Below are 270,675 nucleotides of genomic sequence, written 5' to 3' on the forward strand. Positions count from 1 at the left end.
TGTTCAAGTGCTGGAGATGTGACGATTCAAAAGAGGACGGCCACATGCTGGGCATCATTATCAAAAGCTTCTGCAAGTATTCAGAGCAGCATTGAAGTACTAAAGGAGCTTTACAGACAGATTTATATGTGAGGTTTATAACCTGGATGTTGTTTCTGCAGTAGCTGTCCATGTGCACGAGTCTACAGAGGACGGAGCAGTCATTTGTTCTTAGTGCAACTGGACCCAGAAATGAGTCCACTATGGAATTGCACCAAAGCCATTGTCTTATAGCAGCAGAGATACAGATCATCACAGTGTTAGGATGCTTCATAATGATCTCAGTGTGTCTCTTTGTCTTCATGAGCCTTGTACTGGTGGTGTTCTGTTCTGTGTCCTATAGTGCGTCGCTGTGGAGGCTTTTCCAAAGAAAGTATATCATGTCACTATATACAAAGTCAGTGGAAAAAGACAAATACATGTGAATCGACCAATGTCACAATGTCACAATGACACCAAGACGCACACAAACTAGTTGAATTATTTTCATTTTGAAGAACAAATCTATGCCAGGGTTTAATTAAACTGCCTCATGAGAGGAAAAATTAGATGCTAGCTAAACTACAGCCAACGTCTCTCTCATCGGCTGCATATAAGTCGATCGCCACCTGGTGGCTGCCTGCGCTCCAGGTCATAAATCCCAACTCCTCTTTGTAAGTTAATGGGACATGGACCAAATTAAAAAGTTTAAATACATGTCAAAAACATTTTTTCTCAAAGACGGATTTTGCTATTTTAGGTAGTTCTTGTTTCAAGTGTTTCAAGTAAGTTTGGTTTTAATTAGTTATTTAATGCTATAAAAACAGCATGAATTATTGTGATTGACAGCTGAGACTGAGTAACAATTGGTCAAGCATGTGCATCGGTGTGACCTCGATACTTCGACTCAATCTCCCGATCGCTACTTTGGCACAGTAGATAACAATGCGAGAAAAAAATTACTTCAATACAAAGAAGAGCACATATTTATATATACTGTATATAAGCTGTATGCTAAGCTAAGGTCAGTGGCTATTGATTTTAGCTGTACGTGTGATCTCCTCATTTAAGTCTTAAAACCTTGATCTATTGCTTTAACTGTGATCTTGTGACTGTCATGTTCAAAATGATTATTTAGAACAGACAACATGTTTAATGAAAATGAAATACACACTACTCCATTTTTATAACAAATGAGTGCATTGTTAGTCGGACTGAAATCGATCCAAACCTTATATCCACCCGGTTGCTTTGATTCTGATAATTACTCGAAAAAACTACTTATTTTTCCGAAACATCTTCCCTCCTGCGTGTACTAGTGCAGCGTGGCTATAGGCTACACGCTGTAATGGGAAGTCGTTAGCTTTTGGTCTGATGCAGTTTGTTCTCAGTCCCTCGCTGCTACATTTATATTTCATATCTTATGTTTCACACTGTATTAACAGCTGTGGCTTGTTTTTGCCATCTGCAGACAATTACTTTAGTTTACTTGGCTTTGTAATAATAACATGTTTTCTCCTTGCAACTCTCTCAATAGACAACATACTGCAAATTCTTGACAGGTGCTGAGGCATTTGCTCGGGAGACATGGTGAGGAGGATTATTACTGCATTATTTAGTTCTCCTGAAATAAACAAACACATTCCCTTCCTGGCATCATGTGCAACTATCAAGTCAGCATTGTGTTTTGCATCGCTCCGGCTCAGAGCAGCCAATTATGATTTCTTTGACTACCTCGAACCTCGGTGCCCCCTCTCACCTCCAACAAGACCCACTTAGTGTCAAATATTTTCCCTTCCATACCCTCTCATTTGCTCTGTATCTCCTCCTTTTATGACCTTTTTACATTCACCTTGCCTTGTATCACCTCCTTGCTATCACCACAGTGGCTCAGGTTCCGCTCCACAGTCTAGTTTCAGTATAATAACTTGACACTTCACATTGCATTAGTCTTAGTCCCGACAACAAGGTTATGTGACCTATAGTGTCAGAGAGCATACACCATACTTGCCTGGAGTAGCTATTTATCAAGACAGCTTTGGGCCACCTATGATTCAGAGCAGAACAAATACAGATGTGAGGCGGTTATACCGAGGACATATTTGTCCAGCGACCAGAACTTGAGCTCGCAAACACCATCGCACAGGTTTCTCTCTCAGGGACTTACATGGGATTTTTAATCCTATACAAGTCAGCAGGATGTATGTCATTACATGGTTAATGTAATAAGAGCATTATTATCCAGTCTTTGAAATTACATTAAAAATAATTTGAAGAAATGATGAAAAAACAAATGTAATAATTTACTGCTGATTAATTAAGGCATGCATTTATCCTATTTTTCCATTAAAATCAATTTATGCTATGGTCAGTTTTTAAATAACATTTACAAGACTTTCTGTACATTTACAAGGTTTTAGAAATATTAAAACATGATTCCACATATGTACCTTCTACCTTTGACAAAGAAAAATAAGCAGAGAGGCTACAGCCGTGTGTTTGGGCCCATGCACTGTGGAGAGGGAGACCTGTGCTGCAGAGAAGGAGGCTGACAATGAAGCCTGAGGAAGTCATTAGGAGACCAGTGACCTCACTGGTGCAGAGCTCAAAAAAAAAAGCTGCCCACCGGCATGAAGTCATATTTTACATGCCATCAGTCATCCAACCACCCCTGGCTATCAAACCTGACGAGCACACACATATTGACCATATGAGAATATTATCACGAAGAGGATTTGTAGTCATTTCCTTTGTATTGCGCAAGATTTCTGATCATTGCTTTTTGGCTTCTTGTCACTTTAATCTGGCGGTGTGTGAAAAAAAAGTGTCCTTGGGTAACGTCCTCCACCACTAGTGCACATCTGGTCTTTGTAACCATCTCCAACATTACAACTGAACATGAAATTGTAATTATTGCCTGTCTACACTTAAGACTGTGAAGCTTTTACTCTGCACTTAACACTCACAGTCACATGTTCTCATTCTTAAAACTATGTGTTTGATTTGGGTTTAGAGGAGGCCTGCTTTAACTTTAACCGAGGTTGTACACAACATATAATAAGACGTCATGTGATGAAATCTGCATATTTGTTTTTCACTGTAAATTGTAATTACTGGATCACGGCAGATTTTCCTACATTTCTCAAACTTCCTCTGAAACTCTTCTCCCGAAATAAACGTGTGTAATTCTCCCTTTTCATAATCATCCTGGGATCTTGTTGTAGAAGTGTGAGGCACGTTGATATGGAGTCTAGAAGCTTTTACAGTATACATGTGAATTTCAGTTAACTCACCAGGAGGAATGTGAAAACATATTTTGTATCCTGTGGCTGTGGAAGGAGCTGTCTGAAGTGAGAGAACTGGAAGACTCTTCTTCTCTTTTTTTTGTAACCAAAATCCTGTGTTAAAAACTACGGGGCATTTCCCACTCGAGCAGCTCTCACAAAAGTTGCTATTAAATTGCATCATGAGGATTTCAGCATTTATGTACAAGAGATGTGCAGGATTAAATTGGATTATGGTGATATTTAGTTACCCAAAGTGAACACATGTATAAAGTATATATATTATATTTTGTGCGCAACACAACTGTAGAGCTCTTTTATTTGTTGTTTATTGTGTCATTGTTTACTGGATGTTTGTCAGTGCATTTCTGTATTTTGAATTTATTTTGAATCGCCCTTAACCAAATTGCCTTTAGGATAAATAAAGTTGTATTGTATTGTACTGTATTTACACACATTGTATTATTTTGTTTTACTGTTTTGTTCTCTTAGCATCTCCCTTTGCATTAGTCCTTACAATGCAACATCATGCAAGGGTCACCAAGATAAAATGAAACTTCCTCCATAGCCTCGGAGAGCAACTGGATGTTGTGGATACAGCAGCATTTTGCCAAACTGACACTGACTTATCACGATTAAATCAAAGGAAGAATAAATGTAATCTTTGTGGTATACCAGTCAGAGGCACTGGAACAACACCCTGTTCCTTTGCATTCATGGGCCTTTCACATTTCTCTGCATTAAGCTCCAGTGTGCTTTGAGAACCAACACAGAAAGCAGAGGAACCAGTGTGGCTACTATGTTGTGCTACAATCTGCACCACTGTGCTGCATAATTTATTTTATTGCACAAGAAGTAAACCTCTATCACTCTTTCCACACAATCGCAGCCTTAGTAAATGTGTTTATCTTGTTTATTGCTCTCTCTCCCTCCCTCGCTCGCCCCCCCCCCTCTCTCCCTCCCCCTCTCTCCCTCCCCCTCTCTCAGGGTCTCTGGGGTCCGAGCGGCCCCTGTCTGCTTCCTGGTGGTGTCTGGGAGCCCAGGTCTATGAGGCACCAGGATCATTTTCCCTCTGTAGTTGTTGTCACTAGCATGGACCCGGCTAATTCATCTTGTTAATGGCAGGTGGGTCAGTTGAGCGCTATAATTGTGATTTCCGTTTTTTTCTCCTCCTCCTCCTTCTTCTTTTTTTTTTTGAGGCTGTAGTTCCTTGATCTAATAAAAACAGCAGAAGCAGGTTTAAAAGAAGACAGCAGCCCTATACCTGCCACCAGCATTTTCACTATCTTGTTTTACAGTATCATTAAGTAGGAAATACAATAGTACTTTCAGTTAAGAAAAGAATCAGAAATTGTGTTTCTATATTTGGGTATAAGATTATCTATAAATACTAAAATGTGCTTTTTCTTATGTAAAACCACCTAAAATTACTTTCTGTATTAAAGATAACATACTGCTAGGAGAAGTAGTAAAATACTTTCACAATATATTTAATGAACCCTGTATGCTTTTTAAAGAGTTAACAGATTCCTTTCAGAGTTACCAGAATGAAGTCAGCAGTCAGTCGGAGTCACTGGGGCATGAATCTCCAGAGAGCGCTGGACATGGAATGAGCCCGGGCTGATTTCAGTCGGGAGGAAGGTCGTCACCACACAAATGAAAAACATGAGAAGTGGTTCAAGGTCTAATCAAGTCCTCAGACTGCACTCACTGGGAGCAATTAAGTTCCTCCCTCTCCCTCAACATAGGTAACCAGATCCTCCTATTGACATTCTCAATAAAAGGTCATTTACTGTATGGATAAAATGATCAGCCTCCAGTGCCTGAGAACCTTCCAGCATAAAATGAACTAGAAAATTGTGGTCAGAGGTACAACCAAAAAATCTGTTCTGTACAAAAATTGGGAAGGACTTAAAATCGAAGAAATGATTCACTTAAAATAAAAAAGAGGTCTGCATTGGAGAACTGCTCGAGCAATAAATGACTGCGCTGTGTATTTTCAATCTACATGCAGGATCTTCACTGCATGAATTTCAAGACCTTGGCACCGAGTCCAACCCGACCACAGGAATTCATTACCATCATTGCTGGTCTGACACAAATTAAGTCCTGGTACTTTCTGTCTTGCCGCTCCGACCACAATACTTCATCATAAGTCATCCTTAATTTGTATGGTTGTCGCAGGCACTTGTTGTCAAGTCTGTTAGCTCGCAGCTCTCTTTGTCAAAGCCTGTCAGGACGGCACGAACTGGCAGGGAGAGAGCGATGTGGTTTTCACACTCACGATCCCACCTAGAATGCCTACGAAACACTTTTTCCACAAAGTATGACGTCATAGGAGAAGGAATATCTATGTGATATTACCAGAGATACAGTTTTATACAGTCCAAACTGAAACCCTTTTATTCTCATACTATTCTATCTGTGTAAAAAGAATCTGGTCGATCATGGATGCACAACCACTTCATTGCAGTTAAACCAGGTAGAATGAACACAAAGTTCTCTAACGTCACTCTGCAGCATAGACTGTTCATGAAAAGCTCTGCACACAACTTCCAGCACACAAACAATTAAACACGACAGTATATTGTGTAACTGTTTTAGGAGGACTCACTAATGACAAGTAATAATTCTGTAAGTAGCTCCGAGGATCGACACAGGTCAAGCTAACAGTCCATTCCAAACAGACATGTTTACTCTAGTTTTAGTGATGAGAGAAAATGTTTCACATATTCTTCTTTCTACAATCAGGAAGAATCAGTATATCTCTGTTTCTTCTTTGAGCATGTTTCACTACCTGCTCAAATTAAATGCAAATTTGAATAAAGGGTGCAGCTGAATGGGGTCAAAATGTTAAACGGGGTTGTTATTGACAAAATATAAAGATTTAGGTGTGACTCCTTTATCCAATCTCCTAAGTACATCTAGATCATCTTGAGCTCTTACAAGGGAAATGGAGCAACATACTGTATATTACAGCCTTTCTTGTGGGCAGCTCTTTAGGCGTCAACAGCCTTGTGTCCATACAACAACACATAATGGGATGAGAGGGTTGGGAAACCATCCCCCCTTTGCATTTAGACCAAAGAACTGACAAAGACAGTGCTTAATATTTGAATATTCAGGGAAGAGTTAAAAAAGCTTTTCCTCACCATACGGTAAAAACACTGCACTCCAGGACAACATTAAGAGGAAACACAAAAATCAGCAGTAGGAAAAACAAGAAGAATTTAAATGTGTGATTGTGGGGAGACAGCCGTCATTTCATTTGAAATTCTTCTGCTGCCACCCCTCCATCTCTGTTAATTATTTCCACAGCAATACACAAAGTCCCCTGGGCTCTTTACCAAAAAGCAATAAACACTGTATCACACTGATTCACCAATTGGCAAAACAACTGTAAAAACAAAAATAAAAGGAACCAATTAAACAGAAAACCAATTTGCCCCGCTTGGTAACACTTGAACTGGTCTGACTGTATTTTAATTTATTACAAAAACAGTTCAGACTTATGGGCTGTTTATAAGTCTCCCCGCAGCGATAAGAAGTCTGAACTTTAAATCTTAGTGCATCTTCACTTAGTTTACAATAATAATAATAGTAAAACTCTATTTCTATGGCACTTATCTAAACAAGGTTACAACATGCTTTACAGAATTGTAAATACAAAATTTACAAGACAAAGCAAAAAAAAAAAGAAAAGAAAGATAACACAATAGAAAATATTAAAAAACAAACAACATGCGTTAAAATCTGTTATAAATCAGGCATTTAAAGGCTTTCCTGGAGAATTGATTTTTAAGCAAGACCTAAAATGTACTATATTAAAATGTTAAACATCATATCACATGCTGTAGAGCTGCATTGGTGCATTTTGTGGACTACATCACACTTTCTGAGAGATTATTTTCGAATAATAATACATTTTATTATAAGACAGTAGTGTTAACTTTACATACAGGAGACCCATGGGTACATAAAGGCTGTTTGTTCCCTTACAATGACTTTTGGTAACATATAAGCATCGATACTCAAGTAGGCATCAGACACGTGACCAAATTCTACAGGGGACAATATCCATATTCTCTCCCTAGTTTTAGATTATTCAGTTTCTTCACATTTCATTATTGCTGTTTAGTAATTTTAAAGTAATTTAATATGGAAACGACAGATAGAGCATCAGGTTCATGTTTTCATGGAGCACTACACAGTTTGGCACCAACGTGCAAGATCTCACAAAGCATTTATTACATCGGGGAAACTGGTTTCTGGAGCAATAAAACAAATTCAGTGTTGCATGTAGTATCTGCCTTCAGTTGGTGAATTAATGTTTTACATTATTGGGAAATATTTCAACATATCCTGATTCTTACAGTTGCAGTCCACCTTTATGCACACAGTGGAAACGCAGCCACAGGAAACAAAAGACTCATGTAGAAGCAATTCAATGGCAGATATTCTTCATTGTTTTCTATGATTTCAAAACACAACCAGCAGCACAGCAGGCAGTGTTGCGGCTAATACAAGGAATATTCTGTACTCTTTTTTTTTCTGTGTGTAAGTGAATTTGGTCCAACTTCAGAGTGCTACACGCCTTGCTCTGGCTGGGCTTTCTGTAGCAGTGAAATCAATGCCAAGTTGCCTGTTTACCAGTTAGCACTCTGGTGTTCCTCACATTTGCAATTGTTCCAGTTTAATCACTGTGCAGGAGGATCTTGTCTGTGTGGGTTGCAGAGAGAGAGACAGGCCATAATGGAGTCATAGGGGCCATCATTATCATTAGCATTTATGTTATGTTAATAGAGTATGAACAGTTAGAGAGAAAAAAGTTGTTCATTTTAGAGGACTAGTTTTGGGAAATATGATATTTCAGGAAATATCTCTTTCATGAATGTTAGATGAGAAGAGGGCTACCCCTCTTAAAGCTAAACATAAAGACTGACAACATGAGGCTGGTAGTCTGGCTCGGTCCGAAGTCAACATAATCCATCTATCTACTGCACCATAGATCTGTAAAGGTGAAAGAAATTTAGGAAGTTTGCTGTCACGGACAGATTGTTTACTCTGGAGAGAGCTATCCTAGCTCTATGCCCTATTTCCAGTCTTTGTTAAGCTAACTGACTGCTGGTTGTAGCCTCATATTTATTTCCCATGCATATATGAGACTTTTCACCTTCAGCAAAAGCAGAGCATTGACATACTTTTGAATTGCCACACTATTCATTCAACATTCAGTGTAACCTCGGCCAGTGGGTGTCTCTCAGTGTATCAAGAAGGTAATGTATTAACGTTTTATTCACGTTACGAAGCAAACGTCAATGAATAATTGTGATCCATTATGAGTGACCACTATAAACAGCAGAGGAATAAAAACAACTTGCAGTGTGTTGTTTCCTCGTCATACGTCATTTGACCCAGAAGTTTTAGCAGAGACGGGCACTATAAAAAGGTGCCCAAAATGAAATGTCCTTTTAGATTCACCAAACATCAACACCTTGTGTGTGGTATTTACCAGATGGAACAATGCAGCTGAGTCTGTTGAATAAGTAAAGAGACACTACGACTAACACGTTCATTTTGGCACTATCAGCAGTGAATCATGGCTGTGATGAAGGGCTGTATTTATCTGAGAGCGGGGACTTAAGAGGTTTATCAACACTTTCGTACATCCACCGACTCCCTTTGAAGTGGGACCCGTCGTGAAGACGTGAGGAACAAAAATTAGCCAGAAATGCTGGCGAAATCGTCACCCTGTAATTTATGGAGTCGAGCATTTCAAGTAATTATGAGGTGCTCCTATAAAACAAACCCGGCTGTGAGGTCTTTATATGTTTATAGTCCATGTCAACCGTTTTTTTCTGAGCGGCTCCAGCGGAAAAGCACATTTCAGCAAAAGGGTGTCACACCCATACATCTTGTTATGTGTTCATAGTGCTTACTTGCAAAGTGCCATTCTTATTCATGTCTGAATGGGCATATGCCACACAAAGGGCAGCGCACACAGAAATGATTTCAGTGCAGAGCGTTCACGGTAAGTAGCAGAAAAGCAGTTGTACTGATGCATTGACATGACATCAAAGCAAACCTTGGCATCAACACGTAGCTGGCTATCTTTGGAAAGTGATGATGATCTTAGCGGTGCTTCTCTTCCACACTGAGAAAGATTGCAATGTACAGCCGTCTGCGCGCTACATCCCATTTGACATGTTGACACAGTGGGTCCTTAAAAGTGCATGTGTCAGGAACTTGGAACTAATAGTGCAATGTCTAACTTCCGAAGATTAGCCAAGCAATGACATAAGCTGTGGCCGCTCTGGTGTTTAGAAGCGGCTTTTTGAAAAATGTGTGTGGCGTTCGTACGTGAGGAGAGAGAAATGAAGGTGATGGGAAAAGCTCGGCAAGAGTGGAAAATAAGTGAAATGTAAGTCATAGGTAGCAATATTTTGATAAAGTAATCATGCTTCAGGAGCAAACCTGGGACTCTGAAATCAGCCTTTGGTGATTCCGCGGAGCTCCTCTGAACATGGCAGCATCAGATTTACAAATTGAAAATCATTAATAATTCTAACCAGGATGTGATAAATCTGGAATCACTCCCGATGAACCTGGACACACTTTCATAAATCAAAAAGATTACTTGGAAATTTTTTAAAATCTGACGTCAAAGTGTCAGGCTTACTAATGGTTTTTGTAGATCCCTTACCATGATATATCATTAATCTGAGATACATTTGAAGTGTGTCACCGGGGCAAGATGTGATCCCTCTAATATTAGGAATATGCCGGTCTGTGTCAATACAGGGGCTAGAAAGGATAAAAGCAGGCGGGAGGTGGGGGTTGCTGGGGGAGTAAGTTGCCGTGGGTTACATTTTGATAAGGCAGTTCAATGAATATTTCAAATGACCATACAGCAGCAGGAACTGAACATCCTTACATTTGAATGTAACAACTGTTCTGCTGGTGATGCATCATGATAAGGGTGATACCGATGATGACCATGCAAGGCAGTCAAAACAGATAACCTGCTGTAGAAATGATAATGTATTTTAATGCAGAGCAAGTGTTTCCCTGCTAAATCCACACAGAGATCTCAGCATCCCCCAAAATCCACATCACCGCTGAAATACCCTCTTTATTGTGAGAGCAGCGTTACTGAGACTTAGGAGTGTGCTATTGTGAAGATGGTGGTATTGACCGTGATGGTGAACAGGGCACCTCTGTAATCTAAACGTCATTCACTGAAAAGCATCTCCCACACAGCCAATGGCTTTCATCTGAATGTGCCTCTAAAAGATTCAATTACTTTTTCTCTCCTTCCATTTCTTTCGCCCTCTGATCTCCACCCTCCTTCCCATGCACTAGTTGCTTATCTGCCGTGATTATAGTCATTACGGAGCAGCCGTGTCTGTGGTGAGATTTCAGCAGGAGCAGACACGCTCAGCCAGCTGCCTCTGCAACCAGGTCCCGTTTAGTAAAGGGACCTGCACAAAGAGAAAGCTGGAGATATTATGCTGTGTGTTCCAACGACTCCTTATTGGCTTACCATAGATCCTTATAGTTAGATCATAGCAAGAGAGTCAGCGATGATTATGCATTCTGCACCATATACTCCGTAAACATTATTCACATTAACATGATTGCCTCCATCTGCAGAACGGTATAAACATTGTTTACTGCGGTAATACACCGCTCAGAGTGTATTTCCTACTTTGCTGAGGCAAAAGAGGAGAGAGGTGGCAGCCTGGGGATAGAGGGGCTGTATCAGCCAACACAGCTGCTCTTTTCATGTTCAAAATCTGTTTCTCGCACGTCTCCGTCTAGGTTTCAGGAGAGGGGGTGGAGTTTAAATGTGATGGAACAAAACTCATCTTTTGACAATGACATCAAAGGAAGATGGCTTCTTTTGTGTTTGAAGTGGAGCATGTTTGAAGTGTTCTGAAGACAGTGGAGTGGTAGGGCAAGTTCATTGTTGCTTCGCTCTGGGGATGATTATCAGCTGCTATCGGCGCGTATCTCTGAAACAACTGTCAGCATGACATGTGAATAATGATCTCCCTTTTTCACCTGCTGACACCTAACCAGCTCTGACACCTAAATACCTACAGTACTACTAGAGTTCAGACAGGCATTTCTTCTCCCTTTCTTTGGCTGCAGCTTCACGGAATCCTCGCGAATTATGGCAAAACTTAACCCACTCTCCCGCTTCGCATTTTTAAGGACTATACACAGTGAATTGATGGTTTTAATACATGATATTGAGGTTGAATGCAGATATAGAGATTTAAATAATTTTATTAGACTATTTGTTAACAGTTGAAAATACCATTCACTGTATGTAAGAAGAACGATGCACTATCCAGAAATGAAGCCAGATTATCCCAATTATACAAACGCCAGTCTTTACAGTAGCAATCAAGGGATGGAGCTGCAGTATCGGTATCCTGCCAATACATGGGCTCGACCAATCAATCATGGTAAGCTGTAGATCAGGACTTTTCTGTTTCTGCCAATGCGCCATTGGATAACATGGAGGAGACCAATGCTGCTGCCAGCCAGTAGGGGGCAATCGGGATGCGTTGGCTTCACTTTTGGGGAGCTGTCGCATTATTAATTTTTATATACAATCTATGATATCATGTTTATAAATGGTGTATGAACAACTAATGTTTGCTTGATAGCAGTTTAACATAGCTGTGATCATACTACACAACCACATCTCTTCATTAGTTATAATCACATCTTTGTGCAGCTTCAAACACTGCACACACTTTACACATGTAGAAGCACGTAAAAGTACATGAAAGTTACATACAAGCTGTAACACACTGAAATATTATTATAACATTGCTACAAGAATATTTGTTGAGTAAAACCAGGAACCTTCACATAAACGTGGACATGCCTGTTTCAGGTATAATATCGAGACAATGCAATAAATGCACAAATAAATACTTCATAATATTGTGTTATCCTAGTCTACCCTTAAAGGACACCTAATTTAAAGTGTGCATTTCGTATGCTCTAAAAATGATCAGATATGCGCAGTTATACATTTTAGTTTATAGAGAGTTTCATGTTGCTGAGCATGAACGTGCATCTATGCACTATGAGAACATGTTCCAACGCAAGTCATCATGTTTGAACATTCACTACTTATATTAAAACTGAATGTTGATGATGATCACTCTCTTACTAAATCTTTATTTTTTTTGTGTTTCCAAACATAAATATGAATAACGGTTGCATCACAAACACATTATATCTCAAATATAAATATAAACTGTGTCCATAAGAAGTAAATGTGGAGAATGTGGAGAAAACTGAAGACCTCTATAATTATATAATAGATACAAGTATGTAACGGGCTGCCTTACAGTGACAGTTAATATACTGATTATGAGTATTTCATTAGATGATTAATGTCACAAACATGATAATAAATTAACATTAATGATTAATTATTAACACATGAATAAAACCTTAAATGCTCTTTATCTCATTAGTGTTATTACACAGCCATTATGTTATATGCTAGACTATGTTATCAGTTTTTATTGTGTCTATAAACACTTAAAATTTTGCACCTAAGTACCATTAGTGATAAAACATTTACCCAGTGTACGTATGCTAAACAGGAGATATTATTATTATTCAGAAGCATCTATTATGGATGAACATCATCCACTTTAAACATATTTGCTTCTTATATCAAATCCCATCACATGCACATAAAGTACTGGCTGCAGCAAAGACCATGTTTCCCTTCTCTCTGTGATAACAGCATGAGTCAGAGAGCAATGGCTTACACTGCCCTTAAATATAAACCAGTCTGGGATATTAGCTGCTATCATATAACTGTGTGCCCTTAATGGTTACATTAACCTAGTAAAATAGACAAGTTAACAGTCCTCCCAATATGTGTAGTGAGCTCTAGATTTAGTTGGGCCTCTAAAATCCTCCTCCGCTAACTATTATTGTACATGGGTTGGCAGTCTATAGTCCAGCCTGTAAAATCTTTCAGGAAGGGTCATTAAGGATATTTCATTATCTCCATATTGCCAAGGTCAGGTTGTCCATATATCCACTTTACGGCTGCTAGGGGAATATGCTGCGACTGTAGTATAATAGACCAGAAAATGTCCACACCAGGAATGATGGGAAATCAATATTGGGCCCAGCTCATCAATACAAACCCCATTTTCACAAGCAGGAAGAAGGTACTCGGAGAAAAAAATGTTGAGGAAAATAGATCAGATCGGAGCGACAGAATGAAATAAAACAATGTTTTATTGTTAATAAAATGTTTGTTTTTTTGGTGTAGTACACGCCGGCAGACTCGTCACAGAAGAGGTTTAAACCGGTTTGGCTTGATTTTGTTTTAATCTGCCAGCACTGGATCAGGCAGTCCATAAACGTCCCGGCAACAGTCATGTAACCACGTTAAAGGAGAAAGAAACATGGGTTGTGACAATGATTTGCCCCATTTATTACGGCAGTGGCAGCCAGGGGCCTCAATCTGCCTTTGGTTTGTTAGAAGAATGTTGATGCCTTCAGTTTATTGCAGGGTAATGGCAAGAAGAAATGTAGGATGCCAACAAACAAAGGAACGTTTATATCATTACCGACTTAGGGGGGGATATGTGGTGTAAAACATTCAGTCATTACTGAAACAATTCCACCGTCATACTCACATGATGTTTGACACATTTTTACAATCTGTTATTTGTGATCAATCAATTAAAGCCTCGACATTAATCATAAACATCACTCTCCGAGGTCTACAGATAAATACTATTTAATATTATAAGGGGATTATAAGTACGTGCAGGCTATTTGTTAAATGAACAGAGCAGAGCATGTTGTGGTCCAACAAGGAATTTACAATGTGCTATGGTGGAGAAAAGAGAAAACAGCCTGTGGTTGTTTAACCAGCCAGTTGTAGCCTTGGGCGTTGTTTGTTTATGCAGCACAGCTTCCAACAAATGAATATCACAGTGGCAAACTGATGTTGGGGGGAAAAAAGCCAGGACTCTGCATACAAAAGCTCCTCCGTTCATTTCCAATCAAGCACTAGCATCACAACAGTTTGAATAGTTCAAGTTAGCGCTATTTCCCCACAACATAACACGTGAACATATATATTTTGCCCTGAAATGTTGTTCGACACAAACACTGACTCACTGCTGTTACTGTACAGCAGACACGTTGTCTTTGTGCGAACATTACACATTGTCTGCTGCATGGTAATGGCTTATTGACCATGTATGGTGTAATGAGACCTTGGGTGCAGGGGCAGCCATGATATATGAGGGTGAAAATTGGCCTCTGCTGCACTGATGACCTAATTTCAATATTCAGGGACTTGGGGATGGAAATGACACTTTTCACATTTAAGTGCTTTGTGTTAGCCCCTGGCTCATACTGTACCTCTGCCTAATCCCGGTCCAGAGACAGAACCACGCGCTGCACGCGGAGACCGAATACCGCCTGATACGGACCCTTTAAATCACAACCATTCATTGCTGAACACAGCCAGGTTCTGCACCCCTCAACCGCCGGGCAGTGTGCACAGAGAGGGAGCGTTTGACTTGCTCCAGGAGTCACCTTCATCTTTTTCCGTTCGGTTGGCGTGATGCATGCATTCAAGAAAATAAAGCAGAGGCAGATTCCAAAAGGGCTCTGTCTTCAGAGATAACCTTGAGGATGTATGGCATTTAGCATTCCGCTCAACCCCGGTCATGGCTTCCTGAAAGCGGTCATGGCTTCCCTAAAGCACATATTTTGATCCCTCGCCTTGCGTACCTTATGTAGGGAAACATTAATACCTTTTCATGCTAAATGGGGGTTTCAAATATTTTTTTCTCTCAGGGTAGGGGCTTCAACCTGGAATTTAAAGACTGTCACCGCATGTTAGGGCACAAGGGGGCTGAAGCTCGATGACCTATTTGTATTTCTGTCTAGGGGAGGAGGAGAACATGAGGGTGGGGTATATCGGGGAAGGTGGTGAAAAATGCAGACTTATTTATCATTCATCCTTCATTTTCTCGTGTATTAGTGAGTGGAGGTGTCATGTTTGGCACATGGAAACTCTGTGTTCTGCCAAAGAGATGTGACGCCAGGAGAAATAGGTGTTGTTTTAACCTTGAGCCTGATTTAAGCAAACATGAATATATTATGTGCAGTATCCCTCATCCCCCCGCTGACGTGCTCGCACTGTATTCTTGCAATGCTACTGTATATTAAGTGCAGTTTTTACTGCAGACAGGAATATGAGCTGTCAGGTTCTGCACAAAGGACAGGTGAACCACAGCATGGCAGCTTCACTTTCTTCCTTGACAAGGGGGAGAAAAAACCTGGAAGGTGCTCTGTAAGCTATAACAAAAACTAAACAGAGATAGATAGATAGATAGATAGATAGATAGATAGATAGATAGATAGATAGATAGATTTTCACTCACCTGAAATGCCATACAAGAGCAGATGGGACAGTGTGCTGGGAGCTACTGCCACGTAGTGTGTGTGTGTGTGTGTGTGTGTGTGTCTGTGTGCCATGGGGACAGTGCAGTAGCTCATGGTGCTCCGACAGGTCCACTGTGTGTGGTGTTCTGCAGCATCAGCAGCCGGACAGGGGCCAGACGGTGGATTTATGATGCCAGGGAGCGGAAATGACCTGCTTCTGTCATTGGGTGTGTGCCCCATCACGAGAGGCCCTAAACTATATTGGCACAGTGCTGACAGACATGTTTGTCATCCAGTCAGTTTTGAAGATACCAAGCACGGGGTATTACTCCTCTGACAAGCCCCTCCACTCAAGTCTGAGTGTCCGCGTGTGCACCCTGTCCGTCTTTTCTGCTTTGCTGTATTGTTTTGTTTTTGGTTCACATCAGCTGTTTGATCATTAGTCAAATTACACCTCATTCCTTAATAATTTAGAAGTAATAAAGTATACAATAGAGAGTTGGTATATTATTATAGATGTATAATGGCTATATAATCATAAGTAGCAACTTAAAACAAGTAAGTTTAGAATGTTTTTATGTTAATTTGTAATTAGACAGTTATTATCTTAAAATGTAATTCTTCGTTATAAACTAATGTAAAGCAGGGGATTGATTAATCCTATAGTGTATACAGTGTATATAATATTCTAAACCATCCTTATTCAACTATAATCAATGCACATACTTTACAAACTGCATGAGGAGGTGCTGTCAGCTTTCAGTTTTCAGTGGAGTAAGTGTTGCATGAACAGTGACACCTTCTGGTATTCTAAAAACGCCAAGTATGACTGGATTCAAAATTTCCCTTTCTACCCATTTGACCTTGATTTCATACAGCATCACACAGGCGGGAAATAATCATCAGTCACTAAAGAACTACTCATGTTTTATAAAGCGACAATCCACACAGCGGTATTTCAGGTAGAGAATGTTTCAGGTAAACACATTATTTCTTTTCAAATCAGGGAACCCTCACAGAAAACTATGTCCACATTGAGTCAGACTTCGCATTGGGAATCAGTAGCTAGTTAAGCTAAATAAAGTATAAATGGAGACTGAAAGTTGGAGCTCTAGTTGAACACACACACACACACACACACATACATTTGTATTAATATCACCATTGTGGGATTAAATTATTTTGGGGTGTAATGAAAGTCACATGGACATCCTGTTGGAGATAAAACACATATTTTTCTGTTTTTAGTTTAATTAATACGCATCTTAAAGGCATTTTGGAAATTTCATCTTAACAATTAGTTTTTTTTATGTCATAATGTCAATACAAATCTATTACTTTATGCCTATCTGTGTTTTACCTAACCCATGCATTCAAGAGAAGACAATAGCTAATCACCTTAGCATTTGTTATTTAAAGCTAATTTCTTTGCATTCATTTTGGGCCATTTTGGGCCAATTATCAGGAAGATCTATATTAAGCCAATTGTATTTGCTCACTTGTGATGCAAGTTTAACAGACACTTACAGAGAGGCACACAGTGGTAAGACCTAAGAGACAGCTGATGCAACTGGGAGTTTGTGATCATTGCAGGACTGTCACCACATGCACATAAAACTGGGAAATATAAAGAGATATCCAACTAACACAGGCAGCGCAGAACAAAGACTGCCAAGTGCATAATAAAGGATCCAGCTGTAATTTAATCATGATCATATCTTAAATCAATCTTTTGTCAGTGTGAAATGGATGAATGATGCTGTAACAAAAGCTATCTCACAACAGTAAATCACTTGATCAGCTCATTTAGGAGATGCACACCATTTATTAAAAAGGAGCACTTCATTAAATATTTTGGACCGTGTCTTTAATGGAGGTACAAACTTCCAGCTGATTTGTAGCCTTTTTTGGGCATTTAAGTCTCTGACCTACTTATGTGATTTACACAGCAGACACCAAATTCTGCCTCTATCCTCTTGAACTTCCAAAGATTTCCTCCATCACCGAGCAACCATCCACAGAGCCTTGCCTCACCCATCCACTCCAATGAATATTTTATAAAGATGCAAAGATTTTCCTCCTTCTTAGTGTGTAATCAAATGCACACAGTGCTGCGGGGATTTAAAGGAGAGATATAAAGTCACATCTTAAGGAAGAAATCCATTTTTCTCTAGCCTTGCATTCATTTTCAAATCAATGCCTCTCAAGAGACTGGCTACTGGGATCACACACACATGCATGCATACACACACACACACAGCTGGAAACATTTTCACTGTTATTCTGGTCTTCTGATATCTAAATGCTGTAGACAGTAGCAATAATGGACTGCATAGGTGCTTAGTATTCAGAAGGATATCAGTTGGGCTTTACTGAACACTTACATTATGAATCATTAATTAAGAAAGAAAAAAATGGAGTCCATAGGGCACATAGTACTTAAAGGGGCAATCATAGATTTCTCATAGATTTCAGTTCTGGTTGATTTAGTGACATAGCTGTTTAATACCACTCGTCACAGAATTAATAAATTATTTACATTTTATAATATATTAAATGTATCAATATTTCTTCTGACATCATATGAGTGAAGGTGATCTGATTTTGTGTTGCTGAGTTGTTGATCCCGCGGAGAAGTTGGAGGTGTGTAGCGTCATGCATGTGTGTCAAACTGATCCACCTTTAAAAAAAGGCTGAAAACAACAAGTCTTGTGCATTTTTGATGAGTGATAGCAGTAAGCGCTAAGCTCACTGGCAAACACATGGAATTATTTGTGACTCATGATAAAAGTCAACTTGGGATGGGCCAGTTAAATACTTTTACTGTGAATCTGTAACCGCAGTTTGGTTCAGTTTGCAGTAGCAGCAACTTGTCCATTGCATTTTAGTATCTCGGATACAAATGCTGCCATCTTGCGCACATTGGAGCAAGAGTCTGCGCAGTAGTGATCAGTGGATGGAGCTGAGGTTGCGAGGTCCTGCTGATACATGGGCTCAACTGATTCTATATCGCAACAAATAACTAATTAAAACCGATAAATGAACACTTGAAAAAACATCACTGTGATAAGAACTAACTAAAAATGACGGAAAGTATGAGAACAAAATTATTTGATGTGTACTTTTACTTTTTAGGTTGGCCCATGTCCCATCCACTGACATGGAGTAGGCAGGGTTAATGGCCTATACAGCAGCCAACCACCAGGTGGCCATCGAGTTGCATTGGCTTCACTTTTGGGGAGCCACCATGTTGTATGTCTTTATAATATACAGTCTATGGTCGCTACAATTGGAAACAACAACTACTAAATATTGCAATACATCAGTGAGCGATCGGCTCAGTCACCTTATGACTTAAAAGAGATATATTTAAATGAAAAACTTGAATGTATGGCCTATACACAAGGAAAGAGTCCTGGTGTGATATTGTTATACAGTAAACACCAAAGACAGCCTCGCAGCACTTGGTTCAGTTTAGTTTTGAGTGACTAATGTAATAACTTTTCTCATTCTTGCTCAGAGTCGATCTTAGTGATTGAATTTTACAATTTGTTTTAATTTTACTGATTTAATTCTACATTTGAGAAGGGAAACAACAATTAAAGAAATATACTGAGAGGTGATTAATTTAATGCTCATATTTTTCTATAATTATAATTTTTCTACTGAGCTGTGCTTCCATTAGGGTAAATTTAATGCCCTTTGAATATCTGATACAGTGTTTTTTTTCTTCCTTGGAAGTGTTGGCACAGTGTGCAATCCATTTGGGTCCTCTTGTTATTTTTATTGTCATGTTTGAAATGCTGTAATGCTGAACTGTTTTAATTAGTACTCTGCACTTTATGGAGATCATTGTTCACGCTTGCCTAATTATGTTTAGATGGCCCAAATCTCCATCAAAGGAAACCATTATCCTACATCGATGGTGAGGCGACGGGATTCCATCTTCACCCCCTCGACAAGGCTATTACTGCTCGGCTTTGGCTTGGACACGCTAAATAAACACATCAATTTCATAGGTCTGGAAAGTTAGAGATTGAGGGGATATTGTAGTTATCAGCTGCGTGTGCGTGATCCAGATACTGTACTGCACATCAGTGTTTTTGTGTTGGCTGGATCGACCAGTACAGGGCTCCGGGATTTTCTCTAAAACCTTCTTCTGATGGGGAAGCAGCCGAAATAAATCAAGTGCTGTCTTTCCATTACTTACACATTCCTCAGTAATGCCTTCCTAATGGTGGTATTTAAAATTTAAGAGCAGTGGGGGAGGGGTATGATCAGTGATGTAGTTTTTTTCTTTGTTTTTTTTTTTTTCTTTTGCATGCATCCTTGCCTGAGAGCTTAGCGAATGTGATGGTTTCAGATTTGATTAGGCAGCCCAGGGGCCTCAGCAGTCCAGCCCTGCAATGGGCCAGCAGGGGCCTTGTACAGGCGTCTCATTGCTCACCATGCCTCAGTGGTGATGTACACATCGAGTGTGACCGCCCGCTTGATTTAAACAGCAGTCCAGCCTTGATGTGGGAGTGTGCTCACTCAGTGCAATATTGTGGCCCATTCATCCCGTAACCACTGGACATTGGTCTCTGCCAAATACGTCGGGCTTGCCACCACATTTGTGTTTGGAGTGAGTGAATCGATGAAGTACGAGTACCGTGAGACTTCATGCTTGTGCGCCATGGTCCCCTAACACTGCACAAATCAAGTTTCAACACCGATAGGATTGACAAGTAGAGTGTAAGAGTGTTAATCCAACCCAATAAGTTAACACTTTATTTAAATATGATCTTATTAACTGTCTTCCTTGTTTATGTTATGCCCTCATCTCTTGTAGTATGCAGAAAAGTAGGCTAGCGAGTAGCAGCTAGGTAGCCCTGGTTATCAAAACTATGCTATTTTGTACAACCTTTAGTCTGGTATGACCAGTGAAGTGAAGTTTAGCTCATATGAGCTTTACATAGGTGTAACTGACAGGAATGAGTTTGCTAAATCCTCTCTGCAATATAAATTAGCATGGTTAGCATTTAGCCAGTCAGTAGATATATGGGTTTGCAAAGAGTTGTACTATATCGCATTACTAATTTACGACATATTGGTGCTAAAAGTGGTGTTGTTATTTCGACTGATGTATTTTCAAAGTAAAAGCTGATTGCCTGAGAGTGTGCCTTATATTTCCATTTTCAGTTTTCTACTACATTCAACCTAGTAAGAGTGTACTATTTCAGATGCTACAATGGAAAAACCTCCTTAGTGGATAATATAGAAAACAAAATCCTTTGATAAGAAGTAAAGAAGTAAATAAAAAGATCATGCATGTTCTCTTTTATAAAGCGTATCATTGCACTGCATCCCTACAGTCTGGACAATATGAGCTTCACCATCCAGTGATGTCATATGAATCAGTTTACATCCAGGATATGGAGATCTGTTCATTCTTACAGTCACACAATGTCATACTGCAAAGTAAACCCAGAACCTTTACTGGAGAATGGCTGTGGGAAACTGTGATAATGTTTAACTGACTGAAGTAAATTTGTCTCATGAAAACCAGCATCGTTGTGTGGCTGTAGTCACCCAGTGTGTGTGCTCATGACTTACATCCAGTGAGCTAAAAACAACTGAAACCATTATTGGTAAGATCATGCATGTTTTCAACACTGCATTTCTCACACACAGCTTGTGTCCTGCCCACGTACGAGGGTAATGAGGAAATGGACAATGAAGATATTTGTACGCTTTGATTTTAATGTCTTATTTGTCGCTTTGCACCAAACAATGATTCTATTTGCAATTTAGTGGCCTTGTAAACTATCCCATCACACCATTCCTCTATGTGGGCGCGTAAGCAGCCATGTGAGCATTGAAGTTATATTTAGAAATTCAATTTTTTTTTCTTTTACTCACACTCTCAGCCTACAGGCCTTTGCTTTTGCACAAAATGAGCAAAGTTATTTTCATTTCCTAATGGTCACCACAGCCGAAGCAGTAATGAGCAAGGGCCGAGGAGGATTGTTATTTTCTTAAGGATCAAATTAAAAAAAACAGAAGGAGAGAAAGAAAGAAAATCCAGAGTAGTTCCATCATTTCAAAGGGGAAGCCTAGAGGAGAGTCTGCAGTTCATTAGTCTACATGCTTGGTCCTCCTGGTCCTACATGGTGAGGGAATATGGGTGATAAATTGTGCATCCATTCACTTCCACAGTGCAAGTTGTCGTTAAAGACCCAATCTGGAATTGGAATATAGTGCCACCTTTGAGATCCACCTGCTGCTGTGGCTGCATTTGTATTTATTTTCTGGGGCTGGAGACTTTTATAACTCCCAGAGAGAATGGCCTGAGTTCCTGAAATAAAGACTACCAGATATGTAATAGCCTTTAAATGTATTTTAAAGCTACAAATGATTTAGCTTCGTGCAGTTATTAAACAGTAGGAAAAATTGACCTGGATTACTATAATAATTATTTTTTTCTTTGAAATACTGTTTATAGAGAAGTAACAGGCGGAATTCTTTATATTACTCTGATTTATGTTTCTTGAAATCTGAAATGTTTTTGTGCGACACAATACACACAAGTCATGTGTGTATTCAGAACATCCATAGGGATTTAATATACTGCACCTTCCATTACTGAACCTGGTTTCGGTGCAGCATGGCTCATTGAGATTGCTTGTAGATACAGTCTGCGATGCTTGATTCCCTTGAGGCCACCGCTGTTCATCAAACAGAGGTAAAGCTGCCAGGTACATGATGTAGTTTTCACAGTTTTGGAGTCTTCACTGTGTCGCTGTGATGAAGGATGACATGTGAAGTATGACATCATGCTGGTGGGCAGCTTTTTTGAGCCCTGCACCAGTGAGGTCACTGGTCCCCTAATGACTTCCTCAGGGTTCAGAGCCGGCCTCCTTCTCTGCAGCCCATAGGGTGACCCCCCCCCCCCACACACACACACACACACACACTCTCTATGCAGCACAGGGCTCATCCTACATGAGCGGCTCAACGCTTGGCTAGCCTCTCCGCTCATTGTTGTTAATCAAGAAATGGGAGGCATAAAGATGCAGCAAGTCAGTACATGCATGCCCAGTGGGGTCCTTTTTGTCAGACAGTCAGATGAAGCCGAGTGGAAAAAGCCTCTTATACTGTACACACACACAGACACACACACACACACAGACACACTACACGACTGTGTACGGCAATGATGGCTACCACTGTGTCTGAGGCAATCTTATGTTCAGCTTACATGGATATAAGCATTTGTCCTTGATTTATAATTGGATACAGTTGTTGTACATTGTGATATCGCAACAGCTCTGAGATTAACAAAGCAATACATTTTCTTCACACTTTATATTTATTCTGCGTCCATGTAATGGACCACAGACCGACAGTGATTTTTTTTCTCACTGCTTGTGCATCTACAGACAGGATGAGAGGCATGTAAATCAGGCAGCCCTTGTACTTCTTTAATATTTAACATAGGTTATTAGACAGGGCAAAGATTTGACCCCCAAGCGCTTCTGCACATCACATGAATAACTAATGTTGGCTGATTATGTTAATCAGTGATACTAGGCAGTGATGACCAGGAATGTAGCATCGCTGCAGCAGGAAAGAGCTATAATCTCAGACGCATCAGAGAAACACAGCCCGAGCCCATCATTAGCTCCAAAGCACAGTGCACAGTGTGCGCAGCGCTGGGTGATTTACACTTCACATGCTCAGCTTGAATTTCCCTTTAATATGTATACTAGAGATAAACATGCTGCATTTGTGAAGCTTCTAGCTGTGATCTCCCTTAACAGATAATCAAATATTTGCATAATGATTAGAACACTGAAGCTACACCAGGCAACTCTGCACGTCGGCAGCTGCAAGCGGCAGGCAGCGGAAACTGGAAATGCTAAACTTCAATCTCCAGAAATCATGCAATGTGGCTGGAGTCAAGGCAAACACTCCATTTCGTGGTAGCAGTCATGCATGATGGCAGATTATACCAAAGACACAACAACAACCAGATTATCAGCGGGTCAAACACTTATAGTTACATAATTTAATTATTTTTTAGTTCATGTAGGTAGATACTGAACCTTGCCAAGAATCTTCTGTAGAAAATACTGCAAAATTTACAGCGTAAATCCCAATTATAGTTTGGATCAGACGCCTCTGTTGCTATGCTACTTCTGAAAGCAGCTTCCTGTACAATTCCTCAGCGTGCGTCTGTGTGCATTCAGCAGTCAATGCTGCTCTGACACTTTTATCATATGACTGAGTGAACTTCAGGCGCACTCTACATTCTTTCTCAAAGACAACATTGCTGATTTTAAGAGCTTATTGCTGCGTCATAAAGAAAGTGCCTGTCTGCTCCCCTGTTTGTTTTGAGCCAAAGATAAAAACATACTTTTGGAAAGCCATTTAGCGCCAGCGGCGGGTTGATCGCGGCTATATTCCATTCCCATCACCAGAGTTCTTTGGCCTCCACCATAAAGAATTCCAACGAGACAATTTTGCGCAGTGTGGGGTGAGCTGACAGGGAGTGTTATTAAAGCGCAGGGTGCTGACCGCTCTCAAAGTTATTAAAGTGCTGTGAGATTGTGTCTGTGATAGCCCTGCCGGTCGGGGTGTCCTTCACACACACACACACACACAGGTGCATTACAGTGGGGATGCGGTCATCGCAGAACGGGGGGGGTTTGAGGGAGGGGAGAGGGGGTACAGGACCCACTATGGAGCGCTGTCATTGTCTTCATTCCTCCATTAGCGATAACCATAGTTAACCTCTGGCTGAAGATTCCCTCCACTGTAAGTGTAAATAATTCAGAATTATAGCCTCCCAGCATTTAGAAGCTCAATTGTTGTACATAAAAAAGAGTCAACAACATGGAACCTCTTTAAAACATAGGATATATAATCACTTTAAATGTAAGCCTTTTCAACTTGAAGGAGGTGGATAAGAATAATTTGGGGCCCTTGTTGGTATTTCACTAATATCTGTCAATATGCATCAAATACATAATATCCACATACAATACCATTCTAAAAGTGTCTTCTCATCATTTCAGAAAAGACAATGCATATATTACACTTGGAGAAGAAATGGCAAATACTACAAAATAAAGTGTACCTTGTGCCAAATTACCCCAGATTATGTTTCCATCCTAATGTGGGACTGAAACAAAACCTTGTCAAAACACTGGTCAATAATATTCAAGGCCAATGTCTATGCCCATGTTTGGCCATTTCCATAATGATATTGGTTTTACTCTGGGTAAGCCTATATAACTGCATGTTGTGTGGAAAATCAAACAACATATCAAAAAGTATGCTAAACATAATACTATAATTACATTATGCCTTTAAAATTGAAATAAATATAGCATTACAAGAGCGAGACTCCTGAATAGCCATTGGTTTTGCACATGTATTGTGCTTAAATGTGGATTTCCCATTTCAAGATCATCCCACATTAGTAAATCTCTTCTCTCCTACATTTCAAAGCACATATTTCAAAGTGGGTCGAGTAGAAATTGACTGAAAGTATGAAAAATTACATGAAACTTGTTTTCACCACTCTATAGCATATTTTGATGCATGAATATACCATATATGCCAGCATTGCTTCATTTATTTTGACACATGGCACCACTTTGATGTGTGTGGCGTAAACATGAAGCTATTGCTAGCAGACGGTTGTAAATAACCTTAGCTGTAAGACTGGGCAATAGCAAACCAGCACATACAAGGTTTCGTTTAACGTTTTTTTCCCCGGTATCTCTTCAGCAGGCACAGCTAACTTTATGCTAAGGCCACCAGCTGCTGGTTGTAGCATCATATTTAGATTTTAGAGTCATATCTGATTTCTTATGAAACCTTTTGCAAGAGAGGAAACATATGCATTTTTCTCAAAATGCCAAACTAACAATTTGTGTTTCTTTATTCTTTTAGTAATTCTGGTGATCTTAGTGCTAGCAACGACAAAATGATTGTTCCTTTGTTTGTTAAAACATCAACTTCAACAAATTATCGACTATAATTATTCCAATGTTTCATGTTAATAAAAGGGAAAGACCAAGCTAGCACATGTTTAGAATAGGAACTCTAAGGTTTTATAAAGAAGCATACTGTCTACTGTGTTTGTTGCACAGACAAAACATGATTTTACACAAAAAGCTTGGAAACATTTCTTGAGATAATATTTGTAAAAATTTAAACAAAGCTAAAAATGATACTCAAACTAAGAAAGCTTAAGACTTGTTTTGCAGTAGACCTTAGGTTCAGCCCCCAGGTGAGTCTAAGATTTCACTGCCTGTGTAAAACGCTAAGCAAATGGGAGGAGGGCTAATAGACTGATTCTGTGGGTTTTAGAGGAGAGGGAAGAAGCCTGGAACATCAATCTGCTGTCTGCTCCTTCTCAATCTGTTTCAGCTCCACTCTGACATGACAGCATGGGGGACTACAGCCCTCGATTCATCACTGGGTCTGGAAATAACAGGACACCTCCAGTTTGTCATACTAGATTAGTCTGTGGCCCGTAACCACTGTCCTTAATAGAGTCTCCAGCGTTTCATCTGAGGTGTCCACTCGACCACCACTGTAGACCTCAGGGGGAACACAGAGGGTGTATCGACATTGCTTGTACTGGCTTATGTGTAAAGTGTGTTTCGCTTCCGCTGTCGAATCGATACAGAACCATTCCCAGCTTCTGCCATTTAAAAGAAAAATCTACCCTGAAATTTGGGAACCTGCGATCACAGGAAATTTTTATGTGGGAATTTGCACGGATCATCAAATGTCAAGAGTGCCCGCATTGCAAGATTTTTCACACCCTCAGAGAAGCTGAGGCACAATTCTCCAGGGACCATAAGTCTGTCCTGCACATAAAATCAATTGATTGTGATCCATAATATTTCTTAATTGGTGATTAGCTGTTACTTTGTGGATCACAGGTCCTGGCAGCGGAATTAGCCTCGCTCTTTAATAACTGCTCGACCAGCCGTTGGGGAAAGTGTAATGGACAGCGCAGGTTTAGGCCCGGACTTTGATACAGTGGCTCCTCGGCGCCTCCCCTCCTGACCTTGACTGGCAGTATGGCTCTTTGAAAATCTAAGTGCCCATCTTACAGTATGCCTGAAGCAATTTAGGAGTCCATACACATTCATATAAGTCGCACTTATTGATTCTTTTTGCTGCTGTTCACACGCAGTCTGGCAATGTAGAGTTTCAATTACCACTATGTGACCTGCCATTGTCTGGGGGAAAAATGTGATGCATGGCCAAGGAATCTTAAAGTTTGAAGGGGGGGGGGGGGAAACAAAACTGTGTATTCGGTGGAGAGATGTTTTTGACCTTGTAGACATCATTCAAGACTACCTTGTCACTTCTAAGAAACACAAGTGTCCAGACTTCCGTGCAACTCTCCAAGTGCACTGTCTGAAATGCAATACAAACTTAAACTGCACCAAAAACAGATCAGCTCGTGCTTCACCTGAAACTCATTGATTTCTGGATGTAACTGTGTCAGTTTTTTTTCCTGTCGACATCCTGAGTCAGGGCCCCTGATGGATATACGCCTGCTGCTGGTGGGGGGGGGGGGGGGGGGGGGTGCTTATTTAGACTGGGGTGATGTGCATTGTCTCCGGCTCCAGAGGCCGCCCCTCTTCCTGTTTACCTGGAGTCCTTTGGGGTTGAGGTTGAGCTGAAAAGCCCAGTCGGAGCCAGTCAAAGGGAGCGTGGCGCAGTCTTGACCCTGGCGCTCCACTCATTGTGTAGTGCAGCGGTGTAATGAGGCCCTGTGTGGATATTGATATGACAGAACAAAAGGCCAAGGTGCAGTAAGGACAGCAATCCACACGTTTCACACCATTTGTTTTTCACACCGTATCCATCACATTAATGGGTCACCTTTCTGTGACAGCTCATGATTACCTGCTTACCCATGGAGAGAGAAGGGGGTGAGAGAGGGAGAGGGAGGGAGAGAGAGAGATAGGAAGCCTGCTAGTGAGAGAGAGAGAGAAAGAGAAAGAGAGAGAGAGATAGGCAGGAAGATAGGGAGTGAGGGTGCTCCAGTACTGAGGGTAAAGGGTGAGTCGGGGTTGGAAGGGGGCTCGGGGATTGGGGGGGGTTGGGAGCCCGCTGCCATTTTTTTTATTCTTTCATGAAGATTGGCTCCGGCCCTGTCATCATCCCCACAGAGTGAATTTATGACAGGTCAGCTCTCCATGTAGTCACCTGATGGATGGAGAACATCCAAGTTTATTTGGGGCATTGTGGAAATGGCCGGACAATTCCCTAAAGCACAGAGAGATATTTCTTTTCTTCTCTTTTTTTTTTGAATGCTTACATTCACCAGCAGAGTTACCGATAAAGATTATTATCCATCGTAAAAAGAATAAAGAAAGAAGAAAGAAAAACAAACAGTATATTCTGTTACTTTGTTTTATCTTGTTTGTGAGATTTTTTAATCATCTAGTTTATGAGGAATTCTGAGAGCGTAATGCATCTATTATCCCTGCTAAGTGAATAATTATTGGCAATAAAATACTCGAGAACAAAGGTTTTTTTTCCCCATTGATCACATATCTTCAAATGAAGTTGGATATTTGCTCTGTTTTCTCTCCATCTCTCTGTTGATTATTGCCCATGCATGGCTCATTTGCCACAACGTCCAGCAATTTCTAAAGCTGAAAATCTTGACATGGATATATTTTACTGCTGCAACAATGAGTCTGCTGCTGATACTTTGAGAGGGAGATTTATACCGAATATCAATTTCAGATAATGAAGGTTGTTTTGACACCGGCTATGGCCTCACTTGGACGTTACAGACTATTGCAGAGGAATACTTAGGTTTGATTTCCAAAAGTTCCACCCCAGTTTGGCTTGAGAAAGTCGGCAGTGCGGAGTGAATGCATAAGAGTAAGTAAAGTATTTTGTTGCATTTTAAGTTGTTGTTTTCACTTGAATCTTGCAAATATGTTATGTTCAGCTTGATCTGTTTAAACAGCTTCTGCACGTGAATATGTAGAATCTGTAAGCGACAAGATTTTAGGGCCTGGATCCTTCTGGCTTCTGTTTCTATAGTTTGAGCAATCGGGTTTGAGCAGGCTTTGGGGGCTCGCAGGTAAATAGTCCACGCGGAGAGTGAAAGAGGCGGAAATGCATCAGTTATTGTTTTTTGATGTATCTGCATTCATATTCAGAAAACTCTTAGTAGAGACTAGCCAAAAAGTATCGTAGTTTGTGTTTTGTGTGGAGAAACGTCTGACCCGTGTGGACTTGTTGGACCGTAAACAGTGTAAGGAAAATGGAAGACGGAGTCTTGGCCCAAATATCCGCTATCTACACCGGGAAGCCCAAACAATATTTGCTGTTCCTCCACAGACTAGTTTGTTGTTGGTGATAGCCAATGGGCTCCCAGATTGTGTTCTGCTTAGCTCAACAGCTATTCATGCTTTCCATGCCCAAAGCACCGCCACTACGGTGTCATATATGAAATCTTAAGTCACTTTAGACAAGCCTTTCATGTGACTTTCGAGTCATTGCCAGGAATTGGCAAGATCCCATTTTATGATAAAATAAGACTACGGCTATGTATCTTTGGAAAGGCCTTAGCTCAGCATATCAGGTGAGAGGCAGGGGAGGATGAACGAGGAGAAAGAGATCACTTTGTCCCAAATTAAAAGTCAGAGTGTCATCTTCCAGTCTAATTGCCTGGAACCATTATTGGACGCTGCATAAAAAATTGTGTCTGCATATGCATTTATTTAGTAATCCATTGATGTACTTCACTCCAGTCATAGTCCACGGGGACCAGAGCCCAGACATGCAAACATGCTGTTTTTTTGTATGAATGGGGGAAGGATTGCAGCTTCCACTGCAGAGAGACAGTTTGCCATATGTCATAGCACCCAGCAGATATGAGGTGATGGTGTCAATACATCTTGCATCTGCCCAGTTGAGGCTTACTCTGCATTACGCTAAAACATGAGTTATATGAGTGGAACAATGCTGCGTTGGGCCGGGACGTAAATCAGAAAGGAGAGAAACTGCTGACAAGTTTTGCTATTAAAAGATAATTGTAATCAAGGTGCAAGACGAGCAATGAAGTGGTGATAGCAGATAGATAGACAGCTGCAAAAGATGGATTGTTTTAATTTGCACCAATTAAATTGAAGTTCACTGGATCATCTTCCTCAATCTTCATGAATACTTGATTTTCTGGCCGCTACAAAGCTATTAAAAAGAGTGATTGGACTCTAACACTTGGTATACCATATTTTATGCTATACTTTCATTAACCCTTTGAAATGATACTTTTTAATAAGTGGCACTAATAGACATACCACTAGGACATTGCTGCATGCATACTGTGTGCAGATTATTGCTTTGTGAACAATACAGCTTTGAGATTAAATTGCCACATGACCCGTAAACTTATTTTCAAAGATTGAATAAACACTTTTGAAAATTTTGGTTGGAATACAGTGATTATACAAGATTGCTTATGTTTTCTTACCGTCAACAAACTCTATGAACTGACAAAAACCAACAATGCAGTTGTTTCTACCCTCGCTGTGGTACTCGGTGGGGTCACAAATGGATTACATACAGGTTCCTTCTCATACAAGTTATATATGTAACTTCCTTTAACAGCTGGGCACCGTAATTGGTATGAATCATTTGTTGTAAACTGATGTTTTGGGACTATTTTCTTCTGTGGACTAATACACATTGGCCCACTTGTGAGTATTCACAGCAGAGTTAATTTAAAATAAACTACACTTCCCTCATTGGCTCATTGATGTGTTATAATACATTTTAGGACATTAACTGAGAAAACTGTATCAGGGCTTGACCACACAGGCAATACTTCAATAGTATTGATCATATAATAATTAAGAGAATCAATTAATCATTGGTTTTATTCCTTTCGTGGCATTTGCAAGAAGCGAACTATAGCATATCAGCAGCCTGGTTCTTCAGCACTGAGCAGGTAAAGGTTTGTCTCTCTAACGTCTCACTTAACAGCATATTGAAGAAATTACAAACCTCATCAGCCGTTAGCAACATCGCTAGAGGGCCAAAGAGAAGAGAACGTAAGTGGTCATTATAATACCTTCCTTATGGTTATCACACGGATGAGAAGAACTTAATGCTGCTCACACACACATACATGCACACACACACACACAGAGGGAGAAGCAAGAGAGAATATCAGTGCAGAATGTATTTCAAGTAGTAAGAAGTTGTTGCTCTCAGTCTGAACTTCCTTGAACCCCTTCAAAGAAATAAAGTTGTTTTCTCCCAAATGTTGATCCTTTTACTCTGGATTAGCACATTTTAAACATGTTTTTATGGTCATTTTAAAAAGAAACGAATGAAAGCATCAAATATGTAAATGTCTGAAATCTTGTCATCCTCTCTTAATGGTAATGTCGTCACTTGTAAAGGTCACACATCTTCATATTTGCTTCTAATGTACAAACCTGCTGTATGTTTAAAAAAAAAACCTCAAAGGGAGAACTCAGACCCTTCGGCGCGGCCACTTCATGTATTTAAGGAAAAGTTATTTGGTATTGGCAGATGTAAATTGATGTTGTAAATCACAGTTTCATACACAGGGAAGGCAGCGAGTGTTGTGAGGGTGGCGAGGCGTTGCAGCGGGGGCTGGGAGCAGCGTTGCGCAGTGTTTGCTTCTGAGCCAGACTCGCTCCGAGGCAGGGGTGATTAGTGCTTGTCGGTAATTTGGCAACCTTGACCATGCAACCTTGCTAAAGCTGGATTAACATTTTACCCCGGAAAAGCCAGAGACGCCTTAAAACATGTTCCATTTTTCAGCTGCGTATTATGAGACAACAGCCTACAGAGGCTATTCAAATAAGTGCCCATAGAAGGCTGCATGAGCACTCAAGGAGAAACTCTTATTAGACTTAAGCATGCTAAGTGTCAGAAGAATGTGGACATATCCATCTGATCGCTCACTGAAAACATCACAGGCAGATCACTTTACATATTGAGAGCATGTAGGTCATAGGTCATCAGGCAGGGTTCATACACAACTTTAACATCTATTCAATAAACAGCAGGAATGATTTGTGCAGGAATGAACTTGTGTCAATAAATACATGAAGATGTAATTAATAGGAAAGAAAATACACCATTTACATTATATTAAACAGCAGCTTTTACTTCATTCTTTGTTTTTAGGGACTGAATACAAATCATTGGGTGATTATTGACTTAATACTTTATTATTAATATTTTTGATTATCAATATTCAATAAAAGTAATGCCCCCACAGCCAGCAATTTTGATATTTCTTCTTGACTTAGGCTCGGCATAGACTACATGAGTTTTAAAAACGTAGCATCATGAACATAAGCAGAATGTTGGCAACTTTTTTATGTCACATGTTCCTGATAAGTCTTACATCACTGTGACTATTCTTTCTCTTAATATATATAAAAAAATTATAGATTAGATAAAAACCGTGACCGATGCTGTGTTCAGTCACTAAATACCCTCTCCCACTCTCCCAGAAAAATGAGGACCACCCTCCCTTGATCATTTTTTTCTCACAGTCTCATAAGTGGCCAGTTTCCCATCAGCCTTTCATATTAATTGTTCATCCAAGCAACCTTGTATTTTCATTACGATACAAGGTTGTCTGCTCATTTCCAAGTGCCCCTGTGTTTTCTGACATTGTTGTATCTGAGGTAGGTGGTACATCGCCCTCCTACAAAAGGCTCAGGATTATTATTGAGCCCCTTTATCTTTACTGTAGCTAAGTTGTTAATTAGCTAGACCTTGAATTAGATTATTTGCATGTCTGAACAAGGGCTAAGGTATTAATGCTCCCTCAGGACAGACTGTAATAACCTCTTCGGTGGCTCCATGTCCCAGTGGAGGGGGCTGCGTGGACGCTGGCCCCTGGAAGGAGGGAGAAAGCATAGCCATTTCATCCAATTAGCTGTGGATTATACTGCTCCTCTCCCTTTGAATCCTATTTGCTGTGATAAGGTGTTCTCCTACAGGGACAGAGCTGAGCTTTGCTATCAGGAAAAATGATTAATTCACAACCCACTATTAAAATGCAGTGCCTTCCATTTCACACTGTCTGACATAGGAGGAAGAAACAGCTCAGAAATCAATACAGGCACTAAACAACCACACAGGAAAAGGAGAGGTTGGCCAAGTAAGAAAATACCCCGAAGAATATAAGGAAGCGAGCCGCATTTCATTCTACACATCACACTTATACGGCTCTCCATGGTATGCTATGTCCTTGAATTATTCAAAAGCTTCTAAACTGTGGGAATGGTTTTAAGACTAATGTGGCACAATATCACGGCTGCGGATGTTATTGCATTGTACTGTGCAATTTCCACAAATATTTATCTCTTTCTTCTGATCTTCCCAAGGGCATGTATTTTAATTTTACAAATCCATGCTCCCCTGCAACCTCTTTGAATAACCAACATGGTCACATACAGTATAGGCACATTTTTTGTTACAGGTATTCGTGTCTTGTCATGCTCTTTAACTGCGATAGGTGTGGACAATCCAGAGTCCAGATTTATATTTTCCGAGCCCTCCGACGCCGCACAAATGATGTTTAAACACCCAGCACCTAGGGTTTAATTAAGTCCCTCTAATCGTGTTCCAATCAGAAGCTTGGACTGATGGGCTGGAATTCCTGATGTGCATTTCTGTCAGTCTTAATTGGATAATTGATTGCCAATTTGAACCTGGCCACACACTGCATACACAATAAAGCGCCTGGCCATGTTCCTTGAGGATTCATTTTCCATCCGAATAAAGATGCTGCTTCGATAGGCACAACCCCAACTATTGGTCTCGCTGAAAAATAAGCCCCGGCTGCTGATGTAGAGTGGAAGTCTACTTATGAATGCCTTTTGAATTTCTAAGTGCGTGAACACAGTTTTTGTTTGTGGAGAAGCATTTGTAGTGTCTCCTGGGACTCGAACGCATACGGAGCCACAAGCAGCTGAATAAAGCAGCTGAGGTTTTTGATGTTTGGGTTTTGATGTTTTGGTAACAATGATCTTAAAATACTACAGTTTGTTTACGTGCTAATTTCAGACATGAATGTAACATGTTAATTACCACACTTTGATTTATTTTCACACACACTCTTTGCATGCACTACATAATTTAACACAACCTTAATGACTTAAATCTCTTGCTTTACCAAGGATAGTACATTTGACATTGCAGATATATTAATGTTGTCTGAAATTAATGTGTTGAATGGAGTTAAATGTAAAAAGTAAACTAGTGCAAAAACTTGTGTATAGCAAGCAACCTATAAGTGGCATTTAACATGCTAATTTACACTGTTGACTTTAATTGATCTCCGACTGTAATAGATTATTTTACTTCTTCGTATATGTGAATGAGGACAGACAAATTAAAATGTGAAGAACAACATCAGATAACTTTTACATCAGACTGTTCCACAGAGTAGAGTCAGTACCCAAACACTCACTCAAACACTACTGTGTTGCACTGCGTTGCATCATCCAGGTGTTTCTATTTTTTCCTCAGTGTGTTTTGTCTTTGTATTTGTGTTTTGTGAACGCAGCAAAAGCCTTGAGACGATCAGAAGGTGACGCTGAGAGGGTGAAGAGGTGATAGAGAGCGACGAGGAGAATGTTAATGTCGAGTACGGATGTGAACGATGGCTGTGAGGGGATTCACTGATACAGAGACAATAACTGGTGCTGTCAATATTTTCACTTGAACTCGAGATACCCATGGCTGACCTTTCCAATGATCATGTGACACACACTTAGTTATAGAATTAATTGTGATTTGAGGTGAGCCAGCTTTTAGTGTTTATGTTGTTTCTATTGCAGTAATATGTCAATATTGTTTCATGACATATGATGTATATATATATATATATATATATACATACATACATACATACATACATACATACATAAACACAAGAAAAAATTCAAATTGAAACTAGAATGTCACTCATTAGGGCAAATGCCTCTGCCAAGGCCCAATAGTCCCTTTAAATTGAAACAAGCTGCACCAAAGTACACACACTTGATTTTTTTCATCAAGGTCCATGAATTATTCCCTGGGAAATCAATGGAAATGTCCCTATCTCGCAATGTAAAAGAAAATGAAAAAACTGGATCTGCCCCCTGATGCAGATCCGGAACCGAAGCTTAATGACTTCTTCCCTGACCACATCCTTATGCCAAGTTTCATGGTAATCCGTCCTGTAGTTTTTGCGTAATCCTGGTAACTCACAAACAAACTAAAATGAAAACATAACCTCCCTGGTGGAGGTAATAAAAGACAAAAATGTAAAATATATATTCATTTTCTCTTTAGGGCAGAAGGAAGTAAGTTCTTTTAAAAGCGATGAAGTCATGGATCTTTACGCATTAACCATATGAAATAGCAACATATCCAGATCCCGTCACTGAATGACAACATGCTACGATAATCGTGACCAGATTTTCCAATATCTTTATGCAGTTAAACACAATTTTCCTGTCAGAGAACATTTCTGTGGTGCATCTGAACAACAATGGCTGATGGGAAACAGACTTGAGGAGCCGCCGCAGCAGCGAGCGGATCTCCTCTGATGTTACCCATCACTGACCACGTCGCTCTCTTCAAGAACCACGGAGCATTTGGTTCCATTTAACCTTCCCCGCTGAAATGTGGGTTTGATGGCGTCCTGGGCCATGGAAATGTCACCTAACGCACCACAATTCGATAATTTGTAAGAATAACATTTTCTCAGCTTTTTTACCTCAAAGTGAAATTCTTTAAGTTGAAGGTGCCACAATGTTTTGACAGGCCAGGGAGAAGGACTGTGGAGGCCCTATTCTGTCTGGACAGCCACAACTGACAAAGAGACCCTCTCTGGGTGGGCTCGCACTCACTTCTTCTTTCGTCTCATCTATTCTACATTTCCTGCACTGTTTTCTCTCAAAAAATACTTTTCTCCCCTCCTCTAAATAAGAATTCTTCCACCAAGCCAAATGGTGAGGGGAGAATTCTTCTATTATAGATGGCCTTTCTCAGCCCTGTAACCTTCGCTACAAATTTTAGCACTTAAGTGCAACACATGGTGGGATTAGATATTTTGGCCACCATTTGTACAAAATGAAGTTTCTTTGGAGTCTCCTTGAGACAAGTGACCAGTGCAGGGCAAAGTGAAGGCCTTATCAGTCACCCCACAATGGTGCCACCCCATGAATTATATTAGGGATGGATGTGGCTCACCAAGCCACTGCATTGTGGACCATCTGGGTGACAATAAACATGTCGCCACATGGGTCCCTCCATCATTCAAGTCCAGATAGCGGATCTGGACCTTAACTATAGCTCACTATCTCCTGGATCTCGGCGTGACCTGTTAGAGAGATGGAGGTGAGGCTCAAGGATATCTCTCAGAGAGTCTGCCCCAACACCAGGAGGTTATTACAGCCAAGCTGGGGGGAGGCAGTCCGTCTGTCTCTGGTGCTGCCCTCTCTCGTTCTGTGTGCGTCTGCCTTCTACACACAGAGAGGAGGAGTTAGTGAGAGAAGGTTGTTACACAAACACATGGACATTTCTAAATGAAGGAGCATTTATGGTGGAAGGGTCAATGTCCTGCATTCTGCTGATCCAAACTGGTGCCGTTACCAAAATAAATCATTTGTTATTGTTTTACCTTTACACAATTAGATGTGTAGCTATTGTTTACAGCAAAACAGTTGACTATAAAAGCATTGAAACATATGAAGTCATATGAATAGTTTTAGACATGTATTACCAACATTATTATTCTATCATATTATTCTGGGTATTTTCTTGTTCAATACTCATTATCTTTGAACTCTGTGTTGGTGCCCACACACTGCTGAGAGAAAAAAAAAAGCTCTTTTAGCTGCTTAATGTTCCACCATTGCTATGTTACCATGTTCCATAAGTTTAAAGGCTTGTTATCAACTGTAGCTGTCTGTCATTTGTTATTAAAGTTGCTGAGGTTGAAAAAAGAGCTGAAAGAAGTTTCAATGCTTTGTTGAGCTAAGAAGAATTGCTATGTTTAGTAAAAATTCCCTTAGTGCATCACAATGAATGACCACATAGAGTAGCCATGAAAATATAATTAAAATACGATTGATAATAACTTTAATAATTTTATAGCAGGGACATCATCAAAAGTTATTGGTAGATGTCCTATAGGTGTATTTAAAAATTTGAATCCTACTTTTGAGATATAAATATATAATGTATTTACCAGGGTTCAGTGTATTTTTCTTACCATAGATTTGGTCTTAAATTGGTTGGTGATTTAAAACACAAAATGTTCTCTCTGGTGGGAAATTAAGCAGGGATTGATCAGATCTGTGATGAAGTGAAGCTGTAAATGTTTGGGTCCTAAATGTATTTGACTCTGGCTGCTTTGCGCCACTCATTAAAAAATACTAGTGTTTGTCCTCATTTTCCCTGTAAAGTTTGCCACCAATGAGACAAGACCTGGACTGTTCTGCAGTGTTATATGCACAGAAAGTTTCTGTGGTGGTAAGTCCACCTGTTTCAGTTAATGAGTTACTGAGACGAGGTCTTCTCTGCTCTTCTTGTTAATGGAAAAACACACAAATGAATCATTTGCATGTAAAAGGATTCAGTGAACTCAAATAATGTGAGGTTCCACAAATCTGGCGTGAGGAGAAATCGGTTAATTTGAGCTAACATGCTAACGCCTTGATGATGGAACCTGAAGTGAGGCTCAAATGAAGCGTGCTAAGGGCAGGCAACACAAACACCGTGAAAGACCAATGAGGAAGTGTAAAGTGAGGCATAAACAATGGCATTTAATACAATTTCATAAGACCACTTATAGCACATGACAGGGGCTCACATGTAATCACTGTAAGTGGAGACGGAGATGGGGGCTGCGGTGTCGTCGTCACGACGCCAGAACACTTCTCCATGACACGTCCCCTGCTTCTTCTCATTAATCCCCTAAGCTACATTCATTAACGGTCACTCCCTTCGCTCAGCGAGCTGCACACTCGACTGAAGTCACACTAGCCATCACAAAAATAACCTGCTGCTGAAATGCGAGAGGATAATTTGTTATAGCTTTCCATTCCTGATATTTCAATTTCAGTTAATGAGTAAACATGGTTACTTTATTATTGTGAGATTCAAATGGAAAAGGGGCTTATACATGGCTAGGATCCAGGTCTTATCAGAATATGCATATTTAGATAAGTTTGAAAAATGCTGGGATAGAGACGCATGTCCCTGTGTTTCTCCAGACGCACAGTGATGAAAAATGTTTTCTGTTCAATTTTGAGATTTGGGGCATTTTGGCTTCCATACCATGTTCTTTTTTAGATGAGGGGATTGAAAAAGTCCAAACTACACATTTATGTGTTTAATTTTTCTGCAATTTGTCCATTGGTGTTAGTAGATTTCTCCTAAATTAGAATTTGTTTAACTTTTTTGTCATTGTCTACATTATCTTATCACATGGTTGTCATTGTAAAGCTCTCTCTAGGTTTTCAAATCCAAGAATAGTCATTTGCTGTCTATCAGCAACCGACCCAAGTGCATACTACACCTAAGCACGGACTCTTATTGGCTGCAATTATTATTTTTTTTAAATATTTTTTCTCATACTTACTCAGATTTTATACCTAGCCTAATTTGTATAATATTTTATTCCCCAAAACTTTTTGGACAGTATTTTATGATTGATGGAGGGATAAAAATAAATATCCAAAATCGTCTTTATAAAAAAACGATCTCTCTTATATGTCAACAAAATTAATCAAGAAACTTGTACCGGGCATTATCCATCTTCAGATCTGTTTTGGAAATTAATGCAAATTAGAGCATGCTTAATTAGATATTATCTAATTAGCATATTCCAATATAAAATTTCAGAAAAGTTGTGATAGAAAAAATAATTGCCTTAATGTAAGTTATCAGCACGGGACGTTTCATGGTGATGTACATTAGTCGTTTCATTCTTCACCTGTAGTGTGTCGTGTCCGGAAATTCAACAACAGCTGACACTGAAGGACAGTTGTGTGCGGATGGCAGTCAGGGGGGACACGTACAAGAGAAGATGATAAATACTGGAGATTTACGGGTCCTGTGAGTGTCAGATGCACTGTGGAAATAGTGCTGGGTGTGCTGTTATCGAGATGGCCCAGTTAGTGGCTTTTGGTGGATCCCCTGTTCTGAACGGGGCTGTAGTTTCGGAGGGCAGCCTTTATGGCTCACCAGTGCACTGACCACAGCCCATTAACTCAAAGAGCCTCCACAGGAGCACTGGAGCAAGGAAAGGGGCCGTGACCTGCCCGAGACCATCTTATTACTTTAACACATTATGTCTCCCACTGCGATCTTTTTATTTAAGTGACTTCAGCAGAACGCATCATCTCAGGCCAAGTCTGGGACAGACAGGGGCTTCCAGACGAGAGGCGAGAGGAGGGGGTCAAATGATTTATTGGAAACGTCTGCTATTGGGTCTCATGGAAAAGGGAGTGCAAGGATGGACAGTGAGCAAAAATGTGGGGGGAAACAGTTAGTGATGAACATGACTGCAATGGGAGCTGTTTATGGCGCGGTGAGGCCGAGCTGACCCCAGAACAGCTCCTGGGAGGATTCTCAAGTTCTCACTGATGAGCTTTTGCAGCCCTGCGATGGCCACATGGCCCAGACAGTGAGGAGCGGAGTGAACATGGGGTCTGGGGGGTTGAGGGAGTGATTTATTTTACCACCATGTCACTCTTTATGGGCCACACCACTAGAGATGGCCTCAAATGTTACTGTCCTCAGGAGGAAGATCAGCTCGTTTTGCCTAAGTGTTGCAGCAGCTCAGACAGACTTACTCACCTCGTGCGCGCCCCTCCTCGCTCTGTGTGTTTGCGTCAGCCGGAGTTCACCATTTCAGGGCAGCTGACACACTGTGTATCTCAGAGATGCATGAGGGAAGTCAAAGGTCAAATTACAGCAGTGCATTTAAATCTTGAGATCTTCCCATTACAAAGAGAAGAGGTGTGACTAGTCCGACAAATTTCTCCCTAATTTTTAATGAAGTCATCCGATATGACCCATAGTCTATCCACAGAGGACAACTCTGCACCTCAGGACTTTTTTCTACAGGAAATGTTCAGAGCTGATGTACGACTTAAATTCAGGAGATCAGAGGTCACAACCTGCCCCAAAACCTCATTCATCTTGATAATCGAAATCTTTCTCTAACTTGGTAATTTGTTTCAGAAACTGTTTTATTCATATTTGTTAAAATCCTCTTTGTGTCCCGTCGGGCATCAATAAAGAGAGTCGTCTGAAAACAAAAGTAGCAGGAGCTGTAATAAACACGACCAATCATTTCATTCAGACGGTACCTGTCTGAATCTAACCGACCTGCCTGCCTGAGCGCACCCTGGCTGAGCTTCTTAAGCCGGAGAGACAAACATCGCTGAACTTTTTTAAGGCACCAATGAGAGGGGGTGGGATGTAACGGGTGCATGTTTTCAAAGTGTAGCCTGCTCTTGCTAATTTTTAACTTTAACAAAATGTCAGTGTTGGTGTATTTGGCTACACGTTTGGTTCTTAGAAATATGGTTATTACAGAATGTAAATACATTGAATGGCTATTGCTTGAAATATACAGATTTTTTTAGCTATACTAATAGGCAGTAGTGTAGTCTGCTTTATTTTGATCAATCAGTTGGTTACTAGATTGTACAAAAATACTGAAATAATGACGTAAGGCTACATCTTCAGGTGTCATGTTCTCAAACTGTTCTCTTTACGATGTTATAAAACCAAGAAAAGCATTAACTTCTGGAAGCAACACATACGTACTTGAAAAATCAACAGAAACTCTTTAACAATACTTTCCTGGTGATAGACAAATCTATTGATCAGCTAATGAACTCATCATTTTAGCTCTGGATTAAATCTCATATCATTGTTATTGTCTGGCGATAGGGTTTAAATTCATAGTGTAGATTAGTGAAAGAGGAAGCTGATACAACTGAAAGGAGTCGCTCACAATATAAAACTGAATATTTACACCAGTTGTGTTCTGGTTTCCTTTGAGCCTCCAGAGTTCACACCCCCCTCCTGTAAGTGCAGGACATATTTTCTGCTCAGAATCTTACAAGGCCCCTCAGGTTCATGACATGGGTCACAGACATTCTACTATGGCTGATTTATTCCAACCCATTAGGATTACAGAGACAAATCTGCAACCCTCCCGTTTTCAGAGGCCTTCCCCGACAACCCACACATCAAAACTACCATTACGTTCTTGTTAGTTCACACTGCCGATTAGAGAAGGGCAACATAGATTCATGCCAAGGGCTAAATGTGTTTATTCTAATTCCTCCCCCGTTCCCTGCTTTGTCAGAGACAGACACCCACAAACATAGAACATCTGAGCGGCTCCAGCAGCTCACTTCAGAAGGACTCAATCCTTCAGGAAGTGGAAGTAACCGATTAGATTATGTCATTGCCACAATCTGTTACGAAAAATAAACACTGGGCCTTTTCATTAACCTAATGAAGACGAAGCACGTTGATGAGCTCTTAAGTCAATTAACGATATTTAAAAACAGGCGGTGCAGCCCCAAGGTAAATTAGCATGCAGAGAGTGAGGAGGACCCAGGTTCAAACAAATTGTGCGTGGAACCCTCTGGTTCAAGCCGCTTGACTCTCTCTCCCCTAATGTACACCCCTCCTCTGCCGCTCAAACAAGCTTTCATTAGCCATAATTAACTGCACGCGTTCTGTCTTTGCACTAGCGAGAGAGTTCAAGTTGAGACTGAGGTTGATGAGGATGCAGAGGAGGATGCGCCTCTTAGGCTACATCCATACTACTACTTGTTTAAGAACAGGGTTTTCGAACTAAAACGATCTCGGTCCACACAAACCTCGTCCATACCAACACGCCTGAAAAAGCACACCACGTGATCGCTCACGTACACTGGGCATGCACATGCTGGTGTAAACAGGAAGCATTTGGTTGTAAGTTGCAATGCTACAAACGATAAGCAGCAATGTTGAAAGTAAAACGCAGTTGTATCATTTAAAATGTAACTGATTACCCATGTTGCGTTCTACACTGGTAGACGTGGTTGATCTTGTTTGTTTTCTTCTTGAAAGGGGGTCATGTGATAGGAGCCTGACGAATCAGCGAAGGTTACGTCGCGACCGAAAAAATATCTAATCAGCAAACTGTTGCGTCATCGTTTCCAAACATCTCCGTCTCTGTTCGTCCAGAGTAAACAGCAGCACTGGAGTTTCCAAACTAAAACAGGGCTGGCAGCGATTTCTCTGTTTTAGCGTCTCTAAAACTCTGGATTAAAGTGGACGACAGACGTATGCGTAGTTGATGCATTTTCAAACCGAAAACGTGTGGATGTAGCCTTAGATGAAGACTGTTCTCTATGGTTTGATGGAAGATTGAAGCAGTTCAAGAAAATTCCAAGATCAGAAAAAAGCAGAGTCTGGTGGTTTTAACACACAGAGCATCTTGACTCAGAAGTCTGGCTTCTTTGTTTTCACTGCTTTCTTCTCTCCCCCTTTTTTTCCCAGTAAACTTGTTCGAAATCCTCCTGGGTTTTAAACCTCTCCCTCTCTCTCCCTCCCTCTCACACGCTCGCTTGGTCTCTTGGCTGCAACAAGGTCTGAAAAGATTGCAGTTCATTTCGACCCACGGTGGATGGAGGCCTCATTTAGTGGCTGCTGGCAACTCAATCAGGCTGCCTCACACTGATGAGTGAGTGACTACTTTCAGTGCAGCCAGTCAATATGTGTCTGCCGTGATAGAATGTCAGCACCCGTGCCCTGTGTTCTCCTGACCCAATGTTATGGCTTTTTTATTTTGTCTAATCAATGATATATGAAACAACACAGACACATTTCAACAACAGATCTTTTCTCTTTTTCTTTTTTTTCCCCCCGCTCCTCGCATCCACGCGTTCGCTGCAATTTCTGTCCATGTATTTGCTGGGATCTTAAGGATTAAATGAGCAGTTAAAATGCTGTATTTTTCATGGCTTTCTGGATGAAGGTAGATTTCAATATAGATAGAAAACAAGCAATAAACAGTGATCCGCTAAGAGTGATCCAAAATAATCTCTCTATAGACTTCCCTCTACAGTGATTGGCCTGAGACCGGTGCCTTCAGCTAATTTTGAAAAAAAAGTTACGGTGCATGAGTGTATGATGAGAAATACAGCGTGTCGATATTTCCCTCTCAGGTTTGTTTATGCTGTTCTCTGTGCTGTGAGTACGGAGCAGCCCATATTTTGAGGCTGGTCAGACGAGCCGAGCTCACTGTCCCCTGTGTCCTTTATTTCACACAGCCCACTGCACATGCTCTGCAGTCTGCCGACCTCTTGACCCGCCTGTCACTGTGATGGCCTCTGTTATCTGGAAGTAGTGATTTCATATAGACGCTCTCCCTCACTGCTCGTCTGTTATTGAAAATGATCATTAGATAGATTACCCCAGGAGGAGTGCGAGCAGCGTTCTTGAGAACAATATTTGACTTAACGCTGAGATTTATTTTATTATTTTCTATACATCCTCATCTATGAACAGACATATAGTGATGCGAGTGGGAATTTGGATAGTGTGGGGTTATATATAGATATATTTCTGATGGTCAATCATGGTGATAAGCTGAGCATCAGCATGTTTGCCATAATCTTACATGCATTTTTCTGTTTGTTTTTTTAATTTAGCACATATAGTGAATAAAGTACTTGTCTGTTTACCTGATACATGTCATGAAGATTATTACAAATTAGAATATCAGTAGAAAGCAAAAGTTATGTTTCACGTTTAAGCAGCTGTAAAATATCACAGACTGAAGTTACAATTAATATTTTCTTTCCATTCATTCACCTTCTGTTGTGCTATTACATCATATATGTGATACAGTTTTCTACAATAACCAGTTTTAGTGCAGCAGTCAGCAGGAATCTTAGTACAGTAATTATTTAGTAAATTCACCACCACATTATCAGTTTTCATATCCTCCATAGATGCGTGTGGTGTGATGTCAAACCTTCTTAGCAGAACATAAAAGCCAATTTATAATTAATCTTTCATGCACTTTAAGCTGCATCACTACACACTTAAGTAATCCTAACAAAAATATAACTGGTTATTTGAATTAATTGAAATCACTGGCTACTAAAAAGGAAAACATGCTCTTTGCATTGCTCAGTGGTAATATAAAGATTTAGTGATTTAAAAAACACTGTATTCACACCTCGTATTAACATGTGTACCCAGTGTCAACATTTGGTCTGATCACTCTATCCGGGGCACGCTGTATGAAAACATCAAACTGCAAGAAAGAGAGGACGAAAGTAAGATGGTTGCCATATGTGATGATCTGTTATGATGTCTTCTTGCTTTTCTATTGGTGTCATCTTCAATCCATCCACAGCAGTCTTGCAAACATGAGGACAGAGGCGAGGACCTCTCCGTGTGCTTATAGAAGCTAACAGCTACTAGCTGCTGCTACCTCACTGGTTAGGAACAATAACTGCAATAATTATTTCCAGACATCTAGTTGTTGCATGTGGACTGACAACGCAATTGCATTCACACTTGTGTTCAGTGTGGTGACAATGTGGGGTTAGACTGGATTGGATCACAGTTTGTCCTCAAAGCATCCTGGATGCATTTATACCTGTAATTCCATGTGGTTACAAAGTCTTTAATTGTTATTCAACCATGTCTGGTGTAAATGTGTGCAAACTGTAAACTGTAAGAATTATGAACTTAAGTGTTTTGTAATCTTCCAAAATCACTTATTTTACTATCTACAAAAAAGTAATTTTCTTGCCCAGAGAGCAATGATGACTGCAGACATGCAGGATGAATCAGAGTAGGTCAGAAACCTGCATGAGAGACATGTGTAAGAGGAGGAAGAAGAGGAGCAGTGAAACTCCCATCAGTGTCCAGCAAGATCGTCAGGTTACCACGGTTTTTTTAGACCACAGGAATTATAAGAAGAAGAAAAACACTCAAAGGCAACTGAGAAGTCCTTAGTGCCACAGATATATCATGTATCATATCATACGCTCTAATAAGGAAATCATCTTATTTATAACATCTGAACTGGATACATATTAGCCAATCATGTTAGTGAACTGATGCAAGTGAAACCTTGTGCATCTGCAATACAAGTACGTGTGAATGTGGTAGGAAAAAGCATTTTGAAGCATATTATTTAATTAGATTTGAGTGGTGATTGTAAACATTTATGTTCTAATGACCATTGAAAGTCATATTGTAGCTTCGTCCCATTCAATGAGATAAGAGCCTGCTCTTGTTATCCTGTAACAACTTTCCTGAGGTGTTACCAAGATGGCTGCAGAATGGAAGTAATCTGTTCAGATGTTTATGCACAGTAGGTTAATACTACTGAATCCACATAAATTGGTCTGAGATATGAGTGCATTAAAAGGTGCTGTAGATACCTGACATGAGGGACCAAAAAAATCACTCTAATGGATTGAAGATCAATCAACTTCCAAAGTCATCCAAGGCTTTTTTTATGGACCTCCTGCCTTCCTCGCCTGTCTCCTTCCGTGTGTCTATCAGTAGATGCATTCAGCAGAGATTTTCAATTTATTTCTAATCAAGCTTTATCTAATATTCTCCCGACAGGCAATTAAAAATTCAAACTACCCTGAAAAGCCATTGCTCACTTTTCACTCTCACCCAGTGTTCATTTAAGAATGTTATTTCATTAAAAGCGCTTGTTGATGAGTTTGAGGTAATTTGCAAGCACATTTGATTACCACGCTCCGCACTCACCATCACCATGTTCCTCAGGTATTGCCGGGATATTTTTTATTATTATCTGACTGAATATTTGTAACGTAAAAGTGCTGAAATACGACTGCGTACCATCTGCAGTTCAAGTTAGACGGTGGTCCCTCCAGACAAGACAAGGACAGCACCAATGTCCCATGTACACCATTTCATTTGTCAGCAATGTTGCCTTTAGAAAGTACATCACTGTCACGCCTGGTGCACTACTTCACCAGGTTTATGACCAGCCGTGCACAAACCGAATCCTCGGCCCACAAGATAGAGCTTTGAAATGGCAGCAAATAATTTCAAAGGGGGAATTTGTCATTACGAGTCATAATGAGATTCTTTGTTTGGTGGTGTGAGAAGCTGCAGCGTTTTAGAGCCTCATAAACAAAATGCCACAATGTGCTTTTCTCATCCTAAAGGATCGGCCACGGGCCCTTTTTATTCTATACATCATTCCAACTTGTTTATTTAGAGAATAATTGTGTCCTTGTTTATCCTCTCAGGAGTGAAATAATGTGGCTGCAACTAAATTAACAATAAGTCCGGGGTCGGTTTGGATTCCTATGGAGTAATCACTGGATGTTAAAGCTTGTTAAACTGCTGGTTTTATACTCAAGATGACAGTCGTAATCTGGGCTTTCTTTTTGTTTTTTCCCCTGATTTAATCATTTATCAGTGAAGTGGTATAATCGTGCATGTGGGAACTGTCACTGAAAACCAATAAAAGCATAGATGGGTGGATGGATTGGTGGGTGGGTGGGTAGGAAGGTAGGTAGGTACAGTAGATAGATAGATAGATAGATAGATAGATAGATAGAAAGAATCGAACAGTCTTGCCTAAGTTACTTTGCTTCTTTGATTTTCATGCACTGCTCCACTCAGCCGTGACGGGGATCGCAGGGGCATGCAGGGCCTGCAGCTAATGTGAAATAAATGCCTGGAAGGGCCTTGATCAGTATGTGCTGGAGGTGCTTGAAAGAAGAAGAAGGGAGAGAGGAAAAAAACACATGGAAAACAAACCAGCCTTGAGTGCTGCACGCTCTTCGCTTATTTGGGGCAGCCATGTCCAGCAGTGGATTTGAATATGCATGGCTATATCCCAGCTACCCTTGCAGCACAACTATGTGTCCAGGCACGAGCCGGTTTTCAGAGAAAGAATATGCATGCATCTCATTTGAATACGTTACAGCCCCTGTCATTCACAATAAATACACGTCCATGTAAAATATTTATTGAGTAAATGATGGTGAAATAAGCCAAAATACTGCATCTGACACAGACTTCTTAGAGATCCTTCTCCTCTGAACATGTTTCTGTTAAAGGGACAGAGTGAAGGAATAGAGTGACCGAGTAACAGTGACCATCCAGTTTAAGAATGGCTCCCCCACTCCCCCATTCATTTTTTATGTTGACGATTCAGAAAATCCTCACAAAAAGGGTTTTAAGCACAGAACCAGGCCGACCAGCTGAGTCGTGGTCATAAAACATTTGATTTGGAGTAGAAACATTTTTTCGAAAAAGAAAAAAAGCAAACATGCAAGAGTGTTTACATAATTATTTTAAGAGTGAAGGCACCACGTATCCCATAAACCCTGGCAAATGATCCCATATACATAGAAAACAATATGCTAATATTAGCTACATGAGTGAACTAACTTGGATGGTAAACATAATGAAACGCTGAACGCTTCTACAGGTGAATATAGCATTGTCTCAAAACCGTGGTTAGTCTGGTCAAATGGGGATAGCTTCATATATTCCTCATGAAAGTTATATCGCTGTACATTATAAGATCTGATATCATTTAAAGAAGAAAATTATTCTTAAGTTATATTCACCATCTATCTATTTCACTTAAAATGCAATGATATTTACTATAATTTGTCGAACTTTTCCAACTTAAAAATGGCAAGTGATATTGATTTGTTTTTAATATGTTTTGTCAGTTTAAGTGAAACAAGTTGCCGTTATATAACTGAATAGTTGTATTTACTCAGTAAAATTTAGGAATGTGATAACTTAGATAAATAAAGTAACCACAACCAGGAATTGTTACTTCACAAGACTATTATTTTATCTTTTAGAAATTGACATTTTAAGCCAATGACAATAAGACAACTTTACAACTGTATTTGCAAACCCTTTAAAACTATCTTTCTAAACCATTTACAACTATATTTTAAATATATATTATATCTAGCATTTCTCTTAAATCTTTGCCAGCACTATCAATTTTGTGGTAAATTAATTTCTAGATTACCGAGGTCACGTCTTGATGAGTATATCTGCGCGGCCGTTTCCTCAAATCCCTGTTGAACACTAAGCGAAGATGGATCTGAGTGTTAGTGGTGAGGCTGATCTGAGAGAAGCCAAGTGTGCACATTGTACCTCCGAGCCACAGGGTTTCTGTGGAGAAGTCGACTCCAGTCCAAGCAACAAGTATTCGTATAATACACTACTTGTAAGCCAGGGAGCAGGAGACCTCCAGTTTACATCTTGGAGACTTGGAAGGTGGCAACATAGTGGATGAGAAGCTATCTTCCTGGGTCCCTGTGCTAGACTGGCTAATTAAATACTAAGGAAGGAATAAAATCTTAATGAGAAACACAAGCTTGTTGTGGTGTTTGGCACTGACCAGCTCCCTCTTATTAGGTGTACTTGCCCATATGTGCTTGGGTGAAGTGCCCATTAGAGCCTTCCCTAATGGATCTTCATCCATGGCACTGAGATGCTCGCGGAATGTACATTTCCGCAATTTCCGAACTTGGCAGGTGAGAGGGCCCCGCTATGAAATTTCTTAGCCACAATAAATATTTTATGCAAATTAAAATTAAATTCTTTGCTTGGTTTAGGCAATTTCTCCTGTAAGTAGTGTATCTGTGGAGGAGATTACAACATTTGCTGGTTTGTTTATAATTTAATTTTTTATGTTGTGGCTGGCGGTGGGGAAAGACAGAACACCTGTGAGTGTTTATAATGTCCCATCTCCCTCACAGCTGCTCCTTTTCAAAACACCTCACTGGTGCAATAATTTCATAAAATTTCATGATTTACCATCTGGTAGACTGAGCTATAAGCACATGCAATAAGCATTTGTATGGCGCCGGTCCCAGAAAGGTACAATAACTGTATATTTTAACTTAATGGCTTTTCGGGGCATGCAAATTTCCAGCGAGCAGATTGCAGAGATGCTACAATGTAAGTCTGGTACCGTCTGTCTGCCTCTGTCTCTCCCCCTCACATTCCCTCCTATACAGTACATGCCTCCCCTATCATGTGCTATAAAACATCCACACGCAGCAGCAGCAGCCCTCTGTCGCCTCTGTCTGCGGCTGTGAAGCAGCCCATGTCAAAATCTATATCAGACCGCAGAATGAGAAACACAGTAGGAGGTAAAAGCAGATTATTTTCCTTTTAGCAACTAATGTCTCTGCATTTGGGTAATTAAAATGATTACTACAACAATTACACCAAGTAATTAGAAACTAATTACACTGGCATTTTTTGTGATTACAGGAGCAGATGAAAATAGTGTTCAAAATTAAATTCATTGCATATTCATGGAAATGAAATTAAATAGTGCTGGGTGGATGAGATAATAGCGGCTCGGAGAATGGCGTTCCGAGGGGTTTGGGGAACCGTCTGTGGCTAATGCTCTGAACGGGGCATTTTGTTAAATCAGTGATAATCTTTTAATGGCCTTAAAAGAAGTTCATATTTTGAATACTGTCAAGTGCACTAAAGAGTGTGATGCGTTCCTTTTCCTGCCTCTTCTCCGTGACTGCGGGAATGATTAAACCTTTCAGCTGTACGGCACAATAGAAAACATTTAATCATTATCTGCCCAAATGAAGGAAGAAGCAGGAGTCTTTATGCCTCCTTTATGTTGCTTCATGCACAATGATTAAATTAAATATCCATTCCTGAATTCATTTTTTTTTCTGTGCATCATCTTCTTTCTCTGCGAGCCCATCCTCTCTCACCTCCCCCCACCCCCGAACCCCAACCCCTCCTACCTCCCATCTATCGACAATAGTCAGGGCTTTAGCTGCTGCCATGATCGTGTAATGAGATTCTTCAGATTAAATAGATTTCCTGTTAAACTTGGGGCTTGGTAGATAGGGTGTCAGGAATGAATGGTTATTAACATTTAAATATATCACGGAATGAGAGAGAGTGCGGGTGCGAGTGAGCGAGAGGAGGGAGGAGAGACAGAGAGAGGGATGGAGGGGGGAAAAAAAACAACAATATGAATTTTTCATTGTTATCGGGTATGGATTTTCCTCTTCACCAGATTTCTTGTAGGACCTGATGAAACCAAAGTAATTAGAGAGACACAAGTGGGGCACCCAAGAGCCATTACAGCAAACAGAGCTCATTGTTTATGGGGCAAAGCCAAACAGCTTCACTGGTTAGAAAAGTAAAATGTCCAGTCTGTGTTTTATCTGCTATCCCATGTCTGTGCTGTAGATTATTACACAACATTAACAATGTCTATTTCTCTCATTGGTTTGCTTGTGATGGGACTCGTAATAAAATTGATGGTCTTGCGATCTATCACCATCTTGTCAGGTTTTTTTTTTTTCTACTCACTTCATATTTCACCATTCCTCAAAGAGTGGATGAACCCGGAGCAGGAAATGAGAGTGATCGTACTTCAGGATCAAAACTTGACTATGATGGAAAATGACAGCATTTGTCTTGGTTAATGCCACAGAGGAATGATAATAGACATTAATACAATGTATACAGAGCAGGGGTAAAGTCGCGCAGTGCAACAAGAGGCCGTAGTTCATCATATGTCAATGTCTGGAGTGATATGGTTCTTGGCATGTGTGGTTCATTCATTCACTGACAGTGATAACTTTCAATTAGTTTATTTCTTCCAAAAGTGAAAGTTTAAATTGGGTATTATCTTGTTTGTTGGCTTCGCTTTATTTTAATTTATTCAAGGTGGAAGACTCCCCCATTTCTGTGAAACATAAGGTTCTTATGACTTGAAAAAATAATCATGAGATTTGGAGAATACTGTTGAAATAAAAATGCTATTTTATGAGAATAAAGTCATAATTTGAAAAAAAAGGAAAATTACAGGAATGGAGTCATTATTGAGAATTAAGTTTTAATTTAACAAGAATAAAAGTTGTCAAATTACAAGAGTAAAGTTGTAATTTAATGAGAAAATGTTTTTAATAACCAGCGAGGAGAAATTGTGCTCTCCGGAGTTTCACTTAAGGATCCAAAATCCCCAAATTAGCTACCAATCTGATTGTTTCTTGAAAAACTACCAAAAACTCATTGAATATAACACAGACGTAACCAATGATAATATTACAGTCGACCATTTCCTTTTCCACAAACAAGGCAATTTCTTCCATGTCGGTGGGACTCTTTGTTCAGAATAGACTCAAAAGTCTTGATACTTACGATATCGTGGAGCTGATGAGCCAAAGGATGAAGTATTTTGTTATTTCTGAAACCAACACAACAGTGTAACTAAACAAGTTGCTCCACGTTCCTCATTGTAACACAAGCAACAGACTGATCTCCTGATATTCCTCCTCTTACATGACACGTAGCCCCAAATCACGATTTATCCTCACAGTATTATAACTTCATTCTTGTAAAATTACAACCTTATTCTTGAAATCCCGGCATTAGTTTTCCCTTGAAGTGACCCTAATACTCTGCTGCAGGTTCTTCATTTATCCCATCCTCAGTCATTTCTACGCTGTCGCTTATACTGAACCCTCTCACAGATGGTACAAAATGCTATGCTTATACAATAATTCAACAGCAGAAGACAGGTTTTCTATAAGCCGGTCACGTCAATGAGCAGACAGGTGTGCTATTTACATAACACTGTGACTTGCTGGCGAGCCGACTCTGTAAGTAAATGTCAAATATCCGCTTTCACGTGAAGTCTCACAGCCCCAACTGACATCCATCAAAATTTGGTCCGGTCCAGTCTGTGATGTGTCGCCGTCCACTGAGATTGTTCGCTGAGTAAACAGAAGGTTTGGTATTTGATCCAGAAGTGTTCCTCTCACCTGTCATTCCGAGGGAAAACACCACTTATATCCATTTTTTTTACTTTAGTGGAGGGAGGTATGTTTGTGTGAACTGTAATGGATTTTGTTGTTGTTTTTGAATGTTGGAAATCATATAAACCATTTTGTCATTTTGAAAAAAACAAGGCAGACTTACTGGTTGTGACTTGTTAGCTCTACAAGAACAAATGTCCCAGTGTCTCTTCAGCTGTGTTTATCAATGTGTGTATTTTGCATGTGTGAAAAGCAGACTTTATTGTTATGACTAGAAAAAAACAAAATAAAGCAATTTAACAACATTGGCTCAACTTCCTCATTGTTTGTGGTATTGCAGACCTCCCTAATGCACAACTACTCACCTCTGACCCAATGGCTTCAAAAGTATTTCCCTCCCTCTGATGCTGTGTGATCTTCAAATCAAATATTAATAGTTTCCTATTGTTTGCCTCCTATTCTTTAATTTTTACTTTGGAAGCACTTTGTTTTTAATGCGCTTTAAAAATAAAGTTAATTGTTAGTCTATTAATATTATCATTACCAATCCCTGACAACATGCAGATTTTAGCATAATATTGCTGTCTCACCAAATAAGGAAAATGTTGTGTTTTATATGTATTAAGAAATGTTTTGCCAGAGAGTCATTCCCAGATAGGTACAGCATGTCATCATGCAGATTTATTATATTTACATTTTGGGATATTTAGTCATATGAGATGTCGAGCACCTGATATTTAACTCAAACTGATACAAAACTCTGATGACATTGTAATAACTTATTTGCAAGTTTGAGGGAGTATTGCTACATAAACAGCATTGACAGATATAAAGTATATAGCGTATAATAATATAATGTAATATGAAAATTATTCGTTGGGTTCTGTTTACATTTTTAGGATTTTCATAGTTTTCATTTCACATTGGTAAATTTGATTTATGCACTTAGATAATAACTAAATGTTGACATTACATGTGTAAGATTGTTCTATCTACCAGATATATAACGTAATGTGTTCTCCATATTATCTTCCTGGAGCATATGTCAGAATAGTGACTGGGACAAATCAGACATGTAGACGGATCGGCAGTGTTCCCTGGTGACATAAGCTAAACCGTAAACTGTGGTTGTGTTGTACTTTGTGTTGCAGTTTGCTGTTTTGATGGGACTAATGATGACAAAGCAGCGGAATTCTGCTGTTTTCATGGTCCTCGGCCGTAGAATGTTGTCAGAAACTCTTGAATTATCAAACAAACAAGACAAGAGAGCCGGCCCGCTTTCCCTGGAGTTCAGTGCACTGCAAGTCATCCTTCATGCTGGGCCAGCCTGGCTCTGTGAACGTGGAAGCAGGTGTGGTGGCAGGACGGTGGAAGGCCCCTCTCCGGCTTTGCCTTCACATGCTGCCCACTTGTTAATGACTGGGCTGTGGGAAGCTGGTCCTCTGTGTACGCTGTTATAAAGCACTCAAAGCCTCCAGGATGGCAGCAAGCTCACTCCTTGGCCCCAGGGCACTCTACGGAGAATAAGACACACCTCATGCTTTGTTTTCCTGCACCGCGAGATCCCACACCAGAGGCGGGAGTATAAAAGCAGCAGTGTCAGTGTCAGTTCTTTCTATTAAAAGTATTCTCCACCTTACGTGTTCTCTCAGGTACAGAAACTTTTTTCTCTTGTGATGCAGTTTCTGATGTGTGAAAGGATATATATATATATATTTCTATTTATATATATATAGAGAGAGAGAGATTTAAAAAACGTTACATTATTGGTAATGTTAAGAGTATTAAATCATTAAAGATAATTCGATCTGACTGTTCTATGTATGTGTAGATTGGTTTTGACAGGTTACCAATTAGTCTCATAAATTTGTGCATAATTGAGGCTCATCTCAGGAATCCAAGAAATTCCGGTAGTGCAGACTGCAGGTTGTATCACACCGTTAATCCTGGTGATATCTTGACATATTAAATCATATATCGACAGTGAACACTATTAAAGAAGCAGTTCACATCAATGAGCCAGACAGAAATAAAAGAATCTTCAGCTACCCTCCATTTTCCAGAGATATATCGAGTTTTAGCTCGTTGTTTGTTTTGCTGTTTTGATTCTATCTAGCAGGTCTCATAGTGTTGTTTTTTAGCCAACTGTTTTCAGAAAATAAAGCCCTAAAACCAAGTGATCATTACCTGCACAGTAACAAATGGCAGCCATACGATGTTAGCAACAAACTGGTGATCACAGATAAGGATTTAGCAGCTTATTTGCCTCAGGAGTGGGTGGAGACCAGAAACAGAGGTGAAAGAGCGTGAATATTGGACTCATTGGAAATTCACAGGGAGAAAGAAGCACATCTCTTACTTCTAGATGCAACTCGTTCCTAACCATTTAAATTTAGACCTGATGGCACGTCAGTGTCGTGTTCACAACCCGTTTCAAATCAAGCAGGTTTGAAGTTGTTATCGACTTATTGTTTAGAAGGTTCTCCAATGTGTTTGGACATCCTCTGCTCATTGAGTATGGATTCAGGTTAGATTCAAGCCAGGGAACCAGTAAAACTTTATGAAACCATGGAAACCATCACATCTTACGATTTGATGTTCAGGTGTGTGCTGAACAATGTCTGGCATTGGTTCTAATAAACTGTGATCTCATTTGATTTCCAAACTCTGTCGCTCTCGAATTTTCTTATTTTCTGTGGATCAATACCAGTTTCTGTTCGAGCTTATCAAGTTTATCTCTGGTTTGGTTTGTTAACCTCCTGTTTTGCCAGAGTTTATTCAATTTATATTTAGGCTCTCAGAATTACACCCATACATTCATTTGACATTGTTATCAATATTTATCGCATTTATCTTGCGCACATACAGGATTTCACTGGTCAGCGACAGAGACAATAAGGCTGCGGCCTGAGAACTCATAATATTTTGGTTCCAATTACTATTGATTTTACAATTGGTTTGCAGCAGGATGTTGTTTTATTACTAATATATTTAATGTGCAAATCAATATGAACACTTGCTAGGAAGGCCATCAAATCAAAGATGCAGACTTCCAACAGCTGAGGACACTGTTGATCCTTCCAGTAAATGACCACAGCAGTTGTGATGTCCTCGAAAAGCACACGTTTGAACAACGAGCTATTATTTTTACACTAAATGCACCAAGCAAGTAAAAGATGTGCTTCAGGTTGTGAAAAGAAATCGCATGTACAAGAGCATTTTGACTCAATTGGCTTGTAGAGTGGACTCGCAGAGGGCCAGCTGTGGGGTTTATCTCAACAAAAGGCCGTCAAATGTAAGTGCAATTACTGCCACAAGCAATAAAACAGCCACTGCATTCCATAGCAACGGTGAGAGGGTGCCTAGGAACCTGAGAGCTCCGCCGGCCTTCCCGTGTGGGCCTCAGTTTGAGTGATGACGGCACAACATGATGGAGTAAGGCACGGAGAACCAGACCGCGTGGAGTACATTTATAATCTGTAATTGATAATGTAATAAAGGCTGTGAATAGGCTCAGAGTGACTTCCCTCCGATTGCAGTCACTGTCATGGCGGGCTTGTGTTTTTCATGCCTGGATGGCCGTTGCCTGGCGATGTGGGTTCATTCTACCAAAATTACCAGCGTTTCTCTCTCTCTATCGCTCTGCTTTCTGTCAGCTCTCGCTTTATCACAGACTACCTCTACCTCTTTTTTCGCTCCGCGGACTGTGTGACACGGAATTGACATGTAGGTTTGGAGGCAACATGATGCTATTGAGCTGTGATGTAAAGGTAGCTACCAGGCTTCCTAAATACATCCATGCTAGAGCGGGCATGGAGCAGGGGAGCAGGCGGACAGGCTTCACCGCTGGGTTTCAGCTCAGCTGTAGGCCTGTTAGATCAAATGAACCGCTCCACGCTTCCACACCAGCAAGGTCAGGCTTGGGATCTGCAGAAGAGGAGATCACGTGACCATGTGGGATTCGCGGCTGCTGAGATGGAAGTCGACGTTTATAAAAGCTGACAGTGATTAACCACGAAGCGGTGTCTTCACATAAAACTGAAAATATGGACTTTTAAAGGGTCCATTCCAGTGACACTATACATGGCTCTGTTATGTAATTGGAGACATTTGGATAAGATGCCTGGGACATATAAATGATCATTAAAAAGGAACGGTGCACAGCTGTGTGAGCGAGTGGCACACATTGCCAACAGGATCTTCCGAGGCCGCTCGCCAGTTGACAGTGTGTCTCGCTAAAGTGTCGAGGTTGGGGGGTGTTGGTTGTAGGGCTCTGAAGTGAGATGGAGGTGCACACTGGTCAAATCGAAGGGTAAAGTGGTAGCTTTGGCTGCACTCCTTCCTAATGCCCTACGGCACCTCCACCATTAGCATTCCCCACTGCGACTTGAGTTCATAAGACTAATGGAGTTGCTACCTGGGGACATTAATTGTGCGTGACACCACTCGGGGGCTTTTGTGCACTCACACTAATATCACTGCGCCGGCCTGACAAAGCGCCCAAAAAGATTACAAACAAAACCCAAATAACTGCCAGTGTTGTGTTTCTGTTTGACAGGAGAGTATGTGCGAGTTCGGCGTGTTTGTGTATGTGGAGGGCTCGGGGGTCGAGGAGGCTCAGGTCCACTTACAGGATGTTCTACAACCTGAGGAGCCAAGTGATATGCTAAAGAAAAAGCAAGTGTCTCGCCCAAGTGGTGGGATGACTTCATCATCGCAGGACGACTCCCTGACCGTGTTACGGCTCGCATCAAACTTCTCCGCTGTGACACATGCATGACATCATCCAATAAAAATGCAGGCCTGGCCGTGAGCTGAGGCGGCATGTGAAACCCCCCCCGTCCCCAAGAGTGTCTTCAACCCTCAGGACACAGCAGGCCGCCCTGTAGTGGAGGACATGTGAAGTTATGTACTTCTGTGTCTGTAAAAGTTAAATCATTTAAATGTACGTTGAGCTTTCTCAGGAGAAAACTCTGAGTTTCTAAGAACAAGTTGTATGATCTAATGCCGTCCATCACAACAGCCCCGACTTTGTGAATATGTATCTGTTTGTTAGTTTGTTGTTGTCTTTGTACTGGACTGTATCATATTGAAAAGTACGTTTTGTTCACTTCTATTTACATACATGATGGACAAAGATTAGAAGAAACCCCTTCATATTAGGTTGTATTACATTGTTCATGTGCACCTAACAGTTTATATCTAACTCTTAGTTCTTGCTTAGAGGTTGTTTTTAACCTTTGAAATTAAAAATCAATAAAGCAATACAACCGTAAAATTCTGGATCCAGCAGGTTGAGCATCTGTGTTGTTTTGCTTTAGAAACATTGGATTGTACACATAGTGCAGTATAGTATGAGTACTTTTTGCAGGAGACGATCTACATTGACAACAGAAATAGCTATGTTTACATAGTGTAGTGTCCATCTGCCCATAAGTAGTAGGCACTAACTTCCAAACTTCTGTCCCTACGTGGCATCAAAATCCTCAACTACATTTGTTAAGAAGCAAACAAAACAATAAAAACTTGCATTTGTTCCTGAATATCATAATGTTACATTGATATCTGCACCTTCCACATTTAAATTCAAATACTTAAACTACCATATCATTAAAATTTTAAGAGGGTTAAAGGTATTTTGAAATGTTGATCATCTGACATTAAAATTCTCCCAATACTTTGATTAGACATCACAGTGGCTTTAGACTATTGTTGTGTTTATTTAACAACTGTGAATCTTAATGCACAAACAAAACTAATGAGATATAAGAGCCTGTAATCAACATATTTGTTTTCACATGTTCAGCGAATTTCTAGTGAAGAAGGGAGCACAGGCAAGTGGCCTTTCTCCAGAGAGTCAAACCAATTTACACTTCCATAATTACATTTGTATTTACATTAGGATACTGAAAGTTTGATGTGTCGTTTATTTTTTTTCCTCCACGTCCACTCTCCTCATCGCCGCCTGGAAAATCATTATCCCCTTTTGTCATAGCATGTAGCAGCAAGCCACAATAAAGCAAGAGTCATGTAATGAATGTCAGAATTATTTCCATCAGATATTGTGAAATATGCGTTCAGAAGGCCCATTCAAAGAGATAATATGATAATTTGATTTCTCAGATAGGCTGAACGGAAATGCCTTGTCTGGACATTTTGAAAAGCAGAATCCATTACTTCTTCTTAATTCACCCTGGCATAAATTAAAGGATTTCTGCAGGCCATTAACTCATCCATTAATACCCAGGGTCAAGATTATTGAAGCCCAGGGTAAGGCAATATGAAGGGCTATTTCTTCAAGATGTGTCATCTAATGATTACAGCAGGGTTCTGAATCCTCCGCCATTAATTGTAAAATAATCTCCTCCTTTTGCTCCAGATAAACAGCATGGAAAGATAATAGTCACACGGGTAGATAATCCTGTTGCAAAAAATTAATTTCCATTTCATTTGTTTTGTTATGTTTCAGGCAATTTCAGGGCTGCGCTTGATTGTCTCGGAGGATATGAAGTGTAAGAACAGGGGAAACCACTGAAAGGAGGTGTAAAATTAGGTTTGTGTCAGCACAAAACAGAAGCCCGCTGAGCTATTTTTAATTTAGAGTGTTGGAGTGTATGATGAAGGTGGCTCCAAATGCAGAGGAGTATGAAAAGATAAAATTAGGGTGCAGAGGCTCCGCGTGGTGCGCAAATTGCTGTCCCGCTCACCACCGCGGCCATAACACATACTCGTCCCAATTTGTTTCATGTGTCCCCGCAGTGAAAGACAATTGTCACACAATGTGCTTCTCCCTCCAGTTTACTGAGAGCTGTAATTTTTTCTCTCTCTCCCCTGAATAAATCCACCCGGAGACGGGAGCCTCTGCAGCAGCCGTCTGGATATGCTGCAGGAGAACGCTCGCTGCTCAGGTGTTCAGCAGCTCTCTACTGATTTGGGACCTGTGTAAAAGAAGATGAAATTAAGGCAAATAAAAATCATATTAAAGAATATTACAGCCTAACAGCCATTAGTCTACAGCTTCCTGTCAGCTTTTGATGGATTCCTCACTTAGTTCAATGAATGGTCTAATGACATTGATAAAATCACTTGCAACCAAATAGAAAGCCAGCGATGCTCGAGAGCAAATTCACTTAAAATGTTAGCACTTATTCATGCTTTTCAAATTTTTTTATGCAATATTTACATCTCCAGAGAGAATGTAATGCAAACAACCCCCACAGAAACAGCAGCCCTGCGCCACAAAGCAGCTTATATCTCCCCCCACTAACTCCCAGGATCCTCAGCCACACTCTGACATACTAAGGGGAATTAATTTTACAAGCAGGGAGTTCCTCCTTATTGCTTCCTGCTAGCGCCGGAGCGGCCGGCTTCAAAAATGATCCTGACATACACATGCACAATAGATGAGCTGTACGGGTGCTCACAGCCCATGAATACAAAGTCGGACCTGCAGCCGGCGGAGTCGAGTGGACTGGAAATCCTTCAGTATTCACTGACCTCTTTGCTATTTCATCCTCTCCCAACTATTTTTCTAGTTTGGGGAAAACACTTTCTATCACTGTCAGGTTGGGCAAGGATAAAAACTCTCTACTAGCGGATTAGCTGTCTGCCCGTTCCCGCCGCTGTGCTGCAGCAATAAAACACAAGCTTACACAGATCTCGCACAGCTCTCTTACCTTTAGTTTGAAAGCCGAATTGGGAATTGGATTTATTTTGTTTCATAATTTCAGCAGACAATGACTCCCTCAGTGATGGAGTATCACATTGTGACCGAGCAGGTTACACAGGCACACAGGAGGATTTACAATGGTAGTTTAAACATTACTGGCCCAAAGTAGGCACTTTCTTTGTGAGGAGAAGCTTTAAAGACAGGAAACTTACAACCTTTCCTCCCCTTTTATTACGCACATTATCCGAGAATGAGCTCCCTCACCTTGTTTGTCTTGAAAAAAAAAAAAAGTTGTTGGGAAACGTGGAAATATGATCGCACACTCCCTGCAACATGACAGTGCAAAAAGATATGAAAGCGTTCAATCTATTTAATTAAGACAGCTTAGTAGTGGCACTGGGTTGCAGGGTGTTTAAGCTAATTACAGTATTAATTACAACATTAATTAAATGACATAATTGCCTTTCAAAACAATGACTCCTGTATCCCTGGTAAGGTAAAGGGTTAATTTACTGTGGAAGCAGGCATGCATTATTTACATGCTTGGATGAATAATACATTTAGGAAGTGGGCTTATAAATTTACTGGCACAAAGAAAAGAAAAGCTTAGTAGCAAAGCAAGGCTGATTTAAATATCTGTCTTAAATGAATATTTCTTTGAGTTACAGTGGCACCACAGAGGGGTAAATCTGTGTGGTTGGTATCTGTGGACACCCAGGGGAATAAACTTCACTGGGCAAAGAAATCCAACGTGTAATTTCATTATTCCCACCTCCTTATATACATTCAGTGTTGTATGATGAATATAGTCTGCAAATGTAATCTGAGATACAACTTTTGTGTTTAAAAAGTCAGTGTCCTGGTGAGGTTTCACCACATATATAGATATTCCGTAGAAAAAATAAATAAAAATACATTCGTATAGTCATTCTTATCATTGGTGTTTCATCAAGTTTTACATCTAGTGTATTTAAATATGTTTTAGAGATATAACAGCAAAATATGTTTAAATATGAGTTTATGTAAAAGGAAAGTGTCTGCTCCCAACAGACCGAAGAGGTAAACACACGCACAGAAAAAAATAAAAGAAATAGGAGTGAAAGGTAGAGCCGGGAAGGTACCACGCTGAGCCCAAAACACTTCCAATTTCCACGCAGACGTATGAAGGAAAAAAAATTACATCTCAGTCTGACGAGTGACTAATCAAGGCGAGCGAAATGGCGCCGCAATAAATTACCCCACTGTGAAATAAACCACACAAACAGACTGATGATAATAAATGTAAATTATTTCTGGGGAGAAATTTTCCTGGTACATGAGTAATATGAACCATCAGGAAGGAGTCTTCCTTAACATTAATTACAGAAAATGACAAGTGAGCTGACAAGTAGGAAGGCTCATTATCTGAAAACATATTCACAACTTCGCAATTTGCGCAAGATGGACTCCAGCTAAATTAATCTCCTTTCTTTGCATGAGCCCCTTCTAATTTTCATGTTATTAACAGGTTTGCAGTATCACTCAGTGCTTGTCACCCTAATCAGGTTTTTTCGGCGTGTTCGGGAAACCGTGGTGTCATTTGAAAAGGATCAGGCCTCATAATGTGCTCTCCATCACGCGTCTGAATCTACAAGGTTGCTTTTAATAAGGTTCCTTAATCATTTCTTCTTTTTCTGCTCAACTTTTGGCCTGGTTGGCGTCTATTATCACTCTTTTCATGGAGGGGCACCATTAAAAGAAGACCGAGCTTATCTATGAACAGGAAGCATGAAAGACGTATTCACTGGGTCGTTATGTGCCACAAATCTGTGATGGCCTCCCATAACCTGCATGTAAATATGATCACATATTGTTTAAATGTGAATAAGTCATACTAAGCTGAAAGGTTATTGTAGTAAATCCTCTGTGAGAATACAGTGGTTTGGGCTTTAAACTAAAAATGAACATTTGTGAACCATAAAATGTGTTTTAAAGACAACAAAATCAAACTTAAAAGAGCCCTGATGTGATTTAAGTTCATTTAAAAGCACATGGATAAAACTGTATGTCTGAAAATATAGTACTTTGGTATATGTGTATGCTTTAGGAGCAAAAACAAAGCAAAGAAGCCACTCATACGATTTTACATTATATGTGTATTAATTAAAAGCTGCAAAAAATATATATATATTTTCAAAGAAACATTAAAAGCAAACTCCTGGAAATTATATTCATAAACTACCAATGTTATAGGAATTTCCATCATGATATCTGATCTAAAATGAAATGTAATGCCTTTCCATGTGTATTAATGAAATGTTGTTAGTTACCGTATGTGCCAAGTTGCAAAATGTTGCTATTGAACATGTCTGCACAACATATTTCATTCATTTTTACAAACACAATATCAGCTTGCAGCAACTAAAGCACGATTTTATTCAATCATCCCAACACCTCTTTCCCTTCTCTATCCACCTCGTATCTCGCATATCAACATGCACGGTGCACCGGCAGCAACAACTGCAAGTAATGTTGTGAGTTTTGTCTGGTTTGAATGAATAAATCATAGCAAATATAAGATATCTGCATGTCCAAAATGTAATCTGGAAATTTGCTGTATTGCAAACCCAGTTTAATTCGCAGGTAGCCTCATGATAGCTGAAGCAGAAATGCAATATGTCATGCAAAATTAGTTCAGAGAGAATAAGTTTCAGGGGGAAGCAAAATGTTATGAGGGAGTCCATAATGGCAGAGGCAGCTTTATCTGTGCTGCTCTCTCACACACACTCTAATTACATTTCACAGATTGTACTACAATAGCTGCTGGTAACCTTTAGTGGATGGGCTTTTCAATAATGCAAAGTACACATTTTCATATCTATTTTTCCCACTGTGCATCCCATTTATTAATTTGCTGAACACAATAAAACAAAGACTCAATGTAATGTGCTCCTTTGCTCAAAAGGCACTGAACAAGATAAAAACACAAAGCCATCTCGCTGTAATGAAGAATGGGCTCGCATGCAAACCAGCGGCATAATATCTGACGTTTCCAATTTGAAAGGCCATTTGGTTAGTTACTACAAAATGAGCGCAACATTGTTTTGTTGCTCAAACTTCTTTTTTGTATTTATCTCCCTCGTACAAAATGATTCATATCCTTTGCCTCAATTTACTCTGTAAACCCCAAAACTACTGGAGATAATATTGGAGCATACATCATGTATAAATCAAAAAATAAATGCTGTGTGTTTGACTTACTGTACAGCCTTCTTGCTTCGCTGTTTGCTGACACATTCCTGCAGAGTACAGTGAGCAAACAGTGTTGTACAGAGGCAGCTGGACAGACTCTCGCATTAGAGATCAGAAGCAAGTTAAGGAGTTAATGTTATCCACACGATGTCTGTTTTCCACTTTGGACTTTTGACATTTCAATGCACTATGTGCTGAATGGAGCTTTAATCGTGCAAACAAGTAAAAGCCTATTTAGATGTGAATAATACAAATGCTCAGGATGGACGTTACTACAATGTTGATGTCAGGGGGTCGGTTACATCAGATGAGTGGCTTAAGTCATTACTTAGTACTTTAGCCCTAAATATTCATTTGCATAGGTTTCAGTTTGTAGCCGCAATATGACAAAAACATAAGAGCTAAAGTTTAACTGCACTGGTTGTTAATGAGGAACCATCAACAACTCAACAGACTGAGCTTTTACAATTGTAAATCATTAACAGGAACTATGCTGAAAAGATATATATAGTGTCTTAAGTATATCAGAGATTTTGCATCAGACAAATGTTGGAGCTTCAGACACTTGGCCACGTCCATCAGCAGCTCATTGATGTTTTAACGTGTTAATATAGCCTGCAGACGCACAAATATTGCACACAGTCGACATTCTGCCTCCAGCAGAGCTCTGCTTCCTGCTTGTTTTAAAGCTGAAACTGTATTTTTGTATTTATGCACAACTTGGCACAAGTCTTGCAAATACAGTGTTGAAACTGTGGAGCAACATCGCTCATGTAACTGCTGTAAGAATCAGAAGAAATCATTTTCAAGAGATGCAGTCTGCAGGTATAATCGTGCATCGCTGTGTGCAGAACGACCAGATTGTGGCCCTTGGTGAAACAGTTTGCCTCATACCACAAATAACATGTTCATTTGATGCAAATCAACAGTGGCAGCTGCTACAAGGGATTTTTAATTGAATGATTATTGTATTAAATAGTTGCTTTTAATGGAGCGTGCACCTCTGCAATTATTTCCGCTTTAAGAACCTGGACCCTGGGCAGGTCTTTACAGCCACAGGCGTTTGGTTTGCTTCCAAATGAGTGGTCACTGTTTGGTGTGGAGTCAGCCACCGACACAAACGTATCAGACCTGACGAATAAGAACATTTATGTTAGGATGCGTGCATGTAGTAAACAACAATCTATTAAGAAAGTTATTGCATCAATGTTTGGCTGTGACTTGGGCCTGGCAGCAGCATTGAACAGATTAACAGCACAGAAGGCCCTATCAAGTAACTACTAATAGAACAAATCTGTGTGAGTTCCTTAATCCTGTGATATTTTTCTCTGATAGGATCAATATTTACCAGGACGGCTCCCTTATCCACACAGTGTAATAAAATATTGAATGAATGAGAGAGGTGATAATGTTAGCCACAGTCTTTTTATAAAGCCAAGCACGATCTCAGATTATGGGATCATTTATGAAAGATTCTGATGTTGTCTGAGATGATATTTTCCCTGACATCAGTTAGATGAACCCCCCCCCCCCCCCCCCCCCCCGTGATCAAACATGAGGAGGAAAGCTTCTTACACGATTACACAGACACTAAAGGTAGCCTCCATAAAGGATTTCTCTCGTTTGGATTACATACACTTTTGATTTAATGTATATCAGCACAGTTCTGAAAGTTAGTTTGTTAGAACTTACTTTGAAAACCTTAACCAGACAAAGCTACAAACTGATATTATCTTCACGACAATTGCGAGATGGTGTATTTTGTCAAGAGACTAGAAAAAAATGAGTCACACGTTATTAAATAGAAACTTCCCAGCACTCCCACTGCAGACAATAAGTTGGAAAGGACTGAAGGGAAAGATTTGTGTCCAGTTCTTGGCTTGGAAACATATTATCATAAGAAGAATTTACTTCATATCAAATTGAGCTTGTACTTATTAGTGTGAAGGTAATTTACAGAAGTGTCACTGTGAACAATTCAGCTTAAAGACACAGTGAGGGGAGAATAACTTACTGTAGATTCTGCACCTGGATGGAAACACTTAATAAAAATAACGGCTTAGTGCTGCCACTCAGCAAGTGCAGTGTAGTCAAATAGAGCAAGTGGGTTTAAAGAATAGTTTAAAAGAATATTTAGATCTTTTAATGAAACCTCAACTTGTAATTGTTACACTTTGGGATTCAAATGTTGCTTTTGTACGTTTTTCGATCGGTATAGCCAACATCAGCATTACCAGCTACTAAGTTTTCAGTGGCGATAATTTCAACCAGTTTTAAATGTGTTTTTTTACTTCTACCTCTCCAACTTTACTTCTCTTGAAGTTAGCATGCTAACCAGCTAACCCTGGCCTGTCCCGTCTTTGAATTAGACCAGAACATGTGCATCAAGTGGAGTGAAATGGATGAGATTCTCTGAAATAAGGGTGATGCCCTTTGAAGCTAAATGCATACGTTTATGGTTGCAAGCCATTAAACGGACAAACTGATTAAATCTCCACTGTTTATCACACAAAGGCAAAAATAAATGACGCAGTTACTAATGATAAATAAGTTATAGCAGCAAAAACAAAGCTGGCATTCTTAGTAGTCTATTTCATAATAGTAAACACCATTAATCAACGTTAACAATATTAACATGTAAGAAGAAATAGCTTGTAAAGCGACCTGCTCATAGACAGTTAAACCATAACATAATGTAAAAATGTAATCATGCAATAGGGAATAACCCATATTATACCTGTGGTGTGACATTTACTTCATACTATGAATGAGTGCAAACCTGCCATGAGACCATCATAGCCCTGCTGTGACTAGAGGTTATGGAAGAAGGACCTTAGTTTTCTGCTTTGTTCAACAATCAGCCTTTATTCTTTGGAAACGTGGGATCATGTGAACACAAAAGCCAGGGCTAGTCCTTGGAGGAAATTATGATATTGAGAAAGAGAGAAAAAGCCAGACTGCGGTTCAGTCTGAACATCCGCATTCACAGAAAAGGCTGATTCCATAATATTTCCAAACACATGTGAAAAACAATAAATTATGAAAAATGGTGCTAGTAGCTGATAATAGTTGGATTTGCAGGAACACACAGAGAAATCCGTCTTAATATTTAAATCTGGTGGCCAAGTGGCCATGCGAGGTAGAGCAGCAGTTGGTGGAGCATGGGGCAGCATTAAGCTCAGACAATATTATTTCCTTCCTACACATCTTTGGGTCAGACAGGACCCATTTCTCATTTCACTGTCTTTGATTTAATAATGCACCCATACTCTGGAAAATGAGGAGCACGAGTGATCGCTTTCTTACTTTTCTCTGATGTTGGCTTGTCATGGCTCTCTCTCCTCTTTAACAGCACTACCCAAACTTAAGTCTACCTCTTCCCCCTCTACTCTAAAATCCATCACCACACATCTCTGTCAGCGCCAGAGAGACCCTGAGTCGGGTGCACTGAGTTGTCCATGCTCACCCAAGCACCAGTGGACCTCCGATGGGGAAATGCTCGGCTACAGAGAAACCTGCACGAAATTAAATTCTCCACTTGGCTGACTAGGGTGACTCGTCCTGGTCTGCCGGCCTGTTCCTTCATTATTCCTGGGCTGATAACTGACTGAACGGGATGTCTTGTCTGTTTAATGCCAGCTCAGCTGCTTCATGGGAGGAACGGGCTTGTCACTCTCCACTATAACACTCGGTATTACCATCTCCACTTCATTTATTTGGCTGCGATTTTGTACGCCCGTCAAGTCACCCGTCCCCCCAAAGACACATGCAATTCACCACTGCTCAACCTTCTGCATCTTTTAGGAAACTCTTCAAAATAACCTGTCTAAAATTTTCATTAAAATGTCATTTAGATGTCACACCGATGATTTAGATTGGAAACAATAAAGGTGACCCTAATTGTATCTTTCTCATAACTAGTTCTCTGTGGGTGGCACTGGGTTGGTTGGATTTCATTAATATGCCCCGTTTGTCTACAAAAACACAATATCTTCTAGCTCTGAGCAGAAAAAAAACCAAACAATGAAAAATACCCACTGACCACACGAACAGAGGTTGTTGATGGAGCGCACAGTAAGCTTTGCTTCCCTGCATTTATGAGCATTGAGTTAAAGGTTTCTGCATGAGGGCACCGCATGATTGAACGTTGTGATATGGAAACACAGGCAGGCAGCCACTGTCAAAGACACGGCTCGCACTTGACCCCGCAAGCACTCAGCCCCTGGCCCCCACCCACTTTAGCAGCTCTAGGCTTTTTCTCCCCAGCTTGCTTTGTGGCATTTGCAGAATTAAAATGAATATGTCCTTTCCTAATGCACCGGTATGCAGTATACTAATCATAATTCATAGTCCTAATGCAGGCTTTTAAGTGCACATGGTGGTGTGGAGCCTTTGGTGCTCATAAAGGGGAATCAATGGCAAATGCGATTGTCCTATTGGCACACAGTCGCTCAACAAAGAGCATCAAAGATAATCGAAGGCTTGAGAGTGAATAGTAATAAGTGTTTGGGCCAAAAAAAGAGAGAAGTCAGTATTTGGAAGTCATTAAACATCCAACGCCCACCCCTTCTGTGTAACCACAAAGCCAATAGCATTGTGGGACAAAATGCTTTCCAATGTGACAATTGATTGCTTTTTGAGGTAGTTGTTGGTTGATTTCATAATTGGTATAATTTTTCACAAGTACATGAGTGTCATGCCATGATGGGCTGTAGAATCTAGGTAATGCAGTGGCCCGTAGTTCAACCTTGGGATCAATAATGTATTAAAACCAAGAGCTTATTGAAATAATAGAAGGGTTTTCACCAGGGGAAGAAAGGCAGAGGAAGAAAAATGCACCAAAGAGAAGTGTTGGAGTCTCCGCCAGGCTTTCACTGTGAGGAGCATTGTTTTCATGCCAGCGCTTTTACTCCCAGAAATAAAAGCGCAGGGAAAGTCGCAGTGATGTGAAAACTCTGGACTCTGTGGTATTGACATACAGTTCAATGTGCGAGGAGCTTAAAGTAGCACTTGATAATTCAGTGTCCAAATGAACTGCGAAACCGAAGCTGTGAACACAAACTGTTCACTTGTTCTTATTTGGAAAGCAGTCAGCGTGTTGATGAAGTAAACAATCCCAGACCGCTTTACCTACACAAGTCATTATTTGCGGTGTCTGATCATCGTATAACATTTTGCAATCTGCGGTTCCCTGCTGCTATCGCCTCTTGTCGGATCTGCCTGTTTTGACAGTGTTTGAGAGAGGAACACTCTGTGAGGTGTCAGGTGAAGACTATATGTGACAGATTTGGAGGGGAAATCAAGAGAAGACAAACAGGCAGCTAAATGCCTGGGAAATGTCTCAGCGCTCAGACAGAAGGCGATAAGTGCTGTTGACGTGGACATGACAAGCTAGCAACAGTAAACCTCAGGACACGCAGTCCCACCGGAGGCCCGAGACTGGACACAATTGTTGATGACTGCTGAATGTGCTGAACAGCTCTTATGAAGAGAATTAACAAGAAGTGGGAAGCTGCCGCCGCCGCCATTACCACCGCCGCCGTTACCGCACACACACGCACACACACTCGACTTCAACCACCTCTGCCTTTCTTCTGCAAGCTCTTTGATGTTTCCCTGTTTCTCTTCGACAGTCAGCTTTGGTTTTGATCAAGGCTTGATTTCTTGTGACATATCTGAATATCTGACACATATTATGAAAGCAATACAAGCCCTCACAGAGAGGCCAGGGTGCCTCTAAACTTTAACTGTTGCAGAGCGGCACGCAGAACAGGGCAATGACAGAAGTACATCATCCTTCCACACTGCTGAGGACCAAACAACTGTAAATCTGTTCGTAGGAAGTGACACAAGTGAAACAGATGTTCAAAGTTTCCTCATATTGGTGTTGATTTCTTTTGTGGTTACAGATGCACATTGTCATGAGGGTCTACGTTTATTATACTTTACTTCAATACCATCAGAAAACCTGTTTCATATTTATATTGAATTCTATTATTACTATCTTCTATTTACACTGAGCATCACAATACAGAAACTGTATTATATCTGTATTATACAAGGTATTAAATATAACTTAAGTTTTTATTAATGTAATATAAAAATAAAGAAAATCTAGATACACAAAAAAACTACTTAAAAAGCAAAGACTTCAATTATTAACATGCACATTTATTTAGTTTGTTCAAATTAAGATAAGATGCTATATAAACACAATTGTTAACTTTAATTTGATCAAACTAAAGTATTAAGCTTGTGATCATTTTACCATGTATTTCATGTACTTGCGCAATTTAGAAAATAAGTTCACTGAACCTAATATCAATGATAAAAATACAATACTGTAATATATGACTTTTTAATGGTGCCAATATACTGCAACACTCACCTTTTAAGTTAAATTAGCTTGTTAGAAAACAGTGGCATCCAACAGTAACAGATGAACATTAGATTTTATCTGGAGTCATGTCTGTTTCCATAAACTACGAAAAGATTTGGCTCTAAAAAACCATTATGTTTATACCTACTAAATATCTGTCTGCCCTTATATTCAAGCTTTTGCTATAGTGCTCTTGCTAAAATTATGATAATGGTAATAAAGAGCACTGAGAGTGAATCAAAACTGTGGTGTTGTTGGCAGTAAAACCAAAACACTGAGCTAAGAAAGAAGCTAAAATGCTCCTTGTGGCTGAAGGTTAATGACTTAATCAATACAAGCTAATTCTGTCACACACACGTTGTGATCCATAGTTTATATAAAAACTGTTTAGAATCTAAAAGCCACTTCCACTGCTGCTTATTTCTGAGTTAGAGCCGTTACCACGTGGTACAACTGGGCCTTTTTTAAAGCATCCACTAACAGCATCCACCTCAGACTCCTCCTCCACACCCAAAGGTTTGACGCCTAAAAACAGTAGCAGTCCCTGGTTCGAGACGTCTGCACGGAATTGTTCTGTGAATCAAAATTGGGATAAAACATTTGAATTACAGAACCCAACTGTGACGTCTGCCCTCCTGGACTGCCGGATCATGAATATATATTGCATTATGAAGATGTGATGACATTTAGAGCAATCACATTTAACCCTCTCCTCTTGTGCCTCTGTTTTTACTCTTCCCCACTAATGCATTTTGCAGCAAGGGATGCATCTTAAAAGATTCAGGGTAAAATGTCAGCCAAAGCAGACACTGCTCTGGAGCCGGGGTCATTTCAGTCTGTCGAATTCTGGAGAGCTCACATGCACACACAAGGGGGCTCTATCCTTCACCACCACCACCGCTCCACCTCTGTTTCTTCTTTTCCTGTACTCCATTCTACCTCCTTCCTCACTAAATATTTCTGTTGGTTTACAACCCCCACCCCCCACCCCCCGTCCATGTGACTGCGCTGGAGGTAGCACCGACGCACTACCACGAGAGAGAGGCTTGACCAGTTGGGCGCTGTCTCCCACCTCATTACCAGATGCAAATGAAACGGGTACACATGTTTAATATTTAGTGGCAGCAGAAATGTCAGGCTGGCACAAGATGGAATTAAACAGCACTGTCAGCGCAAGTGAACTCAAGGCTTTCTCAGCTATTTCACTTCATATTGAGTTACTGTCACAATTTATTTCACAGCAGTGGGACGACTAGTGTGAAAATGTTCTGTGATGCCTTTAAGGATTGAAGGGGAATCAGGGAAGAAGTGTGAAGGGTATTGTTCTGATGAGGCTTTGTATTTATTTCTGAGCTCTGTGACAAAGCTTTATTGTTTTAACAAAGCTCTACTATTTATCAGGAATCTTTTTTTTCTTTCTTTTAGATGATCCTGACAGCACTCCTGTTTTATTGGATGGTGTAATGATTAAACACAAAAGTGAGAGCCAGCAAATGCACAATGTTGTTAAGGACAGTAATATTATGCATACATTGTGCTGCTGAGCCACAGACCTCCCAGGAGAAGGGTTTGGTTTAACTAATCCTGATGATCCATACCCATATCAAATGTGTCATCCTGGCAACACCAATAGGAAATGAAGGATTTAAAGGAATGTGGCTTTTCCCTCTGCCATCATGAAAGCAATATAGTAAAAGCTCAAAAAAATAATTATATATATATATATATATATCATATGCTCCAAAACAGGGGAGCATATTGAGTATGCAAAAAGACGTCGGATTGGATTTTTCACTCTCGTCACCACTCTATGACACACATTATCAGACTCAGGGCTAAAGCAAGTTAATGTTCGTTCTAATCAGCGTGGCAGATAACAGCGGGACCCACAGGGACCTAATTAAAGATACTGTGAGAGGTTTATCTTTGCGGCACTGGCAAAAGTCCCCTCATCGGTTGGTCCTGGCGAGGGGGCAGGAAGTAAGTGTTCAGTTGTTATTTCATGTATAGAAGTGCAGTTTTTGGCACATGCCTTATTTTAACAGCAATTCTTCTAACGTCTCATTAAAAGGAGCTGATGAGAAGGTGAGGTGAGAGTGGTCAGATCAAAGTGAGAGGGGGAACAAAGTTGCATTTTTAACTCACTGAAAGCGTTATCAGATTATAATATATGAGTGAATGGAAATGAGAAAGTTTTTCTGTGGACAGGCAGTCAATGAACTCCCACTGCCTTCTATAAAAAAAGTAGAAGCGTTTCATTATTCCAAGGTGAGGGCTTTAAAACAGCATTTTAAATGTTACCCCGCTGTTCAAGATCATGAAAACCTTTAATTTCATGCAAATGAACAGCAAGGAGCATGGAGCTTAATGTAAATGCTCCTTTTGTACTGTTGTAGAAGTGAGCTGGAGAGAGAGGCCAAGAAGAAAATTCCCAAGGATTCTTTAATTGCTATCTGAAATTATGTAAATCCCTCTGCTAGGCTGAGTGCAATTATCCAGCGCCTCTCGCTGCCAGCTTTACTAATGTCTAACAAAATATCGGTGGCTGACATTTAGACGTGGTAATGCAAATGAGAATTAATTTTTCTTCCAAGACAAAGGGCAGTGGAAAGATCACACCATTTTATACAATAAGGGCTGAAAAAAGTGGGGTTTGCAAGATGACAAAAAATTGTTGATCAAGAAATGAGCGCAGCATTGAAGCCCATTTGATATCAGTGTAGCCTGGTACAGGATAAGATTATTTTCTCTATTCTGCACCATTAATCTGCTTCTATTGCCACAAAGAGGTGTGCTGCGAGCAGTAGACATTCATTTAGGGCTGGAATTAATTGCAGCGTGGTAATGATATGGGGAACCCTCCCCGCTCCCCATTGTTACAACACGCTCCTGCCATTGCCTTGATGTTGGACTGTTTGGGTCACATTTTTCCATTTATCTCCCCAGGTACAGAGATGGATGTAGGCCAGGCACTGCAGCCCGGTGAGACTCCCCCGTGTGCAGCTCGGAACACCTGTCCCCCGCTGTGCATCGGCACCCCCAATCTTTACCAGGCCAAGGAGGAGCACCATCATAACACTTTCCCCCAACCCCACCGTCTCACGGGACGCCCGAAGGAGCAAGAGGAGGGAGAAACCGAGAGACCGGTGTGTTCACCGGGAGATCTGACGGCCAAAACTGCATTTCTTACCCAGAAATCAAATTACAAGCTGCTGACATGCAGGAAAAACTGGCTATTAATATTTGAATGTGGATACTATGTGCGAGACACCCCCAGCTGGGACCGTTCTCCGATGAAGGGAGGAAAAAGACTGTGATGCACCAACAAGTTGCCGTCCACCATGCTTCTCCCAATATGTCTTCATCTAACATGGCAAAAAATAAACTGACTAAGGATGCACACTTAGAATCAGCGGCCAGGTTAGATGATTTAAATACAAAAAAAAATGTAATCCATAATGTAATGCATAATGTTGTTGTCCTGTGAAAACCTCATATCTGTAATTTATAATTGTTCAGGAAAATCCAACTTGTAGTTTTCCACCATGTCTGGAAAAAAACTAAAACTCAACATATTGTCTAAAATCCATTGCACTGGCTGAGAGATTATTTGACACGAGCTCTTTAACCTATACTCAGTATGGGTGATAAAGCCCGTGTTAATACATACAGAAGACCGTGCATCTGCTGTTCTGTTACAAGAAAACATGATTGACAAACAGTCATTTAACACATGACTTCCTGCTCTGAGGTGTTGTACTCGGCTGCATTTTATTGAGAGCAGTTTGTAATATTCTGTTATTCAACCATGTATGTTAATGGGAAGTACAAAAAAAAAAAAGGAAATCCAGTACAGCACAGTACGCCATCTTAAATGAACATGTTAGTACACATTTCTGACACTGTCCCTGAATATTATAAAGGTATAGACTTTACAGTAAATTGACTTGTAGTGTATTGTACATGTGTGTACTCCCACTGAGTCTGTCTGGCATTGCATAATGTGTCAGTCCTTGACGTACAGTTATTTTGATTTTCTAAATTACTTTCAAATGGGCTGTTATCATCAGTCGGTTTCATACGGGGAACAAATCATCACAGGTCACAAGAAATAGGCTTTGAGAATTCAACACACAGGACCTTTATTTTGTTTCGGTGATGGCCTGTCCAATCGGGAGCTTTATCATGCATGCTAATGTTATCTCCAGGTTCTGCACCTACACTGCTAATGTGCCGCATTCTGTATAGGTGTTTACTATTGTATATAACCCCCACTGCACCTCTTCTCCTCATCTCCAGCTTTCTAACCTCCATCTTCCCTGCCCCTCCACCACCCGTACATCCATCAGAGCGCTGTCATGGAAGAGGGGCTTCGATGCTCCTTCCTGATGCGGCCATCAAGGCCCTCCATCTAACACAAGCCGACACATCATAATAACAGTAAGAGGCCTTTCCTGTCCAGTGTCATGCTTGGAGAGATTAGTTCCCCTCCACAAAACCCAGGTAATTTGCTTTTGCTGAAACACATTTGTAGAGCGTATTCTTTCAGGTTAACTAGTTCATGAGAGGAGAGGAGACACTTGCTGCACAGTGTTTGCTTCTTTCTGCCATTATTCCTCTCGGCTGTTTTTACGTTCAGACCAAACTCTGCATGTGTGTGTGTGTTGCCGAATGCATATATCTAGTCCTTGCAGTTAAAAATCGATCAGGCATGTCGACACTACTTTCATGGATATGGTGCTCACGTGCATCAGCGTACACAAAGCTGATCTTCTGCAACGGAGAGCAAAATTAAAATGAATAATAATTTAAACGTGTCGACTTGAAAACACATCAGAACGTTGCCCGGGATTTTCACAGACTTTGGCTTCAGGAATGCATGATATCTGTTTTACTTACACTAGTGTCCATGTTAAATCACACACAGTGGAGAAGATGACCACTGAGGGACAAGTCAGTAAAGCAGAGCGTTTTATAGCTGTCATTATTTCCTGCTGAATTATTGGGTGGGTGAGTTACAGATAGGTAAGGGTTTGAATATGTCACAGACATAATGGGACATTAATCCATCTGTGACCCAGGTGTAAAGACAGTCAAATGTCAATTTTGGTCGCGGCTTTTAAAGACATTTTATATATATAAAAAAAAGGAGACTAGATAGAAAGATAAAATGTCCAGAGTTAATTTCTGCAGGTCTAATGTCTATTTCATTCTTTATTAATCACAGAGGGTTGCTCTAAATCCCCTCTGTGTATGAATGGGCTGTGCTCTGTGTCTTCTCACATTTGCTGCATGATCATATTTCATAAACACTGCATTTGAATTTTTATGTACAGAGTATGCAATATTTATGAAAAACTGAATATGTAAATAGGTAACCTTTATTTATGAGTCCCTGCCAGACTCGTGCTCTTAAGTATTACTTTGGATGATAAGATGGATAGACAAACATGTTAGTTAGAGGGAACGCGTGGCTCTGGAATGATTGATAATTAACAGCTTAATCAGGTTGGAGGTCGTAATTTACCTTCTTTCGTGTGGCAGGATTTATTTTTTTCCAAGGCTGGAAAAAAAATGATCATATTCATAATTCTACACAATGACAAAAAACATTCAACCTTTAATCATTCCTCTGAAATAGAGACCAAAGGATGTGCTGTTATTCTGCTTGCTGGCTTCTATTAGGATGTATGGCACTGCCGGACATGAGCGGAGAATATCCGCAAATTTATTTGAATGAATCACCCAGGAAAGAGCCCAAAACTAGTCAAGTCAGTGTCTTTTAGTCACACATTTAATCCTAATGCTGCATCCTGTTACATTTCCAGGCTGTAAGTGCCTCGGAATTACCCATCCCATCCTGGAGGAGTCCTTTTTTTCTGATTGTTTAGAGAGCGGTTAGCATGCCGAGGATGCTCCAAATACAATTTTACATCCACTTATGGAAATCCATTGTTCCTTGAACATTTCCACACACAAACCAATATATGCTTTTCTAAGAGGTCTAAGACCTCAATTACATCAAATGCAGTTTGTCCTGCTGCTGGGCTGCCTGCTAAAGGGCTTAAACAACTGTGTCAATGCTACCCCCTTGTGACCGCACTGCAGCAGGAGCATTTCCTCACAGCCGCCGTTCACTGCAGAGGAAACGGTCCACTTCAAAAACATAAAAGACCTTTTTTACAAATAATATTGTGCCTGTATGATACATCAAAAATTGACACGCATGATGCACATATTTTAAAGATTGTTGGTGTAACAACAATCCCCGTCATTCTGCACAGGTAACACATATTTATTACAATGAGTCGGTGTGGAATTCTTCGCTTTGAAGGGCAATTGTCAGACATCGTCACTGCAGTTTGAACTGAAGCATGATAAAGATTAAAGGAAACTCAGAGATATTCTATTTGCACAAAAGAAAATTGAAGTGTGTCATCAGAGCACCTACTGCATTTGTAGCTCCCACATCTCTTTCATTAAAACCAAAAGACGTCTTGGAAGTTGCCACGCTGACGTGCAGACAGATGTGCATGTCAGAGGCATGAGAGGGAATATTTTGGGGGGCACTCCTCCTGCTGTCCTCTCCGCCGGCAAGAAGAATGCACGCACTCTTTTTATTGTATGGACTTGAAAAGAAATAATTAGACACACAGGTATATAATTGTGCAAAGCTGCATGGCTCACTTGTCACATGTGGCAGAAGGAAAAAAGGGGCTGGATTCTCTGAAGTGCAGTTTGCCATAGGCCGCCACTTTTATTTCCCAAGTTTGCTACATCTTCAAAGACGGCACAGGAACTTAGAGAGCTTTTTCCTTACGTTATTGAAGCAGAGTCTTAAGCAGAGAAGAGGGAAAGATTTTTACAAATAGTATTTTATTTGGAAAAACTGAGGTTAAATTATGGCACAGGGAAATATTATTTAGCAGATTATCAGATTTATATATAATTCAATATGACCTACACTTGTACCTTATGAATAATATAGGATATTTTAAGCGCACAGAAAATCACCAAACAATGTCAAACTATAAAAATCTCTATTACTATAAGTAACTCAATTTCCTGTAACAAAATCAGATCCTCGGAGAGTATTTCTTAGAAACTGTGTTTAGAGATACTGAGATTACCATTTCCAACAATTCCACCAAAACCTGGGAGGCAGCGGAGCATCAATCAGGATGGTTATGCCAGCACTGATAAACGCTGACGTTAGCCAGCTGAGAGAGGAGAGTTTATCCGAAAGCATGAAAAATGTCAACACACATTCGTCCACTATAACGTCCAATACAGGCACTTTCATATATATATATATATATATATATATATTTTTTTTAACATGAGTCACAATATGATAAATAAAGCTTTAACAGCATATGATAACAGGCCCACAGAATTAAGATGAAAGCTTATCTATTAAACTACACAGTAAAAGAGATGCAGGCTGGATCACATAGTGCCCCTCTGTAATTCACTGTGATCCTACGAAGCTGAGGTTATATTTGGTTGCTGCACTATATGTTGACATCTCACACAGCAACCCCCCCACCCCCCAGGTTAGGGCACGTCAATCACAGGACACGTGACTGCAGGAGTCCCCGCCTGCCCTCTCATTGACACCTTCCATTGACTTTCCTTCATACAGATCAGTGAGCCTAAACCATTTCATTCAGGGTGACCCACTGCCGCTCCCCCCGACTCCCACCACTGGACAGGTTGATTTGTGCCTCACTGGCAGGCCTCAACACAGCTATGACTTTTATCCACTTAAGTATGTATATTTTTACCCGACTGCAGGGTTCCATCTCTCATTAACAGTCCGTGCACACTGGGAAGTGAAGCGTGGCTCCCAGTGCCATGTATGTAAGTAGCCTATGTACGCAGCTAAAACAATGTTCACTTCAGAAGAAGAGAAACAGTGTTTGAATTATTCTCCTCCCTGACCTCAGGTCCATGTATGTAAACATGTGACCTAATCTCTTGCTACCACGTTGTTATTTATGTCATATAATCATTTCAACTCCCTCCGGATGCAGTCGGCAAACAAACATGACCAAAATACATATTTAGATTTATTTGTCTGCAACTGTCCAATAAAACATATCCTTTGCATTTCCATCTCTGGGCTTTGGTCCCAGTGGGAGTTGCTGGCTGAGAAATGTTGTGCTTTCAAGCTTCAGGGAACAGCGATGTGAGCAATGTTCAGGGTGGAAAAAAGAAAAAAGTGGTACGCTGCCTAAGTGTTGTACTATAAAGAGAGAAGAAGTGGGTTTTCACATTCCAAAAGCCTCCGAGGGTTTAAGCTCTGCAGTGGAATGTGGGTGCAATCATCATACTCATCTCAGGAGAGACTACAGCGGGCTCTCGACCACTCACTCAATCTTTTTGTCTCACTCTCCTCTTATTTCTCCGTCTGTGGCATCATCGTCTGGCTTGCTTTCACTTTGTCCACCTCTTTAATGCTCTCCCGCACTTAAACGAGCCATCTGAGTGGCATGTTTTCTGTTGGGGAAGAAAAACTCCGAAATACCCAAATGAGCCTTGCTCATGTCTTTCCCCCATTCGAGGGAATAAAATGTACAACTTTGTAATGAAACAAGTCGATTTTAAAAGCGGAATGAAATATTTTATGACGTGCTTATGCAGGGAGGGAGAATGCCTTGATGAAAGCTGTGCCCCTTGGTGCATTGTGGATTTCATCCTCATGCCATCCACACATGGTTTAGGGTGTTTGTGGCAGGAGCGGCATCCCCTCTGTGACCAGAGCCATAAATGAATTACTATAAAAAGGGTTACTCCAGGGCTAGATGGCTTTTACGTAATTGTGTGGTGGTGAAAGGGGGTAAGGGTATTTCCATAAAATTTCAATAAATTGTGCATTTTCTCAATGACTTGTTGCCCCACGTGAACGGCACAGCGAGAATTCCTGACTCCAAGAAATGGGGTGCAAATCCTGGCGGCGGCAATCGTTATTTCGCAGTTTAACCCGTTAAAAGGTAGCAATATGCTTTTTTTTTATAGTGTTTGCATATTTAAGCTTATTTAAAATGTCATAAAATGTCATTGGAGGTCATCCACATATGTGACATCTGTGTAAAAACTGCCTGTTAAGTGCACCTCATATTCACGGAACATTACAGTGCTAAATGAAATTCATGACCAGACGGCTGTTCTCCCCTGAGTAATACAAAAAGCCTTTTTTTTTCATTTAATATGCTTGTAAGTATAAAAAACAAGTTAACTATGTTACAACATAACAAATCTTTACCTTAAATTTGCTCATTTACCACAGAAAAATAAAGTAAATTCATTCAGATAGACTGTTATGACACGGGTAAGCGAACCGAGCAACAATCACAATCCTTTTAAAGTCCCAAACTGAGTGAATCTCCTCGTGAGTGTGTTTTGTTCACATTAGTTTAGAAGTGTTGCTCAATCACAATCATAACTGTCGTATGGACGAATGTGACAACACTCTCTCATGTCACCTATTCCAACCTTCCAGAATCACCATTCACGCAGTGTTGAGAAGCTGATTTGAACATGATGATTTCGGAGCATTTCAAGTTCTGATTGTATGAAGCATATCATTTTTAAACTAACTGATATCAAACCGTTCACTCCCACCTCTGTGAAATGGCTGGCAGCTGCTATCTGGGTGTCTGGAATATTGGTTTCTCCCACTTTCTGTAATTAGCAATGATCAAGAGGAATTATAAGCGGCGGTTAACAACATTGGACTCCTCAATGACCCTGATAGATGGTCAATTATAGTGATCAGGTCGTGGCGTTTATTGGATTTAAAGTGGCAGTGATGGGCCCTTTTGGCCTAGTGTGGGTAATTATCACATTTATGCATGATTTAAGGCGACAGTGTATAACGAGAAAGACTTGACTTAAATTTAATCATTTTCTTATCTATGTATTTATGCAAGAGTTAACAATGGATGGCCATGAGTGGAATAATGCAATGAGAGCGGGATTAGTGTGAGATCCACGTGCTGTCACAGCCACAGTGTTGCTGTGGGCTCGTCATATCTGAGGCTGCAGGAGAATTTACTGCTTCAGACAACTTGTGTCAGAGATGGGCTCATTCCTAGAAACGTCTTGTTTCATTCATTTTTTTACTCCTCATATATACAGTACGTGTATAATTCACTTCAGGGCATCAATGACGTTTTTCTAAATTACACCTGGCTCGCTTCTCTGGGTTTTTCTGTATTTTATTGTGACCTCCACACGGAGCTACATTTTTTAAAGAACGCTCGCACTAAAACATCTCATGGTCAACAGCCTCTGGTTTTGCTAGCAGGGGAAATATGCCAATAGAAAGCAGATGCTACAAAACGATCACAGTTGTCAATAAATTTCTCTCTTCCTCCCCGTCATCCATTATTCTCTGCCTGTTCCGCAGGAAGAGGCATCTCGCCACTCTTGCTTAGGCAGCCACAGACAGCTTTCTGAATCCAGACACCTGAATATGATCAACTGGAAAGCTGCTGCTCAGCTCCTCTGGTAACAGAGGGAATACATCAGTGCCTTGTTTATTTACTTTTTCCACATGCCAGAAAAGGTCAGAGTCAGAGGATTATACTGCACGGCCCAAGTAGAACTCAATAAAAGCCCGGCAATGAAAACAATATCATCCATATTTTAAACAGCTGGCACCAAACAGAGGGAGTCTTACACTAGGGTGCCAATTATTCTACTTCTCGGGGTTTTGCAGCAAACCACTGTAGCTCAGGTGTACTTCCCAAATAAAACAACACAATCATCCAGTTTGTGCGAAATCGGAGAAAAGCTGACGAATGCGACAGCTATCATTTACACGTGTGTATTTTAATCATGAACCACCCACTAATGCTTAATGCTGAAGGGGGGGGAAATGCAGATTTATTGCTGTTTAAATGCAGATGTTTTTCAGGCAGCAAGAGTGGTTGTTTTCATAGTCTGGGTTTGTTTTCCCTCCATGGACTTATTAAAGTCAGTGCTGCACAGTCTGTGCTCTATAATCCTGATGTATTATTAATCATGTCTTCCCATGCAACGCCAAAAAAAAAAAAAGATCCCCCTTTTTAGATTTTTGTAACTTGAAAGTGAACTGAATTTGCAGCAGAGCCAGGTCCACGGTGACAGGATGCTTCATTGTATATGTCCTGTTACAGAGCAAAGCAAGTGAATACAATGGCTGCATTGTGAGCTGTTGTAGCACACTCTGTGCCTTGTCCAGCGGGGCATGTGAGTGTAAGTTCACAAGTGCTGTTATGCTATAGAGAACTGCTGAGAGTCAGACATCACGGTGCATTAACAAGAAAGATGTCCCAGTGTTATATTAATTTGTCATGGCGCGTTCACACCAAAACTGAATGCGAATTTTCCTTTCATCAATTGTGTTTACTTCCGTGAGCAACACGAGTAAACACAATATAATATATTTTATATAATGTGCCTGTTGTCCTCCGGAAAAGAGGAAGGGAGGACTAGTGGCTGAAGTGACGACAGTCGCTGCATTGTTGGCTACCTGCTGTGGAAACGCCGGAGAGGCCAGCGCTGTTGTGTGTGGGTCCACAAGCCCATCCAGATGAGCTGCTTGTTGGGGTTTGTACCAGGACCTCTTGTAACCCGAGTTCCATTCTCAACACCGATTGGCTTGCGCAACATCAGACCACACAATTTTTTATGATATTAAAAATAACTTTACTTGTATAGCACTTATCTAAACAAGGTTACAAAATGCTTCACAATATACATGGCAATAAAAAATAAAAGGTAAGCGGATATTAGGGACATATAGAATTCACTTTCATTTTAAGCGTCAAATCATAACCGAGACCTTAGACATTAGAAACCCAACAGTTCCCACAACGAGAAAGCACTTTGGCGACTGACGCAAAATTCACGTCTTTTGCATCGTGCCATTTGTATCGTTGACTTTGCTCAACACGAGAGATGCAAAATGTGTCTATTTGCGTCTTTGCATTGACGTTGTATGTAATCTCATCACGTGAAATGTTTACTTTGCATTCGGTGTTAACACAGCATAATAAAGCCTTTACTTTTCATTGATTCAAGGAACTAATGACTTGTTCGATTCCTACAATGGAAACCCTATAGATGCCATTAGAGGTGATGCTAAATGTCAGTATTTGCTCTCACAATACCCTGAAGCAATCATCATGTCTCTTTGAAGCTTCAAGCTTTGTCAAAATAAAGAAAAGGAGAGAATCCTTTTCACTTTAATCACTCAAACCCGTATTCATATGACAATGACATTTGACAAAGGATTTGATTTTTGCCGAGACAACTACGCAAATGATACAGATGGCAAATACGGTTCTTTTATCTGAGTCACACTCTGAGTCTTCTTTTGATTATATTTCAGGGAAAAGTTACCGAGATCTCCTCTCGTGTCTCTGTGAAATGAAAGTACGTCAGATATAACACCATGTAAGGTGATCAATAGTCCAAATGAACAACTCTGCAACAGTTTGGGAGTCATGCTCACATATACCACCCTGTCATCATGGCAGGTGCTCATGGCTTTTTTCCCCCTCCTCCTCTTTTTTTTTTTGCCTCGCATGGGTAAGATGATAATCCAAGCCTAGTCCACTGACAGACTGCAACATGATTCACTTGGACAGTGACTGACTGCACATCCAATTTGTTTCAACTCCAGAGCAGCAGCTTATTATCTGAAATGCATGAGATGTCTGTGCATGAGAGGCATGATCAGCTGGGGCATGCGCCGGGGCTGCTGGGAAAGTAATCAATAAGGGATTGTCTCTTGTAGTTTAGGCCGACACATTATGACAGAGCTGAAAATTAAACAGGCAGATATTAATAATAATGGAAATCAGAGGCTCGTGGGAGAGATTGGGGGGAGGGGGCGAGACTCAAAATATGCATCATGCTCAGCTGTAGGTGCATGCGTGTGGGAGCGGGTGGAGGGGGGGGGGGTTGTACTTGGTGTTTTGGGGGTATTATCTCCTCTCTTGAAATCAGAGGCGGATTTAGGATTTTTCTAAATCAGGGGCCATAAAGGGGCCACTATTAACATAGAGGGGCCAATTTTATGTCCAACATCCATACACAATTCATGATTCAGTAGAGTGCACATTTAAAGGTCCAGTGTGTAAGATTTAGGTGAAAGGGATCTATTGACAAAAAATGTATATAAAATAATCCTAGGGATGTTTTCACTAGTGTGTTTCGTCTAAATCATACAAATTGTTGTTTTATTTACCCTAGAATGGAACCTTTATAATGAAATACTTTATATTTACATCAGGGGGGGGTCCTCTCTATGGAGGCCGCCATGTTTCTTGTAGTTACCACAGGTTCTCTTTCCTGTTTGGAAGGGGAGGGTGAGGTGAGGGGTGTTTAGCTTCTGCATGCAACTTCACCACCACTAAATTCTACACACTGCAACTTTAAGTCATTCCTTGTTTACTGTTAGCTCTGAAGCTATAAACAAAGCCACACATCATTGAATATATTTAGAAAATTGTGTCCTGTCCAAGCACATTGTGTTCTACAAAGAAGATTAGAAAGGCCAAACCCCTGGATCCACCCCTGCTGGCAATAAATATAATGTGAGAACTGGATGCAACAGTGAGAGCTTAGTGTTTATGTGATTGAGAATATAATGACATGCTTTATTTTTAAATGTGACACTGCTCCTTTCAAAACTTATTAGAAACCCTCACTGACCATAATCATTAAAAAGTTTACTAGTTTTATAATATTTCAGTTCACACAATGAAACGTTTTGGCAATTCTTTCTAGCCCCTTGTGGCTGAGGCATTTAATTGGTCAATAAAAGTTCATTTGTGAGTCACTCTTACAATAAGCAAGAGCTGAAATGACACAAGAGAAAACCGATTAATAGTAGAGAGCACAATCAGACTGCAATGCATGCATAACTTATTATTTAACATGGACTTGATTACTTTTCGTCTTCCATTTATCCACTGCACGTGCACTTACACTGACACAACATGGGTATATGGCACATATGATAAGCATCCGTGCATAGTTCACAGCTTAATATGATGGGAACAAACCCCAAAAGGTTCCCAGTCGCATGATACAAGAGGCCTCATACACAGCCAGAGAAACGGAGACAACTAAAGAGACATTCCCCTGCTTTGTCAATTAGCCGCGGCAATCCGTTTCTATTGTTTGAGCAACAAACGCGCCTGTGTGGGTGGGGGCGGGGTGGAGTGGGGGGAGTTAACAAACTGCATTACAGGCCATTACAGATGCAGTGTCATTGATTATTTATACCCTTATAAAACGCCTGGCTCCCTGGTGGACCAGGCTTGCTTGGCTAGCTCTGATAAAATGCTCCCTCTAAATCACCAGACCGGGCAAACAACACATTCAAATACATAAGAGAGTCGAGTGGAGGGAGGGTGGGGGGGGGGAAGTGTGTAATGGATGTGACGATCACTGCATCAAAAACAAGAAATAAAAAAGATAGCGTTCTGATAGCTATAGGCCTATCGCAACATCTTATTAAACTAGTAACTCATAGTGTTCCCTGCTTTTTTTTCTGATGCGCATCTGATATGTGTGATTTGAGGGAGCTCCTTCTTGGAAGAGAAATTGGACAGGGGATGGCATCCCTCCTGGAGATTTGTTCACAGTGGATGTTTCTGCATTAGTTAGCAGGGGAGCAGATGGCTGCTACAAGCTCACAAGGAAGTCAGCACTTTTCTTCTTTTTTTTTTACTTTCACGTTGCAGGTGTCTGCGCTGGAGCAGGACCTTCTTCAACCAGTCACCTCACCATGGGAATACTCCCTCGCTGATATTAATGGTCGCCCTTGCCGAGCACCACCACCTCAGCACAAAGCCCACTGGGAACTCGGGGCAGAAAACGCCACACCTCTTCAAATCCTTGCTTCTTAATGACACTACGCTGACATTGTCGCGCCTTCAAAAACTTCCCGAAGAACATATATCAAACGCTTAGTCGACTAAAACACCCATGTAGTAATTTGACATGCTGCCCTCTAAATATTTGTTATTACCAAGATATATCGCCGCTGATGAAACGCATACTTTATCATTTGGGTTAAAGGTCAAAATGCCAGATGTCCCATAGCACAGCATGTGGAAAAAACATGCAGGAAATGCACGGTGTGTCTCGATGGTGACAAACGCATGCCAACTGAATAGCAAAGAGGCACAGTAAGTTCATATTGGACACACTTCCCAGAGCACGGAAAGTATGAAAGAGAGAACATCTTGTATCATCTATCTTCCTTAAATGCTGAAGCCGTGACAAAGTGGATGGAGAAATTATGATAAATGATAAGACGTATTTCGTCAATATCTGTAATTCTCTTTCTTCCCTCCACTGTGTTTTTATCCTCTCTCTGTTTAGTTGAAAAGACACCCGTTCATTTAAATTCCACTTTGAGGGGCCAGATTGTGATCAAATTGAAATGGGCATTGCACATGTTAATATTAATATCAATATCTCCATCCAGGAGAGAGATTGTCAGACGGGCTTTTATGAATTTATATCTTATTTACACATAGAAGGAAGCAGATCTAGAAGATACAAACTGTACAGATGTTTCTTTACCCCAGCTTTCTCAGAAAGCACAAAAAGACTCAAAGAGTCAAATTAAAATGTACATCACACATCTACTAACCAGTTTCAGCTCAGATAAACACGAATCTCATAACTGAAATTGGAAATTAAAGCTAAAGACACTTTACCATCCTTTAAAACCCATTATAAAACATTAATTTTAAACTTGTATAATTTGTATACTGAACAGGTTCTGTGGTCGACTTTGGGTAAATGAAATTAAAGTTGTCTATCTTATCATGAGGTGGGGTTGTGGATCAGTTTCTATTTTATCTGTCACATGGATTGGATACTGAAGAGACTTAAGACAGTTATCGGGTCCCAGCATTTTCATATTTTCAGTAGTTTATTGGAAGTAACTTCTTTAGGCAACCAGGGATCCAGAGAAAAGGACATTTATATCCCATTTGGGATATGTCAAATATTCAGTTTACTGTTAGAAATTACAGTAAACTAGTAGCAGCTACAGTCGCCAGTAAGATATACCGTTATTCTACAGTGTACCTATGTCTTTGAAAAAATGTCACTTTGACCTTTATACTATTAGGGATTGTCCTCTTGTAAAAAAAAAAACAGCCCCATATTTTGTCTGTGCGGCATCAAAAAAGCATAGTTAGGTTTATTGTTGGGCGACCTCTAAAGGCCTTTGTAAGTATGACAGAAGTAAAGGAGGCAGTAGGGAGTCAAGAATGTTTCCATACCAGATTGTCCTGGTTTTTCTATCATAGTATTCAAGATACTATATCCAGGTTTCTCGAAACAGGGTTAGATGTTTACATGTGCAAAACATAACCAGGATACTCCCAAAACCTGATCATAGACAGAAGGAGCACTCGTAACAAAGGGTGGGGACAAATTTCCTACATGGTGTTTCAGTTTGGAGGACTTGTTGTGTAAGTTAATACTAAAACTGGTGCCAGTAACAACATTGAACAATGGCTCTGTTCTATTCCAGCCATGGCAGTGTGACAGTGAGCCAACACGCTCAAAACCAGGCCCCTGAAACCAAAGCAGCTTCATTTAATTCCGCCCTTCATTAGTTTTATTAATAACACAGTTTTTAAGTTTATTTCATGGTTTCACAAAAAGAAAAAAAAAAGAATGAAGAAAGGCTCGGGTTCATGGAGCAAATTAAATCCTGCAGCACTAGTTGGTAGTCGATACATCAGTGGGTCAGGGGAAGAATTTTAAACTCTCCAGAAGAAGACCAGTGGGCAGTGAAGTTAGTAACGGATGGGAGTAATATGGTGATATTTCTTCTCTGTCATTAGGGTAATAGCAGCACTGCTCTGAATATACTGGATTTTCTACAGACTGCTGGCAGGGGTCCCAAACACAAGCGCGTTGCAGTGGTAGAGCCCTGCCCTTTCCTTTTAGAATCCTTTACATTGGTACTCCTAATATTTTTATGTGTTCCATAAATATCAACGTGAATACCACATAATGTTTTACTGTCCCTAAAAAACCGGTGATCAACTTTACATTAGCCTTGAGAAATTATCTTTTTACTTCCACCGGGGAGGTTATGTTTTCACCCCTGTCTCTTTGTTGGTTGGTTTGTTTGTTTGTTTGTAAGCAAGATCACACAAACACTACAGGACGGATTCCTACGAAGCCTGGTGGAGGGAAGTGGTGTGGTTTCAGAGAGGAACCCATGACATTCTGGTGTGGATCTGGACCAGGGGGCGGATGCAAGAATTTTTTATTCTCTTTTTTTAACATTGTGAGATAGGGCGTTTTCACTGTTTTCCCAAGGAATAATTCATGGAGTCAGGGATAGGGATACGTAGGTAACTGCTATCCATGAGTGAAAGATTGATTACATGTAAGGGTACTGTTGGGCCTTGGCGGAGGTATTCGCTCTACAGAGGGTAATTCTAGTTTAAACATGTTGTCTCCCAGCTTTAAATCTTTTCATTTAATTCTCTAGAGTGAGCTATAGTATTCCTTTTCCCAGCATGTCATGCCATGGCAGATGTAAATAATAAACAAGTGCAGCATCCAGTTTAGTTTGCATTGTGTATGTTGATTTACTAGCATCATGAATGTTATTGGTAAAAACTGTAGTTTGGCAAACTGTCACTTCAGTGAAAGGGCTCTTTAAAAGATATACATGTACCTAAAAATGAAAATTCACTTATTATCTACTCACCACTTTGCCGATGGAGGGGTGGGTGAAGTGTTGGGGTCCACAAAACACTTTTGGAGTTTCACGGGTAAACAGTGTTGCAGCCTAATCCAATACAATTGAAGTAAACACAGTAAACCACATCTTCAAATGTAAAAAAAACAACAGAAAGAAAACATAAAATGCCTCCACACTGCTCCTGTGGTGTCATCCAAGTGTCCGCAAGCCCCGACATTCAAATTCAACTCGAAACAGCGTTATGGACACGTGTTGTAAGCCTAAATGTCCACTGTGATCCACGCGCGAATGCAGCATCAGACGAGAATATAAGCGGACATTTACAAACATGGTGTAAGTGACCTTGTTTGAAGAAGTGGTCACCAGTTACTTCAATTGTATTGGATTTGGCTGCAATGCTTTTTACCCCTGAAACTCCAAAAGTGTGTTGTGGACTCAAACACTTCACCCACCCCTCCATCTGCAAAGTGGTGAGTAGATAATAAGATAATTTTCATTTTTGTGTGAACGATCCCTTTAATGCCTCCTACTTGTTACCGTTAAAGTCTTTGGTGACCCCTGATGTAATGACTCTGGATTGTCACTCCATCGAGCCAGTGGCTGAGAGGAAGTGCAGTATAAGCTGCCAGTGCACTGAGTGAGATGTGTGTCAGTGTGAGCAGCCCTGGGAACTGAGAACATGACAGGAAGATGAGTGAAAAGTGCCACGCAATACAACGCAACATCCCCTCAGAGGAGTACGACGTGCTGGTGACTCATAATGTGTAATGTCTTGTTACCCTGCACACACACAAATACACACACCCACCAACAGACACCCATTCAGAATCCATAAAGGATTTCAATTTCCTGTACAAGATACCTGAGAAATATCTAATTACGCGACTGAAGAATGATTGAGGGGTGTAGTAATGGACTGAATGGTGACGCTGTGAAACACCTTGTTACAAACTGTTTCTCGGGTGCCATCAGTCACACTGCAGTGGGGAGAATGCTACAGCAACAGGTAGCTGACTGGATGCAGTCAACGGAGCCCAACCTCTCCGTGTGCTTTGACACACAGAGCGAGGGAATCCAACGGGAAAGGACGAGGACGAGGACGTGGACGTGAAAGGACAAGGGGATCACACCGCCCCAAAAATGTTTGCAGAGTCGATACTGAACACCGTTGTCGAGGTTACTATTTATCTCATGCCAGCCAAGTTGGCACGCACATCTGGCGCTGGGTACTTAGTGCAATTATTTATGATTTCCTCCAAGATTTAAAAGCTCTTCGCCCGGCCTTGTAATGCAGTAACTGATTGCACTGCTAATGTAATTAAGGGGAGATTATGATGTCCACGTGGCACACCAGATGGTGGCATTCACAGCGATGGGGGAAGGCACAACTGGCACACCACTGCACAAGGGCAGTGAGGCGCAGTCAGTCGGAGCAGTCCAGACTCCCCACCAGACGGAGGAAAGTATATGTGCGTGTGGGCGTGTGCCTGTGTGTGTGTGGTGTGCATGCAGATGTGAGTGTATGGTTGTGCTTGATGATAAGTTGAGCAATGGAGTGTAAGCTGGTAGAGATGAGTGTACGTAAGAATCTACCCAAGAAAGTACCAGACTGACCGTCTCTGAGCGATACGAGCGAGATACATGCACACTCCGAAAAAAAGCATCTTATAAGTCATCTTTGAAGGCTGTATACAAGACTACATAAGACATCGCTTCTTTTTACAAAGTGACTCAACTTTCAACTTGCTTTTCAATGCTTCGGCCAAGAACACAGATGGCATAAATGGAAAATTAAATCACATTTGGCAAAGCCATCATGTTTCAGAAGATTTTTCAGCCACGGCAACAATGAGACTAGACCAAACTGACCTTTAATTAGAAAATAGGCATTATATTATAGAGCCTTGCAAGGCTGTATCCTATGAGGCACTGAGGGTAGGTTTCTTAAAGCTTGTTATTATAAGCTATTCAGGAGACACAGGGATTTTTTTTATGTGTAGACAGAAAAAGAGAGGAGGAGGAGGAGGAGGAGGAGGGGCGTGAGGGTCATATATGAAATGAGACCTGCAGATTTCTACAAAGCCCGTAATGGGTTCATGCAGGTGACGGGGACATTGGGGCGCAGTAGATTTCCCAAGTTGAGATAGGGATATTATTACTCTCAGGGTGGCAACACAGAAATCTCCGTCTTCAGTCCCCTGACTAGTGTCAGCAAATTACAAAACACAGTGAATGACCTTTACACAGGGAAAAGAAAACCTTTGCTGTTTTGTTTTTTATCATTTGGGTGCAGAGTCATTCACAGAGGTATAATTTTGGTCCATGGGCTCCTCAGTCATCCGCTGATTACCACTCACGACTACAGCGTTGTTAGGACCTACCAGAAAATGCGCGTGATATTCTGTACCTGATGGGATGATCCCGTGTTTATGGGATTGACTTTAACTGAGACGTATCATAAAGTGTACACGAAACAAAGCGTGAACAAAGAAATCACAGTTTTAATGAACCTTTTCCAAATGCCAGCTGTAATGCTATGCATCCTACACTGGCTGCTCCCCCACAGAAACCTGCCACAGCCATCATTCATCTTACCCCACAGTCCTCAGCGTGCGATGTGCCGCACATTAAAACACTGTAATAGCTGATGGCTTTCACAGTTAGCATGTGTTGCTGATATCTCCAGACTCTCGACGAGTGTTTCATCATCTATTCCATAATTAGACCATTACTTTAGCAGGTGTAGCTCTTCTCGAGCATGTGTTGTGTTTCAGTTTTTTTTCTTTCCTACACTGACACCTGAGTTTTTATCTTATCACCAAATTCAAAATAAAATGAGCATGCCTATTTCTGAAGGTTGTCAACACCTTGATGTGAGAGCGTGTGTTGGTGGGATTATGTGTGTGCGAGGTGGGTAGTGGTGTTGATGGAGGTGGGGTGTTACAGTATCTGATGAAGTTAGACTGGAGTAAAAAGAAATCTTCCTCCACCATGGAAATGTCTCTGCTGTAATTATTTGTAGTTAATATTGACATACAGACATAAATGATATGTTGCTGTGGTACAGTATTTGAAAATACTGTCCTGAACACTGTTCAGCAGCAGGCTCAAGTCTTTATAGTTGTTCTGTCAACTACTATCATGTCCAAAGTGTATTATATCCAAAATGTATTATATATAAAATGTGCTATGTCAAGAATGCCCTCTCAACACATGTCTCTGCTGTATTTATTTGTCATTAATATCGACATCTGTGATTTGCTGCTGTGGTACAGTATGAGAACACTAACCTGAACCCTGTTCATAAGCAGGCTGGTATCTTTATAGTTGTCCAATCAATCATTCTTACATCAAAAAAGTGTATGAAATAATATTAACTCACATGCTTACTTAAGTTGCTAAAACAGAAGGATTTCTTCATAATAATCTATTCAGATGGCAGCTTCAACAATAACTTAATCTAAAGAAAATTTATCAGCAATTATTTTAGTAAAGGATTAATCATTTAATTCCATTTTAAAGCCAATGATAATAATAAAAAAAAACATGGTTCCAAGTTTGCAAATGTGAGACCTGCAACTTTTCTCTGTCCTTTGGCGCCTCAGACTGTTGGTCTATGACTGCCAGTTGCAGTGCTGCTGAGAAACAAGTTAAAGGATAGTTTTGCAATAGATTATCATAATCCAGCATCACAACAACAACAAGATAAAGACTTAGCCAACTGTTTTACGCAGCCATGGTGGTTAAGATATACTGACGCACGAGACGACTAAACCCAGAATAGATACAAGGGCTGCAAAAAGCAAACAGTGCCATGTTTTGCTGTTGAGAATTTCGAGAATTAAAATTAGTCAAATTAACCCAAACACAGGCAAGATTTTGCATCTTCAGTTAACATCAACAGTGAGCGGAGGCGGTGAAAGCTGCTGGACGTGTGAGGTGGCAGAATATCTCCCCTATAATTATATGAGCATCATGCATTTAAAAAAAGGGAAAACTGATCACATATTGTGTAGTCCAATAAATACATCTCACTGTGTATGTGTGTGTGTGTGTGTGTGGTCCCAGAGAAGACACCCTACTGGCCTGTGGCACCATGTCACACAACAGAGCAACACGTCTTTGATAAGTTATTGGATTGGTATCATGAGGGTTAGAAATAATAATTTTAATTGGAAAGCATCTGCTGCCGGTTGCTGTTTTGGACAGTCAACAAAGTGGCTCTGTGTATCCTAATGTTGAAGCCAAGCTAATACATTGCTCTTAATCTTACTTTTATCTGATTACAGTAATGACATGTGATGATTATTGAGAGAAGCAACTGTCAGAGGGCGTGACCTTAGATTACATCCATGTAATGACGGTCATTTAGTGAAGCACAACCTTAATTGTGTTACTGTAGTTAAATTGGCTCTCAGAAGTTATTGCAAAGAAATACACCCACAACTCAGTGTGGCGTTGTTGTCCTGGGCCTTTATGCTCCATGCAGACTCACTCAGACAAAGTCAATTGACATGTTGACCCTTTCTGATAATGCTTTTCTAAGATGTTGTGCTGCACTCATTAGCTGTGTCTCAGGGACTGCATCTACCCGGCCCGTGAAGACCGCCCAATGCCAAACTCAAATGAGATGGTATGGTCTGCAGAGGATTTCTGAATCAGCGTTACCAGCTTGTTTCGCCCTTATTGCTGTTGCATAGCAACAGAGCTGAAGTTGGACATGACGAGAAAGTTGTAATGCCCTTTGCTTTTTAAAATGTGTACCATTAGCTGTTCAGTTGAGTTGACACGCGATACTCAATCAACAGACGTCTCGCTGCTTGCTGGCACCATCACCCCTTTTGTCATGGAAACGCAATGAATTCTGGGATAGGTTGGGCTGGGAAGGATTCAACCGGTGGAGGCATTTGTCGGCTGCATTTAAAGTGACCCAAAAGCAACCTCCGAAGGATGCAGAATTATGAATTATGAATGAATTTAAACACAGCTATAGCGTCCTATGATAGGCGTATTCATTTAATACTCCTGACAGATATAAGAAATGATAATGAAATTCTAAAAGACAACTACAGTGAGCAGTGAATGAGCTTCACCTTATTGTAATAGCGCCAAATCACAACTTACATTACTTGAAGGCACTTGACATAGCAAGGTCGAGACCTTAAAAATCATATAGAAACCCAACAGTTCCCATAATGAGCAAGTACTTGGCAAACAGAAGCAGACTCAGTGTGAGGCGGCTGTATGCATCGACCGGTTGGGGTAAGTGAGGGAAAATGGGGGAGGGGGAGAAAGAACTGGAACAGTTGTGTAACCGTCATATTTAAGCTCTAGTAATAAATGTAATACTTATGAAACTTATAGATGGTACTATATATGAAGGATATCAGCACCAGTTAATACCACTACTACTATTACTACTACTACTGAAATAACAACAACAATAATAATAATAATAATAATAATAATAATAATAATAATAATAGGAACTTATTTATAAAGATGTTTTTTAATAGAAGTTTTCTGTTTTCATAATAAGATTAATAAATAATCAAAATAATAATAATAATAAGCATACGAATAAATGTACACAGTCAGGATCATGATCATCTGAATGCTTGGTTAATTATTAATTACCCATAATACCCGGAAGCGTTCATCTCCAGTGGCTGGGCGGGGGTGAAGTCCAGAGAATAGACTGGTCCAGAGTGGGTTCAGCAGGAAGACACGTCTTAACAGGTAAAATAAACCACACACGTTTAAACTGGTCAATGAAACTAAATGTTTAACCAGGTAAAAGGAGACGCCAGGTGAAGGGCTGTGGTTTTCAGTGTCTCTCCTGTGTGTCATGGCGCAGAGCGTTTTGTTTCTATAGGATTCATTAGCTGCTGTCATGAGTCCTCGTGTTCAGAAACGACGTCATGTGTCAGGTGCACTTCTCAGGGAGTTCGCCTCAAAGTTTGCACAAACGCAGACAACGTGGAGGAGTTGAAGCTAAAACCACTTAGAGCAGAGTGTGAGGAACGAGTGAGGGACTTAATAGACGAGCTAGCTACACGCAGCTAACTATGGTAATACAGACCATAATGAACCAGGGTAGTTAGTGGGTTTATGTTGGTTGTTGTTTGGCTCTAAATCAGCTGCCTGATGCCTCATTATGTCACTGTAGGGTTATGAGTCTGGTTTTATATGTTTCATAGCCACACTAGGTGTAAGCTAGCTAAAGTGATATGTCATAAAAAGTCATGGATCAGTGATACGTTAACCCGCTGCTCACCCCCTCTCAACACTTTACATGAGTTTTATTGCATAATGGGAAACTAAAGCAGTCAATCATCATCAGTTTTGTGATAGTTATTTAACTCTTATTTAGGAACAGCTAATCATACAAATACCAAACCATTTTAATAGAAAATACATACAGAAAATGAATGACTTCTTTTATTTTCTAGTTTCCTAGTCATAAATGAAAAAGAACACAAATACACAACAATTTTTTCCATTAAACAGAAAATGTATACAGTATATTCAGCATCAAACAGTGCAACGACAACTTCATACTATATAAATCTCAGAATGAATATATAGTGCTACCCAAACTGAAGACTTGCATACGGTAAAGATCGCAGTTTTACTTTCAGGACTAACCAGTGTGAGCTATTGCGAAACTGCTGACATTTTAGCTAGCTCCGGCTAATGCTTCACTCCTGCAAATCAGGTTTGCGTACTCGTCGATGCCAGACGACGACTTGCTGTAGTATCAGAGGCATTTCCAATGTTTATCTCTAAAATTAACATTATTATCACCTCATTTTATATTGGAGGCCACGCCTTAAATGCTACATGTTTACGTGTGCTACAGTCATTATGAACCTAGTGTTGGATCTCACAGAATCACTATTCCAGTTGGTTCACCATGGGTGAGAACACACAGCGATGTTTTCCTCAGGAGACAGAAATAAGTTTGGATTTCTTTTTCTTCGCCCCTTGCAGGATAAGTCTCGAAGCCTTGATGTTGTGCTGGAAAACAAGGCTAATTTTGACCAAATTAATGTTACAAAGAGATCCCTCATCCTATTAGCCAATTTGCTATCCTGTTTCATTTGAATAAGTACGGCTATCTAACATTTGTTAAAGAGACAGCTGTTTCTGGAGCAAATCCCCTAATTTCATCAGTGTAATTGCAATAGATTTCGTAAACATCAAGATTGAATGCAGCAACTTTGTCAGTTAGTACAAGAATGCTTTAAAGCTAATCTAATAACATTGCATAAGGGAACCTTTGCAAAGCCACTCACCCTGTAAAAGGCTTGCATGCCCATTAGGCAAAAATTCCCTTAGACAGGAATAGACAGCAATTGATTGGGACTTCCTTGAAAATATGTGATCACTCTGCCTAATTTGTGATTTGGTGAAGTCACTGGGTGGTCTCCAAATGCTGTTTTGTCACTGGTCTCACTTGTCATTTGATCCTTGATTAGGAAGCCACTTTTTCTTCTAGATCCTAATTAGCCTCATCAAGAAGTCAATAATGTGGTCATTTTAGCCAAGAAAAACCTTGTCCGTTCTCCATGTATTGACCCAGAAGGATGCAACTCCCACTGAGTTTCACCATCTGTATTTGGTCCATTTCCTTATGTTTGCATTTTCATGTTTACAATGAGTTTTCATTGAGCTGTTTCACTCAAATAACGGGTATGTTTATTTATTTTTTTACCCCTATTGGTCTGATGAGGCTCTTCTGCTTTTCTAACAGATTTCCAACATGTCTGATGTGAGTAACCAGCTGCCTGCTGATCCCATCTCTGCAGTTGGAGTTGTCACTTCGCTAAATAAGGCCCCTGATGACTTCTGTGTTGTGAGTAATTATTTTAATCTATTGATGGCTTGATGTTTTAAAGGTATTGTGTTTTTTTTCCCCCATCTCATTTAAAAGTCAGAGTTGCAATTAGAGGCTTATCTCTTGCGTCGGTTATGTGTGTAATTGTTGTTACTGATTGTATATAATGACGCACAGCCAGGAGGTTGGCAGCTTTCCATGGTGTTTTTTGTTAGATGACTTATTCATTAAGTTTACTTTGATGATTAGGATGATTCCCTTCCTGACATTGTTACTGGTTGCCGCCAGTATTACAGACACACCAGAGGCAAAAGTTTAATTATGTTGGGTTGATGCCCACCAGAGTTATTTAAGTTTACCCCCCTTATGCTCAAGTACAACTACACCGTGAATAGGATTGTGTCAGGATGTGAAGTAGTGCAGGATGGACAGGTTTATATAAGCTCTTCCCTTGTTGTGAAAGAGTTAGAGAGGTTAAAAAACGAGGAGTGTGAGTAAGTTTAACAAAGCACAGAACAAGCTTAGGGGCAGATCTCTCTTCCTCCTGCTCCCTCTTCCTATTCAGACTTTCTTGCTTTCACCCGTTGCCTCCCAACCCTCTCGCTTCCCCCCAGTTTTTATCTCTTCCTGCTCCACCCTGCACACCCAGCTTGTTCTAATCTCTGGCAGATGATGGTGGGTTGGCATTAGAATGGAGCCACTGGCAGGGAAACTGTGTACACACCACGCAGCAGTGACAAACACAGAAACCCCATCAGACTTCCTCCTCTGCTGCTTCAGTGCGCCCTTACATTTCAGCTGATATGCAAATACTGTGGATGTTCTGGGGGGGCTAAAATCTGAATATGGCACAGATTTCATCTAATAATAGCTACTCAGTTTATTTCAAAAAGTTCTTTGTTAATCTACAGGTTGTAGAGCAGCAGTTGGAAATTTGTAATTAGTTTAGACTTGGTGCATCATTCAGAAAGTGTTGACATATAAATAAATATAGGACACTACTCATGTCACTGATAGAACTGTCACTTTATATTTGAAAAACGAACATTAATTTGAACTTGGGGGGGCAGAGGGGTTCATATTGGAACTGTAATGCCATGTTTGGTTTTTACAGTCAAGAGGCGCATCAGACTGTCTGACGTAGTTTGCCTCGTGATCCAGCAGAGGGCACTCACTTTCACATTGACCTATTGCATGCCCTCTTGACCTGTCAGTAAATTAAGCCAATATTGTTACTGTTTTGCTGCACAAATAGAGGACTCTAGCAAACAAAGCCATCCTGAGCCGACAAAAACAATATCACAGCATCTGAGATGTGGTGTGTGGACGTGTTTTGAATATGTACGAAGTCTGTGCTTGTGGGTCATGATATAGATTATGAATTTATACTGCCACAAAAAAAACACAAGGGCATAGTATAAACTCAGACTCGATTGGTCATTGTACTTTTTTTAACTTCTTTCTTTACACAGCAATGTTGTAGCAACCGTGTGAAAAGATGTAAACTGTACAAACCAACATTTGCCTTATATTGAGCAAACCTCAAATCCAACCATAATGAAGATAGAGCCGGGTGTTGAAAACAGTGGACAGCACAGCACCAGTGTGAGGCAGAGCGCACCACTCGTTTCTGTTGGGTGTGCCAATATTTTCACCTCTGACTTTCAGTGGATAGAGTTGTTCACAGCCAAGTAGGAGAGAAACTGCTGCTGAAACTAAGAAATGTCGACTTTCACTGTTTAGAAATCTTGGAAGAGAAACCCAGGTGATGAACAAAGACAAATGGGAAACAGGGTTACACTACAAATAGCTTAAAGCTAATAGTCTTTTAATACAATAATTTTCATTGGTAAAGTTTACTTGTCTTAGTTTTCCTTTGTAAAATAGGAAACATTTTCTTAAGAGGAAAAAATGTTAATGTTAAATCTATGAAAAGTTCAAATTATCCTCTAAGATAAAGTTCAAGGACTTTCAGACTCTGAAGAATATTTCAAATGCATTTGTCCCATCTTCAGCAACATCTTACCAATGCAGTATAACGCTGTATTGATTTGTTTTTCTCTTCGTACAAGACCTCTTTGCAAATTCCTCCCTAACACTGGCTGCTTACCATACTTACCGTACTTTTTATACTGCAGATCAAAGGGTTGATTAACTCTTTTGCTCTCTGGTACGGTGCGCTCACATCTCTGAACTCTGAGCAAGTCGTTCCAACACAGGAGAGCACAGGCCCAGATCAAACACTGCTCCGCTGGGATCAGGAGCTTTTCTGAAGCACCAGCAACCACCCAACATCAAACACCACGAGTAGACTCCTGCACACTCGGTCTCTGTGCACAGGTTGCAAAGTGGATGTTTGTGTGTATTTCAGATTTACCTCAGCATTTGATATTTTATGCTCACAAACTTGTTAATGAAATGTAAGTTTATTTGACGACGACTAGTGCAAGCTTTTGATTAGCTGGAATGTCTGGGTTTACAATCCCAAATAGCTGCTTTAAAACACCTGTACTTTAAAGGTGTAGCTTGACATTTTGGCAAGGTTATTTGTTGTCTAGCCAAAAGAGGACGGAAACAATTTTCATGTCTGTGTGCTAAGTCTTGAGCTAAGGCCAGACGGCACTTAGCATTAAGAATGCAAGTAGGGGTAAAAAAAACTAGTCGAGTTCTGTCTAAAACTCAAAAATACACCGACAATATACAATTGTTGTATAATGTTTGTTACATTTGTTCATAAAAAATATATAAAAGTGACACTGAGTGGTTTTGAGACAGTGGGAAGAGACAATCCACAGAAGTTTGTTTTTTCAAGTAACAGTTGCAGCATGGAAGTCCCTTTTTTAAAACGACAAAATCTTGGTCTTACAGAGATTAAGTGAGGTTCAAACTGTGCCCCAATTTGAGTAGATTGCTAGGGCTGAACCGAAATGAGATGGTTTGGTCTAAGGAGGATTTCCTATTTGCTCTCCTGCCCCTACTTAGCTACATTGAGCGGCTGCACTTGCTGCAGCTCAACCACCCACATAGCTAGCTTGTTAGCTTTGTTACCGGCGTGCAATCCTGGATCAGGGTGGCCTGAAAAGCCTCCAACCGTTGGATTCTTCATTGCTTGGGAATGAAAGGATACATTTGTCAGTTGCGTCTGAAGAAGCCTTTGTAAAGGGTGAGGGTGCGTTCGAATAGTCCATTTGTTTAGGAACCTTCCTTTCTCAGTGAAATGGCCCGGAAGTATTTCATTGGCTGCCATAGTAAGAGCTGAGGAAGCTTCAATGTCTCCTTTAGCATAGGAAACATCCGACCATCCTTTATGAAAGGAAAGGAGAAAATGTCCCCCCACAATTGTTTGAGGCAGCAACATTTAAAGTGACACAACCTCGTAGTTGCACCTGGACAGACCCATGCAAATATAGAAAACAGAACATTATTATTAACATTATTCTCATGACACGATCCAGAACTGATGTAAATCCGTAATGTAATTTGTCTGAGGCTCCTGATTTCCTCTCGGTCACATCTGTCTAGTCAGGAGTCTCAGTAAACAATAAGCATATTGAACTCATAAAATCCCCATCAGAACTAAATACAAATGTAAAGGTCATTTCAAACTTCTAATAGTGGAATGCACACAAAATATAATTATCTCCACTTATAGAAGGTTTTTTCCACGTATATTCCTCACCTTATTACATTATTTCAACATTTCAGCACTTTGCATACAGCACAGAGTACCATACATTTTGTGAGTACACAGCAAGTGGAGTTCTCTGCACCGTGGTTCTCTTTTCTTTACTCCGTACAGCTTCTCCTTCATATCTTTCCTTGACCCAATGACATATTCCATCGGGGTCGAGGAATAGTGGTTAGGAAAGGACATTATTTGGACTTTCTGCACGCACCCCTAGCCTATAGTCACCCTATTGTGTCGCAGTCGGCCTTCAGATGCAGCCACCAAAGGATCTGTCCATGAATCGGAACACGGGTCATGAGATACTGGCAGGCGTATTCTCTCAACTTTGACCAGAGCCAAGCTGCTCCCTCTGCTTCCACTCTTAAGCTAAACTAATCTAAACTAAGCGCCCCCTGGCTCTAATGTCTGCTCCTTAGGCTACTTGATGCATAGAATAGTTATATTATCTAAATCCTGGCAAGTTAGCCAATAACCACATTTGCAAAAATGTCAAACTATTACTGAAAATAAAAGAATGTTTCAAAGTAACTGTGCCTGTAAGTCAGCATCTCTTTTCAATTGAGAGAAAATATATTTTTTTGTTCAGTTTTTCTGTGTATATGTAAAGAGATGATTTTTTTCCTCTACTTTTCATCTCCACCTGGTTTCACTCTGGAGAGATTTTTGATGGTGTGCCTTTTATATCTTTGTATTCACAGCTGTGCTTCATAGTGCTTCATAGCAACTTGCTGGTGATGTCGGTCTCCAGAGATGCTTCATAGGAATATGCAGCACCCCCTTAAGACTTGTTTCATAGGTGGGCTTTCAGATCACTGTTAGCGTAAAATTTTAGGAAGTGGCAGTTGAATCTGTCACTGCATTTTACATCAAATGTTACAGCCTTATTTTAATATCATAGCCATGACGTTTCTTATTAGACATGTGGCGTTGCTCTTGAAGTCTGTAATGATGGAGCCAGACAGTGGCAGGCTTGAAAGTGTGAGAGAAGAGCCAGCGCAACTTTACACATGCCTTTCCTGCCGTGGCTCAGCAGTTGGCGTTTCAAATTCAAGCTGCGTAGCATCCTTGCTGCCGGTGGCTGTGGCAGGATGATGCCTGAGGTGCCTCCTAGGAGGACCGTGCCCTCGTTACTCCTCAGCTTGACTTTGGGTTTCACAAAGCGAGCCCTTTGTTTACGCTGACAGGATGCGCTGGCTACTGACCTGGAAAAAGTGGCCAAGACGGGTTGTCTTGTAAAGAAGAGGGAGGCTGGTGATGTATAGGCTCCTTCTGGGACCTTTCATGGAACTGCTGTTGGAGACGCCCCACAATCCCTCTCTCTGCTCATCTTCTGCTCTCTCTCTCTCTCTCTCATCCAGCTATCTATCTCTGTTCCCCACTCTAGTCTCTGCTCTCATCTCATCTAGTCAGTGGTGGTTTTGCATGAATCTCCCCGTGCCATGTTTCCCCCACCAGTCACCAGGGTCATTCATCATTATTGTCAAGGGGTAATGTGTGTGGGTGGGTGCAGAGATCTATGACTTCTTCATTTGAATGAACCTCATTAGATTGACTCTTCTTTGTAAAGGATCCCTTTAGAAAATAACTCTGGCAGTTATTTAGGTGATTCTCACATGATAGCCAATGGAACATGACGTTTCAGCCAACCGTATTTGCTCCAGCGATGGAAGAGTGTTGGTGATGCAGTATGTGGGTTATATTTTGCTTTATCGTTCTGCCCTCCACAACTGCATTTACATAGCAATGTAGTTTAGGACCTTGAGCTTGACTTGTGGTGCCCACATGCTGTCAATATGATGCTATCTATTTTTTTTACTGACTCCACTGATCATTTACAACCACGAATGAGCTTATTGTACAAGGACAAGCAGCGTACATCTCTGAATTTAGACTTATTTGGCCATCCACGTGGAATTGGTTTAAATCCTCAGTAATTCATTCTTAGAGAAGTTGTCTCATTAAATGATAGAATGAATACACACTGGGTATAGCAGTAAACATATTCAAGGTGCCAGCGCAGTGTTGTCAGTTTACCTGTGTCTTGGGATACAATGGTAGGTCTTTTACAAATACACATTCCACATTTACCGCAAATATAATCCCTGCTTTTCCATAGAAGCACACTGAAGTTTGGTTTCCTTATTAGGGCAGATCCTTGTCAGGGCATCTTTAATCAGCCTGCTCCCAAGGGATGATATTTTTAGCCACGTTTTTGGAGGCTAAGACTCCTTTACCCACACAGAGCACTAATGAGATGGAGCGCTAGTGTAGGCAAGCGTTAATTAAGGCTAGTATGCAAGGGAAGAGGCAAGAGCAACACGCTTGTGGCATACATACATTAACTTTATCCCACCTCCTGCATGTTTTTTTCACTCCTTGTTTTTTTTCCTCCCTCTTTTTTCCACGTAGGTTGCACAAACAACAGATGGCTCTGACGCCGACCTGTGGAAGGACGCCTTATTCAAATCCAAGGTCAATCGCTACCTCTGTTTCACCAGGAAACCTGTAAGTGCGAATGTAAACTTCTCCCTTTCCCTATGCATCCTGCACATCGTCTACAGCACTTTTTATTTCTGTCTTCCAGCAGTTATTATCTCAGCTTTCAGAATATCTTTATGCACTTTGCACTTTGATCAGTAAAAGTCCCATTTAGAAAGGCCACCGTTGGCAGCGCAGTTTTGAACTCTTACATATAATGGATTTGCATGCATATTCTAGATGAATAATACCCCGGTGCGATATTTTCATGTTGCAGTTGTCCTTCTGAGGATATAATCTATGTTTATTCATGAAATAACAATGAGCTGTGTTCTAAGTATTCCAATTCATTCAATCAACAGTGTCTCTGAAGAGAAAAACAGTGATTCGAGAAAGCTGATGTACATGTACCTATGAATATGAAAATAATGCTATTTATGTCAGAAAGTACTCTGGTAGAACTTTATAAATGACCCAAAAGGATTCTGAGAAACATTCACAGCCACAGCAGAGTTGTTCTTGCTCAGTCTCGTTATGATACCAAAACTTTTATAGAATACATAAATATCTTGACATTGCTACTGAAACAATATCACAACCCCATTCTTATTATTGTCATTTTTTAATCTAATCTTACCCTAATTTGACCAAATAGAAAAGACGCTCAGTAGAGCACAATTCTTTGCTGAAGTAGTTAAATTGATAACATTAATCATTGGATTATTGAAAATAATTAGATCAAGATCACACTGTTATTAAAGCATTTGCATGCAGTATTCTTATGTCCCTAATACTTGAGTTTATATGATTTCTTTAATAAGTTAGTTTAGATTTGCATTTGAATATCACTTATGAACAGTGTTTAACAAGACTCAACACACCCCTTTTTATTTTGAAAAGTCTGTGGTCTTGGGGCATTTTGTAGTAATAGAAATAATTATTGCCAAAAACGATTGACATTGCTGGTACTGATTGAGTACAAATTGTTCATATATATCATATAATGTTGTCGTTCTGTTTACTAGTGAATGCCTGAGCAAATTATTGTTAAGTTAACATTACGAGGGTGAATATAGCATTTTTATATTTTTTTTACTTGTCTGCTATATTGCGTAGTTAGCTAAAAATATCAAGCCAGATCAACAGTTATTAGTGCCCTTACTTCATCAAACTCATATACTTATAAGTGCATGGGCATAATTATGTTATCTAACAGGACTAACGATTTCACTAACCCATCGCTGTTTAAATTCCTGCACGTGCTGAATCTGCATTGGTTTCAAGTTTTACAGAAGAGGTTTGTGGTGTCCGTGGGCTTGACATGTTTCATGTCTTGTCTCTAGGGTTGCAAAATTCCGGGAATATTCAAAGTTGGAAACTTTCCATGGGAATTAACGGGAATAAACTGGAAATTTTGTGGGTAATTTATACTAACTTTATTTACCTTGTCATATACAGACATAAATATAAACATTTTGTTTTGTCATAAGCTGATTTGAGCCCTGAGGAAACTTTGGGCACTTGACTATATGCTTCTGCATCTTTGTGGCATTCTTAACATAGGTCTTTGCACAGTATTTGCAAATGTACACAGCCTTTCCTTCTACATTGGCTGGGGTGAAATGTCTCCACACATGAGATAGTGCACGTGGCATTGTTCTGTATAATAAGATGAGAAAAAAGCTTGTAAAAAACACTAATGCAATGCCAGAGATATAAATAGTTAGCTAAACAATTGGAATCGTCTTTAAAAATATTTTACAATTGATGGATAAATGAATAGAAATAGGCTAGATGAACAATCCTCAATCAGCATGCTAATATATTTTCCCCAGTAATATCATCAAAACTTACCTGACCAGTCCTTGGGCTAATGCAGTAGTGTGGCCTCAATAGCCCTGCTGTAGTGTGCAGGATGCTGGGAATTATCTGTGCATGTGATGGAAGAATGCACAGTGCAGGGTTGAAATTCAACGTGCAGCGTGTGCTGCATTCCATACATCTTTAAAATAGAGTTTTGAATTATGTTTTTATTGCTCAGCGTTTAATTTGCGGTAAAACATTTTTTTCAATATTCCCGAGCTTAACTTCCCATGGAAAGTTTCCGGAAAGTTTCCGAAAATTTACCGGAAATTTTTCCGCCCCTTTGCAACCCTACGTGTCTCTGATTTGTCCACAATCCATTGATGGTCGACAAGAGCACATGTGTTTCAGCCATTGTTTTGTCACTATGAAATCTAAAAATAGTTGCACATTATGTACTCATCCCTGGTGTCGCAAATTGATGAAACTCATTGGAATTATAGCGCTTATTAAACAGCTTGATTGTCAAAATTCCAGTAAAGTACTAACTGGAGCTCGGTAATAAAATCATATCAATGATTATTGCAATATAATTTTCATGAATTGCAACATAACAAAATTCCAATATATATCAATATAGTGCTTTTACATTGTGATAAGGTTTAACAGATATTAACAGATAATTGTTTAAGAATTGTATCATGTTTTGCTGTTTATCAAGTGTTTGTCATTCTCTGCTTATAAATAAGAGTTTCAAACCACAGCCTTCACTCAGGAGCAACAATATGTCTTTAAACTGAAATAATAACGTGACTTTAATCCTGATAATAACTATCAACAGATACGAAAATCTTTTGTTAAATTAAGATATATATCTTGATATAATATTTCGCCATTTTGTCCATCCCTAGTAGTAAATGGGATATTGTAATGTTTTGAACAGCAGGGTATCATAACACCTTTGAATTATCAGTATAACACCAGTCATTGTTGTCTCCTCTGCAGCCTGCAGCTGATGTGTTGTTGTGTGGCTGTCAGCAGCTCTGTGGCCATAAATACACCTGCTGGGTGATCAGCCTGTCTAACCTCAGCTCATACAGCTTACTATTGGCTGTCTATTCATTTGTTTCCCTGGGTTGCAGGCAGATAATGCAGACAGCATCGTAAACAAAAGCTGCATTTTTGTTATTATTTTGCATCAGCTCAATTTCAGGACTTAATCAAGTCTTTCATTTTTTGCTATGTGTCCTCGAGAAGCCGGGCAACTTGGTAGCGGCTGCCTCATGCCCGAGCTCAATCTGCTCCTCTGTTTAGTATCTAGCATACAAATAGCCTTCCCCTAGTTCCTGTATATTATCTTAAAATATGTGTCCACATTGTTTTAAAGGCTTTGACACAAATAAAACATGACAGAGCCATCAACAAAGGATATTTTGTCTGCCAGTCATTGGAGCCCCCACTGTAATTGTCTATGACAAAAACAGATTCTGTAAAATTAGCCCCTGAATTATATGGGGGGGAAGTAAATAGTTTGTGATTTATCATACTCTAGGTTGGAGGTAGATAGCCCCTTTTGTCAAGCCCTGACGGAAGAAATCTCTCCAGTAAAAAGGGGAAACCACTAAAAAAACAAGGTTCCATGCATAGTAATAACATTCATCCATATTCCTCCTTAAGTCAGTATAAAAACCATGAATAAAAAATGTCTCTAATGGTAATGACTATCGGGCAACAGTAGCAGTGGAATCCAGCCTTTTCGGACGCATCACGTCACGCCTGGTTCGCCCCACTCTATACTGCCGCTGTGTATTATTGCAATTTATTATGGCAAAAAATGAAAATGTAATGGGAGGCAGGGAAGAGTCATGCTTGAAAATGTCAACTACACAGTCCCTGATTGTTTTTAACCAGTCCCATTCTGTTGATCAGACTCCCTGCTCTGTCTCCCATCATCCCACAGCTTCTCGCCAAAAGGTTGAGAGTGATTACAAGTTCACAGATGCATTCTCTCATTGCAAAAAAAGGCTATTAGAGAGTAATTACTTCAGCTATTTTGTCAACCCTTCTCTTTAGAGACTTCCTGAGCTTTTAGTAAATCATCGGCTCTATTATCTCTACATTTTCTTTTCTGAGCCCTCCGAAAAAAATGATGAACCTTTTTCTGTTCGTGCACTCTGTCCTTTTTAAAAGTTGAATTTGCATACAAGACTTTAATTTTCCTGCCTGTGCTCTGTCTTTCAGGGGCCTGACGTCGTTGCGGACGTGAAGCTGACTGACATTAAGGAGGTGTTGCCAGAGGGCTTCACACCTGTGCTAGAAACAATGGATACGAGTAAGTAAACAGTCAATACCAACCACAGGCTCGCTCCCCTCCTCTGCTTGTTTTTTCACTCTCCGACCAGCTCACGAGGAGGTCCTCAGGGGCAGCTTTGCTTGAGATAGTGAATGTTTTATGGGTGCAGGTTAGCTTAATTTATGGCAGACTGTGGGAATAAAATAAACATTTTGCCCTGGAGGTACAAGAGAAGAGAATCATGAGTCATTGTTTATCTCAGCTGGAGCTGTGCTTTTCTTTATGAGAGGCTTATTTATTTATGTATTTATTTGGGGAGAGGACGAGTGGATGGGGGTTATCTAATATTAATGAAATGCATTCCCCAATGCTTTAGTGCTTTTTGAGTGCTATGTATTTCCCCCTCACTATCCATGCCTCGGAAATGTAATAATATTTTGGTGTGGGGAGTGAGGACAGCTTGTTTATTATTTTTATTATCATTGCATTTACACTGCACTTTCTAGTGTTGCTGGGGAAATAAATGAGCGAGGCACAGATGCAATATAGGGAGCCATGGCAATGTTTTTTTTGGTTTTTTTTGCCAGAACGAAGAAAAGAGATTATGTTTTGTTTGGCTATGTTGTAATTTAATGTTTTATTACTTCGTCTGAATCCATGTTTAATGTATACATGTGGCATTATGTATGAGTTTCTATCCAGAATATCCACTTTAAATCCCTGTTGTGCACTAAAGCTGATGGAGGATTCACTTGCTTCTGTCATTTTGCCTCCTAAAATGATAAAAATGATAATAACGCATGTGGATTTTTGTGACTTTCCGCTGTCCAGTCATTTCCCTTTGAGCATAGCAGGTCGCCCGGAAACTGATATTAGCTCATCTCTTATTCTGAGACTGGTAAACACTAAATAGCAAAGAATAAGCAGGATTTATGAATACATATTTCTCCTACAGGTTCAAAATGTCTTAAGATATATTTTTTAGCCTGAAACCAAGAGAAGACAGGCCTGAATATGCGACCATGTTTTCCTGTCTGACACCCTTGTCTGTACCTGACTCATCAGAGGAAACTGCCACGAGGAAGAGGAGGCTCTGTGTGAAACTCAGCCCTCGTGCGTCTGCTGAGACGGCTGTATATGACATCCAGATCATTGCGAAGTCCAAGCACCATCTTGTTAACTACACCTGTATAGGGTGAGCTGTTTGGCACCAGAAATGAAAGCAATCATGATGGTTTTTTCTTCTATCATTCACTTAGTGTATTGTACATTATAAAGTGTCTTTAGATTACTAACCGAGCCCTTTCAAAACTATGAAACACTCTTTGTGTGTCTCCTATTCATTTTTACATAGTGAGATCAACAATATGGGAATGTGGTATCAAATCGGAGCGGTTCCTCAGCATCAGTTGTGTCAGAAAACGTCCATCCCAGCTGACACGGACATCCCAACAGAAACCAACACAGAAAGGTAATGTCATATTACAGTATTCAGCACCAGCTCTTGAAGTTCAGCTTTCCTCTTGCTTTCCTTTGTATTTCACACTCAGTTCACTCTCGAGCTGTTGTTACGCTTCTGTACCGTATGTACGACAATGAAGACACAAGCAATTGATTACTCCCGGGCAATCTGCCGTAAAGGTTGTGGCTGGACAACGAGGTAGCGAGGGTGAACCGGAGAGACAGGCTAACTAGACAGGATCCCCTGAACAAGAACATGAGTTCAATGAGGGCTAAACTCCTGCTATTTGTGGAGTATCCCAGGAGGCAGACGCAGGTCGCTCCTCTGACTGTGTTGACAGGAGTGTTGTTATGTGCAGACAAAGAGGAGGAGATGTAGCCCGGAGAGGGAGCGACAGCTGCAGAGGAAGGGAGGAGAGCTCCAAGATCTCCGCCATGCTGGAGTGTGTGTGTCCCCCTCCTCTGCTCATGCTGCTCAGCCTTCCTCCGCCTCAGGCCTGAGTGTGAATGGAGCAACCCTTTGTACTGTGTCCAGATCAAACAGCTCAATTATTTATTGCAATGAAGAACTTGGGGATTTCCACAGCAAATTGTAAATAAACAATTGAGACTCCTTCGGTGTAGCGGTGCTGAGGCGAGGGAAGCTTGGCACGGGGTGCCTGTAGCTTTGCCAGCTTGAAGTGCTATGATCTGCCATCCTGTGCTGGGCTGAGTAAAAGCCACTTAAAAGCCACAACAGGCCAGAGCAGTGGATGCCAGCAGGCGTATTCAAAACCGAGCTTCTGTTCACATGGCCACGCAGCAGAATGAGAACAGTAGAAATGGACCGACATTTACGAATTGTCCATATTTTGGAAGTCAATAATCTTTGATGTGCTGAAGTGATGGCGAGAGTCTGGGCCCACATGTTACCGGTAATCCTCCGTTCCTTTGAAACCCACTTTCAAGTTGGTGAGGCTCAGAGGTTGGAATAAATTGCACCTCGAAGCCACTCACACCCCCTCCTGATGCCTGCTGAGATCACAGGCTGCTGTTTTTGTATTAACATTAAAATTCATCCCACAGTCGGAGAGTCTTCCTTTTAGAGTATTTCCATCCATAATGCACTGACACATAAGGACGGCACTGTGGGCAATTTCCACAGTGGCAGTTCTTTGACTGTTTATCTGCCATCCTTTCTGTGTAGTTACATGCTCCTCAGACAGCCATACATGCAGCCATAATTATTTCTGTAGTTATTTTGAAGTCACAGATTAGATGGTCCGACACAGTGATTTATAAACAGCTCCTCGAGCTCACTGATTGCCTATGTAAGTACAGTACCACAGTGTAACTGTCTGTGTAGTATCACCCCACTATACTTTATTCATATTCAGCAGGAGAAAATTCTCTCCTCCATGCCTCCTTCGGGCTATCTATAACAACTTTATGGCCTTTGGAGAATAGCACCTCTTAAATTTAAGTGCTCTTTACAGTCAGTGGAAAAGATGTTTTAAATACAGTCAATAATGTGTAAATTTTTAATGACCCTTATAATTTTGAAAGCTTCAGTGATCCCTCTCAAATGTTTCGTTGCCTCAGGCAGCGAGAGCTTGTTAGAGTTGTGTACAAATGTAAACTGCAAATCAGGTTTTTCGGCAGCACAGAGCTGCAGCACACAGTAACTGCAGGGTGTTGCATCATTATGGGATGCACACAGTTATTGCATCAAGGCTAAGGTGTTGTATTTGAATTGTTTTTGTGCTGTTATTGTCAGCTGAAAGCAGAGTACCTGAAAGTGTAGAAATCTTTAAAAAAAAGTTCTGAATTCAACTCCTAGGTATGTTTTTTAAGTTTGGAATTGAATTTACGAAAGTAATACTTTCTCTTACTAGCTGTAAGCAGTAATGTTGGTCATAACATGTGTTTGTATCTTTGTCAGGAGATGTTAAACACCTTCAAACTGTAAGTGTCATTATGCATATGAGGCTCTTCCATCAGTCTTTAAGGAAGTCTTTGTGTTTTTTGTGATATAAACTTGGCGGACCATTGTCCTATAATCTAATCTCATAGAATAATCAGCACCTCGAATCTACCTTTGTGTATGAAAGGTGCTTTTTAAATAAAATTTACTTGCCCTTCCTAATAATAGGCAGTTGATTTTTGACTTATTATTATTATTGACTTATTATTGACTAATCTGTCAATTTTCTTAATTGTTTATTTGTTGAGTATTTTAAATATTAAAAAGTTGTAAAAACTGACCATGAAAACTTCGCACAGCCTAATATGATGTCTTCAAATTGATTGTTTTTTCTGGTCAATTTCTCAATTTTCACATATATATACATATACAGTGAAACAAAGAAATCAGTAAATCCTCACGTTTCAGAAAAGAAAACCAGTTTTGCTTTTTAAAACACTGAACATATATATTGAATGTTTAAAATATAATTTTTTCCTCAAATTGGTTGGGAATTCCTACAAGATCAATTAATCATTTTAATTGGTTAATCTGTGCATCCAAAGCCATGCTAGCAAATGAATTTATATGGTAGAGGATTTATAGTTATATTCAGCCGGGAAGTGACATAATAATAAAGAATTCCAGGTCATGTTGTTCCAATCACACTTGTTTTATGTCGTATGTTGATGCTGTTATTGGTGTGATTGTGAATCGGGTATTAAAACCCAGTCTGTGTGGTATTTAGAAGTCTTAAATGTAACTTGGGGAAAACTGCAGAAACCTGTAAAAAAGGAATCTTACGAGTTCGTAAAGTAAGATCAAGGATAAACACTAAACCTAAAATAGTTATTTCTTATTGGCCCAGGCTGTTGCACCATACGGAGCCACTAAAACCGTGAGGGTGGGGCCCTGTCAAGCAGCCCGCCTTGCAAATTCATTTGAACCTTGTGTGTTTTAATGTGTCTTTATCAAGTTCGTCTCGAGCGTTTCAACCAGCAACGGTGTTGTGTTTTGATTCATAGCTGCAGCTTGATGTCAACCACTTTGGCTTGTTATCTGTCAGGACAGACCGTATCAGCCACTCCCTGACTTTATAATGTGAAAAACCTGCACCATCCGGTCAGCCTTTTAATGTGTCCAGTAAAGTATCCCCCTCCTTTCCTCCGCCGGCCAACGTTGCCATTTGTTCTCCTGATAAAACTGTCATTGCTGAGGCTGATATCTGACCTCTACAGTGACTGCTAGCATAAATTATTCTTGTCCTAATATTGCAATTTCTTTGGCTTCACTCAGAATCAAGGTTTTTGACATTTCTCTTAGAATAATAGGCTATTGTACACACGGACACTTTTTAAATCAAACTGCACAGCGATAAAAATGTCAAGGCCAAGCATCTTTTTTTTCCTCCATTGCATAGCTGGCTTTTTCTTCAACACGTGAAGCCTAGAGAGTCATCAGTGTCACAACTGGCGCGCATATCAATACGCTTTGGATTGCTCTGTCGTCTACCTGTGACACGCCACGCATTGCTGCGGCTCTGCAGGAGTACTGTATCAGCTTTCATTGCACGCTGGTTAACCAAGACTTCCCACTGCATACCAGTAGCGAGAGAAAGAGACTGTGACTGTCAAGTGTGTCGCCCGGAAAATCTCCCATCCGGGGTGTTGAAGAACAATCATCACTCCCAGCTCAATCTCACTCATTACTCTGTTGTGTTCAGGAAAGTTACAAAAAAGTAGAGAAGAACAAGCGCGGGGACGTGGCGCAGGTGCCAGGGATGATCGAATGATCAGCTGAGATCTGATGGGCTCAGGCTGTTCGCTGATTTGCCACCAAATTCAGAGAGATCCTCTTTTCAGCACCTGACACCAGACTTAAAGGAGGATAATGATGGGTGAGAAAGCAGCTTCCACAAAGCAGCACTGCCGGCACACAGAGGAAGGTGTGGAGATGTTGTCACGGGAAAGGCTGGATGTGTGTCAAAACAAGCGCTCCCAGCTCTCTGTATCGCAGCTCTGGCTCTTCAGTGATATTACTCTCATCCTCATCTTACCTCTCCACTGACTACCACACGTCTGTCCCCACTGTCTCTCACACTTTTCTCTTCTTCCTTCTCTTTTCTTTATTCCCCATGGAACAACATAAAGAACACCATGCATTGGAGAGAAAAAGTCAGTAGAAGTGTAATTCATGTTGTCATGTAATCCTTAGTGTTGTGCTTTGCTTTACGGCACTAATATGATTTTAACTCCAGCAGATTTCAAGGGAACATAAGACTCTTGGTCTGCGTCGTAATTACGTAAATCGCTCAGGCCGTGTTCCCAGTTTTACTATAATTTGATGAGGAACTACACTATAATTGAATATTCAAATTAGGATTATGTGTCAATATGGCTCTCCCCGCCTGAAATGAGGATTAATTGTTGTCAAAACTCCAGTGGCCAACATAATGTGAGCCCCAACACTGCTGTTGATTAGCAAATGCATTTGCCATGTTTTTGTTTTGAGAATTAGTTTTCTAATTGATTTGCCATATGTTACCCTCTCCCATGCACCTAAAATTGTATTTAGAAATCACCAGTTTGGATTAAGACAGTTTTGTGTTTGAGACAGATGGGAAAAACAACCCCGGAGGTGGCCGGTGGAAAAAGCGTTTCTTGAGCACATTTCCCTGGATCCACGCCGAGTCTTTGGGATCTTAAGTACCACTTTCACTCTTTCTGATAAATAAATAGATAAAGAGCCTGACTTAATACCTTTTCCTCTCTTGTTCTTTTTGTTGTTTCTCGGGAGCACTAATTTAACAACACAAGCACACTGTGACGATCGGCCCTCTCGTCATCTCCATGGGCCCTCTCGTCATTCCCTAAAAGACATTTAAACCGTTTCCCTCCGTGTTATCTGCCTTGTTGCTTTGAAAGATGTGTACCTTTTCTTCCTCTGCGGTGGAAATCAACCTTTCGCGAGGTAAAAGAAGTCTGCGTCGAATATGGCAATCGGTCCCCGCAAGATTGATGCCAACCTTTTAAAAATTCACCATTGGCCTGGATTTAACATGGCCAAATGCTGATGTAAATGAGGAGGAGAAAAGTCGACCCTTTCATTGCAAATAAATCTGAGTTGCAGGCTTCAGCTCATAAATACCACGGCCCGTCAGAAGTCTTGTTTTATTGCTCTTGATGGAAATTATTGCATTTATTTATCTCAGAGCGAGAGATAAGGCTTTGAAAGCCACAACTCACGTGCAGGCACCCCTCAGGATATATGATCTGTCTTAAATTAAAAAAATTAGATTTTACACAACCTCCCCAAAGATTGATTATGTTATCCATGCACAGACCAAATACATAACATGATACACACTTTATTATTTGCAGCTTCACACCTGCTCATTTCCAAAATTTGCCTCGTCTTATAATTCAGTAGCTTTCCCTGCATTCTCCATCCTATCCTTGTCTGCCGTGTTCTCTTTCTTTTACAACAGGCTCTTACTGCCTGCCTGTGTATCCTCTAACCAAAGCAGTACACTTTTTTTTTTTTATATCGCCAACTGCTTTGCATTATCGTTATGAGATCATTTGTTTTATAATGCCGTCTCAGAGCTCATTTTCCCTTCAGAGCATGTCATGTTATGCAGCCCTCTCGAAGCTGTGAATTTTTTTTTTTCCTGCTTGCTGTGGATTTATCGATCCGTAGGGGTGAGTCACAGGGTGTAATTCATGATAGCTTGATTGATGAGGATTTCAATCTTATATGGTTTGTTAACTTCAACTCCCCACAAAGTGCATTCTCTGCTGTTTTCTGTAATACAAGGCCATGAATGGTAGAAAAAAAAAAAAAAGACTTCCCTTGAATAATGGAATCTCTCAGTTCCTCCAGAATTAACAAGATCCTGCTCCAAACCTCCTGTTAAAGGTCTGTTCGAGCCCCTGGGCACAGGCTGAGGCACGGTTTAACTTTTACCATATTTCTCCTCTTCACATTCAGCCGGGTATTTCAGTGCTCTGCTTTGCCTGTAGACAGATCCGAATTCCTTTGTGTAGGGGAGGGTGCCATGCTTAAATTTTAATGTCTGAAGCACTTCTCTTGGAATAAACTGAAAGTGTTCTTCTTAAATACAACAGTTTCATGCATATTGGGTGTTTTTATAACGATTGTCAACACAATTGTATGAATCAGTTGACTGAACATGTTTGTTTTTTTTCTGCAGTAGAACCACGAGAAGGCCAGACTGTGAGCAGCAGAGCAGTGGGAGCAACACCAAGACAGGTAAAGAGGTCTCACACTTTAAATGCATTCATGAAAGTCACAGGAGACGATCAGCGGAATCCAACATACATTACATTGTTAAACTAAGATCTTACTGAAGCTGTGATTTTGGAGAAAGAGTTAAATACTCGTGCTTCCAATGTTGCATCTACAAACAGTCTCGTCTCCACCTGTACATAAAAGAAGCTTCTCTGCTACTTGATCTACAAACGCTCTACGTCTACATCTCCTCACTGATGGATACTGCGCAGAGCTTTGCTTATCTGAGCCAACGTGCCTTCCCAGAGGAGCTCCGCTTTACACTCAAGAGAACATTTAACAGCTGTCAAAGACCATCCATCACATGCCATACTTACATGTGTACCGTGCATGCACTGGACGAATGCTCTTCTCTTTGTCAAGGACAAAGTCAACTACTGCACAATGCCCCTTGACTAAAACAGAAAAGGGGCTAATTCGTTAGGAAGCGGAGCTCAGCTATGACAGCCTCAGAGCCACAGAGTCGGAGCCGGCTGAGACGCTCCAGCCTTAAAAGAGCGTGTGATTCACACGAGGTGAACAAGGCAGGCAGGTTTTTATCCAGCTGGAGAGAGACACCATGTGGTGAGGATTCCTCCTGCTGCTCCAGTAGAGAGAGGCACGCCCAGGCTATGGCCACTTTACACCCAACCCTTTTTAATACCAGTCTAGTTTTAAACAGCTGCTGAAATGTACAGAAATTTAAGAGTTTTATTTTTAATGCTTTAAATTAATTTGAAAGAAATAGAACATAATTGACGAAACAAAGATGAATACATCACGGTGTTGGTATGACGGTCATTAGAAGTTAGTCCAGACAAGTGTGCAGAGTGTAGCCCTGAAGGAGCAGACATTAACACACAGCTGACTGGTTTGTGGCATTTGGTGTGCGATTCCTCCACTGGGACGGGATTTGAGTGACAGTGAAGAACATGCACATACTGTACAGAACGCTGCCAACAGTCATCATTTATCCACAGAAAAACTGTCCTTTGCAGGTGCACGCGCTTCCTCTTCCTCCTTCCTTTATGTGTCTCCTCATGAGTTGTTGAGATTTTAAAGGAAAGAGGATTAATGGCGTTAGCCTGAGATGCTTCTTGCTTTATTGCTTGCGACCGTGTACTCGTCAGCCTCACAGCATCACACTGTGAATGTGAGATAACGCAACTTCCCTTCATTAGCAATGTGATAGCCTGCAGACCAAGTGTGAGGTCGTAGCCGACAGCCTATTTGTGTTAATTGTTACCGTGGTGGTAGCTCGGGTGTGTGTGTATGTGGGTGCGTGGGCGCCTGGGTGTGCACGTGTGTGTGTGTGTGTGTGTGAGTGTGTGTGTGGGCTGACAGCTGGCCAGGTTCGAGTTGGTCTAAAACCATGTGCGCTCTGTCAGGGTTGTACAGGCGCCTTCTTTAGGATTGATGAATTGCCTGCTTTCTTGATTAAACCCTCCGTCACTTCCCAACAAAACAAAAACCCCAACACAAAAAAAAGAGCAAGCTGAGGGGAGGAGAGGTAACATGTCTGGGAAATCTGTCATCTGCAGTCACATCATGTACAGATGTGATGTGCAGGCGCTTTGACATTTATTACCAGAATATTAAAAACTAATTCACATTTATTTTGCTGCCCTCTTTGACTTGACAGTTCAAGCTCATTTGAAAAGTTATCAAGTTTTCATAGCAGCTCCAACCTTTTGCTTTTCTTCATTGGTGTTGCTTTGATCCACGCCAAGTCCCTTTGCCAATTAGGTCCATTATTCATACATTGACAGAAAAAGCAGGATGTTTTAAAGGTAATTAAATTTGCATTTTGTGAAATGTGTCTTATGTTGCATATCTTTGATAAAAATATATGTAACAGTGCTGGGGGAAAAAAAGTCTAAATCTGTAAAAGAAACCTATGTGACGGTTCAGTCAGTTGCGCTGCAGTCTCGCTTCATTACCTACAGAACAACATATAGAATTCAGCAGCCATCCACCTGATAAAAAGGTAAACGTAATAAAAAGCAATACATTTACATATCTATCGCATTAATCAAAAATACATCCTGACATTGGCCCTGATCTAACGTAATATGGAGAGCAATTATTTCCCTATCCATTAGGGGAACTTCAATTAACAGACACCAGACAGTTCATCCTTCAGAGGAGGAGGAGGAAGAAGGAAAAAAATAGGAGGCTCAAAATTAACTTGGGTTTGCAAAATATCTTGGCAGGATGACAGTGATTTTTGATTTTCAGGAAACAATATTAGAATTCTTATTAAACTATGTGCATCTGCTTTTAATTTGCTGCAAATAATTGGAAAATGCAATGGAGCTTTCCAATTAAAGCTGTACTTTATGCTGTTTAATAATACCCTCATAATATTATAGCTTATGAAATGACAGGTGAGTTGGTGTATGAATAAAACATAAAGCCCTGTAATAAGAGACAGAAAAAAAAGGAGACAGTTGTTGGGGGGCTTTTAAATGCTCGACATAATTTGCATATATTAATCTCCTCTTTTCAGCCTTATCAAGTATTCCACTGTATTTGAAGTTAAAATAGTCGTGACAGGCAGGGGTACGCTTCGTTTTTCCAAGGATTTATTACTTGTATAATTCTGGATCTTTAATAAGCCAATATGACTGATCCTCTGAGTTCTGTGGAATTTGGTTAATTGTTCCAGATGGTGCTCACTGATTATGCAAAATTACTTTCTTTCTCCTCTTTTTCCCCCCAACTACACCATTTCTTGATTGACTAACATGGAGAAAAAAGATTATTTTTGGCGCAGCACTTTCATTAAGAGGGTTCTCATCAGGTTTCAAACAAAAGTTCCATCTTATCGCCCCGTGTAGTTCTGGGCAAGGCTATACAGAGGGAGGAGATCAACCGGCTCTTATCTCAAACCATGATGGATCTCAACCGCTTCTGCACCGCCGGGGTTATATTTTAGAATAACACAATTCTTTAGGCTGAGGGATTAAAAAACACAACCTCTGGATAGTGACACAAAAGTTATTATTAGTGTACGCCGTTCTCCTCTTTCTCTCTCGTGCTCGCGCTCTCTCCCAGAGATTGATGAAATTACTAAGCAGCCGGGTTGGTCCTACACTTGCAGCTCGGGCTCCATCCACAACTCACTAACATTCTGTTTTGCATCAGCTAAACTGAGCTGAATGAATCATTTATGGAAGTGTTATGGGGGAGGTATGGGCAGATTTACTGCCGAGCTTTTACTTTAGATGGAATGGGATTTCTATGAAACCGATCTTGATGTCTGAAGTAATGCCAAAGCTTACATCAAGACATGAAAGGAACGCTCTTAAAACCCACATTTTGCTCCTTAATTCCCCTGGTCAGCAAAAGGCGAAGCAGAGCACGAGAGAGAGCTTCAGCAGAAGAAAAGTATTTACACCTAATGTACACACACACACACACACACACACATGAGTAAGAGCTAAATGTGTTTACTAATCCCAGAAACTAATTATATAAAGCAGTGCTGAATTTCATTTTATAATTTGACGTCTTGTATATGATATAATATATTATTCAAATTAGCTTTAATTCAGGTTTAGGTTTTAGCTATTTGTGCATTTTCCATATTGACATAGCAGGGTAGTTTCAGTGTTTTATGGCAAACTTACTACAGAACTGAGCATGGGATTGAAACCACACCAGCATGCTGTCAAGACAATTCTATGTTAAAGGATAATTAATATTAGTGTCATAAAGGTAGTATAAAGTATATGGTATAATGTCTGGATAGATCATATATGTAATGTTATATAAAAATATACTCAACATCATTTTCTGATCTTGAGTCAAAGTTTGTTTATTGAAACAGTTTGTAAGTGGAGATTGTGTAATAAGTATTTATCCGATTTGCTACAAGTTTTTTTTTTTTTTTGTGATTCTGGAAAATATTGGTGTGTATTTTCAAAAATCAGATTTTTTTTAAAACACGGTCATCTGTGAAATTGATGATCCAAATGGAAAACATTGAAATATGTCTTAAACAAATCCATTCTGTTGTGACCAAAGTGAACTGTGAAGATTAAGAAGTATTTTTTTCCTCGTTGAGTATAGTCTGTGTATCGCCTCAGTTAAAAAGTGCTTTTTTGCTTCAAACAGGTGAGAAACCTCTCAAAACAATCCTGTTGGAATTTATTCTGTTGATATGTCAAAAATTCTTTATGACTACGCGCCTTTTGTAGCAAAACATGATCGATCCCGTTGCGATGATGCCAAGTATTTGAGGATCAATCCTGTATAAATCCTAATGGATTTTTGGGGACTGGAGTCTTGAGGCCCTCGGGCATTTTCGGACCTTTATTATAGTCAAATAAGAGATTTTAGCAGGCTTTTGCATTTGCAGGCCAGACTGGACTCTGGAGTCTCATCCCTCATTGCTTTCTATCCATCCCTGAGATAGAAGCAGTGCTCCATTAGTTTCAGTGTCCAGACGTGGACAGCCTCAATGGATGGGCCTGTCACGGCTCCCTCATTTGCCCCGTGTACAGCAGGGTTTGTTATCACACATCTAATTAGAACTTGATAAAAAATATTTCACAAAAATCCAGTCATTAAATATAGTTTAAGGAGATTTATGGTCAAATATGCCTTAAAGATCTTTTAATGGCTCTGCTGACTTGTTAAGTTTGTAATTAATGATCTTCTAATACATACTGTGGTGTGATTTAGAAAGCACAATGAGATTCTGGGAATGAAGTCGTTGTAGAAAAGGGCATCTGGGGCTCCCAGAAGCTACTGTATATTAAATAGTTCTGCTCAGACTGCTTTGCTTAGAGCCATAAAGTCTCCTGTGAAAAAGTTCAAACCCATCAGTGTTTTTACATAGATGGGGCCATTTTTATGGTAGGGGTGCAAGGAATAGTGCATGATTATTAAAGTGTTGCCTTGTCATCTCATAAGAGTCAATTAGCTTGGACAGAAATGTCGTGGGCTCCTCTGTAGCAGGAAAAAATACTTTGCTTAACAGTTTTATTTAAGCTATCTCTTTTTAAAGTGCACTTCTCCACACACAATAAAACTAATAATCAAATGCATATGTATGGAACTGTAAGTGCATTGTACTAATAACAGTTGCCCATTTCATCAGGAGAGTAATGGTGTCCTTATTAGCATAATTAATGACAAATGGCAGCGCAGCATTGGTGGATTGGTTCTAGGGGATGATAAATTGGTGGATGCCCAGGTTAGTGGCTGCCAAGGAGGCCTCTTTGGCTGTCATCCCTCCTGCTTCTACTCTGGCACAGTTCATTACTCACTGTGTGAGATGCCACTTTACATTGCCTGGTACTGTGAGCATGGAGAACTTAATAACGCCACCCACAACCGCTCAGGGCCTGCTGCTTTACCCACAGTCCAGAGGGCAAGTAGCTCAGCGAGGGCGAGGGGTTGTGGGGAGCAGGGCAACACGGGGATCATCTCCTGCTGCCGCGCTGATCAAAACAGATCACGCGTCAGTCCCGACTTCAGGGGAACCATGTGACCCAGTCTCCTGTGCCGGTGAGTGTTTCTTGTTAGGATTTCCGGGGCTCGCCACATCCCTCGCATCATTACGGTTTAGTTTGCCCACAGAACTGCTAATTAAGAGGGGATTTGTGTAATTGTGCCTTCTGCTGTGTCCCATCCGGCACATGCAATTTACTGTCAGCCCTCTGCCAGCGTTTACACTTGTCCAGAGAGGCGTACCCCATTTATACACACATTCTGCTGCACGTTTAGCAGCAGCCACAGCTGGGGATCAATGTCAGTGCCATGGCAATGTCTTAAAGACACTGTGTTGCTGATTAAAGTCTGAATGTCCATTTAATTCCATGAGAGCCATCCAGCAAAAGAGTGCTGTCCCTGTATTTCTCCAGTACGGAGCATCATAAAACAACTAAAACAGGCTTTACAATTATACCAAATGACCATGCAATTCTGGTACTTTATTGAATTATCCTGTTCTACATTTAAACTCAATACAATCTAACTTTCACTTATGCATTATTGGAGGAGTTATAACACACGTACGTGCCTCCACACAGTATACAGTGCTATGCAGCGGTGTTTGTGGCCAAGTCACTGTAGGTGTTTCTGGCTCTGCCCACTTTCTGGAAGAGTGATGGACCAGCGCCTGACTGGGACTGCCGCCTGGCTCCCTACCCACAACCAGATTTCAAGGACCGCTTGTCACAGATGGAAAAGTAAGTGGGTCATTCTACATAAGCTTGCCATTTTGCATCCCTCTGGTCGCACTGTTTGTTTTGTGTGGCTTTTTTTTGTTTTAATTATTTCAAACAGTATGTTCATTTTTTTATTTGCCAGTGAAGACATAAATATTTAGCACCATGTAACGATAATCTTAATCATTCAAATCTGACTGTAAAGGCCAGTTATAAAGGTCAGTAAAGGTGTTACATGTAAAAGTAAAATGTTTGGTGAATTTCATACATTTCCCTTGTATTCTTACAAAAAGTAGCACATCCTAATATAATACTAAACATTTCTTTTTTTCTTTTTTTTACATTATTTTTTCATAATTTATTTACCTATACACACGTTTATACATACACATATATCCATACACTCATACTTACATATGCACGTACATATATACATATACACAAAAAAACTGAGTAAACATTTCTTGCTGAAAATGGTAAAAAAATCAAATAATTTCAGTTGAGGTCAAACAGCAAGCTTATGTAAAATGATTTATCTTCTTTTCACTCACCATGTTCTTCTTTCTTCCCCTCTATAAACCATTATTTGTATTTTTTCAAGCCTGCAGTTTGAAGCTATAAGGATGTGTATCCACTGGATGTCTTGCATTTTCCAAGCTTAAAGCATCATTTAAGTTTGTTTACATTTTAAACATTTGGCTGAGGTATAATTAATATTTCAGTATAACTGACTCGCTGTCAGCAGAGTTGCAGCAGAAGCTTGTGTACGCTACAGTGAGACGGGGAAACGAGTTGCATGCAGCTGGCAGAAACAAATAAAAATAGATTATCAGAAGCACTCAACATCATTTCAGTGCGTGATCTATTTTGGCATCAATTTTATTCACTTTTTAGAATGTTAATTGACTCCCCAGTAAACATTTAAATAATTCAAAAGTTACACTTCCACTTTTGCAAGTGAAATTTTTAATATATTAAAAAGTTTTTATTTTTTTCCGCTCATCTGTCTAGAGAGTTTGAAAAAGCGGGGAGAAGATAAAAGTAAAAGAATGGGTTTCATAGAGCCGTAGTCATTAAAAGAATCTGAAAATAGCAACTCGCTATCATCTGTTCTCATAGCACGGGTCAGGAGCTCTGACACCTCCAAAATTCCTCCTGTCAGGGTAGGGGGCCATTTGTATTCTCTCTCATTAGGCAATTTGACTAATGACCTGCCGCGGCTGCAGAGTTACTGAGGGACCCAGAGCCTCGCGCCCTCTCTCTTGCAGCAGCAGCCTGAACACACACCCTCCATTGGAATGGCACAGATGGCATGCCCGGGCGACAAAATAAACTACAATATGTCTCCGAGATGCTGTCAGGCCTGGGCACTATTTCTCATGTCAGAGCGGGGCTAAGGGCTGTGAGTGGGCATAGGGGGTCCTCCTCCAGCTCTCTGTTCATCTACTCACCATTATCTGCAGAGGTGACAGAGAGCGGGGTCTGCAACTAGAATAGCACCTTCATGGTCTGCATAAAGAATCCAGCTCCAATTGAGATCCACGCCGACAGGAAAGGCATTGCAATGTCTAGCCTGGATACACAGGGAGAGGAGGCAATATAATTTTTTTTATAGCAGATTCCAGATGTAGTTCCATCCACTTTTTGACCAGCTTTACTTATTATTTATTTTTACGATACTAAACAAGAGAAATCAGCTCAGTCGTGAGTCCAAATTTGTGATGGATGTTCACTTGCTGATTGTTGCCCAAGCCGAGACTTTCTCACTTAATTCAGGTGCGAGACAGATTCACCCAAGTAATCTCACCAGACAGAGATCAATGCAATTCTGCTTAATTAGTGAAGTGTAAAATAAAAGTTCATCAACATTCCCAAACTGTTACTCTTGACTTGTGGTGGTGATATGGGTTATGCTCGATCACCCGCACATATTTTTCCATCAGTCAGTGTCGGGGCACAACTCGTGTGCTTTATGTGTGTGTGTATGTACGCTTGTCCACATGGCCACGTCTGTAAGAGTCCTGGAGATGCAATGTATGGCGCAGCTGAAGTCCTGGGTGACAGTGCATCCAACAATGGAAAAGTGAGGGATTAGTGCTCAGCCCAGCGTACGAGGGAGCCCTTCCCGCCCTGAAACAGCCATTCATCTGTGCCCAGGGGCTGGAGATGACAATGCAGCCATTGCTCATCGCACCTGACGGAGCCATTAATAAGGCAATGATCCACACGGGGCCTGTGCTGACTCCGTTCTTTACACTACAATCACTCAAGCCACAGGGTCCTCCTTACTTAACGCCACCTCTGTGCTCACCGCCGCCATCATCATCACCATCATCATCAATGTAGTCATTGTGCCAAAATTCCTGCCAGATGTTTTCATATTGACTGTGCTCATACACTCCAAACGCCAAATCACTACCCGGTTCCCCCACACTGTAATACACTCATGAGTTAATGGACTGTAGCCTGGTCATTTGAGAGCCTCGAACATGCTTCAAAGTGGGATTCCCGGTCAGAAGATTGGATTTACATTATTTTTGCCCTTTGCACCTTTTGGATTTCTCCGCGGTGCAGCATCCATTCCTTACCACAAAGTCATCTCCTGCGCCTCTCCATTTGTCTGGCTGTAAGATAGCCTCTCCAGTATAGATGGTGGAGGAATACAAAGTGAGATCTGGTTTTAAATGTAATCCGTGAGCAATAAAGAAACTCTCTGGCCTTCAGCTCTTGTGCATTCATCTGTCCGTGCCACGCAGATCCATCAGCAGCTACAATCTCAGTTCCTCGTGGCTGGCTGTAGATTAAACCGTATTCTCCCTGCCGACCGCTTCTTGGAGTCGGTACTCCCAGCGACACAGCAGTGTATGTTTATTCACTTGTTTTTATGACTACAACAAGCCATTGTGCTTAGCTGGTCAGCCTGGCTTCCTTGCTGCTCTAAATACCTACTCATCCAAAGCTGCTACAGGGATGTTGGTGTCACAGAACAGCTTTTGGGTGAATTAAATATTTCAGCTGGTGCAGACATCCTGGGTTCCCAGATGATGAGTCCTGATGACTTTGGTGATCATCTGACTTTTTTTTTCCACCATGAGGTTGACATTTGGGGTTTTGAGTGAGTAGTTCAATATCCATTCTAAACCTGCCTGCAAGCAAAGACCGGCTGCTGGACTCAGTCAACAGAACCCTGAAGCTGCTGCACAAAGAGCTGTTCACCTGCTCATTCAAAGTTCAATGAAGCTCAACATAGTACACAAAACCCCGAACTGGAGAATCAGTTGTCTTTGATATTGTTGTTAGCGCACTCTTGTTCTGATTGATGTCACTTACATTTCTGAGTCCCAACCACCGCTGCTACAGAGCACTGGTCGCCTGTTTATTCAAAGTGTATTAATATTGAATGTATCGTGTGTCCACATCGCCCATCACAATGCATATACCAGGTGTGAAGCCGATAATATGAGATATACTTTCCACATAGAGATTTCTGGATTTATTAGATAGATACTGTACATCTCAACTATCGGGTGGATTCCAAACACTCATGTCATGAACTGAACATCAATTACTTTGGTGATCCCTAGATTTTCATATAGCGCCATCATTAGTCAAATTAGTCATGAGGTAAATGGTGAACGGTAAATGGTCTGTGCTTATATAGATCTTTTCTGGTCGTGATGACCACTTAAAGCACTTTTCAATTCACACACACTTTAATAAAATGCATCTATAAGCAGCAATATCTTTATTATGCATCTATCATACACTGCCGGCACAGCCGCCGGGGGCAATTTGAGGTTCAGTGTCTTGCCCAAGGACACATGGGCACTCATAATGGGAGAGCTGTAGCTGCCCCAAGGTAAGGTTTGTTCACAAGATTAAATTACGACCACAACTACTTACGACTACTTCCGCCTTCAGCTAGTTTTAGCGCCTATTATCAGCAAACATGGTGAACATGGTTAACATTTAATCTGTTAACATCATCCTGGTAGCATGGTTACTGCATTGTTATTGTGAGGATGTTTGCATGCTGATTTCATTTAGTTCAAAGCACCATGGACCAATGTGGACTCCTGTTATTGCTGCACTTTTACTCAGAGACGACTGGAAGCCAAGAAACTAAATAAGCTTTCTTGTGGCCGTGAGGGTGAAGGTCATGCTTTGATTACAAAGCTCTCATTGTACTACAGTGGTGTGGAAAGTGCCAAACCGGGGATCTGGGCAATAACCGAGAGAGGAAAGCAAAGTCACATAAGTGTCAAAGTGAAGGATATTTTAGAATTTCATACTTAAAAATATTGCTGTGAACGGGAAAAGACCAAAAGGAGTGTCAGCTCCAAAGCAATGACTCCTGAGCAGCCTAGGCTTACATTTATGAGTTCCTTTTCCTGTGCCAGCTCTGATGGACTGTGGGTTAAAGAACACCAGTTGGAAGCTCTTGGGCTCTCTGGGCTCCCGACGAAGCCGGCGGCTGCAGAAGTTTTGTGCTTCCCGATTTGGGAGTTTTATAATGAAGCCGAACAGCTGCAGCTTTCCCTTCAGCCTGGAAACGAGGGGCTTTGTGTCCCCTGTCACCCTGTGTTAATTTGGACCCTAATGTATTTTATAAACAAAGGGCTGCTCTCTAGCCTGACAGTCATGACACCTTGATTCCAGTGCAGGATGCATGCAGTACAGGGTTACACCATTAATAATCAACTGGCAGCCATCACACCATTTTAACCACGATCATTATGATAAAGGGCATACACTTAATTACAGGCCTGCTTAATTATAGCTCTGTTGAAGCTCGTTTGTTTGGTCAAATGCTAATTATACCACCACGCTCTTGGCAAGTCCTCATTTCAATCCGCTTTTTGCCGGTTGAACAGTGTGGCTTATTTTCATGCAAATTTGATATCTGGTGAATGTTTTGTCTCTCTTCTTTCCACTTTTCTGTGCCTGGTGCGAGTGTGTCTTTGTTTCGGAGGTGAACATCTCCCAGACAAGACGGAATCGGGAATAATCAAGAGTAATTAAACTGGAAGAGGGTTGGGAAAGGGCTGGGTTTGGAGGAGAGAGTGGAGGTGCTCAAATAAAGCGGAGAATAGAAAAAAAAAACCTTTCATCTTCTCTCCATAGACGGAAGGAGGGGAGACGTCTGAGCGGAGGGGGTGACAGGGGATGCTGATAGCTTTGCTGTTTTATAATCCCACATTTACTCTTGTGGAAATACTCCGGGTGCTTCTTTTATTGTTTAAAAGTCCAAATTAAACTTGTGTTTCCTCTCGTCTTTGCAGCTCTGGATGATGTGCCCTTTGTGATCTCTGAGAAGTTTTATGACAACCCCGAAAAGGTAAAAAAATATATCTTTGAGGAACAAGTGACAGATGCATAATTAGGTTTTTAATATGAGAAGGATAATGGTTACTTGTCCTGCTGCCACGCCTTTCATTCCTCTCTTTTCCTTTCCTTTTCTCTACTTTCCTCTTTTCTTTTGTCTTTTCCTTTCCTTCACTTTATCTCCTTCCCTCTCCTTTCTCTTCTCTTCTTTCCTTACCATTTCTGTCCTCCCTCTTTCTCTCCTCTCCTATCCATTCCATTTATTCATTTTCATTTTCTCTACTTGCCTCTCTTTTCCTTTCCTTTCTCTCATTTCCTTTCCGCTTCTCTTCTCTCCTCTCCTCTCCTCTCCATTTCTTTCTTTTCCTTTCTTTCCCTTTCCTGTCCTTTCCTTTCCTTCCCCTTCTCTTCTTACCTCTGCATTCTTTCCCATTTCTCCCCTCTCTCTTTCTCTCCTCTTCTCTCCTTTCATTACTGTCACTCCCTTTCCTTTTCTCTACTTTCCTCTCTTTTCCTTTCCTTTCCTCTCCTCTCCATTACTTTCTTTCCCCTTCCTTTCCTTTCTCTTATTTCCCCTTTCCATTCCTCTGCTCTCCTTTCCTTTCTTTACCTTTTCTCTATTTTCCTCTTTTCCTTTCTTGACTTTTCCTTTCTCTCCTTTCCTTTCCATCCCTCTCCATTCCTCTCTTTTCCTTTCATTATCTTTCCGTACCTTTCCTTTCCATTCCTCTCTTCCTCTCTGCTCTGCTCTCCTCTCCTCTGCTCTCCTCTCCTTTCCTTCAGACTGAGTGATGAATGCATGCAGTCAGGCAGAGCTGGCTCAATGCAGTCCATTTGGCTGGCTGGCGGCGGTTGTCACTATAGCCCCGTTTGTACTGACATAGAGAGGGAGAGGATTAAAGATTTTAAGCATGCTTACTTAGCCATGAGCCTAACCGCCATGTTTCTTGTGTGTGTTTTTTTTCCTCCTCCTTCTTCCTCCTCTCCCTGCTTTTGATTTCAGATACAGCAAGTCAATTTAATGGGCATTACGATCAAATCCCTGGCAGAGATCGAGGAGGAAGTGAGTAGAGGCTGCAACGCTCGGCTGCCGCTGACGCCGCTGGCCCAGAATGCAAAGCAAACGGTCTTGGGGTTGTAATTAAGTGTCTGAGACAGCGAGGCCCTGTTGGCTCCACTAAGCCCCAATTGAATAAAAGCATGGCCAGACTAGGCAGCCATTCTCTCTTAAAAGCTTCATCTCCTGTTCCAAAACACTTGACTTTTATCCCCCAATTCTTCTGTGCAACAGCTCAATCGAGCAACTCGCGAAGCGCCGCGGATCTCGAGGCGATTTCTTTTTTTCTGCTCAGATTCTCCATGTTTTAACTTTTTAAGTTTCCAATCAGCTTCATCTTCAGTGGTGAATATTTTGGAGATCATGTAGAGGCAAATAAAAGCACGACTTTATTTCAGATGAAACACTGTAGCCTGCAGGCATTAGGGGGAAGAAAATCATCTACAGTATGTGCTGCTCCTTCTTTAGAGCCCATGTGTTTGAAAGAGCAAGAGGGAAGAAAGGGTGTGTGAGTGCGTGTGTTTGTGTGTGTGTGTGTGTGTGTGTGCGCGCACATGCACATGCTTTAAAGAGAGTGACAACCCCCCTTCTCTCTCATTAGCACGGTATCTTGGTATCAGAACTGCCAGGAAGTGACAGACCACTGTAAAAGAACAGGTGCTGTTGGGTTTGAGATGTGTTACAGAGCAAACACTCCCTCATCAAACTGGGTGTCTGTTCTGCACTCTGCCTCTGTCTTCTGTCACATACTATCCAAATCACACAGTCGCCATCTTGTCATATGGTCATCTGAATGAAGCTCATTGTCAGCGCAGGTATTAATGGTGTGTATGCGTCTCTGTATGTGTGTGTGTGTCCAGGGTGGAGACAGGCTGGCTGCTCATCCTATATGCTCTTGTCTTTTTTTTTTTCTCTCCTCCTCCTTCCTCTCCCGCTCCCTCTCCTCCTGCCTTTCTTCTCAGAGAGTGTGATTAGCAGGAGGACACATGGTGAGCTGAGCTGGGGAAGGGAAGGGAAGGGCATGAGAAATCATTAATTACAGTCGCGCTGGAGCTGATGAAGTAAATGTGAGATAGTGTAACACATAGGATTTAGTGAAGTGGACGACAGCACAAGATTAATGGCGGGGCCAGGCTGATGAGGATGAAGTCACAGCTTAGCTTGATAATTAGTTTCCAAGTGGAAACATCCCTCACCATTGTGTTATTTTTACTTCTCTCCTCTTATTATTATCCCACGATGATATCTGCAGAACAAGGGCTGGAAATATAGTTTTCTCACAAACGCGCTGGACATCAGAGGTTCTTCTTTTATAAAGTGATGCATGTCTGTAGAGCTGCATCTTTTCTTTGTCTAGTTTTCCTTTGCCAGCCTTGAACCTTAAATTTAAAGTCCATTGTGTTTTCTGTGTCTGTGCTTCTGTTGAAGGGACTTGTGAAAAAAAGTAAAAACCCCAAAACTCACAATATTGTGGTTCATAAAAGGATGTTTCTAGAATGAAACTGGATCTCAGGTTTATAAATGAAGTGAATTCCTCCCTCTGTTGTCCAGAAGAGGTCACTGTCCATGCTTGACTGTGGGCCTTTTTTCCCCTCTTCAGAAACTAGTGGTGCTTCCTGCACAGAGTGTAATTGCCTGGTTTCTGAGTCCATTAATACATATAGATTCATGAGAGAGACCCACTCTCCAGAATTATACATATGCACATGTAATTGAGGAAAACTGTTGTAATCACAGCCACAGTTGTAGATAAGACCATTTCCTAACAGGCATCACTTAAGCCATGTCTCGGATGATGTTGGTTCCAGCAATTAGGCATTCTTTTCATTTCCCAAATGACTCGCAAAACTTGCGGATATTATAATTGCTTTTAGCCACGCATATCTAATTTGTGTCTTTTTAAGTGTTAATTAGTAAGCGATTTAAAGTGACATCTTTATGTAGTTTGCTCGGCTGAAAACTGTTGTTGGCGGCTGGCTAATGATTTTCAGAGGGAGTATGCAAGAGTGGAAAGAAGCGTGTGTGCAGACATGACAAGATTTTCATTAGCACCTATGTATGATTGGTTTTCAGTTTTTGTAGGGAGTTATCTCTCTGTGTGTGTGTGTGTGTGTGTGTGTGTGTGTGTGTGTGTGTGTGTGTGTGTGTGTGTGTGTGTGTGTGTGTGTGTGTGTGTGTGTGTGTGTGTGTGTGTGTGTGTGTGTGTGTGTGTGTGGTCGTGAATGGATGGAGGGACAGTGGTGTACAGGGGTATGTGAGAGGGAGAGCTCCAAATGGAGGTGGAATTAATGAAGACAACATGTCACATATTTTTGGCAGTGGAGCAGGGACAGGAAATGAAGCTCGGCTCGTCTGGGTGACTGCCGCCCATGTTCTAGTGTGTCACTGTCCTGTCAGCCTGTGTGTAAAACTGGCAGACATTGATACATGCTCTCCCTGATAACACCCCATTCCCCCATCCATCATCCACACACACACACACACACACACACACACACACACACACACACACGTACACGTACACGTACACACTAGCTTATTTATTTACTGTGCCAGATGTTGAGTCTGAATTTTAGTGTGGTGGGGGACTGGATTTCTTCACAACTAACAGGCTTGTGATATGTGACAGGTTTTGGGTAACTTGAAGCTTCGCCTCAACTAGATGAAAATCGGGGAAGGTGGTATTTTGATCGGGAGAACCCAGTGTCAGCCATTGTGGCTCTGTGGCCTCTGATGGAGATTCGGAAACTTATTTCAGTGATCATACAGCAACACCTAGTGTTTTGTTGTGGTAATACAACTGTCTAACCTGCTGAAATGAGCAGTACTTAATGTCACAAAACATCATTGTACAGTCAGTGGAGCTATAATCCATGATATTAATGTGTTTTTAATTTAAAAACAGCAACTAATCAAAGGTGAGGCTTGTTATTTTTGAATATTTAATTGTAATCATTTAATCACAAGTAGCTCTAGAACTTTTTCTTTCTTTTTATCATTTTTTAATCATAGGATTTTTATTAAATAATCAAAAGTTTTTGTACTGCTAATGTTTTCTGGGATGCATGATCCAACAGTTTCTCCTTCCACTATCTCAAGTCAGGGTTGTCCTTATCCCAAATTTACCATCTCTATATCTTCATGCGTGGAACTCAGGGATTTATATAGATATTTTATTTTCGATAACTTGAAGCTAGATATTTGCAGGTGGACTAAAAAACGGACTGAGTGAACATAACTGATGGTGGAAGCACAGAATCATTAACAAAGAAACAATTATTCAAGTGGATTTGTCATTTTGTTGCCTACAGGCCTGGATTCGCACCAAAAGCAACTCCTTTGAACTTAATATAACTTTTAAAAATATATCAAACAGATTTCGGGCACCAGAAATTCTAAATGTCCGGGGGTTGAGAACAGAGGCAGAGAGAGCTCAAAATACTGCAACATCAGAAAACGCGTGCAAAAACACAAGCAAATTAAGTTAATGAATGCAAATACAGAAACATAGCGGAAAACAAAAGTTATTTAAGCAGAGACAAAAAAGTGATGAACTTGGCTGGGACATGCTTTTTGTAATATTTGTTATTGTTATTGAAGTCCTCTTTTCCCGTCTGAGTACGTTTTCCATCCTATAGGTGGAAGAACGCCTGCCTCTACCCTACCTCTGATTGGATTAGGTTTTGACATGAAGAGTATTGATTGGTCAGGGTTAGAGGGCAGTTAGAGGCAGGCACTTCCTCCACCTGGGGTAAGAAAAACAAATAACACAGGTAAAGCAGCCACTGTCTTCAAGTGTCGTTTGTGCTACTTGCAGCACATTTCTGTATTTGGGTGTGTGTATTTGAAGTGTGTTTGTGTTGCCTGTATTAGCTGCACATGTGTTATCAAATGAATGAAGATATTTTCTGAATTTGCACGTGTTTCCTTAAGTTGCTGTGTGTTGAGCTCTCCAGGCTACTGTGCCTGAGGCTTCCAAGACTTGATCTCATCAACATGAAGGAGCTTAAATGATTTATTCATTCTTCTAAATACGATTTCCCGTCTTCAAATGCAACATAAGCTGAGAGTTAGAAGCCTTTGACACTCCAGAGGGGGGCAGTGTTTCTTTATATTTCCTCAATCTCCTCAGTCTGGTTGACCCACTAATCACTCTGCTGTAAGGCCAATTTTATGCTTGTGGCTTTCAATAGCGTGGATAACATTAAACCAATAAGTTTGAATCCACGGTTCAGCTGCTATAAATGTGTTAAATTGGTTATATAATGCTACTAATTTTGTGAGCCTGAATTTAATGGCAGCGATTTCTTGTCAATGTAGGCCCTCTGTTCTGTTTTGGACAATGTGCTTTCAGTCATCTGTGTGTTCAGCCTCTTTTTCTTCGTCTTCCTCAGTTTTACTACAACTTCAGCACAGAGCAAAGCATCGCCCTCTAACTTTCCTCCCAGGCCTCCGAGGGTGACAGAGCCACAGGGACTGGACAAGTACTCAAGAAAAAAATGGATAATTTGTAAAATAACAAACTAATGAAATCAAGAAAGGTTTGAAATCAAGATTTGCTTCAAATGTATATAATGTAATTTTAAGCAGAAAATTTTAAATTTTAAGTTTTTGTTATTTTAATGAATTCTATGTCTGCTCTTGAAATATTTTTGATAATATACAAATTTGAACATTAAACTTTTAGAAATGTATCTGTCTTTAAAATGCTTCTGGTAAATGTGTGTGTGTGTTGTCTTATCTTACTCAGGAAGTCACAGCAGAATTGTTTAAAATAGAATAATTAATATCCCCGTACAGTTAAAGTGATAAAGGGATGTTAACTGTGACTCACTCTTTGCTCATCAGAATAACAGGGTCGTGCTGACAGTGAGTGGCAGTCAGAGACGACAACAGGGAGCAGAGACGCAGCCTCATCACACACACACACACACACACACGCCCCTCTGACGTTCATTTTCCAGCAGAAGCATCTTTCTGTCACAAAGTTCATCATGAGCAGCGTGCAGCAAGAGTGAGCAGAGCTTTGAGACACAGGAGCCTTTTACCCCAGGTGCCCACCCACGTCAGATCTTTAAGTCTAGAACAACAGTAAGTCTCAGCTCCTTTGCAGAACTGGTTTCAGGGGGAAAAAATGCTGGAAAACTTTATTAATTTTAAGTTTTTTAGCAACACAGCTTTATTTACTTTATATCCTATACACAGGATTATAAATTATCTGCAACATCCTGCTGCTAGATTCAAAGGTAGAGTTTACACTTGGACACCAAAACATCACTTCCCTCTCACTTCTCATCTCATTTGCAACAAAATTAATTTGTCAGAATCCATTTGCACATGTCTGCAGGTGTAATTAGTATAACAAACTCATTCATGTATTAATGTCTTGTTAATTGCGCTCTTCCTGCTGTGTTTTGAGAATTTATAGATTCTGCTAACAGTGCAGGTATTCTTTTCTTTTTCTTTTTTTTTCTTGACCAAAATTCCTAATGGCTTTCGATATTCACAGGTGTTTAGTGAAGCGTCCGGCAGATGACAACCCTCCACGAGCGTTTGCGTTAACTCCTCTGTTCTGCTGCGGAAATCAGAGCGACGGTCTGAAGGAATCCTCTGCACGGGGAACAGCTTTCATGCTCCTTCGTGAAGGTGACACTCATGTCAGTGATGCCCTGGAGCACAGTGTGACAGGCTCCGACAGCCCTGCTCCCCGCTGTGCTTAAAGTGCATCCACACAGTATTCCATAAGTACCCACATTCATATGTAGACTGTTTTCTACCATTACTTTATTGAATCATGTATGGAAGAAGAATGTTCAAAAACTTCAATCAATTACTTTGATCATTTAAAGGTTATTAGGGTTAGAGATGATACGTTTTAATAATATTTGGTTTCGGATAAGTTTACACATTCTTTACTTTAGTTATTATTAATAAATGAAAAGCCTAAAATGGAAGAATCGAACAAGAATAGTCCTCATATTTAAATATTGTTTCATATTCCTGTTTGTCACAGACGTGCAACACGCACATCGATGACACACTGTTTGAATGAGTGACATCCTTCATTAACACTAATATCGTTTATTTTGAACTGATCCCACTTACACCTTCTGCTGCTGTAAATACAGAATGAGTATTAATCCACTGCAGAAAATAAACCCGTGCAAATGCACTATTCACTGTTTCAGTAATATGTGCTAAACAGTGCCCGGCCGCTGAAAGGAAATCATTTTTGGGACATAGTGCCACAGACAAGCAGGGAAGTATTACGAGACTCCCAGGAGGTTATGTTTTCACCTCTTTCTGTTTGTTTGCTGGTTGGTTGGTTTTAAGTAAGATTGCACAAAAACTACTGGCACATTAAAACAAAACTTGGAAGGAAGGATGTGGTGTGGGTCGGGGAAGAAGCTATTACAGTCTCCTTGATTTCTCAGAGTAATTCATGGATCTTGATGAAAAAACAAGGCATATTTAGGGGACTGATATTTACGACTGTGTGCAATTTGGTGCAGATCCAAATAATCCATTTAAATGTGGTTTCATAAGGAGGCTGTTGGGCCACTCAAGCTACGGGAAGTGTTGACAATTGCAAAAATCTGAACTTATCCTTTCAAATTAGTAATGTGGCCCCATGCCTGCAAATGTCACCTGTTCACAATATTCCGTTCTGTGTCAGACGCATAGATGTTATCAGTGATGGACGGCAGGTTGAGTCTGACATTAGCCCTGCAGGTCAGAACTAAGTGTTTAGAGTGAAACTGATCATTAGTCGGGACTGTTGTGTTGATGGAGACTGGAGCAGCGTGGCTGAGCTCTCCAGATGGGCACCGAGCAGTTTAACTCTGAGCTGCACTTCCTTTGTGAGCCCAGCCCAGCATCGCCCATCAAAAAGCTGCCTCACATGGTTTCACTTTTCCTCTCACTCCACTTTATCATGTGGAAAATTATGATTTCCAAAGACCACATTTTAAAATTAAAATGGATACAACGTTTTTTTCTGATCTGCAGTAGTTTAAACGATGGTGGAATAGCTCGGGGCTGTTGCCTCTAAGCCTTTCACATATGGTGAATCTGTTTCGAGAGGGATGTCTTAAACTCCCTCGCTATCTTCTAAACTGACCAGGCCCACTTCAGGCTCCTCGGTCACCGCTGCTGCATCGCTCCGAGGATTTGGCTCCGCCGGGGTTGAGCTGAACTGCAGAGCAGCACATCAAAGCCCCACCCCTCTGCGAGTCCACCAGATGTCCCGTGGTCATTTTTAAACTCACACCCCGGCACATGACATGGAGCAGTGTGTAAGCATGTAGACAGAGGTGGATGGGCTGCTTGGAAATTAGAAAAGGAAGCCTGTATTTATGAGGTGGTTTGAGGTGCTGTGTTAAGACGGGCTTAGCCAGCCACTCTCCCTCTGACAGCCCCGTTTCCCCCCAGAGCTGGGCTGACCAGAGACAGAGAGAGGTGAAGGAGTGAAGGCCTGTCAAAGCAGCTCCAGACCAGAGCTGGTGAACAGACGGTTGGGCAGGTGAAGCAGCAAATCACTCGAACAAGCCACACTTAATGTCCACTTCATGTTTGCATAAGAACAAACATGGACATCGTGCCTCCAAATGTGATTCCTTCATGTGAGTTCATGCTGAGATAGAAACAGCAACAGGAAATGCTTTAAATTAACAAATAAGTGCTATTTTTCTATAAACTCGACTAATTACAGACTGTGAAACTACTCTGCTATTTACAAACACACCTCCAACACTGTCTCTTGGTTCCTTGTGCGTTGACGTCATCCCAAGTTGGAGTGCCCCTCTGAGACTCAGGAGGTTAGACGTGTGGTCTTCTCCGTACCGCCACATTAACAAGCCCCCGGGCTGCACTCTGAGGGGAGCCGCACATCAAATTTGTCTTTCTGTACCTCAGCTAGAGGTAAGATGAGTGATGTCCCAGAACGGGGATCCCCCCCCCCCCAGCTCCCCCTCACTCCATCTCCCACACAGCGGCTCTCTCTCTCTCTCTCTCTCTCTCTCTCTCTCTCTCTCTCTCTCTCTCTCTGCCACAACAGCCAGCCCATGTGAGTCAAATTATTGTAATTGAGCAGGGATGGAGTGGGGTGTGAGGTGATCTCTCTCTTCATCCCCTCCCTCCCTCTCTCCCTCTTTCTCTCTTAGATATTCCTGCACATGTTGTGAAATGACCAGCAAGCATCTCTTTTTTTTTTTTTTTACCCCCTTCCCTCTAACACCGCCTGTAACACAGAAATCAATTAACTGCTTTCAAGTCAGATCAAAGACAAAGTACACCATCCAGGTCTCTGCTCAACCTGTGGGACAATTAAAATCTCCCTCTGGACAGCGACCAGGCCGGACAGATGAAGGCTGCCACTGTTCACATACGTGTGAAGTAGTCGTAAACAACGGGAGCGATTGATGAGAATTTCGATGAGCATTCCCCTTCATTTGCCAGTCAGTTGTGCATTAATACAGCAGAGTGAAAGGTTTTATGGAGGACATTGCGGACAAATGGGAAGTGGACTTTGACTTCTGTGTCTCTTTAGTAGTCATGTTGTCTCTGCAGTCGTTTTGCTTCTCGTTGATTTCATGTGTCCTTACCTTCGCCAAGGAGGTTATGTTTTCACCCCTGTCCCGTTTGTATGTTGGTGTGTTTGTTTGTTTTATTGTAAATGAGATTGTGCAGAAATAACTGGATCGATTATCACAATACATGTTTGAAGAATGTGGTCTGGATCTGGGAATTTGTTTAATTTTCTTTATGTTTTTCAACATTTTAGAGAATAATTCATGCATCTTGATGAAATAGACCAGACCCAAACCTTCTCCTTTATAAGAGCAAGACACAGTGAAGGAGACACAAATTGACTACAAACACGTCAGATTTGTCTTTGGTGTCTCTCTTTTGGCAATTTGTCTTTGGCTGCCTGAATCTTTGGTTCCCTGGAGCCTGTGCCCACTTTGGGGCATTTAAATAATCCTTGTGGACAGGGTGGTCGCACAACATATGAGTGCCACATCAAACTGTTCGGACATGGGGGAGCGAGTGGAGCTTTCGTCCACAGACAGGTGCACTGACCCTGTCCACCTCTGAAGGTGCCACTTGCATTTTATTGGACATTTATGACCGGCCAGCATTTTTTAACAGCCACCTGGATGCAATAAAGGGCCAGCTCCTGAGCTCTGGCTGCCCAGAGGATTTCCCAGCAGCTCCCGTGGGACCTCTGGCTAGTTAAGATGTTTATTAAGCTGAAAGTGGTCCAGTGGGAAAACACGGCACTTCTTAGAGATTCGGGCCAGCAGTTTTCTTGTTAGTCGGAGCGCTCCCCGGAGGATTGGGTTTCTTTTCCTTTCAAATCTCAGAGGGAGGACAGGGTCAGTTCACAGGGCACGAGGTTGACCAACTGGTAACTAGGCACATGAACCCAGGAAGGGAAATATCTCAAGACCATCAAGGTCAGCTTGGAGCGATTCCCACAGATGCATAAAGCACAGGCAACGTCAGCCTATAAGCTAAACACATGCTAGTTCCCTATAGCTGAGACATGATAGGAAGTTAATTGCCAGGACAACAATAAGAATACAGAAAGTGGATTTCAGTGATCGGATCTATCTTGTTTACAGAGGCTGTTTTCTGAACTAGGGGTTTTTACCCTTGTGATAAAGTTGTTTCTATGAAGCTAAAATGTAAATGGCACTGCTCACTGTAACGTAAATACATAGCTGTTTCATTCTTGCACAGCTGAAGTTCTTTGAAGACATGTTTGTCTGGAGCATTGTGATGTTAGCTCTGCTTGCTGTTTGACACATCTTGACCTCACTAAGCTCTGCTGGACCTCTAGTTCAAAGCCTCCGTCTTTAGCCTCAGGCGCTCTGCCCTAATAACTTCACTTAGCCGGTTAGGCCTTGTTTTAATTTCTAAACGTTTGTCTCTGCATAAAGGAGAAAAGTTTCTAAAACACGAGTGTGGAAAAGTTAACATGGCCTCTCCGCTGCGATGAATATTACTTTTCTTCTTTTTTTGTTCTCATTTGTTTTTGAAGCTTCTCGGGGGCCGAGCTGCAGAGCCTGTGGCGAGCACATTGTGAACTGAGCAGCACATGCGGCCAGTGATGGGTTTTTAGTGCTCTCTGCCTAATGTTCAGGACAGATTAGAAATGTTCGCCTGTGACAGATGCTGTCTAGATCTTCACTACCAGATCCACCCAGCTGCAAAACATCTGGAGGATTTCTACCTTTTTTCTCTGAAGTGCAGCCTATTAATGACAAACTCCTACACGTGCACGCACACTCACATCCAGTACACACAACACACATCCCGTGTGTTTGATTGAGGCAGAGAAGGAACAAAATCACACATACAGATGTTTGATTTGTTTCTCTTTTATTTCCCCAGAAGCCAGATTTTGTGCACATGGCCTCTCTTTTGCAATGATTCACTTCTTGTTTTCGTGTCCCGTGCATTGTTTATGGAGAACATGTAACTCATGGTTTAGTGCTGATACCAGGTTCAACTGATTCTACAGATATGTGCTAGCCATGAAAACAAAGCCATTTAGCTGCAGCCCTGTATCACAGTCAGTATCTGTGTAGACATATTTAGAATATCTTTCCCTACTTCAGCCACAAAGTCTGCGAACCCATGAAATTTATTCTGCAGAGACAGAATTTATACATTCCACATGAGGAGCGGGTAGGGAAGGCCTATGTTTGTTGTTAATGGCACACATCCTAAAATCATGCTCCTGGCCTCCCGCAGCTCCAACTTCTTCGTCAGAGGAAACATTATTTTTACAAAGACAAATCCACTGAATAACATGATCATCTGATGAAAGGGGCTGCAAATCTTGCCTGAGCTGTGACACTTTAGTTGATGATGAAAACGGTCATGTAACAACAAATGCCATGTATCCCACTGTGACATGACAATATAATATCAGTTGCTCATACGCACAAGAGCCAAGGCTTTTCTCAAAGGGCAAAACATTGTTTTATATCAGTGTAACTCCTCCACTCAGCACCTCTGTGTGGGATATTCAATGACCTGGTTGGAGGCAGATTTAAGATTTCTTAGGTGATTATCATTTGGACAAATCCATGTGGGCGTGTGTCACATGGAGACATTATGAGACCATGGTTTAATTTAGTTTGAAATGGCCGTGCTGTAAGTCGTTCCTCATGTGTCTGAACAGCTTCAGCTCACATGCAGCCTTGTTTGGCCGTGGCCTGTGTGTGAAGTGAAACAGAACAGAAAGGGAGATTCCCACATCACAGAATAGAAAGCATTTGTTATTGCAGGGTTTCATAATGTATCATCTGTTGCCATGTTTGATCCAACTTTCAACTACTTTTTAAAGTGTTTTAAGGAGAATCCTTTGGTGGGGGGGAAATCGTTAGGCTGTTACAAAACATTTTAAATGAGTCTTTTATTAATCATTATTGTGTGACACAATGCAGATATGTCAATTTAGTTTTTGTGATCTAACAAGTTATAAAAAAAGAGGAAACATGTTATTTTTCTTATTTTTCTGTTAAAGATCAAATTAAAACAAACAATTTAATTTAAAAAATAACAATAGTTCAAGATGCATAATTTTCACATGTTTAACTTAAAATATAAAGAAAAGAAAAAATAATTTTGCCTTTGTTTGTAAATACAATAGCCCAATAATTCATATTTTTTACTTTTAAAGTATATAATTCTCTAAACATAGTTGCCAATGCTGATTTAGCTTTAAAACAATCTTCACAACATTGAACCAAATGTGTAAAATCATTTTCACTTATTGTTACAAACTCGGACTGAATGTACGTACATTCAATGTACTTCTCTAAGAAAACACAACTTGTACACATGTTTTCACCAAAAGTATATTTCTATTATAGTATCACAAGAACAGTACCAGACAACATAAACTAGAAGTTGACAAATATCACAAAATCAAATGAGAAAAAAACAAGAATATAGAAAACTGGCAAAATGCAAGTCAAAATGCTGCAATGAAGAACATGTAACATATTAACAACATATTCAAGTAATATTATATCACACTGTGGTGAAGTTACATATTTTGACATGTTACTGTAAAATAAACATGCATCACTAATGGGTATTTAAAGGGTTTCATATTTTTTAATGAGACTGTAGGATGACAAGTCTTTTTTTATATGAATAGAAAATACATGTCGTAGTATAAATATCAGAAGGTGTTTATATGTGTAGTCTGGTTTTAGTTCTGTTAAAAAATATTATTGAGGGATTAATCATTAATATTTAGTAGTATTGTTATATTTTAGTAGTATAAGTATTTTAAGTTCGTTCTATGACGTTTTTTGTCATAATACAGATACAAATATGTTAAATACATTTGATAAGAAGACTTTTAAAAATATATATTTTTATGTCATGTAGAGTATAAAACGCTCATTGTTTGTACTTCAATGGAAGTTTGACAAAAACATTTTATTAATATGACTTGGAAGAATATATCAATTACGATTTTGTTAAATAATGCGCTTTATATCCAGAACTTAACATCAAACCGCTTTCACATTATTCATGTTAGTCTTATTTAATATTTTTAAATGGCGACAGTAGCTTTGCCGTGGTGAAAGCAGAGCCGGTTGTACTGCCTGGTTGTGTCCAGCAGGGGGCGATGCTGTAATTCAGATGGTTGGTTTTCATAGGATCCGCATACAGCTGTGAATTAGTGCGTGTTTGCGTCAGGAGGCCAGATGATAAATCAGCCTGCATCATGGATCACTGTCCCGAGATGAGCTGCTCCTTCACAAACACCAAAGATCAGGTTATTGATGGTATGTGCTGGTGATTCATCGCCATACATGGCAAGACATTTAAATACATTCTGCAAAAATCCCTTAAACCTTTGCCAGTTTACTTTTGACAAAGAGTTTGATGACGTGGGTTTTATCATATTTTCAATTTTTTTCTTTTTATAAAAGTCCAACATTGCTTATTTTTTTTACAATCTTGAAGATTGCCTTTAAGTAAATGTTGAATGTGGTGGAGTTAGCAAACTGGAGATGGCGATTTAAAAAAGTAATGTTTATGTTTTTCATTTGTAATTGTGGTATTTTTAGTTATTTACTCAGTAACATTGGTAATATTCACCTTTAAAAACATTAGTTCATTTTAAGATTATTTTATGAAATGCATTTTAGATTCAAGTCTTAATATCTTTGTTGTAGGGACTTGCTTTGACTTATCTTCCTGTAACTTAAAATAGTTAAATACATAATGATTTTCTTTAAATTATTTCTAGGTCATAGTTTTTTTAATTACATCAGTAATCATATCAATACCATTTCTGTGTGTTTTCACATTATTAATACTAGGTTGTCTCTCAGTGCTTGGTGTATAATGTAGAACTAGATCTTCTGTTAATGGGGCTCCTGCTCCCTGTGTTAACAAACTTGATGCTGCCCATGCAGGTAAACACTTTTCAGTGACACGTTTCAAACTTGAATGTCAGCTCGCTGTCAGGCCATCTCTCAGGAACTCAATAAATTTGTCAGTTGGAAGGAGAAAAAAAGCTGAATCCAATAAATCATACCATAAACAAATACACATCCATGGGTTGACAGTGCTGTATTATACTTGGGCTTAATCCCGTGGGAGTTGGGATTATCCTGACGTATCATATTTTTTGGCTGGCTCAGTATAAGGTAAGAATAAAAACACAGATATGTGAGGGTGAAAGAAGGGTAACAAAAATATCTATCTAGTATGAGAGCATTTGTGAATTTAAATAAGCTCAAATAACATTGCACCCTGTAAATAATGCTTATTTTGAATTGCAAAATCAGATGGAGCCGATTAGTCCCTTCAAATAAATAATTTAAACCTGAAGGAGTTTTTATATTTAGTATTCAGGGGCCCGTTTAGGCCTGTGTGGGGCCCTGGGCAATCTCTTAGTCGGTTTAGTTAGTGCAGCATGAACACCGCCTGTTTGCTCGATGTGAAATCCGAGTGCAACAATAATCATTCTCAAGGTATAAACGCAGCTAAAATAAAAAGTAGAAGAAAACATTAGGAGTCAGCAGAAGACGGATTGAATTACCGTCGCAAACAGCTGCCGTGCAAACCTTCAATAAGCTCCACTGTTGATCCACGACTGTCAGCGGCGGAGGGAGCAGCTCTGCCCCCTGAAACCCCTCCACGGCCGCCGCAGAGATTTAACAGAAACGTCCGGGGGAAGAGGAGCGTGCGCGGGCTATAAGAAGAATATCATTAAACCATTTTTAAGTTCTTTGTCTTCTCCGGGATCACAAATCATTTGCTGCTGCTGCTGCTGCTGCTGCTGCTGCTGCTGCTGTGCTGAAGGCGCCAGAGTGCAACTTTGCAGCAAGTACAATTGAAAGTAGTTTTATTACAAGCACCACTTTCATTATTTTCATCAAATCTTTTTTGTTTAAACATAATCACGGAGAGTTTAGACTCTTAAAGAAATATAAAAGTGAGGGATCCATCCTTCCAGCTGTGGCCCCGTATTGTCTGGGAGCCTTTGTGTTTCTGTTTGCTGACTTTCTCTTCTCGTTTCATTTTTTTTTACACAAAGTCTTTTATTTTTGAGAATTTCCTCGCTGCGCTTTGTTTCAGGCGCCAGTTGCAACCCTCAGGTTTCAGCTCAGGAAAAATGCTGATAGTATTGTAATAAATATATCTGTAAAGATATACCGTTCCTTATATTCCACATAAATCCAGTTGATTAAGTTAAAATCTTACGTTGAGGGTTAATATAATTATTATTGTTATTGTTATTAATTCTTGAGATGTATTGATCAGGTTGCAGTTTGCACATGAGGCCTGACACCGCTGCAATTTCTTCTCTGGGCTGAAAAATAAATGGACCCAGTGTGGCCCCTCAACAGCGGGATGTAAATGTAATTAAAATAGATTTTTTTCTTTTGTCAATAGCAGAGGTTTACATTGATTGAGGTGTTTGTGCAGATTAAATTTAAACTGAACGCAGTCACAATTAAACCCTGGTTTTCTTCATTTATTTAGAATTAGTTATGTTTCTTTCTGTGACAACCGTTAATATCCTCAACATAAATGCTCAGTGAAATATTAATTCAGATGGAGGTAATTGCATAATAAAAACTAGACAATTAGTTTAGCAGGATTCGATTTCTTTGTTATTTCCTCTTAACCTTGTTTCACCAAAACTGCGCGCAATTTGTTGGCGGTTTTTAACTTTTACGCATTATTCACGTGCAGGCTCATAATTTCCTTCTTTCAGAAACCATTAATGGAGTCGGGGGGGGGGGGGGGGGGAATCTGATTCACATCCTGTGGTGCACATCACTTCTTTCTCAGAGTGATTACAGTGACTGAGAAAAGTCTAATCGAAACCCCAGCAGACACTGATCCAGCCTGCAGCGGTGTGTGTGTGTGTGTGTGTGTGCGTGCGTGCGTGCGTAATGGCGCATTATAGGAGGTGTCTCTTACCTTTTCCGATGGATGCAACAGTTCTGCTTAGTTTGACACTGTTTCACTTTGGGGACCGTGTGCACCTCCGTCTGAGGCGCACACCTGCTGCAGCCTTATACCGGCCGAGGGAGGGCTCGTCACGCGGAGCCTCATTAAAAGCACCGCGGGCAGAAAGTTGGCGGATTGATTTATTGAATGAATGTTTGATGTCCTCGTTCACACACGTGACCCGGCCAATAAGTGCTGAATGAACCGGGGTGGGGTGGGGGGGATGGGGAGATGGGGAGGAGGTGGGGAAGGTGGACAGGCTTTATGTGTGTGTGTGAATTGAGAATTTATTGATTATCCTGTATTGACGGTGTTCAGCTCATAATAATGCTGCTTAGCGGGGAGATAATCCAATATTAGTGCGAGGCGGAGGTAATTGACCCCATGCTGATAGAGGAGCTGTGAGGGGGAGAAGAGGGAAAGCCGGAGGTGGACGACTTCATGACTGGCAGGTATGGACTCATCTGAACTAAGCACATGTGCTCTAACGAAAAATAGAATTATTTCAACATTCATAACGTGCTTCTATGTCTTTTCACCATGTATATGATGGTTTTTATCCTATTGCTAAAAAACACGTGACTGTGTGTGAAATGTCTTCTGTATCTTTACACAACAACTTCTGCTGTTCTCCCTCTGACCGGCAGGGGGCACCACCAACAGCCCGCTCTGTGTTTTCCAAATTGGGCTACAGGTCATCGCCTTGATCACAAAGGACGTCAACAACACGCACACACACACACACACACACACACACACACACGCACACGCACACACGAGGACTGAAGGTAGCTATAGATGCTGTGTGTATAAAAGCTAAAATTGTGTCAACACAATTTACATGTCATCATTCAAGGGATGGATTTAATTTCTGTCTTATCTTCTGTTTACGGCAATAACTCTTCTGAGATGTAAACTATTATTATTTTTCTTTTTTTATATTTTATGCTATTATTATTATTATTATTATTATTATGCTATTGAATCGTTTCTGCCACGTCAGCCATCTCCGTGCAGTCATGTGCTACAGGCATGTCTACCTCTTCATTCCGCAGCACGTTATTTAATATACTTCTGAACCTAAACGTCACAAATATTCCCCATAAATCTGAAGCCATCATGCACATTTATTTCTTTAACCTCTCCTGACAAAACACGTATCTGAGCCCTGCTCCATGTGTCCAGTCTTCTCAGTGTGTCTGTCCCGGGCCTTGATTGTTTGGTTCCTGTGTTGTTTTAAAGAGCAGATAAAAATCGGTCTCTTCATGCGGTGTGACCCGCACACACGGTCCCATTAGCAGCCCTGTAATTTCACACAGGCCGGCCTCAGTGCACGATATTCCTCCGCACATTAACACGCCACTTGACAAAAACAAACATGAACCAATAATTCCTGCAATTCAATGAACAGAACCCGTGGTGCACATACACTGTGTGTTTGGATTTTTTGAAATTATGTATCTTTCAAAAGGTGAACGGTGTTGTCACACGCGTGGATTTACGTGAGGGCTCGGTCCCCGCAGATCAGACTGATCAGTTGCTGATCCGCCGATAATAAGATCTGATCTACAGCTGCTATTCTCCCGCAAAACAAGCACGCACAGAGCCTATAAACGATCCTTATATTACTGTTATTACCGTTATAATTATTCTAAGTGTGATCTGTATTATTATTGCGGTTATTGTCTTCCCTGGGCTGAATAAGGTGCAGCCTGCAGACCGGGGCTGCGGTGGTTGGCCTCGGTGCGGGACAGGCCGCTGTTATCACCGCTGATCGCCAGGTGCATCAGCTGAAAGGAGGAAAGCAGCTTCCACCAGAAACAATACACAAAAGAGCAAAGAGGAAAGAAAGCATGCGGTGCTGCAGACACACACACACACACACACACACACACACAGAGGGATATCTGTAGACTGGGTTATCTCACTGAGAGACATGTAGCAATTCATGATGAGAGCAGAGGTTTATTTCTGTATATCTTTGTAATATTTATAAGTTATCATATTGTTTCCAAATAATGTGTCAAACTGCCAGAAAGTGTAAAATTATAGACCTGGAAATTAAGTTATAGATTAGTAACAGGCTATTGTTATTATTGATGCTGTAATTATTGATAATTTAAAAAATAATGATAATAATCAAAATAATGTTATTATTATGGCACTGTCGTCAGGGTCAAGCCAGGCCTCTGTTAAATATCATTTCTCTGCCTCTCGTCTTCTTGCCGGTGCGTGTGCGTGTGCGTGTTGTTATTGGACTGCACTGTACTCTGCTCCAATAGCATCCCAATGGCGGTGAATGGGGAGGACTGAAAAAAAAAAGTGAAGCCATGCATGCAGGAGTGGGAGGATCCATCCACTCGCTTCAATCTCGATCTCAGACTTTTTAGCAGCGACAGGAGCACAACCAAGCAACCGTCCGCCTCCGTTCCTTCCAAAGAGTTAGAGCCGGGACATCTACACACACACACACACACATACACACACACACACACACACACTCACTCACTCCTATATCTTTGGATTTGTTGTCAACTTTTTCCTCTTCCTCCTGCGCGTATGAGTGTGATTTTTTTTTTTTTCTCACTCTCCCTCCTCCTTGACGAAACTCTTATTCCGTGAAGACATTTCCTCTGCAGCTCTCCAGTCTGCCCGAGGACGCAGAAGACCAAACTCGCTCGGTTCCTCTGATCATACAACAGGTGACTGACTTCTTTCTCCACGCGTATTGTTTGCTTTGCCCCTGTGACACAGGGATCAGTGGAGCCGGCGCACAGCGACTCTCGCCTCCCAACTGTTGCCAGCATCTGACTCCACTTTACGCATTCGATCAGTTTAGTTGTGTTGTCCTGCTGCCCCGGGTGTATATATATACCTTATATATATATACATACATTCACACAGCAGGTCGTGCTCTCGCTCTTCCTCCACACAGCCCTCTGTGTACCGGGGACTTATCTGACCGTCTTCTTATGGATATTGCAACAGGTCTGGTGTCACTGCAGGAGCGCCTCTCCGCGGGAGAACACTCCGAGACTTGCATCATGCTGGACGGCATAAAAATTGAAGATCACCCCATGCGACAGGGACAGGCCACGATGGGAGTTATGCTCGGTAAGTTTAATTATTTCCTCTCCTTTTATTACTGTTATTTATTCACTATACCTCTGTAAACCCCTCTGAGGTATACTGCTACCCCTGCTTGCATGGAAGCCATTATTTGTGCATGCATGCCCACTTGCTGCTGATTTAGGTCATATTAATGCATGCAATTGGATAAAATGGTACGTGTTAGAGAGGCAAATGTAGTTCTATTTCCATGTTATTGTCAAGGAGACACACATTGAGCTATCCAGACATCTAAATGCTACGTGCGTGATGGCCTCACATTAGAGAAAACACTAAGTTCCTCCATTAAAGCATGTTTTTCTCATTTTTTCCCCCATTAAATCTGATTCACCCACACACGCTCCAGTTGAATTTTTTAAAAGCAGCCAGTGTATAGGCCTCCAGTTCTCAGTCACACGCTGCAGTCCTTGATTCAGGCCTCCTCTCTCTCTCCTCCTCTCCCCCCAAAAACACTCCTCATCCGTGTCCACCACGCAGGCTCCGACTGTCACCATCCGTCCGTGTGTGAAGGATGCCAGCGGCCCATCTCCGACCGCTTCCTGATGAGAGTCAACGACTCTTCGTGGCACGAGGAGTGTTTGCAGTGCACCGTGTGTCAGCAGCCCCTCACCACCAGCTGCTACTTCAGAGAGAGGAAACTTTACTGCAAACACGACTACCAACAGTAAGCTCCTCTCTCTCTCTCTCTCTCTCTCTCTCTCTCTGCTCTGTGTTGCATTGCTTCGGTTGCTGTGCAGTGATTTAAAAAAGAGACATTGTTGTTGTGTGATGGCTGTGGCTGGCCTGAAGGCCTTCAGTGTGTGTGTGTGTGTGTGTGTGTGTGTGTGTGTGTGTGTGTGTGTGTGTGTGTGTGTGTGTGTGTGTGTGTGTGTGTGTGTGTGTGTGTGTGTGTGTGTGTGTGTGTGTGTGTGTGTGTGTGTGTGCGTGTATGCGTGTGTGTGTGTGTGTCCCTCAGCCACTGTGTAGTCATATTTTATTTTGACATTTTATCAAGTGGGAAAAATATCCACCAACATGTATATTTTCACATAAATGAACCTGTGGTTGCTTTTCAGTTGTAGGTCAATATTGACAAATTAAATTGTACAAAATGAATAAAAGAGCATCATCAATAAATATATTTGAAACATAATTCAAAACATAATTTTTAAATTGTTGTTTGAAGCTGAGGGATGTAAATATTTCCTGTGCGCTCACTCTGGCTGGAGGACGCACGCATTAGTGTATATTATTATTGTCATACGCTTGGTTTTATTGTTGTCACAGTGGCCCACGATATTTCCAGCTTTTTCTGGGCGGAAGCAGCATTTATTACACGCACAAGCAAAAATAAGATGTGATCCACGCAGGCCCGTGAATGTGCAGGCGTGTCTCTTTTTTATTCCGCTCTGTGTCTTATGTTTCCCGGCTGCACCTTGTGGCCTTCGCCCATGTATCAACCATCAACCTTCACATTCACACTAAATGTGGAAAAACATGATTTCAGCAGTTTTCACATTCGTTTTCCGAATAGACTTTATTCCCTGTATTAATCACATGGCTCCATTTACCGTAAATATGAATTTCTTATTCTTTTTATTTATTTGGCTGTTGCAGCTTTATATTTATATTTTTTAATTTAATTTAGCCTATTTTTATTTGATCGTATGTATTTTATTCTATTTGATATATGATCTGTTTTATTCTGCATATGAGTCATTGCAGGAATTTAACGGTTCATTGAAAAACGATCTGCGCCTTTTTACTCCATAGGAATTCAGTCTGTACCTTCGAAGCTAAAATGCGTTCACGTGGATTTATCACGACTAATAATTAAAGGTTCAGCCGTTTGCGCTCGAGTGACCCACACACAAACACACGCGCGCGCACACAATCAAAAGATAAACACTCTCGCCCAAAGGCATTAATAATTAAGTGTTGAATTACAAGTTTTGCCTCTTTGAAAATATGAACTTATTCTGAGACAAAATGCCAGGATGCCATCACAACAGCAGAACAATGTGATAAAAGTTTATATTGGATTATTTGACAAATTCACACCAACACAATAGAATTTATTTATTTCTAAAAAATGATATAATATCTATAATTATTAATACAACCCACGAGGAAATTTACCATTTTATTAAGTACAAATAAATAAGAGGGAGTTGAGATTTGTCCCTTCCGTGTTTGTGTTTTGAATGAATTACAATAAAGTTTTGCATTCAAAATCAGGCCTATGACAACAAATATTTGAGTAAAAACTCACTATTTGATTTAAATAAATTCTGTGGCAGTTGTTACATTTTATCCAGGAAAACATTTTCAGCATGACAGTCGTTATCCAAGCAGTGGTATAAATGTGTAAATTGAATTAGGGAATTATCACATAAACCCTGCAGAGATGGCAGATATATAGTGAAGCAAATATTGAGGCTCTGGTGACACAGTGTGTAGCAATGCTGAGGGTTGCTGTTTGGCCTGCGAGGACCCCGGGGTGCCCCTGTGTTTCTCATCGCTTGAGCGCTTTTCATGCTTGTCACTAAATTTTCGGCTTTTTGTGTGCGACCTTTTTAACAATTCTACTTCGATTACCGACACATTATGGCTCTCGGCTAGATACCTTGCAAGCAACAAAGAGTTACATCTATCGCCATGCGTGCCATTCATCCAGCTTTGTGGCAGGAGTGTAGTCGACTGATAACAATGGAAAAATTCATAGCAGTAACCAGGGGATACCGGAGTCTCGGCGTCACGGCTCAGGGGTGGCTGGAAGCTGAGACAGTCCGGCAGGGAGAGGGGAGAGAGGGAGAGAGAGGATCTCGTTCTCATGCCTCACTTAGCACTGTCCATTTTTTTCCCTTCTTTTTTTAATTTGAGAGAAGAGGACAGAGATAAACACAAGGAGAAAGACAGGATTTGTTTAGCTTCCAAATAATACTCTTTCCTGGCATTTTCTCTGTGGTTCCATATTTGGGTTTTATCTCACCATTTGCCCCTCTTCTCTTTGCTGGGAGCTTGTGTGGCAGGTCCTAACACCCTGGCCAAACATAACAACCTGCTGGGCGCTGTCCTGCTCTCACACACTGTTCACATCTTTTAATTCTTCTCCATCCATCCTTCTGCCTCCTCGGTCTTTTCTTTAACTCCTCCCAGCTTGGAAAGCTCTAACAGGAGTATCCCTCCATTGCACAGACACAAGTAGTTCTTCCTTCTTTTTTTTTTTGTTTATTCCATTTGCATTGATGGGATACTTTAAGATGTAATTGGCACCTTTTTGACTTTTATGACACCCATTTAAGATGCATTTGTCAGCCCACAAACTGCTTGGGGCTGTGAAGAGAGCTCCTAGCCATACAGAGGTCTACGTGCCTAATTACATTCCTACAGCAACTGATTCATGCCCCGTAATCAGCTCTCACTTAGCTATAATAAATCAAGGAATTGGCAAGCAGTCTTTTTTCACACCTTTGGACCAGGTTTAAGTGCAGACGGGGGAAAAAACAATTGTGTACGAGTGTTATTAAAACTCCCACCAACACGGTTCTACACATCCTGCTCCATACAGCGCAGTAACAAGATTGGATTGTATGAGGCTTCATCTCATATTTGCCTCATTTTTTTTATGAGGGCTGATCCCTGTTCTGATATAAAACAGGTATTTTTGTGAATAATTTCTGACGACTACAAATTTGGGGGTCCAACAAACTCTCAGGCAATAGATGACATATTTTAAAGAGGGGATAGTCAAATTAAATCTATGTCAGAAGAGGATCATTTTAGGTAAATGTCAAAGAATATTTCAGAGCAAAGCCCGATAAGAAAAAAACTCGGCAGAGCTGTCAGTTGGACGGGAGCCGTAGCCGTAGAGGAGGAACAAGCTCGAACGAGACGGGTGGTATGTAAAAAGCAGAGTGGAATTACACCACCCCGAGAGAGTTTGTTGTGCCCTGGTGTTTGGAGGTCAATTATACATCATTAGAAAGAGGGAGATCTTTTCCCCAGAGGGACCTTTCCTCTAACCAAGCAGATGCTTTGAAAGCAGCCATGTAATAAGGCCTATCACTCCACTGAAGTGTTGGACAACACCCCTGTAATGGACTGCCTTGTTAGAAACTGCCATGGGCTCCATCCACAAAACATAACATTAACTAGAAGTATAGTATACACCATGCTGACTAAATTTGTTTTTTTTCTTTCCAAGCTCTATAAAGTTTTATTGTCTGGCAAAATTTTATTCTCGAATGTTTTATTTGTAACAAATCCAAACATGCCAGCATTCAGATTTGATCCGATTTTCAGATTCACGTGCCATGAGCAAAATGAAATTCAGGTCACGGCAGTACTTGCAGGAGGAAAACAACAGCAGCGCCGAGGCCATAAAAGCAGAGCTCCCAGAACCCGTCTCACCCTCGGTGTGTGCTGGACGATCCCCCGGTGTGCTGAGAGGTGCTTTTTAGAACTGTTTGGAGTGCCCTCCTGTGAAATTGTTGTTTTTTAATTAGCTGTGCTTGGGACGGTGTAGCTGTGTGTGCCGGTTAGGTGCTGACGACTGGGTTTCTGTGTGTGTGTGTTTTTACTCACTCTAGGACACTCCCGCGTGGCCTGGCACTTTGTGAACGCTCATGCGCACAAAAATAAAAAAGAGAAGAAAGGAAAAGGAAGAAAAAAAAAACTAGGATGTACTTTATGTTGTCGATTCCAGTCGGGTAGTTTTTCAGCTCACCGTCCTCAGTCCGGCTAAAGCATTTCAGAAGCTGTGTGTGGACGTGTGGGTGTACGGTCCTTTGTGGAAGACTTTCTAACTTTCAGCTACTTTCTTCGTCTTTTTGTTTTTACATTTTCCCTAAAAAGGATAAAATGTGTCTTTAGCCACTACTCTTAGGTAAATAAAAGAAGACCTCTACGGAGAGACAAATCTAATGTTAGAAACACTAAGCCGGATAATATTGCTTCAGCTTGCTGAGATTTTTAGTGCTCGGCAAGGAGCTAGCTGAAGTTGGCCTCGTTCCTCAGTAAGGAAGTATTGGATTTTATGTCAACATGGCTCGGCCTGTCCCAGCAGCATACTAGGATGCATCATCTGTCATCTGATGGTTTGCTAACTGTTCACTCCCCGGTACATTCAGACCCATTAAAAGACCTGTTGCAGTGCTTTTTTATTTGCATCCCGATTCAAGATGTTTATTGTTGGTCCAATGGTGTGAAAATCACATCTTGGATCCTCTTTTTTTTCTTCCTGTTTCTGGTTCCCACGAGTATCTCTGAGTGATAAATATTTTATTTAAACATATCGTTTTACATGTTCTCTTGTGCGTGTGAATTCTGTCATTGTGCATTTTACACCATGCGTCCATAAAAGGTTCAGTGTCTGCTGCTTCTGTGACGCTGTCGATAAATCTAAAGAGAAAGTAGTTACATGATTAAATCAGGTGATTTCATGGAGGTTTATTTTCGTATATATAAACCTCAGTGGGGTAGGGGAGCTAACTGCGTACTTGTGTGTGTGTGTGTGTGTGTGTGTGTGTGTGTGTGTGTGTGTGTGTGTGTGTGTGTGTGTGTGTGTGTGTGTGTGTGTGTGTGTGTGTGTGTGTAGCAGCAGTTGGAGCACAAAGCACTTTGCAGGACGCTATGGGAAGCCACAGAGGCTCAGCCACGGTAATGCCCATCACCACTTTAGAAGCCAGACTGGTGGCAGGGGATGTGGAAAGAGGTCTCTGTGGCTTTGTGTGGGGGAGCTGTAGTGCAGGGGAGGAGAAGGATCTGCAGAGGGATCTGCCTGGTGTGCTCACATTACACTGGATGATAGCGGAGGGGTGCAGAGGAACTCAAGCATGCAATTTGTTGGTAGCCACAATTTAACCTCATCTCCTAAAGCCGGCTGTTAGGCAGCCAGTGGGACATGTCAGTCAATCGGGAATGCTAATCAGTGACGGTGGAGAGAAAGCCCTCGGCTCGGCAACGCAGTGATTTTCATTACAGACTCCAAGACCTCGGGCCTTCAGGTTTATTTTCACAGCATGACAACTCTTCATAACAAAAAGGGAGGCAACCACAAACCATTAAATGCAATTTACAAATTAGATTTTGGCTTAATCTATGAAACACTGCAAAAAGGCCTTTTAAAGTAGCCAGCCGAGAAATACAAACACTCAGCAAATGTTTTCAATTTCAATTTGCCAGATTACACGTTCAAATCAGGACGCTGAACATTTTCAGTGGCTGGATTTCTGCTCCGCTGAAATGATTCATTTCAAATTTTATCTACGCCTACGATTGGTGAAATTGTGACACTAGCTAATTTATTCCTGCACATTTGCAGTATTTTTGAATCCTTTTCCAGTTATGTTTGTCTCCTTTTGCATGTGTCGTATGGAAATAGCCCACACTTGTTTCTTCAGGCAGCCTGGTCAAACGTGCATGAGAAATTGAGACATGGCCTCTGCTGCTGGCTCGCGGTATCGCTGCTGGCCCCAACTGTGTATATGTGATCCCACTCTGGAATGTTTTTCCAACACGTAGGCTTTTCACAGATACACTAGAGAGGACTGGCATCATAGTGGCAAGTGCTGCATTCAGACTGTTGTGTGCCCAAGGCTTACTCTCACACTCTCGTCACACATTCTAGCTCTACATGGGAATGGGCAGAGTTCTGCATTTGTCTAAATACACCCAAGGTTTTAGTGAGGGTGTGGACACGTGTATGTATGTGTGTGTGCGTGCGTGCGCGTGCACTCGCTTCCTCTCTCTGCTCCTTACTTTCTTTGTCTCTAATCCGAGCTCCTTCCATTGCTTCCCATTCACTCTCTGTATTTTAAGATACATTTCAGCGCCTCGTCCTCGTCGCCGCTTGTCAAATCCGTCTGTCTGAATTTCAGCGGTACAGATTTTTGCACAGATACTACAAAACGCATTTCTTTGTCTTTTCCTTTCTTTACCCCTTTTAATCTTCATCAAATGAGATTAGACCCCAAAATACTGGTATTCCTGCCCAAAGTGACTGACAGAGATTTGCACTTTTATCATTAAGTGTGACACTAAGCTGGTCCGAGCTTTGTCTTGAATGGAGGGTCTGACGGAAACAGGGGCTCCTAATCCTTTTATTTGTGTCAGGCCCAGAAAGAGGGAAGAATGGGGCCAGGGTGGGATGGGGCTGCAGAATGCCACGGCCCTTAGTCCCCTCCAGACCCGGCCTCCACAGCCAAGTGAGCATGAGACTCATCTTATGTGGTCTATGCACTCGAGCAGGCGCATATACACCCACACAGGCGCAAACAGGTTATTGCATCTACAGTACAATTTGCCTAAATGCTCAATTGCATGCTCACAATCATAAATGTATGGGTGTCCTGCGCTTGATTGCGTCTGTTCGTCCACCAGTGCGTTCAATGAGATAGACACAAATACGGACAGTGATTTTCCAGTGTGTACCCGCTCACATGCACAACAGAGCATGCGTTCATCTATGAGTTCATGGACTCCAATGGCAGGAGGTTGAGTCTAGGATGAGATTAATAAAGTTTGCCGGTTCCCTGGTCGAGGTCCAGCGCCGGGCCTTTTGTCCGCGGCTCATATCGGGTTGTGGGGTTCTCGGCTCCTTTTGTGTGTGCACCCTTGTGGTAATCCATCTCCAGCGGGAGTCCCCTGGGGCACTTTATTTACTCATTCAACTGTTTGGAAGTCTGTTAGACTGCAGATCAGATGCAGTGAGACCAATGTGATTACTTTAACCAGCACTTGCAGATTCCTGCCCAGCATCTCCTCTCACCCTGAGCTGGTGAGCTCTGCAGGTGGGGAGGGAGGAAGAGGGAAGGAGGGAGGGCCTGCCCAATATTCTCTGTTATGAAAATTCAGCATTAGGCAGTGAAACCTCCTGTGCCCACACACTGTAGAGCTGACTCCATTCTTTTATTATCTGAGTGTTTTTGTTATTTTCTCCCTTGCATCTCAAGAATACAACTTCTAAAAGTGGGTCCTGACTTTTTTTTTTGCATTTGTCAGATCTCTCTCTCTCAGCAGATCGTAATTCAGCGCCATAGCAAGTGTGGTGTCACCGTGTAAAAACATGTATGTTTTATTGCAAACAATGAGATGGATTTGGTTATCCATCCATCAACATAAACCCAGAACTATGTATCTGGGGCTAACCCCCATGTTAAACCACTGCAGGCTGTCAGCCTCTCTGAATTTACTCTCCATCTCTCCCCCCCTGGTGTAGCGCGCTGAATATTGTTGAGATCAGCTGCCAGCACCGGCATCTACAGCGAGAGCTCCCTGAACTGGCTGTTTAGAACCCGCCGCTGATTGGTGATGGCTGTCTTGGCAGGAAAAATAACGCCGTATGAAAACAGTGCAGATTGGGTTTCTGCGTGTCTGACTCACTCCCGTCATCTCTGGCCGGCCCCCCCACGGCAAGCCAGCATGATTTGTGCATGAGGTCCCGTGACCCATGGAAGCTTCAAAAAGCAGCGAGGGGAAATATTTGGATGATCCTGATGGGGGAGTGGAGACGTGGGAGGGAGGCAGAGATGATGGGGGGGCTTGGTAAGAGCAGGGCTGAGAGCGGTGTAAGGCAAAGGCAGATGTGGAGAATCTGCAGTGCAGCCGTGATGACAGCGGCAGAGTGTGAACGGAGAAGACGACTGCCCATCCTGGACTCTCAGTCCCTGGCTCTCACCCACGCACTCAACCAAACCCAGGCCCCCACGGCCACCAGTGTCACTCAGGAGACAGACACGGGGGCTTGAAAAGAGTTTGAATAGTAGAGGACATTTTATCATCAGGTACCATGCCATGATACTGATCGTCTGTACCCCACCCCCCTGCTGCACACCCCCCGATCCCTTCTCCTCTCCCTTTACCTTTCCTCTGCAGGCTGGATATTAATATTTCCCAGAAAGCTGCTACAATTCGTCTTCTTGGGAAATTCCACAACTCCTGAACACTGCAAAATGATCTGGTGTCTATGAAAGGGATGGATAGGGGGATAAAACATAAAGATTTTTCAAAGTGGTTTTTTTTTTGTGCGTGTGTGATTTCCTAGTGCTCTCTAGGTGGATATTTCTATTTGGTTGTCCTGATAAGAAAAATGTGTTGCTCCAGGTGAAAGCCGAGTTGTTTGCTCTATTCGTCTAAATTTTCTCCTCTCGACTATAGTATTGTTTCGTGGCCTCGTGGCACATTATTTATGCACAGAATCTGCCTCTGGTGCCAGCTCAATGGAAACCCCATTGAACCGAAATGGCTGCAGCAGGCGGAGGCTTAATGCAAAACCCAAACTCAGCAGTTAAAAAAGCAAAGCTGTGGTCGGAGGCAGCTTTAATCAGTCTTCGGCCTCTGTGCTTGTCGCTGCCTCCTCCTGAGAGTGGGTGGGTTGGCCGACCCCCTGGGTGTCTGTCTGCCTTAACGTTAGCCCTGCAGGCCTTGCCTCACAGGGGTGCGCCATCCCAGCCTCAGGCCAGAGTTGTGCTCTGAAACCAGAGATCCAGCTCTGTGTTGTGATCCCAGCTGGAGAGACAGCTCTGGCTCTGAGCGGAGCCCTCGCGCAGCTTGACGCCGGGGTCACCGGTGGCCTCTCAACCTCCATCACTCCGCTGTGCTTCTGCGCAGCACCGACCAGCACTGTATTATTTATTGAACCGCAGTCTGCGTTTCTTCTAAGACTCGGTCTCACAACAAATATCAGAGAACTGAAGTTTTGATGAGGTCATGTTATCAATTACATCGAGCTTCAGAGGTTGAGCTTCCCAAATTGTTGGTTCGGTCTGCGCAATTTTCGAGATGAATGTTTCACATGACCTGTGCTGTCAGTAATATCACCGTGCCAAAGAAAATACAATGAGGCCGTGATCTGTTATGTCTGTGTTGGATAGTTTCACTCCTAAACTTTAATCTGTAAAGTAACCAGAAAATCTGGGCTTCGGAAAATTGCCACTCTGAGTGTCTGTGGTGTGAAGTGTCTTAATGTCTGGGTTTTTGCAGTTTCTTAATACAGCATGTTTATCTCATGGCATCTTATACGTCCCAGCTTTACTTTACATTTAATCGAATTTTTTGCATTCCTGCGTGAATAATCCTGTGTGTGTGTGTGTGTGTGTGTGTGAGTGAGTGTGTGAGTGTGTGAGTGTAGCGTGCCCACTTGGCTTGTGTGCATTAGGTCTGTCACTCCGCCAAGCATCGGACACGCTGTTGGCAGGCGACACAGTCTGTGGATTCTCCTCTTGGTCGTGCTGCTCCGGAGGCAGAAAGCGATGCGTGCCACCCAAACCACCAGTCTCCCCCCACCTCTCTATCATCAGCCGAGCGGCCCACTCCCTGCTCTCCTTTTCCTGGGCCCCAGTGCCTGAGCTGTGGCCTGTGGATGAGTGCTACATCCTGGCTGTCAGCACAGGGGTTAGCTGGGGATTGGCCTGTGGTGGAAGTGCAGTATCGGGCCCTGTCTGTCAGCTCCTCGTTCCACTTCCTCCCGCCCCTCAGCGAAGGCTGCATTCGGTGGCGCGAACACACGGCGAGCTGTGACTGACTCAGATCGCTGGCTTGAAAATGAGAGGATCACCCTCAGAATAGGCATATTCATAGTCATGCCAATGAAAAAGGGGTTGTTTAAAACCCTTTAAGTGCTCGGGTGTTGTGTTTTTAAACAGACCGCGAAAGCTTTGACAGATGGTTTACTATTTCGGCCAGTATTTCATTTCAGGTACTTTTAACTGTCGCTTTTTGACTTCCAAGGAACAACTACTCAACCACAGTGTGTATTTGCATCCAGTTCCAGTTCCATTGAAAGACTTTTTTTCTGGAATAAAAAAACGTTCCCATTCATCATATTGATAAATGTTTGCAAAATGTCACTCAAGACATATATAAATCTCGTGGGTCATATATTTTCTGCAGAGATGCTGATTGTATGCACATACATGGAGCCATACCTCCACTCTGTCTGTGGATCGCATTATCTGATACACACACAGGTACATACAAGCTTACACACATGGACACACATCTGCACCGCACATGGTCGCAGAAAGGCCTACACATGTTGGGGGATTTGCGACTATAATCAGATTAATTGGTCCATCTCTCCTTGGAAACATCACATATACCCATGATGGCCTCTGGTAGCTTTCAGCTGGATGCTGCTTACACTAACCAGAAGCCAGGCAGCAGGCGCAAGGTCGGCGGGGTCACAGCGTGCTCTCTGGCATCAGCATCTCTTTATGGCTTACATGTTAGAAAAATTATTACAGCACTTACAGCCTCGTTGGGTCTGACAGAGAAGGAATTTCTATCTGCTCCTCCTGAGAGTTCCTCTTTATTTAAGCAGCACTCTCTTTGGTTCAATTTGACAGAGAGAAAGGGTTTTCTTTTTCACAACATAAACATGAAAGTTAGTGTTGCTTGGCAGAAGCCCATGCCTCTTCAAAGACGGTGGCAAAACAAGCTTGGCCTTTGCAGTGAATATTATAAGTACATTAACCATAATCCACAGTAACATTCTCCAAGCTGCATGCAGGTCGAGCCCCTCCGTGGGCTGCGTGTGTTTTTCTTGTTGCCCACAAGTATGTCTATGTGAGGTACTATCAACACACATGCTGCCATTCATGATTTTATTGTAGGTTTTCACCTCAATATAGCTCATACAAAGGACTATTTAATTCTGTAATCTCCTGTTAATAACTTCTGTTTACATATGTGTTAATTATTATCAGGCCACGTGGGAAACTAGTGGTCTTCATAACTGGTAGCTAACAGTGTTGATGGTCATGTTATGGAGCTTTAAAGTAGTGATTTCCAACCAGGGGTACTTCTGCAGTTGAGTTACCATATGTGGAAAAATGAGACTGTCCCACCATAAAAAAACAACCCCATAGGTCATTTGTGCAAGCAGATTATTACGAGCCATAGTTAAGTTTTTACTGTCAGGCAACCTCCAGCGGTGTGTATGTGCGACATCGTCTTTTCAGGAAATACCCCAAAACAACACGTTCATGTTCACAAAGCCCTCTAGTGGCCATAATAATTATGACGGTGACTAAGTCAGCGTTAGGAGGGGGTCGCAGGCGATGGATGGGTTGAATTTTCACACAGGAGACCACTGTTTGACCAACTGTGTTTCTTTTAACCATCCCTCTATTACCTTAACTCTATGTTTATTATTGTAATCACCATTAAGGTCCTTTAACTCTCGTAACTGCTACTTCCGAAACCCAGGCCATGGTCTACTCAAACCTTAAACCTAAAGTTATTCTGTGCCTAAAGATTAAGCAGGCCTTTATTATAGCATTGTAACATTCACAGTTGTTCTCCTATGGGTCATGTCAGATGGTAATTTGTTTCTGTTTGATGACTTATTGGGAAGGATTCTGCAGTAGAGCAATAATTTAAAGAAACAGAAATGACACAAGAAATTCCTCCACATATTCAAATGGATTATTTACTTAATGTAGTAGATAAACAGCTGAAACAGAAAGCTGAGTGAAACACATATGTCCAAACACATATGACTTAAATACTAAAAATCCCCCAAAATAGTTGAAACAGCTTTTACTATGGCAAATTTAACCAAACAAACCCAAAAAACATCCACTATCATATCTACTTTCTATTAATATAATTAACCGAAAAATGCATTCAAATTAACAATGCAGGTAGTGGCAACACAGGATCGCATAAGGCTTTGTGTGCAGATAGTGTTACGTAAACTGTCGATCACAAATTAACCTTCCCATGTTTCCTTATGATTTTCACAATTTTCTCTCGCTGGCTCTGCCTTATGTGGTAAACCCCGCGCTGCTGGCACTTAAGCCAAGCGAAACAACCCATTAAACCATATTTTGCAAATACTGCGTCACCCAGCACTGGTTTTTTTCACACATTCTGGTACTAATAAGCCCTGACACACCCTAAACCACCACACTCTCAAAGAGCACATCGAGTGTGGAGCGGCGGTTTGGTGTCCTGGGGAAGCCTGTGGTTCTGGAGCCAGAGAAGGAGTCGTGCCCTGCCGTCCCACAGAGATGACAGGAAGATAAGAGAGAGAGGTGGCCTCTCGGCACAAAAACATCCCACCAGGAACTAACCCTAACCTGGGGGAGAGACAGAGGGCTTCAAGACCCGTGTCAAAATCTATTCTCACTGAGAGAAAATGCTCAGGAAGAAGAAAAATAAACATTTACTTCTTCATCAAAATCAGCAACAGTGACCAACTTGGAGCAGGAATCACACAGTAGCCATCAGAATCAACTGTTAGATGTTCTTGTGGTATCACAAATATCCATATCAAGTGTATACTACAACAACGGGCCTCCCTGTGTCACAACTTTGGCTTCGCGACGTGCCTTCTCTTTATCAACTGCCACAGAAATAAAAGGGGGGAGAAGAACTAAGTATAGGCGACAGACTCTTGGCAGAAGCCAGCCTCTGCAGTTATAACTTAGAAAAGCGCTTATAGTTTGCAATATCTGAGGAGGCAAAGAGAAAAGGTGGCCATTTCTCCTCGACGATGCGTAATGAGGGAACCATAGGGGAGGAGGAACGGTGAGCGGTTTCTGGAAGCGGCACTAACACGGGGATCAGCGGCATTAAAAGAGATTTACACCCTCAGCCCTCAAACAGTTTTCTTGTACTCAATGGTTCCTCTTTTACAGATATTTCAAGGAAGTAATAAACTGCACTGACAAGCATTCGAGTGGCTTTGAAACATCCCTCATGGGCAACAGAGCTCCATCACTTCTATCACGGTGCCTCGGCTCGGCATCATTATATCCTGTAGCAGTCGGCCTGTTTCTCCGCATTTGGCCTCACCATGGATATTACGATCAGCTTGTTGTTGTTTATATCAAAGAAATGTTGTATAACTTACTATAATACCTCAAGTATTATGCTCTCCCCAAGGCTAAGTCACTTAAGCATTTATCTCATTGTGAGCGCTGCTTTTGTCGTGTGGTTAAGGCCTACAGACATTTTTTCCTGACGATTAAGTTCTTTTGAAGCTGTCTGCATGGTCCAGAATGAGGCCCTGCACAGTGTAAGATGTCATACTCCCACTGTGCTGACCAGCATACTCTGTGGGCCTTGATGTGCCCATAACATTTAATGGTACTTTGGCAAATGCTAATGGAAACTCTTACTTTGCCTAGCAATCACATTTCGTTCCCTTTCTTTCTGGTTGCTCTTTATTTTTTATTTACCATAATTATTCGTCTGTGTCTTTGATATGCTTAAGTATGAACTCATGGCTGCGAGAGAAGAGTGGAAAGAATATGGCATTATCTGCTAATTATTAAGATTAACGGTGGGATAAATAAACCAGAACGAAAGGGAACATTTGTCTTTAGTAAGACACGGTTCCTGGCGTCCTGCTACCCCTCAGCATGGATTTTTGTTTTTTAGTCTAGGATGGCAGAACATCACAGATTTTGTATTTGGATCTGGGACCTGGGTTTGGTGAGGTGCTCAGGAGGAGGAGGAGGAGGAGGAGGAGGAGAGGTGCAGGTCGTGCCGTGGCACGTTTGTGTCTCGGTGTGGGGGTGAGGAAACATCTCGACCTCAGGTTCAAGAAGAAAGAGCCTGTTTCTGATTAGTCACTCTGATGTGCAGTGATAAACAATTCCTGTGGTCTCCTGCTCACAGAGACATCACTGGCAGCGATTGAGTGTTTGCGGCGGTTTGTGTGTTTGTATGTACGCTCAGACATGCTGGGATTGAATGTTTGAAAAAAATAGTCAGTATTTTACTAAAAATAGCTTGTATTTTTATTTAGTTGGTTAAATATGGCCATCAGTTTTATTTGTATAAGCTTGAACTGGAATAATGTGATGTTCCTCTGGTGCAGAATGACATCACAGTTGTGATTTGCAATTCAAAACATGAGGCTTTGTGGTGACTTTATTAACTATAGTAAGATAGTCACGTGTTTAAATGGCAGACTAGATAAAGAAGACATTCATGATACCTCCGCTTGCCAAGTCTGCAGCCCACAGCAGACAGAAACCATAACCAGAGGGTGATGGAGCAGTTTGAAAACATTTAACTCAGAGGGTCTGGTGTCCTCTCTGCCCTCGCTGGTAACTGGCAACTTTATCTGCTGTTGCACTTCCGTGCAGATGCTAGGCATCGAGCCTCGAGGGTGATAAAAACGTCTTCAGAAGGTAAGTGTTTATGGTGAGAATCCATAAGGTTAGCAGGATCAAAGCTCTGTTGAAAGGACATTAGCCAAAGAAACAGGAATAATAAACAAAAGAGCCAGTTAGTCATACACTCAGATTTATGACAGCGAGAGACCATGTCAGGGAGAGGCAGATCTCTGTCAGGCTGGGCTTTTTTTATTTTTTATTGCTATGAAAAAAAAACAGACTCCAAGTCCAAAAAAACAGGCCTGTAAAGCAAAAGAACAATGGCAGCGATGAGGAGACATTTCACATTTAGCAAATATACAGTAGGTGTCTTTTTTGGGGCACTTTATATACTTATGTTATTTTTTCTTTCTTGTTCACGATTGAAATGAGACACTGGAGGAAAATCGGGTTTGACTCTTTTCATCCTCTGTGAATTTTTTGACGGTGTGGGGGTGGTGGAGGAGGAGGAGGGGTGGTCGGCTGTATTACAAGGAGAAGTATTCTTGTGTGTGTGTAACTCAGCTTGGGCTCTACTCTGGCGCTCGTCGAGCGGGAGCGGCTGATTGAGTTGACTGTTTTAGCTGCGTATGTTCACACAAGTGCCCCCTGAATGCCCCCCAACCCCACGCTGCAGCACCAGATTACACCGGGGGCAAAGGTAATAAATCAGTTTCACTTTTTGACCTCAGGCAATTTAAATAATATATTCGTTGTTGTTTTTAATCTCATAGGAGTTCACATTGAAATCAGGGACAACAATCAATTTCCTTTTTTTTTTTGCCATGCGCAAGTAAAATTCTCTATATATATTTTTTAGTTTAGCTTAGTTTTCTCACGTGTTCCTGTTCGTGTTCATAGCAGGGAGTGCACCTGGGCCTGCCACTCTCGCTCCGTCCAGTCATTTGCTGCAGGCTACAACTTTAAGTGGGAATTATTACTCGGGAGATAAGTATGGAGATAAGCTGGTCCTTGCCTGCATGATGTATGAGGTGTCTGGACAGTGTGAGAGGTGCACCTGACCTGGAAATGAATAGTGTGAAGGTACAAGTGCAGCGCATGAACCTCCTTTTTCATACGGCCCCTGTCTCGTAAGCGCAACGCCCCAGATCACGACACAGATATCAGATTTGCAGACGGGGTTGTATTTTGGTGGGATTGTAAGATTTGATCTGGTATTTACGTTAAAACATCTGTACTTTATATCATAGCGATAAAGCTGTAAGTAATATTATATTAAATGACTGGTGCAGGGAGGGAAGGTCGAACTATTTGTTTCACTTTTGTTTGTACTGCAATAATCACCCTGTAATAACCATAGTATGTCAAAGGGATGATCATTTTCATTATTGTAATTTAATTCTTCTCCTAATTCTCCTAATATTTCATTTGCACAGGAACATAAAAAAAAGACATAAATAAATGCTGCCCTCCCCTTAATGCTTGCAAAAAAGTCTCCCTTTAGCAAAGAAATTTGAGAAAATACATAACACTCATTCATTTTATTTTATCATACAGTCCCTAAAGCAGTTTCCTTTATAGATTGTGAAATCTGAACATTTAGTTCTTCAGCTGCCATAAATGCAGATAGAATTCAATGGTAATACCTAATAACTTTGATTTCTTTAACTGAATTATGAAGAAAATACACAAACACAGAATTAGAAGGTGATTTTTTTTTTCAAGAACGAGAAAGTGATTAGGTTGCTGCTTCACTAAGGTGTGTGGGAGAAACATTCCTCCTGCCTGGTATGTTAATTCACAGCTCCAGGGTTTGTACCATTCCACCTTCTTTGAAGTTTCTCTTCACGTTGCCTTTCTCGCCCATCAGGTGAGCTATTGGCTGCTCAACATTTTTATTTATTAGACAATCCCTCACATGTAAAAGATGATAAAGTTGACATGTTACATGCAGCCGCCACTTTTGCACGTTGAAGAGAGCGCTTTGTTAAACAACCCAACAAATTTGAGCTTTAAATTCGATGACAGTTTACATGCCAAAGGAGTTTGCTCATTGGATGGCTGCCAAGACACTAAAAAGAATCCAGACCAGATCATAATGATCTGACTCACAGTGTCAGGGAAGCAAAGTACTTACAGGATTATTTTGTGTTTACCTATCTCCGTCTCTTCTTTTCTATTTTTTGACTTACAAATCCCTTCAATTCATTTGAGTCATTTTTAAAACCTGACGTGTTTCAGTAAGTGTGAGCACATTTATGCTGGTTAGCTCCCTGGAACATTTCCTCTCATCTGACAACATTGGTTTTTATTTCCTTCCTTCTCTCTCTACTAAGAATCATAATCAGGCCGTGTACTAATGTCCAGAAAGGTAACCTGCTGTTATGATTGAAGCGAGCACTGGTGGTTCGACCCGACACACACAAAGAGTTATAGGTGGCCGGTCAGCTTGTCAGTCACGTTGGGTGGTTTTTTAATCATTTCATCTTTGCTGGGGGGCTCTCCTGAGACCCCTGCAACGTTTAGCAGTCTGCAGCTCAGGACCCCGGGGCTCGTCTAAGCCCTGCCTGTATCCGAGCTGCCATTATTAGCTCTGCTCTCCAGAGCACGCCGCTCATCTGTCCCCTGAGAGGGCTGCTGAGAAATGAAGCACGCTGGCTGGGCGCAGCAACGGAGGGCCAATAGCCCGACATGGAACAGTAATTACTCCATTGATATTCCTCACACAATAACACTGTCATCTCTCATTTGCATAACCTTGCTCGGCTCGCATCGGCAGATGAATGCATATGATCTCGTCAAGAGGCAGCAGCGGAGTTTTGATGGCACATGAGCGGATGGGTTTTTTACCTCCGTCTAGGTGCCAGTTTTATTTCAAACATATGGGATAAACTGTTTGATTATGATTGAGTTAGCAGAATGGAAACGGAAACCACCTTTCTACAGTTCTGCATGAGCTCTCTGGCTCAGCTGTCTTTGTGGTTTCGAAATATAAAGAACAAAATGGAGAGAGGAGGCTGTAGCAGGGTACGTGCATGTGTGAGTCTGCCTGAGCGTGGGCTGAGGGGGTGGGGTGTCAGTAGTAGATGTCATAGGGCCCTGTCTCAGTCCTTGGTTAATGGCCATTGGTCATAGGCTGCCTCCCCTTTATTTCTTTTGCTCTCCTGCTCTATCCTCCCAGGTCTCCCGCTGGAGCAACGCCCTCAGGCACCGCATCATTTATTGCTGTCAGGAGTCACAGGGGAGAGGTGGTGGTGCTGGTTGGGAGGGGGGTGGTACAGGAGGAGGGAAGACGGGAGAGGATGTGTTGCAGAGGAAAGCCAATGGAGGCGATGGGGAGAGGCAGGCACGCTAGACTGTCAAATCTCAGTCGTTGAATATTTAATGGAGCCTGGAGTGTTTATTTAGTTAGCCTGTCGATTTTTACCGCTCTGTCAATAGCGGCTCCTGTGTAGCCTGCTGATGATCTTTAGTGTCTCTTCCCCCAGGAGAGGCCAGGCACTAAATGCAATTATGGATTTTCCTGCACCGCAATGTGTTTGATATTTTTACTGATCTAATTTGCAATCTGGTAGTTTATTGTTTGGCATTTTAGTGGCGCTCAAGTGGCGAGGCAAATTTGATTTCCCCTCATAATTCTTTATAACTTCATTAATGCTTTTAGCACATTGGCACGGATCTTAAATAAAGCTAGAGAATCATCCCATGGATGAATGCATTCCTCATTTTATTGTCTCCATGCCCCATTCTTTTTACCGATTCTGGTTCTAATTAAAAATCATCCTAGTGGTGTACTGTCTTTGTGAAATATGAAATCATAATCCTATTTGAATAGCTCCCTTCACAGAGGCATGCGTATTTATCCCATACACCCAGATCTGTTGTTGGCAGAGGCAAACAGGATCAAAACAACTTTTTTTCAGTGGCACTCGGCATCTTCAAAGACAAATGAGCGTATTAGCACCGGAGCAACAAAAGTAACAGGAGCAAAATAATGCGGGTGATTGTCTCCGAGAGACACTGTGGTTCCGTGTGCTCCAGTAAAGCCGTAGGATTTCTAGCCCTATGACGGATGTGTTAGTTAGAGGGGCAGCATTAGCCGTAATGCTGTTAGCATGTAGCCGTGTGAGTGATGTGCTAGTTAGATGCCCAGCAGTAGAGCTAATGGTGTTAGCGTGTTGAGCCTTCAGAGGGATGCAATCGGTTAGGCTGTGATGGATGAGTGTCATGCCGCGGAGGCCTGCAAGCCTCCTCATTCGCCAAGCTGTCAGCTTCTTAAGTGGACGTGCACAATTAGCGCTGTAATCAGAGACTGCCTAATCTGATGGTAGGCTTAGCATTGAGTTGGAAAAAAATGGCTCATCTAGCCGGTGGTGAGTGAATGATGACCACTATAAAAAAAGACGAGTCAAAGCAGTGTAAGGGAGACGGCGCTGATATACATCTTTCTGAGCCGTTTGGTATTCCCGCAAATGTACAGTAAGTCAGTACATGATGCTGAAACTTGATCGCGGTCGACAACGCACTGACGGAGGAGGCGCGGTACTCCACAGCGCAGCTTCCTCTCTGTTTCAGGTAAAAATAAAATTACACTTAAAAAGGGTTGAGTGATCTGTCATCAGTGTAGTTCTGTGCCGCTGAATGACGGATGCTGTCATGTGTCATAGAAAGCAGAGAACACATTCCACTTCTGGGGTAATGAGCAGGGCACATCTCACACTCGAACACTGGACACATTCAAACACCATTGAGTTTCCAAAACAAACAAGAGGAAATATCAAAGGCAGGTATTGTAGCTCAGCCTGTGATCTACTTTAGATCAACAAAACCTGTTCTCACTTGGCCCCGTGCTGTGCATAGACACATTGCTGTCATTACTGGTTATATCATCAGCTTGACTGCTGCTTTATTATATAGTTATTATATCACGTTGATTCTGCTTTGATCTTATTCAGTTGACATCTTACAAAGAATTCTTTAGAAACATTTTCTTATTATTCAGTTAGACTGTTATTTTTTGGGCTTTTGCTTAAGATTATTCTTTAATCAATCAACAAAATTGCTCTGGTGCTTCTCCAAATGATGTTCAAATAAATTGCAGGAATTTATGCGATTTGAAGCACGGTGATTAATTTGTTGAGGTGGATTTGAACGAGAGGCTTGAGCTGATAGCTGAAAGTTGCGGCAGGGGTACGTTTGAGGTCTTGATAACAGAAAAGCAATACAATTATCCTGTTGCAGATCCGATTATTTACAGTGAGAAAGTGCTTAAAAAGCCTCAGTAGATGCTCCGCACACATTAAACTCTGCTATAATTCTGTCTCTATTAGCTATAAATTATGAGACCCGCTGTATCGTTGCAATATGTACCTTCCATATACAACAAAAAAACAATGTTGCTTTCCTTTGCAGCAATTCCTGCAGTTGCTACCGTTAATGCCTGGTTTGAGCGTGGGCTTATTATTTTGTGAAGACGTTACTGACAGCCAAGATCCCCTCTCTAATTGTCGACTGTCATCGAAGCGGCTGCAACCTTCGCCCCTCCCCTCTCGCATCGTTTGCGGCTTCATAAGATCACAGACCCTCTCAGCTACATCTTAATTACACGAGCAGAGAGGAGAGATGGTTGCAGTCCGGCCGTGTGTAAAATTCATCGTCCTTATCAGCTGAGATGAGACGGGGAGCGAGGCTGAGGAGGATTTCTCTCTGAGCAGGAAATGTCATTTCTCTGTAATAGTTTATGATTCATCCCTCCACCTTTGACTAAGTAATGAGGGATGACAATTAGAGCGGGCCATGGGAGTAGGAATCAAAGGGCTGAGATTCCCCTTGGCAGAGTCAAGCCTGTCTGAGTGTGCTCTCAGCAAACTGGATCCAGATGTCGAGGTCTGTGCTGCCATAGGCTGCTGCTGCTGCTGCCGCTGCCGCCGCTGCCACAGCCACAGCCACACAACAGACTCTTTCTGCCAGCCAGCCAGCCAATCCCTCAGCCTCCATGCTTCAACATGACAGGAGACTCTCCCGGTGAGAGCCCTGAGACAGAGGCCCCCGGTCCAAATAAAAGAATTCCAGCTCATGGCGCTCACAGAACCAAGGGCTGCAAAGTATCATTTCTGTGCATGCTGTGATTTATCTAACCCTCGGTTTGCGTCTCTATCCCCTCTTTGTCTTCCCCCCGTCCTCCAGTGCTGTACGTGTCTCTCCCTGCTTTACTGTGCATGTGGGCTGGCTGGTGGAGGCAAAGCAATGTTATGTGTGTAAATAGGCTTTTAGTAGGTGTAATAAATTTATAGATTGACTTGAAATTGTTGCCACGGTGCCAACACATATAAAATTGATTGATTTATTTTTGCTTTAATTATTATCCAACTCTTTTTTTTTTGTCTTGTACATTTCTTGAAAATAAAACAGGCCATAAATTTGATGTGTCTGTTGGTGGAGGGTTGGCGGTGGGGTTTGAAGTCGAGGGGGTCGGGGGTTGTCATTCAGCGCCTTGGCTGAATCAATGGTCCGGTGTGGCGGAGAAAGGACCAGCAGACCGCTATTGATATGTTTAACAAATTAGCCCTGATGACGGCAGGTGTGGTTGTGAACGCGGCTCTCGGGGTCAGCTCGTCATATGGTCGCTAACAGACACGATATTGCCGCGTGTCTTGATCTCTCCATTCCCTCACAATGGCATTAGGGGCACCCCAGGGAAATAAAGAGTCCCACTCCCCTGTCCCCAGTGCTCTTCAAATTAACTCCCCAGAAGGTTAAGCTCCTCTGATTTATAATTATTCAAGCCCACCACCACCACCACCTCCTCCGCCGCCGCCACCACCACCACCAGCCCACTCCTCGTCCACTTCCCAACCCCTCTCCTCTCCCTCTCTTTTTTCTGGCACTTCTCCTGAGTGGCACTTGGCTTTTTGTGGGAAAGCCCAGGAATTAGATTAGCTAAGCCTGACCTGCGAGCGTGCAGCCAGATGATGGGAGCGGGATTGGTCTTGATCTCTGCCTGTCTAGCTGTCTCTCTATTCAATCTAGCTGTCTGTCTCTCATACGGCGTGTTATTGCTTGCGAGTGTCCCTATGGATGAGACATTTCCAGCTGCAGCTATTCAGCAATTGCATATATGGCCCTCGGAGGAGCGGCCAGTGTCAAGAGTACATCTCGCTTGCACGGACACGATTTGAATGATGAGAGGTGCGATTTGCCTCCAGTTCTCCCTTTGCGGCCTTGTGACAGTCTTGGTGACGTTCTGCTCATTAAATAAGTGAAAGCATCAAACAAAGAATAGTGACTGTTAAGCAACGATAGAGTTTTTCCACAAACTGTAGCTGCAATGCCAAAACAGTCTGCTGCACTCACATGATCACAGTCTGAGGTTCTCTGCTTGAGTATTATTTTTTCTTAATATCTGTGATCTTAAGAGGAATTTTGGCGGTCAAAAGCAACGCACTCAACTGCTTTTAAAAGCAGCTTCATTTCAAATAAATTGCACCATGATTATCCATGGTTTTTCAAGAATTTGCTTTTTCTGAGTTTACTTGGACCCTGGATTTCACTGGAAACCATAGTTTAGAGTCTAGGGATACAACATTAAATGCCTATAGGTGGTAACAAACCATAAAAACAAGCTTTAAACCTCAGTGGTGCAATTACAATTACACCTAGAGAAGCACTACCGCTGAGGCCGTGCAAAATCAACCGTTAATAGTTGTCACAGTTCTCAATCAGTGTGGATCTTCCTTGGAGGAGCCTGTGTGCCTCTGAAGTCAATTGGGCTCCTCTGGAGATCAGGGGTAATGTAATGAGGGACCACATTGACTCCTCACTCTACAATCACATAATTAATCTCCTGATTCTACCACTCACCATGTCATGACATATGCCTTTGTGTTCGGTGCATAATGGTGAAGTGTTCTGTGCTTCCCACACACCTCTGTTTTGGAAAACGGTTATAAAGCCCATTCCCTTACAGCCTGCAGAGGGATGCGTACAAAACAACACTCCCTTTGGGCCCTATTAGGAGACAAAGAGAAGCACACACACTTCTCAAGCAGGTACCCTAATAATATGTCGGCAATTTAGATAATGACTGGGAGTGAGATAAACTGAAGTGTGTATTACAGGTAATTGGATCTGCAGTGTGTTGGCTACCTAAGCATCTATGAGGATGTGTATTGTGTGCTTACAAGGGGCACTAGGAGATGGACCGTCAATGATAAGTATTGTAAGGCTCTCTAGCATATGCAGTAATAATGGCTGATTTGAGGTATTTCATTCACCCACAGCCACAGACATCGTCAGAGCCTTAAGCGAATCAGAACTGGCTTTGGATATCTGGACCTGGACGAAGCTGATTTCCTGGCTCTTGCGAGAACATCCAGTTAGTCAGAGGATGACAAAATACAACACCCGGGGCTGTCACAATGATCAAGTTGGGAGAGTTTTTCTTTCCCCTTTTTTTCTCCAAGGCGAAGCTTAGAAAAGTTGGAGCCATAATGAGAGTTGTCAAGCCTGTGAGGTGGAGCACAGAGTATCGCAGGTGGTGGGAGAAGCGCAAAGGGCGTCTTCCGGGACCTGGAGGCTGGAGCTCCTTGGCCTTTAAAGAGATTACCTTGGCAGTGTAAGGAGCAGGTCTACCCATAGGGTTTAAGGGGGAGATAGGCCAAGCAGCCCATTACTAATACTACAGAGGACACTCGTAAGCTTCATTAATAATCTGATGATGAATCACTACTTTAATTGGACCTTTATAGCTGTTGCCTAATCCCTTGTCCCATCTTCTCATCTCCTCATCTGGGCTGATAGTTTGTTTTTATTTCACACAATAATCATTTTTTTTAATTGATTACATTTCCGCTGCTTATTTCATGAAGCATGGGTTCGATAACCAGGGATGGTGGCTATCGCGGTGCCTCTTTATTGAAGTGCTCCTTTCTTTCAAACTAGTTAATTTGCGATCTTTGTTTAGATGTGTCCATATGGTTCAAAGATCTGTCTGTTTTAAGACTACACACCGGGTCAGATTTCTCCCACTCTTAATTAGATGAGGGATGGTCTAATTAAATCAAATTCATTATCCTCAGCTCTAGAAATCAAGAGGCTCTATTGGAAATAAGGTTAGGCTCCCCCTCATCCATCATGCCCTAACTAACCAATTTACAGGCCAGCCTTTTGCATGAGGCATTATTACCTTGTCATAAACACTTACCTTTAAAATCCCAGAATCAAGCCGTGATATGCTAAGCTTTTATCACATTAGTTTGTGCTACTGTGTCAGCCTCTTTCTGCCTAAGATGAAGTAGGCGCCCAAATAATTATGTTAACCACGTAAGGCGGAGACAGTGCAAACGACTGCTATTTAAAGGCGGCTGATAATTCTGTATAATTAAGACATAGTACGGTTCTTCACACAGAAGAGGAATCGAGGGCTTTTCTGTGGCCAAACAATGAAAAATAAAACAAGGCTCATACAGGCTGAAAAGCATCATATCTGTGTGTTAATAATTCCACCTCAGTCGTGTCCTCGGTCACTTGGCTTCATTGCTGCAGCTGTGAGTCACTCTGCATCTATTGTGCAGGAAACAAAAAACTACCATCTTGATTATTCTGACCTCAACTGATCTGAGGCGACAATCCATTTATAACCCGGCTTGTCTTTGATATTCCTGATGCCAAAAGTGATTAAAATTCTTTATGTTAATAAACTGTCGCAGCAGTGTTTATCTGTTTAAATCGTTGAATATTTATACCCGATTATTGCCGCTTTAGCATGTGAATGGTCGGGTAAAGATGTTAGGCAGCTCTTCTTTAAAATTTATAACAGTCCACCATAGGGCCACAAGCCCTTTAAATGCCGCTCGGTGCTGGAGCCATATTCTGAAACACATGAGGCCTGTCCTCCGATCTGTGTTGGAAAGTGAATTAGTAAGCTCCACTCTAAAGCCAGTGATAGCAACGGGCTGAGAGCAGTGATTTGTTGGCAGTGTATATTACAGCCCACGGTCAGGGAGGGAGGGATCAGACAAGCATGTGTGTGTGTGAGGGATAGGACAGGGGGCCTTATCACTCAGTGTTTACTCACAGTAAATTGAGTTGAAATAATAGTCTTTCTCTGAGGCCAAACAATGGAGCAGGCTGCAGGCTGAGGGCCCAGGCTGGTGCAGAGCTGGCCTGCGCCACTTCAAAATGAAAGACTGAGCCCCGGGCCATGGGGAGGAGGCTCGGGGGGGAGAGGGGAGGAGGGGGGTGGCTTTATGTGGACAGCTACACCAGTCGCGGAGCAGACACCCCTCTGACAGACACCTGGGTAGGACAACGGGGAGAGAGAGGAGCGTGGAGGGGAGGAGGTTGGCGGGGGTGGAGTGATGAGGCCTCGGGGCTCTGTCATTAGGTTGGTGGTGGAGAGGAAGATGACTGCCCCGAGGACAGAGGAGCGACAGGTCCCGGTGGGACAGACACCGCAACCTCTCATTCCCCTGGGTCTGCGCAGGGACTGGTGGGACATGTCAGTCTGTTTAGACCCCCCCTCACCCCACCCCGCTTCGACACGCTCACATAACCTCCAGCTATGGGTGAGCTCCAGGAGTCTAACCTGCAGAGAGAGAGTATGCGTGTGTGTGTGGGTGTGTGTGCAAGCAACAGAGAGGCAGGGGCTGAAAGAGAGAGGCGTAGAGATCAGATCCATGTAGTGCACGGACCCTCCGATGCCATTGTTTCTGCGTGTGTGTGCTTCAGCTGCACCTCAGCTCTGCCTCTCTTCCCTTCATTTATCATTCTGCAGCATAAAGTGCTGCAGCAGCATTATAGAAACAGCTGCTTTTTTCAGACAGCCAGAGAGAATGGGCTGCTCCCCGGCAAACAAAGACTCTCCTGGCCCTAAAGAGGGTGTAAAATTGGTGGGTGAATACAAACCTTTTTCCTCGCTGAGAGGGCTGACCACGGGTGTCACTGTGGCGGCACACATTGTCATTGCAGCTGAAGACAAATAAGGATCCATATCGGCCCAGTCATGTGCAACAATGAGTGGCAGGGGCACCAGGGGCACCAGTGTTCACAACCAAATATGCATAACTACAGCTGCTGCCGCATCACGGTCTCCTGAGGATTCACAGGAGGCAGTTTAACCAGGCCTTGTATGCATGAGCCGTTGAGTAGAGGCACCTGTATCTCTGCAGACTGCAGTGCATCACAGTGTCAATTTATTGAGTCCCGAGCTGAAGGGAAGAGAAAAAACAAACCCTGTCAGTGTTCTTCCAGGGGTCATAACGCAGTCACTAAAGGGCTGTGGCAACAACCACTGAGCTGACTGGAGCTACGCGCCGCAGGGCCATGCAGATCCACTGTCGGTTGGTTTGCAGAGAGACGTGCCGTGCCATGCATCACCATTCTATTCTGTGCCTTAAAGGCTCCACGTGGAGAAAAGGGAATTTTGTCGAACCTGTTCTCATCCAGCTGGAGAGATGAGATTTTACACTCCGCCAACCACATGACAGACAAACGTTCAGTTTGTGTGTGTCTCTGTGTGGGTGTGTGGGAAAGACAGAGGAGAGGAGAGAGAGAGAACAATCAGAAAAGGCATCAGACAAACTCTCTGCCAGACCTCCTGGGGCAAAAGGCATGCTTGAATACTTTAAGACGTGAACAACATAGTTTCACAGTAACATTAGCTGCTACGATGGAGAGAGAATTTCCCTTTCAAGATTAAACACACAAACATGCACATACACAACACAGGTTGCAGCAAGTCCAGACAATTCAATTATTGTTCTTTTAGACTTATTTGTACCTAGAGAGGAATGTATGTCTTAGACAACAATAATGTAATTATCAACATTAATATTATGGACTGCAGGGGTTATTTTAAAAGCTACATATTTCAGATATAAGAAATAAGATATAAGTACATGTTAGTATTTTAAGCTAAATTTACTGAAAAACTCGTAAATCAAAAATATAGCACCAGGGAGTGTTATACTATTTCATATTATATTATATGATTATTAGATGCATTTTGGTGGAGCTAAGTTTTTTATACTGTTAGTTTAAAACAATGCAGTTTTTTTTTTGACCTCATATTTTTTGTATTTCACAATTATTATTTGTAAAAAGCATCTTTAGCTGTAGTGGAATAAAAAGCACAAGTTCCACCTCTGAACTGTTGCAATACAATCACATGGCACTGAATGGAAAATCAATCAACAAATTACCAAATTTCATAAACATATAACAATTATTGCATCTGTGAATTTATGTGAATATACAAGAGAAAAGTAATTTGTGTAATAATTGAAGCATAAATTAGTATCTGATATTTAACAGAAATATATTACGGCATTGAAGCTGCGTAACACTTTTAACAACCTCTCTCATACTTGTGCTGGTAGATCTGAAGGTTACGTCCAATATTTTACAAATATTTCAGTCTCTATTTCTCTGCATCTAAAGTTCACTAAGAAAATCCGTGGTAGATAAAATGTGGAGCTCTTGGCATTTTGTTGAACACAGTGTGACTCTTTTACTAGAGCTATAGATCTTTTTTTTCTTCTTCTTCCAATATAAATTCACCACTTTTATGTTTGACTCCCTCACTCAGACACTCTTAAATCAAACCAAGAAAGAATGAATAAAAAAAGAACATAATAATGAAGGCTCCAAATGACCTTCCTGTCCCTCTCGACCCCCCTGGTATTTGTAGGTGGTCTCAATAATGTCGCTGATGGTCTTTAGTGAAACAGCAGGTTTTTGGTTTGCTCTGCGGTGTATGTGCGCCCCTCTGTCTGTTTGACACATTCCAACACTGCGCTCCTCTCCAAGGCTCCTAACTACCAGCCAGTCGCCATGGTTACAGCCATACATCCATGCCAGCCCTTCACACTCAAAGACATATTTGTTTGGCTAGTGTAGCGACATTCCCGACAAAAAACACAGCTTTTTAGCATAACACCTGCTAATCTTGGGATTTAGCTCTTTGAAGAGGATTGCTGATCAGAAATTCAAATATATTATTTGAATGCTAATCTGAATGTTAATCCCTGGCCCCCGGGTCTTAAAGCATCCTGCCTTTCAATAACAATGTTTATTTTTGTTTTATTTGCTCTCCCTTTTTTCATTTTCTCCCCCCCTGCTCTTCCACCCCTCATTTAGATCTGTTATCTATTCCCTCAAGCGTAATATAGGTGGAGTCATCTTTTACAGTGTGTGGCAATTTCAAAGCATCGATGATTTGGATGCCGCTCTAGAGACGACTATTATCTGATGAGTCTTTACGGTTAAGTTCGCGCGGGGTGAAATTCTTGCTATCGATCCTGCTTGAGTGATGTGTCCCACCACAGTCTCTCAGTCTCTGCCATCTTCTGGGTTTCAAGATCTAATTAAGATCAAAAATGTCCCAATCCCAGAGAAACGAGGATGAATATCGTGACGTCCATTTTTCCTGGAAAAAAAGGCACCATTTTTTCATTCCACTTCTTGTCTATTTTCCTCTGCGTTTCTTTGCTATTTTCCTAGATGTTATCTGCATGGTTATGTATCTGTGTGGCTGAGCGTTAGCAACTGCAGCAGATGAGTGGGCGGCTGGTGTGGGTGTTTTGGTTTGGATAAATAAATGCAAAGAAAAAAAAAAGGGATGAGTTAATGAAAGACAGACTAGACCAAAACATATACATCCTTATAAAAGCCACCCCTGCTTATTGACATATCTGAGTAGTTAACATGGTGCACATTACTTTATAATTGCGTACTGTAGCTGTATCCTCATCCAGTCTGTGGACTTTTCGTCGTGCCTGGCGTTCTTTTTGATATCTGCTTCTATAGCGCTGACTTTTGTCTCGGTGAGGACGCAGAGACAGAGAATCAAGGGCAGCAGGATCACAAACACACGAACCCGGATCATGTGAACAACGTCTAATTCCTGGTTCCCTCACATTCTCTCCCTCCAAACTAATTTTGGGCTTAGACTGAATCTCTGTTAAGTAAACAGGGTGCCCCCCATGCAACCTGCCCCACATCACAATGATGTGCAGATCATCTCTGCCCATTAAAACCTGGGCAAACACTTTACTTCACACCGATGTACTAAAGATTGGAGGAAGAGAAGAAGGGCGAGGGGGGAAACACACAAGTTCCTTTTATTTCTCCAGTCTTTCCCAGATTGTCTCTCTTTCTCCTTTTCTATCTATTAATCCAGTATCTTTCAGGCCTGGTAAACTCCTCAAGATGGACATTGCTTGGTTCAGGGTGGAAGGGGGTCAAGCTCCATTGGCCCCTGCACAGAGCTGTGGAATTTTTCATTAGTGCACAGCTGGGTCACAAGTGGCTCCAAAGCCGTCTTAATATTGTGTAGGCCCACAGATTAGGAGCGGAGAAAAGAAGCCAAAGCATGATGCTCTCTCCACCAGACCCTGTCTTTGCATATTTGCAGACTTGTGCTTTAGAACACCTCATATTACTGTTTGTTTTATTTCTTAGACCCAGAACCTCTGGGTCAATAGTAATTATAAAGCCCTCCAATCCAAATGTTGTTTTTTAACCATTCCAGCGCTGAATCTGACGAAGATGAGTCCATTTATTTTCTCACAATAAAGAAAATGTCCATGTGTTCATGGACAAAAGCTTCTTTTACTTCATGATTTTAATCTTTTACAACTAGAAATTATTATTTGACTATGGAAATTAGATCATAGTTTTTTTTTATTTCTCCAAAAATGGTGATAACCCACGAGGATTTCTAACTCCCGAATCAACCTCTCTAATCAAAAAATAACAAAAGAAATGCATGTATCTGTGGGTAGTTACAGCCGGCCATAGCTCTATAACATGTGATAGCCATTACACTTATTGTAGCCATCACTCTCTCTGCTTCCCCCTGCTCTTTCAGAGGCGGCAATCACTCGCAGTGGCTCATCGAGCGAGGCCGAGCCCTTAAGAGTGAGCTCTGCTCCACCTCACACAGATTAGCCTGGAAGGGGCAGACAAACAGATACTTGTAGAATTATAAAAAATATGTGTATAAAATGTGTGCATGTGTATGATATTAATTGGTTCTATTCGGGCCTCGGTTGTTTGCTTTTTTTACGGGCCACCTCGTTGTAAACATGTCATGTCTCCAGCAGTGATTGTCCTTAAAAACAGGGCCGAGAAAAGCACTTTATAAACGCCTTGTAATTCACAAACCCCCTAATTTATTTGTTCAAGGATCAACGCGGCTTTGGGGACAGGTAAAAAATATGCAGGAAAAAAGCCACAACATCTTTACAATAATTTCCTCACTGATGTTATTGTGCAGCGTGTGCAACCGTATTGTTTGTTCTGAGCTCGCAAAACTGAGCCTAAATGCAATGTTGCACTCATTTTACATACTCAGGAACACCAGCTGTCCAAACAGCATCATGTGTGCCTGCCTGCTTACTCTTGTATTTAGCTGTGTACTTAGCCTCTTCTGCTGCCCAATACACTGTCCTTTTCACTCCATGAGCTTTGTTCTACCTGTGTGGCTGGGGAGGATTATTTCCATGCTGTTTTCCCAGTGACTCATTAGCAGATACATGTGAAGGAGGAGAAGCAGCGGGTTGCTTGATGCTGCAAGATCATTCTCTGCATACCGCTCTCGGAGCTTTGTAGGAACATGCAGTATTGACTGTATTTAGCATTATGTATTTTTTTATAATTCAATCCCTCTGAATAAAACACTGGCCATGAGGAACATTTACTTTAAGACAGACTGGTCAAATAATAATAAAAAAAAGATACATGCACATTATTTGCATGTTTTCAGTCTCTTGCACTCAGTTACTACACCACGCTTGTTTTGAACTGTATTTGAATTGTTGAGCAATCTGTGAAACACACAATCCGTGCAATGAGATCATTTGCAAAACGACTTAAGGGTTAGGATTTCTTTGTGCAGCTGTGCCGTATAGCGTTATGTACAGATATGTCTGTCTGGCTGGGGACTCGTCTGAGGAGCTGCTGCACATTCCAGCACATAGGAGCTCACGCTGCCGTAGAAATGAAGTGGCCATATTTGTTTTCACAATAGCAGACGTGTGGGATAGATGATCCTGGAAGCACTTTGCTGCAGACGAACTGTAACCACCATCTTTTTACGCGCCCGCTATAGCTCTGCTCAGCAGCTTTTACTAAGTGTGCTCCCTCTGAGATGTAGGGCAGGTGCATATGCATACACCAACACATCGAACACGTCCCTGCTATTATCTTCGCTATGCCAAGTGCAATCAGCTCGTCTCCCTCCCTCCCCTGTGAGCTCGCAGGCAGCCGCTGCTGCGCCTCAGCGCGGGGAACAAGAAGAACCCTGTGGCCAGAGCTGTGTGATGAAGAAGGCACCTTTGGGCCATTAGTGGTGTACACATCTCCCGTTAATGTGTTTTACTTTTACCTGCTGGGAGTTTAATTAAAAAACAAAGAGCCTCAATTTAAAGGCCATTATTATGCTAATGCAGTAAGCACGAGATGGTGATTAAGCAGCTTTTAGAGCTGACTGGAGCTGGCCCTTGGGAGCAGAAGGATGGCACTTTTTATTTGGCTTCATTACTCTCTATGAATCTATGCTCCAAAGAGAAATGCTGATCCTATGAAACAAGGTCAGCTACTGAGATCATTTATGAACACAGTGTTATCACTACCACTCTTTACTACTCCAGCAGACTGAAGTTTGCTTTAACCCCATTTTCACAGAGGAAGAATGGATGAGGTTACACCTTGGCTGGATCTGTTTAAATATGCAAATGAATTGTGTTAAAGCGCCACTTTTTTTTTATTCTGAGTTTACTTTTCCCTCTGCAAGCAATCAACCACTGGTAATGGCTGAATTCAGGTTGCTATTTTTAGGCCGTTGTGGTCAACATGTAGTGTCTGCTGCATTTAAAGGACAACAGGACCAAACATAACAAAGCAATTTTCATGATGTTGAGACGAAGTTGAAAAGGTTCGCCTTCGTTCATGTGCAGCGAAAAACATCTGGGCATCAAATGTTTTCCTCTTTGACCAAAGCTCTTGATACCGTTGCTAAGAGCCAATTTTCACATACTGAGGCGTGACCGGTGACTCGCTGAGAAGTGGCTGCGGCACAGTGTGGAGACCTCTGCTGCGTCTGTGAGACAGATCCGTTTGTTGTCATTCCAGACAACAAACAGAACAAGAATCCACCTGAAAATTAGCTGTTCATTAAATACAGGCATTAAACATTTCTTTCAGATGTACAGTATGTGAAAACTGTAAAACTAGAGTGGCACTCAGTAGAGCACATACTGCCACCAAGGCCCAGCAGTCAACCTAAATCCAATCAAGCTGCACCAAATTTTACACACACAGATATCAGTTACATAAATATGTGATGTGTGATTTCTTTTTTTTTTTTCTTTTTTCCATAGAGATCCATGACAAAAAATTCCCCTGATCCAGATCAGTACAAGTAGATTCTTCCCTGACCCACACGCCATCCTAAATTCAATCCAGTAGTTATTTTTTTTTATTTTTTTTTAAGAAACCAACAAGCAAATGGACATGGGTGCAAATATAACCTCCTCCGAATGCTTTAATGTCATGAGTTGAATGAGAAGATCATGTTATTTTTGTTTGTTTAATTTTTACCAAAGATCAACAAGATGGAGTTTTAGAAGTGATCATAAACCAGAATATTTCTGCTAAGCTAAGCAACTGCACTTATATTTACAGTCTAGCTGGTTGATCATGTGTCCGCCCTGTTGTAAGTCTTAATGCTAAGGATACATTTAGTGGTGTCAATCTTCTCACCTAACTTTCAGTGGATTCAGCGCATTTTCCCAATTTCAGAAATTTACATTATCTCTCACATCTGATCTGAAAGGAAGAAATCTTATTATGTCTGGTTTGATCCCACATTTTGTATCCAAGATAAAGCCGGTAGAAAAAAAGAGACTGGAAATATGGAGCGTGCACAGTTGACCGATTGCTCCACGTGCCCTTCATCCTGCCCCGGAGGCCCTTGTCTGACCTGCCTCCCAGGCCTCATCTCTCACCTCAGCAATGATTGGCATGGCCACAGGTTTCCTGCCCAAACACGAGAGCCCATCTTCAAAGTAATGGCTTACAGCTGCTGCCTGGATAATCCTCATCCCCTCTGTCTTTGATGGGGTGCGGTGACATAATAGCCCCGGCTATTCTTTCCCCAAATTGTTATGGTATTTCTCCAAGTGTTGTTCAATAGCAAAAGGGGAGTAGGTGAGACTGTTGCACGTGTTGCTAAATGTAGCATGATTATCAAGACACATAAGCAGCTCTACGCTCTCGCTCCCCCTTTACCCCGTCCCCTCTTATTCCTCCCGGTTTCTTTTATCCCACCCAGTCCTCTTGATGCTTATCACTGCGGCAGAAGCATTAAATGTAATGTCTGTAGAAGGGAAATCATTGGCAACATGTGGTGAGAGCTTAAGATGTTGTCACACTTTAAGTTGCCTATAATCTGTTCAAAGGGAGAGTGCATAGTTCTCCAGAGTGCCTGGAAAAAGGAGGGGAAGAAGAAGAAGAAGAGCAGTGGAGAGGGCGAAGTCTCTTAGCTGCACTTGGCCCGGCTGAAGTGTTCATCAGACAAATAACTGTCGGTCTCTGTTGGCTTCTGTCTTTTTCATCGTGCTCTTTGTTGTTTTCTTTCTTGCATTTGCTCAAAACACAGCTTGTAGCGTTACAAGCCTCAGCAGTGTGATAATCTGTCTCGGGGAGGGAGAGACAACCATAGATAACGAAAGAAAAGGACAGACAAGGGATTACAGGTATGTGGACACAGGATTAAAACGAAGGACGTAATGATTCCTGTGGGAGAGGGATGTGCTGAGATGGGCTCTTTTTTCATTTATGAGTCCAGTTCTGGGGAGGCCTGGGTAAATATTGACAGTTCCCTCCGCTTGAGATGCGGCCATTGATCCACACAGGAGGGTCTCATCACTTGATCTGTGCACGCAGGTGTGGGAGGAGGGGAGAGCGAGAGCCGGGACGCGGCGTTGTCGTGCTGGTGGTCCTCTTTGTGGTGTCTTTTATAAACAAGCGAGCTTTAAGGTGCCGATCGGCCCTGCCTCTGCGACACTGGGAGTCGTGTTACCGGAGCAGCTGAACGTCCAGAAAGTGGATTTGAGGTGGATACAGGTCTTAGTGTGACGGGTCACTGGGATCAAGTAGAGGCAGAAAATAGAGAACGATTGCCCTAAACCACTTTAAGTCTGATTCCAGACACAGCGACAGCTTCTTTGATATCTTTAATATCCCGGTGGAGCCTCACAGAAAGCTGCGAAACCTCCTCTTCAGCTAATGTTATCAGCAGCCCCTGTCGATTTGTTTTTCTATATATAAAATCATCATTTACATCTTCTCCTTCTGTCTCCTGTTGGCGTGCGGGCCCACAGGCCTGGTCCTCAAACCACTAATCAGGTAATGTCGGGGAGGCTGAATGGCGTGCCTCCCCCTGGTCAACCTTCACTGCTCACACAGTGGTGTTGTTTTAAAGAGCATTCTTTAGGCGCTGAACTTGGAAAGGTATTAAAGTGGGATTAGGCTCCTCCACAATCCACTGCTTGTGTCATTCAGGGAGTTTGTGTTCTCCTTTCCCCACTGCCACCTCCCCACTCCTTCTCTGTTTGATTGTGGCGAGCCGCAGGAGTGGGACTGACTGCGCCTTTCAAAGGAGAGGGGTAGGGTTAAATCCCTAGTCCACTGCTCCCTGCTAATTCTCCTTGTTCCTTAGAGAGGGATTTACTTCTGCTGCCAGCTTCTCAAAGGCCTTCTCTGCCCATCCGAAAAGTCGCCGTTGCCTTCCTGTGGAGGTGTGGTTGCCATAGAAGGGGCGTCACGCATGGCTATTCCATCTGAACCCCGCTGAGAATGGGGACCGGGGACTGAAAACAGGCAGAAAGTCCGGATTAGACCCGAGGACAAAGCAGGACAGGAAGATTCCAGAAGGGACGAATAGGAATTACAGCAGCAAAAATAATGCAAAGTGACAGAGAGGGGAAATAGAAAAATAATGGCTTACAAGATTAGACTCGGAGAGAAGAAAGAAGAAAGGAAAGAGGGCTGAATGAGAATGTTTTCATCTAGATGAGAAGATTTAAAAGAGCGGTCGTAGGTGAATGCAGAGGCCTGGACATATCAAAACCGTGCTAACAAGTAATTTCCTCAACTTTTTTTTTGCTCTCTTTCTTTGCCTAAGCCGCCGATCATTAGCTAAACATTCGAGTTAGAGCTGGGAACTTGTCTTGACAGATTCATCACCTCTTCTCCCTGATCCCAGCATGTAACACGCTAATCCTTCTAAAAACTGGAAACAAGTCCCAGAATATTCAGTTTATCTTTGCAGAAATTGCAGTGTTGTGTTGCTTGTGTCTTTTATTTTTTCGGTGACCAAACTTAGAGTTTTTTCATTTAGATACATCCAGGTTGGCAAGTAATTTGTTTGAGAAACATTGCGAAATGTCTTTTAAGGGGATTATCCTTCAGGTTTTTCCATAGTTGAATAATAATCCTCTTGCCTCTTATTGTAATAAATGAAAGATTAAAGTACTTCATGAACCCCGGAGAGGGCTAATTCTGATATCTCTGTTGTTTTGCTGCCTCATGATGGTTCAAAAGAAAATAAGATGCTGTAGCTGCCGTGTTCTGATCCAGATACAGGCTGGGATTTTCATTACAATGAATGATATTAGTAAAAGAACTTATCAATTCTATGAGATGTCATTAAGATAACATAAATTTCTGCCTTGCCGATGCTCCTCTGATGAGCAGTAATTATTTTCAGCAGGCTGTGCAGACGAGCAAAACCACACTATCTTGTTTCCAGCGTGCACACAGCTGCTCATACACATGCACTCACATGTGTGAATGCACACACGCCGCGGTATCACCACTCAATCAGCACCTATAACAGCATTACCATAACAAAACCTTCCTTTGGTCTCCCTCCTCTCATATTTACACATTATATTCATCACTATCGCTCATCCCTGTCCCGGACCAGCACATGATGTCAATTGCTCCTCTCGCTGCCTCCCTGCCTCGCACAATGAAATAGATGTTCACCACAAATAGATAGGCGGTTGCCAGCTGTCTTCCAGACCAGGGCAAACAAAGAGGCCGCTAATAAATCCAGCTTTAGGGCTGGACAAGATCAACCACACTCCCGGCCTTCTTGCTGCATTTAATGTGGCTTCTTCGGAACAACAGAGGATGAATTAAATGCCTCTCAGTCACCAATAAAACAATGCAAACATCTTCCTGAAAGGATATCAAAGAAGATGGAGGTCTTGTCTAGGAAATGGTGATCGAGGCAGTGTTGCACCACAGAGGCATAATATTAGATAGTCAGATGAGATATGAACTAGACTCCAGTGCTGCCCAGTAGTCAGCAATGAATCATGGTCTCTGATATGGTATCTGATGCAAATAAGTGTTGTGGTTATGAAAGAAATGTGTAAATTGCCAGTGAAGGTCTGATTGGGATGAGCAGGGATTGGTCGCTGCTCTAAAACATGATCCGGCTCCTTTTTTCAGGGGGCCACCCCAGAATCTTTAACAGAAGAGCTTCTGCCAGACAAGTCACATCCTCAGCTGCACACAGGATCAGCCAGTCCACTTGAGTCTTAATCAAAAACCCTCCATGATCAGCTGAAGTAGGCAAAATAAAGATCTCACACGCCTCTCGAAAGAAAAACACTTAAAGTGAAACTGTGTAACTCCTGCTGAACAGCAACAAGTGACAAATATAAGATCACGATAACGGTTCAAATACAGTTTAATAATTACACTAGAAAAGAAGGACAATCATGTCAGTACAAACACTCAGTGATGTGAGTTTATTATGATTTTTTTTCTAAGACGAGCCAACTTAAGTCAGCATAAAATACTGGTCGTACCAGGCCGAGAAATGTTGGATCAGCATTAAAATGTTCAATCTGCAGGTTTTGCTGAACTGTGGTCACATGTGGCAAAACAGTAGGTAGAAGAGGGTTCATTAGCTCATAAGCTACAGTAAGGCTGTTTCAGCTGAACCCCTGAGTGAACGGAGCAGTGGAACATATCATTTCTTACGTATTGATCGTTTTGTGTACTACTTCTACTAATCATAATAATAATAATAATAAACTTTATTTATAGATCACTTTTCAAAAAATAGGTTTACAAAGTGCCTCCAAAACATAAAAGCAGAAAATAAATAATGTGATTACAAATTTAAACTACTTGTTTAAATTTTTATCTACTTGTTACAAGTTAAACAAGTTAAGAGACGATGGATAAAACATTTACTTGAAAGCCATTTTCTAAAAATATATTTTAAAAGGGTTTGAAAAGAGGACGCTGCTGCAGGTTGTCTGACAAAGGGAGGTTATTCCACCATCTCAAGTCCTGCCCTGGTTACCGAGGGTAACAGCTGGTTATCAGATCGCAAAGTGTACAAGCAGGGAGAAAGGGATGAGGAGGTCTGCTGTAGATAAGGTGGTGAAAGGCCGTTCAGGGATTGAGAAACAAGTAGCCAGTGCAATGAGGCAAGAATGCATGTGATATGTTCATATTTGTGAGTTCTTGTAAGAACCCTAGTCGCTGTGTTTTGAAAAAATTCCCACTTGTCCTTGAGCAAGATCCTGAAGTGTAATAGAGAAAGTGATGCACATAGATTCGACATGAATTTGTGTGTGAATAGATGAATGGCAAAACTGTGGCCCTTTGATTGGTCATCAAGACTAGACAAGTCATTATATATAGGAATGAATGCTCAATTTTTTCTCTCGTACAAAATGTTCTATGTCATCAACACACCTCCAATCGTCTGTTTTGTCTCCTTCTGCAGGTTGTTTGCGACTAAGTGCAGCGGCTGCCTGGAGAAAATCGCCCCCACGGAGTTTGTGATGCGCGCCCTGGAGTGCGTCTACCACCTCAACTGCTTCTGCTGCTGCGTGTGCGACCGTCAGCTGCGGAAGGGCGACGAGTTTGTCCTGAAGGAGGGTCAGCTGCTGTGCAAGATCGACTACGAGAGGGAGAAGGACTTACTCAGCTCGGTCAGCCCCGATGACTCAGACTCAGGTGAGCCCTCTGCACCCTCTCGCACCAGAGTGAGAGCAGCACTGTGGTGCGATCATCGTGTGGCACCAGGGTGTTGTATTCTGTATGCTCTGTTCCATCACAGCGGTCGCCAACATACACATCCTCCATGATGATCCTGAGCTGGATCTCACTTGTTGAAGCACTATATTATCAACAATAAAACAAGCTACAAATACTGAGTTAATTTGGCCTTAAACTAGTTGCCAGGCATGTGAGATTTTTCATGCGACACCAGCAGTAAAAACATCTAACACGGCTCCATCTGCAGCTTTTCAATGGCTGATTTTGTAGCATTCTCATTCAAGTGGGGAGCGTAGGTTTATGATACAGTAGGAAGTGGAAACAGGACGAAGCCAAGCCGCCCCGTATTAATGGCTTTCCATGCGTGGGCAGGATCTGGTTCTGGAAAGAATTAAATCACTGTATCATGGTGAGTGACAGAGGGATTTGGGGCCTTTCTACAGAAAAGCCTGCGCCTCCACTCTTATCAGCTCTAGTGTTCCTCGCCCATAGCCTCCACACACAATGAGGCTTCTCGCCAAGCCTCACTGTTCACTACCATCTGGCTCACATTTAGACGTGCACAAAAGCGGGGAATTTGTCAAATACATCTGTGCCTGTGTCAACTTTTGTCAACTTGTGGGAATATTTGCTCTGCCTCTTCCACAATCGGTCGTGTCCCAGTGTATCGCGCCGGCATGTCCTTTGTGCACGTCTCCAAATTCAAGATGGGGAAAATGTTGACATGAACAGAGGTTAACCTCGGTATGCAGCAGCTGAAATGTAGGTTTTCAGCGGAGAAATGTCGATACATATCAGAACCAGATGACAGGAGACACTGAGCCATCATGCGGGTGCCTCTTCTCACAGTCGGCAGACTCCAAGATCATTAAGGTTCATTAGCGGTTCACTGCTGCTTCTGATTGGGAAACAGTTGTTTTCACATAGAGTGATAATTCATGTTTTTTTATTCATTGATTTAATTTCCACGTCATGTTTACAAAGCTTAACAAAGGCCTCTGTTGCAAGTGTTATTGAAAGGCACTGCAGAATTGTGCCGCAGCATATTTCACACTATACGTCTTCTTTATTGTTTTTCTTCAGTGACAACAATTTATTTTAAAAATGGAAGTAAACGTATTTAGAGGTTTCACATTGTTTTCCAATACAAAAATATTAATGATCTTTACAAAATATTGACAAATTGATCTCTCAATCGGGGAGAGTGTTGGATGTTTTTTTCATTTTTGATAAATGCAAAGAGCTATATGATTTTCTAATCTAAAAAAAATCTAATAAAACCAAGTTATTATTTAGTTTTAATGGCACATTGTAGGTTAGAAACATGAAGTTCAAACCACTGTTGCTACCTGGAACTGTAATATCCTGTTGCTGCTTGTAGAAATCTAACATTCCATATATTTTGTCATTATTTAGAAATCTAAAACGGAGCAAAAAAAGCATTTTCTTGCCGTGTCACAGGAGATGTATTTCTCATATGGACTCGTGTTGCCTTTTTCATGTTGTACTCGTTGTAGTGTTCTTATCAGAGATTGATTTGGTGTAAATCAGACAAAGCTGAGAGCAATAAATTACAAGTGACGCAGTGTTCAGCTCAGTGACAAATGTGCATATTTCCTTGTGCTCTCCAAGCAAGAGCCGTAGACTTCTGTAAGTCAAATCGTACATGTGGCCTTTTCCTTTTGTAATAAATTGATAAGAAAGTATCAAAAACACATGTGTCTCCTTTGATTATGCACTTGTGGTGTGTGAATCTCCCGGAGCAGGGAAGAGCGAAAATGTATTTGTCTGCAGGCTGTCAGTGGCTGAAAGGGTGTAGTCAGTTCAAGCTTGTGCTGATGTTACTGAAAAAAATGACTCTTTCCACAGAGAAAAGTGACGACGAGGAGCTGGACATCAAGCCAGAGAAAGGGATCGGAAGCCAGGGCAAGGGGGATGATGGGAAGGATCCCAGGAGGCCCAAGAGACCACGCACCATCCTGACCACTCAGCAGAGACGGGCCTTCAAGGCCTCCTTCGAGGTGTCCTCAAAACCCTGCAGAAAGGTAAGAGGGAAGCGTTCAAGAAAAACTCTGGTTTGTATTTGGAGTAATGAACACATGGGGATTTAGATGCCAACCACGAGCCCTACAGTAGTTTTACAAATAAAATTCTCAAATTAAAAAAATCTCCCCCACCTCAGAGGCGAGCTTTGAAGTGGCGAGCAGCTTTCTGTTCTGTGTTAGCCGAGACAGGCTGGTGTAACGCAGCCCGCCTGCACCAAACATCATACTGAGATAGAGGAGGACGGCCTCCGTGCGACCGCTGCACCCGCTCCAAAGCTTTGAACAGGCAACAATCAAGAGTTCCAAACAGACCGCGTCGCTGCTTTCATTCAACGTTCACGGAAATCAAACAGGCAACGTGGCCTGTTGGGAAATGTTTAGGAGGAGAAAGCAGTTCAGGGTATATGACGTGTGTGTGTTTTCTTGTGTAACCCTGGAAATCTCTTGTGTCGATGTGTGCAGGTGAGGGAGACGCTGGCCGCAGAGACAGGACTCAGCGTTCGGGTGGTCCAGGTGTGGTTTCAGAACCAGCGAGCTAAGGTGAGAGCAGTGAACTCACAGGATGAAATCAGACTTACGTGTCCACATTCAACAGCCTTATTCCATCTGAAGAGTCCAGCTAATAAATCACCACAAGTATTCGTGTTAAATTTATCACTGCATTCCTTTTCACAAATGCATTAAAAAACGAGCGAGGAGTTGCAACTCTAGCTCGCTCTTGCATCAAATGTCTGCGCCCTCCCCCTTTTCTGATTATTATCTTGTGAAAACCTTTGATACTTGATAATGAAGTGCACTGAGATACAGACTTTACGCAGTTCATTCCAGGGTGAACGGCGAGGAGCATCCTTTTTAAATTAAAGACTGCATGTTAGTTTTGGGAGTTCCTCACAACTTTGACTCCTTCCTTTCGTTTCAGATGAAGAAGTTGGCAAGAAGACAGCAGCAACAACAAGAACAACAGAATTCTCAGAGACTTGGCCAAGGTACGATAGTGCTCATACCCTGCAGACACAATGGAGGCCCTCTGGCTCAACGCTCCTTTCTCTGGGAAATGTGGCTGCATATTTAATGTATCTAACATTTACATTTTTAGAAATAGAAAGCCCCCTTTCACTTAAATATGCGTTTTGCTTATTTCTCATTCACCTGGATGTTCAAGTTTCACCACGCAAAGTGATGCATGTCCAGATTTTTGGCCACTTAAAAGCAGGACTGGGCGATACGGCCAAAACTGTTATCACAATTAAAATGTTCATATCAGTTCATATGAAATGTTCATATTGATAATTATCACAATAAATGTCAGGTCGTTATTTCTTTCCGGCTTAAAGATTCTGAGGAAAGTAGACAGTTAGTTCTTAATGAGCAGAACACAACAAAACACTGGCTTAACAGCAAAACCCTCAAATCAATTATATCTGTTATATATGTATATCAGTGCTTGTGGAATGTATAAGCTTTACATCAATACATATTTTGACATATACATAGAGATGATATTGAAGAAAATTATATCATGAAAATTAAAGTTAGTTTATGTGGCGACATGATTTTGTGACATTACAATGACAAGTCAGCCAATCATTGTCCATTTTAAAAGGAAATATATTCATCGATTCTGTTTTTTCAATGAGAGAGAAGGAGTAGGTGAATTTTTAAGAATTTTTAACAATCTAATCTAATTCTGCAAAAACACGAGACACAAATTGCTTGATATATCATAAACTTGTCTGGTGATGGTCTCTAAGTTTTTGTGTTTGTATCATAGCAGTGTATTGTTTGAAATGTTGACACTTCTTTTGGGTGATGACTGAACAAACAGGTATACCACTGAATCAGGAAATATGAGCTTCCGCTCCTGTGTATTCAGCAACTACACAGAATAACAGATTACAAACAGGTCGCTGTATAAATAGGAACAGTCCACGTCACAGAAAGTGGGACGTTCTCTTCGGAGCCAAACAAAATGAACGACAGACGTCATTTCACAAAGCCGCCGCAGAGGAAAGAGCAGGGGGATGGGCTCCAGTCATGAAGCCACAAGAGCTTTGTGTCCATCTCAGCAGTCAGTTAGCCAAGAGCTGTGTTTGTGAAGGGAATTATGGGAGAAGCCACAGGAAAGACTACTGCAGGTTTCCATGGTAATACTGCCAGGGAAGTGATCTGCGTTACTGTCGCTGTTCCTCCCTTTTGTTTTTACCAGTATTGTACTTTTTTTTATTCTGCAAAACTGTGACTCAGAGTCAGGTGAGCTTGTAAAAAAACCCCAGGTATTAAAAGACAGACCGAAAACACATCTCCGCACTCCTCATCGCTGGTTCCCCCCTGTGCAGCTCCACCTTTCTGTTATCACATTTTCTCTAATGGTTTGTTCTCATTGCTCTACAGAGGTGATGTCCAATCGGATGGAGGGAATGATGAACTCCTTCACACCGCTGGCTCCGCCACAGCAGCAGCTGGTCGCCATGGATCAGAACGGCTACAGCACAGACCCCTTCCAACAGGGGCTCACCCCCCCACAGATGCCCGGGGACCACATGAACCCATATGGTGAGCATCCACTGACTCCCACCCCCTCCAGCCATTCATCCCCCTCCCCAAAATACCCACTCCTGCTCTGGAAACACACACGCGCACACACACATGCCTGTCCCTTGATCAACCTCATAGCTCCCCAGTGTGGGACATGTGTTCAGGCCACAGCGCCCCCTCCCCTGATTTAAGCCGCGCACAGAGACGTACGAACAGATTCTCCTCCCACATGAGATAACACAAGCCTTCCAATAAGCTGCTGGGTTTTGAAGTTCATTTTCAAATCTGTTTAATATGGTTTTAACTCTCTGCCTCCAGCTCGGAGACATGCCCCGTTACCGACCATTTTTTCTCGCTACAGATGAAGTGCGGTCCCAGCAATGATTGAGGGTTTTGTGAGCTAATGAATCAGAATGGGAAAATAACTAGTCTCAGATTTCTGTGTGATACAGGGAAGAATTAAAATGCTAACACTTAGAGGGGGGGGGGGAGAACTCAGTCAATCAAGTGTTGGTCCACAGGATGTAACCGGAATAACATATTTCAGAGTGATGTCCTCAACAAGCCCCAGAGGGACCATTTCCTGAAGTTCATAACTTCCTTATAATTTGCCTCCATTTAGTTCTTCTCGGTAGGAAGAACCCAAGTCCCTGGTCTCATCACTCTCCTTTGGTTTGGGGAAAAGAACAATATTGGCAAGGCATTAAAAGATATGTCTCCAAACACTGTCCCCATTTTGTGCAACACTATCATTAAGATCCAGAGTGTAATAAAGTTAACTATTCCCTCTAGAGAAATAACATGTTGAGGTTTTATGAAAGGCGTAAACAGTTGCTATTAACCAGATCTTTTAGGAGGATGCCCCTTGTTTACATGCTCCCTCACAGACCGCAATTGTCCCAGGGAGGGCAGCAAAAAGTGAGCTTTGATGATATCGAACTAAACAGTTCTCACAATTGTGATGACACACAACAGCAGTTTCTCAAAGTGACTATTAGTAATTATAATTTCCCAACGCTGCTGTAAATCTCAAATACAAGATTGCGTTGATTTCATGGTCAGAGTGGGGGCATTGTTGTGTTGTTGTTTTTTTCTTGCTGTTGTCGTTTTTTTAATGACGCCTCTGCCACCGGATCCTGACACTTTTCTCCGCATCGTCTCTTCGCAGGTAATGACTCCGCGTTCCATGACATAGACAGCGACACGTCCTTAACCAGCCTCAGCGACTGCTTCATGGCGTCGTCGGAAGCCAACTCCATGCAGGCCCGCGTGGGGAACCCCATCGACCGCCTCTACTCCATGCAGAACTCTTATTTTGCATCATGAAAGAGAGAAGCGAAGAAATTTAAAAAAAGGAAAGAAAACATCAGCACAGAATAAACTGCCCATCTCAATCTGAAGTGCGATGGCCCGGGAGTTTCTACACAAACACGGACACCACAGAAGAGACGCCTCCTCGCAGCGGCTCCTGGTTTTGTGCCGAAGCTTCCTGTAAAACCACTTGTTGTAGGACAGACCAACAGATTCCTGGGGAAAACTTAAATATTGTTAGAGATGATTTGGCCGGATCGCGTATCTGTCACAGGAGATGTGTTGCTCTTTTCTTTGTTCACTTAAGGGAAAAACAAGTAGATATTGAAGCCACTGATTACACACTCTCAACCCAAATAACAGTGAATTTATAAAGTGCATGATCAATTGTAAACTACAACTTTTTGCAAGCCCCCTCCTCCGGTTAAGATGTGGTGATGTCTGGACTGTTTCTTCTCTACACTACATGGATTCCCATGTTCACCGTTAGCATTTTGATCACTTTCAATAGGTTTAGATATTGTGTTAATAGTAAATAGGTGCAGCATGTCTGCAAGAGTGACTGTACATTTGTGTAAGTATGAGAGTCTGGTGAGAAAGAATTGTTAGGAGCGAGAGAGGAAAAAAAAAGGAGGATCATTTGGTGGACAAAGTAGGATCAGTGAAGTGTAAATACTTTCCCCAGGCAAATTGGATGTGCATGTTAAAAATGGAAAGCATTCTATTTATTTAACTATAACAGGCTCTTGAAGGTACATATTAAAAACTGAAAAGCTTTATTTAAAAAGGAGAGCATTTTTTTTTTTTTTGTTGAGCAATTAGTGAGTTCATGAGTATCACAACTCATCTGTATGCTTTTTTAATATGAAGATTAACCCTTTTTGTTTTTGTTTTCTTCAGCCAAGCTGTAAATGAGCAATGTTGCTATTTATTTCGTACAGACCATAAAACTTTTGTTGTCATTGTCATATGTGCATTCTCAAAAATGTTAAAAGTTGCTAATTGACCAAAGTTGACTGGTTTGATGAATAAACAATGTCTTTCTCCTGATAACATTAAATAAATGCCATTCAGTGATCATTCACGTGGTGACATTTCATATACCACCTGCTCCACTAGTTGTTATCCTGTCATACTGCACTTACATTTTTCTGAGCAGTAAACTATAAAATACACTGCTGTTATTTGATGAAAAACATGAACGCTGGTATTAATATCACATTTATTTCCAATTTTATAAAAGAAAATACATAAAAACACCACCTAGTGTTTCAAACAGTGTTGGACCTTGCAGGGCCAAAGCTTACATCATGACATTTATTTATATTTGAAAATGTTTACACCCTCTAATCAAACGTAGGAATCTGGAAAAATGTATGTTGAAACCGAATCCCCAAACTATCCCATCCTCGACTATTCAGAGACGTCCCCCATCTTCTTCTGTCCCTCACATGTCTCACACACACACACACCGTTTAAAACCGATTTGCACGGCTGGTGACCTCCATGTTCCTCAGACACGGTTTAGTCCTGGTTTAGCCCTCACCAACGGTTCGCACGGCCTGGGATGACAATGGTCTTTGCCTCCACTTCGTACGACACTTCTGTTGTACAGATGTGTGTCTTTGCTCATAGCCAGACAATGTAGATAACTTTGCTTTAGAAAGCTAATTGGAATGTCGTGTGTGTGCAGAGTAGCTGTGTCTACGTCCCACGTCCCAGCACTGCTTTCTAAAGGCATTTGTTGAATATCCTGGGAGAGACACACGTCGGCCCAAACTCATTAGACTCCCATTTGTTATACTTTGTGTTTACTGCTACTGCAATTAGTAAACTTTAACATGCTAACAAGCCAAAATACCTCAGCAAGCTCAGCATGTTAGCATGTTGATGTTAGGCTAGCAGAGCCGTCAGCGTGGACTCCTGTAAATATAGCCATGACTAATCTAAACAGCGAGCACAACCTGTTTACTTCAAAGCACATATTGCCGTCGTTGTTTGGCTTCAACCGATGAGCCGACAGTCATCCGAGGCTTGTAGCCGTTCCAACGCGTGACACCTCAGTCAGAGAATGAGGATGCCGCGGCATTAAACATGCACATGTAGCCAAGGTGAGGTCGAAGGAAAGTTCAGGTGACATACCAGTACAGCTGCACGACTCGAGCGAGCCCCACCTATCACCTCGGGGCCTGTCGGGCGGTTTTTTGGATGTACCATCTGGGTGCTCCTTCATCTCCCTGACAGCTCCTCAATGTGGCCAGGCAAGCTTCCACCCACTGTCTGTGTGGTAACGTGATCACGCAGATAAACACTCATGGTGTTCCGTATAACTATGATTCTATTCCTAGTGCCATACGCATGAAAGCGTTTTATAACCCCTGCTGCTATTCCTGAGCTGAGGGAGCAAGTGAAAGTATGAAATGTGTTGTTTCGCACCTGAGCGCAGTGTGGTACATCTATATATCTCCACTATCAGGACTTCAATCTGACAGCCAGGTGCTGGACTTGTTGGCCACATTAAACTGCCATTTATCTTTCCTTGTGATAGGTGAACTTACCTAGAAGCACCGCACTGACATCATCTTCAGTCTGGAACATGTTTGGATGAGATTCAAGGCGCATGTGAATGAAAACTGACTAAAAATCAACCGACACAAAAAGTATTGAAGGACTTTCTGTTTCTTTTTCTCGTCACCTAAGTCGTACAATGAAACTTTGTGAAGTTGAACAAAAAACAGGACGGGCTGTGTGTCTATAAGCAAGACTTACAAGGACAATATACAGGTTTGTTCCCGGTTTCTATGTATAAATATATATATAGAGATATATATATATATGTGCGTGTGGATTTAAGTGTGAAAGATGTGAAAGACTGAGTACACACATGCAACAAAAGGCGCCCGTTTACAGCAAACATGGATGGGGTTGCCGGGCACACGCCGTGTTTGCACGGGACAGACAGGACAATTGGTTTGAAGCTCTTCCTTGTTGGGGCAGAACAGGTGAGCTTACAGAGAGGTGTCTGTGCGTGGAAGAGGACAGAAGAGGACAGAAGACTCACCTGCTGGCGCTGTGTGGTAGAGATGTGAGAGTAAACCTTCAACATCCATGAATTCTCCTGCAGGATTTCCTTGCTAAAATATTGTTGTGTTTATTTCTGTCCGCTCGTGTGATTGTCGGAGCAGTAAATTGCCATCACAAATTCATACGATTAAATTGTCAAGAATAAAGGATGAATAAAAGTTTGAGGTCGTATCCTCTTAGAAAAAGTGGAAAGAGGTAAAAATGGCTGATCGTTAATTCAGGCAACACAAGTTAAAGCACATGTGTAAACGAAACAGACCAAACTGATTTATGCTTTAGGGTTCGGTCTCACATATGCAAATGTTTCAATAGCAAACCTTTGTGTTCTGTTCACTTCCAATCTGTGCAAGCGAGGGCGTGAACAAAACATCTGCAGAGTTCAACTTTGGTGAACTTTGACCTGGGATATTCACATTCCCTTTGTGGGTCCGTGCCCCCTGTTGTTGTTGCTAATCCATACTTTTACAGAAAAATCCAGTAAATAAAAATATATACTCGCAAATGTTGGGAAGAATTCGCATTAGTTGAACAATCTCTTTTCACACACACTCAGATGAGACCAAAACAGTTAAATACGTACAGCAGTCCTCACTCATTGACACTTCAGGAAACAGGCTTGGTCGCTTCCCTGTCGAGAATCAAAGGAGAATACCGTATTTATCCCTCCCTCGTGTTGGCACGGTGAATATGTAGCTGGTGCCAGCAGCGTGTTCTCTTAGCTCAGTATGAAAACTGGAAACAAGGGGGAGAAGCTAGCCTGGCCAGTTGGAGAATATTGCTTACCAGTGCATTTGGTTGCAAGTAGATTTATATTAACCACACAGGCCTGACAGCGATCTGAATTGTCTCATCCCACTCTCAAGAAGAAAGCAAAATAAACACATCTCAACTGTTTCTTTAGTGTCACAATCGTGCATCACCATTTTTCCAAAATACCCAGAGTCCCACTCAGCTCCACCCAGGCTCAGTATTAGTTGGAGCAGACAGAGTAAAAACAGAAATCCAAATTGGCCAGGATGCATTTTATTATCCATTTATACGTCCACACTCTACATCCTCGTGCCCTTCCGCCTTATTTCTAGCTTCCTCTCTCCATTTTCTCCAGTTCAAGGAGATGCGTGAATATAACCTATGTCACTCCTTGTTCGCTGGCACCGGGACGTGAATAGGCCAAAGAGGACTCTCAGAGGTTGAGGTAAGCGTGGCCTCGATATGAAAACAGTCCACTGAAACCTGAGCTGAAGACACACACACACACACACATGCACACACATGCACCAACTCACATAGTCCAAGTCAAGAGTCAGCCTTCAGTAAACTGTTCGCACATTTACTCTTCTGCCGTCCTGGCACCACATAGGAAATGAGCCTAGTGACAATATTTTCATTAGATAATGTAATCCGCAAATTTTCCACCTGAGACACAATTGGAGGTTTGTGATTCGTTTTCTCTCTTCGCCGGTGTCTTCTTATGCCCGACCCTTGAAAAACATACAAAGCTTGATTTTTTTTATTTGAGGTCATTTAAAACAAGCCTCTCAGCAGCTGCTGCGTAAAGGCACAGCGTGTTCTCAGGCGGCGGCCGGAGCGAGGAGGCAACACGGCTGCGTATCCCTGCATCACTTCATCACGCTAAATCAATCAGGCTGTGACACATTCTAACCAGGCAGGACTTTTATTCTGACAGGGCCATTTTTTAAATTTTACTTTACTGGTGTAATTGGCAGTTGGCAATATATTATTTCTCCACATCACTTTTTCAACAGACCAATATCGTTTTTTTATTTTGTTTTTTTTAACAAACCAAACCTCAATTAATCGTTGCTTCACAGGACTGAAAACATTGTGGCGTTTGTGGGTTTCAGTACAGTCTAGATTTCTTCTCATGATTTCCCAGAGTTCACAGGAGTTCACAGCGAGTTCCCAGTGGGAGTGGGGAAGAGGTGGGGGGGGGGCTTTTGGGTGTTTTCGTTGGGCATTTTCCATGGCGCGTGGTTAATTGTTGAGGGAGACTTTTAACCAGAGTCTGACACATAGTCTTTGAGCCTCGAGGGCTCGTGCGTAATCAGATGACAGACTATGCCGCGGGTTTGACCATAGAGAGGGGACAGAGCCAAACATCCAAGCGTGCCCTCCCAGCGGCGTGCTGCTTTATTGTGTCAGTCAGCGGCACAAAACGCTGCCGCCACTGTATGACCATTGTTTGCATACTGCAGGTCAAGCATAGTTGTAGTAACAGTGGTATACTGTTACTTTGTGGATTCCACAATGGGAAACTCTTTGGCTTAAAGACCACAAGTGATGCAACACACACATTTTCATAGCGCTCGTAGAGGAGAGTGTATCTGTGAAATACAAACTCCTGTAAACAAAAAGAAAAATACAAACAAGGTTGGAGTGCACTCTGTTACATTGCGTCCTCTCTTGTCTAAGAACAATTGACCATTTGAACTTCTCCATACACATGTCTTGGACATGTCAACATATTGCTGCCACTGTTTTTTTCACCTCCTGCCTTTGTGGCTGTGCTGGGAAAAAGATGGTGTGGGATTCACCTCTCAGCGCCCAGGGGTGCAGATAGAGCCCTGGATAGGACTTGGTAATCCCCACCACTATTGGAGCCCATCTGTTTTGGTTTTCATTTTTCTGCATTATTAGTGCTTATTGGTACATGGTCTAGGAATGTAGCCAGAGTGTTTGAAGTGAAGGAGGAAGGTGATGCCAGGGGCATTAGTGGAGGGAATGATGACCTTATGGTCTAACACAAGCCAGCACTCCTAACCTCCAGGAGCCTCTCCCTTGATGTTGGAATCCAAAGTCCTGCTCTCTCCTCGATCTCCGACGCCTTGGACTTTGCAATTTGCCATTTCATCTGGCAGTTGATTAGAGTCACAGTCATGTGCGAACATCTCTGTCTTTTTATTCCCACAATCAATAAAAATAGGCTACTCCACATTTCATTTGTGCTGTTCACAATCTTTCAAGAAACATTATTTCTCTAATGGTACAACTACTTTTATGTTGAGTCAGTTTGATATGTTTTAGCAAATATTAGCTGTTTCCCACCACTGCCACTATTACAACACAGTATTAGGGCCTTGCTGCTTATTTCATTAAACAGTTTTTGTGTTTATTCTCATATTTTTTTGTAAGATTCTCCTTTTTTCTTGTAAAATTCTGACTTTATTCTTGTGATATTCTGACTTTATTTCTGAAATCTCCCCTTCCCCTTTAAGTGTCTGTTATACTCCTTATTACACTTCTTAATTCGTGACATTGTACAATTTTACTGCAGTGAGGGCAACAACATATCAACACCAAAAACAATACAGCCGTCTGCAGCAGCTCTGCAGGACTGTACGAGGGCACAGCAGTGTTTTGCACTAAATGCTAACATCCACATGCTAACATGTGTATCATGATGATGTAACATGCTGATGTTTAACAGTTGTAGTTTTCCATGAACATCATAATGTCTTTAATTAAAGCACTAAATACACAGAAAAGCTGAGGATGGTGAGAGTTTCTCAAGTTCTTACAATTTTCTGTTGAGCCATCTCACTGTGAACCACAAACGTCACCCTCAGGGTGGCGCTAGATGAAAAATCATGGAAAAACTGAACTTATTAGGGTATAACCCGTAGTGTGTATATAAAATGGACGTATAATATGGGTCTGAAAAATGAAGCCAACACTTATGTGCCTGAAACTCATGTTCTCTTAAATTACCAACACTGGTTATAAAAAGCTGTTTCTTAGACTCTACAAGAAGTCCCAGTCTGTTTCATACAGAGGTTATGGTTGCAGTCACTGATTTGGATTCTTCTTCGGTACAGCATGATGTTCATTTTGTGAATTACGGTCCCAGTAATTAGATGCCAAATCAAATCAAACACTTAGGCATGGATACTGTGTGATTGACATCTAGCACCAACCAATGGGTGCCGGCGTAGGTCATTGCCCAATGTCCTCAAGCTCTTAGTTAGGCTCCGCCCCCCACTCCTTCAGTTTGGTTACATCTGATTTCAGAAAACCAAGATGATGCTGGAAAAAATGCCAAATTCGAGCAGTTCCCAAACCAGACGTTAAAGTGGGTTGTCCCTTGGTGCAACCTCTGGAAGCAACAACTGCCCGTGGTGCAAAGTGTCGGTCTGTCCAACCAAACACCACAATGTTCAAAAAGAAAGCAAACAAAAAGAAGTCCTGCTGATCTTTGTGGATCAGAACATTTAGCAAAGTAATATTTGGTCGGTCACTTTAAGAAATTACATTTCTAGAAATTAAAATTCAAGAAATGAAAGTTCAAGCAGACTTTCTAATGATCGAATTAGTGATTTATTTCTTATAATCAGTATCAGCTCCAGGCTATACATGGTGTAAGACTGCCGATTAGAATAATCATTCAGTCCTTTAACTGTCGCTCTACTGGAGCATATGCTCACATACACACGTCACTTTGGCGTTCTCCTTTAATAAGGACTCAGTGGAAACATGTGAGGTGTAGTTATTAATTAGTACTGATGTGTTCTCTAGAGCATGACATGCCAAGCTAAATCATACCTGTGTATTTATAATCAGTCCTTGACTTAAGTTTCATGTTCACTGTTGTTTGTCAGCGGTTGCGTGGACGTGCGTTTGTCAAACTGGAGCAGAAAATTAAATGTGTCACTGAGGCAGATAAAGGCAGAGGCAGTCACCTCAACCACAAGAGTTTGAAAAGAGTTTGCAGTGCAGTTCAGGTTACTCACGCTATTTACAAATCGTGTCGGTAAGGTCACGTGGATGCGTGTGCTGCTACTCCTCCCACCAGAGCTGGATGTTTACTTCAACAATGTACTTACATTTTCCATGTATCTGTACTAGGTTAAGTTGTTGTACTTTCAGGTGCTTTACTCCACTACATATATCAGAAAATACTTGTACTCCCTACTCCACAACATCTTTAAAATTAATTGTGTTACATGTTCATGTTGTTCCTAATATTTTTAAAAGTACTTAATAATAAAGAGAAAGAAAGAAAAAGCTCTTTGATATTTGATATTACAATGTGTGTTTTGGAGTGATTTCAGTAGCATCATCTGCAGCTTTCTTTATTAATATGACTATAATGAGTCTATCTTGAAATAAACAAAATATAAAGTAGGTACAGTTAATGATGAAGTTGCATTAGTAATAGGCTGCTTTCGGGAAGTACTTTGATTTTTAATTCTTCAAGTACACTGAAAAGCAATTACTTGCTTACTTTTAAATGGTAATGAGGTGCGTTTACTCTAACTTGAGGACATTTCTGTCTATTTATTAGTACTTTTACTTTAGACATTTTAAGTACCGCTATCCTCTGCACAAATTATGTTTGCAGGATCATTTTTATCAGCGTGACCCAAAAGACTGTTCGAGTTTGAATTCACACTAACAGTTTTTTTCCCTCCTCACTCACCTCTGGCTCACACATGACTTGAGAGTTGCAGGGCTCACAAACATGGCCTCTGGATGTGGGATCCGGCTGCAGGACGAGGTGAGCCATGAGCTGTAGATTTAAGCCCCTGGATGTTTCGACAGAACTCACCTGTGAGGCTGATAAATCACCGGCAGTGTACCCTCCGAGCGGAGAGTGGACAGTAAATCTGAAAGTCAACAGCCAGCGAGCGCTAAACCAAACTGTTAGGAATTCTGCGTTTGGCACACTTCCCTTCGCGTACGCTCCACTTATTGTATACTCTTAATGACTCCAATGAGCAGCTGTCTAACCTGCATTTGCTGGGAAAATACAGCTTTAACCTCTGTTATGAAAAGTTGTAAAAGAGAAGTCTGTCACACCACCTTTTGTTTGTTTATATAAATTAGATCCAATTTTAAGTAATTTCCAAAGACCTATATAAAACTGTAAATCACACTGGCTATTGCCCCCAAACTGGTCTAATGACCACTGGGCCAGGTTTTGACCTCACTGACCCGCTCTAAGTTGATAATCAGTATTTTCATAGCACAGAGGTTATCGCTACTCTGACCTGCTGTGATCTTTTGATAGTGGCGAGAACTAACATGATTATCAGTTCATCATGACAATTACAATCCATATTGTTACATATGAATATCATTTGTCAGTCGTGTCTTCCTGTCCCCCCTCCAGAGACTGGGCTGCTCTAATAGAGCTTTGATTTGGAGTGCATTGATTAGCCTCCTGCTCTCCTCCAGTTAACAGCAAACAATCAGCCTTTGTGTGTCGCAGCTTTTTTTTTGACAGTTTTATTATGAGGACTAAAACGGGTCCCCGATCAACCACAAGACGAGCAGCCTCCTCCTTTTCAAAAGGTTAGTAAATTTCACCATATAGATTTTTTGGTGTCTCCCTTAAATGTCATGGCTTAATTATTAACTGTGGGGCCATTTTGGAAAGAGATTTGCACTTTTACAATATTGTCATGCCTGGTGAGGTTAAGTGTTGAGAGAGCGAGGAAGGCCATTGTGTTCCCCCTGTGTTTAATGAAGATGGATTTAGAGATGAAATGTTGGGTGTAATAAACACAGCGTGACCTTTAGGTCCTTACTACGGCTGGAAAAACATCTTGACGGCTTGAACGGACATATAACATGGATTTCTTTTCTTTTTTTATGTTAACAGGATTTTCTTTTGCTGATTGTGAATTTAAGAATGAAACTACAACATTATTAGCAATATATTTTTGTTGAACATTACAGTAACTGATGATTGCATCATCACCACCATCGAAAGCTTTACTGCTTTCAGTGAGAGTAATGTTCTCTCCTCCTCTTCGATAGTTCAGGATCTATGAGTTCTAACTCGAGATTATAACCAGTCACGAACAGCAGAGGTCATGACCTCCCCGTGTGGCCGTTATGAGTAAATATTGATTACACTGCAGTCAGTCAGCTAAGTGGAGCCACCAGAGCAGAACACAGCCGTGCACTGTGTTGTTTTTTGAAAGGGAGTAATATCTGGCCTAATCCCAGCCTCGGCCCTGCCCTCACCCCAGCCGGTGCACTTCTCTCTGCTGTGCACATCAGCATGTGCGGCTCTGCGTCGGGCTCAGGTTTCCCCAGGCTCCTGCTTGGTGCAGTCAGACCTTCGCGGCAGCGGCATATCTGAATAGCCTCCTGAAAACTCAAAAGTCTTCTAGCCCGGGGCTTCCTCCGGGGCACGGACTGGCCGACTCCCAAGCTGGTATGGCAGTATGTTCTTCACCCCCACCTTCATACGTGTCATCGGACTGGCTGTGCCCGCCTCAATGAAAGCTCTCTGTTGACTTCCTCTGCTGACAAGCAAGACGTGACCAGCGCTGTGGCGTTGAGCGCTAACCACTGAGCTGGGCCATGAAATAGAATAAGCAAAACTCTGTTATGGAAAACTTAATGTTGCCAAATTCGTAATATACCCTAAACTGTGGTTTTCTGTATTAAACAGGCTCTTTTTTTAAATCAGGTATTCGTGAATTAATATGAACAAAGATCTCTGTATTATTTAATGAGTTAGTTTTAAAGGAAGAGTACCATGGGCGGCTGTGGCTGAGGGGTAGAGCGGATGTAGATGCACTGTATGAACGTGTGTGTGAATGAGTGAATGGCAAACTGTAATGTAAAGTGCTTTGAGTTATCATCAAGACTAGAAAAATGCTATATAAATACAGACCATTTCCCCTCGTTTGCTTGACACCTCGCTCATGTCCGTATTGTGAGGCTTCCACCAGCAGCTAGTTAGCTTAGCATTAAGACATGAAAAAGGAGGAAACAACTGTACGAAGATCAACACAATAACACAACACAAGATTACACAATATATGAGGTTTGTTTAATTCATACAAAAATGAAGTTTAAAAGTCACTACATTGGTTTACAGTTTACGTGTCTGAGTATTTCATTGTTAGGAGCAGTAATCTCTATTTAACTCTGTAGGCTTGGGACAAGATTTTGGGGTCTGAAGGATTCTGGTTATTAGTTTGACCTATCACGTTTTATCAGGCTTTGGTCTGTTAATAGTCCGTGTAGAGAACAAAAAGGAGGAAAACATTCCCCGAAATGCATCAGCTATCTATATTTAATGTATCTGCATTCATATGCACATAGCTGTTAAAAGAGATGGGCCAAAATGTCGTCTGGACCTAAAACACCTGTGTTTGTGTTTTATGTAGAGAAACGTTTGACTTGTGTGGACGAGTCAGACTGTAAACGAGTGTAAAGCGAACAGAAGTCGGAATCTTAGCCTGAATACCCGCTGACCCAATCCCCAACAACCAAAATATTGTCCGTTACCCTCAGAGGCTAATTCGTGCAGACGACAGCCAATGAGCTCAAAGATTGCTGGAGCAGCAACTTTCTGAAACCTGAAATTTTACCATGAGGTTTAAACTTAAGGTCCTGCTCAGTCTTTATGCTAAGTGAAGCTAACCAGCTGCTAGTTGTAGAGTGGTATCAGTCTTCTCATCTAACTCTCGGTCAAATGTCAAACTGCTGCTTTAAGTTGTTGATTTCAGTGTGCCATCAGACCATGATAAAAAGGTTTCATTATTTCATAAATCCCAAGACAAAGAGAGGATTTGGAGCCACACAGCAGCGGTGGTGTCAACATTCACACTGACAGAAGGGCCTGATTTTCTTCTGTGGGTTGTTTGGGAACTGGAGGCTCAGGAGGATGCAGCAAGCCCTGACAGAGAGAGCTGCCATTGCGCACAACAGAAACCTACCCACAAACCATTGCCTGTGGCTTGCCCTTTGAAGGTGCATGTCTCTTCTTGACATTTCTTGTCAACTTGCCTTGGGAACACTGGAATCCATCGTCTTGGTCCAAAGTTTGTGTTCAGACTGTCTGGGACGATGCAAAAGATATAACCACTTCAATGTCATTCAAGGGAGGTAGAAAGCCATTAATCCTCCAAGTCAATTAACTATTCCTAAACCCTGGGCCCTAAATATATTGCTTTGACACCTTGAGGTGAAGTTCAAAGTGCTGTGATGCAACACCTTTGCAGCTCATAGTGAAAAATATAGATTTCTTCATACAAATGACTGTGGAGTTGTTTTTATCACTCTCTGCCTCAGCGAACAGACACACACCAGGGCTGACGGGGGAACACGGCGTATTTGTGTCACTCCAGCAATTGGAACAGAGCAACATTAATAGACCGTGCGGGTTGTAACACAATTAAAACATAAATATGCAAAGTACACAGGGCTGCCTGTGCCACGCTGTATCTGCAGAGACAGGTGCCAGGCATCTTTAGTGTTTATGGCAAAGATCCTCCGGCAAATGGCATCACGGCGACCAAACTGGATCAACATGTGATGTCTGCGAACACGACTTCAGCCCTAACACGTAAATGATCTGAGCAGGAGGAGTTGGCCCTGGTCGAAAAAAAATAACTCACAAATATGTAGAAGCAACTCACATTTCTACATCAATGAATAAACTGAGCAACGTCGAGAAGAGAGTTCTTTATTTATTTTTTTTATGACAAAATCAAACATCATACTCTGCTTCTTACAAATTAAATAGTAATGATCGGTGTCTGCCCTGTTATATTTCTTTGATATGGAAGGAGGTGTGAAAAAAATTCTGCGTGTCTGAACAGAGAGCTCAGTTAGCTCCGAGGCAAGTGCAACAGAAAGCCAGCGTGCTCCAGATAGTGAAGGCTGACACAGTCCTGTCTGTCGGAGTGATCCCGGTCCTCTGACACGTCTTCGTGCGAGGCATTCGCTCGCTCGCTCTTTCATCGGCCTCATTCTTCGAAGTCTTGCGTTCAATTTGGCTGATTGAGCGGACGGTTCCAGTCGCTGCCTGGCAATTTCTACGGATGTACACAAATTGTCAGTCAAGGAGTGACTGTTCAATAATATAGCCTTTTACAGCCAATGCCCAAGGACCTGTAGGCCATTACAGGGCCATTACCAGTGAAATCCTTGTCTGGACAAGTGGAGGGAAACTAATGTGTTGCTGTGACGAAAGGTCCTCATTGTGAGGGGTTGCAGCAGCAGCCGAGCTGGAGGAGATAGGATCAATTGCAAATTAAGCTCGTAGCTGTGAGGGGAGCGAGTGTGTTGCTTTCTGCCTGTAGCTCTTACCATTAAAAAACAAAAAGGAAAACAAAAGTTTCTGGTTTTTAAGGTGTGCGTTCACTCTCACACTATATCCTGGGATATCAATTTCCCAAAAATGTGTAGTGACACATGTATTCGTTCACATTAGTTAAAAAACAATCTGAATCAATAAAAACATAAAAATACTAATGAACGTCTCATGACTCATAGATGAGACATGATGACATGATGAATGTTTAAAAATAAAGATTTACACAGTAGCTCACACCCATTAGTGAAGAAACGCTGCAGACACTTTACAGTAGAAATATGAGTCAGATTTAAATGAATCCTGTGTAGAGTTTGTGAGAATGGAGGTGCTGCACCTTTACTTTTTCTTCGCAGTAGAGATGTGACAAATTGGAGTAAGTTTGGTTTTAATCACGATGCTGCATTAATGTACAGGAGACAGTTTTTCATTGTAAAAATTAGCTGTCTAGACAGACAAGCTTAATTCTGGACTTCCACATCTGTCTTTATTTTTCTACGGGGTTTTAACTGTCTATCAAAATGTGGTCTCCAAAATTTGGTGGGTGTTTCTCAGTGCGCCCACGCAAATCTTTCCAACAAGAATAATACATTTACTTTCATATTTCTTTCTGTGGTTCACCATGTATACTGTAGACTTTCTCCCTGATGTTACTGGTAAACAAATAAATGCACAAGCACTGTATCTCTCAGTTCCTTTTTTTTGTAGAAACCATAAATTACACTAACAAGCCACCAGTGATGAGCTTATGATGGACTAATAATGGAAGATTTAAAAAGCAGCCTGTTTTCATTCTCACATTATCAAAGATAATCAAAACGAACAGCACAGCAAAGAGAAATACGTCCGCACACTAAATGACCATGACGTTAAAGTGCGTTCGCTCCTCTGTGGTGGAGCAAACATTTTCGTTTCGGAGGGGGAGGCTCCTGTGCCTTGGATTAATTAGGCGGAGGAACTCCCAGTTTGGGGAGCTTAGCATGTGCAGGGTGATGTTTTCTTCGCAGTCTTTTCCACAGGGATAGGTTTGCACTCATCTTTGATAGTTAACCCCATGTGACCCTTCCCTAGAGCCAGGCCCACTCCCACCTCACTGCTCCTGCTTCTCATTAGAGCTTGTCCACTAGTCTGACTGGGTCTAAGCAGGCCGCCGGCCAAGCCAGCGACGCACGGGTCTTTTCCAAAAGACATAAAGTACTGTGTGTGTGTGTGCGTGTGTGCGTGTGTGTGTGTGTGTGTGTGTGTGTAACTGTGTAACTGTGTAACTGTGTTAGTTTCTAAGCTGGTTTATCAGTTAATAAGACATTGGTATTTAACATTTAATTCAGATATTTTACCGTCAGATTACAATGCTGCATACATAGTTTTATTACAGTTATACCTGGCATGTAGCAGCATTAGAGAGCTGCGTTAATGTTTCACAACTTTCAAACTAACATGTCAATTTGTCAATTCAATGGACGGATTACAGCAGCACTGAGCTGAACTGATTTAAATGGCTGAAAGTTCCTATATCACATGGATCAGTGGTGGCAGCTGATTGGGGATTTCTCAGATATACAATATGCCTCATATATACTACCATACCCGGCATTATACCTCTATCATTACAACTGTCACGGCTGCTTCGATCATTTCTGTCAGACATTTCCTTTTGTGTAAACACTTAAAACCTTGATACACCTCTCCATTTATGTCAGACACCGTCTTTTCTCATGAGTGTTGTGAATATTGTTATTTTGTTGATGTGCTACACACGACATATATAGCTCTTCTGTCCGTCACATATTTTTTTCCCCCTATAAAGGTTTTTTTTGTAGTGTTACCTCACTCTTGTTGAGGGTTCAGGGCAGAGGTTATCGCACCTTATTAAGCCATATGAGACAAATTGTGATCTGTGAAAATGGGCTACACAATTTAAATTTGATTGATTGTTAAATAATATATAATTTATTACATTACTGAATACATGCCTACATGAATTTTACCTGCAAAAACCCTATATTATCTGAATGAGATATGTGAGATAAGACGTTTTGGCAAAGAGTTTTTTTTTACCACAGATGCGACAGGGTTGAAACTGCAGCTGAGTCATTAGCCTGTATCGTTGCTATCTCTGTGTATGATGAGACGTGAATTTGCGTGACCTCCCCGGGGCAGCACAAAGGGCTGGATTCAAAGCAGGGCACCCAGGGGCCAAGCTGGCGGCAGGCCCAGCTGAGGAGCACCAGCCAGCCACCACCTGCAAATACTGCTGCTCGCCCAGTCTCCCTGGATATGAACCCCCGCACCCACCCGCCCTCCCCTACACTTCAACAACTACCACCCCCACCCCCCACTGCTCTGACAAGCCTCATCTGCATCCCAGTCATATCCTGCTCCAAGTATCAGCCCCGTCCATCTCATCCGTCCATCACGCCGCCTAAATTCTCTGTGACGGCAACACTGTGGCCTCAGCTGTGAACACTGTGTTCATTCTGTCACCGTGCTGTCGCCAAGCTGATTTTCAGATGTGGCAGTGACACCGTTTTTTTTTTTTTTACATCTCTTACGTGCCAAACTGTAATGTCTACAGATTAAGATTTGGGTCTGCAGGCCACCTTTTGCCATTTTGTTTCATTTCAGATTTTACAATATTTTATAGTCGCTTTGTGTAAAGAAAATCTTCAGCACCTCCCCTGCCCTCATATTATAGATTTTCACAAAAAGCTTGAAAGTACAAATTTGCATCAGATGATTGTGGTTTATATAATGTTTCTTCTGAGACATATAGTCTCAATCATTTACTTGACAAACTGAAGGCGCTGTGTTAAAACAACCAGGTTTCTGTCTCCCCACAGTTGTTTCAGTCAGATGACGACAGCTGTCTCAAGTGAAGTGAACTTTGACACTTATTTCAGCTGCTGAATCAATACAAATGTTTATACAATATTCCTGCCTGAAAGACTGACTTATCAATAAGGGTTTGATTATTTGTCTTTAACCTTTCATGTGTTCAGCCTCCACACAGCTCAAGTGTTTCTCTCTGGCTCAAAGACTCACTAGTGTGCTTGTCTCTTAGTTCAATAGTGCCCCCTGGAAAATAGTTTCTGTACTGCAGCTGACGAAAGTGCTGGTGGGTGTGATGGCAGCCCCCTGGACCGGTCATTTAGTCCTCCTCATGTCTGCCACTGAACTTCTGAACTGTCAATTATTGCATTTTAACTTTGGACATTTAAATGTAAAGACCTCAAATATAACAAAATTAAAACACTTTTTTTTTTCATTTTAAAGACGATTTATAATAACTATGCAGATGGGATTAATATGATTAGCCGACTCGCTAATAACCCAAGCTCTCTTCATAGGCTCTGTATTTCTGTCAGTCAACCCTAGTTTAAGTTTTCACCTTTGTTATGATACTGTTTGCAATTCATTTCCCGTCAAACTGAGATGTCACAACCCACCTGACCCTTGCCCTTGAGCAAAAACAATATCAAAACATTGAGGCGGGAGGACAGCGGAGCCAGACAGAGAACACTGGGATGCCAGTGCTAGACAATAAGAAGGGCGAACCGGAGGATGGTAGAAATTCTCCTCCCAGCTGTAGACCTTGTCGGATCCCTATCCTGAATTCCTGAGCTGTCTGGAGGAGCCCTCGGGGGCTCGCAGAATGGCAGGGAGCATTGTGGGAGTCTGTCCTGTTTCTGTAAGCCCAGGCAGGGGGTCCGAGGATGAGAAAGGGGGGCGATAATGCTGCATTTTTGACCCCCTCGTGCTCCTGCTGTCTCTGCCCCAGCGTCTGATTCATGCCGAGGCATCGGCAGCCCTTTAGACCCGTCTCCTAGATTCACGCCAAGACTAATTCACGGGTTTTTTGTGGGCGACAGCGTTTGACACCCAGCATCAGTTTCCAAGGTGGACTAATGGGAGAGTTCATGGAAGGTTAAAGGGTTAGTGTGCTTTACTACTGCTCTAACCTTGATCATCAAAGTAATTATGAGGGACTGAGAACATGCCCGGGGCTGTGAGCCTGGCAGAGCATTAGAGCAGAGTGTGTGTGGTGGGTGCGCATGTGTAGACGTTCACACGTGTGTGTGTGGATGGCATGGGTGTGTCCACATATTTGCTGTCAGAACACAAGTTAACACCCAAACACATTAAACTAGATTATACTGACAGCGGTGTAATGCAAGGTGAATTAATGATGCCTCCCATCCACTTTAGAGACAATAGAAAACCATATAACATTGAGGCATATTATGACACTACTTTTGGCTTCCGTGGAATAACGTGTGACTCTTGCTCTTGATGTGTTTCTGAGGTGCGGTGTTTTTCTCACAAGTGAACGTACCAGCTCTGATGGGAAACACCTCGTTTCCATTGCTGCTTCAGCAGAAATATCAATCCACTGGTAGAGACACTCCAAAAAGAAAATTCTAACAATTGTTCTGTATATTTGAACTCCCACACACTCCTGCATTATTTTGTAAACACACACTTGCATGGATTGTGATCATGTTGTTGCAATACATAACACAAATTAAGTTAAACTACATAATAGGGACATTTAACAGTAACATTCTTGACGGCAGACACTGACACGAGAGAAAAACCTCACATGGCTCCTATGATCAGTTTCAGGCTGTCACAGTGCATGAGAGCTGACATGTCATATCTTGTGTGTTCATCAACATGCTGCAGTTATTGTGGAGCGCAGACCGCAGCTCTGTGTGCGTGCAGGACCAGTTCGGCCCTCTGAAGGGGGGGGGGGGGGTTCTGGAGGCGATCCATTATCAGTAATGGGTCAGGGTCACACAATGGGGGCACTTTGTCAGATCTGTTGGGGATGCACTGCGGTAGGCAAAGGCCTCACTTTGATCTCAGTGCGTATGTTCACCAGAGTGTGCCATGTCTGAAAACTGATCTGCTCTCTGACATTTCCCTCCCATAACCATCTCAGGATCCGTATCTCTTCTCCAAATAAAAAAAAGAATCACATGGAAAAAGATGAATATTGTCTAGAATTGACTCTGACTTCCAGGGTCAAAATTACAGACCCATGCTAGTAACAACCGACACAGATAATATCTTTGTCTCTGTTATTGTCTCTCCATTGTATCAAAGATAAATGGGCTGTTAACAGTTGGTGTGTGTGTGTGTGTGCATGTGTGCGTGCAAGTGTGCATCAGTGTGTCTCAGATACGAGCCCGGACAGCCCAGTGTTTGTAGTTTTTGTAGTCCTGAGGGCCCCTGGTGGGTGTGCTCACTTTAAAGGGCCCAGTGAACTGTGAGGACTTGAGACATGAGACTGTGCCGCCCAACTGGCCCCGGGACACGGGTTCACTCGGAGAATGTGAGCCGACCAGGGGAACTGGGCCGAGACGGGCTCCCACAAACCTCCGCTCCATTCCTCTAGACAGCGAGCCCAGCTGAGAGACACTGTGCTCGCTTGTTTGGAAGCGATGTACATCTAAATCTACGGCATTTGTCACAATCAGTGTCTGAGTCGCTGCTTTCTCAACAATTTAGATGCACATTTAGATCAAGCTGATTCAGTGTTGACTTAAAAGAATATTAACGTCTCATCCAGGACATTTTGTGCCAAAAGAAATTAAGAAATTATATCATCTATTTATATCAGCTCATATCCTTTACATCAACATTTACATAGATGATCTAAGTCAAAGGCAGCTCAGCCCAGTTGGTCTTTTAAAAGAGCAAAAACCCAATAAAAACCCATCACTGATCCACGCTGCTGCTCAGTGTCACATGTTTCTTCATTATGATGAACATAAGCGCCGTCATTCGTTTTGAGCGGGTTCCTTACGCACTGTCCTGCTGCCATCAATACTCACTAACACACCAAATGAGTACTAACCCACAGCTGAAAAAAGACCCGCACAAATACACAATTTACTCCTGTTTGAATTACATTTACCAGAAACCACAGCGCCCGGCTGATTGAGCAAATTACTTGACATTTTGTAAAAAAAAAACGAGATTTAGAAAGAAATAAGATTTATATCTGTAATAGGAACCAGTGGAGTAGAAATAAGGAGCAAAAAGTAATGGATAATCAATGGTGTGTAAAAGTAAAATAAATAAATTGCTAAACAGGTTAAATGTAGGGTAAAAGGTTTAAATAGTTACCTTCCCTATACCAATACGTGTAGGGAAATTGAAAAACGTAAGACACAGTAATGTATTGTTGGTTTTAGAATTTTAATGCAGAGACCAAATTGAATATCACCAGACTCATTCTTTAAGAGTGATGACGACTCTGACATTAAAGACCAAACAGTGATTCTAGTAATAAATAGCGACCATTTTTATTTGCTGTCACCTTCTTTTGACAATAATATATTATTTCTTTTGTAGAAAATATAAAGGAATCATATTCCTCTGTAACAGCTAATGACTACACAACAGGTAGTTATAGTCATATTAGGCAACATTTGAAATGATCATTGATTAAAGCCAGTTCAATCAAGTGGCAGATTGCACCATTACATTTTTACATTACATTTCATTTAGCTGACACTTTTATCCAAAGCGCTTTATCCAAAGTGACTTACAATAAGTTACCGTAATTGCATCTGCATGTATTTAGGCTTTTTAATGAATATCTCATAAAATGTTCCACCTAACAACATCCAGTACATCACATTTGTCATGGGCTGTGAAAAATATCTTGATATGAATCCTTTTTAACTTCCACCAGTTCACTTTTTAAACTCCTGACACCAGTGTACTGTACGTGAGATTTATTTTTAGCCGTGGAGATGGTTTAAGGAAGCCCTTATAGATCGCACCCTCCCAGGAGAGAGAACAGAGACTGCAGAAGCAAAGCGAACCCCAGCTGAGTGTCGATATCAGGTTATGATGTTTGCTGTTTTAACATGAGTCTCTTTTCTCTTTTCTACTGTTGTTTCTTCCCTTCTTCAAGGGGTAGACAGGCAGACAGGGCCTGGGGCCTGTATCTCCCCAGCTGGGATCTTAGGTTAAGCTCCAAAGAGAAAAATACCACTGCTGTTGATGTTTTCGGTGCATTTCCTTCGCTGCGACTCTATTTTACATGACATGACTTTGTTGTTGTAATTTCGACTGAGGTTCCTTTGCTTTAACCAGTTCTTTTGACGCCAGTTCACTGGAGGGTCAGAGATGATAGAAGCACTGTCAATGCATGCCACTGAGCCACGGCTGGTTAGTGTCATTTAAAAGTTTAAATCTATCCGTGAGTGAAGCGAAGCAATTTTTTTCGATTGAATGCTTACATTTTTATATTATTGCTTTCAAAGAAGAAAGAAATGCTACAACAGAGCTCCAATCAATTTGCAGTGATGAATTGTGGCTGAGGATATTCGATCTACGATGTTGAAGAAAGAATTGAGGGGCTCTACAATCTCTACAGTGCTATAGGTCACAGCGACTGAAAGAAAAACAACGTCAGCATTTTCTTTTATGGTTACAGAGCAGCATTCAGGTTGTGCTGCGGGTGAGGTCTGACGGATGTCAATTAAAGGGCTATTTAAATATTTAAGCAACAAACTTTGCAAGTTGTCCCTTGGGTGCAGTTAAGGAGAGGTGGGGGGAGTAAAGCAGCCTCAGCTCTCCAAGGAGCTGAATGCCAGGCAGGCAGCGTGGATAGTTGGGAGGCATCATGGCTTGGGTTACAGTGTGAATTAAAGCTGACACTAAGAAGCGCTCCTCACAATGACCTGCAGAAAACAGCAGACAAAAGGCCCTATTTTAAAGCGGGACAAAGGGGAGGTTAGTGGAGATACCTGAGCCCGCGCTGGCCTAGTCAGCGTGTCTGTGGAGGGACGAATGGCTGGTGCCGCGGGACCACCACAGCTACAGAAGAAGAAACGCACCGAAAAAAGCACATTCCTGCACAGCCACAACACGAGAGAAGACACATGAGACAGACACACAGACGCATGCACATAAGAATATCCTGTGCACAAGCTGTTATTTGTAAGACATCATTTTTCGGGGTATTAATATCAGTGTTGTCATGGGAATTGATGTGTTTCCCTGCTCACACATACAGACACACACACACACACAATACATGATTTCAGAACAAAGAGATTATCAGCGATCTGTTGTGCTCCGTGAAAAACTAAAAAGCATATTTAACCTTTCAGATCTTTTCGGAAATATAAGACGTTTTGTGATGAAATTTACATTAACTAAAATACTTTTGAGTTCAAGTGCGCTCTCGTAGCAGCCCACACACACATACACACACATGCACACACACACGGCCTGTGAATGCCTGTGAATGCTTGTGAATTCCACGAGAGTTTGCGCTATCTCCCTTCATCTGCTGTCACCATGGTCCTCAGCATACTTTCACCTCCGTCCTAATCCCCCACTTCATCTGAAAGTTAGGATGACAGCTCTGGCTCTTGTCCCTGCTCTGTGTGTGTGTTTGTGTTCACCTCTTCAATTTCAACACCATCCACCTGCTCGTGGAGTGGGGAGACAGGTACAACTACTCATTGGTGTAACAGGGGTCTTAAAAATCTATTTCAATTTTATTTTATTTGTATAGCGCCAAATCACAACATACATTATTTCAGGGCACTTAACATAGTAAATGCTCAGTTAACCGATCAATTATTTTGTCAATTCTTATGAAACTTTTCAGTATTCCTCATGCTTCTGAATTGGTCTCTCTTAATATTTGATGCTCTGGTCACTTTTTTTTTATACAATAGAGGATTTGCGTCTTGACAGCATCCTGGTTGAAGTAATTACTTTCTGCGGACATCTCCCATGGTGCAAAGTGTCCAGACGACAGCCGCATTCCTAAACTGGCACTCTCAGGGTCACAGCTCACTCTGGTAACAAGCTGGACTGTTCAGAATACCATTTGAAATACAATATTCACACTCACTTCACTGTATGCTCACTACTTTCACTCTCTCTTTCTTCAGATAACACTCTTGGCACTTTCTTTAACACTGAGGAGGAGCCGCCGTCTTTAAGGCTGTTTGCAATTAATGCCAAATGTTGTCGAGCTAACCGCTTAAGCTTGGTAGGATGGTTTGCTTTCACATTGTGAACAGAGGAAAGGTCTGACCAATGTAACAGAAAGTAGGGGATGTAAATATGGATTTAAATTGAATATTAAGAGACAAAAAAAGTGTTGCATAGGACATTTCTAAAATATGGACTGAAACATGACATATAATACAAGTCAATATATTTTAATATAATTAACTGGCACCATCTTTTATCAGAGAAATGCTGAAATGTAAATCAGTGGGCAACATGAAACGGCATAAATTATATTTTTAATGCTTTTTTACGGCATGTAAATTGTATTTTAAAAAACTATCCTCTTAAGCTGCTTCCAGACGAGCACTGAACACTACAGATCCTCCGTATTTCAACACCAGGACGCATATTTTCATTTCATAATTCATGTTAAATGTCATTTCTAGTGAAATATGTCACAGTAAATGCCTATATTTCAGGATTCAATATTCACCAATTATTTTAATTCAGTAGATGGTAATGTAAATATCACAGGATGTTATGCAATAGGCTACTGGTCCAACTTCCAGTTTCTTAATGACATGCATTTTTAAATTGAAGTTTGTGTTTACGTACGTTTTAATATTAAATGCACTGCATGGTAAGAGTGCACAGTCAGACAGTGTAGCCCCAGCAGGAAACCAGCAGCTTATATGTCTCCGGTCTCCACTGATTAACATGGATAACTTTGACCCACAGAACGGGTGAGGATTCCTGTCTAATTGAATTACTGTCAGTCTCCCAGCCTCCAAATATTGTCTTGAACTTATACCCTTCTCTGTTGCCAGAAACTATTTACATTATATACGCTGTGGAGGCTCCCCACCCCCTTCCTATTTAATTGCAGTTTAATTTTAGGTTCTGGTACAAAGCATAATTGTTTTTTCCTTTTGCAACAATTATAATATCGCTATATGTTCTTGTTCTTTACGTCTGAGCCATAAAATGTAACTTTATCTGATGTTCTATACGGTCGTGAAATAAAAGCCAAATGACAGAGGCCTCTAATATATGATAAAAGCAAAGTGCATGCTGTTTTTTGGGAAAGAAAATCAAAGCAGGTTTGTCTGAAGAAGCATAGCAGGCTTTTCATGATCATATAGAACTAAACACCTGCTGTGTTTTGCTCCAACTATAATGCTCTAAGGGCAGATAATATAAATTCAATATGTGGGCATACAGTACTTAAACATAGGGCTCTGATCTCGAGGAGAGGGAGGACAGAAGATGAAGGGTGAAGCCCATCTCTGGATGAGTTCCATTCTTATGTTAAGGCCAAAGTTATGACACTTATTGCATGGCTCTGGAATGAGGTGCAAAAACATGGCTGCCAGCCCTTCTCCCCCTCAGGCGCTTCAAAGCCCAAAGGCAGGACTTACGTGTCGTTTACGCATGTTATTCATTTTGCATCATTGCAAAACACCAAATGACGATGCCTCAGGTCCCCAGAGGATAAACAGCCCTCTTGGCTCTTGTTCGCGTTGCAGTTCCCGTATATAAAATGCATTTGACTTGGATGTTCAACTCACACTGACGCCACCATTCGATTAAATATCATATCTCAAGTGTCCATGTCGAATTCCAAAGTGGACAGTGTAGGATTTATAGCACCATTGACCCTCATTGCTTTGCTGCTTCCTCAAGAGAACCTGCCACAGGCTGCGTGCCAAATGCTTTAAAATTTAAAGAGGTGATGGAGAAACTATCCAGAGGAGACAAAAACACATCAGGTCTGCCACAATAAGACTTTTCTCTTCCTTCCTTCCAGCCTCTTCTTTCCAGTTGATCTGTTCCGCCCTGACCACTCATTACCAGCCACTCCAACTTCTTTATCTATAAAGACAATTGGCCATTGAAACTATTGGTTGTAGTTACATAAACCAGCTAAGTGATGTGTAAATGACAACCAGCTCACTTGAACTGCTTTGCCTGTATAGTGCAGGATGAACGAGGCTCGCAGAAAGAAAAAGGAGATTTCTTTCTTTTCTTCAGGCTGTTTGCTGCGAGCAGAACACCTGCATTCATTCCAGACTCTTTGGAGGACTCTGAATTTGACCTCGGCATAAGACTAAAAGGGTATCCAACTTCTTCAAAATGCCAGAATGCCACATAACTCTATTGTTTCTGACATGTTCTCCCCACAGAGGCTCAGATAAAGAAACACCTTTCTGAAAGTGGCGAGGCCGACATACCTTTCTAAGAGCAATGACGGAGACAAAAACTCCCATATTCTCACAGCAGCGCTCTGATATGTCCAAGCTTACTGGTAAAGTGATAAAGTACGGTGACAGTATCTCTGGGGTGTCTCATAAATGCTTTGTATCGACCTTAAAGCGGTTGCTGACCACAAACAGAACCACAAACAGGGGAAGGGGGCATTTCTCCAGTGGGTAGGAGATGATTTTCTCCGGCAGGCACACAGGATCACTGTCTTGGTGCTCGAAGCTGACCTTCCACAGACAGCAACACCTTCCGTTTCTCTGAGCATGAAAATCTCTCTCTCTCTCTCTCTCTGCAGGATGGATTGGGTTCCAGGACTCTCGACTCTCCTGGGACTGACCCAACCCGGGGAACAGGGGGCTTTCATGGGAGATCACAGGTGCTTATATACAAAATGGCAATTTTCTTCTTCCATAATTCCATGTTACTGCATTACCAGATCTTATCGTGAGGCCAGTATCTCATTCCTGAGGTTTTAGATGTTAATGAAAGATGCTTTGCCTCCAGCCACTGGGGGCTAAATCAACAAGCCGAGGATTCCTGTTGGCCTTTGTAGGGGAATACCAAAGACACAGAGCGGACTGAGCTGGGGTCAGAAACAAAGCACGGAGCTGTAGTTGGAAATGCTGCGCCCAAAACAAGCTTGTATGCAATCTAGTGCAGTGGGCCCCAACCACTTCTGCCTGACATATTCTACCACTCACTCAAGTAGCTACCCTGACCCTTTATTGACACCACCTGTCTTGTTCCAAACATGTCTCCTTTTAAAGTGGATGATAAAACTAATAATCATGTGGATACTATTACGACAACGTCTTTGTCCAGTTGAATTGCATTTGCACTCGGAGCAGCATAGTTGAATGTTTCAACATTTAGTGCCTATGTTACTATTAGCTAACAATTGATTTATTAACATTCCTCAACCAAATCATTTTTTATCTTTTTTCCTATACGAAGCATTTTAGCCACCAAGCTACTTTAGCTAACAATTCAAAAATGTTATCCATTATTTTTGGCTGTTTATCATTTATTATGCATTAGCCTACTTTGAGTGATCTATTTTAACATTTCTAATATTTAGCAAACTACTTTCTCCATTTATACATGGAGCGGTTTGCAACTGTTTCAACCATTGAACCATTGTCCCACCTTTAGCTATTGATTTAATCTATTTGTTAATTTTTTCCAACATTGATTATCCATTACTTTTAGCCCTTTACTTCCAACATGGCCATTGCTCAAAACAAACTGTTTGACCTCTGATCTTGTAACTATTGCAATCATCGCTAGCAGTGTTCAATGCTCCGGCCAATTCCGCTTTAATCTTGTAAAACTTTTCTGTCTGTCTTTCTTTTTTCTTCGCTAGACCTGCAGAAGTAAGTTACAAGTACACTCGGTTGGGATCTTGTGCAAGCTGACTTAAAAATATTAACTTTTTTATTTGTCCTAAGTCTAACATGATAATTATCGGATGTTGTCATATTGTGCATTCACATGTATAAAAAACAAAATATCAAAATGAATGTGCTGGATCTATGTACACTGTGGCACAATAATACAAAATGAATGGCACATTATTCTTCTCATTGGAGAATTGAAATATTTTGATAATTACTTTTTATACCCTTAGTGTGCCCTGGAATCAGAGTAAACCAGCCTGAACAATATGTGTCGAGGATATGTAATTTCACCCACTTAGGATCATTAAAAAGAGATCATATTGAATATCACTTCCAGGGAGAGAAAGAGAAAGCGAGAAAGAAATAAAGAAGAGATTTGTTTGTTAGTCAGTTCCGACCCTCTCAATCTCCTTAGCCTCGTGAAAGAGGGGGAGAGAAAGGGTCGGGGTCAGCTTTCTGTAAATCTTCTGATGAAATGTTGACAAAACAGCCAATTTTCTGTAATTTTGCTGCAGCCGTCTTTCAGCAGCTTACTCACTCAGAACCCCTTCATTTCAAACAGCAGCACACCGCGACCTCTGACTTGCATCTCGTCCCTGACTTCTTTGGCCTGGCAGAAAGACATAACAGTTGTGCCTTTTAGGTCAGGTGGACGCCGTTTAAGAAGCCAGCTTCATAAAGGAAGCCTTTGTCTCAAGCAGGCTCTCCTGGGCCCCAGTAAAAGGATAAGAAATGTAGTTAATAGCTCAGGAGTGGCCTAATCATCAGCTGCCATTACTGCTCCAATATCAGCAGAGATGACAGACTTATCAATAACAAAGGCCCAGCTGAAGCCTCCACCGCTCTGTCATTTTGATCTTTGCTCCACTAATCAGAGCTTTCATTTGAGCTAAGCACCGGGCAGCACACCTCTCATTCTCTTCATGCTGTGCCAGATATCACTCATCTTTACAAGCCACTCCGTATTCCCTCAACCCCAGGCCACCATTTCCACAAATTGGCTTAATTTCTCAGGCAAATATATGACACATCTGAGAGCTCATTATCCCGGCAATGCAAGTGATTATTGTACTTACTGCTAAAACACTCTTAGCTTGCAAGGTTTTGTGTGGAATGGCTCTGGTTGGAGCCCAGCTGAGTTTTAAAATGAAATGAAGATATGTCAAACTGACTATCATTGTGGTATATAAATATTGCATTAGCTTACGCTGTGTTTGCACTTCCAAATACATAAAAGGATTTTAGGCATGTGTTTCTACTGTTTGTCCAATATAAAACACTGACTGTCCTATCTATGTGTGTGTATGAACCTTGCGTGTTGTATTATTATATAATTGTTATATTAATAAAGTAATGTCAATCATCTATATAGAGTAGAGTCTGCCATTAAGAGAGCTAATTGCCCTCATGTAGACTATTACATATTCTAAAGGGGGTGATGTATATGCTTTTTAATAGTAATATACATTGTTTAATGTCAATATTTCTCTTGTTCATTCTTCCACAAAAAGCTCCTCCATCAAGGAGAAACCCGAGAGGGCCAAAGAGGTGCTCCTGCACCTGGACGAGCTGGCCCTTTCATTTACAGTCATAGTGAGGATCAGGCACTGACTGACTCAGACACCTGCTATTGGGAAATATGTTCTCCATCAGTGAGCTATGGACTATTTCTGGACAGGAGCACTGGGAGACCATTGTTCTCCTCAGCACTGACAGCCAAGGTATTCTGGGACTCTTGGCACACATAGAAAACAATGTGTTATTCATGTTAAGCTTAAAAAATTGGGCTACTTATTCAACATTAAGCAAACTGAGGTTAGAGTGGTGTTTGTTGACTGCGGCAGAGTAACTTTTAATATTGCAATAAAACTGCAAACATGACATATTCCATAAAAGAGGCTTATGTGCATTGAGATTTTTCCTGTAATTGTATGGATGGAAAATAAATACAATCTGTGTGAGAATTATTAATATTCTTATTATGATTAGTATTGTTAAACTTATTAGAGTTATTTCCAGAAACACACAAATTTCCTTTTCAAAGAATTAATACCTATCTTTCATATTATGCATAACCCATGGTTTCAAGTTTAACATAAAACCCTGGAGCTCCTTATTCCTTCAGTTTGATACATGATCTGCCCCCTTGAAGCAAATCATCCTATACAGTCTTATACAAGGGCAGGGGGTTTGGAGATTTTGCAATGTCATCTGGGATTAAAAAGGAGCAGCCCATCAGAGCCCCGGGCCACACCACCTGGAGCCCCTATACGATCCCTGGCGCTGCACCACTCAGAACCAGCCCCATTAGCTTACCGCCAAATAATTCCTGGTCAACCAAATGCCACTGAGCTCACAAAGCCCCATTTCAGAAAAGATTACAACTTCAACAGGAAACCCTTTGATTATGAGTTTGTTTGAAATGTTATCAATACCATGATCATTCCCGCGGATCAACCAAACCATCTCTAATCACCATACCTTGGCTGCACCTCCAGTTATGCATCAATCTCCTGAAAAAAAAGACAGAAAAAAAGCAAATCACTGAGAATAGAGGAGTGACTTGTTTAACAAGTAGCACGTGCAATGACAAAGCGATTTCTTTCTCTTCGTTGATCACCCACCTGCACACAGATTAGGTCAGATATTCACCTGAGCCGCCAACCTGTCACTCACACTCAGTGAAAGAACAGAAACACACACAGCGCACATTCATTCCTCTCCACTACAGGTATTACAGATAAAGTGCCCTTAACAGAAGACAGCAGACAAGAGTTTACCTTGTCCCCATCACCAGCAGAAACACATTCACGCTAAAATTATTAGTACAACAGTAAAATAAGATTTTTAAAAACACAGCATATACACTGTTTGCAAGAACCTATAATAATCGAAGGGTGAAAAAAATAAAATCATATAAAATTGATCAATCTATTGCCACCATCACCTCTGGTGGGGTCACTATAAAGCCCATATTGTTCAATACACTGTAGTCTGCTATTTGTAGAAATAAAAGTTGTCAAGAAAGAAATGAAATCATTATAAAATATCCAATACAACAAGTCCAGATTGTGTGTAGGGGAAAAGAGTTTAGACATAATTATGCTTGCAGTGTTCAAGGTTATATTCAAAGCTCTACTGTATACATAAAGAGATTATCACAGTAAACAAAGCTTTTTGTCTCTATTGAATGATGGCCAAACACTAAAGCAAATTTTAAGTTGTGTTTTTTCTTTAGATCCTGCATGGAACTTACACTTACAGCATTTCCCCTTGTGTTATTTTTGTGGTTTATTGTATTGATGCAAGAACATATTTCTGCACTGAGTTGTGCATCATACTGAGAAGGGTTGAAAGTTCGGGGGTTTCATCGTCAGTTTAGTCTCTGGCGCCACTTTGTGGTGTCTAGACAGAACTGAAGGGATGCATTTTGAGTTCATGAAAACTGATTATGTAACTCATATAAAAAAAAATACAAAACTTTCATTAAAGCCATCGAATAGTTACAGTAAAGTAGAATGTGACTATCTGAGAGAAATATGGCTTTGACCAATGACTTTGAAGGTGTTAAAGTGACACGCATCAACTCAGATGTAATAATTTGAAGGGGGTGCAACGCCCCAACATCTCACTGTGTCTTGGTGGTAGTGATACCTTCATGTTCAACACTGTGTGGAGGCCAAAGTAAATAATAATAATGTCAGTGAATATTAATAATTAACAATAACAGCAATTAATTAAAAAAGGTAACTTCTTCCACCCACCCCCTCTCTCTCTCTCAGTATATATATATATGTATGATATTCCTGTGGACGCGTGCATGTGTGTGTAAATGTGGGAATACATGTATCAATATCATATGAGGTTTAAACGAAGAACTATTGTGTTGTAGTAACCATTCAGATAAAATAGGAGAAAAAGCACACAAAGCCACATTAATCCATTTAGAGCTCCCTCTCTCTGTCAGAAAGCAGACGACTTGACCTATGAACAACCTTAACGGAGACTGTTGTCAGCAGATAAGAGGATGAGTGGAGTTATCTGCCCCCTAACTCATTAGGAAACGCACTGCCGCGCTGCACTTATTCTTTATTTTTGCGCATGTATATGTCCTGAGTCACGTCATGTTTTAAAGAACAAGATGTCTCAGCACATAACACTGACAGGAGCAAGGGAGGGGCTGCTGCTGCAAAACTCACTGATAGAATGAATGCAAAGAGCCAAAAGAACACTTCCTGTTGATGCAAAAAAATTGCAGCAGCAACTGTCTGACACATCTGGACTGGAGAGGGGGGGAGGCCTGGCTGTAGTGTTAGCGAGCTACTGAGGGGAATGGACAAGGTTTCGAGCTAATCTGCAAGACGGTGAGTTTGGCGGACTCGAACTTCGGCCCGGACTAGTCACCGTAATGCAATGTCGGCTCGTCTTCGCCCTCACACTGTAAGTAATGGGGTGGGGGGGGAAATCGTTGTCTGCCGCCGCACGCTAGCGACCAACTGCTAGTTAGCATTAGCCGCTGCTGTTCGCTACGTAGCCCTGGCTGACAGCTAAGCTAGCGAGCACAGCGGCTAGTTCATATGACAGCCGACACAGTTTGTGTCCGCGTCCGACGCTGCAAACTCAGCCACTACACTCTGTAATGTTGTCAAGATTTGTGAGGCTTGCTTATAGGAAATGTGACTAAGTCGCAAGCTAACACCCTGTGCGTGAAAGAGGGAAGTTTGTGGAGAAGTTACACGTTTTAATGTAATAAATGTTCGGTGTCAGGCTAGCACACACAGCTGGTTAGCCTGTGGCTGTGTGCTGCCTGGTAGTTGGGTGTTTCGACCCCTGCCAGTCGATACTAATGTTGAACCAACACCAATCTAACTATGAGTTACGGTAGAAATGAGAAACAGTGGAGACATGACAAGATAAAGCAGGTGGGCGGGGGGGTGGTGGTCGAGCTAACGCTAACGTTAGCCGCTCCGCTATGTAGAGCCCCTCATCGATGGCTAACTCGAGTACGGGGCTAAGTGAAGCACTGACAGAATGGGTTTTGTTTTAAAGTTTCAAACACCGCACTTTTGTTCCCCTGTGTGTCTGCATTGTGTGCAGGTGCCACAGTACCAGTAGTACATGCTGACGTCCCGCAGTGTTCATACACGGTGACGCTAACACGGCTAAATGTGACTTTTAATTATTAAATGTGTAGCTTACACTTGCGATAAGGTCTCGTAGTAGTGTACTGGGCGGCATCGGGCCCGTGTGTGTTCATACTGTCAGAAAGTGAACCTGAAGTCTAACGACACCAGTGTCAGCACCGCTCCCGGTCCCAGTTAATGTAAACCCACTGTGCGGTGGGTTATGATGGGACGAAGTGCAGTGACATGGCAGGTTATTCAGTACACCTGAGTTCACCTCGGTCACCTCGGACTTTGTTTTCGTGTTACTCCTGTGGCAGCTCAGCCCTGAGATCTCCCACCCTGCTGCATCCACCACCCAGTGAGAAACCAAGAAAACACACGTTATTCCTGGATACTGCATCTGACACCAGTCCAAATATTTTAACTAGAAGGCATGTCAGAACAGAGCAGAGCCAGGGCCATTTCAGCATTTGCATGAGTAGGCATTATGGTTTTGCACCCATTTAACTGCAGCTGCTTTTATAGTCCTGTTTCTGTTCTGGGGGGAAAAGCTGTAAAACTCTGCTGGTTGGAGCCATTATGGCTGAAATTAGATGCTAGGTGAATAAGTTGATCTCGGTTAAAAAATACAGAAAGAAAGCGCTGCTCCTGTGAGGTCTGTTGGGGGTAAAATGTGGTTATTCAGAGATGGTTGGGGCGTGGGTGCAGTGGTATGATACTGTCCGCAGCAGCAGGTGCCATGTGTTGTGTTCTGTACATTTATATCGTTTTGGTGATCTTTTTTAATATTTAGGTTTGGGTTCATGATGTTCTTTAACTCGTTTTTTGAATGAATGTACTAAAGTTTTTATTTCTACCTGTGTGATCACAGGCATATTGATATTGTTTTGGGAAATGTACCCAAAGATGACAAAATCTGACTCAACGAACATTTGAATCTGCTCAAACGGTTGCCCTGCCCATTTGGTGGTGATAAAAGGTGTTCTGAGGACACTGCCAACTGTGCTCGTAACAGCGTAATCACTGCAGGGTGTCTATATAGGTGAGAAGACAATGGAGCGGGATGGTGTCCTAGATAATTAGTACAGGTTGTTAAAAGCACCTTTCATGCTGCAAACATGACTAGTAAATTTGTCAGACATGACTGTAACATCTGCTGGAGGAAAGCACCAGTAATGGAGGACAGAGTTGGAGTCTCGTGGCTGTGGGTCAAAGTTACTCTCGTCTGAATGCATCAGTTTTTGCATGAGGAAAATATTTGGCTGTCATTGTTTTTCTCCTGTAAAATCCCTAAAACATATCTATCTAATTATAGAGCCTCTCCTTGAGTGGCACAGGGTCACCAAGAACTTGGCCAACTTACTTAAGTGACATGGGACAAATGAAGTACCACATATAATAGGATTTCAGAGTTTTTATAAATGAGTGTTTTACTTTTAATAGAGCAAAGTTAAGAATGGACATGTTGTAGCAAACGGATAATGAGATCCTTTAAGTCTTTCACTTGTGTTCATATGACAAGCATGTGAATAGGCTGTAATGAAAGATAACCATTTTCTTGGTTTCCAGTTTTTCACAATAAACAAGTCAAATAAGAGAACACACCCAAAGGCAAAGAATACAATATGTAGCTCTGCATATTGACTTCCCTCTTCGCTCTTAACAATTTTCACAATGTATGTTATTCTTACACTAGCAAAGTTCCTCACATCACGCCTTCCCTTTAATGTAACACAATCTATTTTTATCTTGTTTTGTGCTATCCATTTTAAATTGCTCTCTCTAACCTTTGCCTGTTAAGCATTTCTCTTCTGGATCTGGTCTGGAAATGCTGCTGATGTTGAAGAAAGCACACATTGCTTAGCTGCTGACATTGATTTATCCTCTACTTTTTTCTTCCTTTTTTTGACTCCATATAAGACTCTGCAGCTTTCCACTACAGTTGTGCTGATCTTTTGGTTAGCCAAACTATCACAAGATACTCAGCATCCTTTCTGTGTACCTACATGAAGCAGCTGTGTCAAACAGGTTTATTACCAGGCGGAGAACATGAGCCACAGATGGACTTTTTGAGCTGAGTTTTAACATTTTTGGTTCTCCCCCATGAGCCAAGCATGTGCGTCTCAACTACTGAGTGCACATTCTTTGGCTGGCCGTCAACTTGGCACGATCCAGTATGCATCTTGTTGGCAGCCATCGCTGGTATGTGATATAGTGTATGAACATGTTCTATGTAGAGGTGGGGGAGGGGAAATAATGCACACCTTGTTATGATTCTCTCTGTTTTGTTACATCTTTCCCTCTCCTGTGCCAGGATGAGAACATATGGACAGGTTGGATAGGTGTCTTGGCATGCTTTGGTAACTGGAGTGCTGACAGGGATTGCATGTGCAGAAGATCATTCTAAATTGCCGGCATTGGTGGGGGGTTGCTGGTTCAGAAGAAGACATAGGATGAGGGCAGATGGAATCCGTGTGTGGTTTTGCAACTTGGAGATATTTGCATTTACAAACACAGAATTATACAATATGTACCTTTTGTAATTATGTATGACAGGAGTGGTTTAACTAGTTCTGCTGAGAAGGCCGGGTCTATATTGGTTAATGTTTTATTAACCAGCTCAGGTCAGTGTATTACTGTGCCACTACTAGGCTTTGTAGTGGTGGGTTTTGAATTTTTAATTGTTGATCAATTTGCCAAAATGTGATTCAATCAAAGTTTTTTGTGACTAGCATGTTATGAAATATCTTAACTCACGGAGGGGCAGTGATGTGCTCATCAGAAGTGAAAGGATTAACAAGCATCAACAGTAATTACACAATTAAAGTGTCATTACTTTGACACTTTAATTCAGATGCATCAGAGAAGCTTCAAAAAGGAAAGACATTCAATTCAAGAACACCTGGTGCATGCTCACCTTTTCACGTAGAACCAGATTTTCCTCTTACTCTGCCAACTGCAGTATATATACCTGTATTACCCCCTCTTAAGACTATAATTAGCCACAGTAAGCTGACTGTATACATTGTATTGTTGTATTCCGCCAGTTGCATTTGTTTCATGTCACTATTTCTAGTTTAGCAGTTATAGCACTGAAAGAATAAATGAACAATGAATAAAAATGAATGTATGCTGATAAAATTTGAGCATATGATAAATTGCATCTTTGCATTACCTAGTGTTCTTTGTAATCTCTGTCCCTCTAATACTTTCACTTCTACCATCAGTGTTTTCAATGCTTATGTTGTACTTTATTTGTGTTGCTCTAAAAAAAGATATCAGGTCAAAACGGTTAAAATATTTATTGGAGACAATTTGAATCAGGTTGGTGATTTATCAGCGTTTCTGGCTTAGCAGATCATGATATTTCTTTGTTTATCTTAAGGATTAAGAGTAAAGTTGTCTGACTACATAATATTTAGTCTGTGCCATCTCAATACTTTCATTGGGACAGTATTTACAGTATCAGTAAATATAAGAAATGTAATATAAATTCGGGACTGTAAACATCACTGTAAAGAGCATAAATAAAAGTAGGGCTGGGTATCACCACTGAGTCAGCGATTTCAGATATTTCACTTTCAGTTTCAACACTAAATGTGAAAAAGATTATCAGAGAACTGATGATAACAGTTGTACATGGAACTGTAGAAATTTAACAAGGCATTATTAAATATTAATGTTTACATTAATAATTGACCTCAGAGCAGTTACATTAATATATTTTTAATTTAACATGACAAGTGCCAATAGGTGCATTAGTCAAGAGAGTGTGTTGCATAGATGGTGCAATGTGTCAAGTAAGCAACCCTGAATAGATAAAGAAATCATCTTTTAAATATATTATAACAACAACGTGAGATTTTAAAATCAAATCACCACACAGCCAGTGTAAATATGACATACTGTACCCGATGTAAACATCTGTAATACCTCAGGAAAATCACGTTGCTGTGATTGTCTACCAAAGCTTTTGTGCAGTCAGCTAAAGTGGTTGAGAGATACATGATGAATAAATAAATACAGTGTGTATCAAAAGAAACACACCCTAAAGTGTGTGAGACACTATGCTGAATGTTGGTACAGCCACAATGTTTTTTTTTAACATTGTATTCATGTACAACAATGTAGGCGTATATCGTTGCATACAAAAGTTGTGACATATAATTCTGATTTTTTTTTTTTGCATGTAGAGAATTGGATGGTAACTTTAATTCAAATATCTTCTCCAGTGGCGGTTGTTGTTTTAGGTCTGATGTTTTTGCAGATTTTGTAACTGGGTGATGTTTTGTTGAATGGTCTTGAATATTTGTGGTAGTTCCGACTCTGGTATTTCCTACTTCAACTTCATTTGAACAAGTAGAAGTAGGGCTGTATGATATGACCAAAATCTCATATCTCAATGGAGTTAATTTTGTATCTGGCTCAGGTTTCACATAGTTTGTTGTTACTCCTTGCTCATACTTTTTCTGGACAGTGTAAATTGTGTCCATGTCTTTGTAGAAGTAAGTTGCAATGGCAGCCAGTATCTCCTTCCATCTACATGATTTTTTTTCTCTTATCAAAATGGATGTGGTTGGTTGATGTTGAGGCTATAAAAAGCTGGTGAAACATCATGATTGACAGCTGAGGCTGGTCAGGCAGATGTTTCGGCAGGAAATCATTTCACAGTCATTGCTGGAACAGCTTCTATCTAGTTTTTTTTGTCTCTTGAATCCTGCGACGGATATGCAGTTCTCAGCAGGCAGATAGACCTCGACATAACACTGCACATAAGAGCTTACTGCGAGCATATTTAGAGGGAAATCACAATAATCAAACCTCACTGGCCTGGTATTTCTCATATACAGTACTGTATAAAATAAGCCTCAAGTGTTCATGTTTCCCATCTCATTTGTGTTCCATTGAACAGTTTTTTTGTTAACTGTGAAATTGTAAAAATCATGCAATCCACAACAAATGAAGTGTTTCAAAACCTAATGGGTTTTTTCCCTTTCTTTTTTCTTTCCCATCAGGCTGCCGACAAACTGGAGAAACATATCCGAGAAATGGACGACGGCAGTTACATCGAGTTCGATGTGCCGGAGTTCAGTAACACTGTTCTGACTCAGCTCAATGAGCTGCGGCTGCAAGGGAAGCTGTGTGACATCATCGTTCACATTCAGGGCCAGCCATTTCGAGCCCACAAGGCTGTGCTGGCAGCTAGTTCACCTTACTTCCGTGACCACTCAGCTCTCAGCACCATGAGTGGCCTTTCCATCTCGGTCATTAAAAGCCCTGAGGTGTTTGAACAGCTTCTCGCATTCTGCTACACAGGTCACATGTCCCTGCAGCTCAAGGATATAATCAGTTTTCTTACCGCTGCCAGCTTTCTACAGATGCAGACCATCATTGACAAGTGTACCCAAATCTTGGAGAGCATCCACTCCAAGATCAGCCTCCCAGTTAGTGTCTGCAGCCCAGAGAAGGATGACTCGCAGACCAGCCGCAATGGGGTCAATGACAGCAACCTCTTTGTGAACCCTACCCAGATCTCCCCCCCTTACTACTCCCGGCAGATTCAAGCAGGTCACAGCTTGGGCCGGGGTCGGCAGCAGCAAGAGGAAGGCCAGTCGGACCGTGGAAGCAGTGATAGTGTGTCAGAGCATGATACTCCCATGGAGGGAGAAACCGAGCAAGTGGAACTGATCGGCAAAGATGGGCAAGTAACAGATGTTCATGTGAAAGTAGAGAAGACAGACAGGCCCACTTACTCTGATAGCTCCTCTGCTGGTGATGATGGTTACCACACAGAGTTGGTGGATGGAGAACAGGTATTGGCTGTTAGTGTGGGTTCTTACTGTCCTGTCATCCAGCCTGCTACCTATTCTTACTCAGGGCTGTCCTCAAACATGTCCCCATGCTTTGTCAACCTCAGCAGCTCTAGTCCTTCCCGCTCCATACTCAGTGGCTTCAGAGGAGGGCGAGCCAGGGCAAAGCGCCCCCTGGCCATCCCAGCAGGGATGCTGAGTCATATCAAACCAGGCTCAGATGACAGCGAGTCAGCTGTTGGAGCCACAGGGTTGGAGAATGATGTGCGCGAGCGCAGCTTGCGGAGCCAATGGTACCCTTACAATGAGAGACTCATTTGCATCTACTGTGGAAAGACCTTCAATCAGAAAGGGAGCCTGGACCGCCACATGCGCCTGCACATGGGAATCACTCCGTTTGTTTGCAAGTTCTGTGGCAAGAAGTACACGAGGAAAGATCAGCTCGAGTACCACATCCGAGGCCACACGGACAACAAGCCCTTCCACTGTCAGATCTGTGGAAAATGCTTCCCATTTCAGGGCACCCTTAACCAGCACCTGCGGAAGAAGCACATGGGCGCATCAGAGAGCAGCAATCATATTGATTCTCCAGAGAGGACGGAGGGAAGCTCAGGCCAGAAGGACCAAGAGGAAGCGTCTGAGGGGATGGCCTTTGAGGCACAATATGCAGAAGAGGCACCAGCCAATGATATGGAGGAAAGCTCAAAATGTAGTCCAGAGGAGGCTCAAGCATCCAGATGTGATTTTTAGGTTCTGCTTCAGGTTAAAGAAGCTTTAAGAAGTGTTTATTTCAACTCAAGTTAAAGGACTCTTTTTGTTTTGAATCAGCTCCCTCTAGTAAGGACATTTCTTGCATTAAGGGTTTCTGACAATTTTGTGAAAGTAAAGTTGATGAATGCCGAGAGGAAATGGGTGCTTTATAGAAATTTGATTCTTACAAGCAAAGGGAGTAACAACTTACTATTTTTGAGGAGGTCCCAATAATCAAGACCCCCTTATTGATTTATCTTTTTATCTTTCAATGTTTTTTTAAAACATATTTACAGAGTTATATAGGCATGTTGCAATAATTGATAATGTGAAAGCTCTGGTAAGATGCTTGTCATATCACCTTTTTACCTGACCTGTTTTTGCACATGTGGCCACAGGAGGTCACTTACTCACAAGGAATGATTTTTCTGCCAGTGCAAAGCTTGTGTGACATATCCGTTCAATACCTCATGACACAACTATACATACTCATAACAGACAGTATTTTAACTTAAAATGAAACTCACCAGGTTCTACCTCATAGCCAAGAACCTACCAGGCACAGATATTTTCACCGTTTGAAATCCGTTCTAGGTTGTTTGTACAGTATCTTTTTGCCAAACCCTGTAAAGAATATTCACAAAGCCTTGATACTTAACAGGAAATATTCCTTGCTGATTGTATGGATCAGGGACAAAGTCCTTGTCAGTTGTTTCATCGTCAGCCAGGTTAAAATGATGATTAAGAAGGTGCTATGTTAGGAGTGCATTAAATTTGCTAGCTTGTGTGTTTGTTTTTGGCAAATGCACAGAACAGTAAGAGAATGGCCCTGCATACTTTCAAGATATTGTTTCGCTCTCTTATAATGTTTGTTCTACAAAACACTTTAGGATTTTAACTTGTATCACTACTGGAGATCTCAGTCTGTTGGCCAAGGTGGTTTTAGATGCTGTCATCCATGTAATGGGTGAATTACATCCTCACAGTGAAAACATTTATATTCCTCTTATACTCTGATGGCAGATTTATACTGAACTATTCTATGTGTTTTGTCGTGAGGTAGGCTTCTAGATAAATACTCAGCATCTAACTGAGACACGAGTACTCATTCTGTCAACTCAGCACAGTAGGAACAGCCCTGGATCTGTTCACATAAATCAATGTAGTATCCTAGTCTGAATAATATGCAAACAGAAAGAACAAAGGAATTTCAGCCATTTTGACATGGTTTTTCTCACCTTATTTGAAAGGATTATGGTTTGTTTCCTTTTGTCTTTCACTCTGTCCTACCTTTTACGATGGGACAATCGATCTGTGATCTTTGTTTTCTGCATTGGTTGGGGTCAAATGCAGACTTGGAACATGTTTTTCCTTATTTTATCAATCCTACTTTATGGCGTCGACATAGATGTGACATAGCTAGACTAAGGCTAAGAGGTAAATGCTTTTAGAGGTAGCTGGTGGGTGGGATGGGAGCAGTGATAAAATGTGCTAATCTAAGTCTTAAGTCTGATGCAGTAACAGTGTCAGAGTATTACTGCTTCACCGCAGTGATTTTGTTTTCCTCCAAGTAAAAATATTGCGAACGTTGATTAGACTGTAATCACATGAATAATATTGGCTACAAGTCAAGCATATGACAACATTGTATTTTATCTATACTCTTTGAACTGTGGGGATCAGGGATGGGGGTGTTTTTTAGCATATATAGACTTGGTTTTATTTCCATTCTGATTTAAAAGAATCTACATTCACAGTTGAGACATAAAGGCACTTAGAAGGCCTCATTTAATTATCCTACAAATTTAGAGCTCAGTTGGGTGGTCCATTTTCTGTTGTCCTTTGTTTTTGTTTGCCATTCAGCTGTTTGAGGCCTTTTTTTGGAGCACCTGCTTGTTTTCGGTCCCGTCTGGTCCATGTTGAGTTTTTGTCAATCAATTTGAGTTTGATTATTTTATAGTTTTCATATAATTTTCTACTTAATGTTGGTTTGGTGGGAGAAATTTGTGTTTTGTTGCTCATGTCCAACGTTACCTTAAGAGTGCAGTTCTTTTGATCCCAGTGAATGTGCGGTCATGGTCTTTACTCATTGACAGCTAAGATGACTATCCAAAAAAATTTCGGGAATTTTTCAAAAAAATCGCAATAGCTAGCTTTTCGTTAACTTTTTGTGTACGCATTTATCACCAACACTTTTGTTCATCATCACCCACAGTCTGCAAACCTACACAGTTCTTTTTTAGATAAATGTTTACTAAGTCAAGTTTATTTCTGTCAGCTGCTGATGTGACAGCTGATCTGACCTCATCAAAAATCAGTCGCTGAATAATTAGATTCTGCCTATAAAGATTCTTGCCCTTCACGTAGACAAAATGAGCAAATGAAAACTGTCTTGCATTATTGTCGGAAATGTTTTGTGAGTTATAGGTACAAACTGCTAAAACATCTTTGTGCCAAGAGTTAACACCAAAGACTAATAGGTGATTTTTAACAGTGAAGTTTGACTATATTGTATAATTGAAAGCTTATTAAGAAGAATAGGTTCTAGGACTAGTTCATTGCTATTTGCAAGGAATGTATGTTTCCCAGCTTAAAACAATCACTTGTGTCAAATTTGAAAAATTTGCTAAAAAGACATTAAGCCGCAAAGTCATGAATAACATATATTAAGCCATACAAAAGCTGACAATATAAAAGTTGTGCAATTGTAATTGTTAAAAGCCAATGTAAACAAGAGAGAGAATACTTAACAAAAAGTGGCATCTTAAACTTAGTGCCTTGCCACAAGCTTTACATGTTAGATTCTGGCACTTAGATCCCTGTGCCTCTTTCATTTATAAGTGGATTGAATAGAGAGATTATAACAAAGTACGGCCACATTATTTACTGTTAAGTGGTACCAAGGATGAGAATGCATAGAAATTATTCAAGTGATTCTGTCCATTTTTTTTTTCATAGGACAGAGAAGTGATTTTAAGGTTGAACTGATTTTGTAGCAGTTGATTACAATCAAACGAGGCAGACTTGTTCCCTGCAAGCCATCACCCCCCATGACTTACTGTATACCTTCTCTCCAGCCACCGAGGACAATCTTTGCAATGTACTGTAGTTGTAGACATTTCAATGAAGGAAGGAGATGCATGAGAAACATAAATCTACTTCTTCCCTGTTCTCTCTGAGCATCTGGCAGGGGAACAGCTGCCTGGGTATTTAGCTGATGATAAACTGTGGAGAAAAAAAACAAGCTTACCCTCATATACTGTAGCTGAATTGCACGTTGCTCAACCACAAAAGTTGTATAAAATTGCCAATGGATAATTTTTTTTTTTTTAAACTTGACATTTTTTGTATTTGTGTCATCGATTGTGCACTTACAGTTTTTCGTTGATAGTACATACCAATTCCATCCAGGAGTCTAGATTTCTCTGTAGTTATCCTTGAGGAACTCACCTTTAACGGCCTCAGTCACTCTCTTAGGGACCTTTTCCCCTTAAATGGTGGTTCTAGACTAGTCAGGTTTTTTTTTTCTTATCAAATGAGTAAACCAGTCCATGTCTTCATCATAGGTGAATTGAGGGGAAATAGTTTCAATGCTTTTCATGAACTATAGTTACTTATGTGATAGTACACATCTACAGAACCAGCTGAACTTGACACACTCGAATCGACTCTTTGTCAACTCTTCGTTCCACACCTCAGAGGAGCGAGAGATGCATTATGGGCCACAAGTAATCAAATGGAAGTGTTTACAGGGAAGGCTGTCAGACTACTTTTTTGAAATTGCAGCTCGTCCTATTCCTTTTATAATAAACTCACTTCAGGTAGTTTACGAACACTGATACAGGCTTAGAAAAAAATCTTAAGTCTTCCATAGCTTTTCTGTCAGTTTCTGTCCACTGTGTATTCTGAAAAAAAGCAATAACCTTTTTAGAAGTGGTGTATTGGGATCATCAAGCCTATTGAAATATTGGCCTGTCATATATCAAACAAACTGAATGTCAGGGAGCTGTTGATTTAAGTAGGACCAGGACAATTTGACATTGATTTATTTTTATATATTTTCTGAAGCCTTGGACAGGTCTGCGCTCCATCTTCAGAAAATATATATATATATAAATGAAAAAGTGGTGTCGCTTGCTGGTTCTTTTTTAAATGATGATGATGATGATGATGATGATGATGATGATGATGATGATGAAACTCCAGTGGATAGTCAGTAAACTGCAACACAAGAACTGCGCACGTGGTTCAGTCGTCAAACTCAGTGGCACTGTTCAGAGTTGCACCTCCAGCTGTGTTAAATAATGAAAGGGATTTGGCGCTGTATAGCCACTGTTTGGGAGCGGGCTATCTGCTGTCATGTCATGGTTCAGTGATCTCCTTTAGCTCCCCAGGCGCCGAGACTAGTTGTAGTTGTTGAGGATAAAGAGGGGAAGTTTTCAATCTAGCTATTGTCCCTTTCCCTTTTATAACTCTAAACCCTGCAATATAACGTCTCTGGCTCATATTTGGTGACAAGGCAAAAAAACCTTAGAACTCAGGGTATATCGTGTTGCAAAGTGGTCTCATTGGACATACACCTTATGTCCATAGTATAATTGTGCACTTCTCTTCAGGTGGGGAAACAAGTCCTCAGTAGTGGTTCCCAAACATTCTGCCTCAACGTCTCAATGAGCACCATATTTTCCACAGAGCTGTAGCTCGGGGAGCTCTGGAGACCACGACCTGAACCATGGTAGCAGTAACGCCCCAACTCCTGTTTTTGTCCACTCTACACACAACCTCACAACCCAACTGTGAACCTCAGAACTCTACTGTTTTGTACAACTATGAAGTAAATGAAGCTAGCTAGAGCTGATGTTGTATCTATTGCCATTTATGAATTTATTTTATAGCATGAAATAAAATATATTTATTCAAATTATATATTTTACTCATAATCATTCTGTGCTGCTTCATTTTGGTTCTTAAGCTTGTAAATCGCTTTTTTATTATATAAAAAAATGTCAATAGAATAATGCGTTTGTTTGTAAAATAAAGACGCTGATTTGGCTCTGATTTGTCTTTTTTGTTCCTCACAAGTGGATCGATTGTCTTTCTACATGTGCACAACTCATGTAAAGCCTCTGATGTAAAGGGAAAATATGAACAGACTCTACTATTCAGCCACCCTTTAATTATCTTGTTTACGATGTGTTGAACGCCTATACATCCTATATGTTCATAATGTGTGTCTGGCATGTGTGGAATTCAGAATCCTGCAGTAAGACGGTATATGAAAGACAAGTGGAGGAATACCCGATGCAAGTGCAATTCTGAGCCTCCAGAGGGAGCTAGAGAATAACAAGTACACAAATGTGTCCCCCTTCTTCAGTCCCAGAAATTCAGTAATTTCTAAATGAGAAGTATATTATCTCAGAATTATTAGGCCGTTGAGACTTTAAAAAGCTCTTTAATTTAACCATTAAAAGTGTTACAAAAATTCATTAGTCATTGCCTTGGGTAAATAATATGACACTAACGTGAAATGTGAAGTTTAATACAATTAATGGATACAAATTACCATACCAGATGTCTGAGAAGAACCTTTCCTCTTGTGCGATCTATTTGGTATCACAGAAGCCAAGTAGCAGAATATAAAACAATAAATTGCTTTAGTCTCGGATGGCTGGTAATAAACTTAATTTAACACCAGAAAGGCTCCAGCAGGATCTCCAGCCAAATTCTTCACCAGTCCTAAGCAGTGTGATGGCTTCTGTCCCCGCTCTGTTAAAAATGCATCCAAAGGGACACTATGAACAGAAAGTGGCAGCTGTGCAACAGCCCCCTGTGGTCGTAACAGTGTTTGTGGCTTTTACAAAAAAAAAAACATAAGGGAGCCAAATGACTAATAAACCATGTAACCTGCCAACTATGTGCTGCACTTACATTTTCTGGAAACAAGTTTCAGACTGCTTATTGCAGTTTGAGGAGGATTTCACCGGGTTTTGTGTGATTCATCTCTACAATATAATGCCTGACACTGATCATCTCAGAAATGTAACATACTGCTCGGGCACATCATGTGAAAGAAGCATCAGTCATTGCTGAAAATTCTAATAAACTGGACGGATTGTTTAAATGACAGCATTAGAGACATCTGATCCTAAAATAATATGCAGAATTGCTCTGTTCAGTGGAATATGAGATTAAAGAGAACCACAAAATACAAGGCCAGGAAACCCGAGGCAGCCCTGTTTCCACAAGGGGTCTTTAACTGCATTCTATGGCTATGATGTATTGCGGCTCTCGGTTACACAACCCTAACAGTAAGATGGGAGTGCTTAACTGATAGGTATAGATTTTAATTTGTACTTTAGGGTCGCTCATTACTTCTGTTGTGGCAGTTTTGCAACTTGAACACGACTGTTGGGTGTTCACTTCTCGGTACACAGCTTTGAGGGACTTTGGCTCGTTCTACGTCATGCAGCAGTGCAGCCAGAACCGCAAACCACTTGGTATGTCAAAGTTCAGGACAGGTCACGGCCCATAGTGGCAGGTACTCTGGCCTTATCTGCTTACTGCTGAATAGAGTTTCTGTGACATAATGTTTTATAATGTGATAAATTAATTGTTTGAAATCTATATAGTAACAAGATGTTTGAATCCTCGTTACTTTCTTAAACATAATGTCACTGATTTGACTGACTCGTGAAATGGCTTTAACACATACAATACAAATAAAGTTATTATTATTATTAAAAACAGTTTACTATGTTATTTGAGAATTAAAAGGTACAATGGAGTACTGCAGAGGACTCTTTAGTCTTGCTGAAAGAAGGACCCCACTACTCTGAATGTGTGTAATACATACAGTCAGTGGCATCAAGCTGCCACGTTGAGAGATGTGGGAGGAAGGAGTGTAGCTGGTGGGAAGCAAGAGGACAAAAGCAAGAGTTTTCCATTTACACAAGATGAGAATCAATGGAAAAAAAAAATACGGCACTTAAGTACAATTTTGAGGTTCTTGATTTCTCGTACTCAAGTTGACTATTTTCATTTTATTGCCTACTGCTGTATACTTCCACGTCAGTACATTTCAGAGGAAAATATTATTGGCTTCTTTTTACTCCACTACATTTATTTGACTTTTTTTTACACCATGGTTAACGGAACAAGGTTTTAAATTATCAAGCCAGTGGTTTCCATCTTTTTCAGCCTGTTGCCAGGTGTGATTTTCCCCTCTTACCTTCTCACATGGTTTCAAAACTGCAAATAAATAAATAATAATAAACATTCACCGGTGAAGATTATAGAAAAAGTCCCAAAAGTCCTACAGCAGAACTATAGTTTCTTCTTCTTCTCCTATTAATCATCTCACAACCCCTCAGATTTATATTGATAACTCCTCATGTTAAACTGTGGAACTAGCGCCACCACCTGCAGCTGCATCACTAACACATTCAGCTCCAACAACACGCGCTGGTGAGGACACGCCCACACCAGAGAAAACGTACCGCAGAGCTCGTTGCCGTGGTTACAGCGCGTTTCGCTAACCCGGGAGCTGAAGGTGCGCACGTGTGGTGATTGTCCCTGCGACCGCACTCAACCAGTATTTGTACTAAAACACGTCCATTAAACGTTGCTGCTATTACCACATCTATACTCTTTATTCATTTAAGGGGGAGATTTTATTTATTTTTCATTTTAATGAGTTTACTCCTGGAGGGATTCTGGACTGACTCCCCCCCCCCCCCCCCCCAGTGAGAGGCCTTCAGGGCTCAGGTGTATTCCACAGGTGAACACCAGAGACAAGCTAACGGCTAACAGGTAAGCTAACATTTCCTGGTTACTACACTGTCTGTGCTTTGCTTGTTCGAGGAAACCAATGGGAACAATGTCATCGGTGAATGAATGTGGCTGCTTCCACCTGGGTAGCTTGACAAAACAGTTTCATTTGGTTTCACATGCTTCAGCTAATATGATAATGTTGCTCACAGCCTGCAAGGTAAATGTAGCTATAGAGTAATGCTCCCTCAGTGCTGAAGCTACCACGTTATCAATTCAAATTAGCTTACTTTAAAAAGTCCCGTTACCATTGCTGGATATCTTATTTCCAACATTTCAGACACCATCATTACTTTTCTTGATGATGGTTCAGATACCAGGCTTAGACAGTGCTTTATATGAGCTGGTACTCATTATGTTCTGTGCAGACCTCTGGAATTGTCCCTAGTACACCAGGCTCCATTAGTTTCCTGTGGGCCTTGTACATTTTGACATGTCACGATAGGAAAAACCCATACATGTGCAGGTAATAAAATGAATGTTGCTGCTTCTTTTTTTTTGAAGTACCGACCTCACTGTTATGTCTAACTGGGACTGTTATTAGTAACACCCGTTGTTTTCCTACTGTAACACGTCAAAATACCTGCTGAGAAAAAAAATATCACCACCACATGAGCTGGAGCTCCGCAAGGTATTGTTACCTCAACTGGGACATAGAAAGAATTAGAAATTACAAAGAGTTTCAGCTGACAAAACAGATTAGTTACCTTTTAGTGACAATGGGTTTTGTTGAAGATCAGGAAGCACCAAACCGTAGCTGTCTTTTATTTAATGTGGTGGAAATTAATGTTATGAAATAATATTTTTCACAATTTCTTTCTTTTTATGTAAATATGTAACCAGAACTCATTCAGAGTACATCTCTTGACTTTGGAATAATTTGTGTGTTTCTGCTAACATACAGAAAATCAGTGCACTTAGCTAAATTGAGTTTTATTGTCTAGTCATTCTAAAATTGTACATTTTTCTCTGAATAAACAAGGAATGAATAAAGATGCTGAGGTTCATCTAAAATGGTTTCAAAACCAGACCTTTCTACAACAGCACATTATGTTTTAATCTAATTTATTGTTGCTCAATTACCACCATAATTTCTAATACTCATATTTTTAGCTAACGAATAGCAACTCTGATAAATGAAGCCCATCTCCTGCACTGTAACTGTACTTTCGCTATGCGGATGACTGGAAGAATAAAAAGCTTAGTTGAATTGGGATAAGTGCCTTGCTTGGTTGGCACAACAGATTAACCAAAACCCAGAGAGAGGAACATTTGTCAGCTTCTGAGAAGCCACTCCTTTTCCCAATATAAGCCTGTTCATGCTGTTCATATTTTCCTTTTATTAAAACTGAGTCACCCTGTTATACTGCAGTTGACCTATGCTCCAGTAATTTTAAACCACAGGCAAGTAGTTAAGTAATTGTTTCGAGGATTATCACTGTTTCTGTATAGAGCTGTTTGGCTTATGTTTCTTATGGGACACGCATCAACAGTGACTCCATTTAACACCTGGCATTAAAAAAAAGTCTCATATTCACAGATTGAATGTAGATATTATGCTAACCTAAATGAATGTCATTTTATCTTTAAAGATTTTGTACAATGTGTTGAGTATTGATGCTTGTTTTTTCATGTTTTCTAGCAGTAAATCTCTGGTGTACACTCTCAAAAATAGGTTTTACATCTTGATAGATACTGACATTGTTAAAATGCTTCCCTGCAGTGTGATTTTAAAATATCACTTTGGTTTAATATTTGAAGATTTTTTACAAGATCTTTGGTTTCAGCCAAAACATGATTTCACTGCATTGCCTAAAATAATTTTTCAAATGGATTCATCAAACTTATTCCAGAGGACAATGAAGTTTGCATGTGTGTCTTTGGTTTTTACATCTGTGAGCAATTATTGATAGAGTTGAAAATGCGAGGGAACTGTTTGAAAGGTCACATGCTGCGCACGGAAAAAATGTATGACTGTCCAGTTCCTGAAAGATTCAACCTATTACATTAACTGTAAAAGATGTATATTGGTTTAACAGTAAAGATGTCTCATTTTTTTGGAAGTAGTGAATTATTGCACCACTGGAAAATCCACAGTAACACCTTTACAGTATTTAAGTTTCCATCGTGCTGAGGAAACTTTCCCCTTGTGCGTCCCTGAGAGGTTTCCTGTAAGTTCCCGGAGGACTCACAGACGTTCTGGAAGAACATGAAACAGTGGTCATGGCATGTGGCTGTAAAGCTATGAGCAAATCTGCACATCTCCACAGTTGGAAATCAGTTCAAATGCTGAGCCTTTGGAAAATGGAAAAAAAACTCAGTAGTTCCACTATGTAAGTAATAAACAATGAAGTGACTATTCTCCCAAGGGGGAACTTCACCACATTATTATGTGTTTCTATTTTCTATTTCTTAATGGCAACCATATGCATCACAATCATTCAACGGCAGGGGAGTCGTTTCAGTAAATGACTTGGTTGCATAACATTTAGTGAAATCTCACTATTTGGTATTTTCTGGTGTTCAGAGGTGTGGTTTTGTCAAGTCACGGTTGTGTCACCTCAGTGCATTACTACATTACATAGACATGGAGCAGGGATGCAGACAGTGGAATGAGAGCTTAGCTGAGTTACCCCAGTGTGTCTTGACAGGCTGTGGTGATTTATGAAGGAAAGATAGTCACATGAAGAGGGGAACAGGAAAAGGAAAAAGAGATGACAGCAAGATGGATCTGATTCCAGTTTGCAGATACTTCATGGTTACTGTCCCCATAAAACGTGTTTCGATAGCTGTCTTTATAGGAGGAAGGACTCTTTTTAAATGTTGGTGTTATTGTATTCTGATCCAACTTAATGAAAAATGATTTATCCATATGTTGTACGTCTGCTGGCTACTTTCATGAAAAGATTTTAGCATGACACACCCAAAGAAGATACAGTGGAAAAGTCCTCTACCATAGACTTTATATAAAGATTGATGACATGACAGCTTCCCAACAGTGAAGCCAAAGTATCTCGATCTGCACCTGGTGGCTGACTGCAGCATAGTTCATAAATCACACCTCCTTCATGTTAATGGCTGGGACATCCACCTAAACTATAAAGAGTCTATAAAGAAAATGCTAATTTTACTGGTAAGTTTGGTTTTAATTAGTTATTCGATGTTATTAAAACAGGGTGAGATGTCATGATTGACAGCTAAGACTGACACGCAATTGGTAGAGTGCGTGTATCGACGAGACCTCACTACCACGACTATCACCAATCACTACTGCACAGACTCTGGCTCCAAATGACGTCATCAATGCAAGATAGCAGTGTTCGTATATTTATATATTATAGCAGATATTTATGGCTTAATTTCTGAATACTGGGAGGACATGGAGACATGTGGTCCCTTTTTATATACAGTCTATGTTTACACAGTCCGTTCATTGTGATGGATGTGAAAACGTTTTACACATCCTGAACGTCTTTATAAACTGAATGAGTTTCACATGCAAGTTAAAGTTATCCAAGGGTCACATTGTTTTAAAATGTGATGTAATTGTTTTAATCCTGTGATGTTTAGCTCAATCAATGAATCATTAGGCAGAGCTTTTAGTAATTAACAATTAATCATCCTTACGTTACATGTGTAGTCCATTTGTGGATGACTACATTTGCTTAGACTGAAAGCTTGCAATGTGTGTGGTTAAAGGCTCCAGTGAAAAAATTGTACTGGGGTTTCTGGTGGTTTGACTACATTTACTCAAAAGGTGGAGTGGAAATGATTCATGAGAGCACAGGAAAGTTAAAAATGGTTCCATTCAAAGAATTCAAGGACATGGACTTTTGCAGATGTGAAACAACAATACACGCCAATTTGAAGGTTCAGGTTTGAATGCTCAGGAAATGCGGTTCTCTTTGTGCTGAGTGAGCACTGTGTCAGCTCATGGTTTTCCATGTTGGTTGAGGAGTGGGGGCTGCACAGGCCTCCCTTACTGAAGGTTTTCCATCGTGGTGAGTGCTCAGACGTACTCGGCATCCAAAGAGTCTGTCGTCTCTGTTTATGGAGACGATGAAACACCGTCCTCTGCTTTACCACGATTTGGTTAATTGACAAAGCAGACTGTAACTGGTTTATTATGTAATTTCTTTAGAAAGTGTTGACCTGCCTTGCCAGACAGCAGACTTTGGTAAAAGATGCACTTTACTGTCCCATCCATCCTTAATTAAAACACAGCTGACTAGAGTGACAGTCCCAGTGATGAATGTCTACTTTTGTCCTATCCAAAGCCTCTCTGTCACAGGAAAGAAGCTTTTTCTCTTTTTGACTTATGAGACAGTTTTAACAGCCCATGTTTGTCGTTTTAGTGTAGGACAGGTGTTCTGGCTACTATCACATAAGCATCCATCTTCACTTTGGCAGCACAGAATGCTAACATGCTATGTTAACGTTTATTTGGAGTGAAGGAATTTAAATGGAACACGTAACATTTTTGCTCTGTTGATTATTGGCCCCTTCAGACGATCTCAAATTGTCAGTCACAGGAATTCACACTAAATTGATTTCCAATGCTCTTTAAAATGTCTCAACCTTCTTCGGCTCAAATCTAGTCATGGAATGACAGTAATGGAGCTTGGTTATTTCGGTTCGAACTCCTTGTTTTATTTTCCAGCTGTCTTTGGAAATGTCATTGACACATAATGAGGTAAAGGGGATTTCTGCTGTCAGTGGAGGGGCCTGGTGGATGCATTAGTTTTACAAGCCTGTCACATTTCATTTGTCATTCCTCTGTGTACTGGCTTTGTTTGCAAACACTGACAGTGGTGATAATGTTTGAGACATGCTTTTATTCAATCAGATCTCATAATGTACTCAGCTGTATATGTGTTAAATTGAATGTAGTTTTTCATAATGGTATTACTAAACATTATTTGTTAGTGAGCTTCAAAAATTCAGTTTATTGCAAATGAAAGCAACAATCAAGGTATTGCACTGCAGGACATATTTAAAATCCAATTTGTTTAAAGCTATGGTTGCTGCATAATAGAGGCATGTACTGTAAGTTGACGGCGTTCAGTTTTAAAGTAACAGTAATCTTTGGTACACATAAAATAAAGTATTGATGATATTAATATTTCACAAAATAATAAAATTAGTCAATTTAAGTTAATTTTAGCCTCAGCTCCCCTACAACCCCTCAAAAGTTAAGCAGTATACAAAATTAATGAATTTTATTTTATAATAATAATAATCTATACTGTACAATTAATTTTTAAATGTTTTACTGAGATTCTTATTTTATTCACAATACAAACACCACATTTTCCACATTGTTACTTAAAGCTGAAAATTATATTCTTTCACTTAATCAAAAAATCTTTTAATATCATGGGTTCATATTTTATACATTTTCTCCTTCCATGCTTTAATATATTCAGACACATAAAATGTTGATGCAATGAATGATGACACTTTTTTTTTTACGGAGATAACAGCCAAGAAGTTGTGCATTAAAATCAAACATTAGTTTGTGATCTTAACAATGATAAATATGTCAACACATGAACATTTGAGATCTTGGTTTCACTCTCTTCTGAATAGAAATATGTGTCTCATATTATATGAATATTAGTGACTGCTGTTATTAAGTGACATTGGCTAAAGAATGTCATTTAAGTTAAATGGAAGCCTTGAGAACCACAATGTAGTTATAACGGTCTTGTGCACAACCTTTCAAATCTTTTCTCTCTCTCACTTTTTAGTAGTAGCTTATACCAAGTCACCTCAAAAAGCACACAAGCTGTACATATTTTATTCCAAATTATTAGTGACATAACAGGTTTTAATACATTATATTACAAATATCTTCTGTACATACGCAATGTGTTGGATCTATTGACATCAACAAACCACTAGATTTATACAGTAAATACAGTGCTTGGTTTATACAAGCAAATTGGTGAATACCTGTTCAAGTCATTTCAAAACAAGTATTACAGAATGTACTTCCTCAAATTATGATAGAATTGATTTTTTGTTATTGGTAACTGTTATTGTATTAACAATTTGTTGTTAGAAAAATGTTATTGATGAACCTGGCCTTTGCATTACACAGAAAATGATACTGTTCCTATAATTTGAAGAATGTATTTTGAATGAAATTAAGTCACCGGATACATTTCCTGTGTCGTCCTCATTTTCTTCCAACTGCGAAAAAACAAAACAAAACTTGACATACATACTATTTATATATATTTATTTAAGGATCCATATTAACTGAATGATTTTCATCTGGTCTTTTCATGTCAAATTAGGTTCACATGGTATTTCTCACTCAGATCAAATGAACGCACTGTTTTTAAAACAACTCCTGAGTTGTCGAGACACCTGAATAACAGTACACACATTTGATCAATTGTCTTGAGGGACCAGTATATCAGCCTGACAATTTGATATTGTACTTTCCACGTTATCGTTCTTTGTACTCGGCTTAGACTGGTGCCACTCCATTAGACAAAAGATACAGTTTGCATGGATGTTAGGAGATGTGATAGTTTTCTTTACAGTACAGTGTCTTTTCCATGGATGCCTAGTGGAAGGTATTTGGGTTTGGACGGATCATCATGACCACTTTCTTTAGTGAGTAGGCCCCTCCTCTGAACTCAGCCCAGTAGACTCCGTCTTGGTAGCGGCTGCGGTAGTGTCCTCCCCTGTACCAAACTCCATTCAAATTTGAATGGGCACAAGAGTTGTACCACCATCCTCCCTTCTGGTAGTGGGCACAGTTGCCTAGAAAGATGAATAAATAAATAAACAGTCAGGCAACATGCATTGTAATCATGTTAATAATTGGTTTATGATTGCCCAGATTAATCCAGTTTAACATTAAGTATCGTTCAGGTTTTTACCTGTATATGCATCATGGTCTCTGTCTAGTGTTGTGAACTGTTTGCCGTTATGCCAGGTAAGGGAGTCTCCAGCATTGCCATGGTAACGGCCCACCCGTAGCTTGTAAAAGTCGGCTTCAGGCTCCACCCTGAAGCTGGCATACTCCGCGAACACCTTCTTGCCAGACCAGTCTTCCAGCGTGACCAGCAGTTTGTAGTTACCCTGGTTAGTCAGCCAGTAGATGTTCTCCAGACCCAGCCAGTACTCGCCGTCAATATTGCCAAAACCTTGCTGTAAAGTGCAGTGATAGGAAAAATATTATCAGTATGATTGAGAAATCTTTTGTAAAACGCTCTTTGAAAAAGTTTTGAACCGTTAGTTTGGATGTCTATAATTCAGGGTCTTCACTCAGAGATCTGGAGGTAATTATGAGTTTAGCTCTTCTATGGGTTTGTTTATTGTCAAGGAACATGATTATAAATGGACCCTCTGAGTCTGGTTTATAGCTTGTATCGGGTGTCCAGATTTACACTGTTATTTTGTTGATTGAAAACACAACAGGATGTGCGTAAGTGCGTATATATTATGAAATCCCACGTTCTGGACTCTTCTCTTGCTTTATTCTGGCTCTGGTCATACTGTAAGTTGGTTTGTGGTGTCCCCCACCCTGCACATGCTTTGAGTCATGGAAACACCCCTTCTGATGAGTTTACAAATGAAATTTCAGATCTCATGTGGTTAAACGTTTTTTTTTGTAAAAGTCATGGAAATGTCTCCATTGTTGCCTTCAGCTAAGATTTAATCAGGACCCTTGTTAACTGTTGGCCTGCAAACAATTATTTACCAATGGATTGCTTTTTCCTGTGAGAGGGGGGTTTCCTTAGAAAAGATAGACTAAATAAATACCATAGCCCTTTTTTTCAGATAACTTCTGGTACAGGCTTAAAAAAAGTCCAATATTCCAGCAATTTTTATCAGTAATTTTATAAAGACCAACAGACTTATGAGTCATACGGCCAAGCAGTGACTGACGTAGGTATTATATCAGACACTTTGAAAGCTTAACAATTACCTAGTCATTACATGTTCACATCTGGTTAGTGTCAAGACAACCTACATGAGGCACCAGCTTCCCTCCAAACTATGAGTCCCTTGATTTGGTGTGAGGTTGCTGCACCTTGTATGTCTCCCAGTTCCTGAAGAAATTGACAGAGCCGTCCACTCTCCTCTGGATCACAGTCCAGCCACCTGGGTCATGTCTCTGGTCACACCACACCTGCATAAGCCGGTTGGCATTCTCTGGCTTTACCAGGCACATGCCACTGGCAGTGTGGCCATCTTCCAGAGCCTGCGTACAATCCTTAAATGGACCTGAACAGAGATGACATTACATCTATAGCAACCATTCTGAAAGTGAGACAGAATCCATGATACAAACATCCACAATAGTGTTTTGTGATACTTGCTAACGAAGCCATGTTACCTCAGCCCCAACCTGCTGCTACCTCTGATTACAATACTAAAAAGAACCAAATTTATCATCTCACAAGTAACAGAATAACATATATAAATAAGCAATTATTGTGCCCAAGAGGATGTGTCATCTATCAGCATATGAATGCAGATAAATAAATGTTTACTTGCAGGCAACCAAAGTCTGGTCAAACATGATTGGCCCAACTTGAAATGGAAACCAGAAGGCTTCTAGTACCATAATCTTGTCCCACACCTATATATTTTGTCTATAGAGATTACACCTGTGCTAAATGTTAACACAGGTGTAAGCACAAGTGAACTGAACTGAGGGTCTGAACCAAACCGTGGATTTGGAAATTCATAACACCCCTATTAACATGTAGAATTTGGTATTTATATTATATTAAAACTTAACAAAAGAAAATGGAGAAAAAGTCAGTGACACAAAGAGTTGTTATACTCTGCCATAGGAAACCCCAATTTTCAGCAGACGCTTTCATTTTAACAGTAGAATTGACTTTGGCTGCTCCTCTCATAAGGGAAATGGCTGCCGGCTGTGCAGCCAAAAGAAACACAGGCATGAGGGCAAAGGGAATCCTGACTACTGGATGATGAAACGGGAGAAAAAAATTTGATCATCTGTGCTTTATAGACTGGGATTATTATTCTACTTATTTACGCTATGGTTTTTCTGTTTTAATTTATAAAAACTACATCTCTACATCATTCTGCAGCATTAGAATTCATGCTTCAAATGTTTTGATGATTTCATGCAGAGTCAGTACCACTTTACTGGATTTCATTGTGCAAAACAGTTAAACATAATTTGCCTGTGTGCCATTTATGATTTTATCCCAAATTCCAAACCCAGTAGAGGTGGAAAAACACTAATGGGGCTACTGACTCCCTAGCTTCAATTGGCTGTGAAAGAGTTTAAGTTATAAAGATGTCACACGTGTATGGTTTACCAGCTGGAACAGATTTTGTATACAATGGAAACAAACAAATCGAGAATAGGGGGTCACACAAAATGTTGGAGGTGAGGGAGGTGGGGCATCATGAGTTTGCAAGACATGAGGTGTATGAAAGATGAAACAACACACATATGTCATGAGGTCCTGCTCAGCTGACCGAGCCAAAAGTGACTACCCAGTTGTCTCAATAACAAGATAGCTATTGGTTTAATGAATTCACTGCGAATGATCTGTCTCTTGGCCCACTTCATGCCATCCACTTACTCTCAGGAATGTCTCTGAGCAGATACAAGCCAGAGCGCTGCCCTGCTCTGTTCTGCCTGATAAAGTCTGCTGATTTGGTGGAACATATGACTGATTCTTGCCTGGTGGAACAAATGACATCACCAACTGCCGGTATCTCTTTCTGTTCCTACATTACCCCCTCCCCCTTTTCATAGACTCCATCCCTCTGTTTCTCTGTGTTCCGCTCTCAGTTCTCTCCTTCCTGCATTGTGTGTTGTGCTCTGTTCGTGTTAAGGGTTTATGTAACTTTTGGGGTGTTGGTTGCTGCGCGAAGGAAATTATTTGCCTCCTTTGAAAAATTCTATACAAAGGCTCCCGTTCACATACAGCTTAGTGAAAATTGCAAGCAGTAGCACAACATGTGAATGGAACAATCTCCCAGGTTTGTTCCCCTGATGCGCCATTATAAAACCATTTTTTCTGAAGATAGCAACAGGCTCTTTAGTGCAACAAATACCACAAAACACTCTTCTCGTCAAATTTAAAGCTTTATCATCGATTAACTTGTGGTTTCCGAGGCCCATGGGCTTAGATCCAGCTATCCATTTAGGCACATGTATTTACCTTGCTAATGTGCTTTGTGTGAGTTGTATCATGGCAATTAGATAATATGCATCTCAAAAGGCGGTGGACAACAGAATTTCTGTTCTCTCTTTGGCCTTTTGTTGTGGGAATACGTGGGATTCATTTAAATTGGCTATGAAGAATGAGTGGTTGATTTTGTCTTGTTTAAGACAGACAATCCTTTGTTTGTGATTACTGTTTATGATGGCATCTGGTACGTCTGGTAAGAATGCATAAAATAAAAGTTTATATCGGACTTTGTTAGACTCACCAGAGGGTTTGTCAGTGGTGGAGGGGCTGTGTGTGCCAGCCGGCATTGTTGGAAGAGGCGGTGACTTTTGGTCACTCTGGATCTCGTTGCTGATTGGGTTGTTGATTCGTGGAAGGACAGGTGGCTGGTAAGGCTTATTAACGGGCTGGGATGGTGGAGGGGGCTGAGGCCGTGGCTGGGGGATGGGCACATGACGAGGGGAAGGGCGACTCTGGCACTGCTCCTCCAACAGGACAATCAGAGTTGATTGGTTAGTGGCCAAAGAAGCTAAGTGCTGGTACTTGTGCTCGAGATCTTTGTATCGACTGGTGAGATGCTGCATCTCAGAGGTTTGGTTCAAGATCTTGTTCTCCATCTGGGCCAATTCCAGGGCATTGTCTCTCTTTCTGATGATCTCATGGAGCAGCTGCATGTACAGCTGAGTGACTCTAGAGTTCATGTTTCGGCTCTCCTTCCTCAGAAGCTTGACCTCATTGACAATACCCCCGTCCACCTCCACCAATTGTTGCAAGGTCTCAATCTGCCTCTTTTGTTTCTGTAGCTCCACATTTAGCAGCTCTAACTCCTGTTTGTTGACCCGATTCTCCAGCATAGCCTCTGGCTCCTTGGAGTTGACACAGATGGCTCCAGTCACTTTTTGCTGCGGCACTATAAAAGTGTAGGAGCATTTGTCCTGTTGCTGGTCAGCTGGAGAACGTTTGCTTCTCCCGGCATAGAGAAACTCTCTCTCAAAACCGTCTTCACTGCTCCCAAATTCTTGGGTCCTGTCCCGGCTGTTGTCGGATGGACTCCCCTGAGTCTGTTGAACACCACCGGCTAGTCCATAAATAAGGAGCCCCAGCAGGACCATTGAAGGGGTCTCCATGAGTGTGGCCAAATCACCAAAGCCTGAGAAGAATGGGTAGGAAAATTGAGAACATGATTATATTGTAGGGAAAAAACTTTTGTTGTTGGTAAGCAGAAGCTACCTACTCACTACCTGTTCTGCCTCTGATTGAAAGCTCTCAGGATTGGGTTGTATGCATTGTGACAGGGCATCAATGGAGTCCTTCACAGCTATGTTTACTGAGACCAGAAGAAGGCTGTTCATCAGGATACACTGGTCCACTAGGCACCAATGTCCTATGCATACACATCTCAGATTAAGCAAAGCTGGAGGTTATTACAGCTCCCAAAAATAAGAGCTACCAAAAAAGATTAGATCTGAGAGGAAATCGGTGACTCGTCTTGCGGAGTGCCTCACTGGCTGCTGTTATTCACCATGACAGGGCCTTGATCCTGGTTTGTTTAAATCAGCTTTCTTCTGTCAGATCCATGTTGTACAAGCTGTTTGAAAGTGACTAATCCCCTCTCTGGCCCTAAGAAAAATATTTATTTTGTCTAATGATGTGCTGATCTTTCGAGTCAGATGCATTGCTGTTAGGGAACTGTGTTTAGCTTAGCTTGCCGTACTGGCTCAGGTTCTCTTTGGGCGAATGCCACTGCCTGTCCGTGACACAATGAAACACTCCCAGCTACTCCCTTCTGCAGGCCTGGACATCTTTGCTTATGGAAAATTTGAAGCACCACCAGATGATTCTATTCATGGAGCTGTTTAAAATATTGATTGTGTTGCATCAGTCCTCAGTAAGGGAAATACGTTGCATGCACACACTAATAGGGAATTAATCATAAGTTGTGTATCCTCTTTGAAGATGTCTGGTTCTGATATAACTAAAAGCTTACTTTAACCATCAAGAATGCTGAGAAAAAGATCTTACATAACATTACCATTACCTGTGTCTGTGTCCACTTCTGATCAAATCTTAGATATATTCATGTTTAGATTTCCATCGCTTCTAAATTTTCTTTTCTGCCTAATTGGACCTTGTGGCACAACCCATAATCTTCCTCAAGAGCTAATGAGCGTGAGCTGGTTCATTACGAATTCATATACAATTTAAGAGAAAAATAAGTGCAGGCAATTTTTAATGATAATTTGGTGTTATTAGTTAGCGGAGGGTATGCCACTCATTGCTGAGGAGAATGTAACTCCTGTGTGAAGAAAACAAGGCCTTGAACTCCCGGGACACCTTGTTTGAAAGCTGCTGTATATTGGATTACAGTGGACTACTGTTTAACACCTCCCCAGAGTCAGTGGGGGGGCCTGTCTAATCAGAAAGCGATATAGTGAGGTCTATACTGGCTTGATTCTTGAAGGGCTGCATAAGGATTTCCAATCTTAAAAGGGCTTCTTCATACATTTGTTAAAGTTTATCTCTATGTGAAAGATAAACTTCCAAATGATGTCCTGAAAGAAAATTGGGAAGAGAGTTGAAATGTTTTTGTCTTGTTAATCCGGGCATGTTGCCAGCACATTAGGTTGAAGACACGGAGAGGAGAAATGCAGCACTTTCCAAGCACATGAACCTGGCACATTCAACCCCTTCGGCTTCATCTGAATAAAATGTGTAAACACTTTTTCTTACTGGAAACAAATTTGTATACTACTATTATGTAACCTGTTGGCCTTTTTGGATATTATTGTTTAATAGGCCCAAAAAAAATCACCATACGCTGCACAAGAATGTTGAGTCTGATTCTTGTCTGTATTTTCTTAACAAAGTACCCAAGTCATTTGCTGGAATATGAATAAAATATCCTTCAGAGTATAGTTTCCATTTCAGATTCACCACGAGTCTGTCTTCTGTCAGCACAGTAAGATCTTTTACTATTAATCCTGCTAAAAAATGACATCACCTCTGCAAAAGCCGATTGATGGAACTATAATGTTGAATAGTTTTCACACCATTCAAATAGATAGCTACTATCATCACTGAACTCATCTTAATGAAATCACTAATAATATCCTGCATGCAAGCTCATACCAAGATAACCAAGCCGGTCATAGCCTGTCCCTTGTAATGTGCTGATGACTGTATTTAGCTAGTGGCTCCTGTGGTTTCTGCCCCTGGAACATGAGCTCTGTCTCTGAGAAATGCTGTGTGATTTGCCCCCGCTGCTGAGGAGTCCCATGTTGGACGTTGTTATCCTGGAATCTCCTGCTCTAGGCTTCACTACACTTCAAAGCTGAGGGGAAAATGTTTGCAGCTTGTGATGAAATGTGTTTGTGTGCACTCGCATGCGGTATGTGTGCGTCTGTAAAAGAGTTTTGTGGTTAATGTGTGTGTTTAAACAACAACACTCATTGGGCTCAGTCTCCCAGGGACCGGAGAGAGTCCCATCTGCCCCAACAGAGACAGCCTGTTATTAACCCATCGACAGTCTGCCAGAGGGAACAACAGAAAGCCTCCTCCTCCGTCTTCGCTGGTAACAGCCCCCACAGCTCATCATTGTCCCAACATCAGTTCCCTTTAACAAGCTGCTATTGACTGGCCAATAGCTTTAATGATTAACTGGTGTTGAAGTGTTGTATATGATACCAGTCAAAACCGGTCAATTTTTCTCTCCTTGTTTTAAGCAGATCAGGTACAGTGAATAACCTGATGGTAGAAAGGTAACCACTGAACTGCTCAAGATAAAAAATAAAAAGATAGTTTTGATCACTGTACCTAAAAATATGAGTGAATTTTACAGCTAACATCCCTTTTTTAGGGATTAAGAAGTTAATTAACCATAGCAGCTTTGAGCATGAGAAGAAAAGAAACAGACGGAGCTTCACATGATGAAGAGCAGCACAGTCTCCACTTAAACCTCATTGAACTGGTTTGGGATGAACTGGACAGAAGATGAAACCAAAGCAAACAAATTCATGAGAATTTTCAGAAGCAAAGTTATTTTTGAACAATATTAGGTTTCAATTGTAGAAAGAAAGTTTTATGTACAGCTGCTGAATAAGACAAAGTTTGATTAAATAAGGTTCACCAGGAAAATACCTTAATTCTTTTATTATAATTTTTTTTTAATTTGGAATTGTGAATGTGTGCAATGTTTTATCTCAGAAACACGTAAGACATTGAATCTAAAAGGACCTAAAGGCGGAAGGGCCATTCTCGTTTTCATTTGATTGGCAGCTCCCCATGGATAATTTCCTAAAGCCTGCTTCACACCAAAATGTTTTGGTTTTACTGTTTTCAGGTGGTAAGTCTGTGTTTACACGACTTCTCTTAGCGGATTTCACTCAATGTGAAATCAAGTGTGATAGGCAGGTCAGTGTGTGTCCGACCAGCTCCGGCCTTTTTGGTCATTCTCAGCACATATTAATTAGAAGGTGGGCAGCCTTGCTCAGACTGGCTGATGTCTCGCTCCCCAGCCCCTCTCATTTCAGCATGAGCATGGCATTCCTCACATTCTTTGTCACCTCATTAGTGTGAGCTACCATACACACATGTAGAGTCAGTGGTTGTGGCAGACGGTGAGAGCTACACCCCTCAGACACCGGACCATTACTCTCTCCCACCTATAAGTACCTTTTTAAGACGTACTGTATCTACTGACCCAATTCATAACCCAATGTCCTACTTTCTATGTGAATGCTTCATAATCACATCATCAACTACAGCAGGAGATCACAACAGGACTACAAAGCACCTAATTTGTCAGTAGCCAAAAAGAAGTGGGCACTTTGCTGGGCGGCTTTGTGCTGCATGTTTAAATTAGTGCCAACTCCACTGAGAACATGCAATCTCCTGCTTGACACCCAATATGTGTTAGATCAGAGTCAAATTCAATTTGCTCATGGTAATCAGCCTTATTACCTTTCCTAGAGGGTGACCTCATTCTTTCCTCAAGCATGTAATCCTTGTAAGCATGTAACATGACATTTGGAACATAATTAATCTCAACTACCTGCTCAGTGTTTGTTTTGACTCTCCATTCCGCAGGAGAGGTAAAGTTTTTGTTGGAATTTAGGTTTGGTCCTGTCTCTCTTACCTTACCTCCGTTGTGATCTGAGTCAGACAGGGAAGCAGGGGGTCTCGCAAATTGTTTCGATAAGTTCCAGCATGCTACCTCAAAGCCGCCTTATCCAAACACTAGCCTGGCAACAGAAAACAAAGACGGGATTCATTTCCCGGCTTCCCTGTCCTCTTGAGCCCAGGGGAACATCCTGAAGCTGCACACTGCTTGACATAGTAAACTTATCTTTTATTCTTTTTTTTAGAAGCAAGTGGCATCTTTTGATATCATGAATCTTTTATATCATATCATCTTTTAGATACCTGCTTCACTGCCCTTGTGCCTTGTCCTACACTTTTAGGTTCCTGTGTTTTGACAGTGTTTTGACAGTGTTTTATCAGTAGTGAAGAAGCGCTAAGTCTCGAGAGCCTGCACTCCAGCATCCCTATGCGCTGTAGTAAACTCTCTTTAACAGAGTCCATCAGTCATCAGTCTGATTAGTCATCAGAGAGTAGAATTACCCGTTGGCACCAAACAGTGAGTCAGACAAGAGATGCTGCATGACAACCGCTGAATTCAGGATTAAAAGAAAATAATGCAGAGTGCAGCAGTTTGAGACAGAACAGTCACAGTCTGGCTTCCATCAGATAAAAGAAATGACCACATAATTGCTTTTCCATCATGTTAAAAATGCCACTTGGCTGACTGAGTCTTTGCTCACCGACAACTTGTGTCTCACCAAGAAGGGTCATCATTTTCACTTAGTTAATATATTCCAATGGTGGACAATTGATTAATGCAGTGAATTGATGTGACATGCAGTGTCTCTAAGAAATGTAACCAATATATTAGATAAATATAATTCAAATGTTACACAGTACTTACGAGATAACAGTTGAATATTGATGAAGCTCCCTCAGTTTCCTTGTCCTCCTGCCTGAGATGATTGAAGCTGCTCCTGGTTGAGAGTCATCCCAAGTGTAAAAGCTGCACGCCTGTGTCCTTTTCTCAAAGTTCTCTGTGCTCTTCTGTCTAGTTACTCACTCTTTGTCACCTCAGTTCATTCCACTAGTGAAGAGGTAGCTTACCTGTGAAGACTATTATTAAAAGACCGTCATTAGCCCAACAGAAGCTTAACTTGCTGGCAACTCTTCAGTAAACATTGAGTAGGTTGTTTCAAAATCCACTTGAAAAAGTTGCAGCACTTTCAAGAGACAACTGGCAGTGGAGGTAGTTCCCTGATGAATGGTGTGAGTCCGGGGCAGGTTGTGTTCTGCCTGTGGCCCGTTAGGAGAAGACTGTCACTTTTCTGTGGGTTGAATCCATCACTTCTGCCTCACAGCTCTAAGAGGCTGTCTCTCTCAACTGCACCTCTCTCTCTCTCTCTCTCTCTCTCTCTCTCTCTCTCTCTCTCTCTCTCTCTCTCTCTCTCCCCCTCCTTGGTGCTTTTAAATGATGAGAAATCCTCTAGCAGTGTTTCAGTAGGCAGACAAATTGAGCTCAGAGCCTCCCCCCTCTCCCTTAAAATGAACACATTCTTGTTTAAAGCAACCGCCTTCTTTCTCCACCCCTCCTCCCCATGGCACAAAAGAGATCCACAAGCATGCACAAGACGAACACACGCACGCACTTCTCAAATTTCCTTCCCCCTGCCCCCTGGCCACCGGTTCACCACTACCAGCACTATTTCTGGCCTGGGACTGCATGGTTCTTCTGGTGGTGGACAGCAGTGATGTTACACTGATCAGATCCTAATTGGGCGTGAATGAACACTTGCCCTGAGAGACGGAAAGACGCTGACAGATAGGAAGCAGATCCAGGTGTTTGACTTAGACCAGGTCTGGATGAGTGACTGCCGACCCTGCTTTTTACAGCGTGGAGGTTAGATGTCAGAAACAGGCAGGGTCTCTGTATAGTGCAGCACACTTGAACTAAATCTTGCTGGGGGACAATCACATAATAACTTCAAAAGCAGAGCTGTATGAACTTGTGTCCATGTATGTGTGGGTGGACAATAGGATATGAATGTGTCCTGCGGGGCGGACCATCCTGCCAATGATCTATAAATGTCTCATACAAAGACTTGGCATTTGGGATACTGTTGCTATGGCTGATGTCTCCTGTTATGTTGTTGTTTTCATCTTTTTAATGCGCTTTCTTTTGTCCAGCCAGTTATTGTTATGACTGGATTTTCTCTTTCTGCTACGATTATTTAAGAGTTAAAGGGAAAGTTAAGAGAAACTTCAGAATTGTATTTTTGTAAATGCACAATTACGGAAGGGTTGACACATTTCTAGCAGCTTTTAAAAAGTAATTTACACCTCCCTCACCAGATGGGCAGCTTTTGATACTTTTATTTGGATTATAGCCTCTAGCAAATATTAACTAGGTATCATTCCTGCACCTAACAGTAGTCATCCTATCAAGTGCCAGTAAATCATTCACTATCAGCTAATTGAACATTTGCCTCAGTGTTTTATTGTAGCTTTGTGTTTCATAAAGTTTGTTAGTGTTTTTATGGCCATGGAGTTTGTTTTACAATGCACAGGATGTGTGATTCTCCTTTCTCGAGTATAAACATGAAATATGTTACAGATGGTGACCAACTTTTATGTGCGTCAACTATAAACTGGTTGTGTTGCGATGTGCATAAAATAGAAAAGCGAAAAAAAAATTAACAATGAGGAAAAAGTTGCCAATGCCAAAGTTCAGGCTACATTTCTTGTTTTCCACTATGTTTGCAATCATTCAGGTGCTCCAACTGATTTTATACTGTACAATCAGTGTTTTCCATTATATTGTTTAAAATATCTATGTACAATTCCTTTTGAGCCTATAGATAAACATTTGCCTCACTGCATCAGTCAAATCCAGACTCTCGTACAGTGTGCATGTGTTGTCATGTGTTTTTTATCAAGGAATCCTCTCGTCATACTTTGGGGAAATGTTCCCATGCACTATTAACCAAGTGTAGTTAGACTGGAAAGCTATTTACAATGGGTAGCATTAACCTTTCTAAAGTGAGTTGCTGTAATATCCCTGGGGCCTGATTTAATAGTAAGTGAAAGAAAATGTTGTAAACGGCAAAGTGCTGAAGTTGCATCCAGCTACAGTGAAAGGCTTACTGTAGTTTAAAATATTGAATTATATACAGTGCAGAACCCCACCATCACCATAGACATTGTAAAATTGTGTATATACATAGAGGATCACGTTTGTGTATGTGTTTTTTAGTTCAGATCATGTGTTGATCAGTATTTAGAGGCAGACAGAGTTAGATTTTTTTTGTTTTCCACAAATTTCAGTGAATGGAACGTCTAAATGATTCCACTAATGACACACCAAGAATGTCCACCTGGCTTCATGAGACAAAGTTCCTGGCAGAAGATGTTGGACCAGGACGACGTGGACAAATTCATTTCATAGCATCTGAGATTAAGACAGAAGGAGCAGTAACACATATGACAAATTAATCCCTTTTTAAAGAGATTTTTGATCAAAGAAAATCTGACTAAATATAAGCTCTCCTGCAACAAGTGAATATTACCAGTCTAGTCAAATGTGTTTTATTGGACTAGTAATATTCAATTGTTTCCTCCTCCTTTTTCCTCCTAAATGACAACTGCAGCTGACTTTGTGGTGAAGTGGTGAACTTGCCCGGTGGCCGGGAAGCTGAGCTGCTTTTCAATCTTGAGTGTTTTGAGTGACTCGCTGGGTGTCATCCAAAGCCACGGTGTGGGCGCAGTGATTAGTTCTCTTTCCATCTCTAATCCTCAGCAGGTTCAGGAACATCGGATCATAAAAATGTCAGGGGGAAAATCTGACGACCTCGTTGAAATCTATGCATTTTAAAGCTGCACCACATTGGAGAGTTTGTGGAAAGTGGCTCCATGTTGGAAATGTTTTACAGGAGTTTCTGGGTTGAGGATTGAAGAAGCATGTTTTGAGAATTTAGCGGTTGTTTGTGAATTACAAAATAATAGTCAGTAACAGCCGCTAAATTAATTATTCCTCCTCTTACAGGGTCTTACATCGTAGTTTTGAAAACAAGCTCTCACAGATATGAGGAAGTGAAGGAGGAGTAATGACCCTGCAGCTCTTTGTGTGTCAAACGCAGCTTTTTCAGATCAGCACAGCTTTTTTAAATTACTCTTCAGGTGTTTCATATCTTAAAATATGAAAAACAAAAGCTGTGTAGCCTGTAACTCATGATCGGTTCACATGTTGATTCTGTTCATTATGACAACCGGGGTCGGAAAAAGCACTGCCGTGTCTAAAAAAACAAATGTAACAGTTTACAGAGAAATTAGGAGTGCTTTAGAATGACAAATACACCTCCATAGAGGTTTTTCCATTGGCTAATATTTCACAACGTGCCTCCTATTAAAGCTGAAAGGAAAGCCATGATGGTTTTTATCACTTTCAAGGCAAATGGATCTATAAAGTCATCTGACAAATTATACAATAAGTACTAAACCTAACCCTTGGAGATGGATTTCTAAGGTGAACATCTTTAAGTAGATTGGCTACTGTCATAAATTTCAACTTCGCCGAGACTTGAATGTATAGTGATTACACATTACAGGTTTAACCTAAGTAGTGACAGTCACTTTATTAGTGAAAATGCACAATATAAAGTAAAATAATTTTGGAGCTAAATTTTAACAAAGGGGATGTAGAAAACAGGATCACAATGCTTTTATAATGCATCGCTCAATATCCTACTAAATTTGGTATTTAGGTGTAAATTCCCTAACAAATGTGTAAGTAATCAGTTTACCCTGTGGTCTGCTCTGCTTGGTTGGAAATCCAGCCTTAAATTTATAGAGGTGTCCGTCTTCACAAGCCTCACAATTCGATTCGATTACGCAGTCAACGATTAGAATGCACAACGACACAGGTTAAAAAGGTGCAGTTTTCCCAAGGTAAAATGCATATACCTCTGTGTAAGACTAAACTAGCAACTGCATGTTTGGTGGTTTGTCAGAAGGATTATGCAAAAGATACAGAACGGATTTCCACAAACCTTGGTGAAGAGATGGGAAATTGGCCAAGAAAAAAAACATTAAATTGTGTCACGAAACTGGACAAAAGGGTGGATCCAGGAATTTCTTTTATCATTGTGAGATGGGGCTATTTTTTTCCAATTTCCCCTAAAAAATCAGGCATATTTAGAGGACTGATATGTATGAGTGTGTGCAGTATGGTCGGGCTTGAGGACTGTTGGCCCTTGGCGAAGGTATGCACTCTGAGTGCCATTGTATTTTTTTTTTTTTTCACTCAATCACTGACTTTGAATGCTCTAGCTTTAGTCGTCCAGTTTCAAGTGATTTTAGAGCCACAAATAAACCAATAATCTACCCAGTTAACAGACATGAATGCACTTCGTTACTTCCAACCTTGACATTGACATACTGTATACATGTTAGCTGTACAACTTAAGTCAAACAACCTAGTTCCCATTTGTCCTTAGCATAACATCAACCACCAATGTTACTGAAATTTGTGTTTGCATTATGTGTTCCACAATATTTAACTCAATCCACGTGGTGAGTTTTCATGAACGAAATCACATGTGACGAGGTTTGGCTGTCAGTGTGATGAACCTAATATGAGTGGCTTGCTGTGTGAGGCCACCATAGTGACCTTTGTTTAAACACGGTCATATACTAGACCAGCGTGTCTCCCTGTCTGCCAGCCATGATGGATGGTTCTCTGGTGACCTGTTGACCCTGTCACCCCTGGCCCACTGTTGCTCGCTGGTTGTTATCCATGTTTGATTGACACTCTTATTACAACTGTGAATTCACTTTTTTTAAATTGTTATTATAATTTACCTCTGCCGCTCTGTGTGGCCCCTATATGAAAAAGCATTTACCGTAAGAGATGTATCATATAGAAATATTAATATTTTCCTCTGTGATGTAGCGTGGAAAGAGTCTGCTTAATTATTCCATGGCCTTGCTGCGTAGGACTTCCAGTGTTTGGTGGGTAGACGTACAAGGAGCGTTCTGTTGGGAGGAAAATTGAGTTTTATGATCTGAGTGGAAAGAATGGGACTGGCTCAGGATTTTGTCAAGCTCACCCTGACTGTTTCAGAAACCACCAAAGGAGACCAGTAAAAATGGAACGTGTGAGAATTCAGAGGAACAGGATTTCTTTCAGCCTTCATTAATGTGATGTTGAAAGCATGGGCAACCCGTGTGGCCTTGTCTGACTTTCAAACAGTGATTGAACAAAAAATCGACAACTGGAACTGCAAATAACATCAGGCAGCATTTGTTTAGACTCATACTATTTGAGTTGATTCATGCAGACTCTTTCTTACAAGCATTAATCCCTAAACCAGCTCATCATCTTCAAGGTCACAATACCTATTTGTCATGAGTGCTCAACATTTACCGTATGGTTTCCAGACATGTTTTACAAGAGGGCCGTCTTTACATCATTTGGAAAGAATCCAAAGTGACACGCTCAATAGACTTTTTAAACAGGTGTTTGGGATCCATGGAAGCAGCATAGCAACAAATAAAGGCCTGTGTCTGGAGGATCACCATAATGGCGTGTGTGTGGTGATAGACAATGGCAGTTATTCTATATGGGTATTACGTATGAGTAGATTTCAAGGAGGCAACATGATGACCTGTCAAAGACTCAGGAGGAAAGAGTTGTAATCTGAGTTTTGATGGTAAACACAGAGCTCTGTAACCAGGGGAAACTGTCAGTAGTAGAGTTCAGGTTTCAGAGAGCTCGGCTCTCAGTGAAGTTGGGGACTCTCTGTGTGGATTATGTCAGCTGCAGCGTATTTGACCTACTTTTTTTGGACCAATGACCATTGCTTGTGCACATGCAAAACGGTCCCTACAAATCTGTCCTATTGTAGAAAGTCAAGCATTATACAAGACAATACTCTCTGTTCTGCAACTCTGTCAGGCAAGCACATAAGGGCCTGCTTAGCAAAGAGAGTTTGCAGACAGTCACACTTAGAGAAATTCATGAATCTTGGATCTCAGTTTATATATTTATGTGACCGTGTTTTGTTTTATAGCAGTAGTGATCACTCTTTAAATGTCATCTATTTGGCTGTCTCAGACCTTATTGGACATTTACAAGGCAACAATATAATTGTGGAACAGGCCAGCCTCCAAGCCAGGTGTGACTGTAAATGCTGGGATTGTAGCCTGTTTCTGTTTGCTTTCAGCCTCTGGACTATAAAGAACAAGGTGTATTCTGTGGCTGTGTATTTAGGTTCAGGTCTGGCTGCTTTAATCACCAATGTCCTGGGTAAAGAACAGCCTGGGGAATGATTGGAACGGCACCCTGGCTCAAGGTAAACCATAGCTCATTTCCCAGCTGTTTATGGAGTTAGTGTGGCAGCAGGCTGATGGCTCAGCCCAACTTTAAACACTGTTACTATACAGCTGCGCTATAGTGCCTGACACTGAACTAGTGTAAGTAGCATCAGAGAAGCAGTATCTGGATAAAATCACGGTTCAAGGTGTTTATGGGAACATTTCATTTCTTTATAGAATATGTTGGTTCTTTATCTTGGTCCATGGCCTGCTAGAGAAATTCTGTTTGATAATTTCCTGTCTGAGGAAACTCAAATGAAGTACAGCAGTGCTAAAATAATACCTCCAATAATAATATCCTGAAATGTGTTTGGTGTGTTTTTTTTAAATTATTTGTGCATTTGTATTTTGTTACTTTTTAAATATTACATATCGTACTTGCTGGAGAAGCTTTACTTTATTGAAAATACTTGTTTACGTGTGCATTTACATGTGTAACCTGTGCATAAATCTAAGTCGAGTACATCAAAACATTACTGCAGGAATAAGGGAAAAGTCAAAACCATATTTATTACACTGCTTAGAGGAAATTTGGGACCAGCAGTCAGAATCTGTTCTGCAACCAAACCCCACAAGGCCTCATACTCATAATACAGATGTGCATGATATGTGGATCAGGCAGTCCAGCACACTACTGTTGTTTGTTTTGTGGCCAACCACTAAATTAAATGTCTTAGCCTCCTCTTCTCCATGGAGCATCCCTGATGTTGAAGGGTGTGTGTATATCATCTTATTTCATCTTGGCCACATTTGTAAGTTGGAAAAACATAAATCAAATCTGTCCTGTTCTCCATGTTATCCATCAATTGAATTTACGTTTTCATTCAATGAATAGGTTCCCAAGTGAAAGTCACTGACATCAAAGTCCAAGTTACTACTCGCTCCACTTTATTTGACCAAATTCAGTGTGGCCTTCTCCATCCCTGTGTTTAAACAAAGCATGTGTGTTTGCTTGACCACTATATTATTAGTAACCCTGCTGTGAATATGCTTCTCCATATTGGCTTGAAAATCTTTCCGCTAATGAGGTCCAAAATAATTGAAATCAACAGTTACATTTCCTTTTGTAATTTTTCCCCAGGCCTGAGAAGCATTGAGATGAATACAATGTGTTTAGTAAGGTGTTGGACCACCACAAGCCCCCAGAACAGCTGTTCTGATCCCTAAATAAAAAGGCCCTCAGAGAATTTACCATCATTGTGAGTCTCTTCCTCCTCAGAGACCAGGGCTAATGTGCGTTTGTTGGGCCTTGACAACTCGTGAAATCAGAAATTACCATGTTGACAACTGGATAATTGACCTTGGAACTTTGGCAAAATGCTAAATACCAGTGGTAAATGTGGGCAAATTCCATGATACCAACTTAATATAATGTTATGATACTGTTTGTGCAAGAAAAGCAATACATCACACTGTAGAAAGACGTGTTTGTAAATTAAAACAATAAAAGCACATTTCCATTATCGTATCGTACATTTTAAGTGATGTAACAGCATGTGTGGTGATGGCTATAACAAACAGTGGACTTCATGCCTGCCATCCATCATTAACACCAGGTTGGATTGTGTGAAAGAATGTTTATTCTAATCTTACTTCTTGGTTTTTGTACAGGTTAAACAAATGAGATACAAGGTGCTAGTTTTGTTCCTTTTCCTCTGAGCCAGGCTGTTTTCCCCTGTTTTTATACTAAGTTAAGTTAACTGGCTTCTGGTTGTAGCTTCATATTTACCAGACAGACATGGGACTTTTATCTATTTTCTTCTCTCACTACTTACCATAATGTATTTAAGTGTATTTCCTTTCTTTAGACCTGTATGTGCAATACAAATCCTCATCCTGGTTAAATTTGCTGTAAGGGAAGGTTTTTTGCTGATTCGTTTGGAAATCACAGACTTTCCACATGTACAGTAAGTGTAACCTGACAGTTGGCCCGGACTGCAGTTAAGGTCTTACTTGGACTCAGTAGTTAACATGAAACCCTGAATATTTCTGTTTCTATGACTTCAGTAATGACCATAATATTTCTGTGCAGACACAGTGCCCAACTCACTGGAAAGTCTGCAACAAGTTAGAAAAGGTTTGTTCACGTCCTCTCTTTGTAAAAATGGCTATTTCTGATATAATGGATATATACTATGATCTGTATACTGCATTTGCACCAGTTATACATAGGCATATTTCTTGACTTGTTGGCCTTTGTGTTCAGTTTACATTAGAGAGTCCTTATAGATGGAAATGGACCACACAGTTAGCAAAGCTATACTGTGAAGCCGCTGACTGTTTGTCTTGGATCATTCTAAGTCAAATAAGCAGTTAAAGTTGTTTGAGGACTTTGCCGCTACATTTCATTGAACGGTAGCTTCTCAAAATAAGGCTGCTTCAGGGAGTATTAACACAACCCTCAAATCCCTTCTGTCAAACGACTTTTTATCCATTTCCACAATTATCCAAACAATTCAGTCATTAATCTTAGGACATCAAGCAGAAGAGAGTCTGCTTTTGAATTATTCTCTACTACTTATTTTCTTCTCTCTGTAGCTTTACCTTTTTTATGAGGTATTTTCCACAATTCATCCCAGCAGGAAGTAAATGCAGATTAGATTTTCCGTTTACTGTCCCTGTGGTGACTTTTGTTAGACAACAGCTTACAAATCATTTGTTATGGTTTCCTCTGTGAAAACAGTAGTTAATCAGTTGCCGGAAGGCTTCGGCTCCCTCAATGTCAAAAACAGAAGGGGATCATTCTGCTTTGAAGGAAGACCTACTTGCTCCATTTGCCTCCACGTTTTGATGGCTTCTCCATGTGTGAAGAGGAAGACCTACCCTGAACACAGGGAGGTTTCCATGCAGGGTAACAAGACCACATAACACACCAGTCTCATCTATTACAACTCTGCTGGCAGGGGGATGCTATGGTCACATGAAAGCCTGAATGAACTTTTTAAAGATCTGCACCACACACAGGTCACTGTAGTTCAGGCCAACTCTACCCAAAATGTAACCTTAGGGATCTTCTGCTCTTCTTGAGCGGAGCTCTCCGTCCATTCTGTTTTCATGGGCTGGCCAAGACAAAGGCCCACTTTAGAGGGAGGTGGAAAAAGAGTAGCAAAGGACCGGGCCAAGCGGGTAGTTGTGGTGAGCTAAAATTGCAGACTCAAGTATATCTCCAAATCACAGAGCCCAAAGGATGAAAGAGGAATCCTTCTTGTGTTATTGTTTCCCATGTTCTTCCACCCCCAGTAATATTTTCCAGATTAAAATACACTCTTTGACCCTACTCCGAAGACAGACCCCAATTTCACAGGAGAAAACCAAAGCAACCACAGAGGTGGAATCGCTTTTTTCCACTGCACATGAGATAATGTGTTGAATGGTTCTGTGCCTGGATTCAGCAGCCAAACTGGAGCATTCTATTCACAGGTCCGTTATTAACAGAGAACCAGAGTATGATTGAGACTTAATAGTTTCACATCATCAGGCTCTCAGAAATGTGCAGTTGATGGAGAAATGGTGGTATCCTTCCTATAGTTTATAGGATTCTACAGCTTGCAGTGACGTGATGTGATTTTATAGTTAATAACGAGCCCATGCCTTCGGAAAAGATTTTATACGGGTCTTACACCATGAGTCTTATTGCAAGGAGAAATCTGGCTACAAAATGTTTACTACTGCTATAACCTAAACATGGCTTAAGTGGAGCGGTTGAGGCATTTCCTGGACCACATCAGAAAAGAGACAAGCTTAATAACCCCACACTTCGGAACAAACACATGCATACACTTAGTATCCCCTCAACGCAGGCTGCTCTCAGAGGCCAGTGTTGAGCTCATAATTTGGCTGAGTGTCTGCAGACTCTTTGTGCTGCACGGTCAGATGACAACAGAATACCAGTCCTGCACTCCTGCCTTGCACAACCCTTTGTGTGTTTAGTTTGGAAATTTACCTTGGAAACTTTTCTGATCATATAAGCTCAAGTCTATTATTTCTTCCTCTTCTTCGGTTACAGCCATGATTATGGGATGATATGACCTTCAGATTTTAATTTGGTTAAACTTGGTTGAAGTGAACGGGCAGGTTGTACTTGAATCAAGGCCTGGGAAACGTATCCTGATTGTCCCCCCCTCCACCTTTTTCCGTAGAAGCCCAAGACAAATGGAAGCTCATCAGTGTAGAGCATAATGTAAAGCTTAGGGGAATTATGAAGTGTGCACTGTTCACCAGTGAAATGCTACTCCTGTGCCAATGACTCCCTGCAGATGGATGCGCACCGTTTAAAGTGTCAAGTGTTTAACTTCCTCCATGTGGTGGAGCACGCAGTCATAATTATTGTCCATTTGACAGATCGTTCTGAATGTCACTTGTCGTTGCTGAGGACCTGACATTGGGACATAAAGTTTTGCTGAAAGCACTCAAACGTCACATTCATGTGGCTGCAGCAATCAGATGAAACATTTTATAAGTGCGCCTTTACAAAGCTGGCTGTCATTTTCCCTCTGGAACAATAGGGTGCCTGTCGATTGAATTGTCTAAGTAAACCTTCATAACATTAACTGTTACTCAAGAGCAGTGCAGCAGTTTCTTCTCCAACAGCTGTGTTCTTGAACTCCTGCCTAGATGATCTTAAGGTAGCAATTTGTTGAGTGTTCACTCAAAAGACTTATTGTTCTGCACGTTTAGAGCATTGCTCTAGTCAGACACTGAATCAAACCTAAGCTCTCATTTGCACGGTTATTTGTCGTGAAAGTATTCTTGATTAAAGCCCTAATTGTTGAAAAAATGAATAAAGACTTTATTAGTTACTGGGTTATTCATTTCGACAAAAAATAGCTAGTGACATGTTGCCTCAAAATTTTTTTTAATTCCAAGCACTACACTTGAATTGTATTACCACTCTGTCTAAATACCTTAAATTAAAAGAGAAGAACCACTGTTACCTAATGTTTCTTAGTCATAACTTCCACGCACTAAAAGCCAACATTAAGTCAGCTATTTCCACTGGCCGAGAGAAGCATTGGCATAAAAGGCCAGAGACCCAGACAGACATTATTACACTTTAGTCTGCCTGTCCAGTCAACATGCCCAGATGATGTAAACTCTGTGTGTTACAGTGCTGAGTGTTATGTCAATAGTATAACCTTCAATGTTTGCATCCGTTCTGTCATTAGTGTGATTTGGTTCAAGGCTACTCTTGTTAATGTACTTACTCTGGATGAAATCCAAAGTCCTCTCTGCTTATGTCTCTGTATTGCACAGATATAGTTGGACATCAGACCTCACGATGAAGTCCTACATTCAGACGTAAATTATTATCCACTGTGTGTATTATAGCTGCCTCACAAAACCACTGTATTTATAGGCACTTAAATAAAATGGTATTTCCAGCTTTCTGCAGAAACCTCATTTCTTAAATGCTCTAACACCCATTTCCCCTTTGTGTCTTTTAAGGTAAGCACCCACACATCCCAAGCTGACAGTCAGGTCCTCCTTTTTCAGATGATCATTTGTAGTTTTTGCAGTGTGTCCAGCACTGTTGGCTTTCGATGGCAACACTATCGTTGGCTGTTTAACCAATTCAGCATGTTGAGCTGGAGTCAGGAAGTCGCTGAGGGGGCTGTTTGAATGAGCAAAGTTATCCTGTGATTTACACATGTAGTGGAACCTTTCCTGACGATTGCATTACTTATCACTTACCTCTTTTAGTCTTGTCTGTTTTAGTCCTCTATCAGTGTGGGATATATATAAATTAAATAATATCTGTGAGGTTTTATTGCAGCCTGTAACTTGGGAGGGTGCTTTCTTTAGTTTAGTTTACTGAAGATTTTCACACCCAGTCTGCCCAGTTAGAGGATGAGGAACAGGAGGTCATGGAACAACAAGGAGAGTGGCTGGAGCAGCATTCAGTAGCTGAGCTTGAGAAAGAGTGGAGGAATGTTGCAGAGAGAAGACAACTCCAACATGATTTATATCCTGCTTGCCAATTAGTATTTCTTCATCCTCATGTTGGACTGAGGACAAACAGGAAGATACAATGACTCACTACTGCCTCTTGAAGTACAAAGCAATATTGCACGATAGGACAGCCAGCAATAGTTAGTTAGCATGCTAACTTCAGAAGAAATCTTTGCAACATATCTTTAACATAACTTCAAAACCGATAATCTGTAACTTCTGTTTTCAAAGATATATAATTACATATTGTCCCTTTTTTTTTTTTAATGAAAAGCAAGCAAGAAAATGGTTGTCAAAATGGTTGTTACTGAGACTGATTGCAGCATTTCCTTTCTCAATATTCTTTTTTAATAGGTAACTGTCTCGATCTGCTTATAAGGCTCTCTAGCACCGAGATGGTTGGGGTGTAGTAGCTAACCAAAGCCTATAAAACGGTCTTATAGTGACTGTAATATTATAAAGGAAACGGTGTGTGAGAGTTTATACCTACATAATATAAGTTGTTACAACCTATCCCCCCTGTCCTTGAAGCTGCCACAGGGGGTCCAAGACTCCAGGTTTGAACCTCAGCCCCGAAAAATGAACCGGTCCACTGATGGAAAAACCATCTCCTCTGAAACAGATTTTATTGCTTTCCACGCCTGCTGTCCCTATGAGGTCATTTTGCAGGAATGTCCCAGAGAGTGAAGTAAAAGACAGGTCAGGGTACTTGACCTGTTTGTTTTCAGTCTTACACCCAAAACTTTCCATTTCTTTAAACATACGGAAAAGCAGCTTGGATTTCTTCACTCTCAGCTCGACTGGATCTGGGACTCAATACTAACCAAGAACGTAGCTTGTGAGATCACCCGTGTTGTGTGTGAAATGACTGGAGAAGACAGAGCTCAGTGGGAGCCTTCATTACGAAGTGAAAAGCAATAAAATGAGTCATTATTTGTAGTAAATGGTATCATTGGCTGCAACAGCTCAGATTTATTTGATCTGCCAAGGCTTGAGGATTCTCATTTACATATGTTTTGTCTTTGTGCTCATCCACTTTGCTTCTGGATGCAATTCACAACTTAGTTTATTTCTCAATTGTGAATAAAATGTGTCACTTGTGTCAAACAAGTGTCGTCATATGAATCGTAAACTGCATTTGCTGAACTGGTTGAGCAAAGCGAGGTCTGCTGTACAGTAGTTGAGCAAGTGCTCACATATCTTTCAGTTTTCTGTTCCAGTGATGTTCAAAATAAGCCAGCCGCAAGTTTAAAGGAATTTCTTTTTTCCAAAGGATATTTTCACAGACTCTGGACAGTGTGTCCAGTTTTGGTTTTAAGGTCAATTTAACTCATAATTCAATTGTAGCCTTTTTCATCAGAGATGGTGAAAAGGACAGATACAGATTATTGCCATGAGAGGAGCCAGATGTGATATCGTAGTATCCTAGTATACATGCTAAAGACAACTGTTGAGCTAATTTTGAATCAGAGTTTGGCATGACATCTATTGGGACCAAGTTGGACTCCATCTGTTCCAGTCGGGATCAGATGGTGTTGACAGTCGGCAGATAAAATTGTACCGTGGGTGATATGTAAAGTTTCAAATCTCATGTTCCTAAAAGCCGGAGCTGCCAGTCGTTCTCATAAAGATAAGATAAGAGTGTGTGTGTTCCCGTACATCCAGAATCTCACACAGCGTTTCCCCTTATTTGCCCTTTTCAGGTCTTTTGCTGTTCATGCTTGTTTTGGTACAATGTGTGTGCTCATTGGAGTTGTGTTTGTTTACTGTTAATCAACCTGTTATTAATATTGATACAGTTCTTGAGCATGTTTTGTGGGGTATTGTTCCTCCAGAATGTTTATGCTCCTTCCTGATCGTTAAAGACTAAAACTCATACTCATTCTGGAGATGAGTTTATAGTACGAGTCTGATATTAATACAAAGTATTTTGGATAAATGTCACTGACGATGTTGAGCTGAATATGTTGGCCATCATTGACTAGGACTGTATATGATAATGCATGGGCAGAAAAAAGGCCCCTTTTCTTGGCACTATACCAGCATTCTTGGTCTAAAGTGTGTGTAATGTTCCAAGTATTATAAGGGAGCATACCTTCTCAAAATCCTCTTATTTACTTTCTGAAGTGAGAAAGAATCTTCTGGAATGACGTTAAAGCACGAGTCCAGCTCTATTTATGTATAGCAAGTCATGTGTAAAAGGATTTCGACCTGTGTCTTCTATGTGTGACAACATTCTCATTTTACTGTGGTGCTGGTTTTACTGTGTTGGTTTAATGCTTCCCTAAACCTAACTCTGTAATACCCTCCGTGACTGACTTCATGGTCACATCCACACTATGTTTAGCTTTAAAATGCATTACTGTTGCTACGTTAATGCCAGCTGTCCACAGTAATCCAGAGTTTTCAAGGAGAAGTTTCTAAAGGCCCTGTTTTAGTTTGAAATCTCCAGTGCTGCTTAGTAGTATGGACAGACAAAAATGGAGATGTTTGGAAACGATGACGCGGTCACCAATAATTGCTGACAATCTGCTTCCCGGTTACACCTGCACACACATACCCAGTGTATGTGAATGGTCATGTGATTTGCTTTTTCAGGTTGTATGGACGAGGATTATTCCTGATACGGAGCTAAACTCCTTGTGGACTTGTTTTAGTTTTAAGATGCCGTTTCAAAATGAAAACATATTAGCATGGATGTAGACTATGTCCTAAACCAGCACATTTGTGTTAATTGCTGTTGTGGAGTGATGCCACTGACCCATGTGTCACAGTTTGGATTTTATCAGTACATGTGAACAGTCTGGTAGATTAATCACTGGAGACACCAAATGTTCTGCTATTGTTGTAGAGTGTCTGATCTTCAGCTGCTTTAGTGTCTGCTGAAGAAGCAAAGGAAAGGATATGATGGGAATGTGCACAGTCACATCTATGAGAGAGTGGAGAGATGCCTTGTGTGAACATACATATGCTCATTGTAGAACAGAGCGCTTCTCTGTTTTCAAGAGATATTCTGGGGCTTGCAACTGGTGCAATGACCTTGAAATATGATAGATGATGAAAGGTTCTGGGCTTGAGCTATATTAACTGGTTCTTTAAAAGTATGAAACTCCTCCAACATCATTGCCCAAGTGTCATGATTTATCATCCACAGCTGACTTTCATTTCATTCGTATAATTTCATTTTATTTGTTCATCTCTGTGGTCACTGGGCGCTACGTGTTCTTCGCAACACCAAAAAGGAGCAAAGCGGTTATAGTTTATTGATGTGGTCCGTAATATTTCATACAACGGCCACAAATGTCTAAGTTTCATACTGAAATCTCGGGCATTTGTTGGCACAGTCTGTGTTGTAAAATGTGAAGGGGACAAGCTAAATATACACGTGTATTGGATTTCAAGTAGAGTGGAATGGTCAGTGCTGAGAGGAAAGCCAGAGAGCACGGTGTAGCCGTGCTCCACAGCGTGTCCCAGGGCACCAGCTGTGATAGATGGCTGTCAGCCCCTCCAGCACCACCCCATTTTCCTGGGGTCACACCGCTGGAGGTCGCGTCCCCCTGGAAGTCAACCGCCAGCTCTCTCAGTTCCAGGAAGAAAAACTCTGATGCGATACATCCTAGATGCTCATAAACTGTCAAGTGGAGCCAAAGCAGAAAGTGTGGATGTTGGAGTGCCGATAACTAAATGATGACTGTGCCAAGACAAACGGGCCTCGTAGCGTGGGACGCTGTCTTCTGGTTTCACCCCAAACCCTCTGCTAAAAAATATACTGCAGTGAATAAGTCTTAGAAGTGGTAGTACATGTCTTTATTGGACTCTTTTGTGTCCCGTTGTTGAGTCTAATTCCTTTCTCATGAGGTAATTCTGTGTTTGCCGTTGTGCATGTGGGGGTGGGGGCAGTGATGTCACCCTGCAATTTGCTCACTGTTCTCTTTACAGTTTTGTTTTTTTAATGATCTGTGTAGTGTTGAACGTCTCCTCAGGGCCTTGGAATAAGCAGTTGCTGCAATAACTTTGTGTTGCTTTAGAAACAGTTTTCTAAGCCTCTGTTTAAAGGTTCAACTGCTGCTACATGTATATCAGTTGTTACTTTTTAATTACCTCTTAATTCCTGCCAATAATAACAGATTCTTCCTTGTTTGTATTAAGACCACAGTCGCTTCCTGATAATGACATGATTATTTTACAACATCTCATTCAAAGCTCTGACGCAGTTAGTCCAGGGCCAGTGTGTGGGAGGATCAGGACTGTTGTAGGGGGGGCTGCTTTTGGCTTTCTCTTTTACCTCTGCCTTCTGCAAAGGTATTTATGACCATGATATTTCCATCTCATCTCATTCCAGGCTTGTGAATAAGTGCAAGGAGTGTTGTGCTCAGCTGATAGTACTGATGCATCTGATGTATTTGCGTATTAATTAAGCTTATCTTGAAGTTGGGAAACACAAGTCTCGCAAACGTCTGCGGATTGGAGAACAGCTGTCGAAAACACTTAAAGCGAACAACTTGAACTTTAAAAAGTTATTTTACAATGTGTGTGATTACAGACGTGGGCTGATGGGGCATCTGGTTGAAAACAGAGAAAACAAGTGTGGTTTGGTTTGACTGTTCTCACTCTTTTCACACACATGGTCTAAGACTGTTCTTTTAAAGCAGTGTAAAGGAGACTTTGAATTAAAGTATAATACAAGTATTAGCTCAGTATTTTAACAGTTTACGCCCTGTTACCTGGCAAGTTATCCTTGATTTGCATTCTAATACTTTATATATTCAGATGTAGTTTACCTGCTACAAAGTGGGGCTTCATTTTACCTTGTGGTACAGCACCTAACTTGTTGCCTCAGTGGTATTTTTGTTGATGCCCTCAGGTTCTTACCTCGTCATTACTGCCTCTACAGTAGCTCTGGCGTGAGAAAGTACTTCTTTATCACTAGTCTTACACAGTATGGGTTGTGTCTGAGTGTAATGACTGGAGCAGGATTGACAATTACCTGTCCAACGGGGCAGTAAATCCCTGCAGAGTGAGAAGTGAAACAACTGTGTGTCTGGAAAATGGAGGCTTTGGCTGCGCTAATGGAGCAGACGCAAAATGTCCTGAGGGGGCAGCAAACTTGTTTAGACAAATGTTGAGTGTGGTGGCGGAGGGGCTGATGTCATCATCAAATTATCAGGAGACTGTTGATTTACTTTAACTGCTCCTTTGTGGCCATGTGAGGACAGCAGACAGTGTCTCTGCAGTTTGGTGCTATGATGCAGTGAGAGGGACAATGAGCTGAAAGATGCTTTCAGCAGAGTTTTAATAATTGTCTGTAGGTTCATCACTATTAGCTACACTTTACACTTTTTATGTCAGGCATTAAAAACATTGATTATAGCAGTTTTAATATAAAGTTTTATTTATCATCAAATTTTGAATGTTATGCTAATAATTAATATCCTATCATTGTCAGAGCTTAACATTTTTTAGCACTTTAAGCAATTAAATTCCCTTTTCACTAGTCCAGGCACAAGTCATTTGTCCAGGTATAAATAAATAATAACTAACACAACTTTCATTGTGTTTGTTAATACAGAATTCAGACATGTAAAAGTTGAGTGTGATATTTATGGACAAAATACCTCAGCACACCAGACCCCAGATGCAGAGCCTGTATTCATAAAAGAGGAATGTGCAGTGAAATGTGTGCACCACACACATACTACAGATTGTCAGGTGTACACAGATTATAAGAGTTATTTGTGCGTGAAAGGAGGTGGACGTATATAACTATAAGGTGAAATATAAGGTGAGCGATCTTATTATAAAACCTACTTTGTTAAGATAATTTGTTTCGAGGATTGTGCCACAGCTACCTTTCGCTACTGAGCCTTCATTTTGCATCAATGCATATGATTCAGTGAAAGCTAATTATTTAGATTGGTTCTGAGCTCACATTATTCTTTGAGTATATGGTGAAGAATAAAGTGTTGCGTAGTATAAAGTGTCAATTACTCAGCTGCCAAAGCTAAGTTGCCTCAGGTCAAATCACTCGCACTACACCGCTCCTCCGCTCCCTTCACTGGTTACCAGTGGCTGCCCGCATCTGTTTCAAGACACTAGTACTTGCGTGAACGGATCGGGTCCAGTCTACATCCAAGACATGGTCAAACCTTACACCCCAGCCTGTCCACTCTCTCTGCATCGTCCAATCGGCTTGCTGCTCCCTCACTGCAAGCTTACCACTCAACAGAATCACGACTGTCTGCTGTCCTGGCTCCTAAATAGTGGAACAAGCTCCCCAATGACATCAGGACAGCAGAAAGTCTACAAATCTTCCGCCGCAGACGAAAGACACATCTCTTCCGACTTCACCTTGGTTAAGAAGAAGGAAAAGAAATTCAGTTTAGTTGCATTTATATGGCACTTACATGTAGCACTTTGTAGTTTGGCTTTTTTGAAGCAAATCATACGTACTTGATTCTTGTTGTTCTGGGTTTGTACCCTCACAGTTGAATGAAGTTATTCTAAGTCGCCTTGGATAAAAGTGTCAGCTAAATGTAATGTAATGCTGCAGAACATCACCTCTTCCTCCTAATTTACTCAGACAAATTCATCTCTGCAGTTTCTGAGAAGTTGACGCTCTCTCTGACTTTACCGGAGCCATAAGTAAGATCACTGCCACTGTTCCTCTGAGGTAACATGTTTAAATTGTGAGTGGAATATTTGGATCAACTCAATCAAAGCAGTGATCGAAAAGGAGCAGTTGGATATATTATGGGGACATAGTGCATATGTTTTAAATCAGTATTCTCAACATAACATTCATTTAACTGAAGAGCTGAGAGATGAGCGGCACATAGCATGGAGACATGATTTTTTATTTGTTTATGACTTAATTTATGTTTTCCATTCACTTGTCTTGCAAAAAATCCACTTACCTTGACATGGAGCCCTGATTATTTCATTTTAATTTGCTTGGAACTTTGCTGTGAACGCTTATATAATAGTTGTTATTCATTTGAGCCTCGAGAGCCCCTGTGCTTGGAAAAAATGTGACTGTGAGGAACAAGAAAACCTGGCGTCTGTAGTCAGGCTGTAATGCCTGGACTGATGTGAATGATGTAAACTGTAGAGCCGAACCCAAAACAGTAGCTTTGAGACTCTGTGTGGAATCGATCCAAAGAACCTTGTGCGTTCCCTCTTTTTTTTTTTTTCAGCAGGTGGTGGTCGTTTTACCTCTTTCCATCCCTTGCTACAAAATGTTTGAATTTGATGCAAGTCTCTCTTTTTTTTTTATTTTTCCTCCTCCTCATCTGCAGTCCCCGGGTGTAATGGTAGGAAGCAAGGTTTGGCTGGCAGATTGGGAAGCAGGATGGATGGAACTACTGTGGTAAGCGTTGTGCCGATGAAGTCAGCGTCTGGGCCACATTAAATACTCAACCAGGCGCATGCACTCCCACAACAGCCACATTCCAGCCAACATGTTCCGAACACATGAACGAATTATCGTTAAAGCTGGTGTCCTTTTGCATTTCCTGGAGGCAGATATGTTAATGAGGGAGCATCGTGGGTGGTTGGCAGAGTGTGATTGTCTCGGTGACGTCATCAACGGCTGCGTATTCTACAGGCGGCCAAAAGAAGCCTCACACACGTCTGTAAAGGGTAAACATCAGTCCAACATTCACTGATGTTCTTGGCAAGCTGCAACCTCATGTGTGCAGGAAATATTGTCAAGCAAGCTGAGAGGAATGATGTCAAGGAGTATACCACACAATGTGCTTGTGTTTTTATTGCCCCTCTGAGAGTGGTGATAGCTGTGAGTGCTCCGCTTTAGCAGCGCTTCGTGTTGGTACGGATGTGTGTAATGCAAGTCTCCATGAGCTCATGCAACCTCCGACTCGAAGTGTCAGCCTCTATTGATGCTTTTTTTTAAAGATTTTAACACAAATGCAATAGTGCAACACAAATGTAAAACGTCAAAGCCCATGCATTAGAAATGACCAGCTCTTTAATACACAAAGTACCCCCTATTATCTTCTGTGTGCCATGCTTACCTTATTCCTCATTTCCCTTTTTTTTCCACTGGCCTACTTTTTTTTTTTTTTTTTTACAGATTTTTAGATATGTATGTTTTCATTGCTACTATGGCAACAAGTAAATATTATCATCACACCCCTTTTCATCTGTGCACAAGTCATTTCCAGCAGGGCACAGGGTAAAGCTCTGTGTAAGAGTTTACTGCACGTAGATGTTGATTATCACATTTATTGGCGGCACGGCCAGATGAAGAGGGAAACTCGATGTGTCATCTGGAAAGTATACGCTTGTTTCATACATTCGTCTCCATTCCTCGAGTGTGATGTTGAAGTGTGTGCTAGCAGATTCTGTTAATGGTTTTCAAACATGTTGCCAGCATCTTTTATATTCATACACAGTCACCCCAGTGTGCAGCCTGATTGCATTTGCATTTTTGGCACGAGGGGACCCTCATCTTGTTTGAATTAACAAGGAGGTAGAGGTCAGGCCTGCTGGAGCACATGGAAGGTTGAGGTGATTGGATCAGTCTAACCATTACTCAAAGCTTCCTTATCTTCAGTTATTGATTCTGTGCCAAACGATTCAGAACACTACACTTTTCTAACAATGAATTATATTTGTACAACAGTGTCCAGTATTTACTTATTGCCTTACTCAAGGAGTCCTGACAGGCTCTCCACATCCTCATTAGTTCACCATCACCACATCAAAGAATTACTCAACCTCCCCACACTTATTTACAGACAGTAGAGTAATGACCGTCTGAAGCTGCAGCATTACTCATATTCATTACTAGTTTGAATTCCAGTTTGTGTTGTTCCATCTCAGTGACTCCATGTTTGTGCAGTGTCAAAGAGTTTTCTGCGAAATTTAATACAGCTTTTTGGATGAGCGATGGATGATCTCATGTAAAGTTTTTTTTAATATCATGTTGTTATGTTAGTGATGTAACTTGGCAAATCAGTGAATCTGCTCTTTCGCAACTTGACGGATACGTAAAGTTCAAAACACTGAAGATTAAATTCGATTTTCAAAACGGTG

At 41.2% G+C, this 270,675-nt stretch overlaps 4 protein-coding genes across 11 annotated transcripts; 3 read left to right on the top strand and 1 right to left on the bottom strand.

Moving 5' to 3' along the window:
* Positions 1 to 92,303: 92,303 nt before the first annotated feature.
* On the top strand, positions 92,304 to 129,734 carry LOC117768275 (multivesicular body subunit 12B-like). Of its 6 annotated transcripts, none has more exons than XM_034596501.1 (10): positions 92,304 to 92,425; positions 94,443 to 94,544; positions 100,624 to 100,719; positions 104,737 to 104,827; positions 105,854 to 105,983; positions 106,143 to 106,259; positions 112,405 to 112,463; positions 123,943 to 123,998; positions 124,989 to 125,048; positions 129,437 to 129,734. In XM_034596501.1, the coding sequence occupies exons 2-10, from the start codon at positions 94,452 to 94,454 to the stop codon at positions 129,476 to 129,478; spliced, it is 744 nt and encodes a 247-aa protein (XP_034452392.1). In that variant the 5' UTR covers positions 92,304 to 92,425; positions 94,443 to 94,451; the 3' UTR covers positions 129,479 to 129,734. The 6 variants fall into 6 exon arrangements, with proteins under 6 accessions (XP_034452392.1, XP_034452395.1, XP_034452394.1 ...); XM_034596499.1 differs by lacking the exon at positions 92,304 to 92,425 and adding an exon at positions 92,639 to 92,757 and having other exon boundaries at positions 112,408 to 112,463; XM_034596498.1 differs by lacking the exon at positions 92,304 to 92,425 and adding an exon at positions 92,641 to 92,757.
* Positions 129,735 to 142,765: 13,031 nt separating this feature from the next.
* Positions 142,766 to 188,773, top strand: lmx1bb (LIM homeobox transcription factor 1, beta b). Of its 2 annotated transcripts, XM_034596624.1 has the most exons (9): positions 142,766 to 143,248; positions 143,535 to 143,660; positions 144,153 to 144,339; positions 181,548 to 181,780; positions 183,692 to 183,867; positions 184,330 to 184,407; positions 184,787 to 184,853; positions 186,259 to 186,420; positions 187,571 to 188,773. In XM_034596624.1, exons 2-9 carry the CDS (start codon positions 143,591 to 143,593, stop codon positions 187,726 to 187,728), a joined length of 1,131 nt encoding a protein of 376 aa, XP_034452515.1. In that variant the 5' UTR covers positions 142,766 to 143,248; positions 143,535 to 143,590; the 3' UTR covers positions 187,729 to 188,773. The 2 variants fall into 2 exon arrangements, with proteins under 2 accessions (XP_034452515.1, XP_034452514.1); XM_034596623.1 differs by lacking the exon at positions 142,766 to 143,248 and having other exon boundaries at positions 143,255 to 143,660.
* A 28,824-nt stretch (positions 188,774 to 217,597) lies between these two features.
* zbtb34 (zinc finger and BTB domain containing 34) lies at positions 217,598 to 227,927 on the top strand. Its single transcript, XM_034594982.1, has 2 exons — positions 217,598 to 217,965; positions 223,667 to 227,927. Exons 1-2 carry the CDS (start codon positions 217,939 to 217,941, stop codon positions 225,209 to 225,211), a joined length of 1,572 nt encoding a protein of 523 aa, XP_034450873.1. The 5' UTR covers positions 217,598 to 217,938; the 3' UTR covers positions 225,212 to 227,927.
* Positions 227,928 to 238,819: 10,892 nt separating this feature from the next.
* Positions 238,820 to 249,712, bottom strand: angptl2b (angiopoietin-like 2b). 2 transcript variants are annotated; one of them, XM_034594985.1, is made up of 5 exons: positions 249,409 to 249,712; positions 243,485 to 244,372; positions 241,092 to 241,285; positions 239,935 to 240,205; positions 238,820 to 239,815 (listed from the first exon to the last, which is right to left on the bottom strand). In XM_034594985.1, exons 2-5 carry the CDS (start codon positions 244,347 to 244,349, stop codon positions 239,616 to 239,618), a joined length of 1,530 nt encoding a protein of 509 aa, XP_034450876.1. In that variant the 5' UTR covers positions 244,350 to 244,372; positions 249,409 to 249,712; the 3' UTR covers positions 238,820 to 239,615. The 2 variants fall into 2 exon arrangements, with proteins under 2 accessions (XP_034450876.1, XP_034450874.1); XM_034594983.1 differs by having other exon boundaries at positions 249,206 to 249,712.
* Positions 249,713 to 270,675: the final 20,963 nt, after the last annotated feature.

This window comes from Hippoglossus hippoglossus, chromosome 9 (assembly GCF_009819705.1).
Source record: "Hippoglossus hippoglossus isolate fHipHip1 chromosome 9, fHipHip1.pri, whole genome shotgun sequence".
Classification (NCBI taxonomy): Eukaryota; Metazoa; Chordata; class Actinopteri; order Pleuronectiformes; family Pleuronectidae; genus Hippoglossus; species Hippoglossus hippoglossus.

What these genes read in the sequence shown, in the direction of transcription:
- LOC117768275 (XM_034596498.1), top strand. An exon ending in CCCCTGATGACTTCTGTGTT is followed by an intron (nt 94,545 to 100,623) that starts GTGAGTAATTAT and finishes TTTTCCACGTAG; the next exon opens with GTTGCACAAACAACAGATGG. An exon ending in TGGCAGAGATCGAGGAGGAA is followed by an intron (nt 125,049 to 129,436) that starts GTGAGTAGAGGC and finishes CGTCTTCCTCAG; the next exon opens with TTTTACTACAACTTCAGCAC.
- lmx1bb (XM_034596623.1), top strand. Translation starts at nt 143,519, where the DNA reads ATGGATATTGCAACAGGTCTGGTGTCACTGCAGGAGCGCCTCTCCGCG. An exon ending in TGCAAACACGACTACCAACA is followed by an intron (nt 144,340 to 181,547) that starts GTAAGCTCCTCT and finishes CTCCTTCTGCAG; the next exon opens with GTTGTTTGCGACTAAGTGCA. An exon ending in GGACCACATGAACCCATATG is followed by an intron (nt 186,421 to 187,570) that starts GTGAGCATCCAC and finishes GTCTCTTCGCAG; the next exon opens with GTAATGACTCCGCGTTCCAT.
- zbtb34 (XM_034594982.1), top strand. Translation starts at nt 217,939, where the DNA reads ATGTCGGCTCGTCTTCGCCCTCACACT. An exon ending in CTCGTCTTCGCCCTCACACT is followed by an intron (nt 217,966 to 223,666) that starts GTAAGTAATGGG and finishes CTTTCCCATCAG; the next exon opens with GCTGCCGACAAACTGGAGAA.
- angptl2b (XM_034594985.1), bottom strand. Translation starts at nt 244,349, where the DNA reads ATGGAGACCCCTTCAATGGTCCTGCTGGGGCTCCTTATTTATGGACTA. An exon ending in CACCACTGACAAACCCTCTG is followed by an intron (nt 241,286 to 243,484) that starts GTGAGTCTAACA and finishes ATCTCTGTTCAG; the next exon opens with GTCCATTTAAGGATTGTACG. An exon ending in AGACCATGATGCATATACAG is followed by an intron (nt 239,816 to 239,934) that starts GTAAAAACCTGA and finishes TCATCTTTCTAG; the next exon opens with GCAACTGTGCCCACTACCAG.